At 44.8% G+C, this 284,863-nt stretch overlaps 10 protein-coding genes and 2 long non-coding RNA genes across 27 annotated transcripts; 9 read left to right on the plus strand and 3 right to left on the minus strand.

Moving 5' to 3' along the window:
• Positions 1-1,119: 1,119 nt before the first annotated feature.
• LOC111856722 (cytochrome P450 2K1-like) lies at positions 1,120-7,289 on the plus strand. 2 transcript variants are annotated; one of them, XM_072705160.1, is made up of 9 exons: positions 1,120-1,365; positions 2,031-2,193; positions 2,581-2,730; positions 3,182-3,342; positions 4,174-4,314; positions 4,410-4,554; positions 4,728-4,912; positions 5,509-5,650; positions 5,770-7,289. In XM_072705160.1, the coding sequence occupies exons 1-9, from the start codon at positions 1,171-1,173 to the stop codon at positions 5,955-5,957; spliced, it is 1,470 nt and encodes a 489-aa protein (XP_072561261.1). In that variant the 5' UTR covers positions 1,120-1,170; the 3' UTR covers positions 5,958-7,289. The 2 variants fall into 2 exon arrangements, with proteins under 2 accessions (XP_072561261.1, XP_072561260.1); XM_072705159.1 differs by having other exon boundaries at positions 1,121-1,365; positions 4,135-4,314.
• Positions 7,290-13,362: 6,073 nt separating this feature from the next.
• On the plus strand, positions 13,363-19,396 carry LOC111856770 (cytochrome P450 2K1-like). Of its 4 annotated transcripts, none has more exons than XM_072705164.1 (9): positions 13,363-13,582; positions 13,736-13,898; positions 14,435-14,584; positions 15,514-15,674; positions 16,764-16,943; positions 17,039-17,183; positions 17,782-17,966; positions 18,635-18,776; positions 18,896-19,396. In XM_072705164.1, the coding sequence occupies exons 1-9, from the start codon at positions 13,391-13,393 to the stop codon at positions 19,081-19,083; spliced, it is 1,506 nt and encodes a 501-aa protein (XP_072561265.1). In that variant the 5' UTR covers positions 13,363-13,390; the 3' UTR covers positions 19,084-19,396. The 4 variants fall into 4 exon arrangements, with proteins under 4 accessions (XP_072561265.1, XP_072561267.1, XP_072561266.1 ...); XM_072705166.1 differs by lacking the exon at positions 13,363-13,582 and adding an exon at positions 14,222-14,294 and having other exon boundaries at positions 13,771-13,898; XM_072705167.1 differs by lacking the exons at positions 13,363-13,582; positions 13,736-13,898 and adding exons at positions 13,948-13,964; positions 14,222-14,294.
• A 6,101-nt stretch (positions 19,397-25,497) lies between these two features.
• LOC111856762 (cytochrome P450 2A13-like) lies at positions 25,498-31,418 on the plus strand. Its single transcript, XM_072705240.1, has 7 exons — positions 25,498-25,515; positions 25,921-26,232; positions 28,888-29,029; positions 29,149-29,280; positions 29,897-30,000; positions 30,783-30,852; positions 31,249-31,418. The coding sequence occupies exons 1-5, from the start codon at positions 25,498-25,500 to the stop codon at positions 29,947-29,949; spliced, it is 657 nt and encodes a 218-aa protein (XP_072561341.1). The 3' UTR covers positions 29,950-30,000; positions 30,783-30,852; positions 31,249-31,418.
• Positions 30,965-33,604, minus strand: LOC111856759 (uncharacterized). Its single transcript, XM_023836973.2, has 3 exons — positions 32,984-33,604; positions 32,724-32,873; positions 30,965-32,356 (listed from the first exon to the last, which is right to left on the minus strand). Exons 1-3 carry the CDS (start codon positions 33,602-33,604, stop codon positions 31,535-31,537), a joined length of 1,593 nt encoding a protein of 530 aa, XP_023692741.2. The 3' UTR covers positions 30,965-31,534.
• Positions 33,605-34,846: 1,242 nt separating this feature from the next.
• Positions 34,847-37,721, plus strand: LOC111856761 (RNA-binding protein with serine-rich domain 1-like). The gene is made up of 7 exons (XM_023836974.2): positions 34,847-34,959; positions 35,582-35,734; positions 35,858-36,049; positions 36,160-36,265; positions 36,450-36,603; positions 36,910-37,051; positions 37,320-37,721. Coding segments are annotated over exons 1-7 (855 nt in total). The 5' UTR covers positions 34,847-34,957; the 3' UTR covers positions 37,426-37,721.
• Positions 37,722-38,481: 760 nt separating this feature from the next.
• On the plus strand, positions 38,482-86,833 carry LOC111856744 (arf-GAP with dual PH domain-containing protein 1-like). Of its 7 annotated transcripts, none has more exons than XM_072704756.1 (12): positions 39,149-39,584; positions 46,931-47,061; positions 48,183-48,274; positions 51,272-51,354; positions 54,421-54,533; positions 54,871-55,017; positions 55,489-55,572; positions 55,802-55,864; positions 56,191-56,262; positions 56,587-56,815; positions 68,778-68,846; positions 85,148-86,833. In XM_072704756.1, the coding sequence occupies exons 1-12, from the start codon at positions 39,494-39,496 to the stop codon at positions 85,465-85,467; spliced, it is 1,494 nt and encodes a 497-aa protein (XP_072560857.1). In that variant the 5' UTR covers positions 39,149-39,493; the 3' UTR covers positions 85,468-86,833. The 7 variants fall into 7 exon arrangements, with proteins under 7 accessions (XP_023692718.2, XP_072560857.1, XP_072560858.1 ...); XM_072704757.1 differs by lacking the exon at positions 85,148-86,833 and adding an exon at positions 70,827-70,882; XM_072704759.1 differs by lacking the exons at positions 68,778-68,846; positions 85,148-86,833 and adding an exon at positions 62,531-62,785.
• On the minus strand, positions 60,728-126,480 carry LOC111856746 (ras-related protein Rab-26-like). Of its 2 annotated transcripts, none has more exons than XM_023836955.2 (9): positions 125,847-126,480; positions 121,873-121,983; positions 100,046-100,087; positions 99,573-99,639; positions 91,756-91,808; positions 63,338-63,403; positions 62,955-63,011; positions 61,683-61,759; positions 60,728-61,250 (listed from the first exon to the last, which is right to left on the minus strand). In XM_023836955.2, exons 1-9 carry the CDS (start codon positions 126,033-126,035, stop codon positions 61,148-61,150), a joined length of 765 nt encoding a protein of 254 aa, XP_023692723.1. In that variant the 5' UTR covers positions 126,036-126,480; the 3' UTR covers positions 60,728-61,147. The 2 variants fall into 2 exon arrangements, with proteins under 2 accessions (XP_023692723.1, XP_023692724.1); XM_023836956.2 differs by lacking the exon at positions 125,847-126,480 and adding an exon at positions 123,823-124,512.
• Positions 126,481-173,880: 47,400 nt separating this feature from the next.
• LOC111856773 (transcription factor Sox-8-like) lies at positions 173,881-178,598 on the plus strand. The gene is made up of 3 exons (XM_023836984.2): positions 173,881-174,578; positions 175,076-175,311; positions 175,481-178,598. The coding sequence occupies exons 1-3, from the start codon at positions 174,160-174,162 to the stop codon at positions 176,218-176,220; spliced, it is 1,395 nt and encodes a 464-aa protein (XP_023692752.1). The 5' UTR covers positions 173,881-174,159; the 3' UTR covers positions 176,221-178,598.
• A 33,552-nt stretch (positions 178,599-212,150) lies between these two features.
• Positions 212,151-221,309, plus strand: LOC111856725 (uncharacterized). The gene is made up of 2 exons (XR_011984762.1): positions 212,151-218,690; positions 220,033-221,309. It is a non-coding gene; the product is annotated as an uncharacterized lncRNA (long non-coding RNA).
• Positions 221,310-257,407: 36,098 nt separating this feature from the next.
• Positions 257,408-258,941, plus strand: LOC111856757 (dexamethasone-induced Ras-related protein 1-like). The gene is made up of 2 exons (XM_023836971.1): positions 257,408-257,800; positions 257,962-258,941. The coding sequence occupies exons 1-2, from the start codon at positions 257,530-257,532 to the stop codon at positions 258,486-258,488; spliced, it is 798 nt and encodes a 265-aa protein (XP_023692739.1). The 5' UTR covers positions 257,408-257,529; the 3' UTR covers positions 258,489-258,941.
• A 401-nt stretch (positions 258,942-259,342) lies between these two features.
• Positions 259,343-261,175, minus strand: med9 (mediator complex subunit 9). The gene is made up of 2 exons (XM_023836972.1): positions 261,037-261,175; positions 259,343-259,922 (listed from the first exon to the last, which is right to left on the minus strand). Exons 1-2 carry the CDS (start codon positions 261,114-261,116, stop codon positions 259,706-259,708), a joined length of 297 nt encoding a protein of 98 aa, XP_023692740.1. The 5' UTR covers positions 261,117-261,175; the 3' UTR covers positions 259,343-259,705.
• A 421-nt stretch (positions 261,176-261,596) lies between these two features.
• On the plus strand, positions 261,597-279,385 carry LOC111856724 (uncharacterized). Of its 5 annotated transcripts, none has more exons than XR_011984726.1 (5): positions 261,597-261,698; positions 264,197-264,287; positions 267,436-267,526; positions 275,715-275,782; positions 276,803-279,385. It is a non-coding gene; the product is annotated as an uncharacterized lncRNA (long non-coding RNA). The 5 variants fall into 5 exon arrangements; XR_011984725.1 differs by having other exon boundaries at positions 276,819-279,385; XR_002841204.2 differs by lacking the exon at positions 276,803-279,385 and adding an exon at positions 276,440-276,618.
• The last annotated feature ends 5,478 nt before the right edge of the window (positions 279,386-284,863 follow it).

Consider the following 284,863-nt stretch of genomic DNA (forward strand, 5'->3'; position numbering starts at 1 on the left):
AAGTGACCTTCTAATGCCAGAGATGACCGTTAACTTTTGACAGTTTCTCATGAATCGGAGGATGACATCAAAAAGAATGGGAAACATTAAGTGGGTGTGACATGCACTGCTAGGATAATTCATAACAGGTTCCTAGAAGCAGGACTGAAGTCCCAAGAAAGCCCTTCATTAATGAGAAACGGAGAAGAGCCAGGCTGCAGTTTGCAAAAAGAAGGAATAAATTTTTCACAGACACACACCCATAAATAGAGAAATGAGTCAAACAAAATTTTTTTGCTCTTGTTACTATGATTTATTATAATCCACTGCGGTCTGGGACTGTCTGACGGCACCTGTATGCAGATCTTTATTGGTTCTTCTCAAACATTTCACTTGTTTTGGTTGGCTACACAAATGGTGGAAAGGATAAAGTTACAGCTGCTTTAGCTTCACAAAGACCAGAACAGCAACAAAAATGTCCAAATAGGTTTATTGGATTTAATTCTGAAAACTGCACTCTTCAAAAAAGTATTAAAAACTATCATTATTCGACTTCATTTATTATGGGACGGCCCAAAAACAAGGTGCAGCTACATGAAAATGGGAATACAAATTCTTTTCTGACAAGCTGGGACAAGCTGATATCTGAAATGCCTCGAACTGGGAAGGGGGTCTGGAATGAGATGAATTGTTAGTAGAACAGATTTTTGCTTAAAACATTGTAAAATCATTCCTTATTCTCTGCCTAAATAATTTATTATTATTAAAATAATAATGAAATTAAAAACAAAATTATTTATTTAATGATACAGATAAGTGGATGTTCAATTCTAAAATGAACTTTTTGTGTTGTTTTTATTTGTAAATGTAAAAATATGAACTAAACGCATTGCTAAACACTAAATGCATTAATAAGCAAACGTTTGTACTTTGTAACGGAATCAGTTCATAATTTATTTGTTAAAGTACAATAGCTTTGCAATAAAGAATTAACAATGTATTCAAAATATGTACACATGAGAATGTGCTTTTTGACAATAGGAATAAGATTTAAAAAAACATAAGAAATTGTTTTTCCTGAGCTGTCATTGGCTGATCCAATGAAGGGGCGGAGCTATGAGTAGAAACACTCTTGTATAAACCACTGCTTTAACATTTCATACGGTTTTTGAGGACTGAGATTTGGAAACTATGGCTGTAGTACAGGAACTTTTCCAGATTCCCAGTGTGGTCACCCTGCTTGTTTCTGTACTGGTGCTTTTGATCCTGTATCTGCTGATCGACACACAAATCCGAGGAAAGGAGCCCCCAGGACCCAGACCTCTGCCTCTTCTGGGAAACCTACTGCAACTGGATCTCAAGAGGCTCCATCTGTGCCTCTTCCAGGTCAAATACATCATTTATCTATATTTGTACTATAGTTTATCACTTTCAAGTTTTTGGTTAAATAGCGAAATATTTAATTCATCAGAATTTGTTTTGAAAAGGCAAACACCTTATCCTTTGTGGTGGGAGATGACAGACTGCCACAGTACATTTGTCATTCCCCAAAACAAAGAATATCAATGCAGAGCTCAGGGGTTCAAGGCACAAATAAATTGCACCACTTTCCTCTACTATAAGCCACTTGGAATGAAGGTGTCAGTTAAATATAAATGAGTTATATGAACATTATGAGCACGACAATAAAATAATAATGGCTGTAGGTATGGTAATGCTTCTTGGTAGTTCTTATGTAACCAAAAACTTTGTTCATAGTGAAAAAGAAAGAAATAGAATATAAATATTTTAAAATATAAACAATATAAATGACGTTTTCAAACATAGACATTAAAACATTCACAAAGGAATTCATTATGGAGAAAGATTCTACAGATTGTTGTGTAAGTGGAATGTTCAATACATGAATAAGTAAACTCTCAGGGTCTCACGGCATTCAGGTAAAAACACATTAACTTTCACACCTCCAGGTAATGTGCTCTTTGACCTGAGGAATCCCAGAATGCACCTCTCTATATAATGCCATTCTTTTTTTGTTTGACTTTCTCCAGCTATCTCAGAAGTATGGGCCTGTCTCCACCATTCACTTTGGCCCAAAGAAAACTGTGGTTCTTGCAGGCTATAAGGTAGTGAAAGAAGCTCTCATCAATTTTGCAGAAGAATTTGGGGACCGGGACATAACGCCTATATTCAAAGATTTTTCAAAAGAGCACGGTATGCAAATCATTGTCTTACAGTTCAAGAATTCGTAACTGGCTTCCTGGGGTCATTTAAGGGGTCAAATTGCAGCCCCTCTTTCCAGACTGGGATTAGGAATTTCACTGCATATTGTAATGACTATAATTGCATATGCAACAAATATAACTTTTAACTTAATAATAGCAGTTCTTGGAGGATGAAATTCAGGTGTCTCTCTCGTCTTTAACTCTTTTATTTCAGACTTTTCCTTCATTTCTGTTGCTAATTCAGAGTTGTGGTGAGCTATGGCTGGAATCCCAATCAGTGCCCATTGATCACACTGGCATTTACAGTAATGCTTTGGATTCCATGCATATAGGAGGTCTCCGTGACCTGACACTGAAATACATTCTACCCACACAGGCATCGTGTTTGCCAATGGAAACTCATGGAAGGAGATGAGGCGCTTTGCTCTGTCCACCCTTCGTGACTTTGGGATGGGAAAACGAGGGATTGAGGACAAAATTATTGAAGAGATCCACTACATGACAGAGGTGTTTGCAGACTTTACAGGTTAGATGTTACAACATTTACAAAAAATGCTAAATATATATAATTAATTCACTACTTGAGTATTCAATATTAATGTATATATTTATATATTATGATTGAATGCTGAATATCACTTCAATCCTGTGCTAGATAAGTGGTACAGAAGATGCAGAACATTTTAACCAGTAAACACTGAGTCTTAGTCATGGCAAGTAGATTATCTGTGTATAATTGACATGAACAGTTCAAGTACAAGCTGTGTATCAATGACGGTTCTCCCCAGAGCAACTATAGAGTGATGCAAATGTTTACAAGTTACTACATAAATGTTGGATATACTATCAATTTCTGCAGCTTTCAAGCACTGCTTCAATAACCCTTCAGCCCTTGTTGATTTTACATTGATTGTAATGTTTTCCAGGTGCTGCATAAATGTTCTTCCCTTTGATGCTTTCCTTATCCATGCTTTCAGGCAAACCATTTGACACCAGTGAAGCACTGAATCACTCAGTCTCCAACATCATTTCTTCCATCGTCTATGGCAACAGGTTTGAATATGACGACCCAGAGTTCCAGAAGATGGTCTATCTGGCAAAGCAACGTAACAAGCTCCTCGGGGCACCTGGCATTAATGTACTTTTAACTTTTTCTTTGTATTTTAATTCAGTTCTGTGGTCAGTGGGGTGTGAGAGGCCAGCAATGCAGAGATCGTCACATAATAAAATAAATTAGTATAAATAAAATATTAAAATTTAAATTAATTAATTCGAGAGCTTAAAATATCACTAATATCAGCTAAACTGTGCACACTATTAAGAATATTGTGAGCATAAAATTAAAAAACGGTTTGCGACTCATCCAGCGCTCTGAACAATTAAGTGTCTGCACAGTATTAATGTTAAGACAGTGTTAATATCCATATAGAGTGGTACCTCGGTACACGTCCTTAATCCGCTCCAGATCCTTGGACTTATACCAAACAGGACATATACCAAACAAATTTTTCGCATAAGAAATAAAGGTAAAATTATTAATCCGTTCCCATGAAAAAAAATCCTATTGTTATTGACATATTATTCATTGATGGGGTTGTATAAAATAATGTAAACACTGCTTAATACTAAAATATATAAATACAATTGTCATGACCTGCTTGTCCAGTCCACCTGTGTGCCACACCCCCTTCTTACCTCATGTGCAACATCTGTCATTGTAAATTGGTTCTTGTATTTAGTGCTTCTGTGTCCGTCTCACCCCTGTCCCGTCATTGACGTTCGTGCTTGCGTGTCGTATTCCAAACAAAGGTCGTATACCAAGCAAAATTTTCGCGTCCAAACAAAGGTCGTATACCAAGTTGGACTTATTCCAAAGCGGATGTATACCGAGGTGCCACTGTATTAATATTTCTTATGTTTGTGGTGGCAGCTGTACAACATGTTTCCAAGTCTGCGCCCTTGGCTGAAGGTATGGACCACCCTGATGAAGAATATGGAGGAGAACATAGAGCAGCAGAGAGAACTTACAAGGAAACTTCAGGAAACTCTGAATGCTGAGGACAAGAGAGGCTTTATAGATGCCTTCCTTCTCCGACAGCAGGAAGTCAAGGTACCTCAGTCTTTGCACATGTCATACATGGCTTCCATGGCTGATATGGAGCCTTTGTATTCATTAACCAAACCTTCTTCTGTCATCTCTAACAGAAGTCTGGGGAGCCAGTATCCCAGTACTATCATGAGAAGAACCTTCTCTACACCGTGTCCAACCTTTATGCAGCTGGAACTGACACCACTGCAACTACACTGTGCTGGGGGCTGCTGTTTATGGCCAAATACCCCCATATCCAAGGTGAGGAAAGATTAATATACACACAGGTCTGTAACACAATACCCCACCTAACCCTAACCCATACACTGTAGCCTGTCAATCATGTAATGCTGATGTAATTTAGAGATTTAACACGCAGACAGGCACACAAATCCTTAATACAGAGATACTGGTTATTCCCCATCCATTGTTAGACCGTGTACAGGAGGAGCTGGACAGGGTCATTGGGGGTCGGCAGATTCGAGTGGAGGACAGGAAGAACCTACCATACACAGATGCTGTGATCCATGAGATACAGAGGATGGGCAACATAGTTCCTTTGAATATCCCACATGTCACAACCTGTGACGTGGTCTTCCAGGGATACCACATCAGGAAGGTAAGCTCAGTTTTTGCTTTTTCATGGGGCAGTTTTCACCTTGACTTTGAATACTTGTGTCTAGTGCTGGTTCCAAAATTGTGGAGATAAACTAACATAACTGGTCACCTGAAATAATAGAAAATACTGACGCCCAGAAAGGCTCCTGCAAAAGGCAGTCACAGAAGCGAAACATATAACATATAACAACAGAAAGATCACTTTGAGGAGCTACTTAACCCGGGATTGTGCTCCCAATTGGAGGCAGTGCAGGAAACTTGGGGTTTATCTGTCAGTCTTTGTCCCCACGCATCCTTATGTGTGGTTTTGAGCTGTGGGTAATGATCGAAAGAACAAGGTTGGGAGTTCAAGTGGATGAAATGACATCTTACTAACATGGAGTGTAGCTTGAAGATCTGGAGGTTTACATCAAAGGGTTAATATCTACCAGCTGACTTGGGAACATTTAGAGATCCTGCAGAACATAATAGAATCCATGGCTTGTCTGGTCTGACCTGCTCAGCATGCTGCTACCACAACCCTGACCAGGAAACGAAATGGGAAGATGATTGTGGTGGCAACGTGTGTTTAGGTGCACATGTCTATGTTTCCTGCAGGGAACTGCTGTCATTCCATTGCTGACATCTGTACTAAGAGATGAGAGTGAATGGGAGAGTCCCAATACCTTCAACCCCGGCCACTTCCTGGATGATCAGGGTCGGTTCAAGAAGAGGGATGCCTTCATGCCCTTCTCTGCAGGTACAGTGCAGGTTGTGCTTTGGTACAAGCTCTGTTCAGTTCTTTTGTTAGCTGCCTGAAAACAAACTCATTGTTGTCCCTCACGTATCTTTCAAAATATTGTCACATCTATTCTCCAGGACGCAGAGTATGCCTTGGAGAGAGTCTGGCCAGGATGGAGATCTTCCTCTTCTTCACCTCGCTCCTGCTGAAGTTCAGGTTCACTCCACCTCCTAGGTTGTCTGAATCTGATCTGGACCTCACTCCAGCTGTTGGGTTGGTCTCCAACCCACCTTCACATAAATTGTGTGCTCTAAGCCGGGTTTGAAGCTCCTGAACTCTGAAGGTTTTTATGGAGCTGAACTGTATGATGTCATCTTTCACATGGCTTGAATAATCAATAACAATATCTAGCTGAGCTTTTTCAATATGAAGACATTCTCGTAACTCGGGTCATTTTGACTTGGACAGGGCCGATACCACATTACTAACTGCCACATGTGACATGTGACATAACACCAAGGACCTGCAAGCTTGCTCTATGCATTCTTCCACAGTTCCCAGACTACCCAACAGCCATGGACACTTCTCTCCCTGTCCCTGCAAACCGGCAGCTGTGCTGCAGCCCTCCCCAGCCCAGAGCATATCACTGATGGCCTGTAGCAACACATTCAGTTATAACGCGCGGCTGTTCATCCACCCTCCTCTCCTCCTGACCAGCTCCTCTTTTCGGTTGAGTCACTTGATTGCAGATTCCTGGCAAGGCTGTTGATATCCTCTCCCAAACCAAATACATAAAACGCTATGGCTCCAGTATAACAACACTCCACAGCTGTGTTGTTCCTGCCAACTATGACAAAGTAGTAATGTGGTATAATTATCATACAACTACATCACTCCCATCACAATGGTAAATCTAGCCTAGTCATTACACAAGCACTCATAGTAAACAGGTACATCACTGTTTCAAACCATAAGTCTGCCTTCAAACACCACATATGCTGGAACCCAGAAATATACACCATTAAAATGATCATATGGCAATTGTGAGATGAGAAGAAACAGCGGATGTGTCTGAATTCAGGTGCTGCACTCTTCAAAGGACGCGGTCTATGAAGGAGTAGCCTTTGTAGGCTGCGGTCATCAAAGGTCAAACAGAAAGGGCTGTCAAATGGGACTGTCTGGCCGACGGATCATTTCCTGTTTGCGTCGCCAGCTGTTCCCGCCCTTATCCTTGAATCAGGAAGCGTCGCTCCCATTGCTTGCCTTCTATACCTTTACGCATTTCTAGACCGCATTTGAAGGAGCCTCGTCACACCGCTGTGATGCAGCCCCTGAATTTGGACATAGCTAGTGACACCACTGCAATGGATTATATTCCCAGATTGCAGTTGATTCCGGGCTGGATCTGTCTCCAGTCGGCATAATTTTTTATATTTATATCTGGGGGCTTGATCTCCTGGTTAGAAATTCAGTCCCACTCCAGCCCTGACTACTTTGCTCCTTTTACTTCACTTGCTCCAAGTCAGAGATTTAATTCAGGATGTCAGTCAAAACAATGAACCTCTTTTTTGAAACTCTCACAGATTTTCAGCTTCACAGGTTATGATTAAAAGAAATATTATCATATGACATTTAGTATTAAACATTGCAGACTGAACCATTTGCCCTTGAATAGAAAAGTATTCGCTTAGGTACATCTTAGCACTGAAACACCTTTTTAAGATGTATATTTGTACCATGTCGACACCATATAAAAATGTATGTCTACATGGGTTGTTTTGAAAGCCTATTTTTATGCCACCTAAATATAGGCATTTTTACCATGTCTTGAGGGTAAAACTTACTATTCGGAGGTGTATAGAGGAGAAAAGAATGGTGTGTTGAGACGTATTCTGTTTCACAGTTTACACCCCACTGGCATTCCGTAGCTTTTCACCATGAGGAATCACAACTGTGAACTTCAGCCACCTCAGGAGGCCGGCCCTCTGCACAAAAGGCTTCCCCTGGGTCCACCTCAGGAGGCCGGCCCTCTGCACAAAAGGCTTCCCCTGGGTCCACCTCAGGAGGCCGGCCCTCTGCACAAAAGGCTTCCCCTGGGTCCACCTCAGGAGGCCGGCCCTCTGCATAAAAGCCTTCCCCTGGGTCCACCTCAGGAGGCCGGCCCTCTGCACAAAAGGCTTCCCCTGGGTCCACCTCAGCAGGCCGGCCCTCTGCACAAAAGCCTTCCCCTGGGTCCACCTCAGGAGGCCGGCCCTCTGCATAAAAGCCTTCCCCTGGGTCCACCTCAGGAGGCCGGCCCTCTGCATAAAAGCCTTCCCCTGGGTCCACCTCAGGAGGCCGGCCCTCTGCATAAAAGCCTTCCCCTGGGTCCACCTCAGGAGGCCGGCCCTCTGCATAAAAGGCTTCCCCTGGGTCCACCTCAGGAGGCCGGCCCTCTGCATAAAAGCCTTCCCCTGGGTCCACCTCAGGAGGCCGGCCCTCTGCATAAAAGCCTTCCCCTGGGTCCACCTCAGGAGGCCGGCCCTCTGCATAAAAGCCTTCCCCTGGGTCCACCTCAGGAGGCCGGCCCTCTGCATAAAAGCCTTCCCCTGGGTCCACCTCAGGAGGCCGGCCCTCTGCATAAAAGGCTTCCCCTGGGTCCACCTCAGGAGGCCGGCCCTCTGCATAAAAGGCTTCCCCTGGGTCCACCTCAGGAGGCCGGCCCTCTGCTTAAAAGCCTTCCCCTGGGTCCACCTCAGGAGGCCGGCCCTCTGCATAAAAGCCTTCCCCTGGGTCCACCTCAGGAGGCCGGCCCTCTGCATAAAAGCCTTCCCCTGGGTCCACCTCAGGAGGCCGGCCCTCTGCATAAAAGCCTTCCCCTGGGTCCACCTCAGGAGGCCGGCCCTCTGCATAAAAGCCTTCCCCTGGGTCCACCTCAGGAGGCCGGCCCTCTGCATAAAAGCCTTCCCCTGGGTCCACCTCAGGAGGCCGGCCCTCTGCATAAAAGCCTTCCCCTGGGTCCACCTCAGGAGGCCGGCCCTCTGCATAAAAGCCTTCCCCTGGGTCCACCTCAGGAGGCCGGCCCTCTGCATAAAAGCCTTCCCCTGGGTCCACCTCAGGAGGCCGGCCCTCTGCATAAAAGCCTTCCCCTGGGTCCACCTCAGGAGGCCGGCCCTCTGCACAAAAGGCTTCCCCTGGGTCCACCTCAGAAGGCCGGCCCTCTGCATAAAAGGCTTCCCCTGGGTCCAACCTCCTGCTGCAAACTGTTTCCACAGTGCCTGTTTTAAAACTAACAAATCCTTTTAACAGTTTTGAATTGTATCTAGAATAGGACTGATTAAACTGATCCAAAGACTATCTACACAAATCAACCTGTATCTCATATAAGGATTTATTTAAACTACTAAAATGTAACTTGATCTTTGCACAGAAATTCTGGTGTCCCACAGGCCTCAATTATATAGTAACACTCCTTAAAACCTAATAAAGCTTTCAAAAGGTCTAACATCTCTATTATTACTACTATTATTCGTGGTGAATATGCATGGTGATTTCTGTATTACTATTGCATTTATGATACACTAACCAGCTGACTGTGAAATCCTGCTTCGTGGAAAACACCCAAGGTTTAGTTATTACCTTATTACCTTGTTTTACCTTAGTACCTTCCAAAGTTTGCCTCATTGTAATCACCTGCACCTGTTTCCTGTTTCCCCTAACCCTAGTATTTGTGTAATTCATAATGATTCTCACCTTTCCCTTGTTTAGCCTTTGTGTTTGTGCGTAAATGTGCCTGGTCTTATGCTAGTCTCCTGTTGGTCTTTGTAAGTGCTGTGTGTTTTTACGCTTATGGAGTGCTGGCAGTCCCTGTTGTTGTTCCTCGTTGCTGTTTCTCCTGTTGCTGTTTCCCCTGTTGCCAGTTTCCCCAGTGTTTTCCTGACTGTTGATTAGCCCTTTCTCCTTCTTGTTTATCCATCGTTTCCACCTTAGTTCTCACCCCTTGTGGTTCTTTTGGTTTTGGTTCAGTGTGTTATCAGTCCTCGCTGGTGTCTGACAGCCACTTCCTGCACCGTCACTCCCTCCCTATGTCCCAATGTGACCGTCAGTATTGCATAATGTTTATTGCAGTTTTATTTTGTACTGCATAAAATTTATCGTGATTTTATTTTGCATTGCTTTACAATGAACTTGCAAAGATTTAGAAAATGTTAAATACCAGCATGAGATTTTTTTAATGAACATTTCTAAGGGGTACATCATCGCATTGTCTTCCTGTGATCAATCTAAAAACATAGCGGTAGCCAGAAATACATTTTAGGGGATCCCTCTGGGCAAATTTCACGAACCGCAAGCAAATTTTTAATTTTTTTTTTTTGGGGGGGGGGGGGGGGGGGTGATATTACATGGCTACTATGTACTCAGGATGTACAGCTTTGTAAACTGGGTCTGTTAGCATCCATAGCAGAATTATCTGACATGCCAGTCTTTTTTTATCACTTGATCACGCCCATTTCTGCTTCCTGGGATAGTCTGAGTATCATTATGTGGCCAGTTGATGATTATCATCTGCCTGTTTTCTTGGCAGTTCATAGTATTATACTAATATTTGGTCAGAGAAGTCCAGCCATTGCTGTTCATGTAATGTTATGGAGCAGGTCCTTGGCAGCAGAAACCTTTGATACAAGTGGTCACTGGGTTAAGAATGTTCGGTTACAGACAAACCGTACTTACAAACAGGCTACCATATATTTAAAAACTTGGGTTAAATACAATGATTTATAATGATGAACGCATGCACTACTTTGTGATGCTTGTGAAAACATTACACGGCTTCTGTGACTCATTGGTACAGTACAGTACTGTATGTGGTTACTTTTATTGTTAGCGTGTAATTCATTTTTATTACATACTGTATTATTTTGTGCTGTATTATATAGGACAATTCGTACTTAAGAATGGATTACGATGAAGTCTATAATACTAAAAATTCAGCTTGCAGACAGTGGTTCGTATTATTATTATTATTATTATTATTATTTATTGCATTATTTTCCTTATTCCTGCTTTCAGGCAAACCATTTGACACCAGTGAAGCACTGAATCACTCAGTCTCCAACATCATTTCTTCTATTGTCTACGGCAACAGGTTTGAACATGACATCCCAGAGTCAAGCAATCCCATAGCCATGGGCGTAAATTAGGGGGGGGGGGTTGTAGCCCCCCCCCCCCCAATAAATCAAAACCAGCTAATACAACCCCGCCCCCCCCCCCCAATGTTCCAGCCAAAGTTACGTCCATAGCACCAGCAAAAGAAATACTAGTGTTAAATACCAGCATGAGATTTTTTTAATGAACATTTCTATGGGGTACATAACCTCATTGTCTTCCTGTGATCAATCTAAAATCATTGGAGGGGGGAGATGTGACGGCCAATCGGGGAGCACATTGCTGTAGATCCAGTTCTGCAACCACATGGTTGGGCAAAGGCCAAACCACAAGGCTAACTGTGCTTAACCAACAATGAAACTCTTTAGTCTCACACAAAGGCAGCTGAGGGGTATAGATTACATGAGGCAGGAAGACGATGTGCACCAATATAAACATACAAGGCCACTGAAAAAACTAAATTGGGGCTAGAGACAGAAAAACACTTTGTGGTTTAGGGCTCTGCGATAATCAGAATCAGCTGCGTTCACACACAGGGAATTTGTCTGCAGTTGTCAATGGCTGTCATGCATACAGAAGGTACAGACCCAGTTTAGACAAGACAATAGCAGGGTCACCAGCTCTCACGCTCATGCTTTCTGACTCTCATGCTCACGTAAGAAATCTCACAGCAAATCTATATTATTCCATTACAAACCTAAAATTAGCTTTATCATAGGTGTTGGGGCAGTTTGCAAACCCTACAGACTGTTTACAAGGTAATGAAACGCTTACATACAGTACATGTAAATGAGTGTGCATGTGTGTGCAGACTGGTCTCAAATTGAAAATCTCACACCAGCCAGCAGAACAACGTTGGCAAACCTGCAATAATCACATACAGTCCATTTGATATATAGAACATGCATTTATAGTGGATAATTGTGTAAAAAGAGCAAGAGAACAGTACAAGTAATGCAGGAATAAATGCAACATATACAGTACAATGCCATAAATACAAAGAACCATTAACAACTGTTAGGTTTCGTATGGTTAGGGGGGTAACAGTGTGACTGAGACCGATGGCTTGTGGGAACAAAATGTACTTGCAGCTGTTTGTTTTGTTACACAGTGACCTGTAGCGTCTGCCAGAGGCAGGGGCGCCGTAAGGGGGAGGAAAGCTAGGACGATTGACAGGGGCCCTAAAAAATTAGGAAAATAACTGGATTGGTTTGGACTGGGGGGCCTAGTATGATATGCTTTCATGGGGCCCAAAATCTCTAGCAGCGCCCCTGGTCAGAGGTGAGAAGTGCAAAGAGGCTGTGATGATTTTCAGTAACACTGCATTTAAAGGGATACAAATAATGCACTCTTACGCAATATATTAACAGAAATGAAGTGTTAGTTATGTACTGACCTTATGTTAACTGTTAATCAATCATAACAGTTCATGTATGCCACACATTTACTATATTTGTTCATGATTTGTACTTGAGTAGTAACTGCTGTTTTGAATTGTATCCAGCATATGCAGATTAAACTGATCCACAGAGTATCTGCAGCTGATGTATTTGTATCTGAACAATGATTTATTTACACTACAAAACATGACCTTTGCATAGACATCTTGGTGTCCCACAGACCTCAGTTATACAATAACTCTCTTTAAAAGTTAATATTTACACTTCATACAATGAGTTTAATCCCTAAAAGGTTTTAATAAGATAAAAACACCTAATAAAACTTTAATAAGGTGTAACTTATTATTCCTACTGCTCTTATTAATGGTGAATAATCATGGTGAGTCTTGTATTACTGTTGCGTTTGTGATACACTGAGCACTTTGGATGAAGGTTTTCACACTCCAGTCAAGAACAGATGTTGCCAAAAAATGCAAAGAAAAAAAAAAAAGCAAGGATTATTTGACTGCAGAGAGTTTTATATTACAAAGATGTTAAATAGGCAAACATAAAGAGATCCTCCTGTGCAATGATGCTTGTATAGGTCGTATTTTCTAGGTTTAAAATTACTCCTACTTTTTGTTATTCAGTTAGTAAATTATTTTAGTCTGGTTTGAATTATTGGGTAATCCAGTGGTGCTGGAAAAATGTGCACAGTGCGCTGCCAGCAGAAGGACTGCAGAACCATTTAAAAAATCTAATTCATACTTTCTATGGGCTCTTCTTAAGGGATCTTTCCATCAGAGGTGGAGATTTCAGGTCCAGAGAGTATAAATCTAGACTGAGATTTTGTTTCAACCAGCTAGTTGAGCATAAAGAGTCATAGTCACAGATACTCAGCTGCTTGTAGAAACAAAATCTTGGTCTGGATTTGTACTTTATGGACCTGAAACCTCCGCCTCTGCTTTCCATACATGTTTACATGTGTCTTTCTTTACGTTTACTGTTAGTTGTGATGCTGGTTAAGAATCTAATGGAAAAAGTACAAAGGACATTTTTTGAACATCTCTGCCTCCTGTGTTTTCACTGGTTAATACAAAAACACATTGGTACCATGTGCAGACTTATATAGATCTTTTCTCCTCCTACTGAAAGGCCAGCCCCTAGAAGGTGTGGTCTTCTCATCCTTCAAACCTAAATATGCTTGTCAAAGACAGAATATCACAGCTTAGCTATGGCTCTAGTGCAGGAACTTGTACAAACCCCAAGTGTTTTCACTCTTGTTGCTGCCCTGCTGGTTCTTCTTGTCTTCTGTCTTCTCTCCACCAATCACAAGGGAAAGGAGCCCCCAGGACCCAGACCTTTGCCTCTCCTAGGAAACCTGCTGCAGCTGGACCTCAAGAGACCCCATCTCTCACTCGCAAAGGTATAACATTTCTGTTGTTACTTTCATTATTTTCATAAAGTAAACGGTCAGTTTTTATTTTCTCCCGCAATTTATGTTGCACTTTAGAAATTGGGTCATATTTCAGTCTTTAAAAGCGGCATCTCAGCACTTTCTGTCTTGGATTTTCTCCAGCTATATAAACAATATGGATCTGTGTTCACCGTGTACTTCGGCCCCAAGAAAGTGGTGGTGCTCGCGGGCTACAGGACAGTGAGAGAGGCCCTGGTTAACCATGCAGTGGAGTTTGGAGACCGGGATATGCAGCCAGTATTTCATGATTTCTCCCATGAACATGGTACGAACAAGAACCACCTCTGACATGTTTCAGCACGATGCGTTCAGCATTACCCTCATTTACTGGGTGAGTTTTAGTGTAAACAAAGAAAGATTTGGGGTAAGCGTCTTAATCTATTTCAATGTGCATATAGCTCGGGCAAGCAATGTAGATGCAGGGCAATTACAAAAAACTGTACACTAGCCCGCTGGCTAGCAAATAAAAAAATAAATGTTGAACTGTATTATTTCACTGAACTAGTCCAGGTGATGAGTAACAGAAATTCTTAAATTCCACCTCTGAATGTGCTTTACAGTTATTTAGCTCATTTCCTTTATCCATAGTAATGTACAATTGAGGAAACAGGGTCAGACAGTCCATGAAGCAGCTGGCGTTAAGGACCTTAAAGGCATCATGGTAAAATGACCAAATCTGGGACTGGAACTGATGGCTTTTCGATCACAGCCAGAGAACTCACATCCTAATCAGCTAAGCCACACTCCATCCCAGTTAAAATATGAAGATGAAAAACATGCAAGCGCTCCTATCTCACACAGGAGTCCTATTCGCCAATGGAGACTCATGGAAGGAGATGAGGCGCTTTGCTCTGTCTACCCTTCGAGACTTTGGGATGGGAAAACGAGGGATTGAAGAGAAAATTATTGAGGAGATCCACTACGTGACAGAGGTGTTTGCAGACTTTACAGGTTAGCTATTACGATGTTTACAAAAAAATGCTGAATTTATATATTTTTATAATTCACTAATTTAGTACAATGGACAAACATCCTTAAATCTGTATTGTTCTTGCTGTCTTTTTTGACTCCATTAGATGTTGCTCTCATTTCAAAAAAGGGTACGAAGCATGCCCCAAAACAAGCCAAGAGCGCCATCTAGTGGGCCATACACTTAATGTTATGGTGCAGGTCCACTACTTGATGGCAGTACAGAACCTTGATACAGGCAGTCACTGTGTTATGGACGTTCGGCTTACAGAAAATATTCATGAAAATATTGCATGGCTTCAGTGGTTCATCGGCTAAAGATACAATACAGTACCGTATTTAATTACTTTTATCAATACTGCATACAGTGATTATCATTGTTATCATGTACTGTATTATTGGTTTCCTGCTTACCTACAAATTCGACTTAAAGTCAGACTTAGGATCTCGTTCGTAACCTGGGGTCTGCCAGAATATCTTTTTTTATGGGTTTTTTTTTTACGCAAAAAAAAAAATAAAAAATACAAATTTAGCGCCCTGCTGGCTGCCGCATGTGTATGTGCACTTGGTCAGAGTCATTTATCCTGATATTTTTAAATCAAAATATTGCAATATAGACCAAGCCCTAACAGGTATCAGTACTGGTGAGTACCCAAAAGCAAGCATCCATACTCATACTTGAACTGTTTAAAAATGTTGCAACCTTATGTGTATTAATGACTGTTCACCTCATATTTTCTATACTGTTATGCAATTTCCTACGTAAATTTTGGATATATAGTGAATTTCTGCAACTTTAGAATTGCTTCAATGACCCTTCACGCCTTGTTTATTTTACAGTGGTTCAAACATATTCAAATTGCTACATAAATATTCTTTCCTTTGATTTTTCCCTTTTTTCCTGCTGTCAGGCAAACCATTTGACACCACTGAAGCACTGAATCACTCAGTCTCCAACATCATTTCTTCCATCGTCTACGGCAACAGGTTTGAATATGACGACCCAGAGTTCCAGAAGATGGTCTATCTGGCAAAGCAACGTATCAAGCTCACCGGATCACCTGGCATTAATGTACTTAAACTTTTTATTTTTCTTTTAATTTCCTTCTCTGATCAGAGAGGTGTATGAGGTCTCTAGTGCAGAGATCTTCATACAACCTACAATTAAATCAATTTAAGCCAATATTTGAATTGAAACAGAAATTATACAGTAATAATTTATATTTAAAACAGTAAGGTTATAAGATGTGGGTATTATATACATGTACATAATAACCATGCTATATATATATATATATATATATATATATATATATATATATATATATATATATATATATATATATATATATATATACTGTATATACACACACACTTAGTATATATATTACTGGGGCTGAATGATATTCAAAGTTCATAATGTGATATTTGATATTCTTGTGATACATATTGTGATATTTATAAAGCAAAAAAAGGACTTAAAAAGTATACCTAAAATGAAACTGTAGCTAAGCTTACAAAGTTTTGTTTCCTGTGACAGAGTAAAAACGTTTTTACAAAACTTATTGATGGTATCAATAAGTGCAGGCAATGCTCTTTGTAACCTGTGATCGGTTGGGGCCCCGTCCAGGGTTTGTTCCTACCTTGCACCGATTGTAATGTATAAATATTGTACTTTGTATATATCATATATAAACAATAACTGAATTAGTCATCAAATTAATCAGTAGATTACTCAGTTACTCACAAGTGACATCCCTACAGTATATTCTGATATGATGGCACACAGAGACCGTAATACGTTTGGTGGTGGTATGCGGTGTAAATAGCTTGTGGACCACTGCTTCAGATGGCTTTAGCCACAATTATCAGCCCAGACACACTTCGAAATTATAATGAAACCCCGCCCACCAGTACATCATTTTCCACAGAGACTAAAAAACAAGAATGAGCACTGCTAATCAAATATCGTTAAACAGTAATGCTGTATATTTATTAAGAATCATTATGGCATGATAACTGGAGGATTGTTTAAGAATAGGTTTAAGAATAGGTTTAAGAATAGGTTGCATGTACCTTCAGCATACAATTGTCTGCCATAATATTAATGGTAAGACAACATTAATATTATATGGTATTTTTTTCCTGTTTGTGGTGGCAGCTGTACAACATGTTTCCAAGGTTGCGCCCTTGGCTGAAGGTATGGACCACCCTGATGAACACTATTGAGGTCAGCTTGGAGCAGGAGCGAGAACTTATTAGAAAACTTCAGGAAACTCTGAATGCTGAGGACAAGAGAGGCTTTATAGATGCCTTCCTTCTCCGACAGCAGGAAGTCAAGGTACCTCAGTCTTTGCACATGTCATACATGGCTTCCATGGCTGATATGGAGCCTTTGTATTCATTAACCAAACCTTCTTCTGTCATCTCTAACAGAAGTCTGGGGAGCCAGTATCCCAGTACTATCATGAGAAGAACCTTCTCTACACCGTGTCCAACCTTTATGCAGCTGGAACTGACACCACTGCAACTACACTGTGCTGGGGGCTGCTGTTTATGGCCAAATACCCCCATATCCAAGGTGAGGAAAGATTAATATACACACAGGCCTGTAACATGTAGTGGAAAATTACCACCAAGCATGATGTCTGATGGTTACTAAGGAAGTTAGGCTGCAAAATAAGGTTGCTATGCTCGAAGAAACAGATGCAAGAGACTGGGGAGGGGTTTTAGACCTTACCCATGTTAAGCTAGACAAGAGATGAATTTTTATTCTATATATGGTAAATATAAGATGCTTGTGCTAGACGAAAAGCTTGTCCTGAGCATAGAATGTGCAAAAGCAGACATGGGTCTTCCGGTTGTGGTTGCAGAGAAAGGTCATTTGTCTGTCAGTATAAAATGAAAGCAACTGCGTTTGCTATTTGGAGAACTTCTCAGAACTGTCTGTGGAGAGTCTCCCCGAGCTCGCATAGAAAGATATCTCAATAAATGAAACCAAGCTAAACCATTGGACTCATCTGTTACTTCCTACCTCCAAATTTCCATAACAAACACAATACCCCCATACACTGTAGCCTGTCAGTAATGTAATGCTGATGTAATTTAGAGATTTAACACGCAGACAGGCACACAAATCCTTAATACAGAGATGCTGGTTATTCCCCATCCATCGTTAGACCGTGTACAGGAGGAGCTGGACAGGGTCATTGGGGGTCGGCAGACTCGAGTGGAGGACAGGAAGAACCTACCATACACAGATGCTGTGATCCATGAGATACAGAGGATGGGCAACATAGTTCCTTTGAATATCCCACATGTCACAACCTGTGATGTGGTCTTCCAGGGATACCACATCAGGAAGGTAAGCTCAGTGCTTTGTGCCTAGTGCTGAGATTAACTCTGGTTCCAATATTCTGGAAATAAACTCAGATCAACAATCTGTAGCCTTCATACTCTCCAGAAAAAGTGTATGGCTTCTTTCAGGTGAGGTAGGACAGTCTACCCTTAGTGAAGAAGTACCTCAAACTCTCGTTCAAGGGTGAGAGTAAAATGAAGATCAGTTTATTGACTGCATTTTTGTGGGCACTAACAAGGTTCAGGTGTTGACAGGACTCTTGTGGTTTACCAGTCAGTCTCCATCCTCACCTGTCCTTACCTATGGTTATGAGCAGCGGGAAATGAGTATCATAACAAGGTTGGGTGTACAAGTGGATGAAATGACGTTTCTCCCGGGGTTGCTGAGTTCACTCTGCATGACATGGAATGGAGTTTGGAGATCCTGAGGTGTCTTGAAATTAAGTCAGTGTCCGCAGAGAAGACCCAGGATTGTATCTAACAGTTGGCATGGGAACATCTACAGATCCTGCAGGACATACTAGAATCTATGGTCTTGGATGAAGACCTCTGGTGTATCTTGCTGCCACCCAGCCCACAATAGGAAAAGAGATGGGAATATGGTGATGATAATTTACATTTATCCTCTGGTAGAGTATGTTTACATGTGCATGTACATGTCTGTGTTCCCTGCAGGGAACTGCAATCATTCCATTCTTGACATCTGTCCTAAGAGATGAGAGTGAATGGGAGAGTCCTAATACCTTCAACCCCAGTCACTTCCTGGATGATCAGGGTCTATTCAAGAAGAGGGATGCCTTCATGCCCTTCTCTGCAGGTACAGTGCAGGTTGTGCTTTGGTACGAGCTCTGTTCAGTTCTTTTGTTAGCTGCCTGAAAACAAACTCATAGTTGTCCCTCACGTATCTTACAAAATATTGTCACCTCTATTCTCTAGGACGTCGAACATGCCTTGGAGAGAGTCTGGCCAGGATGGAGATCTTCCTCTTCTTCACCTCACTCCTGCAGAAGTTCAGGTTCACTCCTCCTCCTGGGGTGTCCGAATCTGATCTGGACCTCACTCCAGCTGTTGGTTTAGTCGTCAGCCCCCCCGCACATAAACTGTGTGCTGTAAACCGGGCTTGATGATCCTGAACCCTGATGGTTTTTATGGAGATGAACTGCAACATAATCATACTCCAGATGGCTATATCAGTCACCGCAGATACAACATAAAACTCAGCTAACAGAGATGCCTACCTACCTGTCCATCTGCCTACCTGTCTACTGACCCACCTGCAAGAATATGGAGTAATAGAGATGTATGGGGCTAATATTCCACACTGGGAATTATGCATAGTATTAAAACTATAAAGTTTGTATTATTTTAAAAAAATAATGTGTAATGGAACCAAAACAACTGAAAAGCATAATATGTTAATATTATCTGGTTAATGAACATTTAAGTGTATGGAGCATTTTGTATTATATGGATTGTTATCTGTAGCCGGTTTTCCCCATATAATACGATCTGTACTGGGAAGTCGCACTGACTGTTCTGGGGACCAGTAGCTTGCTGACTATCTCCCTCCCTCCTGACTGGGTTGGGTGAGGGGGTCAATTGATGATAGAATAGCTGGGGGGGGGGTCAGGTACCAGCAATCAATTGGTGAAACTGAAGAAGTCTTAAACCTATTCATTCTCCCGTCCCTGTGCACCACCAGGGCCCTCTAGCTGACGTTCATAGTACTGCATGATCCGGCAAGGGCCACACCTCAAGGCTAACTGTGCTTAACCAGCAATAAAACTCTGTAGTCTCACACAAAGGCAGCTCAGGGGTATAGGCATGAAGACAATGTGCACCAATATTCTATTCTATTCTATTCTATTCTATTCTATTCTATTCCCTTTTATATAGCGCCTTTCACAACAAGGTGCTTCACAGGGCTGTGTTGTGATACATCACATCATTAACCAATAACCTGGGGACCATGTCTGAACATTAAGATGAATGACCTAGCATTAAGGCTTCAAGGAACCCAGCGGAGCTCATTAAGAAAAACTTGAGTGTAACCAGAGCCTTCCCCCAGAATTAAACAAAGGTAAGGTATTTATTTACAGTTTTAAAGACTGCGGCAACTGGATAGGGCCATGTGAAAATTAAATGTGACAAAGGGATTGTGTCACTAATCGCAACAAACTTAAAAACAAGTATAATGTAAGTCAGTAGCTTTGAAGAAAAAAATTACAGTAAAAGAATTCTGTATAAGTAACACTTTTACAAATCAGTTTGTGATCTGTTACATTTTGTGACTGTCAGGATTTAAACCAGACGATGTTTAGGGATGCAGCACCCTATGCAAATGCCTTGTTTTTTCAACTTCTTTCAGTACAATGTTCTGAATCAGTGTCCTGAAAAGAACTTGAAACCCTCAATAGATAAGGAAATGACACCCACATTAGCACCTACTGTGGATTTAATCATAAATTTAAATTTAAAACTCCCATACCTGTAACTCAGACGCTTTCTGTCTCCCCATTTTCTCCCAACTCCTATTTTTTCTCGAACTTTTTCTCTATTAAACCTACCTACATGAAATCCACCTTAATCGTATAGGCCAGTATGTACCCAACCACCTTTTAGCTTCACCATTTTAGCACACAAACTAATATTTACAGCATTAATGCCACCATAAGGAACACATAGTGTATGAAGTAAAACTGCTAGCAATGAGCTAAACACTACACAGTATCTTACTTAGCCATTGCATATAACTGTAATATTAAATAAAAATGCATTTACCAGGGGTACTATGCTAATGTAGTACAACAGGCTCAAGAGTAAGCTGTTCCCATCAGGTAAGGAGGAATTGCATCTCTGGTACTGAGTGTCTGTACAGATCCTGGAGTGTGAGGAGTCTGGGATGACTTTCCCTGCCTGATTCCGGGCTCAGTTAAAGCACATGTAGCCTAGGTCTGTAAAGTTACCATAAGGCTTTGAAGCTATTATAGAGCGTAATTTGTAAAGAGGGAGACATGCACCTTACAATATGTGTGTGTATACCAAAGTGGGCAGCTGTCTCTTTAAGACGTTCCTGAGTGCCGAAAGGTAGGGTGGGAGTTTTTTTTCGGCGGGTTTTTCTAGACGGTGGAAGGCGGGTAAAGAGAGCGGAAAGAAGAGCGAACGGCAACTTAGAGAAATAAACGTATATATCTATATATATATATATATATATATATATATATTTGTGTAGATATCAACGTTTAGAGCACTTCGTTTATTTTTTTGGCCGAAGCATAGAATTGCAGCAATTAGTGAATAGAAAGATTTTGGTTCAAGTTCTCTCTTTTGGATATCCTGGTAGGTCAATTTACCTGTTTTGTTAAATGTTAAGTAAAATATAGATAATAGCTAGGGATCATTAGTGTGAAGGAAAAACAGTCAGGATATGAATGTGAACATTTGTTGATTGTGTGGTTGATTATTTTCTTTGCTAATGTATCATTTTTTTGTAGTTGTATGTAAAATGCTAAAGCTACCTATAAGGCTACTTCTTAATTGATCGGAATACGTTGACTGTGATATGGTGTTATTCAGTTTAGGCACCCTGTTAGTACCATTGCAGGTTGAAATGTTTATAATATGCATATATAAATATATACATATATATGTGTATATTAATGTTATTGAGGAAATCTGTATAGTATGGCCTAATGTGACTCTGAGATTGCGCTGTATGTTAATGGATGATGGAAAAAATATATAATTTTGTGTGATGTTTAAGTAAGACATCTAACTCTCTGTACTTTGTGTGCAGACTGTTTTTTTTTATTTGATTCCGTTCCGAATTCAGTTTTTTTTTTTCGACCAAGGAAGATCGCTTGTTTCACAGAGTCGCCCCCTCTGCGTTGAACTGCGCAATGTAACAAGTTTTTTGCAACCGAAGATTTTTTCCCCAGCGCTTTGTGAAGACACCAGACACGGACAATCGTGGTTAGTGCAGCAGATAACTGTAACAATCTTTCAAATCTGGAAACAAGCACCAAAATTTGCATATTTATACTTCTTGGACCACTTGTTAGAAAAAAACCGTTAGCCACTTAAAATTAAAAAATGGCCGCCATTTTCCAAGATGGCCGCCATTTCTGGCATAAGAAACACATATTTTGCCACAGAATTGGACTCCCTGGACCGATTTGGATGATTTTGGTATTGAATCCTATGTTTCTGACCATGGGGAAGTCCAATTTATAGCTTTGAATTCTTTTTAGGGATTCTTTGTACCATTTCTAACCAAAAAAGTAAAAAAAATAACCTAAAACAGAATAATTACAGCAAAACATTTATGATGTATAGAAGGTTAATGTCCACAGCACAGATGTCACCAGTCCAACATCACAAGATGTTTAATATATGTGCTATTACCAGTCTACTTTAAGACATTCAGTCCTTTTGCCTTTGCATTTGTCCCCAAGGTGAGTTGGAATTCCTACACATCGCATCTACAGCTGCATAGTCCAGTACAGGTCAGAGCAAAGCGGTAGCATTTGCATTGTCCATGGCATTCTGACTTGCATCCACACTTGGTCAGTTGCTGACAGCTCTCTGCAATAGGTGGAAGCTCAGTCCAGAAGATCTGCCACAGATCACCTTTCTTGGTCCCGCCCCAGTCGGCAGGGCTCTGTTTTTCTGGCTGGCATACCGTTGACTGACTCCATATGCAGCCTGCCTGGTAGGCAGCACGCTTCACATGCTGCAATAGAGCAGCTCGAGTAGGAGGAATGGCCTCATATGTTCTCTGCTTCCGAGCAAGCATGTCTAGCCTGGCATCAACACCATCAGCTGTACTGGACCTGTCGTACATCTTGACCACAAACTTCTCCAAGGTCTTGAAGTCATCATCATCTACTGCTGGTGAGTAATGGCGGAGTTTGCTGAAGACATCAGAAGCCTCGTCACACACATCCCAGGTTTGCCATGCTGACTTCTTCCCTTTCCCACGGAATGCTGAGACATCGCAGCCAGTGAAGGCATGGAAGAAGAGAATTCCTCTGGTCTTCTCCAGTGCAAGAGAGAGGCACAGGTCATGTACTGGAATCCACCTCATGTTCTGTCCTTGGCCAAAGGCTATCCACAGCTGCTGCAGACCAATCCCCTGGAGGGTTGGCAGAACACTGACCGCTATGACCAGAACATCTGTGTCGCTGGCTTTGACCATGAGGACTTTGCTGCCTTTTTCTGCTGCATGCTTGGCATGCACAAAGATCCGGGTGTCGGCTTCTTCATGGCTACAAGGAGCCACCTCAGCCAGGTTGATGGTGTGGTTGCCGAGAGCATCATCTTCTTTGGTCACAATGACCACATTTGGTGCAGACATCTGTGCAATCTTGTCAGCCAGGAAGTTTAACAACTCAGTTTTGTTGTCATTGTCTCGGAAGAAGTTCCGCCAGTTTGAGGGGACTTTGCCCTTCTCTGTCACCCTGCATCTGACTCCACGTCCTTGCTTTGACCTAGCTTCAGCCATCAGACTCGATGGCTGGTAGACATCAAACACAATGTCCGCTCTGCTGTACTTGGTCAGGTAGCCTTGTATGGTTGGAAGAACATCAAGTACTGCATATTCTTCAAAAGTCTTCAAGGTCCTTGGTGGCAGACTATTCACTAGTGCTGAACCATCAATGATGATGGTGTCAGCCTCTGGTTCTATGTCGGGGATGGTAACATGAGTCTCAAGAAAGGTAGTAAGCTGGGATTTCTCACAGGTGTTAAGCTTTCCACCATCACTCAGAGCAGCAGGGAATGGCTGGTTCTCATGCTGAAAGAAGGCAGTAAGGTAACATTCTTGGCTCTGGCAGGAGATAAAGAGCTTCGAGAAGAGCTGGCAGTCCTCCTTTACCACCTTTTCCTTTGATGCACCAACTGAGGATGGTTCCTGTAGGAAAAAGTCTATCTGGTTCTTCTTTGTTGGGCCATAGAAGGTGGATTCTCCCCCCTCTAGTCCGTTCATGAACTGCTGGAAACTCACCCTGCCCTTCTCATGGTGTGTGCCAACCAGTTCAGCTGCAATGTGGTGGGCAATGTCCTTTGTGTCCAATGAAAGCAGGTCCCGGCTCGCTTCTTGGAATGGATTACCCATATCTGTCACGGCTTGGGTGAGCTTTTCAACCTTCTCAAGGAACACCTGTTGAGCTTGTTCTGTCTGCTCATGATGGCTGGTATGTTCAGTAATCTCTTTGGTTCCAGATGCTGCCTCATACTGCTCAACCAAGTGGCTGACTTCAGGACCAGCTACCATTCATCTTCTCAGTGCTGATGGATCTTCTGTCACGCCGTTTGCTCCCCTATCAGTCTTGATGACAGCATTGGCCTGCTCATGAGCTTGGTCGATGGCCATTGCTGAGAAGTCTCGACCTGATTTGTGTACAACAAATTTTCCTCTCTGGAACCCGTGAGCCAGCTGGGGATGCTTCTGTGCCAGGGTCACCATGTCTCTGAGGTGGCTGGGGAGCCACCGTGCATAGTTCACATTGTTGTTGGCAAAGAAGTATGGTATCAGCTCAGCCAGTGACTGACAGTACAGCTCGAAGTTGGCTTCCCTGAATGACCGGATCAGCAGGAAGATCGTCAGTTCCATCGACAGCACCAGATGCCAAAACTGAAACTGGACTTTCGTGCATGTTGTATCGGAGTCTAACATACTCCATCCCCCCTACTAGCGCTACCACCTACATGGATTTCAGTTGATCTTAACCTCTATTTTGCAGAGAATTTTTAATATTTCACTGGGATATAGTACAAGAAAGCTTCTGAGTAATTTTAGAGTTCAAAATTCAGCTTTTACATGGTCAAAAATGTATAATTTGACACCAAGATTATTAATGTACTGTAGGACAAATATCTACAATTTCATTGCAAAAAAGGGATTTTCGATAGCAGAAATGGCAGCCATCTTAAATGTGTTTAACAAGCCATTTAAAGTAAAAAAATTTAATCTACCTTTGTGCAAGTTGCTGGGGTTTGTGAGGTGAATGCCACAGTTTTCTTTCAAGTTTAGACCATACTCTGAAAGAACCTCTTAGAACATACCTATTCAGATGTGAGGGTTGAATTGGATCAATATTTAGTGATACACCTACTGCCAAATGCTCGAACACACTGACACGGATGTTACACACAGATCCTGGAGTGTGAGGAGTCTGGGATGACTTTCCCGCCTGACTCCGGACTCAGGATAAGTACAGATCCTGGAGGGTGAGGAGTCTGGGATGACTTTCCCTGCCTGATTCCGGACTCAGGATAAGTACAGATCCTGGAGTGTGACGAGTCTGGGATGACTTTCCCGCCTGATTCCGGACTCAGGATAAGTACAGATCCTGGAGGGTGAGGAGTCTGGGATGACTTTCCCTGCCTGATTCCGGGCTCAGGATAAGTACAGATCATGGAGGGTGAGAAGAGAGAACACAGATGATCTAGCTATTCGGTTTAGCCATTTTTTGGCTGTGATACATGGTTTAGCCATACTCTAGAAATGAATGTTGGTTTGTTGGTTCATAGTCAATATGTTACAGGGAGAAATTGTAAACTTATGAACTCTGAATGAATAGAAGGAACTCTATGCTAATCATCAACGATTGGATATATTATGGACTTTGGATTTTGAAGCAGGTTTGTTTAAGCTACACTTAAGTCAGCTCTTTAACTATAAACAAACTGTTACTAATCATTAGTTTGTGAGTGAATCTTTCTATTAGAGGTGCATGATACAATTTTCTCTGGTCCGATCATAATATAAAACTTTTGAGTATCTGTCAATATTGAGTGTGAATGTGCTCATGTTTTTGATGAATGATGTACTGAACAAATCAGTTTGCAACTAATGAACAGAAACATGAGCGTCATTTTAGTGTGCCTTAGTCTAAGTCTTAAGTGCAAACTTGCTGAACACTGCCAACTTATGGCAGACAGGGGTTCCGTGTTGACAGCCAAACCCACTGTCCTGGCAGGTGTGTGGCCCAGGGTGGAGGGGTGGTCAGCCTGTAGTTTCTGTCACAGATCAGGCCTCCAGTTGTCGGTGGACCTGTCTCCACACTGCTTGGCTGTGCTGGAACCAATCCTCCACTGTGGGGAATGGGTTGGGCTGGGAGTCCAGGGGCCTGAAAGGGCGAGAGATCTGTGTCGGGCTGTGGATAAGAGTTTCTGGCATACTCTACCCATACAAAAGGGTCCACTGTGTCTGCAGGTTGGCACACAGCAGCTGGAGGGCCACTGTCACCTCCTGGCTGGAGCTGAGTGAGGTACTGTATGCACCCAGTGTATGGCAGCAAAGCAGAACAGGGTAGGGATGTCATGGTTGCCTGAGGGGCTGTTGGCTAGCATGGGCTCGTGCCGTTGGATCCTGCCACCAACCTGTTTCCTGAGCCCGGTAATCTGCGATCTTCATAACATTTTAATTACTCTATAATAATATATATATAATACTCTTTAATTTTTTTTAATGGAAATCTAAGCCACCACAAATACATTACAAATATTACAAAGAGACAAAAGTCGATGTGGCCTTGAGCTTCTAAATTTCTACAATTATTATCTTGCCAGTAGACTACAATATATTCTAAAATGGATTAAACAAAATCCGGTAGACTATATCTGGTTGGATATTGAACAAACATTTTGCAGTGACGTCCAAATCCAGGATCTGCCTTTTATCAGCTCCACCATTAAAAAATGGCGGGGAGGATGGGGGGTTCCCTGCATGACTGGACTGGCTTCCTGGTTGCTGGGGAGTGTGGGCTGTCCTGGTCCTGGGGTGTCATTGTTAACACACCACAACAAAATGTGTTCTCTGCATTAACCCACGTGTGACAGCTGATTACGCGCCCAGGGGCAGTGCTTGGGGACGGTACCTTGCTCAGGGTACCTCAGTGGTGCCTGGTCAGGGATTCAAACCAGCAATCTTTCAATTACGAGTGCGCTTCCCTAACCATTAAGCCACCACTGCCCACAGGGTCTTTGTCCCACTGACCTGCTGCTGGGGTGGGGGGTGGCCCCACCGCTGGGGCAGTTCGGGTCGGCTCCCTGCTAGCTGGGCGGGGGCGGGAAGCGGGATTCGATGAGAGGTCGGTTGGGGATCCGGCCCCTCGGACGGGACCCATGCCTTGTGTGCCCCGGTTGCGCCCCTGTCTCCTACACACACCACAATACACTAGGGTCTGGGGGGCCGTTCGGGGCCATGGATGCCGAAGGGCTGGGTTATGCCACGTGGCCTGGCCCACAGGCCCTACCATTGGCCAGTGTGCTGCCCCTCAATCTTAATTGCACAATAGTCATACTACAACATTAGGACCTTGGGGGCGGGTGGGACGGTCATGCCCTGTCTGCTCACCCAATTTTAATGCACCTCAGTTATTCATACAGTCCATCCAGTCCTGATACCCCTTTTTTCTTTTGCAATGCAAATTAAAAATAAAATCTCCGCAGAGGGGGATGGTGAAGGGAATATATTAAAAAAAAATACAAAAATAATGAGATTTCGTACGGGATGTTATAGGTCATGTTTCTAGGTTTAAAATCACTGTTAGTAAACCATTAACTGAAACACTCAGATTACAATATGCTTGATTTATTCAGGGATCCAGTGATACCTGAAAACTGAACTGGAAAGAAAAAAATGTGCACAGTGCGCTGCCAGCAGGAGGACTGCAGAACCATTAAAAAAATCTAATTCATACTTTCTATGGGCTCTTCTTAAGGGATCTTTCCATCAGAGGTGGAGATTTCAGGTCCAGAGAGTATAAATCTAGACTGAGATTTTGTTTCAACCAGCTAGTTGAGCATAAAGAGTCATAGTCACAGATACTCAGCTGCTTGGTAGAAACAAAATCTTGGTCTGGATTTGTACTTTATGGACCTGAAACCTCCGCCTCTGCTTTCCATACATGTTTACATGTGTCTTTCTTTATGTTTACTGTTAGTTGTGATGCTGGTTAAGAATCTAATGGAAAAAGTACAAAGGACATTTTTTGAACATCTCTGCCTCCTGTGTTTTCACTGTTTAATACAAAAACACATTGGTACCATGTGCAGACTTATATAGATCTTTTCTCCTCCTACTGAAAGGCCAGCCCCTAGAAGGTGTGATCTTCTCATCCTTCAAACCTAAATATGCTTGTCAAAGACAGAATATCACAGCTTAGCTATGGCTCTAGTGCAGGAACTTGTACAAACCCCAAGTGTTTTCACCCTTGTTGCTGCCCTGCTGGTTCTTCTTGTCTTCTGTCTTCTCTCCACCAATCACAAGGGAAAGGAGCCCCCAGGACCCAGAGACAGGGCTAGAAGTGACATTCCTGTTATTTGCACATGTTGTTCTTTTAGTCTCATCTGACCAGGATCTCTAGAACGCAGTAGAGTGATTTAATTAGTGTGCAATGGCAGGAAAGAGAATCAGCACCTCTTCTTCTATAGCCAGGTACACTCTTGAAAGAATGGATCAGTACTTAGAAAATGAGTACTTCAGAATCTTGTTCATGAGTGAGAGTAAGATGATTATTGGTTTGGTAACTGCAGTTTTGTGAGCACTGACAAGCTTCAGGTGTTGACATGACTCTTGTGGTTTACCGGTCAATCTACATCCTCACCTGTCCTTACCTATGGTTATCAGCTGTGGGTACAGACCAAAAGAACAAAGTTGTAAGGTCAAGTAGATGAAATGATGTTTCTCCTCATGGGTTACTGGAGTGTTGTTTGGAGATATGGAGGTTTACATCAAAGGGTTAATATCTACCAGCTGACTTGGGAACATCTAGGGATCCTGCAGAACATAATAGAATCCATGGCTTGTCTGGTCTGACCTGCTCGGCATGCTGCTACCACAACCCTGACCAGGAAACGAGATGGGAAGATGATTGTGGTGGCAACGTGTGTTTAGGTGCACATGTCTATGTTTCCTGCAGGGAACTGCTGTCATTCCATTGCTGACATCTGTACTAAGAGATGAGAGTGAATGGGAGAGTCCCAATACCTTCAACCCCAGCCACTTCCTGGATGATCAGGGTCGGTTCAAGAAGAGGGATGCCTTCATGCCCTTCTCTGCAGGTACAGTGCAGGTTGTGCTTTGGTACGAGCTCTGTTCAGTTCTTTTGTTAGCTTCCTGAAAACAAACTCATTGTTGTCCCTCACGTATCTTTCAAAATATTGTCACATCTATTCTCCAGGACGCAGAGTATGCCTTGGAGAGAGTCTGGCCAGGATGGAGATCTTCCTCTTCTTCACCTCGCTCCTGCTGAAGTTCAGGTTCACTCCACCTCCTAGGTTGTCTGAATCTGATCTGGACCTCACTCCAGCTGGTGGGTTGGTCGCCAGCCCCCCCCGCACATAAACTGTGTGCTGTAAACCGGGCTTGATGCTCCTGAACCTTGATGGTTTTTATGTAGCTGAACTGCAAGAAAATACATGACTTTAACAATCACAACAGATAAAATTATCTGCTACATACTGTATCTGTTAGGGGTGTGAATCATTGGACCCCAAAGCAATTCAGTTCCACTTTGATTATTGATGGAATGATACAATGTGATTAATCCATTATTCAATTATTCTAACAAACCTAAATTTTAACCTTTTTGATTTGACTGGGGAAAAAAAATCAGAAATAGTACCATTGGAACTTAATTACAGAGTGTTAACGGAATTCAAAGAAAGCAGAATCTCAAAATATTATTTTTTATTGTTTTATTGTTAGAAAACGTCAGTGTAAAATTGTCAAAAGGCCAGCAACTACAGTACAGACAAATCTGAACCACATTAAAGGAAGACTTACAGTAGAAAAAGGGGGATGCAAGCAGAGGTCATAGGCAGATATGATAGCACAATGAGGTGGTAGGACCCTAAAAAAACACAAAGGGCCATCTGAGGGCCAGGTGCTTTTAATCTGTGCAATGAATTACTTTGATCTGTTTGCAGATGTGTCTAGTATTCAGAGGAATCTCTGCATGAGTGGCTGTTTGGCTACTTAGCTTGGTTCTGCTGTGATAGAGGCAGATCCCTACCTCCGTACACAACAAAAGGTATAGTTACTGACTTCCTTGACAGCTTCTTCAATCCCGATTAATTTTGGTAAATTAAATTGTTGCTCTGCCGTTAATTGTAACGTCTCGTAATATTCCACTATCTTCATCAAACACTCAGGAAGCAGGGGTCCTGCTACTACCACAATTAGAACCTCTTAATGAGTGCAGTTAATCTGTTCAGAGCTAGAAATGATAGCAATGTATACACACTCTTCAACGTAACCACAATCCAACACTGCCCCCTTATGACATAGGGAAGAAATGTCAGTTCCTCCCCCACAAGGATGGGATCTGATTCAGGAGGATGCTATAGAGTAGCAGAGATTCAGAGTAGCAGAGACCAGATTACATAGTACATTTTAAATACTTGCCCCCCACCCAGAAATGGGGTTAATTTTGGAGAAGACTATGAAATTGTGCTTACTTTCAGAATATTGTTCGAGAATATTGCAAACCAGGCCACAGTGTGTGTCAGGTGTAGCAATTGCACACAGGCAGCCTTTCATGGCAGTGGGTTAAATGATGACGTCTCTAATGTCACACACCTTGAGGGTCATGTGATAGTCAAGCAGTGGTTCAAGCTCATTCAATCCAACAAAGAGATTCTGAGTAATTTGAGGCTATTGTTGATGTCACACCTATTTCAGATGACAGGAGACTGAGAAAGCTACAATCGGTAACAACTTCTATAATGATTTCCAAAGAAAGCTCATTGTGTCAGACAGGACAGCTGTTAGTGTATAAGAATCAGTGTAAATGAACATTCCTCACTTCTGCAGTGTCCAGCCTTGGTTGTAACCTATGTGGGATGATTCTGCGCAGGATGTCAACTACATGTGTGGGGACCAGGTACTCTTTGGTGTTTGTTTAAAAAAAAAAAAACATTTAACATTGATTTTTATCTTATAGCACTACTTCATTGTCTGTGAATCTTTCCAGTACAATAATAATAAATATCACATTGTTTTTTCAGTAAGTTGTATGTTTATTACTAAAGCATTCATCAGTAATACAGTTAAGATGGAAAAAAATATTGACATTAAAAGAATAAACGGGTGGTTAAATACAGAAATTTGGAAATATAAAAGTGAGAGGCGATGCATGTGTACAGTAAGTGTTGATCTGTCTGTCTGTGACAGGCAGGCAGGGTGGGAGTGGCACTTCAGCCAGGGAATATCACGCCCCCGCCTGGCCTTTGGAGTACTCCTGCTATTAGCATTAACATTTCATTTTTTCCCAATCCAGGACAGCCCCTGGGAATTCTCCCAATTCTCAAGATTCTCCAATCCAGCTTTGTATGCAGGCCCTGATGTCGGCAGGTTTAGGACAAAGATTTGAAAAGAGAAACCTTTTACTTCTCATCATCCAAGCTTCTACTAACCCTCTGCTACATTATAAACTTCATTTCGGCTCTTGCGTTGTACATGTCTCAGATCCAGGTTCCGAATGCTCAGGGGGTCCTTTGTCTGACCTCTGGTGGGTGAGCTGCCCACATTTATGCTGTGAACCTGCCAGACAGCCATCCGCTGATTCAGAGCGTCTCCACTTTAATGATGTTCAACTGGGGGTCGTGAGATGAGACAGGAGGAGGGGACCCGGGGCTGGAGGAAGGCCGAGGGGGCGGGCCGCCGCTCTGGAAATGGTCTTCTGGAGCCTGGCTCTGCGTTTCCACATACGACTGGCTGTACGTCGGAGTCTGGCCCTGCGTGTACGTCAGGGTGCGCATCTGTACCTGGGCAGACGTGTGACCCGCGGGGAAGCTGTCGGTACTGCTGCATGCCTGAAAACCGTTTGACCCCCGGGGACTCAGGCCAGCCAGCTTGTAGGCGTCCAGGGGTTCCTGGGCCAAGCCGTCCAACTCGCAGGTCTTGGGATGGGCCGGACTGCACTGAGCGTAGCTACTCAAGGGGGGCTCAAACGGGACCTGATTATAGGTGGGGGGGCCGGGAGGAGGGGGCGTCCTGCTGCAGTGCGACTGCTTCCCGGGCGCCAGTCTGGAGGCAATTCCCTGGAGCGTGCTGAGGATCTGCCTCTGGACCTGCGTCTGCTGGGCCTGCTCTCGCTCCAGGCGGCCCTGCTGCTCCGCCAGCAGCCGCACTGCCATCCCCAGACCGCGCAGCTCCACGCCCAGCGTCTGCACCTGCTCCTGCAGGCCGGGCTGTGACCTCACCGCACCCATGCCGGCAGCCTGGGCGGAGGGGGGCGACGGCACAGGGTTGGCCACTCGAACGGCAGGGCAGGACGACGGGTCTCTTTGCAGGGGGGGGTGCATGGAGCGGACCGACACCCCCGCCCTCGTCTGGAATATCCGTCGAGCGACGCTGGCGGGAGGCTGCCCCCCAAAGCGGCTCCTCTGTAGGGATTAATTAACCATGATGCTCAATTAATCTTCAATTAATTACACATAAACAATGTTGTGCAAGTTCACACTTAAGAAAAACCAGCTCAAAGTTCAGTTCAAACATAAACTACTTCACGTTTATAGTTAACAAGGATGAATTTTGAACTAAGCTCACAGTCGTAAAAATACCATGTTCATGTCTTCTGATTATTTTTTTTATGCACAAAACCACTACTTTTTAACAATAATCGCATACATTTCTGAAATCTCACATAGTACTGATCCTGTTCCCGGGTCAGTAAATGGAAAAGATTATTTTTGCGGAGATCTACAGGTTGCACTGTCTGCTGTTCGGGTGATCAGATTGGCTCGTGCTCACCACAAGCGGAGGCCGAGGGGAATTCAAGCTGAAAGAGGGAGCCTGAGGCATTACGGTGAGCTTCCTCACGTCAGAACTCAGGAGGCAGGATGGGTCTTTTCTATACAGCGACGCCCCCTGCTGGTCCGACTGAGGAACTGCCTCTCTTATCTTTAGGACAAAAAGAAGTATTAAGTGACAGAGACCTTGAAAGAGCACAAGACTCCACAGAACGCATTAAGTTAAATGATAAATAAATGATGGCTCAAATGGATACCCACCCTAGTTTTGTGCATCAGGGCTTTGTCCAACAACCTCTTGCGAGCTGCCAACGTGGGGTTGGATGCTGGTGACAGGGCAACTCTCCGCCTGGCGTTGGCTGCTGCTAACCCCACCCCCATCCCTGAGGCCTGGAGCCCCCTGTGATGGCCCCCGCGGGCCAGCGAGGTGACACTGACTATCTGGATTTCCTCCTCATCCTTGCCCGCCTCCCGCCCAGACTGCACAGCCATCCCGCTACTACCCCCAGCGACAGACGGCCCTGGAGGGTTTCCCGTCACTGCCTGGGGGGTCCCGACACGCGATGTGGAATCTACCGGAGGACCATACCCACTACCACGGGGTGCCTCCCGGACCAAAGACCACATGGGGTGGTCGGTCCAGCCACCTGAGCGCCCAGCAATGGCACTCACTTCTGCAGACGCAGGTGTGGCCGCGGCGCTCCCACCCCCCGCCTGCTCTGATGGGGGCTTTGACTGGAACTCCTTCAGAAACAGGTAGATGGCTTGGGCAGACACTTTGATGTTCTCCAGTTCCAGCACCGCCTTGATTTTCCGGAAGCTGAGCCCCGCCTCTCGCAGCTCCACCACCTTCCGCTTGGCAGCATCATCCAGACGACCCATGTCTGCTCAGTGACCTGCTCAGTGACCACTTCACTGGGGGGAGGCCGACTCTTTTCTTCCTGGACCGGTCAGCTATACTGGAGAAGCGGAACTGAAATTATGTAATGTGCTTATAGCCACTAAGAAGTGTATATGCATGCTACAACAGTGTTTCTCAATCCAGTCCCAGAACAGCGGATACCTGGTATCAGTGTGCTGTGAGGGAGCAGAAATGTGGACTGTCTGGAGGTCCGTGGGCACTGGACTGAGAAACGCTGTGTTTCAGCACTTCATGACCCTGGATCACACATACCCAATAATGCTACTGGTATTTCACACTACTTAAAATATATTTTTTACTTTCATCTCATTTCAGTACATTTTGCAAAGACTCTGATATTGTAAAGGTAACCAGGTAAAAGTGAAGGATTCTATAAGAAAGGAAATTACAAACAAAACTTCATTACACAGTGACTACTAATTTTTCCCTATACATACACCACCTGGCATACAGAAAAGAGGCCGGGATCCATATTACTGAGTAACCTGCAACAGACACTCACTAGCCGTTGAGTTTTACCTGAACAAATAGTCTTTATATTAGTTTTACCGATTGTGATATTTTTCTTGTAGCAGCTGGCAAGTATTTTTAAGGGTGCAATCATACTATTCTGAATTCCTAGAAACTACGGACCCTGTCGTCCGTGCATAACCCCTAACCGTACTATTTCAATATGCTGACTCGAAAATTTAACGATAATCACTCTAATTCCAAAATGTGCCGCTTAAGATTTCTGGCAGCATCAACACTATAGAGTGACAGAGTGGCCCTTTTCACATACTTACATATATTGATCACATGGGTGATACAGGCTTGCTTTTATTTGGAATTAATAGATAAATACGACGTATGTCTGCATGGTAAGTTGTAAATAAACACAGCCCGCTGGCTAGATAGCCTGGTGATCAGCCGTTATCCGGCGCGTAGTAGTCTGTGCCTCCAGGTTGGCAATTATTCATATTTCGTAACTACTCAGCGAACGAGACTATTTAAATCTGCCTGATGCGTCCCCTACGGTCAACTTACCAATTCGCCCTTTGTCGCTCACCGGATAGCTGTCCTTCGGGGAAAAGGACGCTACAGATTAAACACGGATATTTATGTGACTCTATCATGTGCACACAAGTCAGGTGTTTCTATAGTGCATAACGACTTCTTCACCAGTTCAGCTAACTAACTAACTACCCGAATTCTCAAAACAGCACTTCTGCGGCAGGAACTCGGCGCCGAACTCTAACGTCATTTCCTCAAATCGTCACCAAGGTGCGCCGGACCTGCAGGCTGTTTGTGGTGTGCGCCGTAGGTAGTTGAACATGTAAGGCTATTGAATATTTTATCCTTTAGTATTCGTTTGTGTTTTTTTTTTCTCATGAAAAATACCACTTTTACTTTGTATTTATGACGTATGTTTAGAGGAGTGCATGGATGAGTCGATGGTTTTTAATTGATGTTTAATGAATGAAATCCATTCACGGCGGTATTTTTAGTTGGCGTCTGAAGCGAGCGTGTAACTTAGCTAGTTGGAAGATATTGTAGCCATTAATACATTTCAGTGGATTTTCTGAAGCATTTATTTTTATTTAAACTTTACTTGTATTTGTAATATAATTGGTACCTCTGCTTCACTCAATAATGGTTTTTAATGTTTTATATTAGTATTTATTGACTGGAAATCTCAGAGAATGGCTAACACTTCCGTGCTAACACTTAATTATGATTACCGTTTATAAAACGTGTACATGTGTTTATAACTGCTGTAGCAGTACAAAAATGCAAATAATGACTGAGTAATGCAATTAAATATGATATTGTGAAATAATCGTTCTTTCACGACGTGCTTAACTTAGGTGTTAAGGTAGCTGCATTATGTATTTAATTGCCGTTGAGTTGTCCAAAATGTTTTTTGAGAAAGCTGGGAAACTCTTCCCCTTCCCTAGGGCTCCATCACCTACTAAACGTAAGGATCGTTCTGAGGAAAGGGCAAAGGAACGAGCAAAGGAAAAGACTGCCCCCAAAGAGGGAGACAAGGACAGAGGCAGAGAGAAAGGCCGCAAGCGCCGCAGCGCCTCCACTGGCAGCAGCAGCAGCAGGTCGGATATTTTATCCTTTGGTTTTTTGTCCATACCTTGAAGACTGTGACACTGTTGTGAGAGCAGTCTTTTGATGATGCGTTGGGGCATGCCAATATGGCATGCCGTTCCTGACTTTTTCAGGTCTCGCTCCAGCTCCACGTCCAGCACCAGCTCTGGCTCCAGCTCTGGCTCTTCCAGTGGTTCCAGCTCATCGTCAGCCTCCAGCCACTCTGGCTCCTCGAGCTCCTCCCGTTCCTCCAGCTCGTCCAGCTCCTCTGGGTCGCCCAGCCCCAATCGCCGGCGCCATGACAACCGGCGCAGGTCACGCTCACAGTACGTGCCGGCCGATGGCGGTCGGGCAGTGACGTTAGATGTTTCTGATCCTTCTTTTTAGAAACCTGCGCCCAGTCGGGGAGACCTGATGTGTCTTTTTTGTGTGGCAGATCGAAGTCTTTGAGGAGAGCCAATGAAAAGGAGCGAAAGAAGAGGACCCCAAGCCCGAGGCCCACCAAGGTTCACTTGGGTAGGCTAACAAGGAATGTGACCAAGGTGAGCAGCATTGCCTTGACCCAGTCGTTACCAATTCTTGGAGCTGGGCGGGAGCAAAAAGGTGAACTGTCTGTGTGTCCCCAAGGACCGGATTGGGAAATTCTGCCTTACACCAGGGAAGTGTTGGTTCTGGTTATCTGGCTTGGTTACCTGCCCTTATGAAGCTGCCTCTTGTTCCCCACAGGATCATATCCAGGAGATCTTCGGGACCTACGGCAAGGTCAAAATGGTTGACATGCCAGTGGACAGACTTCACCCACACCTCTCCAAGGGATATGCCTATGTGGAGTTTGAGACTGCCGATGAGGCAGAGAAGGCCCTGAAGCACATGGATGGAGGTGAGTGGAAACCTGTGCCTGGGACGCAAAAGCATGTTTAACTTCAGATGTGTGATACACCTAGGGTTGTAAAGGGGTGGAAAGTTTCTGGAAACTTTCCATTCCATGGGAAGTTCAGATGGGGAATTTTGGAAATATTCCAAGTTGGGAACTTTCCATGAGAATTAATGGGAATATATAGGAATTAACAAGGAAAATTCCCATAATTTTACAACAATAGATGTGTTGGGCTTATTGCTCAGATTGAAATGGAATTATGTGTCCAATGAGGCCCTTTTTCCCCTCACATTACCTGATCACCGGCAGGTCAAATTGATGGACAGGAGATCACTGCCACTGCAGTGCTGGCTCCCCGTGTTCGCCTTGGCCCACGTCGGCCCTCGCCCCCGCGGAGGATGCCCCCGCCACCCCCAGTGTGGCGTCGCACCCCACCCCGCATGAGGAGGAGGTAAATGCATTGGTCATGGGAGTTTAACTTGCACAAAAATGTTCTAAGGGCAGAACAAAAAAATGATTGGATCAGAGAGATAACCAGAGACAATCATATCGTAGAGTGAATTAGGTTAACTCTCTGAACCAATCATTTTTCGTTCTGCCCTCAGAACAATTTTGTGCAAGTAAAACTCCCATGAGCAAATGTCGTCTTGGTCAGCTAAGCTGGGAAAATCCTTATCAGGAATTAAGACCTTTGACAAAGTACATCATCTCTTCTCCAGGTCCAGGTCACCACGGCGCCGGTCCCCTGTCCGGCGGCGCTCTCGCTCGCGGTCCGCAGGCCGCCGCCGCCATCGCTCCCGCTCCAGCTCCAACTCGTCGCGGTAGAGCTGCTTTTTTGCATCCAGAGTGACAGGAAGGCCTGCTGGTACATAGGCCCGTTCAGCAGATTTTCATGAGCCTCTGCAGAGGCTTACTGACTTGTGGCAGTGATGTAATTCCCCCATTTATACACAGTTGGTCCGTATTTCCTGTTGTACGTCTAGAAGTGGTGTATTATGAGCCTCCCGTGCATCTGAGGTTTATTGTATAGTTAACATCTAGCCTCCCATCTGGAAACAATGTTTTACTATGTACTGGTTTTTATTGTAGTTTTACAAAATAAAGGATTACCTTTGTGTCTATGTGTAGCATGTATTTCAGTCAATGCATGCAAACTGAATACACGGCACGAGGGGCTGCACACTTGGGCATTATTACTGTACCTCACATCACTTAGTTGTTAGGTAACGTTCTTTTAATCACAACACATGAAGAATTAGACAAAACAAATGACAAGAATTTGTAATGACATTGAATTGGGAATGGATCATTCAGGATTTTAATGATTTGAAGATTTTGTCTTTGTTGTGAAAACAAGTTGGCACTGGATAAGTTGATTATCTCTTCTAGCAGATCTTTGTGTTCCGTATATATTAGGCCTAGTAATAATAATCATTTTTTTGTTGTAGACTTAAAAATATTCCAAATACAAATATGAAGCATGACTCGCGTTGTAAATTCTTTGTACTGTACTAACAAATTAAGAAGTGAATGTATTAGGGGCGGCATGGTGATGCAGTGGCTAGCACTGTCACCTCACACCTATGGGACACGGGTTCGAGTCTCTGCCACGGTTCCATGTGTGTGGAGTTTGTGTGTTTTCCCAGTTTTGTTGTGAAGTTTCCTCCCACAGACCAAAGATATGCTGAGGTTAATTGTAGTTTCCAAATTGCCCATAGGTATGTGTGTGAGCGAATGGCTCGTGAGCGAATGGCGCGTGAGCGTGCCCTGCCATGAGTTGCTGCCCCATCCTGGGCTGTTCCTTGATTTGTACCCATAGCCTCCAGGATAGGTTCCCCCCCCCCCCTCCCCATGACCCTGAATAGGACAAGCAGTTTCAGAAAATGGATGTATGAGATATTTTATTGATGTGAACTTAGAAACCACTTAACAAAGTGGCCAAAAAGGAACAAGCTGCTTAGTAAAAAGAAGTAACTAACACTTTGACCAGTAGAGGACTCTGAGTCTTTTGTTAGTGAAAAGGAACCGTGTCTGCGCGAGCCCTTGGTGATAGTTATTGGTAAGTAACTTACAAACCTTTACACTGGTTAAAAAAGAAAGAGAAACTGAAATTAACTTAAAAAAAAAAAAAAAAAAATCAATAATCAATGGCTTCTGTTACCACAATTTCATTAACTGATACGCAAATAACCGTAATAAATCTGTATAATAGTTGTCGGTTAACCAGAGTTTCTCAGATTGTAACGCACACGTAAAAAGCGCTAGATCGCTTTGGAGCTGGAGAGGCGCGAGGGCGAGTTTAGAATGCGCTAGAGAGAAAATACTGCAGTTCTCAATCATTATTATTGTGTGAAAACTTAGGTGTTAACGGTTGCTTTTTGTGCCTATATGTGGCAGGGAGATAAGGGATCTTCCATGTGGAGTACGGCCGTCGCCGCCACTGGAGGTCTCGCTTTTGCAGTGCAAGCGCGAGTCAGCAAAAAAAAAAAAAGTGGTGATGGTGTTGGGGGGTGGAGGGAGGCGTCCTTAGCAGCGAGGTTCAGCTGAAACGCTGAAATAGCCATAGAGGGAGGGAGAGTCCTCACTGCATAGCGTTCATATTGGGTTGGCCCAATATAGATTAACATTATTTAACTTTAGCTGTCATATATCACTATATACTGCAGTGGTCGTATTTTATTATTATTACTTAATTTAACTTTTTTCGTATATCTATTCATGGTGCCCGCTTTTAAAATTATATAATTTATTAGCACAATTTTCAAATCAACCGATTCGTTTGCAGCCTCCGCGCTTGATTTCGTTTAATCTGTAAGTAGCGCCTTTTACTGGGTGAAGTCATTGCATATTTGAAGTTAATTGCCATTAAACAGTAAACTAAGCGATTAAGATCATGACCGCCGAGCAGGAGATTAACAGGCGGCGTCTGCTGGAGCTCCTGGCGAGACCTGGTAACGGGAGCTGTGCGGATTGCGGGGCTTCAGGTAGAGTCGCAAATAAAGCACCTTTAAATTTGATTTTGCAGACTGGATACTTTGCATGGTACTTTGTAAGCAAGGTCGCCGGTTAGCTCTGTATGATCTGGTACTCGCGGAGCATCATGCGGGAATTATGTGTCAGGCGGTACTACTTTCTAGGCTGCTTGGCTTTGATGTGAAATGAGCATGCACCGGAAGTTTGGGCTAACATACTGCACTTGGATGTATTTCGTATTTCATTTTATGTCGCCGTCTTGTCACCTTTAGTAGCTGTCACCCATTGCAAACTGGGTGTTAACACACGCGTCGCGAATTCATCCTAGAAAAAAATAGTCACAGGAAATGTGGCAGTGAGTTATTACGTGGGGGATTAGAGGAAACGAATTTTTAGCTTAACTAAGAAATGTATAGTTTTAGAATGCGCTTGAAACCACTTGCCTCTAGCGCAGACTTTAGGTAGCCTATAAGCGCGATATTTCAGGGTACATACGCCTTCCTGTCACGTTGCACCTCCCCACTCTTGATACATTACTATCTCTCGCCAGAAGTCCTTTTAAGTGGCTGTTATGGCGAAACACTGAGTAAAGTGAAGTGAACAGAATAGCACGCTGTTAAAGCTATACACGCGCACGTGTTGTCTGCTTTCATAAGGTCTATGTCACTGAATACATGTATTCTTCTCTTCCTACAGCTCTTGAGTATCTTTTTCTGGGTCAGGCTTAGGGTAGTACACCTTACCAACTACTAATGCTGCTTTTCTCTTCTGGAGATATTTCAAAATTATATTATTGAACTGTTTATTGAGAAAATGGCACTTTTTAAATAACACTTAAATATGTGGAAAAACCACACAATTTTCATTATTGAGGTTTCTTGTCATTATTATTATTATTATTATTATTATTATTTGTTGCTAGTATTAATTTGCCAGTTTGACAAGGTTAGAATCCAGCAGCTGCAGACACATTACGCTGCATTGCCCAAGTTGCCTCTGTGCTGAACCAGGCAGGGAATCCATTAGCTTCTCACCATCTCCGCCGGACACCACAGGCAGCCTTCTTGGGGATTAGATTAGTGACCCTCCGGTTCCACTGGAACCCTGCTCCACCCACGGTGTGCATTTCCTGCCGCCCTCGACAGCTGGGAGCTCCTTCTGTATCTCTGACTCCTGTCCCGTCTGCTTTGGGGAGAGTCTGTGCTTCTGGAAACAGAAGCCAGTAGGAAACGTTAATTTCTGTTTGCCCAAGAAGCCTGGCCGTTTTCCTTTGAAATCGAACTGTTCTACATGAATTGCTGCGTCATATTTGGGCTAAAGTTTTAAATTAATGCAAACATCCTTTTTAAATGTCTGCCCAGTTGTCAGTTAAGTATCACAACTGTTGCATGTTTTCAAGGAGGAGATCGACACATCTACCTTTACTATCTCTGGGGCCAGGCTTCAGAATGCATGTGGATTCAACAGTATTATTAGGGTGTGTGTTCGTTTTTGGATGGATTGTACTGTTCTTTGCACTTAGAAAAAAAAGAGTATAAATTGTACCTTGGCTTGTCACTGGGGCAGCATCCTTGTAATTCTACCTTTTAAGTTAATGAAGAACATTCCAAAGGTACCAACAGCTTTGATGTACCATCAATGGTACAGAAATGTTCCTCAGAGTCCATTTCTGTACCTTAAAAGGTACATTTAGCTATAGCTAAGGGTACAACTGGCAGACCCTTGAGGGTACAGCCCAGAGACCAGCAAAATTTTTACCCTTTCAAAGAGTGTAGATTTAACAAGCCATTGTATGTAAACAATTCTTTTAAATTTATTTTGATAATGAATTTATATCATTTTATATAATGAAGTTAACTCTTATCATGCTTCAGATAATTTTGTTTTACCTACCAAAGCTTTTTTCTTCCTATCAGTTCATTCAGTGGGGCTCCTGCCTCAGACTGATACATAAAGCTCTGGAAGTGACAGAGAGGTCAATATGCTGCACCGAGAGCTCAGTTGAATTTCTCCAGAAGCATCTGGTGCTTCAGACTTTCTGCACTTGTGGCCAAAGTCTAAGCAGCAAACTTTTTATAAAACACTAGAGAACCTTTCTGTTCCTTAACTGCAATTGGTTGAACTCAGATTCATGTAAAAGGACAGTAGCTGATTAAAACTATGACATGCAAGTGATATGGAAAAAGTGACCTTAGAGAAAACAAAAGAGAAAATCTGAAAAGAGGAGGAATGCCGTAGTGCTGAGAGGGGAGGGGTGACAGCTCCAGATATGAAACATTCTGCTGAAACCTTCTCATCATCAGTGTGATCGAGATTTTGGGTTTAAGGAATCATATGTAGGATTACAGTGTCATAGCAAGGATGCAGAATTACGAGTTACAGCAGGCTTATGGTACATCACTGGATTGGATACTGTGTTGATGTGATGAAGCTTATTAATTATTTGATATTAATAAGCTGGTCCCTAAATAAACTGGCATCCCATCCAGGGTGTCTCCTTGCCTTGTGTCGTGTGCTGCCTGGCATATGCCTCAGGTTCGCCATAACTATGTACTAGATAGATGATAGATTAATACGTGCGATACTTAGGTGGGATGGGGCAACATGGTGATGCAGTGGTTAGCACTGGTGCCTCACACCTCTGGGACTAGGGTTCAAGTCTCCACCCTGGATCCATGTGTGGAGTTTGGATGGATGGATTTAGGCAGGAGCCATGAATATATGGTTCCTGGAATAGACACGTTTAAGGAACCCCCAGAGAATGTCACAGAATCAGGCCGTCACACTTGCTTTAAGGTATTGCATATGAGGTCCTACTGGGATTCAGAGCCAGAAACCTGATTTCCTAAATAAAAACTGGTTTCTTGTGAAGATGCTGCAAGGCTCCAGTACTGGTCAGCTTTCACATCTCTACTTGTGCTGCTTTCTTCAAAGTGGTGCTCTCCTAATTGTTAACAGGCCATGTGTTTTCAGCTTGAAGATGGTGGTGGGGCGACATGATTATCCAATAAGAATGCTCCTTACCTAAACTCTTATTGGACAACGGTGATTGTCCAATAGGAATGTACCTTACCTAAACTCTTACTGGACGATGATGATTGTCCAATAAGAATGCTTCTTACCTAAACACTTATTTGACGACCATGACTTCTAGCTTAAGTTAACCCAGCTAACTGAGAACTCCTGCTTCGTGGAGTACTCCCTTGGTCTCTGCACATTTTATTTATTTATGTAGTTTGTTGATTATGTCCTTTTTGGGGGTGCTGTGGAGTTTGCATGTTTTTGCTCGCATGCACGGGTTTCCTTCAGCTATTATGGATTCCTGCCACAGTCCAATGATGTGCTGCTATGTGAATAAGTGTCTCTGAGCTTCTCCTTGTATATGTACATGCTCTGTTATAGACTGACGTCCTGCTGGGGGTGTCCCCCCCCCCACCAGAATGCTTTCCAACCCACATTGCTTTCAACCTGCCACATTCATTATTAGCCCATGAAGGACCATCTGAGCCTCATTAAGGTAGCGTTGGAATCAAAACATTCTGGTGGGAGGCAGTGAGCAGGAACAGGATTGAGATCCACTGCCATAGAGCATTCTGGTGGGGGGCAGTGAGCAGGAACAGGATTGAGATCCTCTGCCATAGAGCATTCTGACCAGCTGAAAAACATGACAAGGAAATATGAAAATACACATTAGTGCCTTTTTCCACATTTTTACCAATTTAAATATATAAATGTTCAAATATTTTTTTATGTAGATAAAAGGCAAAAGGGGAGGTAGCACCTCATTGAAAGGCTCACGCTTATCCTCCCTCCCTCCTCCCAGACAGAGACAGATAAGGAGTACCATGTTTGAACCATGCTATAGACGAATAGTGTGATGTGGAGAACAGACTGGACGTCTGAGGTTTAGTCCCCTGTGGAAGTTACAGGAAGCAGCTGGATACTGTCAAGTGAATTTTAATGAAACCTGAAAGGTTTTGCTCTTTCTGTCCTCTAGCAGAGGAGTTACTTCATCTCTTATGTCTCTGGAGGGAACGGGAGGGGCAAGTTTTAAGACTAAAATGAGAGGGGCTGCGGATTATGCTGTAATTGCAGACCCAGCTGTAAACTCTCAGGTGTTTATGATGGAAACATGTGGATGTTCCTTGGTGGAGCCCGACTGTTTGGATTACAGACTTGTGTGTTTGTTTGGTGGATTGATTTCCAGTGTATTTTAGCGGTCATGCTACCAGTTAATAATCTGTTACGCTGTTTGACCGTTGCTGCAAAATACTCTCCAAGAGCTGCTGATGGCCTCAGAACTCACCTACCGTCACCGCTTTCTCACACTGATGCACGCGATTTGCGGCGCACATGCACATGCGCAGGCTCTCACGGCTGCACCCGGGCAAGCAGACCGCACGCTGCTCTGCGCAGAATCTCTGTAGCGTGTGTACAGCGGCAGGGCTCGAGACTAACTGTTTGCATTGGTTGCACTGATGTGCCTATCTTTTTCATTTAAGTGCACCCTATTTTTTTCACAGCCCCTTTAGCGCCACAAAAATACATTTTAAGGGTCACCTTTTTTTATTTCCTATACACTTTAATAGTTATGTAAATGATTGTAAACAGGAATCAAGGTGCAGGTACATGATTGTCGTTATTTGAAACACAACACAAACAAAAAATAGCAAAAATGTAATAATAATAAAAAAAACTTAAAAGTACCGATGTTTAGAGTGCTTAAGAAATTGAAAGTAAAAAAGTCACATAACTCAAAAGTGTACACATGCTGCTCCCAGATACAGAAAAAGCTTTGGTTTGCCGCTGCCTGGCGCTGAGACGCTGCGGGTGGGGGGAGGGGGAGCACTCCGCTGGTCACACACTTGCCATAATACAGGATGTGTTTCTTACACCATGTTTCTGAAACTGTACCTTTAAACGTGTTATCAATATTATTATTTAAAAAATTACTTGTTTTATTAGATTACTAATGTATACTTAGCTGAATACCGGCAGCAAGCGTTAATGAAATAAGCCTACATCAACGAATGTTTTTTAATGTGTGCTTTTATTAATTATCATTTTAAAATCTTTTACATTTAACTTGATAGTGTAACGGACATGTTTTATTAGATTGATGTAGCCTATATTTAGCTCGATTGCGGCAGCTAGTGGTTACATCAATAAAATAAACAACGATTAGGAAAGTTTTAAAAAACGTGTCTGGATTACGTACGTGTAAGATAATTATATCTAGGCCTGCAATTAAACGCATATAATGTTAAAGGAAAATTCCTAATATTGATTTGTCAAGGTGATAATGATTACTATCTTGCAGGTTAAGCAAACTAGTAATATTGTTACCAAATTAAATATACGGTTATAATAAATGCAATATATCGCTATATCGAGGTAAATGTACATTAACAATGTAATAAATTTAGTATTAAACTAAATACAAACGGTTTTACAATTAATAAAAACATAACCTTTTAAAACATTCGTAAATGTATAGTTTCAGAAACACTGGTCTAAACTTGAGAAGTCGGACTAATCTGCCTTTTTTTTGGCTCTGACCCTGAAAAATAACAGATTAACTTGCGAAATGTTAGGCGCACCAGTGCGAACAATGGGGGAAAAAATGTCGCATTCGATAGATTTTTGATCGCATGTGCGACCAGTTTTGGAGCCCTGAGGGGGACGGGGACTTTCTGACGGCGGCCAGGCCACCGCTGGCGGTGAGAAGTGTGTACGGCCCAGACCCTGGTGAGCCTATGCGTGCGGATCAGACTGCTCCTTTATGTAAAGCAGTGTTTTCCAACCCGAACCCGGCCCTCGGGAACCCCCGGCTCGCTTGTACCGGGTGCCTGGTGTTCTTTATTGTTTGATTTCTTGGTTCAAGTGTGCTGGGAGCTGGGAGGAAGTAAAAACTTGTCTGGAGATACCTGAGGACTCGGATGAGAAACGCTGACGTAAAGGAACAGGCCCTGTGGGAAGCTGGGGGCATATTGTGAAATGGGGGCAAGCCGAGGGGAATGTCAGCCCATTACAGGGCACACACACAGACTCAAGGGGAAAATGAGAAATTCACCTAACACAAGGAATGATGTGCAAGCCCCACACACACAGAGAACTTGGTGTATGAGATGCAAACCCACAACCTGATGGTGTGAAGCCGCAGCGCTAACCATTGAGCTAGCATTTGGTGTTTTACGTTTTTTGTTAGTTTTAAAATCAATCAAAATATATGCAAATACACAGCAAGACAATACAAAGCAACAAATTTCTTCTGTTCTCCTTACTGATATCTTACTGGACGGCTAGATGAACACCTCTTCAGTCCCCAAGCCTCTCCTCAGGGGCATCCCAGCCATTCCATCCATCCATTTTCTGTAACCGCTTATCCTCTTCAGGGTCGGGAGGTGCGGAGCTTACCCAGATTCTTCGGTTCCAGCACCCCAGCCAGTCCATGCCTCTGTTAAATTTCATCATTCGATCACTTAATTATTTAAAAATGTATGAGGCATTGATTAACCAAACATGGTATTCTTGTAGAAAATCAACAAATACAGGGGTGCATTGGGTAGTTGCTTCAAATGATGTGTGGGTTATGTATGAATTACATTGTGGGGACCAAATGTTCCCACAATTTAATAAAATCCTGTTATATTGATGTTATTGGGGACCTTTTTTTTGAGGAAATTCAATTTATATAAAAATCTGTGACTGCAATCAAAAAACTATAATAGCCACAAGTCTTGTATTGTGTTTGGTCACTTATGGTTTAAGTTAGGGTTGGGTTAGGGTTGGGTTAGGGTTAGGGTTGGGTTTGGGTTAGGGTTAGGGTTGGGTTAGGGTTGGGTTAGGGAATAGGGATTCTCCCATAGAAATTGTTAAATCTGTTAAACGGCATTTAGGCAGGTACGCCTGTGTGTGTGTGTGTGGGTGTGTGTGTATGTCTCATGGACAGCAAGATGGGATATCTGGAAACTACCCATTTTTCCCACAGAGATGAATAAAGCTCTATGGACAATTCCGTGCAATGGTCTGTTTGATGTCAAATCCATTCTAATAAAATGCTGAGTATTATTAACATGTCAATTAATACATGAATTTTGAGGATATTTATATATTCAACCTATGAGGTTACATGAAAAGATTTGTAAACTAACTCTAACACTAATCACACTCTAAGGATTTTGTTTGCCAATATGAATCTTAAGGGTCACCATCACTCAGCAGAACTTCTGCTCCAGACAATCTGCCCATTATATGGAAGACAGAACAGTCACCCTTGTAGGGTCTGGATCCAAACTTTAAAATTATTCAACCTTTCCAGATGTTTCTCATGCTCTGTTCTCCATCTCCCCTACAGATCCCACCTGGGCTTCTTTCATCTTGGGTGTGTTCGTGTGCCAGAACTGTTCTGGCATCCACAGGAGCATCCCGCACGTCAGCAAGATCAAGTCTGTGGTCATGGACCCCTGGCATGCCTCGGAGGTGAAGGTAATCTCGCAACGTGCCCAGGATGAGGCTGAAACGGGTTCGCATTTGGAGTGGAAAGGGGTTTGGAGTTGAGACAATAATGGGGCTCAGGGGCTCGGATTCGTGGAGGGCTTTGGTGACGTGGAATGTAAGTGAGTGGGGTTTTGGACTCACCGTTCTGCTGTGGAGTCATTCTAGTTGAGGGGTATATAGGGCTGAGACCCAGACAGGGCTAGGCCATCCAACAGTTAATCTGTTATCCTACAACAACTGCTGGGATATGCTTCAGTACTGCCCCAAGTGACTGATGGCCTGTAGATAATGGAACTCATAAGCATGGCCAAAGCTCAAGAGAATCTGATGAGTTAGAGGCCGGCAGATGAACCTCAGGAAGTCCTGGTTCGCATGCGGTTTTGGGGGGGGGTGGAGTCTCCACAGAGTGATGTGCTGCGTGTGACAGATGAGGGGATGGAAAAAGATCAACGACCGCAGAATCTGCTGTGCAGCAGGGGTGTGGCAGAGGAGGCAGGACTCCTTGCTAAGATGTGTACTTCTCAGGTTTGTTAAGGGAGACCAGAGATGGAAATGAGGAGGAAGACAACTGGGGAAGGTGGCTTTGAATCTGCAAATTATTGCACGCTCTCTGCAATCTCTAATCTAATCAATTTAATCAAACATGAACTGAGTAATTACCCGGCAAAGGTGGATTGTCATCCTGCTCATAGTGGGTTTAGAGGCGCCGTTTCTCTCACCTCTCCACACAGGAACAGAGAATGCTTCCTGTGCACGGAGAGAGAGCACAGGCTTTTAGCAGCCATACAGAGGTTGCATGCATTTAGCGTGATACTGTAACGATGAGTCGGCACAGTGCCAAAGCGCAGCCACCTTGGTTTATGACCAACACTTGTTTGGGTTCCTGAGATGGCCACAGGTGTTTAAATTCAGACTGTATTCATTTTGGGGGTAGTGTAAGTTAAATCAGTAAGTCTTACCTCACATAAGCATACATGTGTGAGGCGGGTTCCACATTGTAGACGGGGTGTAGGGTTTGGGGGGGGCAGTGTTGATTGGGGGGTGGAGTTACCCTCCATGCAGTGTCTGAAGCACTTATGCAGTGTCTGTTTGTGTTCTCCTTGTCCCAGCTGATGACCGCTTTGGGGAACAATGCAGCCAAAGCCAAGTACGAGCAGAGAGTTCCAACGTTCTACTACAAGCCCACGTTCCTGGACTGCCAGTACGTCCAATCTGATCTACAACAGACAAGCATGCGTTAACCTTTTGGTGCCACTGATGTTTAGAAAGTTTAGAAATTTCGCTGTGTTTCTTAGCTGTGAGAAGTATGTCTTGGACAATGTTCGTCAAATGACAGGCCGAGCAGAAAGATAATACCTTATACCGAGAGTCAGCAAATTTGGAATTTAATCCATGGGAGTGGAGCTCCGATCATAATAAATCTTTGTCTAAGTTGCTCGTTTGAATTTTTCAAAGACAAGTAGTCTTCAATCATAAATAGATATAGAATAATTCGAGATTAATAGATTTGAATGTCAACAGTATTGGAATGAAAATTGACTTTGATATTTAATTTCTTCATATACAGAAAACAGTACAGGCACTAACACTGAAGCACTCCATATTTGGTTAGCGATGTTGCTGACCCCACTTGTTAGATTTCTGGATAAAGCGGGCACATTTTCTAGAATTAGAATTTAGTGATTAATTGTCATTGTTGGCACGCCACAACGAAATGTGTTCTCTGCATTTAACCCGTATGTGACATCGTGACACAGCAGGGGGCAGCTAATTCAGCACCCGGGGAGCAGTGCTTGGGGGCGGTACCTTGCTCAGGGTACCTCACTGGTGCCTTGCTGGTTGGGGATTTAAACCTGCAATCTTTCAATTACAAGTGTGTGTCCCTGACCATTAAGGCACCACTGACCACTACTAGGTGAGAGACAAACTATTCAAACAGGTTTGGAGGGGCAGGTCTGCATGATCGTTATTAAAAGCTGTACTTAAATACAGCATAACACTAATTGTTGCATTTCCTTCATTTAGTGATGTTTTTTGTTACCCTGAAGCAGTGTTTCCCAATTTGGTCCTCGGGGACCTGCAGACACTCCATGTTTTTTCTACCGGGAGCTGGGAGGGAGCAAAAATGTGGACCATCTGTGGTTCCTCGAGGAAACACTGCCCAGAATAACATCATTAAAAAAATATCATCTTAAAAGGTGTTCCTTAGATTTTTTCCAAGCAAGGGCAGGTTTGACACAGCCAGGTTTGACACAGCCAGGTTTGACATAGCCATGTTTTTCACAACCAGGCTTTACATAGCCAGGCTTTACACATACATGTGACAAATAAACAATCTTGAATCTTGAATCTAGTAGGTGTGTTTCAGCAGGGAAATCTGCAAACTGTGTCGGACTGGAATTAGGGAACCCTGCTCTAGGGACCGTCTGAGCCTGTTTTATAAAAAAATGCATGTTGCTTTGCACTAGAGCATTTTTAAATAAATAAAATGCAATAGCCAGAAATGTACTCTGATATTCATTGATAATATGCTGTTAGATACAGTTCAGGACCGAGAAGCTGCGTCTTTTTGTTATTTTTTTGGCATAGAAGACATGCTGTGTGTCCCTGTAACAGAGCCTCCTCCCCCAGCTCTGAGGAAGTGAGGTAACACAGGGCAGCATAGTGTGTAATGCCAAGCTTGTGTCATGTAACCGCATGTAAGAATACATCTCCGGTCTATAGACTTGCAGATTTGTATACATTGGAATAGGTGCTAAAAAATAATGAATCTGAGAAATGTAATAGAAGCAGAGAGCCAGCAGCCTGACTGAACGCAGGAGTTAGTTGATATGCAGCTGTTTGGAGAAATGCAGGCAGAGCAGATGTTGTGGAGCGGAGACGCTGGCAGGCTGAGGCTCCATTTTAAGTGGGGAGCTGGTAACGGGTCTGAAAAACAGAAGTGTCTGTTTGGCAAATTTATGCAGCCATTGCTGTTGCTGCACTGCCTGCAGAGGGGGTGGCCTGGGTTCAGGGGGGGGGGGGATGGGAAGCCACGGCGAGCAGAGCTGGGAGGGCGGCCGGAAGACTATGGCCGTAATTCACAGCGACCACCTTCCTGCTGCCATGGGCCTCATCATTACTGGGAGGAATGGGAACGCCTGTGTGCTGTGACTGGTCTGAGGGCAGGCGTGATGTTATCACCATAAGATAAATAGATAAGCTCCTCAGTCTGTACAAGTTATTAAAGAAAAGGCCTTAAGCAGGCTGTCATGATCACAGCCACTTACACTGAGGAAACGTGCATCTGTGTGTGTGTCTATGTTGCTGTGTGTGTATGTGCATCTATGTATGTGTAAGTGTCTGTGTTTGTGTGACTGTGTGTGTGTGTCTGTCTGTTTGTGTGACTGTGTGTGTGACTTTTGTGCGACTGTGTGTGTATGTATGTGTGTGTGTGTGACCTACAGTTGTGAGACCTGGACCGACTACAGCAGACACGGCAAGCAGCTCAACCACTTCCACACAAGCTGCCTCTGTCGACTCCTCCACATCAGGTGGCAGGACAAAGTTCCAGACACAGGTCCTAGAGTGGGCAAGCCTCCCCAGCATCTTCACCCTCCTGCAGAAGATGCAAGTTAGATGGACTGGCCATGTCATCAGAATGCCAGTCAACCGCCTGCTGAAGCAACTTCTCTACGGAGAGCTGTGCTAGGGCAAGCGTACCGCTGGGGGACAGAAGAAACGCTTCAAAGAGCCTGAAAACGTCCCTCAAAACACTGGGCTTCAACCTCAACTCCTGGGAATCTCTTACCGTCCAGCGTGGTGCAGCAACCTCACTAGTGGTGCCCGTGCAGCAGAACTGAAACGAACGGCATGCGAGGCCAGAGCTGCCCCCACCTCCACCTCAGCACCCGCCCACGTGTGTCCCACGTGTGGGCGTACCTTCCGAGCCCGGATTGGCCTCATCAGCCACCTTCGGACCCACAGCCACCATTCTTCCATATGACTTGGAGCCATGGTCATCTTCGACCACGAAGGACGAACAGAGAGAGAGACAGAGAGAGTGTGTGTGACTGTGTGTCTGTCTGTTTGTGTGTGTGTGTGACTGTTTGTGTGTGTGTGTGTGCGTGTGCGTGTGCGTGCACTTCTGTGCGTTTGCCTTCAGGTGTCCGTCTGATGTGCTGAGGTCCTAACGTACCACCCTCATTTTCTTCCACAGTGTCCTGCTTGAGCAGTGGGTCCGCGCCAGATATGAAAGGAATGAGTTTGTTTGCGTCGACAAGCAGGAGCCGTACTCCACAGGTGAGCAGGCTGACGTTCATGGCCAAGGCCACACTCCTGTCATGGGACAACACCCCTGCCCTCGGGTCACACCCCTGCCCTCGGGCCACACCCCTTCCATGGGACCACACCCCTGCCATGGGAGCACACCCCTGCCATGGGAGCACACCCCTTCCATGGGACCACACCCCTGCCCTCGGGCCAACACCCCTGGCCTGATCCACACCCCTGCCCTCGGTCCACACCCCTTCCATGGGACCACACCCCTGCCCTCGGGCCACACCCCTGTCCTCGGGCCACACCCCTTCTATGGGACCACACCCCTGCCATGGGAGCACACCCCTTCCATGGGACCACACACCTTCCATGGGACCACACCCCTGCCATGGGACCACACCTCTGCCATGGGACCACACCCCTGCCCTCGGGCCAACACCCCTTCCATGGGACCACACCCCTGCCCTTGGGCCACACCCCTGGCCTGATCCACACCCCTGCCCTCGTGGGGGAGGTGACCCCCCACCCCCAACAAAGAACATTACATTTACTTCAGTTGCAAAGGCGGTGGTTTCAGTTTAAAGTTTACAGAATAATCAGGGATGTCTCCTAACACACAACGTGCTCTTCCCAAGGTTTCTTCCTTCTAGGGTTTGCTCACTGGGGGCTTTGGGCAGGGGTAATGTAAAGCGCTTAGAGGAGACGTAATGTTGTGAAAAAGCGCCTCACATATAAAATTGAATCAAATAGAATTTTATACTGATGAGTCCAAATATGCCTGTAGAAGTCATTACATTTTATAAGTAGTGCTGTGAAAACATTCTTCTGTATACTGTAGAACCTGAACGTGGCATCTGAGCCCAGTGGTTTATGGCAGTGTCCAGTGTCACAGCTGAATCCAGTGAGGCATTTATAGGAGCCGCATTTGACCTGGGAATATAAAATGAAATCTCTTGTCTACAAAAAGATGTCCGTCTGTCCATCTGTGCACATCGTAAGGGGAGTCCTCAGCCCCGTGGGGGTGGCTTATAAAAGGAAGAGTTTGACCGCTGTCACTTTTTACACTCCATGATCGTAGCTCTCCGGGGTTTTTGGACGTCTGAACGAATCTGCCCCCCCGGAGTCCTGCCACTCTGTCATGGCACTGGGGGATGGGGGGGGGGAGGTAGGTAAAACAGGCCATGTCAGCATAAACCTCCTGAGTCTGTTTCCCTCAGCAATATTCAGGGGGCTGTTTCTGTTAGCGTCAGCCATGGTCACCCGCGCTGACCGCTGGGGGGGATTCTATTCCCAGCATGCTTTGCACGCAGCATTTCCTGAGCATTGTTGTAGATCATTCAGTTTGATAGTAATTCTGTGTATTTACTGGCATATTATTTGTCTCTTTCGTTTGACTTTCCCTGAGGGCTGTACAGCAACTTTGGCCAACAGTTGCTGTTTAAAATGTGACATGGATAAATGAAATTAAATAAAATTCCATTAAATTTTTGGGATGGGAACATGCTGAAACATTCCCTAGATGGTCACAGATACTCAGCTGGTTGGTTAAAGGCATTTATGTTGGTCGATCAGATTCCCAGAGTCTCAGTGAGACACAGGTGGTATCGTTAGAGCTGTGAAAATGTCCATTTTTTGTGTACTGGGACTGTTTCAGTTCATCTGTTGAAATTGGTCAGTTCATCTGGGGGAAGCAGGTAAGACCTCATTCATGCAGACTTAGTCGGGATACAGATGCAGAGGAAAATGATCCAAGGAAGCCAGCAGAGGTCCACCTATCACAGAGCGGAATCTCCGTTTTCCCAGCATGCTCGGCTCCTGCCCGGACATTCCACATGCCTAATAAATGAGGGCGGCGTCAGTCAGATGGGGCCGGGGCTCTGTAGCTCTGTAGCTTCATTCCAGGAGGAGCTGGGGTGGGGTGGGGTGGGGAAGCAGGGGGGGCAAGAGGCACGATGCAGATACTAGTTAGAATTACTACTTATTATGAAGTTCTGAAATGTAGCTGTCACACCCAGGGTTACTTAATAATAGTAATACTTTTATTTGGCATTTGTAAAAGTACATCAGTATTCTTTGGTCTTTGCATATGGAGGCTGTGCTGGGGGCACAAGCATATGGGGGGGTATCATGCCTATTGTCAAGACTGTAAGGGGATGAGTGGGGCTGTAAAGTGCTGTGTGTGTGTGTGTGTGTGTGTGTGTGTGCATGCACGTATGTGTGCGTCTGTGTGTGTGTGTGTGTGTGTATGTGCATGCACGTATGTGTGCGTCTGTGTGTGTGTGTCACAGAGAACAAAACAGAAGTGACTTGATCCCAGCGCCCCTTCAGACTCTTAGGGGCTTGTTTTGGATTGAGCACAGTCAGAGAAGATTAAAAAGTTTTTTCTAAGTAATGGGGCGACTGGACTCAGACGGTGTTGACAATCTACAGTCAATCTTGGGGATTTAAACTGATTTTAAAAATGGCTCACGATGTCGTGAGGATTTCCGGAATGATGTTCTGTACCTCACCCCAGGAATTATGTTAGCTGACTGGCACGTGTTGGTCGTGGTCTGATGCTCTGTTACGGGGGATGATACAGGCTAGGATTTTTCCAGCATCAGTAGGCAGTAATTTGTCAGCATGTCCTGGAAGTGCATGCAGGCTGGGCTATTAGAGATGAGTTTGCAGCTAAAAACTATCCTTTCCTGGTAATTAAAGCATGGCCATGGGGTAGGGGGAGAGGAGGGTGAATTTTATTACTGCGCAGGATGTGATTGGTCGGTGAGGTCGCCATGGTGATATGCCACTCCTTTTCCCATCAGTCACGTGCCCAGAGCCCCACTAATCGATTTATTGCTTGGTAATCTGCCCGCTGCCTCATTTCAAAGCTTCGCCAGTCCTCACGGGGACTGGTGGCAGAGACGTATTTACAGCAAAAAGAAGCGATTCCCCATTAATATGCAGAAGCCCGGAGGATGTCATTAAGGTACAATCACGATCCACTTGAGCAGGTGCACAGACCCCAGCTGCTGCTGGAGGGAAGCCACCGGCTAACATCTCCCTTCTTCTTCATCAGTAACACACCCTTGTGGTTTCTTTTCTTCATAGGATACAGAGAAGGGTTTCTTTGGAAACGGGGGCGCGATAATGGTCAGTTCCTCAATCGAAAGTTTATCCTCTCCGAGCGGGAAGGAGTCCTCAAGTACTTCAACAAGCATGATGTGAGTAGCCCCCCCCCCCACCCCCCATCCTTCTCATATGCAGGACTCGTCTTCCCCACTAGATGGTGCTCTCCCGTGCCACCACCCCCTATCCCCCCCCAAAAGAGTAATGTGTCTTCATGTCCATTTAAAGGCACAGGACACTTCTAGGATGTGGACTAGAAACTGACTGTTTTCCAGGCACGAAGAAAGACATACGTGGGGTGTTTGTCATTACTTTGAGACCTGTCAGGGAAAAAATGGATGTGAAGAAAGCATAGATTTTCACGGAAAAAACACATCCTGCTGCTCACCAAAGCTGGCCTCCTGGCGTGACCCACTGCACTCACAACTCCAGGCAAGAGAGCCGAAGGCGATCATGAAGATCCAGACCCTCAATGCCACCTTCCAGCCGAGCAAGATCGGAAACCCTCACGGCCTCCAGATCACCTACCTGAAGGACAACAGCACCAGGAACATCTTTGTCTACCACGAGGATGGAAAGGTCAGATCTCAGCAGTTACTTATGTCGGTTAGCCTGGTCAAAAATGTTGCTTCATTCATTTCCTGTCGTGTGTGCTCACTGGGTTTTTAGAAGACATTACAAAATGGTTGTACTGCACACAGCACTTCCCTAGCAAATCATGAGCTTCATTGTTTTTCGTTCTATTTGGGCTCCCAGTCGTCCTATTTCTGACTGGGAGCCTTGTGGATTAGCTTCACCAGTTCAATATCTCTGTGCTTTTCTGCCCCATCTTTACTAATCCATTCCTGTGTATCCTGTCCTGCTTCGTTTGGTTGGTGTTACTGTGACAGCTATCCGTAGAGTAGAATAAAGACGTGTGATGCAGGGAAAATGCCACCCTGATGAGTATCTTATCGTTTATGCCCAGTTTGTGCCGTCTCTGGCTGTTCTGCTCTGCTGTCTAAAGCCCACCTGATGGAGGCTGATTCCTGTCTTCCTGTGTCTCGGCAGGAAATCGTGGACTGGTTTAACGCCGTCAGAGCCGCACGCTTCCACTACTTGCAGGTGGCCTTTCCAGGGGCCAGTGAGTCTGAAGTGAGTCTCTCCCCCGTCCCTCTGTCTCCTGCTATTCCCACACTCACTGTCTCGTGTTGTCCACTGCGCAGGACATTGTTCAGTCACTGGTGTTAAGGCCAGGCAGTGATGAAAGGCGGCACTCATTTTGGTTTCGGTAGTAATTAATCATCAGTGAATATATATACCCACTTACAGCTCGCAAAATATTTTATTTTATTTTTATTTTTTTTCGTTTTCCTATTCTCAGCTAGTGCCAAAACTGACACGGAACTACATGAAAGAAGGTTTCATGGAAAAAACAGGCCCAAAGGTTTGAATATTTCATCTTTTTTTAATGACTTCTTGAGGTACTGTAATGGAATGTAGTTTGATGCACAAAGAGAGGTCACTGAATTAATAATTGAGGAGGTGGTTATGCGTGTTATTATCACAGAGAAAAAATATGTGTGAGAAATGAAGGTATAACTCCTGTGAAGTCAGGAGAAATAAGGCCTGTGCACCGTCTCCGTGGCGACTGCCTGTGCACTGTTTCCGTGGCAACTGCCTGTGCTCCCTGTGCAGTTTCACAGTGGCTGCATCATCACATGGTTAAACCTGGCTCAATGGCAGTAGCTACCCCGTCTCTCTCTCCTGCAGCACACGGAAGGCTTCAAAAAGAGGTGGTTCACCATGGACGACCGGCGCTTGATGTATTTCAAAGATCCCCTGGTAAGCTGCCTCTCTGGGCGTGAGTCGCCCTGCCCACCCTGCCATAACTGTGCCTAAAACTGGACCTCAGCAGTTCCTCTTCATTGCTCTTAGCCACTTCTGCAAAAAGTAATTGCACCAGTAACGTTGTAGACAGGAATTTTTAAAAGATGTTTTGCACTAAGTGTTATGCTCAGGCTGTCCAGTATTAAGGTGACAAAAATCCATATTTTGTTTGTGATTATCAGACATGCACGCATGCACATGTGTGTTTGTCTCATTTTAATGCAAAATATGATTTCACCTCAAAAACACTGGGCTCATGGTCTGGAACCCCCCCACTAGGACGCCTATGCCAGAGGGGAGGTATTCATCGGGAGCAAGGAGAACAGCTACAGCTTGCTACCGGGCTTGCCCCCCTCCACGCAGGGCAACCGCTGGCCATACGGCATCACCATCGTCACCCCGGAGAGGAACTTCCTGTTCACATGCGAGACGGAGGCAGAGCAGAGTGACTGGATCGCCGCCTTCCTGATGGTCATCAACCGGCCCATGCTGCCGCAGGAGTACGCAGGTACGCACAGGCCCACGCTGCCGCGGGAGTACGCAGGTACGCACAGGCCCACGCTGCCGCGGGAGTACGCAGGTACGCACAGGCCCACGCTGCCGCGGGAGTACGCAGGTACGCACAGGCCCACGCTGCCGCGGGAGTACGCAGGTACGCACAGGCCCACGCTGCCGCGGGAGTACGCAGGTACGCACAGGCCCACGCTGCCGCGGGAGTACGCAGGTACGCACAGGCCCACGCTGCCGCGGGAGTACGCAGGTACGCACAGGCCCACGCTGCCGCGGGAGTACGCAGGTACGCACAGGCTCATGCTGCCGCAGGAGTACGCAGGAGTACACAGGTACGCACAGGCCCATGCTGCCGCAGTACGCAGGTACGCACAGGCCCATGCACACACAGGCTTCCGAAATGAAGCAGCACTACACGGTTTATACAGATCCTAGCCCAGGGGTGGCCAGTCTTATCCACAAAGGACCGCTGTGTATGTGGGTTTAGATTACTCATTAGAGGACTGATTGGCTGACGAGTCCTCACACCTGGGTGACCAGCTGACCTACAGGTTACCCCAAAAACCTGCACACACCCCGGCCCTTTGCGGATAAGATTGCCCCCCCCTGTCCTAGCTTCACTCAGTAATACAGCCGTTGCCAGTCACTCGTGTACTTTAGTGCTGACTGGTAGCTTCAGCCTGTTTTTTACAGCAGTGTTTTCCCAACACAGTCTTCAGGGACCCTCAGATAGCCCACATTTTTGTTCCCGCCCAGCTCCCAACCAATCAGGAACACTAAATACCTGGTATGGGCATGCTGGAAGCCGTGAGAGAGCAAAAATGTGGACTGATGCAGGTCACTGAGGACTGGGTTGGGAGGCATTTCTGTAGAGGTTTTTCAGATGGCCATGGTGGCAGGCTGAGTGGGTTTTGGAGCTGTGCTGTTGTTCTCTGCAGTTGAGGCCCACTTCAAGCACAAACCCTAAGCGGGGTCACTGCCTCGAAGCCAGGAGGAGCTTGGAGTAGTGGCCTAGATGCTGGACTGGACATGGCCGGGACGGGCAGGGGTGAACATGATCTGCCCCAGCACTCTCACACACCCGTGGGATGGACTTTAACTCCTTCTGGAGGCTTCCGCCGGGCTGCCGTCCCGGCCTGCCGTCCCGGCCTGCCCCAGATCTATATCAACACCTTCTCTAACATACTGTACCGATCCTTCAACGTGTGTTAGTGCGTCTGATGCCCTGTAAATGAATGTTAATTTATTTGTACTGTAACAAAAGTATGTACTGACTAGAAACAGACACATGAGACCGGAACTGTTCCCCATACAAGTGGCCTGGTGCTGGTGTCAATTCTCATTACATGAAAGCCAGGTTTCACCTCTCTGCGACAGCAGAAATATGATTTTGTGTTTATTTATCACTATTTATTTATGCTGCTATCCCAAGTATTGGACCATCTATCCCAGTTTCCCTTCCTAATCCTTTTCCATGTTTGCAGCTACTGGCTTCTTTGTCATTTATGAGTGAAAAAAAACAGACTTATGGGTTATAAAGTCCACAATAGAAGATGTGTTTCACTGCTTTTACCATCAGAGCGCACAAATTGAAATAAAATGTTATATTCAAATTAAGCTTATTATCCAACAATAGATGAACTGAGAAAGACGAAGTTATATGAAAAATGAATTACTCTGTACATCCACTAGGGGGAGGCAACAATACATGCAGAAAAACGGAAAATAATTCTGTGAAACGGAATCAAAAGCAGAAGATGCTTAGAGATTCTTTATTAACATGAACGTTATCTGCGTGATGGCCTTTATGGTTTTTCCAGCATCTTACAATCAAAAAACACACAAAGATGAACCGAGGCCGGCTGTTAATTCAATGAAAACCTTGTTAATATACACATATTTTTATTTAGGTTTTTTTTTAATTCAAGTTATAGTACACTGATGGAAAATGCATTTTAAGAAAGGAACAGCATAGTTTTCCCTGGCATACTGTTATCATTCTCTGTTCTTGGTAGGCATATTGCCCATGAAAAATTATAATTTTCAAAGAATATATGAAAAACTTTACCATATCAGGTTAAAATAAACACTGCCACTATATTTTGACAGTCACCCTGTTAAACTGAAAATGTCCTGTAATTTAGTATAGAAACTAAAAAAAAAAAAGATATCACTGTTGATTCCAAAATATCACATATGCGTCATACTCATTTTTCTGACGGAAAGCAGAAATACACATATTTTGAAAGACTTGACCACAGTGAAAACAGCATATGAACTTTACAAATATTGCAAGTATATTAAATATTAAGTTCACTTTCTTTTTACATTTAAACATTATGCAGCACTGACATTATACAAAAGGACAAGTTACCAAGACTTAGTTACAATGTATTTCACTTGGGCAGGTTTTGGGCCCAGGAAGAAGGTCTTCAGGACTGTACAGGTCAATTCTTAAAAAGCCGGTCCTCAGGGACCCACAGCAGTCCGTGTCTTACCGGGGGCTTGGAGGGAGCAGAAACGCGAACTGGACCGGCTGTGGGTCCCGAGGACCGGATTGGGAAACATTCTTCTACATGACTATCAATTCACCTTCACTGCTATCTAATTTGAAAACAATCCATGTACAAATAATTTTAACTACAAGCTGAATAACACTGTGAAGTTTTCTTCTCTCTTTTAACCCCTATGAGGACACTGCAGCTCTCGTGGTTATGAACACCCCCCCCCCCCCCCCCCCCTCGAAACATACCGTTGCAACTCAGTTACTTCCCAGATTATTTTGTTGGTTGGACAACCGATAAGTGAAAACTTCTCAGCAATTTTTCTAACCCCTGACCAACGTGCCAGTCACTTAGACGGCTGATCTTCACTTGAATACAAAACAAACTTTCAGAGGACAAACTTTATTTCAGCTTGGAGTTTTTGTTTTTTTTGTTTTTGCTAAGGTCACATGCCACATATATAATAGTCTTCAGTGTAAGACTATAACACAAGGATACGAAAACAAAATCAGAGCTGGTAAAGACGTCACTAAAGAGAACGGCTATACCTGACAAAAAGTGAAGGATGTTACAGACACCATAGGCTATTTACACTATGTACATTCTTACATACAATATATTGCACAGTAATGACTGTTTTAGGAGCACAGAGCTGGAAAGTCAAAGCCGGGTGTCATGTCTGACTATGGGCTAGCTAGCTTAATGTTACCACGATCGGGTGTGTTTGAGTGGCTCAGTACACAGGATGAGGGGCCTTTGGGGAAAATGGTGACTGTAGGTATCCAACTGCGGTCTGGCAAGGTGGCCACGCTACGGCTTCATGCAAATCCGGCTTCGATGGGGGGGGTTACATTCACAGTTGCACTGGGTGGTGGGTCAATACTGCCTGGGGGGTGGCAGGTGGCGCTATAGCATTTCAAGATTACAGGACAAGGGACCGTGGCTCAACAGAAGTGACAGACAAGCTGGGGAGCCAGTACACAGCCACACACACACACACGGGGACCACACACACACACACACACACACATGGGGACCACGCACACACAGGGACCACACACACACGCGGGGACCACACACACACACACACACGGGGACCACACACACACACACACACACACACGGGGACCACACACACACACACACAGGGACCACACACACACACACACAGGGACCACACACACACACGGGGACCACACACACACACACGGGGACCACACACAGGGACCACACACACACACACACAGGGACCACACACACACACGGGGACCACACACACACACACACGGGGACCACACACACACACACACACACACACACAGGGACCACACACACACACACACGGGGACCACACACACACACAGGGACTATACACACACACACACACACACGGGGACCACACACACACACACGGGGGGACTACACACACACATGCAGGGACCACACACGGGGACCACACACACACACACACACACACACGGTGACCACACACACACACACGGGGGGAACACACACACACATGTGATCACACACACACGTGACCCCACACACACACAGGGACCACACACACACACACGGACCACACACACACACGGGGACCACACACACACGGGGATAACACACACACACACAGGGGGAACACACACTCACATGTGACCACACACACACGTGACCCCACACACACACAGGGGGCCCACACACACGGGGATAACACACACACACACAGGTACCACACACACACACACGTGACCCCACACACACACAGGGACCACACACATACACACACGCTCTGCCCCACCCCCAGCAGAACACTCTCGGGGAAAGGTCTAGGAGTGGCAGCACCCGGAGGTCTGCATCTCCTTGTTGACGTAGTCCTGGAGCTTAAACTTGGGCTCGTTGGGGTCTTTCATGGACCTGTGCTTCAGCTCCCTGAGTTGAAAGACAGAGGATGAACAGTTGTAGGGAATTACAGGAGGAACAGGCACGTTTGGTTAATGAGGCCCCCGCAGGCCACTTTGAGCACTCTCAGCTGTTTTAGACCAAGAAAGTAGCTGAAACTCCAACGTCTGTCAGGACTCCAGGTGCGGCCCCAGCGCTGTGCGGTGACGCGACATGTCAACGGCCCTCCGCTTACATCAACGCTCATTTTTCATCCGCATGCATCTCACACAGCTCTTCACCATGAAAGCAGAGCTGACCGCCTTTGAAGTATAGCTTCACAGTGGCATGTCCCATATCACTCGACAGTGGTGAGCTTCCGGTCGGCCTTTCTATGTATGAACAAGTGCGTTTTAAGCATGCTGCCACTACAGACCCTCTCTGTCACGTTCTTACGGACTTGCTGGGCTCGACCATACTCACTTGGCCACGGCGGTGAAAGCCAGCTCCACGTTGAGCCCCGACTTGGCGCTGGTCTCCATGAAGGGCACGCCGAAATCCTGCAGCAGAAACCACGTTCCATCTTATTCAAGAAGAGAGATTCTCCTATCTTTACAAAACCTCACAAATGCATCAGATCATTGCCCCAGCGGACCTGAAAGAAAACCTCACTGATGCCCCATAGACTTATCGATCCTATAAAAGACCCAGTGGATGAAATCGTAGAGCAGCACAGACAGACTAAGGCCAAGTGTATCTGTGTCTCTGCATTTGTTGTGGAGACAGGTGGATGGTCCTTATTTGTATGTTTCCAAGTGTATTCCTGTTTGTTTAATTACAGCACAAGTAATAAATAGTCTTACATCTTGTGTTTATGGATTTGACCCTGACTGAGTCTTCACCTGCCCCCCAGCCCCCCCCCCCAAGGTACCACAGCACAATCTCAGCTGTCTCTCAGTGAAGTTCTCCTGTTATACCTCAAGGGACATGGATGTGAATAACATGCAGATTTTTCTACTAGCGACAAACTTCCTGCGTGAATTATGTCCTTGGGTTTCCCGCCGAGGATCGATAATCAGTTAAATACATTTCCGAAGACGGGAACCAAACCTCCTCCTGTCAAATTCGCTGCCTAAATCCATGTTGTAATACAGATATAACTGAATATTCTTGCTTAAGCTTGTTTGTTTCATATTTAACATTGCATTTACAGAAAGTACAATAAAAACAAAACACCATGCACGCTTCCCACAGAAGGCTGCATTCTTTTGACTGTGGTGCTGAACGGGACGTGAACCGAGCGTAAAATGTCATATGTGTTCAATTTCCAGATTAAAGTCAGATTACCAATGTGGAGGGTGTTACCCTGGACAGCGGGGACCAGCCCAGTGGGCCCCTGAGGGTCCCCAGAATGCCACTGTCCCCTGATCTTGTGCGTCCACAGAGTGCGGCTACCTGCCTGAGTAGGACGACTAACTGACTGTGCAAGCAGCGTTAGGAGCAGCGTCAGATAATTCAGGCTCCAAGAGGGAAGACCGTTACCACTTTCTGTGCTTGTGCAATAAATCTAATCAAATGGCTCATTCTTTTACAATGCTTTTTCTTTGCCACTAAAGCAATTTTTTTTTGGTGACAATATTAATTGATTTGGCCCATAGAAAACTGAGGCAAGCAGAATAGGAATGGGGTGGGGGGGGGCAGGGGCGTCGGTGTTCTGGCGTGACCCCCGACCGTGGCGGGAAGCGGAGTTCTCACCTTGGCCAGTTTCTCTCCTTCCTCCCGCTTCACCACCCTTTCATGCGTGGCGTCCGCCTGTCACACGGGAAGCAGGAACAGTGACATGATGGCTGATCACTGTCTCTCCACTAAACCGCGCAAGTCATGTATTACCATCTAAAAAACTCTTCAAACAAGCACCCTTGCATTGTGACCACACCCACACACGCCTCCCCGTCATCCCACCGTTCACCCACAGATGTACCCTCTTCTGTGGAATTTGCAGAGGCGTATATAGGGAAGTCAGCTGAAAGCTGATTGGCCCCCGGGAGTGTCCTTTCTCCGTCACTCACAGATTCAAAACACACCACTGGCTAATAATAAGGTTTGCCCATGTTATGCCCCTGTGGAGAAGGTCTCACCTTGTTTCCCAGAAGCATCAGCACCACGTCCTGCTGGGTGTACTCATGGATCTCTGTCAGCCAGGCCTGGGGAAGGAGAGGCAGGCATGGTAAGTGTGAGGGTGCGAGCCCTGCGCAGCAGGTAGACTGCATCGATGGGAAAGTAATAAGAGGAAAGCAAGCTGAAGCCTGGGAAAGAGAAGGAGACAGCAGGATGAATGTAACACTCAGTAAGTGGCAACAAGCGAGTACGTGCCCCGTAAAAATGTGGGGAGCGCATGGAGGCTGACCATCACCTGGCAGTGCTGAGGCCTGCTGGCAGAGTCCCATCTGGATGGGAGATCAGCACAAAGCCGTTAATCTGTCCTTCTCCAAGTAGAGCAGAGGGACACACATGCTGCCCAAATATTATTCCTGATTTTCGGCACTTACGGTAAAACACCGACTGAAAAACAGTAAGTCAGAAAGGCCTGTCAGCTGAATGGTATCTGTGAGCGCAGCCTGCTTGAGCTGAATGGTATCTGTGATCGCATCCATCATTGTATAAACTGCTGTCAATCAAACCTGGGCGGTCCTGCTAGTCCCTCCCACCGTCACTACACTGTCAGCTTGTGACCAGGCCTGTTTGTGCCTGGTTTCTCATTTCAGCGTCTGTTTACTAACTTCACAGCGGGCGTCACACCACTACACATGCTTCCTCTGCATCCTTCACTGCCTCTTTGCTTCCAGGAAAAATTGCCACCCCCCACCCCCCAATCCTACTGCTTGCGCTCTTGAAAATAAATTTCAGCTCCAGCTAAGACATGCTAATCTGCGAGACAATGGAGTGCCGCATTACTCATATAGGCCCTATTATCCGTGACGACGGGGGCTTGATAGACGCGTGTTTCACGTGCCGGGCGAGTGTTTAACGCAGCCTAATGGTCCTCCCACTCCATTGTAGCGTCCTGATTACAAAGCCCCCTGTAGGATGTAACTTGCATTGTGAGCCTCAAAGGGCCTTTGTCTTCGTAGCCCTTTGTCTTCGTAGCCCTTTGTCTTCGTAGCCGGACCAGTGACCTGTATTTTCATACGCATGGCTATTTCAGGCTGAGCTCCATGGTGACACACGTCACATGGTTCCGCTGCTTTCACTATCTCAGATTTTAAAACCATGTATGTATGTATGTATGTATGCATGCGCTTAGCATTTTGTGTGTGACTCATTGACAGCCTGTATTTCTATGTATTTTTTATTTAGGTCTGGGTATATATTAGATCAGACCTAACATTACTGTCACTGCATAAAGTATGAGTATTCAGAGAATGAAATGCAGTTTGGCATCTAACCCAAAAGTGCAAAATTGTACGAAAGTGCTATAAACAAGTGGAGTATACATGATGTGGTACAAATGAGTATAAGCAGCACATATGATATATACACACACCCCCCACATGAAATGATTATACTTTATTGACCCCATGGGAAACATAGTGGACGTGTAGGCAAGTCGGGCTATGAAGGGCACCCATAGCGGCACCCTGGGAACTGGGCATCGAGGGCCTTGCTGAAAGAGCCACAGATGTGCTGAGGCTGGGCTTGAACCAGCAACCTTCCAATCACAGGTATAGAGACCTAACCCCCATTGACCCACACACTCAGACGTGGACTATGGACAGTTTGGGCAAACTGGGGAACCCGGAGGAAACCCCATGAGGACATGGGGAGAACATGCAAATTCCACACATGTAGAGTCAGGGCGGAGACCCTGGTCTCCAGAGGTGTGAGGCAAAAGTGCTAAACATTTCAATAATATACAGACTCTCCCTGGGTTACGACGATCCGTGTTTATGCCATTTGGACTTTACGATGGGTATTCCAGTTGCATTCTGTTTTTCACTTTCTGTATATTGCTCAAGAAATTACATGCGATATTGAACACTTTATTATAAAATAGGATTTGTGTTAATGATTTTGCCGAACTGCAGGCTAATCTAAGTGCTCTAAGGATGTGTAAGGTAGGCTAGAATTGGCTATGATGTTTGTTAGGTTATATGTACAGTATTAAAGTGCACTTTTGCCTTACGATATTTTCGCCTTGCGATAGGTTTATCGGAAGTAACCCCATCGTAACACGGGGAGCGTCTGTATATTTCCCTTTATATATGCCAGTGAGTGTGTTCACTTTCCAGAGAGGCTGGAAATGAACATGCCTCATTTAATCTGGGGGGACGTTACTTCGGGCGTCTTTTCTGTCACTCCTCCTCTCCGCTCTTTGATATACATTCGATAGTCCAGGACAAAGAGCCAAGTGTTCACGCTTAACAGCTGACCACCACTAGTTGCATCAGTTGCCTGATTAGCTTTGCTGTGTGATTAACCCTAAGGAGGTAATTCCATACTGGCGTTAATGAGGCAGAAGCCAGCACCGCAGTCAGCGTGTAGAAGGCTAATCGCTCGGCTGCCGGCCGCGACGCTCTGTGGCCCCAGGTCGCAGACGCGGAATTAAGAAACGCACCGTTAACAGGAAAGTGGAGACTCGCCTTCTGTATCACACAGCCCCAAGCAGCCGTCGGCCCCCTTATTTGTGCTGACTGTCTGCTAACAGGGCCACGGGCCCTTCTCAAAAATAGATTCCCTTTTCAAACAGTCATCCACTTAACATAATTTAAAACATTTTCAAAATGTTTTCAAAAGTTGCGACTAATGATGTCTCTGTACATAAAGTGTTTGTCAGAGTTTTGTAGATGCAAAACACTACAAGTTGGCTGAATACATGAGTGTGTGTCATATAAACATGCATGTATATAGGAAATACATGCCTGTTTGCCATTGCAAACTGTCTGACCAATCACATTCCAAGATTAAGCTATTAAGCCAATCACGTGCTGCAGAGTCAGTTCTTGGCTCTCTGGGAAGTGAGCTTTTGGACACAGAATACCAGCAGCCAGAGAAGGGTGCAAGGTCTCTCCACACTAAAGTCCACAGTCATTAGGACCTGCAGTTTTAATACAGGTGTCAACCTGAGATCACCAAGCCTCACACCAGTGAAAGGCAGTCTGCACAAAAGCCAGCTGACATCCCATAAGGATGATAAACCTCTTTCCTTTTTAGCTCTGAGCTGTTTTTCATTGACACAGATGGTGGCTTCATCTCACCTTTGAGCTGTAAGTCTTTCATAGGCATGTTTTCCTTTGAGCTCAGCTAAATATATCGAGGCAATGAATACTGGGAGCCACCATGCGCGTCTATATGCTATGAGTCAAAACTTGTGTGACCGGCATTCTGTTTGGCTGGTAGAAGTAATTGGCACGACAGAAAAGAATGTCGAAAGGCCAAAGTAGTTTTTTTTTTTTCCATTTCTTGGCGTGTTTCAGAAGTTTAAGAATCCCAGCCCCCGCAAATGACACGTCCCACGGGACAGACGTCACTTTGGGTGGATTTCTGAAGGCTGTGACTCATATGACTGAGGACATATGTGTTTTTTTTATTCCAATGTGATACATAGAAGAAAGCTCTGTCATTAAATACGAGATGAAAACATTTCCATATGTAAGATAAAAAGGAAAAAAAAACTATATTGACAGCTGTAATAAATCACTACTTTTCATGGTGCTGATTTAAAAACATCTTCAGTACTGAATTAAGTTGAAATGTCCGAGTGATGGTCAGGTGAAGATATGTACGAGCTAACGTACACGCAGGGCTAAGTATACCACAGTATCCGACTGATGAGCTCTGTGACAGGTTCCTCTGGTGGAGAGCAGGCAAATGGAGAAATTTCACAGAGAAGATAAGCAGGAGGCTGCTGGATACAATGTTACTTGGCAGCTCTGTGTGGCGGCCAAAGGCGGGGACAGGCGTGTGCAGGGCGGGGACAGGCGTGTGCAGGGCGGGGACAGGTGTGTGCAGGGCGGGGTCAGGCGTGTGCAGGGTGGGGTCAGGCGTGTGAGGGGCGGGGGCAGGCGTGTGCGGGGCGGGGTCAGGCGTGTGAGGGGCGTGGACATGCGTGTGCGGGGCGGGGTCAGGCGTGTGAGAGGCGGGGACAGGCGTGTGCGGGGCAGGGTCAGGCGTGTGCGGGGCGGGGTCAGGCGTGTGAGAGGCGGGGACAGGCGTGTGCGGGGCAGGGTCAGGCGTGTGCGGGGCGGGGTCAGGCGTGTGAGAGGCGGGGACAGGCATGTGCGGGGCGGGGTCAGGCGTGTGCAGGGCGGGGACAGGCGTGTGCGGGGCAGGGACAGGCGTGTGTGGGATGGGGTCAGGCGTGTGCTGGGTGGGGACAGGCGTGTGCGGGGCGGACTCAGACTGAACACGGCTGCTTGCGGTGATCAGGCCCATTGACATGACTCACCCAGGGTGTGGGCCCCTCTGCTGGGGAAGACCACTCGCCGACAGGTGGAAAGTCCAGGTCCAGAAAATACAAATCCAGACCAAGGTTTTGTTTCAACCAACCAATTGAGTATAAAGAGTCACAGCCACAAAACCTTGATCTGGATTTGTACTTTCTGGACCTGAACTTTCCACCTCTACTCGCCGACTCGATTCTGACACTTATCTGGGCCGTTCAGACAGCCTGCCGTGATGCGGCTGTCTCCCCGGCATCCAGGTTACCAGCATACTGTGAATCTGGGCGCTTTACACGGATCAGAAAGGCTAAAAAAGTGAGAGGCGCTTTGGTCTCTGGACAACTAAAGGGTTTCTTTTGTTTTGATGGATGGCAGTAGGTAGCACGGCGAAAATAACAGAGCAGCACGAGCATGTGCCCTTTTCAATGCCGCCAAGTGGCTTTGCATTACCGCTTAGATTTGAGTTTGCCTGGAGAAGAAGAAAAAGGCATCTGATAAAGCTAGCGGACAGCTTTTAATATGCAACATGCACAAAGAAGGAGAAAATGAGCAGCCATTTTAATTCCGGCTTCCTCTGCGGCAGCCTGCGATCGCGCCGATAGCCCACATGCGTCTGAGGCCTGTGATTAACTGCTAATTATAACACCAGCTACGTGGACCTTGTTAATGCTAAATAAACACAGGCCTTTGGAGATGCCAGATCTGCATTTGAATTATTTAGATGTGTAAGGGCTGCTCTACATCAGAGGAAGAAAAGATAGATAGAACAAAGGCAGCTATTTTAACCCCTTGAGGTCCACAGCTCTGTTTTACTGCTGCTAACTGCATGGAACTCCACACCATCACGGGAAGCGTTCGCCAACTGCACACATTCGCACTGCGAAGCGCACAAACAGGAGCCTCTCTGCAGAAACAACCGTGAAAATAAACGAATAACTGTGCCTGATGATTCTATTTTCATCACGTGAATTTGTCCCGCATCAGAGGAAATTTAGGACAGTGAATCGATATCTTCCAGTGAATCTGAATCTTCCAGTGAATCGAATCTTCCAGTGAATCGGTATCCTCTCGTCTCTAATTGGCCAGGAAATAATGCTTGACTTCACATTGGCTTCATTTAACACTTCCCTCTCTGCAGGTGAGAGTCCAGCTGCTGTGGCCCCATCTCCCTCCACGTGGGGTCATCCATCACTCTCTGAGGGAACAGGTAGGCACCACACCTCATTCATGTACCGTCCTTCTGCAAACCCAGTGCGACACCCATTCCAGACGGATGGCTACCCGATGCTGACTATACACTGTAGGCTGTTCTAGGCCTTCTTTGGGGGGGGGGGGGCTTCATCCACTATAGTTTTTATCTCAGCCACCCCCAGAAAATGTATCTTTCTACATTTCTTCAGAAGTTGGCAGCCCTCCTGGGGGCTACGCCCCTCCCCTAAGGGTCAAATTCTAGAATTATAACAATATAATAATAATTACATTTATATAGCGCTTTTCAAAAACCCAAAGTCTCTTTACAGGGGGAAAAAAAAACGTCTAGGCATTAGACTAGATTGTTATAATTAATAACTTAACGGTGGCTATCCATCAGTCACACTTGGGGGAAGCAGACAGCTTGGCCACAGTCCATTTGAGATGATATTCATTTTGCCCTCATCAGTTTGGTGTGTTTAGCACTTATTTAGCTGGCACCTCTATTCTGAGAAATATGATTGAGCGTAATGAGTTTGTAACTTGTAATTGCATCAGTAACCTAGTTATAAGGAGTACAGAGGCTTCTCTGGGATAACAGCATCTGTTAAGCAACTGAGCAATTATGACAATGAGGTAATTTAGGATGACAGAGGCAGATCCGCGCTCGCTCCTCTTCCTGAAACGAGGGCACGGCCCACGCGCACCTCCCAAGTCCAAGCAGGCCGCTCAGCGAGCAGGATGTGACGAAAGATTACCGTTATCGGGGGTTGCGGCTCCATGCACCGCCTTTCTCAAGATATTGCAGCCATTTATCTGATGCTTTTATAAAAAACAACTAACAGCAGAGGGTGGGCTTACAATTTACATGTGCATCTGGGGATTTGAACCAACAAGCTGTGGTGTTCTTAAGGCAATGCTCTACTTGTGGAGCTATTATCCAGGTTGTGTAACAATGCCTGGGATGCTTGGGGTGGGCTGAGGAGCCCAAGCATCTGCGAGGATTGGGGTTCCCCAAATGTGCAACAGCCACTGAAGGGCATTTCCCAAAACAGCTTCAGAGTTAAAAGCACAGCACTGACCTTTCAGGCCAGGCACTGTTATCATCGCACCCTAGAAGCGGATACAAACCAGCCTCATTATCCCATTCGCTGCAACTCACTTCTATATCAATCTGCCTGTTATTTTTATGAGTTTGGCACGGCTGCATGCAAAGCCCTGCAGTCAAATTCAAGGCACCCTGGTGATGAATCATAGGCCCAAAATAGTCACCGTTTCCCAGTTTCAAAGGCTGCAGGAAGTCTGCGTGTCTGTGGAACATGGCGGTAACTCTGCGCGTCTGAGGAACTTGTTGGGAACTCTACGCATCTGTGGAACACGGCGGGAACTCTACGCGTCTGTGGAACATGGGGGGAACTCTGCGCGTCTGTGGAACACGGCGGGAACTCTGCGCGTCTGTGGAACACGGCGGGAACTCTACGCGTCTGTGGAACATGGGGGGAACTCTGCGCGTCTGTGGAACACGGCGGGAACTCTGCGCGTCTGTGGAACACGGCAGGAACTCTGCGCGTCTGTGGAACATGGGGGGAACTCTGCGCGTCTGTGGAACACGGCGGGAAATCTGCGCGTCTGTGGAACACGGCAGGAAATCTGCGCGTCTGTGGAACATGGGGAGAACTCTGCGCGTCTGTGGAACACGCCGGGAACTCTGCGCGTCTGTGGAACACGTTGGGAACTCTACACGTCTGTGGAACACGTTGGGAACTCTGCGCGTCTGTGGAACAAGCCGGGAACTCTGTGCGTCTGTGGAACACGGCCTCGCTCTTGTTTTAGGGGTTTATGACACGCATGGATGCCGGTGAGGATGACGATTGCACCCGTGTGTCACTCGGCAGGTGTGCGTCACACGGGTAAAACGCGTCTGAAATGCAGCCAGTCCCCATAGCTACACCGAATGGATGCATGGTCGTTTTGTCGGTTTTTTTCCATCTTTCAGGTCCTGCTCATTTCTCACTGACTGCATGCCAGGAAGAGTAGAGGTAAGCAGCGGCGAGAAGTTTTCTGTTACCATCTCGCCTCTCGCAGACGCGCCTGCTTCGAGGAGGTGGGCATCCGCTGAGCAGCGAGGCTGGATCGAGAGGGTTCAAGCGGAGCTCTCCTACATTATTTATCGCCTTCTGAGGTGCTGCCTATTACTGATGCTCTTTCTTTTCCAGCTGCTGTCACCCAGCTGGCTTTCCTTACCTCTCTCTCTCTCTTTTAAACGCGGTTCTCTGTGTTTAAGGATGCACGCACACCGATGGCACAGTAAACTGGGGATGAATGGTAGCCTGCTCACGTCGTGCCTTTCAAAGGCTGAAGCAGCAGTCGCTAACTGTGTAAAATGGCATTTATGAAAGCCTGGGTCCCACATTTTTGGCATCCAGTGTGTTCACTGAGGAATCTGGATTCCTCCCACAGTCGGACACTGGCATCTCTAAATTGGCCATAGTGTGTGATAGACTGCCATTCTCTTCAGAGTGTCCCTTGCATTGTGCCCTATGCTGGTCACCATGACTGGACACTGGAGATGATGGGCCTTACTTACACAAGCCCTCCATTAACCAGGTATAAATCTCTGCAGAAAACAACCTTCCCCCATCCATCCATTCTCTGTACCCACTTGACCTATTCAAGGTAGTGGGGGTCTGGAGTCTATGCCAGAAGCTATGGGCGCAAGACAAGGAATAACCCAGAGTGGGGCTCAAACCCACACACACATAGACAGGTTTGATTTTTATGGGGAAAACTCTAATCCCAACATGACGACCCTAACCCCCACCCAGCCTGGACCTTACTCATAAGTAAGCAAACAAAAAAACAGACTTTTGGCATTTTTACCTTTTTGATGACATTCACAGATCTTTCTGGGGACCTGAAAAATGGTCCTCACATCTAAAAACCTAATCATTCACACACACACACACACACACCTATGAAAAATTAGGTTACTCCAATTAACCTCAGCATGTTTTTGAACTGTGGGGGGAAACCGGAGAACCTAGAGGAAACCCCACGAAAACACGAGGAGAAAATGCAGACTCCACAAACATGGAACCATGGCGGAGACTAAAACCCTGGTCCCAGGCCACAAAACTTTCCCCTATTATGAGCAATTCATTAATTTGAGCTGCGATTACGTTATGCTGCCCGTCCTATGATCAGTAAGGAATCAGTGATAGTGCAGTACCCCTGGCAATTACATTGCATTTATTTTAATAAAATGGTTATATGTAATGTTAGCAAATTTATGAAGATTAGTTTTAATGCTTGGCAGTGGTTTTGATTTTATATACGTTCAGCATGAAGACAATAAGGCTGTTTAAAATTAGTTCAGGGAAGAAAATATATATATATATACATATATATTTATATAACAGCGTGTGATTGGTTAGGGGTTAGCCTGTAAAAACGCTTGGTATTGGGATGGGGCGGGGCAGATAAAAAAAGGAGAAGGAGGAGGGAGCGCGGGAAGGAAGGAAGGGTCTCTTTATGTTTTAAGTTATTAGATAGATGGGCTAAGTTTACAGTTAAGTTCAAAGGTTGTGCTGTCGTCTGTTTTTTTCTTTTAGTTATTGTTTCCATTTTCTGGGATTGTAATGGCAGCTCAGTAAGCGTTCGGCTGAGCGCCGAAGACAGCTAACTACACCGTGGCGAGTTCGCTCGGGACAGTGCGCGGGGAAACAGCAGGGTGTACGGACGGCACGATATTGGGATTTGCTGTGAGGTGCCATCCCGGGAGAACAATGCACAGACACCTGTTCCTTGGAAATATTCACTTTGGATGCTTATGGGCAAGACGCTTCCTGGTGTGACCTAGGAAGGGTTTCGTGAGTAAAAGAAAAGAACATGTTCTGGTCCGCCATTACGAGCTACAACTTGCGCGCTAACTAAGGGATACCCCAGACTGTGTGTGTGTGGTTGTATTTAAAACCCAGGTATTTTATTTCTATTTTGTTATTTTCCATCGGGTATTTTCTGTTTTATCGTGTATGTAACAGCAAGAACAGGGTAGCTGTTTTGCATAAAGGTAAATTTTTGGAGTTAAGCGTAAATGACGCATACGGATTTTTTTCTTTCTGTAAATAAATACATTATCTTTGTGAAAGTACGTTATTTCTGTAGTGTTGTTAAGAAAATCGGTCAACATGTATAGGATACAGTGTCTAATGTTCGTTCCTTAAGATATGCATAAAGCAAGGGAGGTAATTTATTTCAGCATTCAGCAATATCCATTTCCATAGGCTATCCCGGGCATTTTTCGGCACCTGCGCAATCAAATAACCCTAGACGTATAATCTTGCCGGGTACACTCCACTTAAGCTCCTCCCTTGTGGTGTAATATATTGTTGTCCATGGTAGAAGGGTCAGTAATACACGTGGACAAAAAAAAAAACAAGCTGAGTGGAGGGGCTACACTTGGGGGCTCGTCCGGGATAGTTCTATGCTGTATTTGTAATTTTTAGATACATGTGATTTCTTTTCTTTCCTTCAGGTGAACCTGTTATAATGCTTGTATATAATGGTAGTACTGTATCACATGTGAAGTTATTGCAAATCATTCTTGTTAGTGAGGGTGGTAAATAGATATTTCATTTTATTTGTTTTTGTGAGATCTATTGCAACATGGAAGCAGAGCAGATAAGGAGAAGGGTATTAATCCTAAAAATGCCATTGTGCTAAGTAATGTGCCTGTTGATGTCACAGATGAGATTCTTTATCATGCTCTGGATCATGTTGAAGTCTTTGGTCAATCCAAAGTGAGAGGGTGTTGCTTGGCACCCTTTGGGAAAAGCCAGTTAGTTCTTATTGAGATCTCAAATGATGTCAGTACAGTCAGAATACCTGAGCAGATAGGTGTCAGAGGTGAGGTGGCTCCCTGGCTGGTCAGTGTTGCTATTGAGCCTTCCCCATTACAAATCCCCATGGAGAAGGATGATGACTTTCAGGCTAAATTGATGACATTTTTGGCCAATGAGGGCAAAACACTGGCTGACATGAAAGGGCTGTTTAACTCAGTTACTCCCTCCAGACCTGAATGCCCAGCTGGTCAATGTTATATCCTCTCTGGTTGAGAAGTGTCAGGCCACACCAGCTGAAAATCAGGTTTACCGCAAGCTTTGTATATTCTCTGGCATGAAGCCCACTCCTCATGGAGAAGAGGAATATGATGCTTGGGCTGAACAGACCGCTCGCATGCTTGATGAGTGGAAGTGTGCAGATTCGTTAACAGAGAATACCTGAAAGCCTTAAAGGGCCAGCCGCAGATATTGTCAGATGCCTGAGAGTCAGTAATCCCAATGCTACAGCAAACGATTACTTAACAGACCTTGAGACGGCATTTGGAACAACAGAGAATGCCACCGATCTCATGTTTAAGCTCCGTAACACATTCCAGCTTGAAGGTGAGAAGCTTTCAGCGTATCTGCTTAGAGTTGATAAAATGCTTCACTCTGTATTCCAGAAAGGTGGAATTAGACTGGGTGACATGGATATAACCCGCATTGAGCAGGTTGCAAGAGGGTCTTTGCCTCATGACCTTGTTGCCCTTCGTGTTCGAATGACATACAGACTTAAACCTGCTCCTACCTTCACTGAACTGCTCCGTGATGTACGAGAAGAGGAAGATATGATATTGGAGAGGCCTGGTGCTACCCATGCTGCTGCATCTTCCATGGTCCTACCAGTTGAATGTACGACTGTCTCAGCTGCACCAAGGCCTGTATCTGCTTCTGCAGAAAAAGATCGTGCTTTAGATAGTCTTAGCAAAGAAGTGCAAGGGCTTAAGACTGAGGTAACTCGCCTGCTTTCTGCTTCTGTTTCTTTACCTTCGTCTGATGTACAGACACTACCACAAGGCATTAGCAAGAAGTTTGGGGGAATGGCATCTGCAAAAGTACAAAGGGAATGACAGGAAAAGCTTAACCGAGCTGATGTCTTCTGCTACAAATGTGGTGAAGATGGTCATTTCCAGCGGGAATGCCAGAATCCTGAGAACCTCGGGAAGGTCAACAAGCGCCTCATAAAGTCGAAAAGATTGTCGGGAAACTCCTCAGGGGCCCAGTAGAGGAACGGGCTGGTGTCCTGGGAATGGCACGTTCCACAAAGTGTAAACCGCTGAAAGGACAAAAAGCTGCACTTCCAGTGGGCCTGATTGGGCCTAGCTCATCGTAGGGACAAATACATCTGTGGTGAGACTGCTGTTCAATGCTTGCAAACTTAAAGAGGGTGAGAATTTTCTGAGTACCATGATTAAACAGGCCTACCGGAGATTTCAAGAATCCCCAAATGATGTTGCTGAGATGGAAAGAGGCATAGTGTGGCTTGCTAAAGCTACGCCTATGACCTTACCCCCAGGGGGAACTGCTGCTGTTACTGGTATCCCTAAGTTTTCTGGTAGTCTGTCAACTCCCACGGTCCTAGTTGATCATTCTGGAGGAGGGCCGTTTTCAGATCAGCTTATGGTGTTACCCACCCTTAAGAATGCTACAGATGTTCATAAGCCTCGTATCACAGTTAATGTGAGGAATATGTCCACTCGTGAGGTAACACTGAAACGTGGCATGCTAATTGCACACCTGTTTCCAGTGGATGTTGTGGATAAAGATCCACTGAAGAAAAATAACACAGAGTTGATTGAGCTGACTCAATCTGCATTTAATTTCGGTGATTCACCGATACCCCGAGAATTTAAGGAGCAATTATGCACAAAGATGCTGGAGCAACAAGAGGTTTTCTCCCGAGGTGAATTTGATGTCGGATGTGCAAGGAGCATAGAGCACTCCATTCGTGTGACCAATGATAAGCCTTTCAGAGAGCGTTCCAGACGTTTACCTCCAGAGGATGTTGTAGATGTGAGGGAACATCTTAATACCAGCTTTGATGAGATTGTTATCTCAGAGTCACAAAGTCCCTATGCTTCCCCCATAGTGGTGGTATGCAAGAAAAATGGCACAATACATATGTGTGTAGATTACAGGACATTGAACAAAAGAACAATTCCTGACCAGTACAAAGTGCCACGTGTTGAGGATGCTCTTACCTGCCTGAGTGGTAGGTAGTGGTTCTCTGTGCTAGATCTGAGGAGCGGGTATTACCAGATACCCTTAGTGAAGGCTGACAAAGAAAAGACTGCTTTTATTTGTCCGGCTGGTTTTTACCAGTTCGAGAGAATGCCGCAAGGGATTTCTGGGGCACCAGCCATATTTCAGCGGGCAATGGAGAGACATGAACCTCTTGGAGGTTCTTATTTAGATGACCTCATTGTATTCGGGAGAACACTCGAGGAACATGAGCAACGGTTGTTAAAGTTATTGGACAGATTGAAAGAGGAAGGACTTAAATTGTCCTTAGACAAATGTAAGTTTTGTTGCACTTCGATGAATTGGGACACATTGTGTCAAGAGATGGTGTTGCTATGGACCCCTCCAAAGTAGAGGTGGTGTTGTCCTGGCCACGTCCCAAGAACATATCTGCTCTTCGCTCTTTTCTGGGCTTTAGTGGATATTATCGGCGTTTCGTGAAAGATTATTCCAAAATCAGTTTTCCGCTGAACCAGCTGTTGAAGGGCTGTATCACTGCAGGGAAACCTGGCCAGCAATCCCGAGAAGGTAAATGTGCTGGAAAGCCCAAGGGGGATGATGCACCAAAGCAACTGTTCCATCCTTCGGAGTCATTCGGTTCTAGGTGGGACTCGAAGTGCGAGGCAGCTTTTCAGATGCTCAAGAAGAGTCTCACAGAAGCACCTGTTCTGGCCTTTGCCAATCCTCAGCTACCTTACGCTCTGCATGTTGATGCTAGCAGAGAGGGTTTGGGTGGTGTATTATATCAGGATCAAGGGGGTGGTCTACACCCTGTGGTTTTTGTCAGCAGGAGCCTTTCCCCATCTGAAAGGAATGACACCACGCACAAACTTGAGTTCTTAGCTTTAAGGTGGGCTGTTACAGATCAGCTGCACGATTACCTTTATGGAGGGAAGTTTGAGGTACATACGGATAATAATCCGATGACTTATATCTTCAGTAAGGCCAAATTAGATGCAGCCGGACATCGCTGGCTGGCAGCGTTGTCGACATATGATTTTAGTTTGAAATATAGGCCGGGCAAGCAGAACGCCGTCCTCATGGGATGACGAGTGCTCCTGGTGGTGAATGGAAGGCTATCCCTTCTGCTAGTGTCAAAGCGATGTGTCAGGCATTTCAGGTTGGCAGTTCCAAATGCTTACCACTACAGAGTCATTGACCTGATAGGAGCATCTAAACAGGCTATACACTTCTCAGAAAAATCCCTGATATCGTCTCGTCTCTCATCTGACAATCTACTAACTTGCCCCGAATCTCTCTGGTCAGGATCTGATGCACTTTGTTAGCTCTGACTACTTTTAAATTAGAAATCAAACACACCCCTGAGGTATGATTAAAACATTTACAGGTAAATGAATGTTGAGTCCTCTGTAGGGATGTTTGGTGGACTGTATTAAATCCTCACTCCACCAAATGATGACAGGACTGTCATGCATTTTCAATCCAAACGTTTCAGCCAACATGTGTGCATTAAATTTCTGATGTAGCATCTTTGGCTAGCCCAATATTTATTTCCACTAATGTTGCCGAATGGTTACTTTTAAAACCTTTTTAAGGACTGAATTACATGCAAATGACTACCTCTTGCTCTATTTAACCATGAATGCAGGGCCTATCTGTCTAGTCATTGCTATGAGTGCAGTGAAGGCTGTTTCCTTCTGAGCTTGTTAGAAAGCATGCTCTTCCAAATCCTATTTTAGATGGTGGCACAGGAGGTAGTGCTATCGTTATTTGAGGGTTGCAGGTTCGAGCCCTGGTTCCTCCTGACCCCATCAAAGTGTCCTTGACCAAGACACTGAACCCCAAATTGCTCCCGGTGTGCAGGTTGGCACCTTGCATGGCAGCCTTCGCCACCGGTGTATGAATGTGTGTGTGGATGGTGAATGTGAGGCATAAATTGTAAAGCGCTTTGAGTACTCGCAGGAGTAGAAAAGCGCTATATAAATGCAGTCCATTTACCATTTATTTTAAGCTGCTTTCTCCCATTAATGGGAACAACAGCACTGCTATGGACTGCTCATGTGATTTTATTATTAATAATGTAATACATAAATAATGATACAGTACAGTAGAAAGTGCATTACAGATGAGCTTCATAGAGCATTCATAACGCATAATAAACATGGCTATAATATGTTATGCCTTTGTATAAATAGTTACAGCTGCGTTTATAATACTTTATGAATGCATTATAATGCACTATACATTTTCTTGGTTTTGTTTTGTTACATTTTTGCAAAGTGACTTTGAGCTCAGGAAAGGTACTATATAAATTAAAGATACTATTATTATTATTAGTTATTATTAATGTACTTTATAGTGACTGACTTCTGCCACACTGAAGAGTTCAGTTGTGTTGTCAGGGAAAAATGCTTCGTGGTCCACAGTTAAACTTACATGAAGACAGCCACCAATACTGTGCTGTACCCTACAGCAGCCAGTCACATAGACCCTAAAGTACGCCTGTATCCTCCCAAATGGAAATGGATGAGATATGCGACTGCATGACATAATAGAATGAACCATTACCGATGTAACAGGAAAAATACTTGTTATTTATGACATGAATATTGACTGTAGAAATGAAAATGGAATCATATTTCAAAATAATGGGCTATATTTATTTGAAATTAGATTTTATTAATGTAATACAAACCATGAAGCAGGCCAGCTGTAACATATTGGTTTGTGTGTCGACGTTTTGCAAACATTCACACACAATCAACAAATCTGTATTTTGAAACACAAACAGATCGAGCTGAGATGTGGAGAGACAATGAGAGACGATTCCAGCATGCACAGTTTTCTTTCTTTGCCGTTTGAATCACGTTTCTATTCTGGAAACAAAACCTCTAATCAACTACTCAAAGTAGGAATTGCCGTTTCCTAAAGCACAAAGCAACACTAATGTTTTGAATCCTATTAGTGCATTTAATGCCCAATTATATAAAATCTTACAGATGCACTAGGGAGTCCATTCTTGCTGGTTGCATAACATCCTGATATAGAAGCTGCTTAGTTCACGACCCGCAGAAACCTTGTGGCAGACACTTAGACCACCCGCAGACACCTTACGGCAGACACTTGCGCCGCCGCAGAAACCTTGCGGCAGACACTTGCGCCGCCCGCAGAAACCTTGCGGCAGACACTTGCGCCGCCCGCAGAAACCTTGCGGCAGACACTTGCGCCGCCCGCAGAAACCTTGCGGCAGACACTTGCGGCACCCGCTGAAACCTTGCGGCAGACACTTGCGGCACCCGCTGAAACCTTGCGGCAGACACTTGCGGCACCCGCAGAAACCTTACGGCAGACACTTACACCACACACTGCCCCAGAAATGCATCAAAAAAGACGGCAGTCGCTCTCCTCCGTTCTGGCAGACGGTGCAGCATGATAAGCACTCAGACCACAAGACAGAGGGACACTTTTTAAGCGCAAGATATCAGACTCCTCAACAAATCCTAATTGCACACCAGATGCACTGAGTAACATTACTCCGCCAATGCATCTCTGATGGAACCACGATTATTAACTGTCACATAAATGCATATGTACATAAAACAAGTAAAATGAGGGTGAATGGCTTCTGCGCTCTGATGGACCTGAATGAAGTTTCACAGAGAAAAGCCGGTAATTGCCGGTGAAGTTAACGATGTGAGCACACACTAAAGAGGAACTCAGCTGGTGTGCTTTTGAAGCTAGACAGCTCTGATGCGCCCTACTCCTCATCACCATCATCGCCATCATCAGGACCACTGGAGAGACAAAATGACAAAATTTGCTGACTATGGGCGTTGGGGGCTCCCTGACAACAGGCAATTCTAGCAGCAACTGACAAGAGCCAAAATAAAAACCATACATAAGGTAGCAGCTGAGATCAATGTGAGGTGGAAATTGTTTATAAAACGATAGAAAAAGTTAAACAACACTCATGCAACCCTGACTTAAACCCATCGCTGCTTACATCCACATCACAGAGAAGCGTGCAGACAGCATGGAATTTGTCTTCCCTGTTTTTCGAAATGCATTTTGAATATGAGCATCCACTGCAAATAAAATCACCAGGGTTGGGGGCTCAACCTTACGCAGTGAAACTTTTTCCGTGTTGAGTATGGAAACTGGTGTTAACCAATGAAACACATCATGTGTTATGCAGGTGCGCCACTGAGTCAGTGACAGGACTTATCATACCTCCGCTAAACATGACAATGTCATCCAGGTGCTGTTTGTTCATTTTTGTTGGTGTAACAGAAATTGACTATTTCCTTCCCCCCAGTGGAAGCTTTGCATTTAATAATAAAATCATTTGAATTTATTGTACCGTGAAATTAATTATTTATGCAGTAAATGGAGGAAAATAAAGGGCCTACAACTTATATAGTGAAGAGGACAACAAATAAGCATCCGGCCAGACAGAGGTCATGGACCTGAAAAACAGACTGTCTGACCTAATGTCGGGTGAATGGCCAGTTTGCATCCCACCCAGGGGGTCCCCACCTTGTGCCCAGTGGTACCTGGCAGAGGTTCTAGGCTCCTACTAGCCTGACTAAAATAAACACTTAGTGGATGGATGGAGAACAAGGGCTGTGCTGAGACAGAAAGAAAAGGAATCACCTATTGCGATAAGATTATCATTTTCTCAAGGTTTCCAGAGCAACTTAAAATTTTAATGGTGCAATTCAAACGATTCCCATGATTCAACTGGATGATGGTAGATGGTAGTCCGGCACGTGTGAATGTTGCACTATCCTTAATGGCCTGCACAATGGGTCACGCCGCTGCCGTAGCCGTCGTGTGAATCGTGTGCATCTTCCTCACTGAATCTACACAGTTTCCATATCGCAGGCCCACGGCCTGTGCTAAAAGTTAAAATAGCACTGAATCCCTATCTTCTAAACGGGCTTTGTCTGCTTTCATACTTGGCCACTGTTCTGGGTTTAGGTAAAGATATCAAACTTAAGGGACTGTGCAAAGACGTTCATATAATGTATGAAGTAGTAGGCAATTAATGTTTGTGTGTGTGTGTGTCTATATATATATATATATATATATATATATATATATATATATATATATATATATATATATGAGAGAGAGAGACACACACAAATACTAGTATATATTAGTGCTGTGGTTCTCGAGACCAATTTTTTGTGGTCTCGGTCTTGTCTTGGTCTCGGACATAGCGGTCTCGATGGGATGGGGAAAAAAAGAGAAAACAGCACATCCTCACAGAACAGTATCATTATTTATTACGCGCCTCAATTCAAATGCAACCAGTCAGATGCATCTATTTTAAAAACGTTACATTTTATACATTTTCTCAACGGACACTGCCAGTGCTTCACAGTCCACACACATCATATACATCGCATCATATCGAAGTCGGCAAAGAAATGTCCGCGAAGTCTATAGCATAGTTATAATTCAAATAAATTAGGTATTTTACATTGATTAGAAAGCACGGTCTTGGAGGTGCAAGTCAATCTGGAGGCTCATTCTCTTCAATTCAAAGCAAAGGATCATTACATAGCTGTATTCATAGCTTACCCGAGGCCTCTGTCCCTGGTATAAGAGACTTAATATGAACATCTTTCTGGTACATCCCATCTCTTTCCCTTGACGAGGTCTGATAAAATGGTCATAGGAGAGGATTGCTGAGAATATTATTTTTCATCAGGCCTCGTAACTATGACAAATCTGGGAGATTTTAAATGAGACATATGGACAATATAATTGAAAAGATAACATGAATTTGATTTAACGAGTAATGACACTTTACAACAATGCCTTTTTTCTCTGCAGATGTGATATCGATTCTAGCCCTAGTCTGTTTTCGGTCTTGGTCTTGGTCTCAACCAGTCTTGGTCTTGGTCTCGCCTTAGTGTGTCTTAGTCTTGGTCTTGATACCCTCCGGTCTCAGCAATGTCTTGGTCTCGGTTTAGGCGGTCTTGACTACAACACTAGTATATATACATTAGCCTAATGAGTAGTGTTTGCGGAGAAAATTGAACTTGCAAAAAGTGGCATTTCTTTACTGTATGCAGAATGAATGGTGGGACGCTACAAATTGTCATAAAGAGAAGCTGATGTCACCCGACACAATGAAGTCAGAGAGTATGTACAAATACAAAATTCCCCAGGAGGCAGCATATAACCCATAATGCACTTCTTCAGAAGGAGACACTTCATGGGGCTGTTAATTGCTGTTAATGGGACCTGTGCTGGCCATTCCTGCTTGTATAAACCTCGTACAGAAGTACACAGTCTGTGGGTGTCAGATTTCAAGCTTAAAAGGACAAAGGAGTAAACGCGTAAAAAAAAAGAGTGAAGTTACTTCCAAGCGTTAACCCAATGACAGAAGAAGGAACTGACAAAGTGAAGAATCAGGTGCTGCAGGTGGCCCATCCTCTGAAAAAAATACAGAGCTGCTTCTTTTCAATCCAAGTAAATCAGGCATCAAATTAGCATGGGGAATGGGGACGCCGTCATGCCAGATCGGGGATCCGCTGTTTCGGAGGAGTGAGGCTCCCGCAATATGAAATCATGTCCGTCCTCAGGGGTGATCAATGGCCTGTCAAAGGCACCAGGCGGATGCTGAATGAACCTCTAGTCCACTGTAGCCCAGGCTTTTCTGCGATTATTATGAACTGCAGTCCTGACAGGCTGCTACCTATGATCCAGGATTATTTAATTTAGGTTTCCTATGCATGGTTCCCCCATTTGAGAAGCTGGCAGGATACATCAGAAAGCATCAAAACAAATAACTATCAGAAATAATACAAATGAACTGCAAACAGTATTTTGGTGTGTGAAGCCTTACACTGGGGGGTGCCTTACACCGGGGGCCGTGTCACATTACTGTCACTAACTCACGGCTACCCGTGTGTGAGGGGCCGTAAGATAGTATATCAGCAGGGTGTCAACAGAGCGGCCGGTGGAGAGCAGGCAGAAGCCACCATCACGCTGAAGCGAGATCTCAAAATACCAAGAAGCGAGATCTCAAAATACCAAGAAGCGAGATCTCAAGATACCAAGAAGCGTGATCTCAAAATACCAAGAAGCAGCCACTTGGTGATTGTGCCGTATTTTTTTAGTACGTTTTTGTATTATTAGACAACTCAATTCATGCACGTAGGAGCCCGATCTTTACGCTGCTAAAGCCATCTGCTCTCATCGCTCCAAACCACACAGAAACACACACAAAAAAAGAAAAATCCACCCAGTTTCAATCACATCTGAAAAACTGCCAGTTTCTGACCGTTAACTTAATAGTATTAGAAGAGAGGAGGACCCGTCCAAAAGCCTCCGGTATCTGTGGAGAAGCCACACCTTTTGCACTAATTTACCTTCAAAAGCAGAAGTATTTTGCACTTGGTACGGCTCCAGGGAGATGCTTTGACACAGACAGGTAATTATCATCAACAAAGAGATGCATTCAAGGGTCCTTCAGGAACGAGGGGAGAAACTCATATTGGAAGGAAAAATTAACGCAATGGCATGCAGTGTGACAGACAGGGCAAAGGAGTCAGCTGCCGACCATGCATGTCTATATAGAGGCAGAGAGGGCTGGCAGGGAAGAGCCCTAAAGCAACGTCTGCCTCCTCTTTGGCTCCATCTGAGTGCTTGTTAGAGACTGAACACTGGGTTACATCTGCACAAGCTGTTTGCCAGCATGGAGACACAGGCCATTATGAGTACAAAAAAAACTGCAAAAAAAAATTGGGTTAATCCTGGTGTCTGAAATACCACCCTTTTGTTCTGACTGAAGCATTTATATTATTATTTGACAATAGCAAAATTGTCTTGTCCCCCGTGGATTTGTATGAGACGTTCATATTGGTGAAAGCTGTTGTATCATCAAAGCTTGGCCACGCCTCTTCACCTGATTGGCTGAGGGCCCTATATGTACATCTTCACTGGAGACATGGGAATTTAAGGTATGCATGTCAACAGAAAACTGCCTCGCAGTGCCTTAAAGCTGGATCAATAAAAGAGCAAAGAAAAGCTGATGAGCCGCTTCCCTCTAGCCTTATTGCGGCATCATTTGTATATCTCTGTTTTCCTCTAATATTACCTCATCACATTCTTCATAAAAGATTTAATTTTCCACCATAATGACCATCAAAATGTATTTATTTTAGCCTTATATTCGACATAGCGTATAAAGTTGCTAATCTGCTTCTAATTATAAATTCCATATACATAATAAATTCCACTGACAAAGCTACACTGCTGACTAAATATCATACATGCCTGCTATAGTTGGTGGATGCCTGGCCTTGGGCACATCAGCACCACACTGGCTCTCACTGGAGAGCCACACTGGAGAGCTAATTCAGCACGGAGAGAACGGACAGCGCTTCTTCATCGCCACCCTGGCCGAGCCACGCCAATTATACATAGCTGGCAGCTAATGACAAACCCACGGCCACAGGTTTGCAGCCCGAGGGGCGTCAGTCACAGGGGGGCGTTAGTCAACACTGCAGACTGTAAAGCTCCACCTGTATTGACGGCACTTTTCTCCCCCCCCCCACAGACTCGATAAACTGCCCCTTCTTGGGAACTCATGCTGTCTCATCACCTGTCACAACATATAAAGTATTGGAAGCCACTATTATGCATGTTTAATTTGCAGAGCTGCATGGTAATGAACCGCAAATGTTAAGTGCCCGTGATGGAGCCGTGATTGCTGAAAAAGCGGCATCGATTCTGCCTGTCGAGGAGTTATAATTGATGGATGTCTGACTCCAGTGATTCATTCCCATTTCAAACTAACTAAATATTCACCTCTAAATCCCAGCTCCACCCTGCGGAGACAAAATCTCAACAGACGCTTATAGCGAACTAAACAAAATTTAAATATAGTACACATGAATAATCATCTATGTCTTCAAACCACTGACCCATGGGTATAAATCCAAAGTTCCAGAAAATAGTGTTTTGCTACAGCCATAAAAGTTGCAGCCTGTCAAAAACTACAGAACATTCTGGAATAAAGCACAGGGCTCCATGACAGTAGTGTCCCTGTGTGTGTGCAGAGGTGAATTTACAGCAGAACAAATTGCACTGAGAGTATTGAGAATTATTTCCAGTAAATGAGGTTTCTCTAATCTAAATGTAAAAGCAGGATGGATAACCAAGCAGCAACTCTGGACATAACAAATTTCACAAATTCGTCTGGCACTCTCAACAGAGGAAGAAACAAGAATTCCATCTGGACCTGAGTACGTCTGGCTGAATATGCTGGGACGGTCTGAGTCGATGGCAGATGAAGAGGATGCGGGACAGGACCGAGGCAAAATGTGGCATATTCCCGCAGTGTGCTGTGAATCGCTCCTGTCTGTGAGGAGGATGTTGCAACTGAGGCTATGGCCAGCAGATGGTGTGGCAATTAAAGAGCAAGATAAAAGCCTAAGTGTGCTGCAGCCTGAAATCTCAGGAGAACGTCTGGAGCCCCAGACAGGCAAGTACCCTAAATGTGCCGGTAAACCTCGGCGAAGTAAGCAACCGTAAGCCGTACAACCTGCCTGCTGAGGCTCGTTAATCATGTGACGTTAGATTAATCACAGCTTGCACATGAAATATGATGTATGTGATGTGGGCCATTTTTCACAGCAGATTTCTGAAGACAGGATTAATGGGACAAGTATGGGCTGAGGGGGAGGTGTCAGATTTCACAGCGACATGTGTCTCTCCCGCCAGAAAATGAAAGGAAACACAGGCCCAACAGGCCACTCGCAGGCTGGGGGTGGGGGGCTACGAGCCCCGATGGATTCCTGGCAGGCCGCGCTCTGGCGTTAGCGCTGTTCGTGTGCCGGGAGTGAGGCATTGGAGCACAGCGAATGAGAGCCGCAGGCTCTGCATCTTCCCCTGGGACTGCGAACAAACAACTGGATGCTCTCTCCTTGTCGTGATGACACACTGATCCCGGGCCAGATGGCTGTGTCTGTGTAATAGGGGAAATTGCATATCGAATCTGCTGACCGAAACTGAATGACAGGGTAGGAGACTGTGACCATGGAGAGCGCCACACAGACCATCGCTCTGTGAAGGAAACGGCCGTGGCGAGCAGCCGTACTGGACAGCACCGTCTGATGGGCCGAGTTAATGTCTCTGCACTGCCTGTGCTTCTGACCAGCAGCAAACAGGATTTTAATGAGGACCTGGAGTGAAGTACTAAAAAGCGCAGAGGAAAAGGATTATAATAATTCAGCTTTTATATAAAACACACCTGCATTTAACATATAAGACGTGCAAAGGTGCTGTCACTAATTAGCTTGCTGTCACTCTAAATTAACACTGAATCAACTAACAGCTGATTCACATGTAACAGATGTTAATGTGCAGTAACCACATTTATTATTTCGAAGTAATGATTACCAAACGAGCGTCGCATTTTGCCGAGATACAAATGGGTTTTAAATTGGTTTTATGGATGGTGTAGCAATCAGGAACACCTTAGCAGGGCAGATGAAAGTATGAAAAAATGCAAAGCTCATCAGTAGACTGGAGGACTAGAAGACAAATAAAGCATTAAAAATTCAACATTTGCATGCTCATTGCCGGCTGATGGACCAACAATCAGTTTGACACAAGGAACCCACTTCAATGGGTGCTTTTCCAGAATCATTATGCTGCTATAGTCAAGGACAAGCAGCTCCTGCAGCTTCATGTAAAATGATCAGATCTTTATGATTATCAGGCTTTTTCAGGCTCAATCTTATCTAATGAACTGTGAGTTCATTGTTTGTGTTTGTTTGTTTGTTTATTTTACCAGGAAATTCCAAAATCTCTACAAGAGAGACCTGGCCAAGGGGGCCGTACAAACCCAGTTTACCGTTCGACATACCATAATATGCAGGTCTTTGCGATTGACCCTCCTCTGTTATCCTTGGTGGCTGATGTCTGGCTGTTAGAGGATGATGCGTCTAAACACGCCCCCCCCCCCCCCCCCCCCCGTAACAGGCAGCCGTCGCAGGCCCGCTGACCCGGTCCGGCCAAATGGTGTGTGAAGGTGGCGACAGTTCAGCTGTGAGCCCAAAGCCCCCGTGGGGTGAACCATCTGCAACAAGTGTCGGGGGGGGCTTGTTTACCTTTGGCACTCTCTTTGTCTTCATTAGCACTAATTAACACTCATTAAGCAGACACATGACAGGGCCTGTAGAGTGCCAAGATGCCCATACAGCCCCCACCCTCCTCTAATGCCCCCTGACAGAAGAGGGGGGCCACAGGGGCCACCCAGGACATCTCTGGGTCCCCTCCCCCAAATCCACATGCAAAGTGGCACTCGAAGAGCTTGATGGTAGCTGGGTTTTGCATTGCGATGGTTTGCATCATCACGCCTCATAAATACACATTACATAAATACAGAGATTTATGCAATAGGTTATTATTTCTTTCTTTCTTTTAATTGCAGTAAGACACTGTTTTTCTTCTGGTCGCTGTCCCTCTGACAGTCTCCGCTGCCCACGAGGTCCTAGAAGACACAGCTTCAGGGAGACAACTGCCTGTCCTGTGATGCTTCACAGGAGCAGATGGCTCTGCCAGTTTTATTCATTTCCCAGCATGCCTGAGGCTTGGTGTGTGTGGGGGGGGCTTCAAGCATAGAAATCCTATACAACTAGAATGGTAGCCCTGGAAGGGTCATAGCAGGACTTTTTGTTTTAACATGGTAATATCTATGTTATACACAGAGAGGTAAGGAGCATGTACAGACAGCACGTTGCTGCACCCACCACACAACAAACCACGTCAGGGATGAGAACCTGAGTGCAGCCGTGCGCCGGGTGATACCTCAGCACCACACTAGTCCAAATGGACCAGTGTGAGTCTTTTTCCAGTGACTGCAGTGCCAATCTTGCCACCAACCTCTAAATTTTACCTGTAAGTTGGAGGACCTCCTTATAGGGCTGGATGTAGATTGAAGTCATACCCAGGACAAAGCAAATGCAGGTTAAGGGCCTTGCTGAAGGGCCCAACGGAGTAGGATTGCTCCAGGCATTCAGGGGATTTGAACCAGTGACCATCTGGTTGCTGGCACAGATCCCTGGCCTCAGAGCCGCCACTCCGCCTGGTTCACTCTATGTTATACACAGACACCAGAAAATGAGGAAACTCACGGTCCTCATTTCTGATGAAAAAAGTAATGCATTTCCATGCCTTCTGTGTGATGCTCTGAGTTTTCTAAGTGTAGGTAAACAAATACTTTGTGTTATACCAATGTTGGCAAGCCTCGCATGTCATTATTGACCTGGGTGCTTGTCGGTTGGCTAGCAATATATGTGGGATTTTATGCAAAAAACGTTTCACTAAACAAAGCCTTTATCTGGGTGCTGAAGCTAATCTGGGTATAATGAATATGGTAAAGCTTTACATTAACTGCACCTTCATAATGCATTCATGGAACATTCAGTGTACATTCATAATGCATCACATAACATTCATAAGCAGCAAGGAAGTACACCTTAACACTCTAACATACTTTCATATACATTATTAACAAAATTATATGATGATAAACATTATAATCATATAATAATGTTTGCTATTAATGTATCTTAAAGCTGTTACGGTATTTTAGAATATTAAGGTATATTTCTATTCTGTTATCAGTGTTCTATGAATGCATTATGAAGGTTCACTGAATGTTCTATGAATGCATTATGAAGGTGCACTGAATGTTCTATGAATACATTATGAAGGTGCACTGAATCTTCTATGAATGCATTATGAAGGTGCGCTGAATGTTCTACGAATGCATTTTGAAGGTGCGCTGAACATCCTATGAATACATTATGAAGGTGCGCTGAATGTTCTATGAATGCATTATGAAGGTGCGCTGAATGTCCTATGAGTACATTATGAAGGTTCACTGAATGTTCTATGAATGCATTATGAAGGTGCGCTGAATGTTCTATGAATGCATTATGAAGGTGCGCTGAATGTTCTATGAATGCATTATGAAGGTGCGCTGAATGTTCTATGAATGCATTATGAAGGTGCGCTGAATGTTCTATGAATGCATTATGAAGGTGCCCTGAATGTTCTACACATGCATTACAAAGGCATTATGAACGTGCAGTTAATGTAAAGCATCACGGCGAATGCTTTCACCGGGCATTCCAGTGACTAAACCTGAAGCACGACTGAAGCGTTAGGGTGACCATGTCTTCTCTGTTTATGCCACTTGACATCAAATCCCCTTCATCCCTCAATGCTTTCACATTAAGAGCTAAAACCTACCACTTTAAACTAGCTTTTGATCGTGGCTAAACATTTTGCTTGACATCATTATTCATCTTGATTTATGTTTTCATCTTTTTAATATGTGTATTTCTAACACTTCAGTTTTATTATGCATTTCTGTCTCTTGTACTGTTTGACTTTCCGTTACGATTCGACATCGCTTTGGTCAACAATTGTTGTATTAAATATGCATCATAAACAAAAGAAGTGAGCGAATTCCATTCTAGTTCCATGCGATTTCTATGTTCCACAGAGAAGTGGAATTATGACCTTTACCTGTTTTTGCCCAGCGGATGAACAGAAATGAACAGAATGGGAATGGGGGGGAGGGGTTTAAACTGGTGGCTCCCAGCAAATGACCGCACCCAGTGTGGGTTTCAGAAGCTCTTTTCTCCTGCACCTAGGCTTCTCCTACCATCAGCAAGTTTTCCCATGTCCAGCACAAAACCCAACCAAACCTGAGAAGTGCCATTGCCCCCACCCCCCCACACAGCCGACACACCGTCCCTCATGTGACGCAGGTGGCTGAAACATTAGCGGTTCTCTAAAACTTTAGCCGTAGTTGCTGCTCCAGTTCTCTGGCTTGCTGTGCCTATTTAATGAGAAGTTGCAATGTAATGAGAATTCTTTCCTAAAATAAATACACTTTGCTATCTCATGGGCATGAGTTATGGCGCCTACTTAAACATCATTCCAATTTAAAGGTTTTTTTTTTTTTAATAAAGTATGCTGAGTATGTCGAGGTAATAATGCCGACTATTAGTCCAAAGCCTGAGAAGTACCTGCCCATCAATAACTGAGCATGACGATGCTGCATACATGTGAACAAAGGCAGAGAGAGACACAGGTAACCGGCAGAAAAATGCATCCATATATAACCCTGATCAGTTTCAGCAGAAGAATCCTGACATAAATAAGCCAATTATGAAAAAAGATACAAATGAAAATATATCCGAAACACACTATATACCATAATATAAATTAAAATTATATTATTACCAGAAGAAACATTATTAGCTCCAGTACACTCCAGTATCCAGCTACTGTACTGCAGCTATTGCTGCCTTACAATTATAATGATATAATTTAAAATAATTCTGTAATTATGCAGTAAAATTACAATTATAATTACAATTATAAGTTTTTCTCTGCATATGTTTCAAATATAATTACATAAATCCTTCTTATTTGATAATGATATAGGTTTTATTTTGAGCCTATTACCCATTAGTCTTCACTGCATAATGTCTGATTGAGCTGAATGATCCCATATCACCCCAGGAGCTGAGATGGAGCTTTCTAGATGGCTGTAGTAACGCTGGATGCCTGGCAGGCAGCAGAGCCTACATGTGAAGCTCTCTGCCTTCATCTCCTACTTACAGAACCCTCTGAGTATCTCAGGCTGCTTGCTGGAGAGATGAATCGGGCTGGAGATTCCGGGGGTGTCAGACCTGCCCCTTATTACCGCGTCTTATATGCTCTCCACCACTGTCTCCTTTGCCTGTTATTCTCTACGGCTCTGTGTGCAGCACTAAAGCACCCTAAACACTGACGACGCAATCTGTGCCGCTGCAAGACAGAAAACACTAGCGATGACAATGAGAGTGACAAAATGACAGGCCGGCTTGGCTTCGGGAAGGACCGCCACGGGGCCCTCCCGCGTCTCCTGTGTGTGCCAGTCATTCTCCCGCGTCTCCTGTGTGTGCCAGTCATTTCAGACAAGGTCCCGGGTGCAGCAGTTTGGCACAGAAGCAGAGTCATTACTTCATCGCTTCATGGCGAAATCTACATCAAACATCTCTACTGGCCCTGTGCCTTATGACTCATCGCTTCACTGGAGGGCTAAATGTATATTTTGTATCTGAATTTTATTACGAACCAAAAAAAGACCTATTCACTATTCACGGGCTATTAATTCCGGTTGAGGTATCCTTGCCAACTTCATTTGTATGGGACAGGGACTGGGATAGGAGCTGGGCCTACTTGCTCCATAGCCCCATCTTTAGGATCACAATAAAGAAGTTGTGGAGGGGCAACATCCCAGAACCTGTGCTGGGGCTACCTGCCCGCGGCCTGTCCGGAGTGTGACAGCTCCAACTCCTCCTAGTTCCTCACTACAACAATGCAAATATCTTCATCGTCGGACTGAGAAGGCTACAGGTGGAAACATGGCAACAGGTCCCACACTCTCCCTCATTGGCTTCAGAAGGGCCACCAACTCCAACCATCTGATAGCAGCAAGATTGGCGCCTCCTACAGGCCTTCAGGAGAGCGGCAGTTACTCGCAGGTAAACCTCTTCCTCTCATCTCGGGTAAAGCTCACAGCAAACGCACATGGAGCTCATCAGGCACAACATGGGACAGTGTATAAAACGTATATTTCCTCTTATTAAATGTTAAAAATCCACCCTCCATTTCCCCTCACAGGCGATAAATAGGTACTTTAGACCATTTTTAAACAAGAAAGTTTCTTCTTTAAAATGCATATCTGTGCTCAGTGACACCAATCGGAAAACCAAAAGGAGAAAAATTGCTCCCAAGAAACCGCTGTCTTACCTGGATGTTGTCAAACGAGGTTTTGTTGGTGACGTCATACAGCAGCAGAAGAGCTGAGGGAAGAAAGAGAACGACAGAATTACAGGGGCGGTTTTTAATGGGAGGATGTGGTCCTGGAGATCCTGTCAATTAAAGCCAGGATGAAATCTGGGTGACCAGCCTGGTGCTAAAAGCACAGCTCAGTGTGCTGAGACAGAGACTCATCTCCTTCTACTCAGACACGTCTGGGCTTCTCACATAATAACTTTCCGGTTTGTCAACTCGCCTGGCCCTGTGGCTGTACCTTTCCGTGGTTTTTAACAATCAATTAAAATGAGAACTGTTTCTTCCCTGAATTAGGTAACACCCAAGCCGATCCCTGCCTTGGTAATAGGGGCCTCTTCAAGCAGCTCGGTGTGTGGGTGTGGGCAGTGAGATGGGGGACAGGCCTGGCCAGTGACGACGGGTGCGGGCTCGTCAGCGGTCGCGGATGGAGGGAGGCAAACGGAAGCCTGAGGAAAGCGACTTATCGGGGGGGATAGAGGATGTAGGGGGGGCAAACCCAGCACCAGGGTAAAGTGATGCTGGTGGTGTCACTTAGGCATGGGGACATAAACACAAGAACAGGGGGTCGCTGGAGCCTCCACTAATACCAACAGCAAACATCTGGGGGCAACCAAGCAAACCGGGACCAGGGCAGCTGAAAAAGCTCAGAATCCAGCAAAACTGAATGGTACACAAAGGCCTCCAACCACATACACATTCATTTACTTAGTAGACGCATTTGTGGAGCAATTGGGTTTAAGGGCCTTGGTTCAAAGGTCCTACTGTGATATGACAACTCCACCACAAAAGTTAAACCTACAATCTACTGGACAGTCCCCAAGCCACTGAGATACACACCGTCCCACCACCATTTCAATTATGGTTATACCTAAACAAATAAAAGTTTCCAAACTCTATCATCCAACCATCCTTCAATCCTCCCAATCCCGGCCGCAGGAGCAACAGTGCTACCCAAGGAGATACTGTGTCACCCCCAGCAGCAATAACGCTCCAGATGGTGCAAGCATTACAAAGTTTTCTGGAAGTCCTCTGGGGTGCTGCTTATGCTAATTCTGTCGGAGTCTGCCTGGAAGTTAAACTTTGACCCCAAGAGAAAAGGCATTTCAGCATCCGTGCCACTTTCCCTGGTCCCCGGGTACAGATACGGCATAAAGACGTTAGTTTTGGACCTCAACAATAAGACGGAAGGGGGATCAGAGATGGATACGGAATCAGACTCTTCCAGGAGTCCAGCAGGCTGCCGCTGGGTGACTGGGTAATTGGTAGGCTCGGTAATTGCAGCACTTAAGTGAACGCAGTCATCTTGCACGATAACAAAAGCCTTCCTCAGTACTGTCACTCAGTCAGAGAAGGTGGGGGACAGAAACGTGGATGGGGGAGGGGGACTGGGGGCAGAGGAACAGAGAAACAGATCATAAAAAGCAGGAGGAAGCGAGGCTGAGGCGAACAGGATGGGAGCTCACACCTCACTTGCTAATTACAGCCCACTTCCTGCATGAAGACCAAAGCAGCAGCAGGTTCCCAGAGCGACCTGTGTGGTAGAGTAACCGCGAGACAGACCGAGGGCCACTCATCCGGAGGGCCACTCATCCGGAGCACCTCCAGGGCCATCACAGAGCGGAGGCACCCCCTCTCCCGAAACCCAGGAGACTGCTGGGGGTGTGCATGTAAGAGGCTGCCATTGGGGAACACTGAGTGTATCTGAGGCGCAAAGAGAAACTGACATGGGGGGCGGGGCGAGGCAATGCAGGGCGGGGCAGGGCGGGGGGGGCGAATTCGAAGTTTGGCAGGCGCGCCTTTGCAAATGTAAACAATGTCTTTGGTGCCAGACTCGGATGTGGGAATTCATGCTGATTAATTTAATTATGCAGAAAGTGCCGGAATCATCGCACCTGGCTCACTTTGTGTTTGTGCTCTGTTAATGAAACACGCAGTGGGTGGCGTCAAACCCCCCCCCCCCCCCCCGAGGCTGAAATGTGTCTTAAAGTCGGGTGAACTACACTGGTGGGTCTCTAGGTGCCCCCTAGGCTTGTGTGGGCTGCTAACTCCCACTGTACCTCCTACATGACGGCACTATAACCACTGGGCCCTCGCTGGGCAGCATGCGTGTGGGAAATTACAGGATTTTCAAAGCAAAATAGGGGTCATAATTCATGCAGAAAGCCCAACGTTATCATTAGCCAATGACACGTTTTGAATCTGTGAGTGACAGGTGAGAGGCCCAATGAACTTTCAGCTGGGGCCAATATATGCCCTGGGGGGTGGCTTGTGGGAGTTTTATCTCATTGATTATCTTTCAGAACCAATCAGTTTTCATTCTGCCCTCACATTTTTGTGTAATTAAAACTACAATGAGCATGGAGATGAGACATTAATGGCATGTTGGTTACATAAATTGTTATATATGGGGGGACATTAAAGGTCTGCTGGTTATATATTACAAGGATCCAGGAAGCAAACTGTGGCCAGCCTATTGCACCCAGAGAGGGGCCTGCACAGATGGGCGCAGTGGGCCGTCAGCGTGGAGGGCACTGTAGAATTTAATTTCTCTGTTTCACCCGAAGCCCCTGGCGTTCCATAAACACACTCTGAATCCAGACAAGACAGCCGCGAATGCTGGGCTGAGAGGCTCCAGCAAGCAGGGAACCTGGGGGTGGGAATTAAACTTCCCTTAGGCTGTGCGTCTCATCTTTCGCTTGTATAAGTGAAAGCAGGAACACAACTTAACTGGGGGCTGGGGGGCATTATGAATACACTCGGAGTAGATTAAGAAGCTTGAATCTGGGCAGCAGAACATATGCTGCATTTTTCCGGACGGTGAACCGATCTTTCCCGCAAACAACTAAATGCCACGAACATCGCACAGAGTGCATGCAATACACTGATCAAGAAATCAGGGGAAATATGGCTGTCATACCTACAAGGAACTTGACCAGTGTAGATATTAAGGACTTCCGCCTTGACAGCAATGTTTTCCCAATCCAGTGTGGCAGAGAGCTGGGAGGGAGCAAAGATGTGGACCGTCTGTGGGTCCCCAAGGACTGGGTTGGGAAACACTGCTCTTCAACACCCCTAACCTGTTGGTGTCATGTTTGCTACTCGACGCCCGACAAGGCACCAAGTTTCATCCCACACGTACCCCACTCTGGCCCTTTGTACCACGGCCATGTTTGATGTTTGGAGAGCCCCTCGACATGGCTGCCTGGCAGAGATCAGGATATGTGAGCCTGCTAAATGGAGAAAGCAGTGGGACGACCTTGTGTCAAGCCCGGCAGTGAGTGGAGATGCCAGACACCGTCTCTCTACATGGCACCAGGACTGCAGTAAGGGATCTGCGAAAGCTGCCTGTAGCTTGCTGGGCAAAGACCAATTACACGACCCCAAACTCTTGCGAAAAACAACACTGAAAGGCATTTTCACTCTTTTCCAACATTTGGACTCACAGGCTATTTGCTCTGAAGAAAAACCACCAATCATCTAAGGCAGTCCTCTCTGTGTGAGTGAGGGGAAAGGCAAGCCACCATCAAGCAGGACGTGATCAGCGATGTGATTGGACAGGAGGGACCAAACGCCCGTCAGCAAGAGCCTGCAATCATCCACCTGTCTACAAGCTGACAGACAGGGAGTTTATGGAACTCAACTGGCATTCAACGTGGGGCTGGAGCTCCTCTGAAGTCTACATACGGGGCAGCGCGACTAGAAAAGCAGCAAACACAGCCACGAGCACCTGACTGGGCCGGACGCCAACTCTCAAGTCAGCAAACCTGCCGTGCAACGTGGTTGTCAAGTCAAGTGAAGTAAATTGGGCTTTATCATAAGACACTCAAATCACAGGGGCACGAAATAACGTATGAAATTGGCTTAGAAAAAGATAATGGCGGTCACAACATACAGAGAATAAAATGTTCTGGGCCCCTCTGTCTTGACGAGAGCCACTAGTCTGTCACCGATGGGCCCAGGCTAATAGACCCTCCTACGTGGACCAGACCTGTGGGTGAAACTCTGTGTCCCTGCTCTCGCTCGCTTCGTACCCTGAAGTCTCTGAATGGGGTCTGACGGAGCACCAAAATTCCCAGCCAACTTTCAAACTAAAACAGGCCCCAGTGCCGCCCTTCCCCCAGCCTGGCGACTCCCCAGAAATCTGCCCGCCCGCTCAAAGTCTGTTCTCACCCACACCCCCTGCCCACATACATGTGCACACATGTCATGGTAAGGACTACAGGCTGGGGTCCCTGACGTCCCAGAGCAGCGGGACACTGGACATGCAGAGATGTGCTACAGAGTTGTTGGTCATTGGTTTGACTCTAGATGCTGACAGAGACACTGCCATGGTCCCTTACCCACTACAAGCTAATCACAATGGGGGGTCTTCACTGTCCTTCCCTCTATTACAGACACACTACAACCGGAGACTACAATGCTAGATACATTTCTAGTCACCAAATAGCGTTTCCATGGTTCAACTCATTGTCTAACCACAGGCTTTTTAATGATCTGGTGACAATCACTAGGGTTTGCAGTGCTGTCGATAGGCTGTCTTGTGGTTGTCTTGGGTCAAGGATCAGATCTGGATAATATTGTAAAGTTCAGTCTAAATGATTGGACGGTCTATCATTCCCCTACATTTTGCGCCGTCTTTTGAAATCAATACGTTACAATTTTACGTTTGATTTAGTCAGAAGAAAAATGATCCATTTCACGTCAGAAGAAAATGTCTTTGAACATCATTTGGCCTGAAGGGGCCCGTCAGGTCACTACAGGGGATTACAGAAAGTAACCCAGGACACACTTATGCAAACACAGCTCATGCCATTTCATTACGTCGGCGCATACCGGAGACCGAGAAGCACCATTCATTTTAAGAAAAATGAATTATGGCCACATTCTCAGATTTGTCCAGATTTGCTGACGGTGATCCAGTTGGCTTCCCGCTGTCCCTCCTCTTGGCTCCGCCAAGCCTCCTGCTGACGGCCGCGGATGAGTGCCGGATGGAGGTTATTAATAGCGCACTTAGCACCTCTGGAGCGCGGCTGTCCGACAGCCAGTCCGAGGGAGGGAAGCGGGAAGGCAGACAGGAACAGGCCCCGGGAGAGGCCCTAGTGTAGACGGCAGCTTGCAAACGGTCCCTAAACCCCTCCTGTGAGAGCCGATGCTGGGATGCGGTGATCCTTAATCATGACACAACCTCATGGGCAGGATGTAGCTCACAGGAGCTGGGTTCCGGGGTCCCTCACCCAGGATGGAGAGGGGCATTCTTATATTCAATTACAATGCCAGTCCAATGCATGATCTCTCTCTCTCTCCCTCTCACACACACACACATTTGTATTCATATCTTTTTGGGGCCATACATTAATTTCTATGGGAAAAACCCTAATCCTAACAATGACAACCTTAACCCTAACTCAGTCCTAACCTTAACCATAAGTATGGGTCGCAAATAGAACACTTCTGGCATTTTTAGTTTTTTGATTGCAGTCACAGATCTTTATAAAACTGAAGTTTTAAAAAAAAAAAAAAATGCCCCCAAGAGGTAAAAGGTTACAGGTTTTTATCACATAATGGGGAAATTTGGTCCCCACAATGTAATAATTATAAACACACATATACACAATACACACACACGCATGTATGCACACACACAGACAAAAAGCATAGCCAATTGAAAGAGACCCTTAGTCAGGTGGGCTTCAACCATCAACCTTGTAACCATCAACCTTGTATATGTGATGCAATTTGCTGCCTGTTTTTTTGTTCTGGGGACAAAATGCTGGTGTCACAGAATGACTTGTACATAATTGTAATGACAAACAATGCCATGAATGATGCAGACTTTGCAGCTTCATTGCTGTCCCCAATCCCTTCAGGACATGCCATGACACACCACGACACGCCATGTCGGAGCGGAGGCAGGCAGAGCAGATGCAGACGCCCGTGAGCCATTTCTCCGTGACACACCGAGTACATACATAACCATGTGGGCGGGGCCTCCATTCCAGCACAGCGTCGTTTATTTTCCTCTCTCTGTCTCCAGCTTTGCTCCGACACCTCCGCTAAAGGCAGGAAGCGGCGAGGGGTGGAATATAGTGTGGAAATAAACACCTGTTAGTGGGACCTCCGGGGGTGGGGGGATGAGCTTGTGGAGGGGACTGGCTTGGCCTCGAGCTGGAGCGGCAGTCGTGCTGCATTGTGGGAAACAGCTCCTCGGGGGGTGGGGGGTGGGATGGGTTTGTTTCCGTTTCTCCTTAACCAGGATCTACACTGAAGCCGATCAGCTCTCCTTTGTACAGGCACAAACTCATCTTCTTTTATCACTTTTTCAAATCAAATTAGGTACACCCTTGTGCAAATTAACTGAAATATGTATAATATGACTTACTCTGTTTTTTAGTAGCATTTGGATGCAATTTAGCACAGACAATTTTGAGCAGTCTTTGAAGATCCTGGGGTCCCAGTACCAGACTTGAATGAACGCCTGAAGAAACGTATCTTTTGCGGTACAACGCATTCAATGAAGCTTCCGCTTACCGATCGACCGCAGATTCTCTACAGAGTTTAAATCCAGACATTTTCCAGTACCTCGATTTTTTTCTTGTTGATGATCAAGCTGAAAGATGCCTGACCCTTCAGGAAATGTAACAATGATGAAATGTCCTACATATGATGATGCAACTCCTACCCATTGAAAAAGTGATTAATGAAGGCATATTGTTGGCTTTCTGGAATGAAACCGAAAATTGGACTGTAAAAAAAATTACTACTAGTTTCTATTAATTTGCACGAGGGCATACATATATTAACTCACTAGTACCTCCGGTTGCTCTTTGCTGTGCATAAAAAAATCCACGTAAATGATGGCTCTCTGGGGGCTCTCCTCGCTGCGTTACTCGACATTTAGCCAGAGGGCACAATGCAGAGCGACAGTGGGCCTGCGTCGTCCACTGCAGCCCTTAAATCTCCATGCACAGAATGGGTGTCATTCTGAAAGCCGGAACTGAATGAATGACGTCCTCTGTTAACGGCATAAATAATGTATGTCCTCGATAATGGCGACGCTTCGAAGGGGACAGGCTGTGCAGACTGCGATCCTGAAGGTCACGCACGCTTAAGGAGTGGGAGTTGAATGGCCTTCGCAGAATGGCCTTTGCTGGCAGCGCATGTGTCGAGAGAGACGCAGCGTGAGGGCGATGCTAAGAAGACCAGGAATGGAGATATGGGACAGTCTGATCCGGGGATCGTGCAGCCGCACAAGGACAGACCTTCAACACAGTCGCGGTCACACACGAGCGCCTGACATCTGTAGCCTGCTTATTAAAACACCTTGGTTCTTGTTTTAATACTCGACTGCGGTCCTGAAGGCACACAGAATCGTGCAGGGGCCAGCAGAACAGCTGGAAACACATAGCGCTGATGTTACTGCCAACGCTGCTGTGCCCACTTCGGATCGGAGGATTTTTATTTGTCTGACTACAACCTGCAGACGTGAACCTAAGGTGGTCTATGCCGCCGTAATAAAAATAGCATTGAAGGAATAAAACAGGAAAAAAATAAATAAATATGTAATAAATAAGGAACAATAAGTTACACTGAATAAGAAAGAAAAAGAAAATAAAGAAAAAGCAAAGGTAGCTTATAGCTGAACTGCGTGGTTCATGCTAAGGAGCGAGTGTCACATTATGACTGGTGCGGAAATGTTTAGTAATCTGAGGTTCTGAGGCTAGAAGCTCTCTCTGAGTGTCTCATTTGTCACCGAGGGGGGGGTCAGAGCTCACCGTGCGCGTCCCGATAGTAGGCGTGCGTGACGCTCCGGAATCGCTCCTGTCCAGCGGTGTCCCAAATCTATAAGAGGACGGACAAAGTAAGAGATCAGAAAGAGCACAAACACTGGCCTCCTTCACGTTTGGTCCGGGCTTCTCTGGCGACTCCTTGGCCCAGCTTGAGAGTCAGAGCTCCCAGTTACCGGCACTCACAGGACACGGCACTTACATGTATCATCTGACTGAAACGCTGTTAAGGGCCCTGACAAACATTAGGTCAGGAAGCGATCAGATCCTAAGCGATCGGGCCCTAAGTGATGCCGTCCCACAGGGATGGGCTATTTCTGAGCTCTGCTGCATACATCCGCTGCTATAGAGGGACAAATTACACAATCCAGGCATTCAACAGCAGCAGCCATTATGACTTTGATAATAGGGACGGACCGGAGCCTCGTCTGATTTCAGCCGGGGTCAGATACAGATCCTACCTGCAGCTTCACCTTCATGCCGTCGATGTTCAAGACTTTATTCTAAAAATACAAAAACAAACAGAAGAAAAGGTTAGATACTGAATCACTGCAAATTCCACTTTTGAAAGGAGAATGAAAGCTAAACATCCTGTTCTGCCATCCACATGTTTGTCTATCCGGAACTTTCTATTCGAACGGAGGCGTGTAAATTCATAATCATATTTGTCGAACTTCCCTTTACTCTTTTATAGCTTATGAGAGGTGGGTATGTGTGCCTCTGTTTAACTTAAGTGTTTACATATCCTCAGATGTTATGTGGTGACCACAGTGTATATACATGAACATCCGGGTGAGTGGAGTCCGCTGACGGCCACGTCCAGGCTTCCCCAGCGCCATGTCACTAGTGCGTCAATCATTCTATCTCCACTCCTGTCCCCTAAGAACGTGCCCTTTCCTCCGACCCTCAAATCATGACTCCCCCATGGAAAATCTTACGCCACGTTTCGCCTCTGAACTTTTTCAGTTGCTGAAAAAGATGTTTCACCTTGTTCTTCTACCTCCATTACCGAGGAAGGGATCTGAAGCCATTTGATGTAGATACTGCCACAAGCCTTACCGACTCAAACATAATCAATAACCGTAATAACGACAACAGCGACGACAATGATAGAAACAGTAACTATTTCTCATCAGACGCGTCTCTTGATCAGCATGTCTGTTTTTAAATACTAAAGACCAAACTGAAAGGACATCAGCATGAACACCCCAACAAGGAGGTCAGTTGGAATCTGCCTGTCCTGGCCAGCTGATATAATTGTTTCAGTTGCTTTTCAATGAGTAAAGCCAGTCTAATCATCTAAACTATTCACTTCTCAATATAGTAGCAAAGTATACAAATGGATAACATGAAGACCATATCATCTATAAAAGAGGTTCCCAACCCCAGTTCGTGAACCGGTACTGGTCCATGGCCAGTATTCCACCAGGCCTCAGAACTCTGGCGGTTTTGCAGAGGGGTTCATTGGTTTCCAAAAGTAAACTATACATTTTAAATTCTTTACGACCCATGTTCAATTGAATTCAATTGAATTTTATTTGTATGGTGCGTTTTCACAACATTACATTGTCTCTAAGTGCCCGCCCAAAGCTCCCAATGAGTAAGCTATAGGGGACAGTGACAAGAAAAAACTCCCTAGAAGGAAGAAACCTTGGGAGGAACCAGACTCAAAGGGGGAGGCCCATTTTCCTTGAGCCAGTAGAGGATGTTGAGTTCAAGAGTTCTGCTTGAATCTGAAAAACGTGCAAAGGGTTAAAGTTATAAAATTGCCCGTTTTGCCAGTCTGTGACATTTTCGTATGACATAAACCTTGTAATGAAAAATTTGGGGACTCCTAGCATAGATGCTGCCCTGCTGATAGGGTAAGCCTTGCACTGTAGTTGACATATATAACCCTAACCCTGCTGATAGGGTAGACCTTGCACTGTAGTTGAGATATATAACCCTAACCCTGCTGATAGGGTAGACCTTGCACTGTAGTTGAGATATATAACCCTAACCCTGCTGATAGGGTAGACCTTGCACTGTAGTTGAGATATATAACCCTAACCCTGCTGATAGGGTAGACCTTGCACTGTAGTTGAGATATATAACCCTAGCCCTGCTGATAGGGTAGACCTTGCACTGTAGTTGAGATATATAACCCTAACCCTGCTGATAGGGTAGACCTTGCACTGTAGTTGACATATATAACCCTAGCCCTGCTGATAGGGTAGACCTTGCACTGTAGTTGACATATATAACCCTAACCCTGCTGATAGGGTAGACCTTGCACTGTAGTTGACATATATAACCCTAACCCTGCTGATAGGGTAGACCTTGCACTGTAGTTGACATATATAACCCTAGCCCTGCTGATAGGGTAGACCTTGCACTGTAGTTGACATATATAACCCTAGCCCTGCTGATAGGGTAGACCTTGCACTGTAGTTGAGATATATAACCCTAACCCTGCTGATAGGGTAGACCTTGCACTGTAGTTGAGATATATAACCCTAACCCTGCTGATAGGGTAGACCTTGCACTGTAGTTGACATATATAACCCTAGCCCTGCTGATAGGGTAGACCTTGCACTGTAGTTGACATATATAACCCTAGCCCTGCTGATAGGGTAGACCTTGCACTGTAGTTGACATATATAACCCTAGCCCTGCTGATAGGGTAGACCTTGCACTGTAGTTGAGATATATAACCCTAACCCTGCTGATAGGGTAGACCTTGCACTGTAGTTGACATATATAACCCTAGCCCTGCTGATAGGGTAGACCTTGCACTGTAGTTGACATATATAACCCTAGCCCTGCTGATAGGGTAGACCTTGCACTGTAGTTGACATATATAACCCTAGCCCTGCTGATAGGGTAAGCCTTGCACTGTAGTTGAGATATATAACCCTAGCCCTGCTGATAGGGTAGACCTTGCACTGTAGTTGAGATATATAACCCTAGCCCTGCTGATAGGGTAGACCTTGCACTGTAGTTGAGATATATAACCCTAGCCCTGCTGATAGGGTAGACCTTGCACTGTAGTTGAGATATATAACCCTAGCCCTGCTGATAGGGTAGACCTTGCACTGTAGTTGAGATATATAACCATAGCCCTGCTGATAGGGTAGACCTTGCACTGTAGTTGACATATATAACCCTAGCCCTGCTGATAGGGTAAGCCTTGCACTGTAGTTGAGATATATAACCCTAACCCTAACCCTGCTGATAGGGTAGACCTTGCACTGTAGTTGAGATATATAACCCTAGCCCTGCTGATAGGGTAGACCTTGCACTGTAGTTGAGATATATAACCCTAGCCCTGCTGATAGGGTAGACCTTGCACTGTAGTTGACATATATAACCCTAGCCCTGCTGATAGGGTAGACCTTGCACTGTAGTTGACATATATAACCCTAGCCCTGCTGATAGGGTAGACCTTGCACTGTAGTTGAGATATATAACCCTAACCCTGCTGATAGGGTAGACCTTGCACTGTAGTTGACATATATAACCCTAGCCCTGCTGATAGGGTAGACCTTGCACTGTAGTTGACATATATAACCCTAGCCCTGCTGATAGGGTAGACCTTGCACTGTAGTTGACATATATAACCCTAGCCCTGCTGATAGGGTAAGCCTTGCACTGTAGTTGAGATATATAACCCTAGCCCTGCTGATAGGGTAGACCTTGCACTGTAGTTGAGATATATAACCCTAACCCTGCTGATAGGGTAGACCTTGCACTGTAGTTGAGATATATAACCCTAGCCCTGCTGATAGGGTAGACCTTGCACTGTAGTTGAGATATATAACCCTAGCCCTGCTGATAGGGTAGACCTTGCACTGTAGTTGAGATATATAACCCTAGCCCTGCTGATAGGGTAGACCTTGCACTGTAGTTGAGATATATAACCCTAGCCCTGCTGATAGGGTAGACCTTGCACTGTAGTTGACATATATAACCCTAGCCCTGCTGATAGGGTAAGCCTTGCACTGTAGTTGAGATATATAACCCTAACCCTAACCCTGCTGATAGGGTAGACCTTGCACTGTAGTTGAGATATATAACCCTAGCCCTGCTGATAGGGTAGACCTTGCACTGTAGTTGAGATATATAACCCTAGCCCTGCTGATAGGGTAGACCTTGCACTGTAGTTGAGATATATAACCCTAGCCCTGCTGATAGGGTAGACCTTCGCTGCAGCAAACAGACGCCTTTGAGTCCCAGATAAGAAAGGAGAACACGGCTGGTGATGCCCCTCTAGCTCATGTTCTCAAGTGAAGATGCATGTTCCTTTACCCCTATGGCCATACTTCCCAAGTAGACTTTCACAATGACGGCGCAGCGCACCGAGCTATGCCGGGACAGTGCAATAGCACCTCTCAATGAACGACACCACAAATTACAGCCTATTTCATCAGCGCTGCCATGGTGACACGTGGCCGGCGTGTGCAGCCTCTGTCACGGTTTTGCCACAGGAAGGTGCGGCTCAGATGCCGTGAGACGTTCTGTTGTAACAACTTATTTCTGTTCTTCCTATGCCAGGCTGATGACCCACTTTCTGTGAAGGCTTCATATTGCATTTGAAGTCTGAAAGCCTGGATGAAATCTTAGTAACTGAGGTGCTAAGCAGTGGCCAGATCTGCCATGTTCCTCTACCTCAAATGGTTAGATCACTCATGGGGAAGGTGGAGAACTTCTATAAAGTTCATCATATGGAGTGGGAACATACAGAGGCATGACATATTTCCCAAGAGCTCAAACACTCCATTTCACTGGTTGGAGGAGCACTTCTGGGCCACCCAAGAGTGGCAGAACATAACCAACTCATTGCCCACACAGTTGTTAAGTGGCATAGTTACTGTAGGCGATAGACAGGAAAGTCATCAAAATATGCCTCTATTTTGAAGCTCGTTCTGCATTCATCATCATTAGCAGCGTGGTTTAAAGGTCAAAGCTGTCAGAGCAGAGTCTTAATTATGGAATGCTAGCTTGGTCGTAATGAGACAATAAGACTCAACGAATAAGACATGACACCAGCAGTTTCATAATGAGCACATTACTCCCTAATTAGCAATGGTCCCTTTTGTTCTCTTGCGCATTTCTCACCATCCCCATTTTAAGGCGATACTGGGCGCTAAGCTACTTACATCCTAAAAATACCTTTCATTTCCTGCATGTAAGGCGTAGCGTTTAATGAGAAATCACAAGCAAAGTCAACCCACCGCATCAGGAAGCCAAACTGCTGGATTATAACTATTAGGATGTGATGCAGTCTCAGAAGGAAACGGCTCTGTAACAAAGCAGACCTTTGGCACCAACTTCTAAGCAAACATTCTGTATGATCTTGGAAAAAAATAACTATTCACACATCTTGCCAGTTCCATTGTATTTCGGTGTGATTTTTCTAACTAATTTTTACCAACTTGTACAGATGCATAAATCACTAAAGCACTTCAGATTAATTACCGTGAAAGCTGTCTCTTTCACAGGTCTTATTTGTGTACTGTCAGTCTCACCCCTTCCTGACTCCTGCTGTCCAATAAGAAGGCCTACGGTCGCCTCAGATAAAGAGCCCATTTCTTGCCTAAGTCTCATTCGCCCTGAATGGAAACGATTGAACAAGCTGGTATGACGGCACCTTCTGAGACTTCAGCCGATAGCCTTCATGTTAAAAGGCCATGCTCTGACTACAGCTCATGTGAACCTGATGTTACAGTGAGAGAGGGAGGCTCCCGACTGGGGGGAGGGGGGGATAAGAAGGGAAGGATTAAAGGGATGAAGAGAAGGGGGGGGTGAGTGAGCACAAAAAAGAAAAAAAACGTAACAACAAGAGGAGGCAATAATGATAAATCCTTTATTTGACATTACAGGTTCACTAGTATTCTTCTGTTTGCATACCCCTTCTAGCTCCCCGTAGCTTGGGGGCCATAGCACAGGGTCAGCCAATGTGCAGCGCCCCTGGAGCTGGGGGTTAAGGGCCTCGCTCAAGGGCCCACGGATGTGCGACTGTTCTGCTGATGCCGGGGCTTGAACTGGCTACCTTCTGATCATGGACACAGACTTAGTCTGCTGAGCCACGTACCCCACCCCATAAGATGGTTATGACTTGTGACTGAAAGGTTGCTGGTTTGAAATCCCTGACCAGCAAGGTATCATCGAGGTACCCTGAGCAAGGTTTTGCCCCCATACACTGCTCCGCAAGTGCTGGATTAGCTGCCACCTGATATGCCACGATGTCACATACGGGTTAAATGCAGAGGACATATTTCATTGTTGTTCACTGTGTGCTGTGGTGTGTCAACAGTGACAATTAATCACTTTCACTTTCAATCTGTTGTCAGACAGACAGAAACAGTAGAGAAAGCCAAACTGGGCAGCTCAGGGGACTTTGAAGCATTACCAGAACAAGCAGAGGACACGAGGAAGTAACCAGAGCCTCTCTGGGACTGAAGGAGACGTTGCATCAGCAAGCCAAGCAGCAGCCCTATGCAGACCTCTGCAGGCTGCTTCACTGAGAAAAAGCAGCACCCCTATGCAGACCTCTGCAGGCTGCTTCACTGAGAAAAAGCAGCACCCCTATGCAGACCTCTGCAGGCTGCTTCACTGAGAAAAAGCAGCACCCCTATGCAGACCTCTGCAGGCTGCTTCACTGAGAAAAAGCAGCACCCCTATGCAGACCTCTGCAGGCTGCTTCACTGAGAAAAAGCAGCACCCCTATGCAGACCTCTGCAGGCTGCTTCACTGAGAAAAAGCAGCACCCCTATGCAGACCTCTGCAGGCTGCTTCACTGAGAAAAAGCAGCACCCCTATGCAGACCTCTGCAGGCTGCTTCACTGAGAAAAAGCAGCACCCCTATGCAGACCTCTGCAGGCTGCTTCACTGAGAAAAAGCAGCACCCCTATGCAGACCTCTGCAGGCTGCTTCACTGAGAAAAAGAAGCACCCCTATGCAGACCTCTGCAGGCTGCTTCACTGAGAAAAAGCAGAGGGGCTTGCAGGAAGAGGACACCGATTTCAGAAGCGCCGTGGGTTGGGGGTTATGTGTTTGCAGGCATGCCCTGGTGCTGACCCCGCAGAAAGCAGAGCCATGCCCTTCGCTGGCAAGGCCGACGTATTACCATGCGACTCTGGCATCGATGAGAACTTCTAACCGCATCAAGGTCACATTACTCTCCATTAACAAATACAAAAACATTCTGCCAGCTTCACCTGACATGCAGACGTTACATATGCACAGACACATGGTGCATGACTTGTGGGGGCCTGCGCTTCACTCATTTAACTGCAGATCGTCTGGGAAAAGACTGGCCCCTCTGTGTCCTTTTCGCACTTGTTCAGAAACAGAGGAAGCCAAAGGACTGGAGACATTACAGCGAGATCACAGGCTTTTCCATTTGTATTCTGCTTTGGTGAACTGTGAGAAATAATAGAGTGACTCAGATTTTTCTTGTGAGAAATCAGCTTTGAAAGCTTTACAGAAGAATGAGGGTATTAAAGAGGAATCTCTACAGGGGTTTGGAGAAGACTCAACTTCAAAGGCGCCGGGGTATCTTGAACTTTATACAGTGTTTATACTCATAAAAATTACAACTTTAACAGTTAAATACGAAAGCACGTCTCTTCAATAGTAAAATGTAAGCGAGCATATTTCCCTAGCAGATATATTTTGTTCCTTTATATAAAACTGATGAAATATAGGATGATATCTATTCTCCGGCACTAAATAGAGAGGGCACACTTTACCGGTGACCTGGCTGATGGAAGATCATTCCGGTCTTTGATTTCCCAGCTTTGCAGAACGTTTTTGAAACAATTCAGGTTTTACAAGGGTCAGAAAGCCATGAAATGCTGGAGCAGAACAAGAGCCTCAGCCTGAGGAGATGAGTCTTGGTCTGTCACTCAAACTTTGTCTATTTAAACACTCTAGAAATAGACGGAAATGGACTAAAAATCGAAATGCATTCCAGCTGGACACCCTCCATCTGACCCCCCATCATCGCCTCATTCATTACCTGCCTTCAACCAAAGCAGTCAAACCTGAGCTTCTGACTGAAAACGTCCTTTTCGGAGTCGCATAGCAACAATGTCAAGGCGCGAAGCTCTCGTTCACATGGCTGCCATGATGATTAGTGAGACCCGGGTTTCACAGGGTGCTCAAGCATGGCGGGGGGGGGGGGGGGGGGGGTGGTTGCTCACACACCGCCGTTGGTCTGCTTATTACAACCAAGGGACAAACCACCCTGCCAGGCAACAGGAACTCAAATCATGATCTCCGCACAATTTTGCAAAGGAAACTGCGGAAGATAATATTGCAGTAGGTCCAAAAGATGGCAAATCCGATCAAAACAATACTGAGCTCAGGCTTATCTGGTGAGTGGACTCGATTTGTCGATAAGACCTCATTGCATTATATCTGTGTAAGGTTGTCAGTCATGGCTGTTGGAGAGAAGAAAAAGAAGAGGAGGAACAGCCAGTGAATTGAGCACACTAAGCAAGGTGACCTGTAGGACAAAAGGCCTCCTATCCCAAAACCAAGGCCTGATCCATAGGATCGACCCCTTCTCTCCATTAACCTGTCCCCCATGGCTCTGCTATTAAATATTGATGGCTCCCACCTCAAGGCCACACTCATGGCATCCTGTTGACATTTGAACAGCAGGTGGCAGCACGGAAAAACTCAGGTCCCTTCATTATTAATTAAAGAAGGCCCAAACACTATACTCAGAGGCACACCTAATCATGGGGAAACACACACACACACACAGAGTCACAGGAAGGGGCTGGGACAACCGACATTGATTATTAAATTGTGTAGAGGCATCCGGCAAATAGTGCATGAATGTTCCATCAGTACCGTGCCGGAAGGCCAGTGCAGACCAGAGTTATACTATGTGCAATTAAGCAAATGGCTAAGCCTTCTGCCTTTGTTCTGCCTTCAGCCACATTAAGATAAAAGACCAGGTGCTGCTTCTGGATACTCGACTCGGATCATGACACGGCTGACTCCCGCAGAAAAGATGTGATGCTTCACCTAGATTCAGTGGTTAAGCCTTTGACTTGGCGCCTTTTGGTAAAGTGGGACATGAGAGCAGTGAAAGCAAACGAAGAAGAAGGGGAAGAAAGGCATACAAACAGATAAAAACCAAGAGAGAGGAGGAGAGCAAGAGAGAAGAGCAGCTGTCAGAATCAACAAGGGCCCTTTGACTGATCCCCACAGGCCTGGAGCCTGATAGACCGTGAGTCTGTGCTTATTCAGAAAGGCTTCTTTGAGGAGCCTGGCAGGAAAGCCTGTTCCGCAAAGCCTGTCACAGGATGTAGATGAGATGCAGCTCCGTCAGTGGGAGGCTGGTATGGGGGTCACAGCATGCTCCTTATGTACTTCTCTGCTACAGGTACCATATATTCACAGGTCCATTGTATGCTATCATCCATCCATACCAGCTTACCCAGCACAAGGTCTGGGCTGGAGCTTATCCCAGCAAGAAGATAGCACAAGGCAGGGGACAACCCAGATAGGATGTCAGTGTACATATAAATGGCGCACATTTTTTAAAAATAATATACACAATACACAGAGTGACCAAAATCTTTTTGTGCAGGGTGCATTTACATGTTTTCATATAATATATAAGTTCTGAGGAGTTGCTTGGCTTTGGGCTAATCACACTCCCACACAGACATACACAATATCAGCTTGGAAAAATCCTCCCTACCTCTGCTCAAACAGCCCAAGCATCATACTTATATTGTACAAATAATTACACATTAATTCTACAAATAATTATTGTATTACAAACTACACAAATAAAATTCTGTGTATAATTCACTGAAGTGTCCGGCTGGACAGAGAATATTGCCTGAAGCCTGTTTGGCCACTGAACAGCCATGGGTGGAGGCTGACTATGACAGAGCGGTATAAATCTCCGGACGGCACCTCAGAAACCTCTGTGCTGCTCTTGGGTGGATAGACCCCTAAACAATGAAGCATCATAATGCCCCAAGCAGACAGAAGATGAAGAGAAAGGAACCTTTATAAAAACAGAACTCTTTATAGATTAGCGAAGCGCAGCCATATCCCTACTACAGTGGATCTGATGCTCGGGATGAAGACTCCTCCTGAACCTTCAAAACCATTCCATACCCTGCCTTCACAGCAAACCCATGTCAGAGTAAAAGAACTAGTCACAAGGTTCATCCTTAGCCAAAGAAGAGGTATTACTTAATCAGGATGTTAAGATGTCACCTCACATGTTAGTAATCTCTTCCTTTACGCTGTCTCACTCCTGAAGTGGCTCTCCTGACATATTTATCTTGAATGCCTCGAAGGAAAGGCAGCCCCACACGCCAGACAAATGGACTAAACAAAAACAGGTCATGTTACCCCAGACAGATTTTGGCAACCAAAAAACATGCGATTGTGATTTAAAACAAAAAACAAAAACAAACAAACGAACAAGCAAGCAAACAAGCAAATAACCAAGTCAGTTAGCCAGCTAAATTATGAAGGTAATTAGCTATAATTTGCAATTACACAAGGCCTCCTCTGCCATCCCACAAAGACAGTTCTGACAAAGCTTTACACTCACAGTTATTGTTGCCCGGAGTGGTATCAGAAAAGTACGTTATAGGCATTAGTGTCTGCCTCTGGGCTGTGGTTTCATTGGGGAGTATGGGACTTGCATCAGGCAAAAATGTCTGGCACACATTGAGTGGGAGCCTTTCTAATGGAGGGAGGCACTGACTGAGAAACCTCTACAGCAATTCAGGATAATATAATAAAAATCAATGTGAAGTTTATGCTACATTACATGCAATCTAAGCACGTCTGGAGAATATCTCTTGGTTGTTAGAAGTACTGCAGGTTGACTTTTCATGGTGCCTGATGAACAAGGTTTGTGTGGAGGCACACAAGCACTCAAGGCACCGGTCATCCAGGAGGTCACCACTGTTCAGAGCGGAGGAATCCGTCTACTTCACCCAAAAACCCTCAGTGAGATGACATCAGAAAACCTCCCTGCCCCGACTCGGAGGTAGGTTACAGTTTTTTTTTGGAATGTCACTTAGCTTAAACACAAATGAACACGGGATGGTGACCATTGCACAGAAGCGGCTGGCATGGGAGACACTGGAGGATGACAGGTTCAAGGTGGATGGGGGGGGGGGGGGGGGCACAGGGTGACATTTGAACAGGGCTGCAATCTCTTTAGAACTTCATGGCTCCGCTTCAAAAGTCACCCATGTCCGCAAACCGACCTCATGCAGATGCATAGAAATAGCACGTCCTGTGTGTGTGTGTGTGTGGGAGGGGGGGTGCTTTAGTGAGACTTCCACTAAGTCAGTGTGAAACATTTTTGCCTGATGCAGAATCCCATACTCCCCAATCAGTCCACAGCTCGGAGACGGATAGTAATGTTTATGACTTACTGGATGCCCCTTTGTCAGAATTAGATCACTCAGGTCCAAAAAGTTAAAATCCAGACAAGATTTTGTTTCAACCAACCAATGAAGTATAAAGTGTTACAGTCACAGAGTACTCAGCTGGTTGGTCGAAATTAAATCTTGTTCTGGATTTTTACTTTCTGGACCTGAACTATGTACTTCTGCCACGGATGTCGGCATCTCATTTGGAGCATTGAGTTCCCCACTAGAGCGATGCTGACAGATTTGCGGAAAGGAAAACAATGAACTGAAACCCACACGGCATGAAAATGGGGGGCGGTGGCACAAGGACTTGGACACGCTTGTACATAATCGTCGGGGTACCCGGGCGACCACCACGACACCGCGAAAACTAACCCTAACCCTAACCCTAACCCTAACCCTAACCCATAGAGCAGTGTTTCCCAGCTGCCTTGGAGCCATTCCTCCTATTCGTGGGAGTACTGGTTTGTCCTACAGCCATTTCTGTCCAAAGGATTACATCAGTCTAAGATTCTGGCGATGCTTTATTCTCAGTGAAGCTATTACCCACCTACATCATTAAGCGTCCACATATGTCCAGCTCAGTGACCAAAGAACGGACGATGAACAGAGAGGATGCGGGACAGACGGACAGCTGGCTTTCTGGCTTCTGTCTGACATCACCTGCTCCCTGCAGGATTAGCAACCGCTACAGGTAAGCCCACAAGATTAATGGTGGATAAGTTCGTTCTGTGAATATCACAGAAAACCGTTTCACATTCTCGACCAAACAGCGGCCGCCATTAATCAAAGCGGCACCCCGCAGCTCAACATAGACAGGGTGTGGGGGGGGGGGGGAATTGAGCTATTTAGGTGGGCTTGGATGATGATACCTCTGTCAGCCAATGGCGTTGACTGAGCATGGACGGGAAAGCGCAAGCGTCTTTATCAATAAACACAAAGCAAAGCACAAAGCAAAAACACCTTTAGGGACCAAAAAATAAACTGTGTTGTTAGATTTCAGCCTGTTTCTTTCCCTTCTGTCCTGCAGGTTAAAAATAAAAAGATTTATAACTAAAAATTAATTAGGTTTATATACAATTACCATAATGACATGTGGCTGGAGGGAGGCGAACCTGCTAATTCTAGCTGGACAGAATTAGGTGTTCAGGGCCTGACTTGTGGCTCCAATTTGTTCATGAATATCCATGAGGGGTAAGCAGCTTTTGGATGTTTTGGATTGGTGCTTTAACCCTTTGCTTCCAAAACACGTTCTCCTAAGGTTGAGGATTAATGGTCCAAGGCAGAGTTCTATCCTTTCACTTGTTTTAGCCAGTCTACGATGGTGTGGTTTGAGTTCTGAAGTTATACCTTGGCTAGTTGAAAACCATGAAGGCAGGACACATCTCAAGGATACCTGTGCCTTGGTCATTATTCATTTCAAGCATCTGGAAGTTCAAACGAAATCTCCCTTGCACACTTTAGCCAGTGCAGTAAACTAGTGTCCTGGCAACCAGTGCACGAAGAATACTTCCCTGGCACAAGGATGCTCTTTTCCACGAAGCACCAATGAAACACTAAGTCTTAATGGAGGGCACAGATGCATGCAGAGGAATTTGTAAATTAAGATGGAAAAACTAAGAAAATTAAAATCACCCATGGGCTCATTTAGCAAATGGGATTCCAGAGTCAGGGATCAATGAGACTGAGGATTCTGTGACAGTGTCTCTAATACAAGTGGTCAGGGTTACAGAGGCAGGTCAAGGTATCGTGTCCCACTCCATCACCATCAATTTGCAAACCAAGGCTGACTGACATGAGGCAGGCTCACAGTGCCCCAATGGTGCCGAGACCAATCACTCCTCCCTGCCGTTTGAGGCGGCCATCTTTACCTGCAGGGGACAGGCTGTCTCACTTACCAAAACTGATGGTTTAGTGTCACCTGGAAAGCAAATGAAGTGAGCAGTGCTGGGCCGCTAGCCTTCAGCAAACCCACGTCCCTGTGCTCCCAAGATGCCCACCCATCTTCCAGTGACGCAGGCGCTTGGTACGAGCTCCCAGTGACTCTCATGGAGAATTACATTTAATGTATGTGACAGAGCGCAACACGTCTGTCCCTGTAAATTAGTGGTTTCTCCGCTAATTATGAACAGAATACATTAGGGCATGCTTTAGTTTATTATAACTTACTGATGTTGCCGGTGTTAGTCTTTCGGGTGTGCTCCAGGAAACCAGAATGCAGGTCGGGTGAAGTTTTTCTGTGTTCAGGTCGCGCTTTACGGTGGGAGAGCTCATTAGAGCAGGGGGGGTGAAGTATGGTATTTTTAAATTAATGTCGTGTTACTTGATGTTTTATGCCTTAATACAGTGGGTCGGGAATGTATACGGTGCAGGCAAAATGTGTAATATGGTAAAGGCGTGTGTTTGACAGTTGATTGATTGGCGAGTGATCAATGGTATTGCCTAGCATTTTAAATATGTCCTGCGAAGCTCAGTCGAGAGATTGCCTCTGCCGGGAGAGGAAGTATGGGCTTGTGCTGCATTGTGTCCTGCTGGTAGTTTAAAAGGAAATTAATACAGGAAGTGTCTCTTTTTTTTTTTGAAGACCTCTGTGCAGCTGTCTATCATTCTGTTCTGACCCACTTCTCTGCTCGGGCACACCCCTTTACAATGTATTTGGAAGATGCTTTTATCCAAAGTGTCAGACATTTGAGAAAGAAGGGTCAGACTGTCCCTGGAGCAACTGGGCGATAAGGATGTTATTCAAGGGCCCAATGGTAACCCACTGAAGCGTACACTACTCCAGTGTTTCTCCGTTCTCGGACACCCACAGGCTCCCAGCAAAAACATGAACTGTCTGTGGGAAGTGCTGTACTTCTCCCATAAGTACATGAATTACACAAAGGTGGGGGACAGATCATGGTCTGCTTCCTGTGCTTGGTGTTCATTCCCCATGTGTGTGTTTTGGAGACAAAGAATGCAATGTAACAGTCAGACACTGGAAGTATGGTTAGGTAGATTGTTAGGGGAACAAGCTAGTCAGTGGTCACCGGTTGAACAGTTAGTATACACTGAAAGAGGGACTGGATAAGACAGACTCCATCTAGAATGAAAAACATACCCATTCACATCATGGCAAAGGTTGCAAAGGGGTGGAAAATTTCTGGAAACTTTCATTCCATGGGAAGTTAAGCAGGGAAATTTAGGAAATATTCCAAGTTGGAAACTTTCTATGGCAATTAACAGGAAAATTCCCATGACTGAGCTAGTATATCAAGGTTATGAATTTTACTTTAAGGCCGTATATTTTTCATGTCCCACATCCTTCAGGAGATAGCAAGTGGGAATGATTCTGACAGGTTTCTGACTGGGGGGGGGGGGGATCATGTACCCTTCAGAAGGGTGAAGCAGATCTCCCTGGATCTGGATCGATAGCAGGGAGAAACCCCAGAAGGAAACAGACAAAGCAACCTGCTTCACAGTGAGACTCCAAAGCCTAGTTTGAGTCCAAACGTCCCAGAGAAGTCCACCCCTACACAGGGCTAGAATCAGTGAGGTCGGTCTGCTCACAAGGTGGGCTCACTCAGGCTGGTACAGAAATAGCTTTGCTGTCTATTTCTGTCCAGCCTTAAAATATTAGTTCCATCACCAATGCTTTTATAAAATGCACTTGGGAGAGTATTTCATATTGTGGAAATGTAGCACAAATATAAACCATCACTGAAGGAGGCATTTGACTGCATCAAATCACACTGCTGAAAACTTCTCAAAGAAAATGCATTAGATTTGCAGCAAGGTGTTTAAAGGTGGGAAATAATTTTGTGATTTAGACACACTCAGAAAACATTTTTTTCCTCCCAAAACCAATGTCATTTTAAATCCAGTGCCTGTGCATAGCTTACTCTTTCAGTGAATTTATCCATATCCTTTTGTATATTGCCCCAGCCTCACAGGAGGCCTTAAAGGTGCAGTTTCCAGTACCCTAATCCAGAGGTGAACATTTCAGGTCCAGTTGACTATATACCAGTTGAGTATAGTCACAGAGCACTCACCAAAATCTTGGTCTGGATTTTTACTTTCTTACCTTTTGGACCTGAAATGTCCACATCTGCCTACATCTAACAGTGGATCAGTGTGCTTTTGGTTGGGTTAGGGTTAGGTTAGGTTAGGGTTAGGTTATGTTAGGGTTAGGTTATATTAGGGTCACAGAGGAACACACTGCTTTTCCCTTGGGGGTCCATGCACAGAGGAACAAAGAGAAAGAGGCAGGGAGGCTTTCATAACCCGTGCCTTGTATACAGACAGCATGCAGATGATTCGCCTGAATGGAGAGGATGCTGACTGGTGTGTGTGCTCACTTTGGATTAATAAAGACCAGTCACATGGCTTTTGAGACTGAGGGCTCTAAACGACTCCTGGTGGAGACATAGGGAGCAGGAGGTTCTTTTTAAGGCAATTAGGTATGGAGTTTGGGAGAGCAAGGGTGAGAAGCGCAACCTCCACCTAGCCCCATTAAGTACTTGGATTCTCCCTGCCCTCTCCAAATGTCTGAACCCTCCAGCCATGATGTACCAGTTATACATGACGATGTGAGCTACCACTGCACTCCATACCTGGGGAGATTCCCACCAGGTCACTGAAGGGTGAATGCTAAATCTACAACAATGGTCATTTTGTGACACTATGAAGCATACATACTGTAGCTGTCCGGGAAAAAAGAAAACTCAGTCAGGGTTTTTATTAAGTTTCCTGTGGTAATTGTGCATGCGGGGCATTCACCTTTAGAAAAATACATTGAACTGAGAAGTATTTAAGTCGTCATCGTTCACATGGGAGATGGTCCGATTCAAAGCGAAGAAATGCAACTCTGTTGGTGAACCGATCACCTGCTGAGCAACGGAGTGAAGGATCTCCAGTCCACAACCACTCAGAGCGTACTGCTGGAGAATGGTTGCCGTGGTGACAGGAGCTGAAAGCATCACGGCGGCAGCACCCCCGCCCCCGCCCCTGAAGAGTTCAGCCACTCAAAGTCATGTGACTAGTTAGGTAACAGATTAACCTGAACTAAACCTATATGGTAGGTGAATGCCTCTGATACTACGAAACCAAAACCTGAAGTTACCACTAGCATGGCTTTCATGAAAGTCCAAGATAAAGAGTGATAGTTAACTAAGCCTGTTGTGTATCTTACCTTTCAGAAATTAATTTACCTTCAAGTGCACCTTTGCTATTACAATAAGTTGCCTTTAAGATGCTCAATTTGCTGTTTACTTAAAATTAATCTTGACATCTTTTCATACCGTGATTCCTTATGCATAATGGGGTGTTACATTTGAGAAAAAGCTTGGTGTTTTTGGTCTTTGGTTTGCTTAAAGACAGAGAAGAGTGCTGGAAATAATGGCTGCGCTGTTTAATGAGCAGAGGTGTGAAGCATCAGCGTGACGCAGCCAGACAGGAAAGCGGCATGAGAGTGTGTGTCGCCACTGGCATGCCCTCACGGCCTCGACGCCTCTCGCTGGCCGTCTCAGAGCCCACGCTTCACCTCTGCAAACCCGGAGAGGAGCACCAGACAGAGCAAAGCCATATTGATTTGCGGATTCATTCAGTACCACGTACGCCTTCGTCTCGAAGCTGAAACGGACCTATGCTGGAAACTGGAGGAAATGTGGGCACATTTGTGTGCGTCAAGCAGAGAATGTGAATGAGTGTGTGTGTGTATGTATATATATATATATATATATATATATATATATATATATATGTACACACACACGCACACTACGTTATGGGGACCAAATGTCCTCACAATGTCATAAAACCTGTTATTTTGCCATTATGGGGACTATTCTTTCAGTCCCCACAAGGAGGAGCTCAGTTTGGGGTAGGGTTTGGGTAGGAGTTAAGATTGTTATTCATGGGATTAGGGTTTTTCCCCATAGAAACGGTGATGGACGGTCCCCACAAAGATACAGATACAAACGTACGTGCATGTTAGCATGTATGTGTGCACAAGCAAGAAGCTAACCGCTCAAAAATGTATATGCTATAGGGTCTTCAGTGAGGCCAAAGGGGATCTCCACTTAATAAACACAAACATGGGGTGAATCAGTGAGCCGCTTTGGCTTCAGGTCAAAGGTCAAAGGTCAATGATGCAGTAGGTGGTAATATGGCCCAAACCAAAACACCACCCCTGTTTGCCAGACCCCAGCAAACAGGAAAAACACACACAGCATTGAGTGATGGAATAGAATGGTACCTTCCTCTCCAGAAACTGGCTGTGAATAAGCAAGGTCTAGGGGGCAGAGTCTGTTGACAAAAGATTAGACTTTGGTAAACCTCTCACACGAGACTTACAGTATTCCTCTGGAGTAAGCGGGGAAAACCACAGTGAGCAGTACTTCAGGTGCTTTGTTCTGTTCCCTTGGGTTTGCCAGGCAGAGAGGACATGTTGTCCTTCCCTTCTCCTCTAGCACTCCTGCCTCTCACCTGGTTCCAGGTGACAGAACCCAACATACCAGGCTTTCAGACAATGACCTGTGATCTTGTTGAATTGAGAGGAACATTCCCTTCATCGTAGGCCCAAGCAATTTCATCTCATTGGTGGATTACCATGGTAACTAGGAGCTGTCAAGCGTTATTCCTGCCTGGAGGCGAATTCTCAGAAAGAGCACAAATTTCTCGAATGTTTTCGTTTCTGTTGAGCGGAACGATTTGTCAATGGCGTGTGTGTATTGCGTTGGCCATTTTGCACTTGCCCTTGGATAATTAACGTGATGGGGTTGAGCATACAGTTGATTGCTAAAAATGACAGTGATATGTCAGCAGGTAGATTTGACCATAGATTATCAAGATGATGCAGTTGACAGGGTTGTCTGGCTTAGGTTGGGATAAAGTAACAAGATCACTCACGAGTCCTTGAGTATCTCACATACAGGAGACAGCACACTGTTTGTGTGAGCACTGTCACAGTCTTATTTACACCACAGGCCTTTGAATCAACACTGCCAACAAAACACCTGAGGATAGCAGAGTGTAGTGCGGTATAACTCACCCTCAAAGGGAGGAGCTTGTAGATCTCACCCCGAAAAGGAAGCAGGGCTAAAGCACTCCAACAGTATTTGTCAAAGTAAGTAATCCTTGTGGAGCAGGACCCACATGATTAAGAGCATCCAGATGTAATTATGGAGACGGGGAGATATTACCTCATCTGATTTATCTCAGCTGTCCAATAGGAGGTCTGCAGCTTGTCTATATTAGAGAGCCAAATTACAGAGGGAACCAATTACTAAGTACAGTCAAAGAAGGCACGATTAGGGGATCACGGTGTATGGAAGGATAGGTACCCGCATCACATGAGTGCCGCAGGGATGAGAGCCCCCTGAATAAAGAGGGGGGGCTTGAAGTGATCCGGGGCCAAACCTCAGCTGCTGCTCTTCACCTTATAAACACCACAACTTATAAACATTTTATTCACACCTCAGGGAACTCAACTTTCCATGCACTTCCAAATGCAGGCCTGCAGCCTTAATACAGGCAATCTCACCAATAACTGTTTCCCAAAAATGGCCTTCATGACATGAAGAAAAAGACAAAAAATGAAACAATAGCAAGATTGATAACTCCTGACCACTGCTCTATTTTAGGGCATTACAGCATCAATGCCATGGAGAAAAACTGCATCCCCGCCGATAAACAGATGCAGTAAATCCTGCACTCAGCGGTCCAGCTGAAACAGTGGAGGAGTTTTGCGTTTCATTTACATTTATTTACATTTAATTAATTATCAAAAGCTTTTGTCCAAAGTGATATGCAAGTGAGGATCAGAGAACCAGATCAGCTAGCATCCCCGAAGCAACTGGGGTTTAGAGCCTTGTTGAAGAGGTCGACTGTGATATCTCTACTCCGCTGTCCGTGGGATTTGAACCCACAACCTTCCGGACATGGGCGCCAATCCATTATATGCTGAGATACACATCACGTGCAGGTGAAACTTTAAGCTACAGAGGAAGGGGGAAGCAAGAATCTGTAAATAACTGGTCTTGAAAACACATGCCGTGGGTCGGACCCCAAAGAAGCAACAGCAAAGCCGGGTTTGTCCGGTTCCTCTGCGGCCGTTGTCAGGTGTCACCGCCGGCTATGACAGCAGTGGCACTTTAGTCATGTGACGCCCAGAAAAGTCACACCATAAATGTGACGCCGCACAGTCCCACTGTCTCCATCTGCAGACAGTGCTAATGAGTGCTGATCTAAAATTACACCAATGCTCACATGCTCCATAATCACCGCTAGAGAAGATCGTGCATCCCAAGGTGTGGCTGGACGTACCGAGAGCGAGGCATCATCCATGCTGAGAATCCAGCAACCTTCTACTCAGCACAGAAGAGGTGCCTGTTAGAGGACTTTCATCTCCGTCTGAAACGTCGTCCTGTCTATAGACATTCTTCTCTTCCATCCCATTATGGATGCATGCACCTCTTGTTTCACATAAGTTCCTGCTCAAGGTCCTGTTACTATTTGTTTGCAGTATATCGTATTACTAGTACCACAAATATGTTTGCACTGCAAAACTATTACTAATACTATGAACAAAACAAGCAGACCACAGTGTGGATCTACCTAAAGGATTTTTAGTTGCATATTTGGTTCACTGTTAGCTGAACCTCAGGATAAAACCAGCACCGAATTAATGAGAGATGGCTTTGAGGCCTAATGACAGATTCTCAACGCAAGGAGACTGACAGTCTATTAGACGACAGTACTAATGTGGTACAGCATACAGCAAAAAGTAAACAAGTGACAGCATATAAGTACCTTGAGATGTGGAAACATACACACACACACACACACACAGAAAGTGAGGCAGCACGGAATGTGATGACAGCCACACAACAAAGGCATGCAGACAGAAAATCCATGAAAGATCCCACTCCTGCAGACGCACGATAGGAGACTGACCAAGAGCCAAGCTGAACCCCACGCGGGTCCAATGGAGACGTGGAGTGCTGATTCAAAGATGCTACAGAGTAAATAAAGGCAAGGTGAAAGGCACTGTCAACAGACAGGATTTCCATTTAAAACATGCGACCAGTACAAGTAAATCAGAGCAGAGACACGTACCCTGTTCCCCTCTCCTGGTCCATCAGGACCGAAACAAATACTATTTCCAAGTGTAAAGTTAGGAATACTAACTTTATTCAAGCTGGTTAGACTTGTAAAAGTGTGCCCTTCATTTTATGGGTTCTTAAATGTTCTTTACCATGTGTACAGATGATATAGACATATATTCAAAACTGAGGGCTCTTTCTAGACATTTCCTTCAGAACCCCTTGGGAATTGCTCCATTGATCTGGGGGGGGGGGCATTATAGATTATATAACCAAAGGGATATGAAGACCCCATTCATGAATAATTCTATAAACAAATGAATGGTTGTACAGAAGTGACTTTCCACTTGGCACCATCACAGGACCCCATCTTTCCAACAAGTCAGTTCCCCACATTGCTGCCCTACTAGAGCTGTCTTGATCATCCAGAAGTGATGCAGTTGTGAAGGATAAAATGTCTGGGAGCAAGTTCAGTTAAAGTGCTAGGGCCACAGGAGTCACAGACAGGGACCTGATAACCCAACATCAACACCCAATCTGAACGACAGCAGATCTCACCAGCAACATCCCAATGTCCAATGGAAAGCCTCCCCAGAAGAGCAGAAGCTATTATAGCAACAATGGACTGACCAACTTCAAATTTATACCCATGGTTTCAGAATGAGACGCTGGACAAGCTGGTGAAGTCCAGTGAAGTAAAATTCCTTATAACATATTCAGAAAAATTTCAACGTCTTAGCATCCCTGGTGACCTTTCTGCTAATACATCCGCTTTAACCGGATAGAGACACAGTTAGCAATCTGAGATCAGGAATCTCACCTGCTGCTGTGCAGCCCAGTTCCTTACCTTGCCTAAACAAGGCCATTAATTATCATTACAATGAGGCCCCTAATTACTCCCATTCTTTACAGCTAGCGGGCAGTCAGGAAAGTGGCACACAGGACATGCCAATTATGGAGAAGAGGGAGGGTGAAAAAAAAAGATACAATTACATCACACACCAGCGGCAGTAAGAGTTCCAGCTAAGCAACCCACTTTGGTTTCAAACACATAAACAGGGCCACCGTTCAAAGAGCAGATTTAAAAACAATCAGCCATTAACAAACCCATTAAGTCGTCACTCTGCACAGATACTAGTGCCTGTTGGCAAACATCTCAGCCTTGTTGCGCAGCCACTTCCCCAGTCTGGCCCAAACATTATCTGGCCTTTTAAGAAATGAGTGGTTCCTAATCAGCAGCGACGGATGAAGGGAAAGAGTGCTGAGTGACGAAAGTAAATTTGTCTAAAGACACATAGTAAACAAAGAGCGAGCATGCAGAAACTATCAACAATCCATTCTGCATATCACACACAGTTCATTTAGCTATATGCCTTTGGACGGGGGGAGAAAAACTACATGCACAAGAGGACGACACACGACCGAGGACGACTCAAGACCGAGGACAACACACGACCGAGGACGACTCAAGACCGAGGACGACACACGACCGAGGACGGCTCAAGACCGATGCGTCCTTGATATTTGGGGCAAGAACGACGTCTGGGGATTTTTACCATCCTCTGTACTTCTGCTCTTGAGTATTGGAGCTGTACTTCAGTAATGGAAGACGACGTAAAATGGGTACTTGAGAACACAAGAACGGCCGAGTGTGCATTCTGATAAACAGCCAGGGTTAGGGCTGGAAAAAGAAACTTCAGAAAAAAAGAAATTTAAACACAAAAAAATACAGAAGCCAGCATGTGTCCTTCATTTTCTGTGCCGTGTGCCTGCATTAGGCGTGTGTGCACGTACCCTGAAGTCGATCCCCACTGTGGAGATGAAACTCCCAGCCAGGAAGGCGCCGTCCTTGAAGCGCACCAACAGGCAGGTCTTCCCCACCCCAGAGTCTCCCACCAGCATGACCTGCCCGGGGCGAGAGAGACAAGCTTATCAAGAAACATGGACGCTGACTTAGACATCACAGCACCTCCAGCAAAAATAAAGAAATAAATATCACACCAGCATGTTCAGCCTTAGCTTAGCCTTCAGCCCGATGACATAAAGGCTGATTATTTACTGCAGTACCATGTGGTCAGTGCAGGAAATTAAACATCTGGGGGGCATTCACAGTATGTTGGGGGTATGTTTTAAGAACAGCACTGTCAACAGAGAGGATTTCAAACATGCGACCGCTACAGGTAAATCAGAGCAGAGACACATTCCCGGTTCCCCTGTCCTGGTCCATCAGAAAAGTTTCTGTTTTTAATGTGAAATGTACCCATCCTAAAATGCATAAAGAAATCACCACCTTATGCCAACGAGTAATTGTACTACTGCTGTTCCAAAGATAAGTGTGCAATCATCTCTATGTGTATAGAATACCATCTGTATGTGAGAGAAAGCAGGAGATAGTTTTAATTATTTAGGTGTTTACTTAGCTCACAATAGCTTTTGTATATAAGTATAATGCATTAGTTAATAGATAAAGTGAAAACTTCATCCCAGGTTTTCAAATGAACTAGTTTATGGTCTTTTTTTAAACATCCTCTTTAGAAACTCTTGAAGGTCTGTTAAAAATATTTGGGGAAATAAAAAGCAGTGCTTTACAACAGAAACGCAAACTGGTCTCTTCGACAAAATAAAACAAATATCGCAGATTACGATATTTTAAACCTGTGAGCCAGTAATATTTTAAAATGAAATTAAACAAGTATCAATTAATCTTCACCTCCCTGACCTATGCCGTGACATGTTTACTGAATGGGTTGATTTTAGCTGTGAATTCTGGGAATCTCTGCAACATCATGACCTAAGCTGTCATATTTTTTACGACTAGGAAGGAATACCATTGGTTTTTAACACATAAAACCTGTTAACGGTATTGTGTCTCATTTTGAAAATATCGATATACCGTGAAAGTTCCTGCCCAGCCCCAGGTGACTGTAAAGGCTGTTGATTGGTGGGTGGCAAAGCAATGGATAAGCAGACGATCCATACTGTAGCTATGCTCCCAGCTCAGATCTGTTTGTTTGTTTTTGGATGAACACCTTTATTAAAAAACAAAACTGGTCACTGCCAGGTATCATAACAGCATTACACAGTAGTACATAGTTACATTACATAAAGTTATGTACGTACGTACTGTGAAAACAGCGCTGTTTGTATGAGTGTGTGTTAGAGACAGAAATGGAAATTAAATTAAAATAAATATTTTAAATAATGATGGTTAAATGTAACAGTTCTTCTTTCTTTTTTTCCCCCTCGAATTCTTGTGGGCAAATTTTTGCTCCTCAATCACAGTTTTTAGGGCCATTCTGATATTTCTTGGGGCATTCTTGCCCTTTGCCCCATTATTTTTGACACTGCATGTAGTACTAGTGTATAATACAGTAATTTCTTTACAGGGAAAAAAAATAAATGCAAGCGTAAACGTAGCTTCCACTCCCCCATTTATTTTAGGCTAATGCTGTTTGGCTATCGAGCATATTGGCACCAAGCAATTTTGTGTTAGATCATGGTGGCCCAGAGGTTGAGGTCAGTACTCCAGAAGAATAGATATGCTGTCAATCCATAATCAGGTTTGCTGGGGAGTTGTAGCTTATGAACCACCCAGGTCTACTCATTGGGGGATGGGGAATTCAACCTTGAAAGAACACCGGTTACATCCAGTAAGCTCAGGGGAGGGGAATATATCAGTCAAATCACAACTCGACACATATCCATCCCAGGAAAGCCATTTAACCAGGATGTTCCTTGTCTTACATTATTCATCACCACTGGCTCCAGACTTGTGAAATGCCGTTGGATCTCCCAGCTGTTCCGTCCTTATCGGAAGCCTGCCAGACATCTGAGACTCCAGTCAAGCTAAACTGCACATCATGTCGCAAAGACGTTCAGCTGGTCAATGGCGCTAAGCAACAGCTACTTTTTAGAGATCATGTACAGCTACATTCAAGCCTAAGATTTTAAAACACTGAGATTAAAAATACATAAACACAGCAAGCAGCCATTCATCCCCAAGCTTTGATCATGTGGCAGCCAATTGAGAACCTCTGCCAGCAATGATTTGCATTTTAGTCTGCTTCGTTTATGGAAATGCACGGAAAATTGAGGTTCGGACTTAACCGCTTCTGGGTGGGTTGTTTTGCAGATGTGGCCAACCAGACCACTGGCAGTGTGCAGTGAATAAGCAGGCCGGCGGTTGCAGTGAGTTAGCAGGCAGGCGGTAGCAGTGTGCAGTGAGTAAGCAGGCCAGCGGTGGCAGTGTGCAGTGAGTAAGCAGGCCGGCGGTGGCAGTGTGCAGTGAGTAAGCAGGTCGGCGGTGGCAGTGTGCAGTGAGTAAGCAGGCCAGCGGTGGCAGTGTGCAGTGGGTAAGCAGGCCGGCAGTCAGGAAAATCGACACTTTTGCTGTTCCGCATCAGCTGTCTCCTACAAGGTCTGGATTGAAGGTGCAGCTTGTGTAGGTTGGCCGTTCGGTCACATCGTTTTAAGATGGGGGGGGGGGGGGGGAGAATCCCAGCTTGATCTCTCTGGAGATCTGGAGGAGTCTTCACTCCTCTTGGCTAAAAAAAGACCTGACACATGCGAAGACGACTGGTCTGGTCGTTTTGCAAGCTTAAGGAGGAATAATACCAAGCCTGGATATTCTTCTTCGTAAATCATCCAAACTGACAGTCGGTGCTGGTCCAAGAGTATTTCTGTCAGTCTGTCGCAGTCTTCAGTACACCATCAAGAATGTATAGGACTGTGTGCATCTTATATTAAACTAACCCAGAGTCAAAAAGGTGGAGCACAACAGAAAAAAACTTCTATTAAGCTGAATACCAAAATGTACTTAACATAAAATTATCTCAACACAGGATGCACACAGCCACACTACTCAGAAGACAACACTGGAGGTATATGACAAAAGAGCGTGCAAACTCAGGCACTGCCAGGAGGGCTCTATTGGGACGCAAGTGACCTTGAACCAGAAATGGGAAGAAAATTTAGGGCGAGCGGCTCCAGCACCTGTTAACTTCCAAAATCAGTAAACTGAGTACATTTGCATTTAAAAAAACATAAGAATTCGCACCGCGTGCATAAAAGAACCACACAATATTACCACCTGTTGAAAGTATAATACCGACGATAGAAACAACCGGATCTTTCTCTCTCTCTCTCTTTCTCTCTCTCTCTCTCCGAGCGGCGCTGCTCTGTCCTGCTACGCCCGAGAGCGGTGTGCGCTGCAGGTGCGGGATTATCTTTATTGACACAGATGTGTCACGGTCATTCGCCTTTTGATTAACAACTATTTAAATTAGACACAAAAAAGAACGCAAAATAACGTGTTGATTTCTTACCAACTCCGTAGACATCCCCACCATCGCACGCACAGAAAAAAAAACTACATCGCTACAACACAGCTGTGCAACGGGCTATCAGTTATTGCACATTTGTGACTGCCATAATTACCGCTGCTTTTGACGTGTCATTTTTCTTTATCAGATCAGTTATTGCAATATAATAAAGACAGAAAAGCGTAACATCGCAGCTGTTTAGCTGATGCGGCAGCGCCAGTCAACAAAGTCTGAGTGGAGATTATAGTGCATCTTGCTGCCTGAAAAAAACAACAAAAAACTCCTATTGATCAACTCCAGCGAGCTTTAACTAAATCCAATACTTAAATCAAGGAGGATGCATTTACTCCAAAGCGTAAGTTATATTCACACCCATAAGTTGCTCCACTGATGTCAATAACGAAGCACAGGGTCCCGCATTAACGGTGTATAGTGAGAGTGGCTCACCTTAAAAGCGAGATCATAAAACTCGCTGCTGTTGCTCAGAGAGGGCCGGCTGGGGTGCACCGTTCCATTGGACGTTATCTCGGGCGTGGAGATGCTTTCCCCCGGCTTCCCATTTTCTTTGCTCTTCGAGGCGGCTGCTGTCGGGCTGCTAGTGCTACTTTTGCCTTTCACGGTCTTTTTTCTGGACATTTTTCCAAGCGAGACCGACGCTCTGTCGAAGCTTCTGGTGAGATGTTTAGCCCGGTAACGATGTACTTGTTCGACAGCTATAAGCGTTTAAAATTAAACAGCTTCGCGATTGTTTTTTTCCCCTGAATACTTTTACGGGTTTTACAAATAAAACCTACTAGTTTTCACTCTCAAGTTTTCATCTGTGAGTCAGTACCATAGCTATGGATGTCTTACTCATTTTCGTTTAATTGCCAATGTGTGTGTACAGTCCCCCCGGCTCTCCGCTCACTTTAGCGCAGCTTTCTCGTATCTGCGCCTACTGCCGCTGTTCGTCTGTGATGGTAAAGCTGATGCTGGGTTCCTTAATATTGACAGCTGGCTCGAGGCGCCGTGCCGTCCAATCACCGAGAGGCCTCAGCCAGCCGCGACCAATAGCGACGAGGCGAGGCCACGCGCGAAAAAATCACGTCCACGTCCACGTCCACGGTACACCTGGCCAGCAGCGAAGCACCTACTGTAAACGTGCGCAGCTTGCTCGTTGAGAACCGGAGCGCAGAAGGGGCAATACCGAGATGGCAGTAAACATTGGAACCGTTTCAGGGTATGACAACTTTGGTCACCTGGCTGGCGTGAGATTTTCAGTTCGAGACAATTCTGCGGGCACATGCACATGCATTTACATGTATGTAAATGTTTTATTACCTTGTAATAGTCTGTAGGGTTTGCAAATTACCCCAACGCTTTTGAAGTAGCTAATCTTAGAAATACTATAGATTTGCCGTAAGATTTCTTGCGTGAGCCTGAAAGCGTGAGTGTCACGCCAGATGCGGGAGAGCTTGGCAACCCTGCCGCTTGGAGTTAAGATGCGGCTTCGGGAGGATGGCGTTACCTACTGCGCTACTACGATTTCCCAATTTAGTCTGACAAAAGATACTGTACTACTTAAAACAGTTTTCGGAACATGTCATGAAACGTTTTTTGTTTCAGTTATGGCTAGTAATATCAAATTTAATGTTCGCCAGAGCTCGACTACAAACTTGATTTACGTGTGGGTTATATTGTTGCAGATTATGAGTGGACTGGGATTAAAAATCGGTGCTGTCTGGCAACTTTACCGATCGGTCCTTCTCGGTGGGGTTTAAAAACTCGTAGTTTTACTTACATGGCTACGGGGGCGGGGTCCCACGACAAATTTTGCCCGCTATGCCAGATGGTCAGTCCAGCCCTGCTGAAATAATGTTTCTTTGCACAGTGTATGAATTGCAGCTTCATGTTACAACCTGTTTACGTGCAGACTCGTGGTACTCAATTACTGTACTAATGGGCATTCATCTACTCCATCACGTGCGATACTCCACACTGACCGCTATTTTTTATTTACATAGGCTACTTTTAAGCAGCATCTATAAAGAACTGTAATTGAAGACAATAAAATACTGAAATTCTACGAAGTTTCGGGCGCTTTACTAGATTGTACAAATAATGTAGTTATGCTGTTTAAACTATGTTTGCTCACGTTATAAATGCATACGATTATGGATTTAGTTGGTTTTTGCGTTCTCAAGTTTGCACACATGGCTTTGAATAATTCTGTAATTTTGAAAATTCAAAAGACTGGGAAAAAGGCAAATTTGACAATTCATAAACAGCCAAAGATACATGGATTAATTTGTGCCGCCAAACAAATGGTAGAACAATCGAGCTACTATGCCTTTTATCGGGTACACATGAGTCATTCATTCTCATTTGAGGCGCAGTGGTTCTCATTAAGACTCAGTTTGCTTCTGCTGATTCATCTGAAGTACATTATGTAACCGCATCGGTGTCCTAGTGTTGAGTCACTCGGATAAATATGCAAAAACGTGTGCCTTTGACATTTTAGATGTATCCGACGGCACTATGTTCCCTTTTGTCCTGTTTTATTTTATTTTTTGTTGTTTAACCTATTTCATTTTGCGCTCCTCTGCTTTACGGCTTAACCATACACTAGTAGCCTACTACTCCATGCAGACGCGATTTGTTTAATTGATCTCCATGTTCGTGGGTTGCTTTCTAAGCAACCGCCAACATGCCGTATAGATACAGATCAGGTTTAACAGAAATGTAAAGTACTGAAAGAATAATGTGATGCTGATAATCTACAAGAGTATGACCTGTATCGATTTTATTACATTTAAAGAGCCGATATATGGCCAGGAGTTGGGTGGAGTGAATGGACATCCGGAGATGGTTACTGGTTGAATCCCGCACATGGTGACAATCGTGTGTATTTTGCGCATGACAGAAGAAAGGCAGGAACTGAATATATACACATTTTAACGTATAAAGCACAAGTTCTTTCATGTCATTAAAGCTGTTTGGTCAATATATATTTTGCAGCTTCGCGTCGGGTTTCATTATAAGAATTTCACCATCCATCTTTCTTCGTAATTGTCATTATTTTGGATCACCACTCTAAATTCAGTTCAAAACGTTTGGTAGGACAAATGCAATTGTGACGGCTTTCAATAAACTCCGTGTCCTGGAGTTTACAGTTAAAGTAGATTAAGCATATGTAGGCCTATCTGTTTTACACGCAGATAAACTGCCTGGTGTATACGCGTCTATATGGTGCAATTCCTTTTTATGTATGGCGCCGTAGTTTGTCTGCAGAAAGTGAAAGAAGAGACATCCTGTTGAAAAATCAAGAAAAGTTAACTTGTACACAGACAAATATATCGGTTTTTGCCACTCATTCTGATTAAATATATGCAAAATATCGTTAAGCACACATGCAACAACACGCCAAACGCATTATTCTAAAATGAATAAAGTTTGTGAATATTACCACCCACCAGAGGGGGCTAAAGTCCGTGTTAATTCGTATTTCACCAAGGCGACGCTTAAAACTGAAATTCCTGACTCTAAAATCATTTTCTTTCTGACTTCGGACCTATGATGAAATAATTAGCAGCTTTGGCCTGCATCAGTTCAAAATCGGTATACCATTTTTTTTTAAAACGGTTCATCTGCACATTCTTATTCAGCTCTATAAACATCTATCAAGAGCTTTTGATAAGTATGTAATAATTGGTTGTCTTACTACAACTTTCAAATGCTGCTCCCAGAATCCCTTGCTCCCGGTGACGTTTTTTGAATGACACACATGTGCTGTGACAGCTGACAACCTGCCCCTTTCCACAATCTTCCAAGCATCAGCATTTTGTGACAACTAGTAATGGGGAGTTTGTTTGGGGGGTGGGATTCGGGGGGGTCAGAGCTTGCTCAACCCCATCACATTCAACTACTAAAGCCAACACCCCCCCCCCCCCCCAACAGCTGAGATTCATTACACGGCACATGCAGCTGTTCCCCCCCTAGCAACAGCTGGAAATTTTGGAGGGAATGAATTAATAGATAAATAGATAAATAAATAAACAAACAAACAAGCTAAAATTCCTTCCTCTTTATAAACATAACCATAACGGTCTGGTCAGGGAGGAATCGGCAGGCTCCCTGACATGGCATTCGGAAGTGGCCGGCAGCGTGAGACAGTGTGAAGAGCCCGCAGTCGTCTCTCAGCAGACTGCCTTTGCAGGGCTTTTGTTCCCACAGACTATGGCTTCCATGCCGATATACGTTTGTTTGTTAGATTGTATGTGGTAGTCATTTCGGTACATTTCCCACACTTCCAGCAGACCCGCACTGCCCAGGAACACCTCTACTGGCCTACTCACCTCGGAGATCCCTGAACGCCCCTAGTGTTGCACTTTATCTGCAGATTTTAATCATTCTCTTATAAGATGTGTACCTCTTGCTCCGATACTGCTCACACTTGTGCCTGGAGACTCACAGGAAGGTCAGCCTGGCTGCACTTATTTGTCAAAGTTGCAGCTTGTGTGTCGCATTGAAAAAAGGCTCCCGTTAAATATATAAATGGGACTAGAATGGAATCACAGCACAAAAACAGCCCAACCGCATAAAAAGAGCCGCTCGACGGTCACAGCAGGGCTTTTCTGGTGGGGAAGATGCCCTGATCTGCCTCAGTGCCAGGAGGAAGGCTGCACAGCCCCACCGGGAGGGACACCTGTGCCGGCACAGCTGCAATACCGTCCAGCACACCTGGGGTAAAGCAGGGGTGGGGGGGGGTATCTAGCATCAGCAGACCCTGGCTGCGTGGCACAGCGCACAAAGGCTGCATGCTCTCTATTTTCATGTTGCGTTCGCTACAGACAGGACCTGCATGTGTTTTATTTGTAGGATTGGCGACCCTTGTATGCTGCACCTCGGCGTCTGCGGGGGCCAAACTGGAAACAGGCAGCTCGGGATTTAGTGCTGCAGCGAGAGGAGGGGGGGGGTGTCCGATCCAATGTGATCCGATCCCATCTGGCCTTTCTCCCTGCTACTGGGATGAGATTTCGGAAGCCGACCTCCACCGACACTATGTGTGTCCTCGGAACCCCCACTGGGCACAGATTTTAATTGGAGGGGTGAGATACGTCGAATCCCCAAAGGCACAGATTTTAATTGGAGGGGTGAGATACGTCGAATCCCCAAAGGCACAGATTTTAATTGGAGGGGTGAGATACAGTACGTCCAATCCCCAAAGGCACAGATTTTAATTGGAGGGGTGAGATACGTCCAATCCCCAAAGGCACAGATTTTAATTGGAGGGGTGAGATACGTCCAATCCCCAAAGGCACAGATTTTAATTGGAGGGGTGAGATACGTCCAATCCCCAAAGGCACAGATTTTAATTGGAGGGGTGAGATACGTCCAATCCCCAAAGGCACAGATTTTAATTGGAGGGGTGAGATACGTCCAATCCCCAAAGGCACAGATTTTAATTGGAGGGGTGAGATACGTCCAATCCCCAAAGGCACAGATTTTAATTGGAGGGGTGAGATACGTCCAATCCCCAAAAGCACAGATTTTAATTGGAGGGGTGAGATACGTCCAATCCCCAAAGGCACAGATTTTAATTGGAGGGGTGAGATACGTCCAATCCCCAAAGGCACAGATTTTAATTGGAGGGGTGAGATACGTCCAATCCCCACTGGGCACAGAAGTAACCAGGTGCATTGTGGGGCTGAGATGTGTGGAGCTTGTTAATGTTGATATTACTTATTTTTTTTAATCTGTATTGAACTCTTGTGACTTTTAATCTCACTTCTTTCCACTGGTGCATTTAATCTCACTTCTTTCCACTGGTGCTCTGGAGCTAACGAGCTCTCTCCCACATTAGCTCCAAAATAAATTTAGCACACCTCAGACGTCGGACAAGCCCTACCACCTCCCCCAGCTCCCAGTTCACACCTGGAACTGCTTTGTCATTATTGCCACAGGGTGTTTAATAAGGTGTGCATTTGGGAGGCGTAATGGCTGAGGGGGCCATGGCGGGATTTAATTTGAGGTGTGGGGAGTGACACTCTGACAACCACCGCCCAGAGGAGGATAATGACTGAAAAAAAACTGTGATTCAGTGGACACTGCAGCTCCAGTGACGTAAATACAGGCGGGATGATAGAAAAACTAAATGAATGTTACTCTCCTTCCAGCCTTTTCAGTTTCAGATGACTTAAATTTCCTGTAAGAGGCAAGCCTTGGGGGTGTTTCTGGACTCCGACTTGGTAAAAACCCTAACAGACACATTACTTTAGCTGGAGCCTTGATTTATAGCTTTGTGCTAAAAGCCACTTGTTGTCTCTGCTCCCACATTCTTAGTTTGGAGAAGAGCCCCCCCCCCCGGCACACCGCCGGACTCCCAGCTGCGGGGTCTTCCTGAACATGTCAGAGTTGCCCGCTTTTTCTGCGGAGGTGATGTGATTTATGGCCTGACACATGGCCGGGCCGTCAGCACCAGCCGACGCAGCGGCAGAGACGTAACCTCGTGAACGCGCCTAGCCAGCAGAAGGCTGATTTTACATACCTGATGTTTGCGATTCACTCGTTCAGCTGTCGGGTTTAGTAGTTTTTCTCCTGAGGCTGACATGGAGATCTGAAGCCCAATGGCTGTAAAAGCATTTCTCCTACAACATAGTAAACATGACAAAATGTAAACTTCTAGATGAAAGAAGTTTTAACCATTTTGGTTAAGAAAAACAAACATTTGAGGTTTACACCTTCACATGCGCTGGGTGCCCTATATTGTGTTGTCAGAACTTTTGCTGGGTCTGACACAAGGCCCCTTTATATTCTCGAGACAGAGGTCCAGTCCATGGGACACATTTCGGCTTGGCTGAGCGAAGGCTTGGCGCAGAGGCCAAACGCGGCGACCCTTTGAAATGCATGATGGGAAATTTCAGTAGAACCAGTGTGACCGGGACAGGCCTTCCCGCCGGAAGGCTTTCAAAGGCAGTGTTTTGTTTACTCGCTCAGTGGGAAGTCTTATTGCGCGTCACTATCTGTTAGCTGTTGTTGTTTCTGCTACCGCTGCCGTGGAGACGGATGCTGTCTTATCTACCGCCAATCACTTGACGTCGAATCTGGAAGAACCGCATAATATAATTTGCCTTAATTAGTACTTTTGAAAATAAATGTTTTGTAAAGTGAGTGCCTCCTCTCTCCAACAGTAACTGACAATGATAAATTGGGCCTAAGCTGACCTTCCCAGTTCCTCCGCTGCCCTCATTCCTGCTGGTAACCCCCCTCCCATCTCCATGCCAGTGCTGGAGAACAGTCCGCAGCGGTTTCATGGCACATGTTCTGGTGCCAGCATGGACACGGGCTCCGCTGGCTGGCATTCGGGGCGGCAGCTGACTTAGCGTTGGCGAGGAGTGCTGGTGTGGTACGGTGTGTGTGTGTGTTTTTTTTTACTGGCTTGCCAAAACAGATAATCTGCCTGCTGATCTGTGAGTGTGTGAGTGTTGGTTTAGGGCCTGTGGCAGTAACAGGTGTGTGTCTGAACATGAAGCAGATGGCAGTGCCCGTGTGTGTGTGTGATCCAGGTATACATTACATTGTGGCGACCAAACATCCCCACAATGTGATAAAAACCTGTTATTTTGACAATGTGAGGACAATTTTTTCAGATCCCACAAGTAAAAATTCAATTTTATAAAAAATCTGTGAGTGCAATCAAAATACTAAAAATGCCAAATGTCTTGTATTTTGTTTGGTCACCTTGGTCAAGCTTAGGGCTGGGTGGGGGTTAAGGTCATCATGTTGGGATTATGGTTTCGCCCATAGAATTGAATGGAGAGTCCCCGCAAAGGTATGAATACAAGTGTGTGTGTGTGTGTGTGTGTTTAATAAGGCATGCCAGTGGAGTCAGGCCGGCTGCGGAGGCAGAGCTGTGTGGAAACATCACTGGGGGGCCTTTCCCCCCAGACGGGCTGGTGGGGGAGGTGCACGGCTTGTTTGCCCGCAGTGTGAAGCTTGTCACTGCCAGGGGAGGGCTCACCCTGCCTTCCGTGTGGCTTGCAGGCTCCCTGACGCAGAGACAGTACCGGGAGTGGGCGGTCGAGGGCGGTCGGGGGCAGTGTGTGCTCCATGAAGCAGGATTTCTCAGTTAGCTGGGTTAACTTAAGCCAGAAGTCATGATTGTCAAATAAAAGTTTAGGTAAGAAGCATTCCTATTGGACAATCATGATCGTCCAATAAGTATTTAGGTAAGGAGCATTCCATTTGGACAATCATGACTTCTAGCTTACGTTAACCCAGAAATTCTGGGTTAAAAACTGAGAAATTCTCCCCCCAGATCATGTTTAGCGGGCTCAGTTAATCAATTGCTCAGTTAATCAATTACAGGAATATGGGGGTGGGTCCCTGAAAATCAGCAGTATTTGTGCTGGGAGCAAACCTGCTATTCTTGAAGCTAAGGGTGCCATACCCACATTGAGGAATAGAAAAGTAATACTTTATTCATTCTCCTTTCACGTACGCCATCTTGCTGTCCATGAGACACACAGACACATATACAAGTGACAGTGAGCTTATGAGTCACAGTGTAGGTCAGCAAGTATAGCGCACCCTTGGGGGGGGGGGGGTTACAGGCCTAGGTTAGGGGCCCAACAGCAGTTTCAGTCTGCTGGCTGTGGGATTCGATCCAGTGACCTTCTGATCATGGACACAGTTCTAACCTGCTGGGCCACACAGTGCCCCCCCGTAAATATGCCCTGGGGGCAGGTGGGCCTCCTGGCTGGCCCAAACTACCAGCCCCCTGCTGGGGCTTCCTCCAGCTCATTTCCGCTAGAACCCTGCAGAGCTCTGCCCGTTCAGCTCGCCTGGAATCACATCAGTCGCAACGTCCCGTCTGTATTTCCAGGTTCCGCTCCGAAAGGTAATTGGCGAGCTAATCACCGTGCGGCGATTCGCTAACGATTGCATTGAGGCCGGCGTGATCGATGGGCTCGCACAGCGATCACCGTCACTCAGCACTTTTATGGCAGCAGATTAAGTGACTGAATGTCTGGAACTGTTTTTTTTTTTTAAGCGAATAGAAGCACATAAAAGTTTCCCAAACAGTTTTCAGGCGTGCTGATTCTAGTGGACGTACCCCATAAAAAGGCATAAGTTTTAGTGGGTCTTCTGAGGCCATTTAGCAAGACGCGGTGAAACACGCCACGCCCCCCCCCCCCCCCCCCCCCACTCGCCGGCCAGAGTCAGGCACCTACTATGACTTGAGTGTCGCTGGCATAGTTCAACTCAATAAAAAAATGGTTAAATGTGGCCCCAGGCGAATGGTACCGGCTTCTCGGGCCCCTATCACCCTGCTCCACACTGACCTTGGGGCCCAGGGACTGGGGGCAGCCTAAACTAGCCCTGTGGAGAGGGAGGAGATTCCTCAGGATCCCAGCGATGTCCTAAAAAGGCCCCTCATCCTTCTGCATGACCCCCTGTGTTTTCATTCCTTTAATTTAAAAGTCCCGTACCACAGATAATGGTCCCAGGGACTGCGAAACCGTGAACGCATCATCCCGACTAGCCGGCGGTCATCTGGTCACGGAAGAGCTCGAATACAATGCAGGGGATATTCAATCCTGCCACTTCCCAGCTCGGACTTCATGCGGTTTGGCTGCTGCTCATTCCTGTTCCCCACGTTAGCCACCCCTATCCCAGTCAAGGTCACCCCCTATCCCAGCCAAGGTCACCTCTTTCAGGCTCTTGTACTGGGGCATGCAGCTACGATCCTCTGCTCGATAGGAGACACCGGTGCGGCGTAGGGCGCAGTTTTAAATGCAGCCACTGGATGGCAGTGTGGCTTCAAGCTGCTGAGGCCGGACGTGTCACGTCGGCGAGCCTCACTGTGTTTATTGTTGCCAGTTTTTACGTAAGGTGGTGTTAAAACAAACAGCGAACAGCAGCCGGTGCTCCCTGAAATCTACAGCGCATGACCCCGAGCAGGAAGTGCTGACTGCTCGCATTCTGGTGCAGGAGGTCCAGAGCCCCATCTGTGGATGCCTGACGGCCCCATAAGACGAGAAACAAAGTCAGCGCTGACAAGCCAATGAGGTGTCAACCCTAGAAGTCCTACCTAGTAGGAGTTACTCAGAAAGACACGCGTAATACTAAACATTCATATGAACTTGGACACCATCTCATGTTCACCTGTTGGCTATTACATGTGTGATGGAGCTTTTGCCCACATGGATTGCAGCAGGTAGGGGGAGATCACTACTGTGCTCTAATGGTCACACAGCGGGTGCGTGAACATACGCATGGTGTTACACAGGGAGAGGAGGAACACCACGAGAGTCTTTGTCAAGTGCTTCTCCAGTGCTATCAGTATGGGAAGTAGAGCGAGTAGATAGAGAGTGACCACACACACACACACACACACACACACCTCATCAGCCACAGCAGCAAGGGGCTTGGGGGGGGGCGTTTGTGGTCGTCGGCATCCACAGTGTTTTCTTATGTCTCGCTGGAGCATAAAAAAGTTGGGGGGGGAGCGAGGCCTGGAACTAATAAAGCTGCTCTTTTATTTGCGATGAGGAGCGGCGCCTCAGGACAGCCGGCCGCATCCTTCCTGCTTGCGGTGTGGGGACAGGAAGGGCCGCCCGGGGAGGTCACACGGTCACACACTCCCGGGCCCCCCGCCGCTTCCTGCCGGGGTCGTCGGGGGTCACGGGATAAGTACTTCCGGGGTCGCGTGAGATGCCACCTGTCTCCGGTCTTTCCCCCGATGCCCCCCTCCTCAGCCAGGTGGAAAAGAGATACAGCAGGAAGTGGGGGGGCGCCCCGCAGGCTTTGCGATCGCCCCACCACTCCGGCCATCTTCTTCTCCATCTGCAAGTCGGGCCATGCATGGGGGGCACAGGGGAGCCCACGCTGAGAGGTCCTGACCCCTAATAGAATACGGCTGGGGGGGGTGGCTCTCATTTTGAAGACAGGCTGTTTGGGCTGCTTTAATACGACTGATGATTCCATCAGACGGGCAGAGCCAAAACCGGAAATGGCCAAAACCGGAAATGGCCAGACATACAGCTCTTGTCATTGGGACAACTCTCCCCCACTTTCTGTGGCCCCCAGATTTCTGTTTAATGACTTATGTTTTTCAAAGATTCACTTGCTTTCAGTTGCCCAAAGTGTCTGATAGATAGATAGATAGATAGATAGATATATAGATAGATGATAGATAGATAGATAGATAGATAGATAGATAGATAGATAGATACTTTATTAATCCTGAGGATAGAGGATTAACTTTCAGTTTTGTTTCATCGCTGGCAGCTGGTCAGGTGACCTGCCTGACTGAAGGGGACACTGATGAGTCCTAAAGCTGACGGCTTCCTCTAGGTCGTGACCCCCGTCGCTTAAATGCCATCTGACCCCCTATTGAGAGCGGGCCGGTCCTGGCAGCTTACAGCTCTTTCACATGTGAAGGACAGGGCTGAGTCATGACAACTCATTGTTTTCCCTCCTTCTTAATGCCATCCTCCCCCTTTCTGGGTCCTCGTTGGAGCAGCAGTGGGTCCGTGCTGTGACTTTGTCCTGGTGCTGTCAAACGCACGGGCAGGCCTGCAGCAGCTGGCCTCCCACATCTGGATGAGACCAGTGCTGCATTGCCTGTCATGAAGTTGCTTGACAAACCTTCGTAAACAAGCCCTGTGCTACTTTCGCCATTTTTGTGGCTTTGTGCATTCCTAGAGCCCGCTGTTTCACTAGCATTATTGTTATTATTTATCTCCTGAGTTTAGAGCTTGCTGGGGAAGACGTGGAGGTGCGGGGGGGTGGTGGGGGGTCTGGGGGCCAGTGTACCGCTCCATGGAAAAGTTGCTCCCATGTTTATAATATAGTTTATAATATAATTATATAAAAATAATATATATATAATATATATTATAAATTATAATATAATTTATAATATGCAATGATCAGATTGTAACACAAACCACTCTCATCACAGGTTCAATGCCTGAACCACAGAACTGTGCTAGGTCCCTCAGGTGGCCATAGATTAAGCTCCCAAGCCACAGAACAGAGCTGGGTCCCTCAGCTGGTCATAGGTTCAGTCCCCAAGATGCAAAACAGAACTGGGTACCTGAGCTGGTTGTAGGTTCAGCGCCCGATCCACAGAACAGCCCTGGATACATGAGCCATATGATTAATTCAGCCCGACCAAGATCCCAATTAAGATGAAAAGCTACCCCCCTGCTTCTTCTCTTCTTCTGTGCGCCCCCACACATGGAAGTGTTCCTCTTCTGGGTCTCAGAAGGGACAGGAAGATGGGAGGATGGGGGCTGGGGGTGGGGGGGGTTCTCTGGGAGCGGGAAAAGCAGAGTCCAGCGAGCGGCCGCGTTTGAGCGAGTGCCAGGCAGACCAAGGAGAGCAGAGAGACGCAGAGCCCCGCCGCACGTCCCGGGGGGGCCCAAACAAACTTCAGATGTGTGCTGGGGATTTCTGCTGCCGCTCGGGGGGCGTGGGGGGGGGCAAGTCCCGGGGCCGCGAGCGGGAAGCGGGGCTGATCCGCCGCTCCCCGAGCTTTTGGCCTGCAGATGTTTCGCATCAAAACACATTTTTTTTCCCCTCAGTCGTTATTTTTGAAAGATGTGGAAGGTCGCAAGAGTTCAAAAACTGAAATGACAGGCAGAAAACACACAAATGACATTACAGGACTTAATTATAGAACTAACCCTCCAGAATTATATCCAAATTGTTAATTACGTCTAAAAAATTCCCCTAAAATGATAGGGGAGACAGGCGGGCATCTTCTGTTCTGAGATGCCGATGTTTTCTGTTTTTTCGGACATTTGTAATACACACAAAGCTCACATCATACTGGCCTTCACATTTTCCTGAAAAATGGCTGTACTTCTCCCCACTGCGATCACGGTCACGGTCACACAGAGCTTTCTGACTCCCGTACAGCCTGCCAAACGCCGGTGTGTTCGCGGAATGCAGCGTTCCCAGAGATGGAATGCATCCGGAGTTCCTGAGGACGTCCGGGGCGGAGGGCATATCCAGAAGCTATAGCACCCCCCGAATCCTACTCCCCTGCCATGAAGTCAACCTTTACATCCCAATAAAGATGTGAGTCCAACGAGATGTGTAAATACGTAGCCGTGAAATCCTCTCACTGTCGCTCATCATCGCATCATGCACATCGACCAGTCTTCTGAAAGGGGAAGTATCCATTTATTTTGCCCCCACCTCAGGAGAGAAAATCACTCTGGGTACAAATGTCCTTATTGGAGTTTCCATTAGCAAAATTCCAGTCCAGTAACCGTAGAAGGCTGATACTGGGAATCCAATTTTTCTGTGAGGATGGCGGCCCGCTTCCCGAGTGTGTGCAGGTACCGGAACAGCCCAGGACGGGACACAGAGTGGCCTTTGAGTGCCAAGGTGGGGGCCCACGCCAGGAGGCTGTCCACACCAAGCTCCGGGGTGCGGTTGGGGGGCTCTATTAACAACAGACTGGGTCCCGTGTTGCTCTGCCTGTTATTACCATAGACACGTGGACAACCCCATTTTAATGGCCAGCCGTGCTACCTGGATCAGCTTGGCGGGCCGGGGGGGACTCCAGTGACATTATGGGGTCTTCCAGTGCCAGGGCACTGTGGCAAAAGGGAACGCTGCCTAGGACTGTAACTGTGTTTGTTTTTAATGTGCCGGCACTAAGCAGCCATGTCTCCTATTAACCAAACTAATAGATTCAATAAATAATACTGGATGTCTGGATAAATAACTAAACCTATAAAGTTATTAGCTGGACCCAAAAGACAGCAGTGTTGCCATAGTTACACGGAGAGACACAGTTCCTGTGTTCTACAGAACACTGTAAACACTTGCTCTGCACTGAGCTCTGCCTTAGTGTTAACAGCCTGTACAGAAAGCGAAGGAGATGTCAGACTAGCTTCTTAAAGTCACAGGTCTGTAGCTCCAAACCCACTGGCATCCTCGCTCTTGGCCCCCACGTGTCACTATCTCCTCATCAAAGGCTACTTATGTACGCGTTACTCGTTTAATGAGCTGTGTGTTTCCATTACAGAAGTTGTCTATAAGCATGTAAACGCCCTTGGGATTCGAAATGGGCAACATGCACTGGGAGATCTGTAGTAACTGGGAAGGAGCAACTTGTTTGATAAGGGACTGGGAGATCTGTACTAACTGGGAAGGGGGAAATTTGATTGATACGGGATCGGGAGATCTGTACTAACTGGGAAGGGGGAAACCTGCTTGATAAGGGACTGGGAGATCTGTAATAACTGGGAAGGAGTAAGCTGTTTGATAAGGGACTGGGAGATCTGTACTAACTGAGAAGGGGGAAACCTGTATGATAAGGGATTGGGAGATCTGTAATAACTGGGAAGGAGTAAACTGTTTGATAAGGGACTGGGAGATCTGTACTAACTGGGAAGGGGGAAACCTGTTTGATAAGGGACTGGGAGATCTGTAATAACTGGGAAGGAGTAAACTGTTTCATAAGGGACTGGGAGATCTGTACTAACTGGGAAGGAGTAAACTGTTTGATAAGGGACTGGGAGATCTGTACTAACTGGGAAGGGGGAAACCTGTTTGATAAGGGACTGGGAGATCTGTAATAACTGGGAAGGAGTAAACTGTTTCATAAGGGACTGGGAGATCTGTACTAACTGGGAAGGAGTAAACTGTTTGATAAGGGACTGGGAGATCTGTAATAACTGGGAAGGAGTAAGCTGTTTCATAAGGGACTGGGAGATCTGTACTAACTGGGAAGGAGTAAACTGTTTGATAAGGGACTGGGAGATCTGTACTAACTGGGAAGGGGGAAACCTGTTTGATAAGGGACTGGGAGATCTGTACTAACTGGGAAGGGGGAAACCTGTTTGATAAGGGACTGGGAGATCTGTACTAACTGAGAAGGGGGAAACCTGTATGATAAGGGATCGGGAGATCTGTACTAACTGGGAAGGAGTAAACTGTTTGATAAGGGACTGGGAGATCTGTACTAACTGGGAAGGGGGAAACCTGTTTGATAAGGGACTGGGAGATCTGTACTAACTGGGAAGGGGGAAACCTGTTTGATAAGGGATCGGGAGATCTGTACTAACTGGGAAGGAGTAAACTGTTTGATAAGGGACTGGGAGATCTGTACTAACTGGGAAGGGGGAAACCTGTTTGATAAGGGACTGGGAGATCTGTACTAACTGGGAAGGGGGAAACCTGTTTGATAAGGGACTGGGAGATCTGTACTAACTGGGAAGGGGGAAACCTGTTTGATAAGGGACTGGGAGATCTGTACTAACTGGGAAGGAGTAAACTGTTTCATAAGGGACTGGGAGATCTGTACTAACTGGGAAGGAGTAAACTGTTTGATAAGGGACTGGGAGATCTGTACTAACTGGGAAGGAGTAAACTGTTTGATAAGGGACTGGGAGATCTGTACTAACTGGGAAGGAGTAAACTGTTTGATAAGGGACTGGGAGATCTGTACTAACTGGGAAGGAGTAAACTGTTTGATAAGGGACTGGGAGATCTGTACTAACTGGGAAGGAGTAAACTGTTTGATAAGGGACTGGGAGATCTGTACTAACTGGGAAGGGGGAAACCTGTTTGATAAGGGACTGGGAGATCTGTACGAAGAGGGATGGATGATCTGTAAAATGAAAGGTGTCAATAAAGATGCAACCATGCAGTATGATAATCATGACTAAGCTGATCACAACTAGTGCAGGACAAGAGGAAGAGCCCGATAAACAACATCTCCAGTGCAGGCAGCAGGGAACAGTGTCTGCACTAATGGCCATGATGACTACATGCTTAGCCTCATTGCTGTTTATTCTGCTGTCCGGCTGAGCCCTCGCCAACATGCAGTGATCGTCACCGTGGCAACAGTGATAATGATGCTAGAGGAGAGAATGATATACAAGGTGGCTGAATCGCGCTTCAGACTAATCACATGGCGTGTCTGTGGAGACCTCCCAATGATCTACCTTTAATGATTCCATTAAGGACGTCATTAATGACCCCTGACCCCACTGCAATGAAAACTTAATGCAGTTTTTTTTTGCAAAAAATTTTTGTTTTATAGCCAAATGTATAGAGATACATGCATATATAGAGCAACACGTGCACACATACATCTACATGCACACGGGGACACACGCACACGCGGAGTACCATGTGACCCTGAGGGCCCAAATGACTTTGACCCCAAGAAGCCATAGAACAAATTGGATTGTGCATTGAGTACATTTAAGCTGGCAGGAGAGCGTGTGTGCGCTCTGGGGAGGACGCTCCCCAAACTGTTCTCGTAACAAACGGGTCTGCCGGACTGTCACGCGGGACACGGGGCGGAAAACACGGCACAAAAATACACAAACATGGCCACCAGGGACGGCCCATCGCACCGTGCCCCATTTTTAAATAATCCCGGAGGGAAACCCAGACCGGCAGCGCGAGCGTGCTAAGCGGATTAAGGCGCATGCTGGGAACAGTGTAATGTGAGCCGGGCACCTCGTTACAGCATCATAACGAGCACGTGCTGAAGTGCGGCGTCGTTACCTGTCTCTCACATGATCCCAACTGTTACTTTTTAAGCATGGGCTACGGCCGTGGTCGCCGGGACGCCGCACTGAAATTTCATTGGCTGGTAAGCTGTACAGCTGTGGCCCATATAACAGGCCATGAAAGCCATGGGCCGGGCGCCAGGGTCCAGAGCCGCCCCGCGATGCCAAGCACCGCGGCCCAGGGGAAGGTCGGCGGTGCTGGCCCGGTCCAGATGCTGCGAGATGTCTGCCCGCTGACATCACCAAGTCACGTGACGTGGGTAACACACATGTGAGAGACAGTGTTTCTGAGGCTATGATAAGGTGGGGATTTATGGTGGGGTGGGTACCTGCAGGAGAGCACAGGCGTGGAGCTGCTGACGGATCGGCCAGGGACAGATGCACATCAAACCGGGCCTGGACTTGGCAGTGGTGTTGGGAGGGGGTCGCACGTTAAAGCGGAACGGGGCGCCCGAAGGAGGGGGGCAGGAGTCTTTGGAGCATGAAGATCTGAGCCTGCATGCTGGAGTTATGGAGTTACAGTTACGGTGCTGCATTTGACAGACGTTGTTCGGCGTACCGTAGATGACCAGCAGGTGCTGCAATTGAATCCCTGAGCATTTAATGGGTGGTGCGATCGTGGCCTGGACCTCACTCTCACTTTGGTGAAGGGGGGGCCGAGGGGGGAGGGGGGGAAAGACGCCAGTCCTGCTGGGTGTTGTATTTCTTTCGCTCCATGCCCCTCCTATGGGCGAAGGTAGCTTAGCTTCTGTTTGGGGGCTGAGCTCACCTGCTCCTATAAAGAAACAAAGGCCAGTCTGCACCAGCTGCAATGGGGGGGTGGGGGTTGCTGGTGGGGGAGCGGGTCCTGTATCCAGACCAGACCCCCTGGGGGAGCTGATGCAAGGCCCCGGCCCGATTGCTCGCAGTGGTCCACCGAGTCCGTTCGTCCTGCTCCCTAATTGGCCAGATGGCCTTTTCTGTCTGATTGCTAACAGACCCAGGTGAGTTAGGAACAACAGCCCCCCACCCCCATCCACCCAACTCGCCCCCCCCCCGGGTCAGAGGGACCGGTGGCAGAGTACACCAGCGTCCTAATTGCTGGTTAACGTGTGCGGCGAGGCCGACTCAGCCAGCGCTAATGATTACAGCTCAGGCGGTGGCGATGGGGGGGAAGTGGCCTGTAATTACGAGGCAGCGATTCCATTCGCCAGCCAAGCACCATGCGTGTTATTGGCAGAGGAAGTCATACTTATACCTATATTTTTATTTAATAAAAAGCCCGAGAACGTTTTTTAACAGTCCATCGAACTGGTGGCTTGTAAGACGAGGCACAAGGTGCAGTAAAATGAAAACAGCCCACGAGGCGCTGGACGCGATCTTTCTGTTAAACAATGTTTTGATTTAATTCAGCTGGAAAATGGCACACCGGGCACCATTCAATGGGATCTAAAAATAACCCCTGCTTTGTCAAGGACAGCGGTAATGTGGGGCAACGCCACGCTGAAAATAAGTGGAGCCAAGCTGACATATTCTCTCTGGCAGTTACAGCCAAGAAATCTATATTTACAGATTTACAGTATGTCCAGTTACAGACGTTTGTTATGTAGCTGATACATTTAGAAAGTTATTTCTATTAAAGTACTTTATCTGAGTAAATACAGAAACAGCAATTCAGAGCCTCGACTTGAAGAAGGAAACAGACAGAAAGTCATTAAAGACCAAGAACAAGAGGACAGGCCCAGAAAGCGAGCCAAAGTCAATATGCTGAGACCGAAGTGATGGGACGTGATGGGAGTCGTGTTTCCCCAGCACTGCACGGGGGGCACTGGGTCATCCCCACACTGGAGGACTTTACCGACTTCCCAGCTTCCCCCCCAAAAAGCCAGGGACTCGACAGCATGGCGTGGTGGCAGGAAAAGTGGCCCTATCCGTTTCCACGAACCCAGCACAGCGAGGGAAACAACAGGCCGTGACAGGGGCTAGAAGCTGGTGTCGGTGGTGGTTCTGTTCCCTGCCCCGTTGCATTATGGGCAAGCGGCCAAGACCCCACTGCGCCGTTGGGCTCGAATCCCCGGCCTGCCAGAAACTCACAGGATCCAGTGTTGTCCTTGGACAACTCAAAACCTGCCACCCCAACAAAAAGCTGACGCCCCCAGCCCAGTTCACACTCTACAGTTACACAGAGAAAACTACCTCAGAAACTGAGAGGGGGCTGAAAGAACAACCTGCTCCCACACTGGGAGCTGGCGACTCCACCATACATGTCCCAGTGCCCACCATAGCAGGAGGACTTCCTGTGGAATCAGGATGTGAGGCGGATGGTGAAGGCAGTGGCCTTTACACCTCGGGGCTGCGGGGGCAGTCACTGGAGAGGCCCTTCTCGCCTTTCTGCACTGCTCCAGTGGAATATCCAGCTGGATAAATACCTAAAATTGCATATTGCTTCCGAAAAAAAAGTGGCAGCTGAGCATAATTAATGCAAAGCCCAAGGTGAAACCCCCCCCACACTGTACACCGTTAATTTCTTCAATGACCATCATAAATTTTTAATTATATCCTTCCTACCAAAAATGTGGGATCCATTTTCCCTCTCGAGACATTGACCTAAAACTTTAAAGTACACCAATTACAAAAAAACAAATCTAATAAAATTAGGCAATGTAACCCAGCAACAGCAGGCATAAATTGAGGGTAACCTTATAATTACCACCCTGAAGTGAAGTTTCCAACAATTGCTGAAGTAACCAATCTCTATTGCCTGGGCTAATCAGCCAAAATAAATTTAATTACCTATATTGTGGGCGTTGACATATAATTACCGGAAAATTAATATTAGAAAATGGGGTTCCTTGTCAAATGGCACACTAGACCCTTTATGACAGAGCAGACTCAAGTAATTGCAGTAACGAGGGTTAAATGATTAAACTGTATTTAATGTAATTGAGAAAAATACCATTTTGCAAGCAGTGGATACACGCCGGCTTGAAGAGCATGAATGACTACACGGTCAGCGGTTCATGGAATGGTGGCAGCGTGAGGTCATTCCTCTGGATGGTTCTGGTAATATCTTCCCCCTGGTGTGTTCATTAGGTGAGTCACTCGTCGTGTCCCGGAACGCCGGAGACCAGAGAGCTTCAGGGCTCAGGAAGGACCAGAGAAAAACACAGCTTGGCCTGGTGTTCAGCACACTGACACGATATGTGGGGCTGACTGTTATTAATAAGACATGCATAGGCTTGCTTATCTATCTATCTGTCCGTCCGTCCGTCCATCCATTAGTAGTGTACTGATAAACAAATTTGGTACATGGTTCAGTATGCATATGAACCGAAGGAATGCACCATAATGGATATTTATTTTGTTATGCTTTGTATGTTTTGAGAAATCTTTGTGTAGTATCGACAGAGACTTATTATTTAAGAAAGACAGTTATACTTTGTTCAGTAAACCACTGTTTAATCAAGAAAAAACAGAAGCGATTCATGTTTTCTTTCCTTTACCCCCGCTGTACCGAAAATGTACCGAACCGTGACTGAAAACCGAGGTACGTAGCGAATGTCGTGGTCCGTGGCACCTCACCATCCATCTATCCATCTGACTCGACACACAGCTGGCCAAGGGCCCACGCAGCCTGTACCACCGGGCCTCACCTCCCCAGCCTGATCGCATTCGGTCAGGCCATGCGGCCTAAATGGTGGTCCGGGGGGGTTTGCGATCACGAGCATTTGACACCCTACATACTGCCTCCACAGACGGGGCAGAATGAAATGTTCGCACTCAGCGCTCCTCAGAACATGCCGTACTCGTATAGAGGGACACAGCTGGCTCATGAACAGTGGAGGGGCTCAGATAACACACACACACACACACACACACACACACACACACACACACACACACACACCTGCCCGCGAGCGCGAGCTCCAGGAGGATGGCGCACGTTTACATAACTGCCAGATGGCACCTCGTAGATCCTAACGGGCAGAGGGCATGATTAACTGAAGCCATCGCGCCACCCCAGCCACGGACGTCCCCGCGGAATCTTCACGCGGATCTTCAGCAAGGACTATTTTAATGTTCATTTGCAAGGAAAATCGACTCTCGTGGTCAGAGTGGTTTGAAGACGAGAACGGGTAACATGATGTTTACCCAGTTTGAATTTTTAAAATAAAATCAGGCCCTATTGAAAGACAGGAACCTGAGCCTCCCAACTCAGTCACGCCAACACAGGCCTTCATCTACCTATATGGCAGCCAAAACAGTCAAATATGCTGCAGCATCCAGACAGAAACTTACAAATCTACCTTAAACATGGGCAGCCAGCTGAGGAACGTGTCAGTAACACAGTGTACTAGCAAAACACAGGACTGCCAGCTCTCACGCATCTGGCGTGACACTCATGCTTTCAGACTCTCATGCAATGCAAGAAATCTTACGGCAAATCTATATTATTCCATTATAAACCTGAAATCAGCTACATCAAAAGCATTGGGGTAGTTTGCAAACCCTACAGACTATTTACAAGATAGAAAAACTTGAAAATCTCACGCCAGCAAGCTGACCAGAAGGCAACCCTGAAAACAGCACTTCCTGCATGTGAATTTTTCTGCCTTATTTTGGGAAGTCACGATATTGTCTTGTGACACTATTAGCTAAAAAGCAACGATATGAACAGTGACGCAGGTCACACATAGTGACGTTTGCCTGGCCTGGTGGAAAAATGGTTTTGATTTGTTTCAATCTGATTTTTCCCAAAACAAAAGTAATGGATAACATGACAGCAAAACAACTTCCTCCAACAGATGTGCTTTGACTGAAAAACCTTTAATGTTTGATGAACATTTAAAAAGGGGGATAAACGACAAAAACATGGCTAGCTACTGCATAGCTCCAGTAAATTATGTAGCGGCCTGTGTGTTTGCTCAAGCTCAGTGTTGATGTCTTCGTATCTGGAAGAACTAATTGTTCTGATTGTGCAACAAGGTCTGAGAGAACATGGTCCAGCATTTACGCAAAAGTCTGACCCCACACAACTTCGCTGTGTTTACCTGTGAGAAAACAGCTGGCTTCTCCGCACGATTGTGACGCGTTCCTGTTTTTTTCGTAACACGGCAGTTCAGAATACCTCTCCCGCTCCACAGGAAGCCAAACACTCGGACTGGTCTGCGGCTGAGTGTGACAGAAGATGTAGGAAGCACACATTATTCTTTCATGCTGAGGAGACTAAGAAGGCCGAGACAGACCTCGGGGCGGGGGGGGGTCAAGGGTCGGACCGTTTAGGCAGCTTCCCCTCATCCTCTGTCCCAGACGCTGCCAGTCACTGCAGCCTGACACAGAAAGAAGCCCTTTCTTTGGCTGCTCCTCTGCTAACGCAATTGAACAGATTAGCGTGATTATGCTTCATATCGGAGCTTGGGGGAGGGGGGAGGGGGCACCCACTAATTCATCGCTGCTCCTATCTATCAGACTGCATTCTTGCATTTATGACATTATAGTTAATTGCATAAGGTGCCCCGGGAATGTCTGTGATTCTCCGATGTGAAAACGTGTCAGCCCCCCCCTACACGGCCACCTTTCTCTCCAGTTGTGCCGCCCCCTGCTGGCCACTTCACCACATCACCCATCGCCGCGTGCTCCAGCCTGCTGGACGTTGAACGTTCCCCTTTTTCAAACGGTTAAGCGGGGTAATTACCCGACCTGAGCACAGCACTAATACACAGACGCACAATGTCTGACACTCAAATTACAGGGGAATTCCAGCCATAATTGACAAATCCATAGTAAACTGTTCCTCATGCTCGACTTTGGAAACAAAATGAAGTAAAACCTATTTATTTTTCAAAATGAATAAGTAAATGAAACTATTTCATAATAATAGCCAATAAAAGGAGCCTGTATTTCGCACTGTGTGGATCATGGCCGTACAATTTCCAGCACGATTCCCATCTAAACTACACTTTTCCCATGGCATCCGTGTCTCAGTGGAAACAGAACCATTACGCGAAAATGGGTGTAAATGCTGTACATCAATAAACAATCAGTCAATAAATTCAGCTTGAATTTACAAGCTGGAGGCACATGCAGAAGGTGCTGACATTTATATCAGAGAAAGATGATAGTTTGAAGAGCCTATAAACTCTGCTCCCCTCAGACCCGTGATACACAGCGGAAATGTAAAGCAGCCAACAGCGATGGGCCTCTGACAGGATGGAGACACGGCGATCAACGCATCTGCTTCCTGCTTGGCCCCGAGGAGAGCCTGAAGAATGTTGTCCCATCCAGGAGGGGCGTGGATACCCTAGCAGAGTCAGGGACTCCAGCACTTCATAGCGGAGCCAAAATCTACCGTTGAGGCAAAATTCTCCCCTGCTCAGATACTAGGAACCCCCCCCCAGTTTAACAAAGTCCTGGGCCTAATGTGATATTCTGTTTGGGGGGCCAGTATACCACATATCAGAAAATCAGGGTCTTTATTTTTCAGCCAAAAAGTGCAAGTTCTTTTATGTTTGTTGAGATATATCAGCTATAAAACTGTAAACACCAGTAGTAAATGGTGATACTAATACTGATAGCATAATTATAGAAAAACAATGTTTTTTTTCCAGAAACCAATAAGAGGGATATTTTGAAAATAAAACTGCACAATTAATTAAAAATTAGACAGTTTTAAAAATTAATTTAAAATTAGAAGCTATTCCTCTAATTGCTGTGAAGTAAAAACAGTCCGCAGATTTATTTCCGGGCTCAACTTGGTTAAAAGAAAACTCAGCTAGATTTGGTCCCTTTAAAGATGCCTGAAGTGGAAGCTCACAGGAGTGAGGCAAAGATGGCAGACATGAGGACATGAATATTCTGTGTGGGGCGGCAACAACAGCAGCTGTGCCTGTCAACATGGCTCCTCAGTGTTACTGTACAAGACCACCTTCCTATTTACTTTAAGAAGATCTTGTCAGGTACCAGCAAACCTTTATTACTTATTGACCTGCCCACCTGTGAATATCATTTGCCATAGGTTGAGTTTTGTCTAGAAGTTGCCAAAATCAGGACTGCAACTAGTAAATAAACTCATCATTTCTGCTTTCAATTGATCAATCCATGGGATGTGCCCGTCCAGTTAGCAAAGGATTATGGGGCAGTATATACTATACAGTACAGCACACCCTGGGTAAAACACACTGCAAAAACAAGGTAACCCTTAGATTTCTTTCCTTTCGGTAGGCAAACATAGAGCCTACAACAGAGGAGAGTTGGTTTCCATCAGTGATTTCTGTTCCTGGCTTTAAGCTCTCAAACTTCGCAATTGTTCAAGGGGAAAAAAAAGCTAATATATCATTAAGGAAAATAAATCTACATTGCTAAGGTCCATTTTGTTGGCAATTACTCAGCTGCTAAGCGAATCCCTCAGGAAGTAATTAGCTTTCTGAAACAGGCACTAATAAAACGTATGGGGCACATGCTACGTCATGGAGTCTGGTCAGGCAGCCGGTCGTAATTACATCCACGCGGTGTGGGGGGGCCGGCGGGCCATGGCGGCCGGTTTCAGAGCCAGGGCGGCCTGACGGCCAGGCGGGGACATTAGTCAGCCCCTGAGCCAGTTCCAGTAGCTGCACAGGCCTGTAGCTGTCAGACTCACTGTAGGCTGAGGCTCCCATAATGCTGTTTATCTCTGGCAGGGCTGGTTTCTCTACATGCAGCTCAGGGTCACCCCTCTCCGACTGAGCGGTACTCAGCGCTATTCACGTTTGCACATTCAAATTAGTACATTTGATTTATTTAGCAGGCGCTTTTATTCATAGAGACATATCACAGTGGTTGGGATTAAGGGCCCAACTCATAGGTCCTGAGGTAAAACCATTCTTCTGACCCAAGATTCAAACCAACCGACGGCTCTCTGGTCAGAACATGCATTCTGACCCCCCCCCCGAGATAATCTTCGTGTCCCAGACATTCCGTCTCCCACTTCCTGCTCAGGGTCACAGGGTGTTAAATTCCCCACCCCACAACTGGACATTCAATTTAACTATTAAAATGAGAGAAATTGAAAGATACTTTTTCACAGATGAAATTCAGAAAAATGAAATAAATCAACACTGGTCCCGTCTGCCATTGTCCCAGGCCACATGATTCACCAAGAAGGCCAGGAGTGAGGCAGGACCTGCACCCCCCGCTCCACACCCGGCCTCTCCGCCTGCAGCTGCCGGTATTCCCAAACAGAACTCAGCTGCGTGTAATTAACCACTTGAAAAATCAAATCACAATTAACCCCAAAGTGCCGTTTGATGTTTCGTAGAATCGGCTTCTGCTCTCTCCTGCTTGACTGAATGAGATGTACATAAAAACTTTCAAGCTAAATGCTGGAACGAGTGTCGTTTTCTCTTTACCCAAAAGTAAGCAGGCTGTTTAGGGAGCCTTGAAAGTGTGCACCCTATGTTTGGGACAGCGTTTCAATATGACAGCTGATTTTATTGATTTTAATTATTATTATTTTGGATTTGCAAGAAATTCTGATTATTTCTGGTCATATCATTATATATTTAAAAAATACTGGTATGGTGTGGTGTGGTTTAATTTCATTTAAGCTGGAAAAGGTCAAGATGCGTCATTTCAAGTGCTATGACAACCAAGAGTCTAAGATGAAGAGTAACAAACAGATGAAGATAACAAACACGATGACCCAGAAGGCAGACCGCAACCTTATGACAGGAAATGTCTAACGAGGCCAAAACCTGGCCATTTTCAGAACAAGGCCCAACACGTCAGGGTCCACTGAGTGCCCCCCTGCCATTGTCCCAACCAGGAACAGAAGCAGACCTGGAAACTGCAACAGAGGAGGAAGACAGGAGCAAATGGACTTAACTGTGTCTTAACGGCAAAAATCACAGCTATATAGCAATTAGAATAAATGAATGAGGTTGAAAATGACAAATAAACACAAACTGAACAAAACTGAACGTGAGAACTAAATAAAAACTGGCAGGGATTATCAGCAGGCTTTTCCCCGACCTGGACCGCCCGCCCCTACCCACCTCAGTCAGTATTCAGAGTATGGTGTTGTGCTTTTCTTAACGGCCAATGATAAGTTTATATTTCATTGGAATAGGCATCATGGGTCACTTGGCTTTGGTGTGGCATGAAACTTTTGTTCGCAAAAGCTGAAGCATCTATTTCTAATACAATTTGCTGAACAAAGAACAGATACAAAAAAACCTGCATGTGAAACAACCCAAATTGTCAGACTGGGCCAGAGAGAAAACATGATGTGTCTCATTCGCAAGCAGCAAAGTGTGTGAAGAGCTAATGGATGCTTGGAGATGAATGGGAAACGTCAGAGCAAGTGCTGGCATGCGGGACACGCTCTTATTTTGGGACTTTGAACTTTATTGAAAAGGGATCCACAGCTTAGGGGCTTTGACAGCAAGAGAACCACAAACACCAGCGAAACGAGGGCCCGACTGCCAACAGAACCCTGATTAGCATGACACAAAACCAACATGGGCATTAAACACAGAGCAGGTGATTTAAGATGATGGGTAACAGTGGGTCAAGCAGGAGTGCAGAAGCTGGCACAGACCAGCATAAGGAAGTGGCAATATTTTTAAATATGTATCTTCCTCTTTAATGAGCCATGAAAGAGTGGAAGAGGATCTTAAACAGTGTTGTTGCAGTTCCTTTCTCAGTGTCATGCTGGGCTGGGATCCTTAAAGAAAACATGAGAGACACATTGACCAAGGTGTGTCCCGAGCCCAGATTTCCCACGCTGTGTGGTCCCGCAACCAGAACCCTGGTGCAGAACCTCACCCTTCATCAACAGAACATGAGTGCATTCTGGGAATTTTCTGCAGATGCCTGATGGTCCCTCCCAAGGAGTGACTCACACTGAAAGGTGGCCGGGATCGCGGAAGGTTCCGGCTCCTACACACTCGGAGACTGGCGGAGGGCTTGGCCGGGGGGGGCTTGGGGCCCCCGGTCGAAAACAATGAGTCAGCGGGACACAGAGAAAGGAGCCCTGGGTCGGTGCGGGATGTGGCCACGCCTTGCCACATGATCACATGATGTAACAGGAAGTGGAGGCAGCATCCTCCGGAGGTACAGCCAGGAGCGGCCGCAGTCCACCTTGAAAGCCACAGCCCCCCCGTGCTGCTGAAGCATATGGTGGCTCTCTGTCCAGATTAAGATGATTAGCGCCCGCCCCCCCGACAGGTGTGCAGACACACAAATCAGCCCAAAACAAAGCCAGCATCAGTAAGTGAGCCACTCTGCTCTGATCACTGTGTCATCCAGCTGGGATTGGGGGGGGGGGTGTGAATCTGCCCCCTCCATGATGCAGTCTTGGCCAGTGACGCGTTCTCGGGACAGCCGCGGTTCAGCTTAAGAGGACCCCCGTCTCCATCGCCATGGCGACCCACATCAAACACTACCAACCTGCGAAGCCCATCTGCCACGTTATGTAACCAGAGATGGCTTTCAGCACTGCCGCAATCCAGCAGGCCCATACCGAAATAATACAGCGACGAAAAAGCTTATTCAGAGATCATTATGCCACGTTTAATGCATGACGTGCCTGAAAAAGTCTGACGACTCCTTTGGACTTGAAAGTGTCTCCAAGCCGCAGTGTATTTTTTACCGGCCGAATCCTAATTACTTTGGAGTCCCTGGGATTTTTACAGTTATAAGGTCTTAAGGAAATGATGTTGCTGGCACCTGGGGTCAGCCAGGGCCGGTGCGGGGCCCGCCGTCCAAGCGGGGTCCAGGGTGGCCTAATTGAAAAAACACGTTCCACACTGTGACAAGCCCACCGCTTGGCAGACGGCAGACAGCAGCCCGGGAAATAATGAAGAGGCCAGACGGGCAGCTTGGCTGCTTTTACACGCTCATCCTGCTGGTTATGCTTTCCTTTTTTTTTAAAAAAAAAAAAATGTGTTTGTGTGTGTGTGTGGGGGGGAGCTCATGTATGTATGTGTGTCTGTATGTATGTGTGTCTCCGTGCAACACCATGCATATAGGAAGCTACAACTTGCTGGATAATAAATGCGTAATAGATGCCAAACAGGTTGAGGTCTATTGGGAGAGTTGGCTGCCCCTCCCTGCCATAGAGTGAGTCCTTAATGTCTGAGGGTGGGAAAGACCTTATATAGCACTCTCTACTTGGCCAAGTTAACTTGCAGAGGGTGGGATTCATTGTCCATTAGAGCCAGCAGCTTCCTGAATGTTCTCTGTTCCACCGCGGTAATAAACTCCACAGTAATAAACTCCACCTTAAAATGTAAACACAAAACTAGAGCTTTCGAGTTGCAAAAAAAACCCCATCTGCACCTACCATGAAAGAATTAAGAAACTCGTCTGGCACCATGTCCTGCTGCCCATCCCCTGGACAGCAGACCCTGCTCTCCTGCCACAAAGACCCAGCTGCGGACTGCGGTTGGGGCCACAGCAGAGCTGTCAGTGATTATAGAGATTAAAACCTCAGGTTTAACGTATTTACAATCAATTCCTCCACTGGTCAGCAGAAATTGTTAAATGTGAGCTGAGTATGGTCATGCGAAGGTGTTACGCCTATGACAGTGAAAAAGAGCGCGGGTCCAATGATCTCCCCCAGTCTCCTCCTAACATTACCTCCATTTGCCTGGCACAGTGACAGCTGTGCAAGAAATGCGGAGAAACATGCAAATCCCGAGCTTTGCATGTGGCCCCGGTGTTCCCAGCCACGCCGGTCAGGGGAGGCAGTTGCAGCGGCTGAGCACCGGCGCCGTTTGAATAACCAAATGGCGTCCACAGCGCCTGAGGCTTATCGGCAGTGGGTCAGGCGGCAGCGAATGCAAAGCACCCCGCTGTGCTGCGATCCTTATCACCCAGAATGCCTTTCCCTTCAACACACAAAAGAGGAAACAGAGCCGTCCCCCCCGACAGTTATGCCCCAAAAGGGGCGTGGCGCTCAGCTTCCTGTAATTATTTAAATCCCCACAAATAAACACAGAGGCACGGCAGACAACACACACAGGCATTTGCATTTCTGCTCTTTGATTCCCATCTGCTTGTTTTAGCTTTTCTTTTAGATTCTTAAAGATGAACATTGATAATGGGGTGCTAGTTGTTTAGGGTGTCTATAAGGGATTGCTAGAGATCCTTGTGTTGAAGGCACACACGCAGGCAGAGGGATGCAGTAAGAGCTGAGCACAGGCTCTTCACACTGGCTCCTCGCACAGGCTCCTCGCACTGGCTGCTCGCACTGGCTGCTCGCACTGGCTCCCTTCCCTCCCGCAAACACAGCTGTAATCCCAGGCGTGGAAACCCACACTGCTTAAGCTCTTTGACTGGTGACTGTGGAGCACTTCTTAAGATCCTGCATGTGTGTGTGTGTGTGCGTGTGGATTATGATTATATTACATTGTGGGGCCCAAATGTCCCCCACAATGTGATAAAAACCTGTTATTTTGTCATTGTGGGGACCATTTTTCCGGTCCCCACAAAGATCTTTGTAGGCAGTCAAAGACCTAAAACTGCCAGAAGTCTGCCGGGGGGCATCTGCCGGGGGGCATCGCTTTTTCTCAGAGAAAAAGAAGGGAACACATCACCCCTGTTCTTAAATCCGCACACTGGCTACCTGTGTAACAGAAAAGACACCAAGATCTATAAATCACAGATCTGTAAGTCACTTAAATGTGATATGGTGCAGTGATATGAAGCGAATAGAACTCTCAGGTCATTTGAAACGTGTCAGTTAGGCCTGCCTAACGTGAGGATTAAACACGGTAAGCAGCGTTCACCTATTACGGGGCTCTTAAATGGAAGCAGTTGACTGGGAACATTAGAAGAGCCCCTAGACACTTTCAAATCCAGGCTGAGGACGACCCTCTTTGACCAGGTTTTCAGTTTCCGGCTCCAGCTCAGCTCTGTCAGCGCCACAGGATTTCTATACTGTAATGGACCTGCAACATCCTAGTTTATCCACAGTTTGCTCTTTCTTTGAATGTTTAATTTGTGCTGCTGGAGGTGAGCTCTCTCCTCAGAGGTACACTCACGAAACGCTGAAAACAGAACTGCTTCATGTGGGTAAACAAAGGCACCAACAAGAAGGACCAATGAGAGCAGAAGAAATGACCACCAATCAGAGGCACCAAAACAAAAAAAATGGAAACTGAAGAAGAACAGAAGACAGAAGCGGCCGTGCTGAATTCAGTGGAACGGTGGGGTGCATTCCGCCTTGGTGACGCGCGTTCGGCCAGCTGGGAGGCGGAGCCTGAGTCTTGCATTTCATTAGATTGGGCCGATAGGCAGAGTCACCTACACTGCGACGCCTCTGCTGGGGCGCTTTCCGCAGAATGACATCTGGGCCATCGACAGAGCGCTTCTGTGTCACTGAATCCCTACAGCACTCGTAAACAAACACGTGACAAGTAGAGGTCAGAGTTCACCCTGCCTGTGGATTAGCTGAGGCTCCCCCGAGTGCCTGGGCACAGCCAACGGGACCACGTTGTCATGACATCACTGGGGTGGAGTGACGGCAGCGCCATGGTGCTTAAAGGCTACATTTACATAAAAATGTCAGACATACAAGCAGCAATGCAAAGCCTTCTTCTCACTGCTGTGGACTTCCAGAACAGTGGTATCAATACCAATCCACTTGTTTATTGAAAAATGTAATTTTCAGTATAAATACAGGTATCCATCGACTTACATCCAGGTTTCGTCCCGGAAGTGAGGGTGCACATCAATCTGGACATAGCATTATCGGGGAGTGTTTGTTATCGCAGTCCTCTAGGGCCCACATCCAGGCAGTCCACAGAGCCAAGCAGTTTTAAAGGTAATTGTGTAATAATGATCTCTTACTCCGATTTACATAACTGTGATGTCTAAACCACTATCCTAGGAGGTGTATTATCAGGTATATGCAATATTTATAGTGCGTTAAAATCTATAAATCTGCACAAAGCCTTGTTCTCCTGGCAAGAGTGCTGTGCCCGTGATTGGTATGTTGTTGGTTCGAATCCCAGGGTCAGCAAAGTGATTTCAAGCCCTTAACCCCAGACTGTCTGCCCCTGCGTATCTGCCAAATAATATAACGTAAATGTAACTGCTATGATGTAGAGCATAGAGACCAGCGCTGTTTTGAGCGGGGGGGATTGGGGGGGTCGCACACCGGACACCCCCCCAGCCAGCGACACAGACGGCCGCTTCAGCGTGCACGGAGGGCGGCGGGTGACTGGGGACGCTGCTGCTGGGACCTGGCCTCACGCCCTGAGAATACTAAGTGTGCCGAGGACACAGGCGCCTTTTAGTGGCCCAAGGCCAGGCCAAGCGGGAATGGGGTGAACCCCCCCACGCACCCCCCATTATGCAGCAGGCCCACGCAATGACAGGGAACTCTGTTCCTGGTGCGGACTGTGGCCATTATGGCCAGAGGAGGCAGGGGCTGAGGGCACAAAAAGGAGAGGCAAAGAGAGACCTTACAGTACAAAGATTTTCTGTTTAAAGGATACGGCACTGGAAGCCACCAAACAGGCATCCCGTTCTGGTGACCCCGTCTTTAAAAAACCTGCTTCGGAACGCCAGCACACGTGTACCCAACTGGCTGAAGAATCTCGCCTCGTTTGGCCTGCCAGTGCCGGACCCATTTATCCAAAGAGGTCCGACAGAGCGCCGGTCAGCTTTTACTCATCTGTTGGTCAACATTTACCGAAGAGTACAGTTTGACATTTGTTTAACAAACAGCTGCGGGTAAATCTTATGTGTCAGTTTGGCAGCATCTGCATCCACTGACAAATGGGATTCGGCGTCTGTTGGGTTTCCGATGTGACAGGTTCCAGCGGAGGGGCCTGATTTACCAGGCAGCCTCACTCAGAATGAGAACCACGGCCACAAGGCTTATGTTTCTCTTCTCTTTCTGTCCCTTTCCTCCAGTTACTTTTGTTTCCCTCTTTCCAAACAATGCAGGATAAGAGTCACTTCACCAGTGTCCTCATTAGGATGCAGAAATCTGACTTTGGCAACCCACAGCCTGTTAGCATCTCGACTCCAAGATCAGACAGGACCTTCCCTCGCCGTCGTTTGTGACCACAAGGCTTCTTGGCTCCAGCAGCCCCTACAGTTTTCAATATATTTCCCTAATCTGCGTGAATCTAGAATTTAAGAAACCAAATGTGGTGATAAAGGAGAATAAAATATCTATGGAGATTTTTTGTGGGAAACATTATTTACACAGACAGGCTGAACGCTGCTCCGTGGGCCCCTGGTACCCAAACAGATGCGGCACCCCCTTGTATGTGATCGCAGGCCGACGACACAGGCTTCGCTACGTTAATCTGTTTTCTCTGTGCACTCTGCATCTGGGTTGTCAGACTACGTTTTCAGTCCTGTTCAGTGTTGTGGTCAATGCTGTATTCTCTGCAATACTGTGGTCTGTCTATATAGTGCTCAGCACCATGGTTCACATATACAGTGATCAGTGCTGGGGTTAATATATACCCATTGTCAATGCTGCAATAATCAAAGCTGCGATTAAATTACACCTGTGGTCGGTGCTGTGGTTATTTTGTGCTGTGGTTAATACACACAGTAATCAAGGCTGGGGGGTAGTCTATACCTATGATCAGTGCTGTGGGTAATCTGAACAGAAATCAGGGCTGTGTTTAGGCTACACCTGTGGTCAGTGCTGTGGTTAGTCTGTACTATGGTCAGTGCTGTGGTTAGTTTATACCTGTGGTCAGTGCTGTGTTTGGTTTTTGCTGTGGTTAGTATATACCTGTGTTCAGTGCTGTGTTTAGGCTACACCTGTGGTCATAGCTGTGGTTAGTCTATACCTGTGCTCAGTGCAGTGGTTGGTCTGTACTGATGTCAGTGCTGTGGTTAATTTATACCTGTGCTCAGTGCTGTGGTCAGTCAGTGCTGTGGTTAGTCTATAACTGTGGTCAGTGCTGTGGTTAGTCTATACCTGTGGCCAGTGCTGTGGTTGGTCTGTGCTGTGGTCAGGACAATGGTTGTCCAATGGCATGAGCAGTGCTGTAGTCAGTCTGCACCTGTGCTCAGTCGGGCTGAGTGCATTCTGTACGGCCTCAGTGCTGTGGCGCCTGTCTGCCCTATGCTGTGGTGAGTCTCTGTGTCGCCCGGCCCTGTCGGCAGGCCAGACGCGGCACGAGGGGGGGGGGGCCAGGGGCCGCGCGCCTTTGCAGCCTGATATTCTGGGAAAGCAGGGGTCGCACTGTTGACCCACCCCCTCCCTTCTCTCTTCAGCTGGATCTAGTCGGATTTCAGCAGCTGCATTCCCTCACAAAGCGCCTCTTTGTGGACCTTCTGAGGCGCACAAACACAACTGCAACCAGAAGAAGAGAGCGGAAAGAGAAGGGGGGGGGAAAAGATTAAAAAAGGGGACCAACAGTCCATGGCAGCGTGGGGGCCGCTCTGCCCACTCGCCTTTCAGGGGGGCTGTCACCGACAGCGGCGGTGGCCCCTGGGAACCCAAGTTGTGGCACGTAGGGCCATCCTCGTGCCGCCACACTCACTCCCCACCTCCCCCCACCTGCTATGCACAGCAAGCACACCCCCGCGAAACGGGCTCAGAGGGACAGCTCGGGTGGAGCAGCCCAACACAGGGAGTGGTGTGGGGACTCGGCAGGAAAACAGGAAGTGGAATGTGCGAGGAGGCTAAGAGAACACAGACACGGCAGCGAATCAGGAGCCTCTGTGCTGCATGTGTATATACAGAGACGCAGATAGATACACAGCAAAGCAGAAACACAGATACACACACATACATACAGATACATACATGCAGAGACACACAGACACACGCACAAAGAAACACAGACCTACACATATACAAGCAAATACCTGGACATAGAAAGAGACAGACAAACATACACAGACAGATGCATGCCTACAGAAACGTGCACATAGACACAAAGTAAGCTGAATTTCTCCACAGGACCATAGAGATGCAGATCTTCAACGCAAATATTATCTATCCCCCCATCTTCTACCCACTTATCTAGGGTAGGGTTAGAGAGACATTAACAAATAGTACTAATGAAAAACATTTTTTTTAAATGAATAACTCTTCAATGATGTATGTCCCAAATAATTACAGTAACAACGTCAACGGTGGCATAGCGAAATAAATTAAAACTCCCTCATACCCCCTCTGCAAACAAAAACATAAATTAAAGTCTTGTTAAAGTATTTCGAGCCAGCCACCGCAAACAGATTTATGGGTGATATTACTGCAGCCCCGGGTTCTCTCTAGGGCTGTCATTACAGGACACTTTGGTAACAGTGGGAAGACTGGCCATTCGTAATGCCCCATTAAATCAACCAGCACAGCCATATTAGCTGTAAAAATAACCCATAAGAGTGTTAAAAAAAGAGAGAAAGTCGAGCCAGGCTGGATCAGAGCAGGAGGTAAAGCGCGACTCCTGTCTGGAGCCATGATGTGGGGGGGGGAGGGGTGCCCCCCTCCCCTCCCCTACAACCCAAGCTGGCAGTAGGGGGAGTCATGCTAGACAGAGGGCTGTAGAGAGGGGGTAGGGGGGCACACAGCTTAGGTCAAACACAACGGCAGAGGGGGGTCCCCCACCATTAAATTTGCAAAGAGGAAAGGGTTGTCCCCCCTGATAAGGTTTGCCGAGAGTGAGGTACGAAATGTATGCTAAAATAAGGTGAGGTACGAAATGTATGCTAAAATAAGGTGAGGTACGAAATGTATGCTAAAATAAGGTGAGCTACGACATGTATGCTAAAATAAGGTGAGGTACGAAATGTATGCTAAAATAAGGTGAGGTACGAAATGTATGCTAAAATAAGGTGAGGTACGAAATGTATGCTAAAATAAGGTGAGGTACGACATGTATGCTAAAATAAGGTGAGGTACGAAATGTATGCTAAAATAAGGTGAGGTGCGAAATGTATGCTAAAATAAGGTGAGGTACGAAATGTATGCTAAAATAAGGTGAGGTACGAAATGTATGCTAAAATAAGGTGAGGTACGACATGTATGCTAAAATAAGGTGAGGTACGAAATGTATGCTAAAATAAGGTGAGGTACGAAATGTATGCTAAAATAAGGTGAGGTACGAAATGTATGCTAAAATAAGGTGAGGTACGACATGTATGCTAAAATAAGGTGAGGTACGAAATGTATGCTAAAATAAGGTGAGGTGCGAAATGTATGCTAAAATAAGGTGAGGTACGACATGTATATTAAAATATGGTGAGGTATGACATGTATACTAAAATAAGGTGAGGTACGAAATGTATGCTAAAATAAGGTGAGGTATGACATGTATATTAAAATAAGGTGAGGTACGACATGTATACTAAAATAAGGTGAGGTACGACATGTATATTAAAATAAGGTGAGGCACGGCATGTATGCTAAAATAAGGTGAGGTACGAAATGTATGCTAAAATAAGGTGAGGTACGAAATGTATGCTAAAATAAGGTGAGGTACGAAATGTATACTAAAATAAGGTGAGGTACGACATGTATATTAAAATAAGGTGAGGTACGACATGTATGCTAAAATAAGGTGAGGTACGAAATGTATACTAAAATAAGGTGAGGTACGACGTATATTAAAATAAGGTGAGGCACGACATGTATGCTAAAATAAGGTGAGGTACGACATGTATGCTAAAATAAGGTGAGGTACGACATGTATATTAAAATATGGTGAGGTATGACATGTATACTAAAATAAGGTGAGGTACGAAATGTATACTAAAATAAGGTGAGGTACGAAATGTATGCTAAAATAAGGTGAGGTACGAAATGTATGCTAAAACAGGGTGAGGTACGAAATGTATACTAAAATAAGGTGAGGTACGACATGTATATTAAAATAAGGTGAGGTACGAAATGTATGCTAAAATAAGGTGAGGTACGAAATGTATGCTAAAATAAGGTGAGGTACGACATGTATATTAAAATAAGGTGAGGTACGACATGTATACTAAAATAAGGTGAGGTACGAAATGTATACTAAAATAAGGTGAGGTACGACATGTATATTAAAATAAGGTGAGGCACGACATGTATGCTAAAATAAGGTGAGGTACGACATGTATGCTAAAATAAGGTGCACACCTCTAAATGGCTTTAGAATAATTATTTTTCAGGGAGGCCGAGACAAAAATTGTCGCCTATATCGCGCCTAGAGGTGCCTGTGGTCTGCCATGAACAGCCCAGCTGGTCACGCCTTCAGCCAGCAAGGGTATGTGGTGGGCATGTAGGTATAAGTGTCTGTGATTGTGTCAGTGCTGGGGTGTTTGGGGTGGGGTGGGGGTGGACGTGAGTCAGAGGGGACCGAAGAGGACCTGTATGCTCATTACAAATTACTGTGAATGTGAGAAGTAAAGTCTGTCGTCTGTCAAAATCTCCTGGTCAACAGTACATGTAAGATCCTGGAGTTACAGTCCAGTAAGACCATGTTATACTGAAAATCGCTCAGATCTCAAGGCAGCTATAAAGATAGTATGGTGAAAGACGGGCGCACACGTAGGCCCTTCGTGTCGGCCATTTTCCAAGGTTCAGCACAAAGAGGAATGGCTACGTGGCTCGTAAAGCAGGAACGGAAACCTAAAAGGTTGCGTGAGAATCTTTCACTGACACGCTCTCGGTGTCTACAATCTCGTCCCGTTTCCGCCAATCCCACGCTTCCAGTGATATACAGGAAACAGGGAACAGCAACTGTGATGGACCCTAAATGCCTCCTGCCCCTCCGGAGGACACGCCGAGGGCCTTGGTGCCGGCTCGGCTCGGCCCGCCTCGGAGCTGCCCACTCAGATGCTATGAAACCCCAGGAGCTAAACAGTCATAAATCAACAGCAAAGCATGTTTTTAATCCAGATCTGCAAACACATGATGCAACATCTTCTCATTTTTCCATCCTTTCCATTCATCGACACATTTGGGAATGAACAACTGATGAAGGGACCTGACACTGAGGTGGATGTGGGTTCCTGTGCTTCTCTAGTGTCACTGGGACACCCTAACCTAACCCTAACCCTAACCTAACCTAACCTAACCCTAACCCTACTCCCTGACTTTAAACATGAAAAGATATTTAACTTAGGTTTAAGCTTGCATGCTCATCTATTGTACAATTTGCACAAGTTCCCAGAGATTGCAGTCAAGCATCTTTTTAGATTGATTATTTGCTTAAAATGCTTGATTGATTGATGCATTCAAATGAAATGACTGAGCTTTGATTAATTTTAAACCTGCAACACTAATACTACATTGCAGTTGCAAGGTCATTGAGTTCAAAGGTCATGTTTTCAGCCATGACATGTTAACACCACTCTAAAAACTGTCAATCATGTTCCTTAGTAATTGGAACAGGGAAGTAGATCCCCTCCAAGCCACATACAGAATTTCTTGTACCCTCAACCCAAGCTGACTCTGAAGTGACTTGCGGAAATCTACAGCATCATAATGTTCTGTGGGCTGGAAGATGACCAGGCATGTGGGCTGAATGGTGTTCTCCACTGAGAAACAGATCCGCCATCGATTTTTGCAGAAGAGAGTCACAGCTGCACCCGAACTGAACCCCAACTTCCTGCTCTCTGATGGGCTCAAACGGTCAAATCAGCTATTAACCAGTAAAGAAGAAATTCAGATGATTGCGTATAAAATACTGTATTCTGTTTTTATACACCTGGCAGCCCTTCAGTGACAAAAATACTATGTTGAGGGAATAAATGTGACATACTGGCAACCGTAAACAACTTTTGATTTCTGGGAGGATGTCTCAGCATGTCAGGTCAAATAGCAGCAGTTTCCTGTTGCTTCTTTGTAACAGCACGGTGGTGCAGTGGTTAGCACTGTTGCCTTCTGCTTCTGGCACCAGGGTTTGAGCCTCCACCAGGAGTTCCATGTGTATGGAGTTTGCATGTTCTCCCTGTGTCATTGTGGGGTTTTGTTCTGGGTACTCTGGTTTCTCCCCACAGTCCAAAAACATGCTGAGGTTAATTGGAGTTACCAAATTGCCCATAAGTGTGCGTGTGTGAGAGTGGATGGCATGCGAGTGTGAGAGTGGATGGCATGCAAGTGTGCCCTGCAATGAGTTGGTGTCCCATCCCGGGTTTTCCCCGCCATGCACCAGTAGCCTCTGGGATAAGCTCTAGACAAGCAGTTAGAGAAAAATGGATGGATGGAATAGAAAACTTCTCATTCTGATTTTCACAAATGATGAAAATCAAAGGCAGTGCTTTTCATTTAAACACCAAACTTAAATTATAGAACTGGAATATACAGCAGAAGAGCTACATACATGCCAACAATATCTATTATTATTTTTGCATACAGCAAGGCACTTATAAGCAATCTCATCAAGTGCGAAACAAATGCAAGCAAGGAAAGGAATTAATGGTGTGCCAAAGACTCTATGATGTGTCTATCCTAAAAAATGAAAGTGTTACTTAAGCATTACTTAAGTGTTACTTAAGCATTACCTAAACAGCTTTCAATGTTTCTCACATGCCGCAGAACCTCCAGCATGAAGGCTATGAGCAGATAAAGACAAATCAAATATGAAAGTCGCAGCTCTCGCCCAGGGGCTATTGGTGGAGACTGTGCCCTCTAATCAATGTCTGGGGTCTTGGCACTTCACACAGTCTTGAGTTTAGAGCATGGGTAGGGAATAAAATCACAAACATTGATGACACTAATGTAGAGAATGTGAGGTGTAATGCAGTGGTATGTGGAAACAGCCCTTTAAAACCAGTGGCTACTGGTCTCATAACCCTGGGAAACCAATCCATTTCCCGTAAAAAACCTCTGGGGCGGTTCCCCGCATCACCCCCCCCTCCTCACCGCCTAACTGCTGTTCTCCCATGATCCCTCCCACTACCAAGCTCTAAGCTGTCCCGCACCATCTAATTCATAGGCAAATTTGAATGATGATTTATGAGAGTTTGGAATCAAAAGCAGACTATCGGGAAGAGCATGTTCACCGCAGAACTCATACAGAACACATGTGGGGGGGGGGGGGGCAGTGGGGAGAAGAGCGGGAACAGAGCATGCCATGTAAAGACGGTGTTCCCACCGTCAGGATGAGACACACAATGGAAAGGGAACATCTCACACATCCCTTTGTATGCAGAGCAGAATCCAGAGATGGTAGCTTCACCATAACACTAGCAATCTCCTCGAGCAACTAACCTCTCGGCTACTTACATCCCAGATTCTTCCCTTGAGCAACATCTCTAGTCCGGTGGCTCTCAAACTGTGGGAGGGGCTGCAAGATTTTTTTTTTGTTGGCTCAACAAATTTTATCGCTAGCAATCAGCTAGCAAATTTTATCGTCGGGGACCACCCCCCAGTTGTGAACCCCTGTTCCTCATGAAGTTTGGACCTTGGGTAAAAATATATGGTGAGTAGAGAGACTTGACCAATGTTTTTTGGGGGGCCCAGACAAGAAGTTTGAGAGCCAGTATATAGCAGCAGCCCCTCCCCAAACTGAAGCTGACTCAATTCGGTGAGTCTGGTCCATCTGTGAACCAATGAGAGCGCCGGTAATTAGTTAAATGAGCCACCCAAGCATACAGAGCGGGCAGCAGTAAATAGACAACAGTTCAGCCAACGAGGGTGAAGCTTCGAGAGGCCCTGGTCATCAGTGGCCTTGGGGTGCAATCATGTCCACTAAATCATGTCAAACACATCATTAAGGCTTAAGAATTACAGTCCAATAAATTCGGCTGAATTAAAAGTTAAACATTTCATCGTGTCAGTGCAGTTGTTGTTTTTTTACAAGTCTTAAGATTAAATAGTTCAGGATTATCCATAGATGTTTTGGCGACAGATCTGTGCCCTCCACAAGTTCTCATGGGGTTAGGGAAGACCCTCCCAGTCGCTGATATGACTCTCTCCATCGCTGATGGCTACATTGTCTTCCAACATGCTCAAACACGGAGAAGCACCACTACAGCATGTCAGGGTAAAATGCAATGTAATCTGGAAGTAGTTTCGCCTTTATATTCCCGAGAAGCTGGCTTAAAGCCCATTGAACTCATGGTCATGTGTACTAATTGTTTCCTTCAGTTTCAAACACCAAAAACCCTCTTTCTCCACTCCTCCCCCAGCCCCCCTAGCATCTCTACAGACCCACTAATACATTTTAATAGAACCTCCAATTGGGCTAGTAAAGCCCTCATTAAGGTGTTTTTATAGAATGAACTTAGGAGAGAAAGAGGTCAAGGGTCAACGGGACAGCCCTAATGTTCGGCAGCTGCCGGGAGGCTCGGCCGTGACTGGTGGTGGTGGGTGGGTGGGGGGGGGACTCTGGGGTTCAAATGACAGGCCAGCATCAACGTCGACACACCCACAGCAATCCCCCCGCCCCCACCAAAATGACAACCTGGAAAACAGATTTGGCCAAAGACCATCATTTAAAACATCCACCACATACGTTCTCTATGGGGGAGGGAATTTGGCAGGATGGGACTGGACTGGGACCTTTATCTCAGAGGATTTAACCTGTTTGATAACCTGGGAGGGGCTATATTAGGCATGTATAACAAGCACCATAAAACAGATAAAGCGAGAATTTGGTACATTAAGCAAAAAAGGTACCCTGAATCCTCGTAAAAAAAAAAAAATGAAACGGCAATTGACAACGTCCCAACAACTTGGAAAAAAAGTGTTTCAGCGATCATAGTGGAATCTGCAAACAGAACACCAGAAAATCCCAACATCACAAACGATTGCCTCCTATATATTTTTAGTTTTTAAAAGATTTTATGGTTCCTAATGTCTTTATGGAACAACTGAAAATGTTTTTAAGAGTAAAAAAATGGATAGTGGTGAGGAAAAGGAAACCATATTATAATCAGGCTAGAAAAGAAAGCATAACTTTAGACTGTCGTGTTGTATTAAGTAGCAGTTTGATTAGCATATAATAAAACAGTCTGGACTCATTGCTATGGGAACTGGATTCGCCATCAAAAGGGACTGACCCCTTCCTCAAAAACACAGCTGTACAAACAGTTTAAGTGGCGAATGTAAACTGTTAAAGTCCCCCCATTTGAAAAATGAATAATAAAAATAATTATGCAATGAGAAAAGGCTATGAATCATCCAGTTGTGTGTGTGAGAGTGAAAGAGAGAGAGAGACAGAGAGAGACATAGAAAGATAGAGAGAATGAGCCAAGGAGTGAAGGAGACAGAAGAAGAGAAGCAGCTTAACGAGGCGCTAGGTTTGAACAGCCTTCCCAGGGGACACGGGGGCTTGTTTGGAGTGTGGTTTGGTGGCGGCTGAGGGGACGGGGGTGAGTGAGAGGGCATGACCGGGGGTGAGCCAGAGGGCGAGGCCTAGGGAGACCTGGGGGGGGCACCACCAGAGAGATGACTCACGGCACCAGCAGGCCGTACAGGGCCGCCCTGGACAGCACAGGCCACACGGGGCTTAAGCGGGCTGAGGCTTCCATCATCGGGGAAATTTCTCCTACAATGACATAAGTCAGCGGCCGCCCTTGGACGGCATTCTCGCTTTGTCTCCTGCCGCTTTAGATGTGCTCTTGGCGACTGCGAATCAACGCAGACATCCCCCCTCTCCCCTGAATGCGCTTGGAGACGGCTGTCTGATCGAACAAATGTGCCGACGGATCGCCGCCTTAAACGAAAGACACGTCGCAGCCACCCGGCCCTTTAAGAGACTCGACAAAGGAAAAACGAGAATAGACTCCTGGGAAGTGGGGATTTTCAGCCACCAAAACCCCCCCGCCCCCCACCCCCGCTGCCTCTGCACCTCCTGTACTCTTCCTGCGTCCCATTCAGTCTCCATGATTACAGAGTCCAGAGCTGACTTCTCCGCGGCTCCGTCGCCACAACACAGGCACGTACGAAGGCCGAGCGCTGGATTTTGTTTGCTGCCATCCTCTCTGCCCCCCCCCCCCCCCCCCCCCCGGCACCCCGCATCCCTTCTCCCCTCTGGCTGACACCAGAACCAACCAAACCGCGAGGCGAGCCCCGTCTCCTGGCAGCGAACGAAACCAGCTGGCGGCCGACCCTGCCGATACCCCCCCTTCCCCATCTCTGAGCAAACGAGACTTCCTGGTGTTAATTACAAACCGATGACCCCAACTTGCTGTAAATGCCCCCCGGCGTGCACTCCCACCTCTTCATGTTCCTCCTTAGCATCCCCCCCACCTTCCAATCAATCCGGGTCTCTTCCTCACTCTGCCGCACAGGAAAGATGAGTTCTGAAATGCTCAACCTCACACTAGAGGACACATCTGAAACCTTTTTAGAGCTGGAAATAAGAGCCCCCCCCATCACCACAAGCGCCCCTCAGTAACACGTCCCGCTCACATTTGCCTTGGTACATAGTCACCGCATTCAGCATGCTGTACAGAACACAGTGTGCTGTGCTGCGCTCTCAGACCCGTCGTCCCGAATATTCCACCCAGTTGCCAGCATCCATTGGTGTCTTCCATGAACAAGTCCTGGCGGAGGATGTTCTGCAAGGCCGTTGCTCCTGAATGATGGAGACCCAAAGACCTGGACAGAGTGATGGTGCCAATTCTACCTGGCACAAAATCAGCAGTTAGCAGGATAACTGATGGACACCAATTACATGGTTTGTTTAACATCCACCATTATTATCGTTTTATCTTGACTATTGTCCAGGCAGAACATCGATGCACATCTTCCCAGTCCCCAGTTCAAGGTTCAAGGTTACTTGTCATCAGCAGCTTCATACATGTACAAAGAGTGATGAAACAATGTTTCTCCATGGCTCCGGTGCAACATACAGTAACATATAGTAACATATAATACACTTAACATCACAGTAACAGGCAGCAAGGTGCAAACAGGCAGTAAATAAATAGTGCAGAGATAATAAATAATCCAGACATGTGAACTTCGTATGGTTTGTGCAGTTGCACAAAGCATTTGGCAGGATATACCCCAACATAAGATGATACAAAGTGCAGTAACAGAGTAAAAAAAAAAAAAAAAGCTCTGCTTATGTCATCTGTAGGATTTAGGTATGACTGAGAATTAGATTAGATTAGATTAGATTAGATAAACTTTATTGATCCCAGAGGGAAATTCTTGTGCAAACAGCATCAAGGTATGTAAAGCAGAGACAAACGTGCATATAGTGCCAAACAAACAATTTGGAAGGACAACATACATACTGCAAACAAAATAAATGTAACACAAACAGCTTTATAAAGTACACAGTACACAAACAGAGACACAGGAGGAGGCAATAAAGCAATTACATTATTTACAGATATTTCCCTTTCACTATAAAGCAAAGTATAACCTCAGTGGCGCAGAGACAGGTCTGGTTTTAGTATATGGTAAATACTTCCAGCACGAACCATTAGCGCGAGGATGCATATCAATCCTAAGGTTTTGGATCTTAAAATTTAATTGAATGTGTGCAGTACATATAAGGAATGTACTATATCTTGTGTGCCATGAGAGAAACATTTACAGAAGGTCCCGAATGAGTTCTCCACGGAGATTCTGGCTATGGATCAGTTCAATGCTCCACACACAGAGAAACATGCAGACCACAAAAAAACTTGCTTTGAATGACAGCCGTAACATTTCCTTTGTGGTGCTGTCTCACTGCGAAGCGGACATGCTTATCCTGTCTTGTATTCATAAGGGGAGCTCCGGAACAATCCTGATACGGGTCCCTGTTTTCTCAGAATCGTGCGTTGCAGATTCCATATGGTTGCGAGGGCAGATCGAGCGTTACTTATACGTTTGAAGGATGTTCCTTCAAAACCATTCAAGAGGAACAACCTTAGAAAGACCTTAATAACATCCTTAATATGTACAGAAACATCACTTTAACACAGCGCATAGAAGATAAACACCATAATTTAAACATGACTTCAAATTCCCTGCATAAATCCATCACATGCGTAAATATGCACCGAGACGTGGGAATATTTTTTTGCCGGACAGCACAAGCCCACTTTGCACCTTTGCCTCAGCTAGCAGAAGAACTGAATCAGATCTCCCTTACCGTCTGTCCGCACCGAAGGTCTGGCCACAGGCCAATCGGTATCACTTTCACGTCCAAAAGGCATGGTGTGGAAAAAGCCACATCTTCCTATTCCCGCTTCATGGATCAGCACGGCCATCTTCACACCTTACCCCGACACCACACAGAACTCGAATGCCGGACAAGGGAAACACACCTTTTTATTTTGACAGACAACGGCGATAAACATCAACTTGCAATGCAGATACACACAGGCACAATGACAAAGAAAGCCATTCAATCTCTCCTGTTATCTCCCCCTCCTACTCTTCAGCATCCCATATTAATGGGCTTTTATCACTTAGGTGAAAGTGATTTTTTTCCCCCTGCCAACAAACAGGCCTCTGTGAAAAACGGACTTCCTTTTTTAACTGGTAACCTGTGGTTACAGCATCGACACAAAGGCCTTCAGATTAGCCACACACTCACCGTGGCCCGTGATGAGTCAGTAACATCAGGCATCACCAGCTCTCGGCGCTGCTCTCTGTCACTTTTCTGTAAAACAGAAGAACTGACACCGGAGATATACCTGAAAAGTTAATTCACTGTTCATTCATCATATTTTAATGGGGTTTTATATTCCATGAGGAATGAGGAAACTTTTTAAATATCATAAAAGATATCTACGCAAGTCATATTAATAACTGTGAAGAGGTACGGAGCTGTCACAGACACTAACATTCATCCATTCTTTCAAAGATATTGTCTGCAAATTGTAGCGGCCAGATAACTGATGACCCACCATGTCCAAGAAGAACCAGTATTCAAGGCGGGTTAGGTTCTTATAACAATATCCAGATTTCTTGTTGCATTTTACTTAAAAAATGGAAATATAATAATACTTCATTTCAGGATAAATAGCCATAAACAAAACATCCAGATGACAAGGTTTTTAAGATTTGTTTGCACAATATCAGCCAAAAGCTAGTCATATCAGTAGGCTACACGAAAACACTCAGGCTATCAAGTTCCTGCCTTAAATCTGAAAATGTAGCAATTTCTAACAACATATAACAATGTAACATAATGTAACAGTAATATATAACACCATTAATCTAGTACCAGTGCTGAGCGGTACCACAATATAGTCCTGTGTATAGGCTATGTCAAGCAATCCGTTAGACTGTTGAACTGTTTGTTTATATAATTTGATACACAACAGGTGTGTTTTCTCATTTTTGTTGAGAACCAGGAGCAAATATTACCTTACATTCTGTTTTAGCCAATAAAATGGCTAAGATACTTAGTGGAGACCAGGACTATTAAAATTCAGTCCTCAAGGTCTGAACTCTGCTGATTTTCCAGCCTTCCTTTACTCTTGAGCCAGGTGTGAAGCCTCCAGCCAATCAGAATCAGTAATTATTAAAGCAACTGCCAGATAAAACTGAAATCACGGCCTGGATTTGGATTCAAGGTCCAGAGTTGAAGAGCCCTGGTGTAGACCAACATGCTGCAGGAGCAGAACATAGACTCCCCAGCACTGGCTATTCTGGCGGTCAGGTGCAGGGCACTGTGCCAGCAGGGGTTTTCAGCTGGGCCACCTACATCGATTACTGATACTAAGGAATGTTTCGTGAAAAGGGAAACTGCGTTTTATTTAGGCTAGTCATAAAAACACTTTTTTGTATCTATCTATCTATCTATCTATCTATCTATCTATCTATCTATCTGTCTGTCTGTCTATCATTTTAATTTGTATAGTATAAGCTTACATGTAATTAAAGCTGTTCTATAAACCGTTTAAATACTAGGTAGCAGGATTTTTGAAAGATAATAAGTCACATTTTACACTGTAGCGCTGGTGCCCTTTAGATGTCGCGTTTGGTTGTCTCCCCGAGTGGTTATTTTTATTGTCGCAGTCTATTTTAGACGCTTTGTTTTCGCTACAGTAGACACGGAAACTTAGTGGCTTCATTTTTTTCCCGTCGCTGTTGGAGAAAAGAACGATCTAATATCAGATAGTGAGATAACTGGACAGGATGTGGTCAAATCTGGGAAATGGTAATAAAACATTAAGTTAGTTTTTAGACAGACAAGAAGACTAAACTTACAGAAATACAAAAAGAAACGGGTTGCGTACAGGGTTTAGTCTCCCTTAAACTATATCAGTTCAAAGAATGGCGCGCAGTTGTATGAGTTACAGCCGCAGTAGAAGATGCCCACGTGCAGGTGTCCAAAGCGGCTCTATATATCAGGAGCAGCTGGAGCCGCGCAGGCAGCGCTGAGTTCGCGCGCCGCCCATAGATGCAGTGTGCGTAACCAGGTGCGCGAGCTCTGCTCCTACATTTAATCAGCGCCAGAGGGCGGGAAAAAGGTGTGCGCGAGAGAAAAGAACATTAACTATAAAAAGCGAAGCACTCGCAGCTTCTGGAAACTTTTGGGAGTAACGTCGCAGTCCTGCACGTGTTTTTCATGTCTGCTTCATTCGCTAATTCCCTACTGTCCCACTCGACGATTTCACCATTTCGCAATATTTCCGTAGAAAAATATATATGAAACGTATATTTTTCGGAAATATTTGATTGAGTCACTACGCATTGTATTATTTTGTGTTCATTCTATGAAGCTTTTCCCGTTCTTTATTTTATTTATGATAAACTGTGAGCAACAAAATTCCGCATAAATACTGGAAAGGAGGAAGAGACGATAGACCGCACCTCGCCAAGAGCGTGCAATGCACACACACCGCGTTTTACATAAGTGCATTTTTTTCCGGTCACACAATGTAAGTCACACACAAGCACACTCCAGGGTGAAACGAATAAGGGGTATAACCACAAATAGTATGGAATTCCAAGCACAAAACACAAAGATGTTGGTTTTAAAAAGCCACAGTTATACTGACGGGGAAAGACTTACAGATTTTCATATTTCGGGAAGTGTGGCAATTGTTTTGTTGCACTGTAATATCTATGCAGGATGTCCGAAAAAAAAAAATAAAACTTAGGGCATGTTACACGCCACAATCTGACGTTTTAACCACAAGATACTGCAAAGCAGCAATGAAGCCCCCGCGTAAATTATGGCGAAGAAGAAAACGAAAATATAAAGACATATATTAAGATAAAATCGTTGTAAATTTAAGTAAACGCTCCTATGTGGCATTCACATGGGAAAATTTTTAGATCATGTCATAGTTCTGTTTTTATAATTTCACTGAAATTGAATGAATGATCTTTATGTCTGACCAATTTAAAATAAACATTCAGTTTGAAATATAGCATCTGTATTGCGGTATCAAAGTTAACATTAACGTGCAATCCTTGCAACAAAGGATGACAATTTTTTTAACATTGTAGTTTTCAAAAAATATTTGGTTAAAATGCTTTTATTTTTAATTAATAACATAACGAAATTCACAGCAGGCTACATGTATTTGTCGCTGTATTTGCATGGTTCTGAAAATACAGAATTTCATTGTGAGCTACTTGTTATAAACTAAACCTAATTAAATATATTTTTTAAAACTTACATAACTTAAGCAACTGTTTTTTTCGTTGTTGGTATTTTTATGTGAATTTTTGGATATTTTTAACAGAGAATGTACTCAGTCTAATTAAATATTTTTTCTGACAAGTACCGTTAAAAAGGCAAGTTTTGCTTTACTGAAAGTGTCATGAAAAAATGGTTTCAAAGACTCAAAAAGAGAATGAGGCAATAAAGTTTTAAGTAGCAATTATATTTAAACGTGGACTTTTGCCAATGCTATGAGCATGTATTTGATCTGACAAAAAAAGTACTTTCGGGAAGGATGACATTTGTGCATGTTGCATAATTGCATAGTGCAGTTAATGTTTTTCAGTGTATTTCATTTAATTCATAAAATGCAGGCGCAAATATAAACTATAGGCTATTTGGTATTTTCTTATTCTAATTATTCATGTGTGGCATTTAGTTTTAGACTAATTTATCAATTGTTTTAGATTAATTCATACATTCAGAGTTACATCTGAAAGTATAATTTAATTTTATTTTATTATATACTTTTCAATAATTATTTAGATAATGTAAAGGAATGCATCCTTGATGCGAGTCACTTTTCATATATTTTTCTTGAAAATAAGATATACCACTTTCTGTGTACTTACAAAATGGGGCAATATATTGCAATTAGTTACAACATAGCCTAATTATTTAAGCTATACGTTGCCTTCCCGTATATAAAGATCAACGTCTGTGGATGTCTCGAGCAAGCACTGTATTTTTGGAATTTTTAAATGCTCGACATACATCCTACGAAAGCCGGTTCGTTACAGTTAGAATCATAAATTTAACACAAGCAGCGTAAAAGCTTATGTTTTCAGCGCCGAAACCACACCTGTCACAGATGTCTTGCTTACTCGGCTCACGTGTCACTTCCAGCTTGAGGTCATTAATATAAATTACTCACTCTAAAGACCCCAACGGCCTGCCCACCGACTCAATAGCTGATAACAGCTAAAAACAAAACATTCCGAATTATTAGGTAAGAATATAATCCCCGTTTGTGCGGCTTGTAATTCTCAAATTAGTCTATTGCACTTTAACTACCGCCCGTACTTTTACTGAAGTAATAGGCTATTGTACTTTAAATTCAATATATAGGATAAGTAGGCTAATATACGCTGTAGGAATAAATAGTAAACTATGTATTTTATCTCATGTTCTACACCTACGTGGTTTTAATGAAATGCAAGGCAGTGAAGAATTACTACTGCAACATTTAAAAAAAATATATCGTGCAGGGGGCGTGGTAATTATTCAGAAGTCTAAATAAGTCATTTACATGCAAACTTTTCATATAATATTTACGCTCATCCGCGCGACATTGACCAAGACAAAAGATGATAAGAAGGTGGATGGAGGGATGTTTATCGTCATACAAAAACGCTTTAAAACGTGCAGATCTATGTAAGAGAGTACACCGCGCGATCGACCAATCAGAAGAGAGAAGGTGGGGTGAATGGAAAGGAACTTTAACAAAGTTCATACAACGCATAACCACTGGACACAGTGTGGAATAGAGACAGTAGACAACGGTCAGCCAACAGAAGAAGAAGAAAACGGAACACACGAGGATATACATTTGTCTGCTTTGTTTTGATTGTACAATAATTTTATTTTAACGTAGCGAACGTTGCGTGAATATGCGCATTCCTTGCCATTTACAGTAGGTCACTTAAATATTCTAATTACGCTTTTTAAGAACCATTACATCTCTTTAACAGTAAGCCTCCGAATACGTATTTTGCTCGGGGTCGTTTTGATCCAATGTTAAAAATGACTGAAGAGCACGACAAGTCCCTGACGGAACAACCTTGCAGTCCTGCAGGGACCACAAGCTCAATGTCACAGGACGACTCGGATTCAGATGTCCCATCCTCACCGACGGGATCAGACGGACACGGCTCCCTGCTCATGACAGGGATGAGCAAGAAAATGGACGGTGAGGAAGACGAACGCTTCCCAGCCTGCATCCGAGACGCGGTGTCCCAAGTCCTAAAAGGATACGACTGGTCACTTGTCCCGATGCCTGTCCGGGGAAACGGATCGCTGAAAAACAAACCCCACGTCAAAAGACCGATGAACGCCTTCATGGTTTGGGCACAAGCGGCGCGCAGAAAACTAGCGGATCAGTATCCTCATCTCCACAACGCGGAGCTCAGCAAGACCCTTGGAAAACTATGGCGGTTAGTTTCCTTATTTTGCTTAGTGTCTTTCATACATTCCTTTACGTTGTTTTATATTAAATTGTTTGATATTTTAATTAGTATTTAAAGTGCTAATTTCCCTTAAATACAAGCAACGTGAATTGGCCATTCAGTCATCGTTCACTTTGAATGCATTTAATGTGTTTAGTGATTTTATGCTTTTTTTTAAGAATGAAATTGTACTTATCTTTGTATTTATTAGTTGTCTCACAAAATTGAAGCCGTTAAAATAATAACAACAACGTTATGTAATATAGATCTGAGTATTTTTCATGGCTCATTAATGTCATATTTTTAATAATAATGACAATGAAGATATTCCGACCGACGACCTGTCGTTTGAGTGTCCTTTTATAAGTTTCCGCAGTCGTGTGTTAAATTTTCATATATTTCATAATCAGATAGGATATGCAAAACGTTTCTAAACCATCGTGACAGTTCCATATTAATAATTATGGGTTTTTTCTTACTGACAGTTTACTGTCAGAGAATGAAAAGAGGCCGTTTGTGGAGGAAGCGGAGAGGCTGAGGGTTCAGCACAAGAAGGACCATCCCGATTACAAATATCAGCCCCGGCGGCGGAAAAGCGTAAAGCCCGGCCAGAGTGACTCTGACTCTGGGGCAGAGTTGAGTCACCAGATGTATAAGTCTGAGCCAGGCATGGTCGGCTTGGGAGGCATCGGAGAGAACCATCATCACCCAGAGCATACAAGTGAGTGCTTGCAGCGCAGGGGCTTGCTTATTAATTATTAATTGTTGACGTCACAATGCTGGTTAAGGAATTTAACGAAATACTGGAACGTTTAATCATTTTGTGTATTTCACTCTACTGTACAGTACAACACTAGGTATGACTAATTTCCCTCTGCTTTCTCGTCAAGGCCATAGTCATGGTCCCCCGACCCCACCCACCACCCCGAAAACTGATCTACATCATGGAGGAAAACAGGACCTCAAGCATGAAGGGAGGCGAATCCTGGACCCCGCTAGACAGAACATCGACTTCAGTAACGTAGACATATCCGAGCTTAGCACCGATGTCATTAGTAACATGGAAGCCTTTGACGTCCACGAATTCGACCAATATTTGCCACTAAACGGTCATACGGCTTCTGCTTTGCCCCCGGATCACTGCCATGGACAAAACTCAGCGGCGATCGGTTCATACAATTCCTCATACAGTCACCCGGGAGCGAATGGCCCCGTTTGGAATCGGAAAAGTGCCACATCGGCCACGTCCCCGACCGGTACTGAAGCGGGACAACAGCGGCCGCATATTAAAACCGAGCAACTGAGCCCGAGTCACTACAGCGATCACTCCCACAGCTCCCCTTCCCACGCTGACTTCGGGACGTACAGCGGTCAGTCCTGCGTTACTTCGGCCGCCTCAGCCGCGGGAGCCTCATTCTCCAGCTCTCAGTGTGACTACGCTGACCTCCAGAGCTCCAGTTACTACAATCCATATTCGGGATATCCCTCCAGTATTTACCAATATCCGTATTTTCATTCCTCCCGCCGGGCATATGGAAGTCCACTGATCAACAGCTTGTCCATGCCGCCTTCGCATAGTCCCACACACAACTGGGACCAGCCGGTATACACAACTCTGTCAAGGCCGTGAACATCTTCCTTGCAGATGGACTATCAGCCCATCACTAACTAATTCTTACGGACCTTCGGGCGTCTCATAGTTTTCTGCACTAATAAAGTAATAGTTAGATTGGGTGTTGTGCCAATTAACAACAGAAAAAAGTAAGACTATTAGGAATAAAATATACAAGTGCCTACTGATTTATGCAAGGTTTTTTGTGAATGTCTTCGGCTCTTTTGACTTATATCGTGGACGTCTTTATCTTCTAGATATGTTTGTACTAAGACATCGAGGGAAAGTCCTCCATGAGGACCATCTTAAAACCATCAGCTCTTCCAGTCGTGCACCAGCGCTTGAGCGTACGCTAAACTGCGTGGATTTCAGAAAGATTGTTCTTTACAAACGAAACAGACGTTTTTCATTGCTGTTAGAGTACTGGGACCAGTCAAATAAATTCGAGGCTACGTTGAAGTCCATTATTAGCTATCATGCATGACTTTTCAAACTGTTTTCTTAAGCGATGTCAGATCACCCAAATCAGACTCAACAGTAATTCGAAACGGTACAAGTATTTTTGCTGTTAAAATGTTCCCTTTTATAATCATGCTTATTGATTTTCCCCCTTTTGTTTCACGTATATATCGCATTTTTATCTTACAGCAGTAGAAAGCATGATGAGAATTTAGGTAAATCAGAACCACATTTCGTTTATAAGTTTATTACAAAAAGTACAGATGTTACGGATTATTAACCGGGAAACCAACTAGCAGCACAACCAACTACATGTCATTTGAGGCAACAGGTGTCTTTTGCTCTGCTCGTCGAAATGTGACGGATGGCGCCTAAAGGAACGGATGCGGTAGCGCCATACGCGCTGTGAGTGATGGGCCAGGTGGACTGAGCGATCAATGCTGAAGCTGATGAAGAACCGTCGCTAGTCAGCCTCTGCCGCTTCCCCGGCTTCACCTGAACACTGTACAGTGGTGCATGTGGTCCCACGAGCATCCCCCCACAGTAAATGCGTCCCATATACAAACATTTCTGATGAGGACAAGAATCAGAATTTGATAGGGTATTACGAAATGAGATTTTGATGAGTTATCGACCTTTTTATGCGGTGTCAGAATATATTCTAATAGAAAACCAGCGCCAAAATAATCATCTTGGAGTAAATCTAAAGAAATATATTGTTAATTAATGTTTACCCTAATGGTGTGTTCGTAAAGAGGCTATTGAGTGACACGTTTATAGGGAAAGACAGTTCCCTGAATTTTACATATTTCCATTTCTTATTTCATAAATATATTATATCCTACATAACGACTGATTCGAAAAGTAATACAAAATGTTCATTACGGAACTCAAAATGATCACAAAATGCAATAATAAACATTATAAATTTCATCTTTATTAATACTTTTATGATCGTGAGCTTGCATTACCTACCCAGTTTGATGTACCCAGAACAAATTAAGTTCCCAGTTAAAAAGATAAAGCTGCCATCGTCTACCACATACCTGAGACCGGAAAAGTTAAGGACACACGAATACACACCTTACTGAATAGATTGCAGTGTTCCTCGGCAACTGAAACATATTTCTGTAACATAGAGTGCCATCCTTAATTATACTAACCATACTAATTAGGGCGAAATAGCTTTTTATCATGCCTAAACTATCAATAGGCCTACATAATTGGATTTTTACAAACCTACAACGAATAGGCGTAAATGATTTTATTTTCATGCGGATTTTTAAAAGAATTATGATTTTCGCGACGGTTTTGTTTAACTGTCCGATAAGCACCATAGGGCAAATTCTTTTCCACGCACTTAACCACTTTCTTGAAAGGGCAATTTGAGAAAATCGCCTTTAGGCCGCATAACTTGTCGGGAAACGTGCTTAAGAACGGTGTCTTTCACGTTAATCATAGGCTTATTGGGAAACGCGCGTAAGAACGGTGTCTTTCACGTTAGTCATAGGCTTATTGTTTGCCGTGGAGCATGATCATTTTACACTAACGCGTGCCTTCACGTGCTTTTTGTTTTCGAAGTATTTGGCTGTCCAATATGTCATTAAATTAAAATGATATGTAACGCAATGGATGTGCATTTGATTTTTCTGATACACTGTAAAGAAACACGGAAGACTTCCCAAATGTGGTGCTATGATATTTTTATGAGCAATTTGAAAATGTACTGCTTGTCACAAGAAAGAGCATCATGTTCCATGAAATGAAACATAAAACAGTATATAGGTAATTTTCTATATATTTCTTTTTATAATGTCTTTGAAGCAGACAAGATGTAATTAAAATATTAACTATAGGCCTACAGAAAATCTTACAAGCAGCGCTAACATTTTTTTCTGACCGTTTTCAAAGAAAAATAAAAATTGTTTTCCATCATGCGTTATTTTGCATTTTTAAACCAATCATTTAAATAAATCGGTTGTGGGAATTGATATCAGGAAAACTGTATAAATTAACAGCAGATGGTATTTTGGCGGCGCGACGGTATGGTGTCTGGGTTTCGGTTTGTAACTTCCATGGCTGCTTTGACCTTTGAAAATATGCTGGCTTTGTGCAGAATGTGAAACTACGACTTTTGCCATTCCAAGAGGCTCAGTGGCCATTATATAACTTACTACATTTCATATGTGCGATGTTTTAAACGAAACGCACTGCACAGTTGTACATTTTAAAAACGCAATTTCAGATGCGTATAAGAACTGCTGTCAAAATTGCATTTAAGAAACTTTATTTTGAAATACGGATCTTTAACCTTCCTATAATAATAACCTTATGGCAACCTCAAGTTATGAGCGAGACAACTTTGCTGTATGATTGGACTAGCGACGTTTCCAGCAGCAGGTTGGCAAGCTCGTATAGCAACGCATGACAATAGCAAGCACACAATGGCCGAATTATGTGAGAAGCGGGTTAGGGAGATACTGTACGCAACACACCCAAAGCCCTCGAATCATCCACGTGTAAAGGGGAAATTTCCTTTCAGATGCCAATAACAAAACTACCTATCTTTATAATACTCACATCACACATTCATTGACGTGATTAATGGATGGTTCTCCTTCCTATTTATGCGACCAAGTTTTAAATGAACACTGTTTACCGTAGAGCACATTTATCACGGCTGAGTGGGCTTTGTCAGCTACTCTCTTTTTCAAGTTCAGCTTCTACCCGTTTAGGCGGTTTATAAAGCAGGCAACAGAAACCCAGCATCCTTTAATCATCTGGCCACAAATCGTGCCATCCTCTAAAAACAGTCATGCGAGTATTAGAACTGATCATAACTGTTCAGATACACGTGGCTATGCCTCTGCTCTTGTGTGGGTCATGGGTTCTCGTCTCTAAGGATACCCATGTGGATGGGGAGCTCTCAGATTCTTTGGAGAGAGCTGGGCATGACCGACGTCCATTTAGAACAACCCTCCCAATCCTGATTTTGTTTGTACTTGAGCTTAGCATGTAGCACTAGCCACTCCCTATGTCGCGATACACTCAAATTTGAGCGCGACCCGCCCTGCCCGCCGCGGACGGGTATCCCCGCCCTGGCCAGGCCACCTCAAGCTAAAACTGTGGAGGAGGTAGTTCCCTTGCCTGCGGTTCATGGGGTGGAATTTTAAACTGGAACGATGCATGCGTGCCAGCCGGGAGTTCTGCACAGGCCGGGGGAGAGTGCCAAGGGCCAGAGCACGGAGCGGCTGAATTTTAATGACTCATTATATTATGGAGGGAGTCCTTTGTGCGCCTTTATCCGGGGAGCAAGAAAAGAATTAATTTGACAGAAAATGGAAGGGCAGAGGCACTGACAAGTCATTAAGGGCGGCGTGAATGAGCGATTAGATGCACACGGGGGTGGTTTTCCACTCCTTTTATCATTTGGTATATTGCAGCGCTCCAAAAAAAACCCCAAAAAACCAGAAAAACAGCACCGGTCATGACGACGGCGCTCGCCATCGAGCAAAACAAGGCGCGGAGTGGAGAAGCGAAATCGCCGGCGGAGCAGATGGGATGTGGGCGGTGTACGCGAGGGACACATTGCACGCCGCCATCCTAAAACTCAACTCCGCCATTGTTCGGCGAGCTGTTCCGACAGGAGCGCTGAAGAAGGAGCAGAATGAGGAGGACGAAGACTGTCAATGCTCTCCGGGGAGCCTTGGGCGCTGGATTAAACCAAACTCGCATCTTAAAAAAAGCCCATGTAGCATGTATGGGAAAGCCTTGACCATAGCAGAAAATGGCAAACACAGGCCCTTTGCCTGAGGGTGTGGCCCAGCCTCTGGCCCAGTTCCTGATTGGTTCTTCATTGTTGTGTAGGGCACTGATAGACAGGGGGAGACAATGTAATATGAGAAACACACCAGAAAACGTAGTTGATTTACAATAAACCAGTCTACTATCCATATTCATGATGCACAATCCTGATATTATAGAGTTCAAATATTGCTTTAGAATGTAATAGGAGAAAGAGTGTCGAAAAGTGAGATATGAAAGAAAATATTTCACAGCGAGGGTTAGGAACTGAACAAAAGCGGCAGGTGTGAACTTCAGTGCTAAATAATGACGGCCTAAAGCATGCGGCCTGCACCAGTGATACCCACACGAACCCTTCATCACAACAGGGTCACTAAGCGTCTGAAGGTGCCGTGGGCAGCGCTAGGGGGCGGGGCCTCCTCGTTCACATGAGCCGCACCGATCCAATGAATGAATAGCACACATTAGACGACGCCTCCGGCTAATGCCCATCGCCGCCCACTCCTCCTTCCCATTGTTCAGAATCAAACAACTCTTCAGAGTAATAATCTCATCTTTTAATGATTATGTGGCCTTTTATTTGTAGGCTTTGGGAGGGAGATTAGGGATGTGTGTGTGTGCCTACGTGTGTTTCGGGAAAGGGCGGCCAGCAGCCAGGGAAAGCAGGGTGATTTGCAAGGGAAATGAAGTGTGTAGAGACTGTCGCTATCGGCTGCATGAAGTGGCCGGGCATTCCTATACCGATCCTGCCATCCCACCCTCGCTGCCTGGCCTTCCTTCTCTGGCCGGGTCAAACCAGAGCTGGGCTCACTCCACTGCCATTCTCTACAGCTGACCTCCCGGTAGCGATGCCGGTCGCTGTGATGACTGGCCAAACTCTCACAGGGAGTCTGGCTGAAAAGTCAGACTTTTTTTAAGCAAATAATGTGATGTCAAATGAGCTCCATATGGGACGATGGTTTCAATCGACTTATTGTGTTGTTGAGGGAGATTCCCGTTAAATGGGTCGCACACTAATATCCAGCTATGTTATGGATAAAGACTGTCCATAACAGATGTGTGTGGTTTTGCTGGTTAGTGCGCAGTGCCTATGATCAGAATGTCACAGGTTCAAATGTGAGGGTCGGGAGAATGAATTTGCTATTGGGTCCTTAATCCCCCAGGTGCAGGTCATGGGAATTTTACTTACACAAAAATGTTCCGAGGGCAGAATGAAAAATGATTGGTTCAGAAGGATAACCAACCAGGTTGTAGTGTAGGTGGGTCCAACCAACCAAATGTTTTGGTCCCGCCTCTTCTACAATTTTTTTTGCATGATTTAGCCTGTACGTGTTTGTTGTTATTTCTGTTCTGTCTCAATATATATATGTGGCGGTGACTTTCATTAAAAATATACGACGCTCAGCTGTTTGGAGGGGGAAAAAAGAAGAGGAAGGACTGATGATGGTATCATGACTAGGCAAATCCATCATGTTTAAAAACGCTGAGTCCTCCTTGTCTTGTACAGGGCTGCCATCTGCAGAGCCGCTGGACCGGGCCGGGCCACCAAAGCCAGACATCACTGCCCCCACTGTGTGGACACATCAGCTTGACTGGACTGTCCAGTCGATTGCTTTCTCATCAAGCTCTCTTCCAAAACAAACATGTGACATTTTCATCGGTGGACAGTTCAGGTCCAGAAAGTAAAATTCAAGAAGGAGATTTTGTTTCACTCAACCAGTTCAGTACTCTGATAGTGACTCTTTATACTTTCAACTGCTTGGTTGAAACAAAATCTTGGTCTGGATTTTTACTTTCTGGACTTCAACTATCCACCTATGGAAATTTTTAATCACTTAATAACTTAATAACTCCAGCCCTATGCGAAGACTGTTATCAGGCACAGTCTATTTTTTCTCTTGCACGTATTCCACATGAGTATTTAAGACAGGAGGAACACGAGAATCCGATTGATGCTCCTGATGTCATTTGTTTCCATTTTATGGTCAGGTAATGGGTAAAAACAGCCCTTAAGAGAGAAATATCAGCGACATAATGGCTGACAAGGCATCAACCTGGGGATTTTGGGTTCCAGTCCCATCTATGTTGGGGATTTTGGGTTCCAGTTCCATCTACGTTGGGCTTGAAATAATTTTTGGGGCAGTGATGGCCTAACAGTACAGAAGCGTGCTTGTGATTGCGAAGGTTGCTGGTTAAAATCCCCGACTAGTAAGGTACAGCTTCCTGGTGCTGAATTAGCTGTCACCTGCTTTGTCACTTATGGCTTAAATGCAGAGGACACGTTTCATTGTGGTGTGTCAAGAGGAGGCGCCATTCTCTTTGTTCTGTATTTCTTTCTTGTCTGATTTGTTGTCGGTATCTGTGCCACGCTGGTGTAACTACCAAGGGTGAAGACCGTCTTCCCTCCTTTTCCATCGGCCCCTGACGCCGTTCAGCACGTATTTCTATAGCTGTTATGTCATGGCCCCCTTCGTTATCGGAAAGGCTCGTTAGGCTACTCGTTAACTGGTGCGATAACGGGGTGCCGCCATTATTGCCTTGAGGTTGTGTTTTTTTGGCGTACTGGCATCGCGACCTCATTGCTGTGGAAACGGGCCGATCCTGGTGGTTCAGGCCTTTCCGGCGGCCTAGCTCTGCAGGAAGCAGGGCCGCCACACTCCTGGCAACATGTGGCCCGCTCGCCCACGCCAGGCTTCTGTCTCGTACCGACGCCATACCGCCGACATGCGGGGGATCTATGCCGGCCCGGAAAAGCTGTGTGTGGGAGGACCATTTGGTGAGATTCTCCACGCTCTCCCCTGCCTCCCTCCTGCCTAGGGCTTCAGACGGAGAACAGTCCAACTGGAGGCGCGTCGCGGACTCGGGCCCGTCCGCCCGCTATCCCGACCCGCCATCACCACTGCGACGGCCTCTCTGGGTCTGGTTTGCTTCGCGGGACCAGAGATTTAATTTACGCTCTTTTTATTCCTCTCTGGCAGATGCCAGAGCAACTTTAAAAGAATGTGGATACGAGATATATAACACAGAACGGAACAAAGCGAGACATGGAGCAGCTGTTAACAAGCTAATGGGCGAACTGAGGCACATGTGAAGCAGAACATGTTATAATTCGAAGCACACAACTCGCAATAACGTGTGGGTCTGTGTCTGTGTGTGTGGGTTATGTATCTATTACATTGTGGGAACCAAATGTCCACACAATGTGATAAAAAACATTTTTTCAGTTCCCACAAGGGGAAACTATTTTATCAAAAAACTAAAAATGTCAAAAGTCTTGTATTTCATTTGGTTACTTAAGGTTAGAGCTGGGTAGGGGTTAAAGTCATCATTATTGGGATTAGGGTTTTGCCCATAGAAATGAATGGAGATTCCCCATAAAGATAGGAATACATGGGCGGTGTGTGTGTGTGCGCATGTGAGAGAGAGAGAGAGAGCGAGAGAGAGAGAGAGAGCTCCTTGGCTAGCCTGTATCTCATAAGATGCCACAGGATGTCGAAGAAGCTTTTGACGTCTGGTGGTCGGCTTGGAGTTCATTACAGCGGCCACGCGGTCACCACTCAAACTCCTGGCTGCAGCCGAGACAGATGTGACACACGGCTCTGGTGTCGTGCGTCAGCAAAGACTCTCTCTCTTACAAAAGTGGAAATGGCAGCCGACGCTGCAATAACGCAGTATACGCTGCAATAATGCAGTACACGCTGCAATGTCTATTGCGTTTTCATAAGAGATCCAGCTGCTGCGGCTGCACCTGCGCTGGCTGCGTGTCTGTAATACAGACTGACAGTTGGTCCCTTAAATGACAAAACAAGGAGTATAATCTTGACATTGTCACCTCTTTGCAGTAAATTGTAGACGTACCTGCCTCCTGCTGCACGTCGCCCGCAGGCAATGTCCATGTGCAACGCAACTTGTGGATCCTAGAGGCATTGAATCCCAATCTTTATTTCCACATTGCCACACGACCAAGATTGGTGGACATTTGTGTTGGCACAGCCTGCTACAGTAAATAGACAATTAACAGCTAGGGTATAAACAGACAGAGAATCAATGCAACACCCAAGATATACAGCGAAGAGGCGACAAACACAGAGATCTGTGCAAATTTACACTGCAATACTGAAAATCCACAATGGCACAATACAAGCAACATATATCCATACATCTAGTGCATCTATGTACATAACAGGCAAAGTGCTATTATAACATGGAAATAGATCATCAGGGATCTATGCAGGGACAACAGGACAGCTGGTCCCTCTCCCCACCCCCTACACACTTCCGATGCTTATACTGGCCTGGGGGCGGAGCCACTTGCCGTTCCTTTGGCGTCGTCTGCATCGCAGGGGCAGAGATTGATTATGGCTTAGGAGATGACAGCTCTAACCTCCAGCAGTCAGCCACAGTGGCGGGGGGGACGTGCTCAGAGACTGTGGTCTGTTTCTTCCTCAACTGCCCTGTCTATCACTGTCTTTCTTTCCCTCTCATTTGCTATTGCCCCCCCATTTTTTTTCTAAAGCAAGTCTTAGCTTAGATATATGCTCCTCCTTTACCCTCTGCCCACTCAGCTCCCATGATGCGTAGCACCCAGGTATTAGAAAACTTGGTGCTTTGAATCGCTTTAATAATTTCCTTGATTGGGAGCCAGCCAACTGTTATTTATATGCTTTTTGGGAGATAAACAGTGACAGAAAATTGCGCTTGATGAGTCTGGTCTTGTTTCGAACCGCTGTAATCTCAACAAACAAACACACACAAACACACCGTCATTAAAGTGGCTGTCACACGTTCGGCCTCCACTGAAGGTAGCAGGCAGATTATTCCAAGTGTACGCAAATAAAGCTTTAATAGTCATCGTTCTGTGTATTTCTTTGAAAATTAGGAAAAATTGTTCATTTCTTGTCTCTCCTCCTCCTGTCATCAAAGAACTTGTCGCTAAAGTCCATCTGGCTTGTGGCTAATAGTGTCCTCCTCAAGATTTTCTAGCAGCATCAGAACAAGTGTTAAGGTTCCCTCTGGATGGCATTGAAACTGAAGAAGTTCTCTGGCTCAACATGGCAACCCTGGGTGTGAATCTGTTGTATTGAAGCAGGACAGGCTCTCAGTTACATTAAACATGTTGTCACATTTGACTCTATGTTAACAAGATTCAAATGCATTTTTTTCCCTTTTTTTTTTGGAGAAGGCTTGTATGATGTCACCAGTGATGATTTCATCTCTGCTGGATGCTGAATTGCCATTCTATGATGGAGAAGTACATGGGTAAAGTATGTAGAACCAGCTGGAAACTTTGTGTGTGTGTGTCTATGTGTGTGTGTGTGTATGTGTGTGACAGAGAAGGAGTTGGAGACGGGGAGAGAGAAACTTCCTGTCGAACAGCGATTGCCCATTCGTTTAGCGTGATAATGAGTCTGACCTCTGACCCTGTGGGCGGGTAAACTATGTGGCTGGTGGCCACTGGTACGGCCTGGGTGAGCTAAAGATTTAACGAGAGAGAGAGAGAGAGAGAGAGAGGGGTGCTGGCCAATGGGGATGGGAGAGAGAGAGAGAGAGAAAGAGAGAGAGGAAGAAGGCATGGAGGGAGGGGGAGGAAGAAGATTCAGGGAAAGAGAAAGGAGGAACAGATATTTATTGCCAATGAAGCATAAAACTTAAACAGCAGATAGAAAAGAAATGCAAAGGCCGGCAGAGGACAGAGAGAAGGGGGATGATGGATAGACACCTATAGAAAAAAGAAATAATGTGAAGAGCGAAAGAGAGCAAAGAAACGGGACGAATGAGACAGGATAAAAATGAGATGCTGAATAGTGGGAAAGTCCCCTTTCCTCTGCAGCTGGGGGGGGCGGGTCGCAGCAAACCGCCATCCACGTTTGAAGCGTCCGGCCTTCAGAGATGCGCCGCTGTCAACAGTAATTCAAAGCTTATTAAATGCAAATCGTAAAAAAAGAGCCTTTTTTTGTGGCCTGCGACTGTGGTGAGGCCAAATGTCACTCGGAGTCGGTCAGGATCTAATTAGGCGGTGGCACTGTGCATCGCTGCATGCCCCTGGATGTCCTGATGAAAGACACAGTGCCCCCCAGTGGATCCTCACAACCTGAAGTGCCATTTAAGAGATACATTTTTGAGCATATCTCATGTGTAAATGTGGCTTTGGTGTCCTCTGGAGAGTGACTGCTGATTATATGGATTGCATGAGAATTAGCTATGGAATAAGGCATTTAAGGATTGTCTGACTGTGCCGCAGAATTGCACCATAACTAAGCCACCATTTCCTCTTGCAATTGCCTTTGTGCCTCTGTAGGAGGTGCTGTTTCCCTTCCGAATTCTTCCACCTTCAGGGACCATTATAGTCATTCCTTGGAGAACATTTTAGGCATGGAAGAGTCTTCCTGCGGAAGAACGATCGGGGTCACCCGCAGGTCTTTGGCCATCAAGCATCTCACTGTCTCCCACCCCCGCTACTGTAAATCTGTTACGCACTACTGTCAAGGCCCATGTGGACCCTTTTTTGCCTAGTCTCCATGAGGCGAATCTGTCACACCTGTCTGAGCCCCCGACTCGGTCCAGGTAACGTTTCCGCCCCTGGTGGGCCCTGTCCCAGGTGGTGAGGGGGATTATGGAGAACTGGCTCTGTAATCTGATCCCTCTTGGGGTGGGTGGCTCTTGTTTTAATAAAACAGCCCTTTCAGTGGCCTGGCGTGTGATATCCCTGAGAAAACCACCCTTCATTCCTGTAGGGCAGGGCTGAGGCACAGCGATCAGAGAAAGGTATGGAATCAAAAAGTAACAATAAAACACTGCAGCTATATTGACATTCACACTCTAGCAATATTAACACTAACACTCTAGCTATATTAACACTAACACCCTAGCTATATTAACACTAACACTATGGCTATGTTAACACTCACACTCTGTTATATTGAAACAGGACCTTACAATCACTTCTGATTTGAATCTGAAAGTTGGTTAAAGGGAGGTTAATATAGTTTGTGCTTGCTGCCTCCAAAACTGAGGTAAAAGAGCAGAGATTGAGCACGTTAGACCGTCACTGGTTACTCTGACCTGTGTGTCACAAAACGAGCTGTTTCACACCCAATAAACCAGACATGTGACTGGAAAAGCAATTCTGCACAACTGGTGGCTTTGCTCATGCTGCTGCATGAGTGTTTTAAACCAGACCATGAGCAGTGGTGTGGATGTGGTGAGTTCCTGGACCGGTCTGTGGAGACTCTTGGGAAGCTTGTGGCACTGGGGAGATAGCTCCCAGTTAAACTGTGCTAGTGCCAGTGTCTGACACCCAGGCAGCAAACAGACACTGCTGAAGTTATGGGTTTATACAGAGGGAAAAAATGCATGAAGAGAAGGTATTCTGCTTGGACCATACCAATCTCAGGAGGGGGGACAGGCCTCAAGGGTGGGGGGCCCCCATGGCAGGATCTGTCAGCTGCGATTACGATGTTTAGTCTTGCCCCGTCAGCACTTTTTGAACCTGTTCCAGAAAAGCTTTTAATCCCCCTTAATTCCGGAGCTCTCCTGCATCCTAAACGCCAACCCCCTCTCTTCAATGAGCCTCCTCCCACACCGGACCTGAGGATTTGACCCAACTGTGATGATTGGTGACGGAAAACTAGAAAACGAGGCCAGGGACGTTCTGCTGAGGAGCAGCGAACTATGAAGCTACGTTAGCAGTTAGCATCAGACCGGCACATGGGCCAGTGTTCTGTCGAGTTGAGCTACTTTGTCGAGTTAGGCTACCGTACTGCTAATGGATAGCCCTAACCTTAACTCTTACCCTAACCCTAACCTCCCAAAAACCCCTAAAACCCTTACCCTAACCCTAACCCTAACCCCTAAAACCTAACCCTAATCCCAAGACGGTGGAACTGCACATGCGCAGAAAGGCTCGATAGCACGTCTCGATAGGTAGCTCAACTTGTCAGAACACCGGCTTTGCCATGCTCTCACTATGTCACATGTAATCTCATGGAAAGGAGTATAAATACTCCAGGAGGTTCTTTGTGAGGAATCTGCATTTTTTCCACCAAATTCACTAATAATATGGTCAAGCTAGTCAGGGGTCCCAAGGAAGAGATTTTCCTGTGACATCCTCACCTGTCCTCTTATAAGCGGGACGGATGCTTCCAGAACTTTGCTCTTGATGCCAGGTTCAGTAGCCGCATGCTGTCAACATGCGGATTAGGCGCTATAAGGCCAACCGGCCAACGACTTGCCAGCTTTCCAGATGCCCATCAGCGGTAGCATCATGCCATGTGCCCCCCCCCTCCACCCCCAAGACCTTCTGCAGTTTACTAAGTCCAAGCCTTAAATTTAGGGACGACTCTAGGTCTCAATTGATTTGCCCAGTGGGGAGGATTGGAGTCCCCCACGATAAAATCTGCCAAGTGGGGGATACGAAATATGGGACAAATCGAAAAATTTAGATGACTTATTTTTCAGGGGGGTGCAACAAAAAATAGGTAAGCTAAAGCCACCCTGAATATTCTCTGGAACTGCCTGTGCTTCAGGATAACCCTGTCTGACAGAGTCTCAGTCACTTTTGCTGTCCTGTCCTGGCAGTTGTTAGCTGATCAGGCCTCATCTCCATTACAACAGCTGTACTCCCCCCTCCCCCCTCCACCTCACACTTGTCTACCAAAGACTCGTTGAAAACTACGATTGTCATTTCTAGCCAAGTCCAAGGGCAGAGCAGGGAAATTTCCAAAGCCCAAACCAACCATCCCAGTTTCCTCTACACTATAAAACACCCCAACAACAACACATCCAGATGGCGGGATTATCACTAGCCTGGAGTGGGTGAACTCCAGGCTAGTGAACCTGCCCTGCCCCCCCCTCCCCAAGAAACATACAACAGGTGGAAAGGAAACCAACCAGAAGTTTGGAAAGGGTGTGGTGTAACCCAGGAACAGCAGATAAATGCTGGAGTTTGATGCTTCCCTTAAAGTGGGGCATGTTTCAGGGCTCAACATCACAAACTCTTCATGCACATGGAATCGCACTTCTCGTTACAGGTGTGAAAATATTCCCGACTGTTATATCGTTAATCCTGATGCGCTAATGTACTGAAATGTAACATACACATCCATGTAAGGTACACAGCTGAGGTCAGTCTGAGACACGCTTCAAAAACACTATAATGTTACAGAGGTTAGTGCTTGATATCTTTCCGTTAGATCGTTGGCTCCATCTTGTGTCCAAGATGCTGTATTGCAAGTCAGCTCTGAAAGCCATTCCTCATGCGACCTCTGAATTTACCAGTCCAAAGGGTATTTTTAATGACATAGCTATATATAAAGTACAAGTATATCTATATTAGGAGTGGTCTGGCATCTATATGATGGTGAATATAACAAATAAAATTTCATATAAAACCTTTTCTTCCCATTTGAGGCACTAACAAACATTTCCAAGACTTTTATGCTTCCAGTTGAAATTGTTAGAAAAGCAGAATCTGATAGATACAAAGACATATTTAGGAAAGAAGGGAGTTCATCAAGTATTAGTATTACTGGATTAACAGAGAAATCAGGCACTGTCAGCCTGCAGCACATGCCCAGTGCTGACCATGCAGCTCTGATTGGCTGTAGTATGTGACAGTGAGAGAAGACTCTCATACATCCTGCATCACAGTTACGTCCAGATAAATTTCTCCCTAAATCTTACCAACTTAAAATAGCATCAGGTTGGATGTTTGTTTGAACTGTTAAATGGGGCTGTTCAGCGAGTCCTAGTTCCTATGGCAGGTTTTACACATTTGCAGAGTAACCTGGGGTATTTCTCCATACCAAGAACGCTAAGATGGTACTTTTGAGCTTGGCAGGACCAGTCTTGCTAATTTACCTTCCAAGAATGAACTTGGGGTGCAATGAATCATGGGATTGGTCTCCTGCGGCGAGAATGTATCCTCAGTATTTGAGGTGGGGCAAAAATATCCTCTGTACTTCTGTTCTTGAGTATTAGACCCGGTCTTCAGCAATGGAAGATGACGTGTAATGGGTATACAAGAACACAAGCATGCATATTGAGAAACAAGTAATTCGAGTCCAGAGAGTAAAAGTCCAGACCGGTATTTAGTTTCAACTCTGCACTCTGTGACTGTGACTCTTTATGCTCAACTGGTTGGTTGAAACCAAATCCCGGTCTGGACTTTTACTCTCAGGACCTGAATTACCCAACTCTGTGGAGAAACAGCCATGGTCACAAGGGGATTCTGTGTCCCCAGCATCGGTGTGCAAAGCATGAGTCTCTGCTCTTCTCTGCCCATACAGACCCCGAATGCCCTCAGAACAGCACAGCTGTACTGTGGCATGCTGGGAATATGGCCCAAAGAGCCGTGATTCACTGTTAGATCTTTGGGCTCCTAATGCTCCTGACTCTTATCCCCAGCCACTACTCTGTTCATAAAGACTTTTCTTTCTGTTTCTGTAATCAGTGTTTCACTGACCACATTGTCGCTGCTACGCCGCAAAGCGTGACTCCACCTAGTCGGGGCAGACACTCTGCAGAGGCTGTTTCACGGCCCACTTCAGAGGCCAGGCTACTTCAGCCAGTCAAGGCGATAATGCTTCATGTTCAGAATCCTGCCGGCCCTTTTACAAACTGTCCAGGAGTCATCATCTTCATCCGAAAAAAATACCAGGGACAAGCAGTATGAAGGGACGCTTGGAACTGTGAATAATCATCATTACTGCAGGCATTTTATATGCATCGTCATTATCTTCTGGACAGTATGTTGAGCATTGTGCTAACGACACAAAGGTTGTGAGTTCGAATCCCAGGCCGTGTTCCCATCCTCTTACTGCTTTGGATAAAAGTCTCAGATAAATTAATCAAGTCCAGTGTTAACTTGTACAATAATTTAAGGTCATAGGTTTTGATTCAGGACTTAAATAAATGTCAACGTCTGGGAATCTAAATTTAAATGAGTCCTTCATGATGGCTCACTGCAGGGCTATTTGGCATAACTTGCGAGCCACACATGAAATATCAGCTTTTCTTACTAAACCTATTTCAAAAACATCTATTACTGACCTAGCAAGGCTTTTTCTTGCCTTGAAAATTAATGGTATTCTCCCCTTCAATGCTCAGTGACAGATACAGGCATTTACGTGCAGTCAGCAGCAGGGGGCAGACCTGTCACGTTTTCATTGTCTGGGTGACTGTGCTGTTGCGATCGTCTCACCTGTGTGAGTACAAAAGTAGGGTTGCACACACTCTGTCAATGAAGTAATACGTTTTCTAGATGTATAGCCTGGTTTAATGAACAAACAGTGCCCATATTATGGCAGGAAGACATTGGAAATGGAGGCACTGGTGATTAATGCTGTGAACGACGTGTTCCAAGAAGAGGAGAATTCTGTACTAAGCTTTAGCAAAGTGCCGATATTACCTCACTCAACAGCCCATTACATAAATAAGTACACATTTTAAAAGGAAGCATTTGGACAAGATGCAGAGGTGTCTGCATTATTTATTATGAATAAGCCCGTGTTCAGTGAGCATGTGGCCGGTCGAGGTCGGGGGGACCCGGTGCTTACGGAAGAGCACGTGGCTGGGAACAGCGTGAGCATCACCTCATGGTGGGAGGCCTGCACCAAGAGAGCGATGTAGAGCTACCGGTCGACCACAGCTGCAGGGAAGCAGGGCAGAAACACAAATGTGGGGAGAACATGCAAACTCACACCATTTAATTATGTTTATTTAGTTGGTAATATTTGACTTATTGTGATTTAATAGAATAGAATAGAATAGAATACTTTTTCCCATTCGGATATCTATAGGCTGAAAATTAAATAGGCAATTAAATAGTTATCTAAATTAGAAGGGCTTTGTCCTTTATTACATAGCTAGCATAGAGTTCTATGGCAACCAACCACTCCGACAGAGCGCCTGCATTTGGGCCCTGTGTACGACTTACTCTGCATGGAGGGCAAACCTAGCACTCTGGACAGCACTCTGGATAGCACTCTGGATAGCACTATGGATAGCACTCTGGATAGCACTCTGGACAGCACTCTGGATAGCACTCTGGACAGCACTCTGGATAGCACTCTGAACAGCACTCTGAACAGCACTCTGGACAGCACTCTGGATAGCACTATGGATAGCACTCTGGATAGCACTCTGGACAGCACTCTGGATAGCACTCTGAACAGCACTCTGAACAGCACTCTGGACAGCACTATGGATAGCACTCTGGATAGCACTCTGGACAGCACTCAGGATAGCACTCTGGACAGCACTCTGGATAGCACTCTGGACAGCACTCTGGATAGCACTATGGATAGCACTCTGGATAGCACTTTGGACAGCACTCTGGATAGCACTCTGGACAGCACTCTGGAAAGCACTCTGGACAGCACTCTGGATAGCACTCTGGATAGCACTATGGATAGCACTCTGCGGACTGCAGGTGGAAAAAAAAACAATATTATTATTATTGACATTAGGTGGCAGCAGAGAGGCTGAGGGCAGCCTGTAGCCAAGTGTATTAGGTTACACTGTGTTAGTGGACCCTGTGTCCAGGCTTAAAGTAATACGTGCATCACAAAGCAAAGGTCACTACCATAAATACATAAGCATTTAGAGTGGATCGCACTGTGTCCCCAGTGTGCTACAAGAGCTCATTGTCTGCACCAGTGTTTCTCATCCCGGTCCTTGGAGCTGGGAGGGAGCAAAAACCATCTGGGGGTCTCTGAGGACCGGTTTGAGAAATGTATGTATGTAAATATCATGCCAGCCAGTCAAAATGCCATCTGCACATCCCATCTAGTAGGTTTTAGGGTGGACTATTTGGCCGGTCCTTGTTATGTATCCTTTGTGGTGATCCAAAGACTGCTGGAAGTCATAATGGTCCTTTAGGACCCCGGGGAACCTTGAGCTTCACAACTGTTATTAATATTTCCATGCAGTGCAGGATGAAAAGCCAGCTAGTCCATTTTATCCTGTAAATGGAAAGGGAGACCATACCTGAATGCAGTAGGCCTATATATGCCAGCTTACAGCTAGAGCAGAAACCTAACCACCACCAGTCATCTCCATAACAGCCTTACAATGGTGTTTGCTCACCCTGTACAGGGCCTTCTGTATTGTACAGTGATGTTTTTACTGGGGAAGAATGCACACCAACATACAGAAACACAAACGCAGTCACATTCATGGCAGAATACACGTGGTGCAGCCTACACACACTTCAGTGCAGAGGTACCACGTGTATCCACACAAACAAACACACACACACTCGTTTGGGATGAAGGAGCCTTTTCACGGGGCTCTCGGCACAGAGGGCTCTGTCTTTGGATGCACGTGCCCAGCAGCACGAGTTTCTCCCACAGTGTGTAAATGAAGCCCACACATCCTCAAACAAAAATAGAAACATTTCATGTAGCTATTATGCATTATGTTTACAACGAGAGGCTCGTCAGGAAAAATAAATGAAGGCCAGCTTAGGGAGGTGTTTGCCTTTCCACCAAACACTCTCTGCTGCATTTTCTATTAAAAGACATCAATTCCCCGAGAAAATAAACAGTAGCCATATCTATCGCTCTCAAGTTTCTGTTTACATGTTCGTACATCGGATATCGCTTCTGAGAACACAGCAAGTGCTCCTTATAGGAGTGATTTACCCTTCGCTTCCCTCTCATGCCTGACAGGGGGAATTCTACCACAATGGTACAAGTGGGTCCAAGTGCAGAGGTGGGTAGTTCAGGTCCAAAGAGTAAAAATCCAGACCAAGGTTTTGTTTCAACCAACCAGTTGAATACTCTGTGATTGTGACTCTTTATACTCAATTGTTTGGTTGAAACAAAACCTTGGTCTGGATTTGAACTCTCTGGACCTGAACTATCCACCTCTGTCTAGGTGATCCTGGGTCCACCCAGATGGATCTCCGATTCACTCATTCAGCGGTAACAATGAGCGAAACAGTATGACAAAACATTTCTGTCCAACAGGTTTGTGTGTTTGTGGTTAGATCAATCAGAGGAAATGTGCTGTGGAAAGGCAAATAGATTATTATTTCTCTTTGTTCATTTGGTCTTAGTAATGCCACGGGTAATTCAAAAACTGATAAACAATATATAGTTGACTCTGTAGTGTGATTTTGTCACCAAGTGAATTGTTGGCCCACATGATTTTCTGCTGGCCCACCGGCACTGTGATTTCTGGTTCTGCTATGGGGGGAATGTAGGGGGTGTGAAAGCACAGGCATGGAAGCCAGTGCGAAAGCCACAGAGCCCCACCCCCCAAAGGATCAGTTTGAACTGGGGTCAGCCATGGACTCACGGATGTGCGTCCAGTAAAGTAGAAACTCGAATATACTGCTCAATGCCATGCAAAGACTACACTAGGCAAGAGTGTGGGTTTGGTTTCAATATTGGTAGTGACTAAATCAATCCGGAACCCCCCTGTCCCCCCTGAAAACACACACGAATCCACACCCAAATCTTAGCCTTGCGACTACAGGTCTGGAGAACCTGGTGAAAACCTTGTGAAACAAGCAGAAATCCCTGGATGTTTAACTGGGCAGCATGTGGCTCAGCAGCTTGGGCATCTGTGTCTGTGGACAGACAGTCACTCGGTCCAATCCCCTAAAGTGTGATTTTCCCTCTTTGGGCTCTGAGTAAAGTCCTTAACCATCCCAGGTTCAGACTGATCCTCCACCCTCAAAAGTGTCCATTGCTTTAAATATACAGTGGTACCTTGGTTCTCGAACTCATTATAACTCAAATTTCTTAAAAGTCCGAACCAACTAGTACAAAAAAAATGACCTAGAATTCGATCTGAATCTCAGAAGTCGAACCGTAAATGCCAACCTAACTTGTACGCACGGGGAAGAGTCACACGGTACTTCTCAACGGAAACAAAGGGTAACGCTTCAGTCTCAGCCTTGCATTCACTGTGATAGCATCGTTTGTTGGTGGTAGTGCTTTTTTTAATTGAAAATACTGCATCAGGTAATACACTGTACTTTATATAATTTTGGTAGCTATTGCTCACCAAAAAGTTATGCAATAGTTGTACAAATGTTACAACCTAAAAGTTTGCGATTTAGGAACAAATGAACAAATACAGAGTAATAATAAAAATAAACAATGGACCGCATGGCATAGTCTAGTGTTGGCACAGTGTTGGGGCGTGGCTTGGGGGTGTCACGATCTGCCGAGCCGGGACCAAGAAAGCAGGGACAGGACAGCGATCAGGAAACACAGGGTTTAATTGAGAACAGGCAGAACAACACAATGACGTTACAATGACCGAACTGGGGAAACAAACTGAAACGCGGATTAAATACAGAGGACTAATGACAACAACCAGAAACAGCTGATCACACGGGGATTCCACACGGAAGGAGCAGACGATCGGAGCAAGACAGGGGTAGTGTTGGGGTACATTCATCGTTTTGGAAGCCATTAAGAGAAAAATGCTCTTCTTGTTTTATCCTGTTCATTTTGTGCTTAAATGAAAAAAACATTTGTAAACAGGTGTAATTTTTTGGGGCCAGGAACCAATTAATTGGTTTTCCATTATTACTTATGGGGAAAATTCGATCAGAACTCAAACTTTTTGGGATTCGAACCCAAATTCTGAACGGATTAAGTTCAAGTTCTGAGGTACCACTGTATAGTCATCCATTGATTTATCCCTTAAGAGCCTTAATAAAATCTATCAAGATACGTCCGAAGCAGACATAGTGGACATTAGTAGATGTATTTTACTATGTATATATATTACCAAAACAAACCGATTGCACCGCCATTATAGAGCTTTAGATGAATGTATTTGATACTGTATCTTAAGTTATACAGTATATTTGATCTCGTCCCTATAATGATGTACTGTAGATACGTCCAGATTGACATACGTCCTCACTTCCGGGATGAAACCTGGATGAGTCATGTAATGAATGGTGACCGTGGAGCTTCTCAAAGACTGTCACATGTGTGAGAGCCAATAAGGGGCTATATGTGGGATCATGATCAAACAGATAAGAGTTTGAACCCATTAACCCCTCTGACATGACTTCCCGGAGATGGAAAGTACACCAGATTACCAGGCGAGCTGGTCTGTTTGGCCAGACGATCGGCTGATTAGTCAGGAGCCCATTGTGGAGGGCTTTGGCACCACCACTAATGTCTTGCGTGCGTGTAGAGCTGTTACCTATGGACACAATTGCATGCATAATGTTCTCTTTTCAGAAGCGTTTCAGGCAACATTCTGCTTCATAGGGGAACAGGCCTGTCCCCAGAGACTGAAACCCAAGAAACTGAGCCTTCTGCCCGTACAGAAATCAGGACAATTGCACAAAGAACATACAGTATTTTTTATCAGCTTCTGTGAAAACAAAACAAAAGAGGACAAAACAAAACAAAACAAAACAAAAACAAAGCTAAAAACAAATTCAGCCAATGCCCCTTGTATGTCCTAACAGGTTTACCTGTTGATTACTGTAAAGCAGAAAGTCGACCAGCCATTGAGGTGCGGTTCCAGGAAATGGCCCACGTAAACTGTTTTGCTCCACAGCTTCCAAGAAAATGCCTGTCATTTGCCATTTCTGTCTGGATCAATGCTGCTTCACCGGGGCTTGTAAGAACGCACTCTCAGCAATGTCTGCTAAATGAAGGCCGCCAGTGACATGCCCTCCCGTCGGCCTGCGGTGAGTCCACCTTTATCACAGGCCTCCAGAACCCAGCCACCCATGTACACACAGAGAACCATGCAGAATCAGGCCCATGCGACTGGGCCAGCTGAGAAGACACTAGCATTTCCAGCTTTCCCCTGTGTTCCTCTGCCACTCATAATAAGAATTAGGTTGTTGTTATAATTATTGCAACTCTTATTTTTATTATTCTTACTAGCAGCCGTTAGCTAATTAAGTTCTTAATTGATACTTTTTTCAAGTGTGCAATATTACCAAATAGCAACAAAAAGTGCAATTCTGAAGTTCCGTCTGATAAAATAACATTCAAATGCAAATAATCAATTTAACACCATTCATTCACACATGCACACCTACAGGCAATTTGGTTACTCCAATTAACCTCAGCATGTTTTTGGACTCTGAGGGAAACCAGAGTACCCAGAGAAAACCCCACAGGGAGAACATGCAAACTCCACATACACAGAGCCATGGCAGAGACTCGAACCCGGGTCCCAGAGAGAAAAGGCTACAGTGCTAACCACTGGCCACCCCTGAACGTAAAGCCTCATATATATCCTTTAAAAGCAAAGTTTCAGTGTCTAAAGCTCCATCACTATGTGGACCCGGGAGCATAAGGCACAAGGCTGGAAAACACCTGTGACAGGTGGCTGGTCTATCACAGGATGCGCATGCCTGTGAGTGATTTACACTGCATGTCTTTAGACAGCTTGAGGAATACACATTCAGTGGCCCTGGGGGTGTGAGGCACTGGTCTTGCCCAGCACACCACCATGCATAATCACACTCTTATTAATCAGCCCGACATGATTTTCAAATTCTCATTCAGCACTGCAATTTCCCTTATTGGATTCATCAAGTCCCCAACTACCGAATACATTCTGCCAGATGAAAACATTTGTATTATTGTTTGTTATTGTTGCGGTTAAATGGTTGATGTACAACGTACATTTTGTATTTCTTAATTTATTAACTTATTCAAATATCATGCATTCGCCAAGGTTTTTCATCCATCTATTTTCTATATCTGCTATGTGGGGGTCCAGAGCCTATCCCGGGCAGGGAATAACCCAGGATGGGTTGCCAAGCCATCGCAGGGCACACTCACAATTCACAGCTACGAGCAATTTAACTCCAGTTCATCTTAACATGTTTACTGGACTGTGGGGCAAACTCAGAGATCCCAGAGGAAACCCCACGGTGACACGGGGAGAACATGCACACTCCACATATAGAGCTGGGACAGAGATACAAACCCATGCAACAGTGTTAACCACCATGGCACTGCTGCCTCCCACCAAGGGTTTTCCAAAAAAACAGTAGCACGCCACTCAGTGGACACAATTCAAACTTCAGTCCTGCGAGGAAAATGTTGCCTGACAGTGTGTCTCCTGTGCGACTGTGTATTCTTCAGAGCAGGGGTGGCCAATCATAATCAGAAAGGGCCGCTGGATGTGTGGGTTTCCCTGCAACTCCATAATTAGAAAAGATACACAAAGATACTAATTAGAGCACTGACTGGCTGAAGAGTCCTCACAGCTGACCTAAAGGTTATCCCAAAAACCTGCATTCACACCGGCCCTTTGTGGATCAGACTGCCAACACCCCTTAGAGATGTAAAGTACCTGGAAGATGCATTGGACTTTTATACTTGCAATAAATCATTAAGTTGCATAAGTCATTAAGGAACATATATGGTGCGAAAAAGGGGTCCAGTTATTCGGGTTAAGCCTCTGTGTAAAGACACAACATTGAGACAAATTTTAAAGCTGTGAAGCTTTCTGTTTAATACATATAAACTTTTCTTACTGGTTGTCGTAGCAACACAATTAATTTTTTATCAATGACCCCATTCCCTCATCCATATAGTTGCTGTGTATGGTTCTAATTTGCACAGTTGTTTTTATTTGCAGTCCTGTGTGCAGGTTAGGACACTGCACATGTATTCAGAAGGTCATTGGTTCAAATCCCAGGGTTGGTACAATGATGTCACTGCGAGGCTCTTAGACCCCAGTTGCTCCTGGGTCTGCCTGACCCCGCTATCTTAGCCGTATGCCGCTTTGGATAAAAGTGTCCCATGATGTAATTCGACTTCATCATTGCTGTTGTGAACTTGCACATGGGGTTTTTCACTCGTCATGTGATATGACAGATAAGGTGATTTGATATCTGTGCGGTGGTGCCCAGGTTTCTGTGGATGCGTGGAGCCCTGCAGGGTATATCCACAAGGACTCACGCTGCTGGGAATTGTGGAGCTTTTGTTTACTGGCTCTCCGCCCGTCCAGCTGCCACCCCCAGCGTGAGGCGGCGGGACGCACGCGGATACACGCTGCTCCGCACATACACTCCCATGCTGCTCCGCCGGCTCCCTCTAAGTGGGGAAATGTGCCGAACGCATGCGGAGTCATACGCCGAACTCAGCCAAAGTACATTGGTTAGCACTGGCTTTGTTTGTGTGTCCGTGTGTGTGTGTGTGTGTGTATATCTCCGTGTGTGTGTACGTATACTGTATGTTACATTGTGGGGACCAAATGTCCTCACAATCTGATAAAATCCTGCTATTTTGACATTGTGAGGACCATATTTTCGGTGCTCACAAGGAGAAACTCAATTTTTATAAAAATCTGTGCCTGCATTCAAAAAACTAAAAATGTTAAAAAAAGAAAAATGCTAAAAATGTTTCTAGGTACAGCCCTAGAGCTTCAGGCTATTCAGAGCATGGCTCAAAGTAAAATCTCAAACGGTCAAACCTTCCAGATTTGATTTACAGAGCGAGACCCTCAGCCACCAAAGACGCTACAAAAAATGCACCTGACAGATCTTCAGATCGTTTAGCTAATGGTAATTCTACACAGCTGTGGTTAGTAAACAGTGGAAGTTGATGCTGATGCTGTTCTACAGCCATGTCATAGTTGACTAATTGTAGTGATTAAATGTGGGTAAATGAACAAACTATGTACACAATGACATAGCCAGGCCTTCCAGTACCCAGCTGGGAAGGGTTACGCTCCACATGTAGGTGAGATTGGCACATACATAAATTACTTTTTCAAGCACCAACTCAGCTCATTTATAAATTAGAAATGGGTGATTGAATGAAGTGTCTTTCTCTCGCTGGAGGGACTATAGACCTAGGTAGGCAGTGACACAGGGTTACCCCACAGACTCCGGATCTGCATTCACGGGGGGGGGGAGGAGTCCTGGAGAAGACATAGCTCACGTGAGGCTCTCCAATTCCCCGCCCGTTTCCCGCGGCAGGTATCACGAGAAGCAATTAGTCACCATCAGTTGGCTCATGACTCTGCGAGCCGGCCTCTCCCTGTTTTATTCTATTGCAGATGATCCAGAAGAGGATCATCTCTTTATTTTCAGAGGAAATAACGCGATTGTGCTGTCCTCTCATTTGCCTGCTTGAAAGATGAATGGCTTCATGCCAATTTGCATTGTCTTCTCTTTTACACCCCTAGACACTGACTATCGCGGTATTGCTGTCTGACATGAACATATAAAGCTGCGCTTTGTTTATAAAGTGCCCAAACCTCTCCAAACATGTGTACGAACACAGCGGTCTTTCACAGGAATCAGCCCAGGGAGGCTGGCGTTTAATAGAAAATGGTCAGAGAGCAGTCCAACCACCCAGAGGGACCGTCATGAGAACAAATATACAGATTTGTAGAAGCGCAATTGTTTAAGTAAAGCATATAATATTACGCAATAACTCATGTCTTAATTAGTCACAAACTAAGTCTTAGATACACAATGATCTCATGTTCGTTCATCATTAATGAATCGTGACACATCTTTTATCTCAGGTAGTTGCTATTTTTGTTACTATATCTGTTAATTCTGTAACCCTTTGTGAATTACTGAAGGAACTACTGAAAGAAGCAAGTAATGAATAACATAAGTGAAATATTGATCTCTGGCTCAAGTCTTTGTCACAGTTCTACGTTTGTGGAGGTTGCGTGTTGTCCCAGTGTCGGCGTGGAGTTTGCGTGTTGTCCCAGTGTCGGCGTGGAGTTTGCGTGTTGTTCCAGTGTCGGCGTGGAATTTGCGTGTTGTCCCAGTATCGGCGTGGAATTTGAGTGTTGTCCCAGTGTCGGCGTGGAATTTGCGTGTTGTCCCAGTGTCGGCGTGGAGTTTCCCCTTGGTTCTCCGGTTTTCCCCCATAGTCCAAAACCACACTAAGGTGAACTGGAATTGCCAAATTGTCCGTAGGTGTAACGTTGTCTGTGCCCTGCGATGGGTTGGTGCCCCATCCTAGGTTATTCTCTGCCTTGCACCCTTAGTCTCCGGACCCCCCTCCCCCTCGGTGCCCCTGCATAGCATAAGCAGGTATGGAAAATGAATAGAATACCACCTGCCTCATTTCCATGACAACACACAAAGCAGGTGGGTCAGCTCCCTGTCTGGTAACATCTTACTTAATGGAATTAACATTTTGCTTATTGGAACTCAGTAGCCTAAGTCTCTGTGCCCTTGATCAGAAGGTTGCTGGTTTGAGCCCCGGCCTCAGCAGAACAGTCACATGCCTGTGGGCCTTTGACCTAGGCTCTTAACCCCCCAGCATGTTGGCTGACCCAGTTCTGTAACTCCCAGGTTATGGAGAACAAGATAGGGGTGGCAAAGGGAAACATTCCAATGTACCTGTACTTATGTAAATGGAAATAAAGGATTTATCATCATTATAAATATTTTGGCCCTATCTTATTGAAGTGCCAGTTTTCGATATTTTTAGTATAGTTCAGAATTGCTTCTTTTAAAAAAAAAAAAACAAAAAAAAAAAACAAATGGTACTTTGGCACATTTTGCCCACTTTGTGTACTTAGGGTATAGACTGTGCAGTACACTTAGGACTCGATGGGTCTCTTCGAGTAGCAGCGTAGGAGGAGAATGATTAAAAATGTAAACAGGTGTTTGCCTGTCAGTGGGACCGGTACATTCTGTCTTTCCTGGCTTCCTAGGTATGACTTAGACAGAGAGCCCTGGTCGCCGTCTCTGTCAGAGATTCGCAATCAATGGCTTAAGGGAGAGATGGCAACAGTTATATCTCACGGAACATCGTGTTCCACGCTGCGTTTATTTCTTGTACGACGTATATCCCTGACTGCAAGCTCGTGTGTCGGAAAGACGATAAGTAATAAAGTAATAGTGGAAGTATGGGGGGGGGGGGTGCTCAGGAGGAGGTCGAGTGGGGGGGTGGGAGGGGATACAGAGGCCATGTTATGTCTGCCAGGGGCATTAGCCAGGTGACAGGTCATCTGTGTTATTATTCGCTGTCAGCCCCAGCTAACTGGCACAACTAGAGAGTTAAATTTAATAAGCGAAAGAGAGACACACACACTATGTATATATATATATATAGTTTTTTTTCTGTCCCCAAATGGTCAAAATAACACATAACAGGTCTCAGCATATTTTTCAGCAGATGGGGGGCCCCCTGGTGGCTGCTGGGCACTATGCAGCTGCTTAGATCGCGTATGCCTTGTGCTGGTCCTGATGTAATACATTACAACATGTCACCGTTCTATGAAATATAACGCTGGATCTCGCTCTATGTCACTCTGTGTCACAGGGACACTCTGTGGGGTTTTATGGGAAGACTAACTGCAGAAAGAGTGGTCCATCAGTGCTGGTGGCGGTTCAAGCAGCCAAAAGTGCAGGGGGTTGCAAAGGAAAGAGGCCGGACATCCAGTTCATAAAAACTTAAAATAAAATCCTATTAAACATTCTATTATAATCTGATAGCCTTTTCCTCTTTTAATTTCAAAACATGGATGAAGTCCATTATTATGTAAGAGATTATTGAACCAACGCAAGTAAACAAAGGTCCGGAGGGGGGGCGGCAGAGGCGGAGAATTACGAGACCATTACGGGAACATGACGCTGAGAGTAATGGCGTTTTGAGCCAAGCGTGCTACGCAGCATGAAGCCAGGCGTCAGATCAAGGAACTGATCAAAAGAGCCAAATATAGCCCTTAATCAGATTAGATGGGGCAACGTCTCTCAGCGATCAAAGGGGGAGGAGACAGTGGGGCTTGGGGTCGGGACCTCAGCCTGGCCTGCACCTCCCAGACAAGGAGAAGCACATCAGAAATTATACAACAGAGCATGAACAAAGACACAAGACCTGGGTGACGGAAATCGATGTACCAGCAGAAATACTGCAGAAGGGACAGGCTCAGGGCCGTTTCAGGTTCGCTCCCGTCCCCTGGAGTAAAAGCCAGTGGAGGCTCAGTGATAGAGCAAAAATTGCACTTTTTAAAGCTATTGCTATTTATGAAAGTTTAAAGCCATACCATCTTCAAATAGCGATTCGTTAAAATAAAGTAGCAAGTCATGGGTTATGGATTATCAGTGAGAGTGGAATTAGAAAGTATGAACTGATCGTTATAGAAAATCTCAGGAAGACTTTAAAATGGGCAGTATGTCATCGCCACAGACCTAAGCTGTGGCCGGGTCCTGAAATGGGCATTAATCACCCCAACTTCAAGGGAGCTGTGTGTATGACCAAGCAAATTAAGACAATACTCATGGTTCCATTGATTCATTTAAAACGTTTGCTGTAGGGAAGATACTTGGTACTTATTTCATTCCCATTTACATTTGCATTGTTTGTTGTTTTGACCACCACTATATGTTCTGCCTGGAGTTTAACCTGAAAAGTAAAAAGCAAAATGAAATTCAGAGCTGAACACTGAGATGCAATTTTGTTGACTAGACTGCATTTATAAGCAAAAACACACATTCAGCCAGCACAATGTTGCCGAAGAACCAAAACAAATATTGTGCATGATTGCTTTCGGATAAAAACTGTTTTTTAGGAGGTTAGAATAAGAAGTCAACAGAGCTGTGTGAACACTTTAACTCTAAATGGAAAGTTCATTTACAGCCGTCAGAGCCATGCATTTTTGCATTTGAGAAGGCATCAAAAGGCCGTTTTCATCAATCATGCTCAGACTGGGATTTCTGCATAGAGCTCACTAAGGTTATCCTGACCATCATTCCAAGCTGTAATGTTTTTTTTCAGAGCCTGCTCCAGTTTTTCAGTTCACTCAAAGAAAATGTTCTTTGGCATAGCTAGTCCGGGGATTTTGATTAAAGATTCTCACCTGTAGGTCAAAATCATATTCTTTGATTTCTCCTGCCTCTGCTGAAGAATCTCACAATTTCACCTGACAGGAGAAATCCCTCCTCTAATCTAGTAGAAAGAAGTTGTTTGTTAGTATCAATACAATGTAACTTCAGTCATTAATATATCATCCATCTATTTTTGTCTCCACTTGCTCAAGAAAAACAGACATTTTCTTTGTAGCTAAAGTAAACTGCAACCTTTAGCAAGGGCTCATTTAACAATAATATCCTTTTTACCCTTAGAAAATCAAATCATCGAATATAGGATTCTTCCTTGACCTGTTCCTGACCTCTGGTCACCCACAACGTGCTGCTTAAACATGGTGAATTGCAGTGCAGTCCAATCTCATTACAACAGGAATGTAAATACATGGACCAGGCATGTTGTGTCACAATCCTGTTTGTCTGAGCTCTTTTCAAAGAAACTCGGGTACTTTAGAAGATTAAGTTAATTTCCTCAGCACAGTAGCACCCAGGCAACAAATTAAAGGCCAGCCTGTGACCTCTAGGCTCCAGACGCAGGCCGAGGCCGACAGCTTGGGAACGTGTTGCAGTAATTTTGTGAATAAATTGGTATTTGAAGTGTGATAAAAGTAATGCACTCTAAGGATCTAAGGGATGATAGAGTCTTGGATTTTCAATTTTAAAAAACAAATTTATCATAGAAGGTGCTCCTTGGAATAAAAGCTGTATCTCTCCTGGTATTTATCATTACCAGAGGTGGAAATTTAAGGTTTAGCAAGTGAAAAATTTGTTTCAACCAACTAGTTGAGTATAAAGAGTGACAATGGCTGTGTCCAAATTCAGGGGCTGCATCCTTCTAGGGCTGCATTCAAAGACCGATTGCGTCACAGGAACAGGACAAGGCTGTTCCGTTTCAAAGGCCCCTTCAAGAAATGTCCTTATTTTGCCAAGTTGTGAAGGATCCACCCGGTGGATCCATCGCATTCCCACATATCGCAAAATTCATTGGTCGGACCTTGCAAAGACGCAGCCTGTAAAAGCTACATAAACTGCGTCCTTCGAAGGATGCAGTCCCTGTATTTGTGCACAGTACTCAACAGTTTGGTTGGTTGAAATGAAATCTTGGTCTGGACTTGTACTTTCTGCTCCTGAACTCCACAGCTCTTCTGAGAAACTGAAGTCACATGCTACCGCACATTCTGAGCGCGCTCTGTTTGCATGCAGGTAATGATGTGATAGCTATGACCTTTCACTTCCGGTTTCCTTTTACCTGTGGTGCTCATCCCCAAAGTGGGATTGCTTTCCTTTGTTTGCAGGGACTCACCCTTGTGTTCTGCTCTCCCGTTCAGCCATTTGTGCAGCCAAAAAACAGGGACAGATAAGGAAAACCAAACAAAACTTCAGCACCCGTGACTCGTGATGTTTAATGTAGTGTAGGGCAATTAGCTTGGGCACCTCACTTCCTGTAGCCGTATCAAACCAATTGTCAAAGCAATACAGTAGCTGTGCCTGAAATAGTGCCTCATAAACCATCAGATGCTCATCACGTGTTGGAAAGTGTTGGAAAGCAGCAAAAAGGTTGAAGGAACACGATGTCCAGCCAGAAGGCTGTAGGTTCTGACAGCACATGCTTGTGTGAAATATTACTTTGAGTTAGTGATGGAAAAAATGATGCTTCATAAACCATTTGCTGTATTTTTTGACCCCACTAGATGGTGCGGTCTTATCAAAAAAGGACACAAAGCATGTCCCAAAGTAAACCAAGAGCACCATCTAGTGGGGTCAAAAAATACAGCAAATGGTTCATGAGGCGTCATTTTATCCTTCATTACTTTAATTGTATCCATAAACATAGAGCTGTAATATTTAAATTTTAATGTGTTGCCTACTGAACAGTGATATAATAATATACACCTCTGCATTAGCCCCTTGCTGAGGTGTTACAGTCAACTTGTCTCTACTGTGAATATTTTGCACATTTTTCACGTTACACTGTCAGTGCAGGGCTGACTTGACAAACAGCTTGTCAAAATGAGAGTTATGGTACAACTTCCTGGCAGGCAGTTAAGCAGCCAACAGCTTGCTAAATCAGTCAGTAATGTTAGTCCACCCAACGTTTTGTGGTCTCATTTCTCCGGCCACTACCAGCTGGTCAGTGTAAGTCTCCGAATTGCACAGCAGTCTTCTTTTCCTCCATGATTTAGGGCTCCTGTCAGGTAGTGAGAGATTCGCTGGTGGCAGTTGAGATGAGGACTTGCTCACCTGGCTGGAATTCACAGGGTTAGGCCTAGAGGCAGACAGGCAACAAAAAGTAGCCTGGGAATTTGCTGTCAAGCGCCCCCAATTCGTTAAAATAAAGTAGCAAGTCATGGGTCATGGATCATCAGTGAGAGTGGAATTAGATAGTATGGGGGGGAGGGGGGGGGTGGTGTGCCCTAGGTATTTTTTGCCATTGACTGGCCCACTGGAAAATTTCCTGAACTTCCTGATGGCCAGTCCACGCCATACCTCAGGTAGCACCCTCCAAATTCTTTATTCCATCCCCTGTGCATATCTGATGATGGACCAGAAGGGAGATGGTTGGCCTCCCATGTCTGCTTGGCTTAGGGGTCTTTCATACAGCACGGAGTGTATGTCATCCTGAGGTTCTGGTGGCACCCATCCTTGCCTACCACATTCCAGAGCATCCTTTTCAGCATTTGATTGAAATTCTCCACCAGCTCATCTGTCTGGCAGTGATAAACTGAAGTTCACAGATTAAAGCAGATCAGTCATACAAATCTGCCATTTTCAATGAGACAAAGAGGGTGTTCTGCTCTGCCTGTCTGGCCTTGGATGTGGCTTTCCTCTGGGGCAGTGTTTCGCAATCCGATCCTCAAGAACACTCAGACAGTCCACGTTTTTGCTCCCTCCCAGCTCCCTGCCAAACAGTCCACATTTTTGCTAGGGATCTGGGAGGGAGCAAAAACATGGACTGTCTGCGGATGTCTAAGGACCAGATTAGGAAACACTGCTCTAGGGTATGCGTTCCAGATATGCAAATGGTTCATAAAACACTGTTATGGTGTAGTAGACTTTATGTATTTCCACTCAAATAAAGTGTTACTGCTGTGTTTACTGAAAAATAGCCTAGCTGAAGTTGAATAGAGGGGGGTAATTTGTCGATTGCTGGACATGCTGAGATGGCTGCCAGCATCCTCACTCCATGCCAGGTTTTTCAAAAAATGAAAGTGGGGTAAATGGCAGTGGGTGTCTGTTAAAGAAAACAAAAGGTGGTGGTGGGGGGGGGGAATAAAGACAGAAAGACAAATAAATAATTAAAAGATTTCTCAATCAAACTGTTGATAGTGATTCAGGCAGATTGCTCACTGACAGGATCAGGGAGGCTGTTTTAAAGGTAGCTATTGATCACACGTGTGGCCGTGGTCCTGCAGTCACATCCTTATTGGCTGTGCAAAACACCAATCCTGAAAACTGTCAGGTGACTGCCCTACAGGACCGTGCACTGAGCACACCCCCCCATCTGTTTGTTGACCTGGCCGGTATGTGTGCATGTGAACGTAAAAATAAAAACATCCAGTTTGTATGAGGGATTTTCCAGCTTTTAAGTCATATAATTTTCTGTTCCATTCCAGAATTTCTGGGTAAAGTTTTGGCTTCTTTCTCAGTAAGGGCGTCTGGCAAAATGAGTAGTAATATTAATAATCACCATCATCATTATCAATTTTACAAACTCTTAGTGGGGTACTAGCGAAAAGAAGGCCACCAGAAATGAAAAACAGGGCCCCCCGCTGCTCTTGTTTTCGGCTGCTCATAATTCTTTTATTTTAGTCTTAATGGCAAAAAAATTACATTTCTGATTGCAGTGGCAGGAAACAGTTTCCTCTCCTTGGTAGTAAATTTAAAAGCAGATTTTCTGTCTGCTGTCCAAAGAATAATATATGCCTCCATCCCATCCCCAAGCTTTCTGTGAGATGCACGAGTCATTTAAACTGTCACCCACTCACTAAAACAAATCTAGGGGTGATTACAGAAGAGGTAATTTGGGTTTATTGAAAGTCTGAGAACTGTGGTTCCCTGTAGAAATGGTGCACGGAGTGAGTGCCAGTTCCCAGAGTGGGTGTCAGCTTTACTGGCCTTTACTGGGCTCTCTAGTGGCTGTGTCCCTATACCGGAGGGGACAGGCAATGTCCCCATTTGGGAGAGGACAGAGAATGTTGATGGATGAGCCTGGAAGAGCAGGAAATGTCCAGAACAAAATAAAAACCTCAAGCTGCTTTTCTTCCTAGCTGTCCGAGTGTTTTGGTGGCCCCTTCGCCCCAGGCAGGACAGCGCCACAAAGACTGTCTGCCACAGTGTCTATTTTTAGCAGCTTGGGTTGAAAGTCCAGCTCTGTCTGTCTGAATGGTTTGTGCAGTTTCATGTCCTGAAGTTGTCATAATGAGCACTACTATTAAGACCAATAAGCCATTTGCGGTACCTTCACGCTTTCACTGCTGCTTTGTGCAGCACAAATACATACAGTAACGATGGCTAACAGTATGATGTGTATTTGTATGTATATTTAAAAATATATTAGAAATATTTGCCAGAGTAGGGGTGTTATTTGGGGATAAAAATTGAGATGAATCTAAGTTGGCAAAAGAACAAGGTTGAAATGCATTTAGTCAACACGGGAAAAAAACAGTCTTCTGTAGTTATATAATAATAAAATGAGTGTCACCATCCTAAGGTACACAGCCTTCCTTTCATCTTGCACATATGTTCGATTTTGTTGGGCTAACACAGTGAGTGCTTCCAAAATCGCATACTAACACAGTAGGTACTGCATGTTTTTTTAAGCCTACTACTTGACCACGTGATGGGCAGCAGTGAACATGAGAACTCAGATGCAGAGTTAGGAGATGGAGGCTTTGATTGGAGCAGGAAAAAATCAGGGTTGTATGGTCCAGCTCATCAACCAGCACAAGCAGGCAGAATCCAAGTCGAAAGGCAAGTTGGAGTTCGGTGAGACAGGAGAGGGTTAGGCAAGGTGCAAACAACAATCAAGACAGGGCAAACTCATAAACTAGGAACAGAACAGAATCAGGAAGCAGAAGACAGATATCAGACTAAACCAGGGCTCCTCAACTCTGAACCTTGATTCTAAATCCAGGCCATGTTTTCAGTTCCCCCAGTTAGTTAGTTTAATAATTACTGATTCTGATTGGTCAGAGGCTTCACACCTGACTGATAGGTAAAGGAAGGCTGGAAATTCAGCAGCGCTCGGACCTTGAGGACTGTGATTTGAATAGTCTGGGACTAAACACTCAAACTCTCAGAAACTGGTAAGATCTCACACCAAACAGAAGTCTAAGGCACAATAAAATAGTCTCAATGATTAGGATCTCAGTCACAGCTGGAAGGGGCGTAGCTGTAAATTGAAATCCAGAGAGACTGGTTTTTCAGGTTGGTGTACTGGGGCATAACTCAGGCTGCAGGCCCTCCAAGGGACACGGAACAGAAACATCAGTCAGGGACTCCCAGGGAGGAGGGACAGATACATCAGTCAGGGACTCCCAGGGAGGAGGGACAGATACATCAGTCAGGGACTCCCAGGGAGGAGGGACAGATACATCAGTCAGGGACTCCCAGGGAGGAGCTGTGACAGACTGCCATACTGTGTACATACTGTATGTATGCTTGAGAACAGTATGCAGGCACTCAGACATATTGCGTCGCTATCATGCATAGTGCCTGACCTGGATGTCTACCAATGACATAGTTGACCCCAGAGAATGTTAAAAACTATTTAAAATACATATTTGAGTCAACTTATGTAACTGACATTTGTCTACTGGTCTACTGACATTTGTACAGAACCAGCACTGACATCTTGATACACATTTCTGAGTACATTCATAGCAAAGAAGTATTCAATTTCACCATGTATTTCTCAACCTAGTCCACATTCTTCCTTCCCAGAACACCTGAAACAAACAATAAAGCACACGAAATTCCTGGTACACGTGTCCTGGGAGTTGAGAGTTGAAAGTTGAGTTGTGAGGGAGCAAAAATGTGGACACAGAGGACTGGGTTGAGAATCATGGGGCTAAGAAATGGAGTTAAGAAATGAATTTTTAGACATATTAAAATGAGGGTAAGTTGTCCCCACCCTTCCAAAAAAAATGTGAATGCTATGGAACGATTTATATATTTGTGTGTTAGTTTTTAATACCTGTGGCTCAGTCCCTGTGACAAAGTAACGTTACAAAGAGATTTCTGCAATGCGATTGTACAGCACAGCTTTTGTTCATTAGACACCTGCCCTTCATAAATTCTCCAAACCTCTCTGACTCCTAATGCAATTCCCCCCCCCCACCTCAAATGTTTGCTGAACTCTTTGTTCCTAAAGCACTGCTTAAGAATTCCCCCAGGAAATCTATTATGGCTCCTGGTTATTATAGCTGTTATTTGGTACATCCAGTCCTTGCATTTTGGCAAATGCATATGATTTTCAGCACGTGTGCACTTGCTATTATCATCTATGTATGACTCTGTCATATTTTCCGGAATATAAGCAGAGTGTAATGCACCGATGCACAGCTGTGCTGCGTGGCTGTGAATGCGTGTGTGTTTGTGCGTGAGCAGGTGTGGCTGCCAACTTGGTAACTACATCATGTATCTTTCAATCTTTTTAATTAAAAGACACAGAGCAGAAATCTTTCTGCTATCAATGGATGGAAGTTCTGAATAACAAATAACCCATTTTCCTGGCTCCTTTTCCTCGCTCCACCCACGCCGCTGTACACCGAGGATCGCGTGCATATTCTCACCGTTCTGTAATTACTAAACAGATGACTGGCGAGAAAGAGGAATGGATGGATGGATGCCTGCATAGAGGAATCGATGAATGTAGGGATGTATAAATGAACAGAGAAATGGGTGGGTTGGTGGATGGATGGATTGATAGAGGAAAGGAAGGATGAATGAATAGAGAAATGGGTGATGGATGAGTGGCATGAACATGGGGTGGGGGTAGTAAGAGTTCGCACAGGATGGAGGCCCTGGTGTTTCCACCACTCACTGCTTCTCCCAGGAGCATACAAATGATTTTTCAAAAGCCCAACTATCACCTCTGACTGCTAACTCACTGGCTAAATAAGCTGATATCTGAAAATGAGACGGCAGTGAAATTTGGATCCATATTAGACAGTCAACTGATGTATAACTAATGATACAAAACACACTTTCGCATCACAGTTAATGCAGGAGCCTAAAACTATATTTGTGATAAATTGAGTTGGATATTAATTTGGGTTTATGGATTGAAAGTATAATGGGTCTTATGTTGCTGATGGGGATTATTTTCTGATTATTATTTACAATAATATCAGATTGTTCAGTTAAGGTTTGTACCTTTAAGAGTGTCACGTGAGAGTAGAGGTCATTAAGGAATCGAAGTGCGTTCGATTATTTCTCTCCAAGTCGGAACTCGGATGAAAACGTCACGTAACGTCACGAAAAACGTCACTTCCCGTCGGAACACGCCCCTTTTATGACGTTGAGGTCGGACAAGATTTTGTTGTCGGAGTTGCCCCTGTGGCGTAATTTCAACATGGCGACTTGGTTTGTTTGTAGTTTGTTTACCGTTCGAAAAAAGAATATCGCTATGAATGTACTAAAATATTTTATAAAGCTTTTAATATGGTTTGACTAGTTCGTGTTTCTTGTTTGTCTCTTGGAAAATCTCCATTTCTCCATTTTCTCCATTTGGAAAATTCAAAATCTGCTAAAATATAAAGCAACACACAGCAACGTGTTCATGGAGGCAGCCATGTTTGTTCCGAGATGTGGGTACTGGGTAGCTCGAACGGGAGATTGTCGGACGTGATGTCACTCAACTCGGAATTTCCGAGTTCCGAGAGAAAAACGAACAGAGCCGCACGGTTTTTTTTTTTTTTTACCTCTGTTTCTCTTGATTTTGGAAGGAATTCTGCTTATCTTTTTTATTTTCGAAGTTTTCCTTTTGCTATACGGAAAACTTTGTATACTGTGGTGTTATTCGATTTAGTAAATAGTTCTAAGTTAAGCTAATGGATATGCGTGTTTCTTTTGCCTTACGTTTTTGGATGGGAGAGAGCAAAGCGTCAACCTTAAGCTCCATTTTTGGATTTGGACACTACATTCCTTAGTTAAAAAACCTGGCTTTCATGGAACACGGAAGGAAGTTTCGGCTGGCAGAGCCCGAAGACTGCAAACTGTGAGTCGTACTGTACCTTTCCCTTGTTAGCTTAGAATAGCATACGTGCTGGAGTTAGCCTGCAATAGCAGCCCTGCTGTAACTGGATTTAAAAATCAAAGCTCAACGGACTATATTCGGTGAATATAGAGGTGGAAAGCATTGTCTGCGTCAAGTTTTTTTTCTTTTTTCCTTTTCAACGGTGCTGTGTGATACCTTGCTTTAAGTAGCTGGGGACATTTTTGCTTGTATGGATAGGCCAGACAGCGAAAAACGGATGGTAAAAATGACGGAAAAGGCCCGGGAGGAAAACGTGTCCAGACATATCATATGCATACCAGAAGAGCTAAGCTAGGGCAGGTAACTAGCATTATAAAACACCTCAAGCGATTAATGGAGGATGATGTAAACGTGGATGTTGTTAAGGAAAAATTACGGAATAACTTTAATTTACAAAGGGAATTCTGTGAAATAAATTTCGATATGAAAGGACTTATGACCGAAGAGGAATATTCGGATGATCAAAACAATTGGTTCGTTCCGATGGTAAATGCGATGGATGATTTTTTTCTGAAGATGTGAAGGATGGATGAATAATGTTTTAAAACGATCTACACAAGCTGAAGAGTGCGATGCACAAGTAACCCCTGTGGATAGTGTGTCTATGACATTAAGGTTAACCGCTGAGTGCTCTAGCAGTAAAGGTTCCCTGTCTGGAAGCATAGCGTCTGCTGCTTCATCAGCTAAGATGAAAGCAACCGTGAAGAAGGCTGCATTAAAAGTAAAGGCTGCAGCTTTAGAGAAAAAATTAGCTATTGAAAGAGAAGAAACAGAATGGCAAGACGAACAAATGAGGAAAGAAGCTGGCATAAAGGCTAGAAAACAGATGCATGAGCTTCAGACTGCAATTGCTGAGGCAGATGCAAAAACGGAGGTTTTGCAAAAAAATATGAAATTAGGCAAACTGACAGGAGTGTGGCAGAATTTAGCAATATTCTGACCTCTCCGCCAGTATCACAACGTAACATCGAAGTTGAAAATGTTCTCCAATCGCAATTGCATAATAGAGCCTCACCCACTTCTAGTGTGCAATCCAATGTTGGGCCAGCGCTTGATAGTTTATGTAAAGCAATTTCCCAGCAAGCTAATGTAACAGAATATTTGGTGAAGAACCACAAGGCATCCTTGTTACCAGATATAAGGATGCCCACATTTAATGGTGACCCACTTGAATATAAGCTGTTTATTAGAGCCTTTGAGCACGCCGTAGAAGATCGTACAGATAATGATCGAGATCGCCTCTACTTCTTGCAGCAATATACAAGTGGTCAGCCACACGAACTACTGGGAAGCTGCATTCATATGGAACCCTCAGCAGGTTATGCGAGGGCCAAACAAATGTTAAAATAATATTGTGGTGATGATTATAGAATAGCAGAAGCTTATATCAACAAGGCTCTTAGTTGGGACAGATTACAGCGAGAAGATGATGCAGCACTGCAGTCTTTTTCTGTTTTTGACAGGCTGCTATAATATAATGTCTGATATAAGCTACATGGAAGACTTGAACAATGCAGTTAATTTAAGGGCACTGGCAAACAAATTGCCATACAAGCTTAAAGAAAGGTGGTAAAAGGTAGCATGTGATATTCAAGAATACACAAACAGAAGAGCAACATCCAAAGACTTTGTGGACTTCGCTAAGCAAGTTAAGTACATTCTGCATCCGATGTATGGCGATTTAAAGGAGAGCCAGAAAGAACAGCATAAGCCAAAGGCCACAATTTAAGGAGAAAGGTGCAACAAAGAAGGCCTTTGCTACAACTGCAGTTCCAATCGAAAAGGAAATCAAACAGTGGAAGAAAAATAAGAAGTGGAGAACTAAGCACCACCTAAAATGCAAACTTTCTCTGTTGATGCCAGCAGCAAGCCTTGCGCTTATTGCAATGGAGGGCAACACTGCTTTGCAGCATGCAGAAGACTCCAGAGCAAGTCTCATAAAGAAAAGATTGATTTCTTGAGAATTAAAGGTTTATGTTTTGGATGTTGAAAACATGGACACATGAGCAGCAGCTGCAAAGAGAGAGCGCAATGTCAAGAATGTTTTCGGTCACATCCCACGCTACTCCACATAAAACTCAAGGGCAGCTCAACACAAGATACGGACGAGACAATGACAAAGGAAAGTTGTGAAGCGCAATCAGTCTCAAGTGCTTTCACGCAAACTTTAAGTTTTGGTGTCACTGGGGCCGGTAAGGAAGATTGTGTGCTTTCAATCGTTCCAGTATGCATCAAGGCACAGAAGGGAACAAAGACAGTAGTTACATATGCGTTTTTAGGTCCCGGTAGCACCGCTACTTTTTGTACGGAGTCACTGGTCAATGAACTGAATGTGAGTGGACGGAGCACAACCGTTCTGTTAAGAGCAATGGGAAGGGAATCTGTGGTCCACACCCGAGTAGTTACTGGTCTGGAAATCAGTAGTCTGAACGGCAGTCAGTTTATTGAGCTTCCAGAGGTGTACTCACAGAGAGAAATTTCAGTTACTGAAGATAATATTCCATGTCAAAGGGATATTGATGACTGGCCTTACCTGAAGGAAGTGCATCTTCCCGTCATTGAGTGTAAGATTGAATTGCTAATAGGAGTAAATGTACCCAAGGCTATGGAACCGCTTCAAGTTGTCAGTAGCATAGGTAATGGGCCATATGCCGTTAAATCATTTTTGGGCTGGATGGTGAATGGTCCACTCCGAGGTGGATGTAGCACAGCAACAAGGAAGCGAACCTGAAGTAGCAGCAAATCGAATTTCTGTAGCAAAGCTATGAGACCTCTGGCAGCTGCAGTTTAAGCAAGATTTCCCTGATGCAGAACAAGTCGAAGAATTTGAAATGTCTAAGGAAGACCACTTGTTCATGGCTATGGTGTCTTAATCATTAAAACTTTCTGATGGTCATTACAGTATTTGCCTTCCGGTGAAAAACAAATCATTGAATCTACCAAATAATAGATCTGTTGCTGAACAACATGCACTGAATTTACAGAAAAGGTTCATGAGAGATGTCAAGTTTTGGGCGGAGTACGCTGCATTCATGGATGACATTCTACGAAAGAGTTATGCGGTGAAGCTTGACAAGAGCCCACTCGCACCACCGAATGGAAGGACGTGGTACTTGCCTCACCATGGGGTCCGACATCCCGTCAAGCAGAAACTACGTGTGGTTTTTGATTGTGCAGCGAGCTACCACGGAACATCATTAGATCAACAACTCTTGCAAGGTCCTGACTTAAGTTCGTTGGTGGGGGTCCTCATGAGGTTCCGACAAGAGGCTGTGGCTAAAATGGCAGATATGGAAGCTATGTTCCACCAGGTCAAGATTCGGGACAAAGACACAGATCTCTTGAGGTTCCTATGGTGGCCTGATGGGAATTACCAGGAAGAGCTTGCTGAATATAAAATGGTGGTCCACATTTTTGGCGCAAGTTTTGCTCGGCAAAAATACGCAACAGATTTCGAGATTGAATTTGGTCAAGAAGCTGCTAAAACAGTTAAGAGGAATTTTTATGTTGATGAGTGCCTTAAGTCAGTTACAGATGAAGATATGGCCATTGCTCTTTGCTCCAATTTGAGGAGTATGTTGGCGAAGGGAGGTTTCCGGCTGACGAAGTGGTCAAGTAACAGTCGAAAACTGCTCACCTTATTTTCTAAGGAAGAAAGAACACAAGGATTTAATGATTAGGCTTTGGATCAAGACAGCTTACCAATGGAGAGAACATTGGGAATCCAATGGTGTGCTGAATCAGATCAGTTCAAATTCAAGATTAGTCTTAAGGATCGGCCATTGACTAGGAGAGGCCTACTTTCTCTTGTCAGTTCTATCTTTGACCCATGGGGCTTCCTCGCTCCTGTTCTCTTACCAGCTAAGAGAATCCTTCAAGACCTTTGCCAAGAAAAATGCAGCTTGGATGAAGACTTGCCCAATGATGTTATACAGAGATGGAAAGAATGGGTCTCAGGTTTGCAACAGTTAGACGGTTAGAGTCCACAGATGCATCCACAGATGCATCAAGATGAGCGAATTTGGTCCTCCAACCTTTGCACAGCTGCATCATTTTGCGGATGCAAGTGAGGATGTGTACGGAACAGTCAGCTACTTGCTGTTAGGTAATGAAAACAGCCAGACTCAATCTACCTTGATGATGGCAAAGGCTAGGGTGGCGCCACTAAAGGCCCTAACAATTCCAAGAATGGAATTGACTGCAGCTACCGTAGCAGTCAATATGGACAAGCTAGTTAAAAAGGAACTTGATCTGGAGCTTTGTGACTCAGTCTTTTGGACTGATAGCACAGCTGTACTTAAGTACCTGAGAAGTGAAAGCACCAGATTTAAGACCTTTATAGCTAATAGAATATCGACAGTTCTGAAGCATTCTCACATTTCACAGTGGAGATATGTTAATACGACTCTTAACCCTGCAGACTATGTCTCAAGAGGACAGACTGTCGAAGCCTTCTTAAAAAATAGGAGTTGGCTTTCTGGACCAAAATTCTTGCACTGCTCAGAAAACGAGTGGCCGCAGAATCCAGATCCTGGAATGTTAGACATTGATGACCCTGAGGTCAAACGAGCAATCAAAGTACATGCAGTACAAATAAAGGAGCCCCAAGATTCCATGGACCGGATAATGAACTATTCATTTTTTAGGTGGAAAGAGATGCTGTTGGAACTGAAAACAAAGAGAAAGCAATTGAGTATGATGGACAAAAAGGTTTCAGCTGAAATGGAACAAGGCATTCAAATCAAAATGAACAAGTTTAAAAAATCTTACAAAGGAAAGGGCATAACTTGTGAAGATCTAGATAATGCGGAATTGGAGATTGGAAGCAGCCAGCCATACTGCCAAAGGATTTGCATGTTACCAATGTAACATTGAGACACATACACAAAACTATATGGCATGCTGGAAGGAATCATATGTTGGCTGAGCTCCGTCAGCATTTTTGGGTTCCAGGGGCAAGCGGTGCCATCAGACAAATGCTTTGTAAGTGCACTACTTGTAGATGATGGCACGGATCTGCAGGAAAGCAGCTTATGGCTATGCTACCAAGGTGCAGAGTCCTTCCAGATGATCCACCGTTTACTCGAGTAGGTGTGAACTATTTCAGCCCATTCCTTGTGAAGCGAGGAGAGTTCAAGTGAAGAGGTACGGCATTATCTTTACGTGTCTCGCAATACAAGCTGTACATTTGGAAGTTGCATCTTCGCTTGACACAGATGCGTGTATTAATGTAATTCGAAGATTTCTTGCACAAAGGGGGCAAGTGAAGGACATGTATTCTGATAATGGAACCAATTTCACATCAGCCGATGATGAGTTGAAGAAATCGATCAGAGAATGGAACACCTGCAAGGTTGAAAAACACTGTTAACAAAAGGGTATCCTTTGGCACTTCAATCCGCCTGCAGGATCTCATCATGGGGGAAGCTGGGAGCGGTTGATTCGCTCTGTAAGAAAAATTCTGAATACCACTGTAAAGAAGCAATCTTTGGATGAAGAAGGTATACACACCTTATTATGTGAAGCGGAAGCCATAATTAATGGCAGGCCTATCACGAAGTCTTCTTCTGACCTAAATGATCTAGAGGCCTTAACACCCAGTCACCTGTTGCTACTCAAGGTCAAGCCTAATTTACCACCGGGAGTGTTTGATAGGAATGATCAGTATGCTAGTCGCCGATGGAAACAAGTACAGTACCTGTCTTTTGGAAGCGTTGGTGTAAAGAATATCTTACGCAGCTTCAAGAACATCAAAGATGGTGCACTGCGGGAAGGAACTTCACAGTCGGCGATGTGGTGCTGATCGTGGATGACACCTCTCCGAGAAATTCCTGGCCTCTTGGACGGATAATAGAGACTCTGTCTGACAAGAAAGGCCTGAACACACCATTCACATGCACACCTATGGGCAATTTGGAAACTCCAATTAACCTCAGCATGTTTTTTGGGCTGTGGGGGGAAACCGAAGTAAAACCCCACAACGACACGGGGAGAACATGCAAACGCCACACACACAGAGCCGTGATGGAGACTCGAACCCTGGTCAGTAGTAAACACTATGCCATCATGCTAAAAAATTACCTGTAAACCTAAATAAAAATACTACTGAAGGGAAAACATTTTTTGGTTCTTCTCTTGGAGACAGGATCAGCCCCACATGTGTCAGCAATGGTGAGCATAGACAATTGAACACCACCTACTCTTTCTAGTGCGCCCGTGAAGGATTCTCCACCTTTTTGCCAATGTGACAATGCTCTTATTTTTTTTAATGGTGCTATCTATCAGCAAAGGGAGGCCATAAAATGAATGCCAGCAGGAAAGCATTGAAAATAAAAGTACATGGATAATCAAATAATTGCAAAAGGGATAAGGCAGGTAGTGTGGAGCAGACTTTAAAAACAGGCCTATTTCATTTGCAGGATGTCACACTGTAATTTAGTATCCATTAAGGAACCTGATTATCAGATTCATCCATGCATCTTCTACATTGCTTATGCAATATAGGGTTAGGGTTAGTCTCAAGCAGCAAAAGACATAAGATTGAAAAAAAATAATTGTAAAATAATAATAATGATATTAATAATAAACAAAATTTAACAAAAATACCTCCAAACCATACCAAAAGTACAGCAGAAACAACTAACCTCTTTAAAACAAAAACCAGAGAATCATCAGGTAATGACATTTAAAAAAGCAAACAACTAAAATTAAAGCTGGACCCAAAAATGAGCAGTGAAACAGCCCTCTGGGGTGCGTTACGTAAATACGGGCAGACTTGGCAGCGACAGTCTCGACGGTGGGTCCTGATGGAAACAGCATTTGCATAACATAATAGGAATGAGATTCATGGAGCTCAAGCTGTGGCTGTTACAGGTTGTAGGAAGTAAAACTGAGCTTGAAGGAGGACAGGAGTAGGTATGTGGCCCTTCATCATCCCTAGATGGGGGGTTATGTAACTCCACTGCCCCTGATTGTGGTCCAAGCTTCAGGGACGCAGTGGCGTGACTCCCCATGAGCCAGTGTAATTACCTGAAAAGAAGGCTTCCTTAGTTTTAGAGTAAGAATACGGCTCATAAACAAGACTACATGTTGCAGGACAATTCTAAAAAAAAAAACCGAAAGATCTTTTGCGATGTGTCAGACTCAGCCAGGGCAGACACTCGGGACCCAAAACGTGGAGCACAAAGGTTTTATTATCCGGATCAGGCAGACAATACTTGAATCAGCAGGCAAAGTTCATAGTCATGGTCACAGGTCCAAAAGGGTCAGAAGCCAGGGGGATCAGCCCAATGGAGGCAGGAAGAACAATGGGTGAGTACACAAGGAAGGAGTGAAGGATTCGGGGGCAAGGAAGGGCTGGATCAGGACCAGGAACAGGACAACTTCAAAATGCTCAGCACGGCTCATGAAAAAGCAAAAATATCTCACACTGAGTGTGAGGGCAGGGGGGTTAATAAGGGGATTGAACCAGGTGTTGACACTATAATTAAAGTCAGTCTGCCCCAACCTGCAGGATGTGACAAGATGCCGGGGTGGAAGGGGAGGAAAAAGCCAGACTGCAGCACGAGAAGTCAGTCTGCCCCAACCTGCAGGATGTAACAAGATGGCGGGGTGGAAGGGGAGGAAAAAGCTAGACTGCAGCACGAGAAGTCAGTCTGCCCCAACCTGCAGGATGTGACAAGATGGCGGGATGGAAGGGGAGGAAAAAGCTAGACTGCAGCATGAGAAGTCAGTCTGCCCCAACCTGCAGGATGTAACAAGAACTGCCCCAGTGCATGTTATTGAGATGATTTATTTGAATCATGGAAAGTTCCACATGGCCAATCCGTACCTCCATGGATGGGGTTCAACACCTTGTACACCTACTCCTATACCTATACTTTCTACTTGGTTTCTCAGTGATATTTTCGGTAGCTTCTGAAAAGGAGACAGGCTTCACTATTAATGTGCACGCCTTTCAAATGTATCCTATATGACCTTTTCACTGAAATACCCCCCAAGTCAAAAACATGAGGTGATCAAGCAGGATTGGTGACCTGAGGTGAAGGCTTCTTGTCTCACCCACAAGAGTGGCCTCCTGCAGCTGCCCACATAGGGAGAACTGCGAGTGGGACTTAATTAGCAGGCAGCCTGTTAATTAGCAGCTTGCCTCCACATTTCCGGAGAGTAGATAGCTGCCAAAATGAAGGGGTCAAACAAGGCAATGCCAGACGACAGCACTTACATAACCCTTTCATTTTATGGCATTTCACCTTATCATAAGTAAAAACTAACCACAATGTCAGCATGATGCCTATCGTTTCATTGTACTGTCTTGATTAGGGTGGATGAAACACTATTAGAATCAAAAGATTTGACTTGAATGTACGATCTCTGAGCAGCTCGTTCAGCAATAGACTTCTACACCCACAGTGTAGGAAGGAGCACTACCGCAGGTCATTCTTACCGGCAGCTGTCAGACTTTATAACACAGTTTAGCGTGGTTATTTTTACTCATCGCCTGTCTAACTGACTTATCATATGTCTTTAACTGCTGTTACCGATTTGCAGCTTGCGTGTACACTGTATATTCACCAGGATCATTCACACCCCACCCCCACACTTGTGTACATATCTCTGTACATTCTGTACTTATCTCTGTACATTTTTATTTATTTTGTCCATAAAACTTTGGTTGTGTATATAGACAACTGACTTACCTGCTCTTGTTGTTCTACAATCCTTTTGTATAAGAGCTCTGTAACACCTAAAATTCTCATTCGTGGGATAATAAAGGTTTATTTTATTCTATTCTATTCTTCTATTCTATCGGTTTTGTAAAGCGCTATATAAATGTAGCATTCATTCATTCATTCATTCATTCATTCATTCATACAACAGCCCACCAACAAACCCAGTAGTCACAACAACCACAATCGTCTGGGGTAATCACGTCATAGTAGCCCTCCATTACAACTTCCTACACCAAGTTACTCAGAAATGTTCTCTTCAGTACACCCAGTTGTGCGCGAAAAAGAGGCCTTTAATACTGTATTAAAGGTTGAGCGTCTTAATTCCCTCCGGGAACAAATCTGCTCTGCATCGTGTGAAGTCATTAGGTCCGCTCTCTGATTTTACAGCCGCTAAGGCGATTACTTAAAATGAACAAACCTTGAAACCTGTGAAATATGGCCCAGTAGGGATGACATTCAGAAACACATATTTTATTACGGGAGCAAAAAAGTCACGTTTAAAAGATCTTACATATAATCCTTAGATAAAACAAAGAGATGCACTGGCTACATGCCCTGGTATCTGCACCCTCTACCTGGTCTTGCACCATTTCATTGGTTGCACATAATGGAAAATAATGGATATGCCAAACGATATATTAATATCATTACTCAAGACCTAATGAGCAGTAGGGGCATCTTTTGTCATCATACACGTATAACTGTGTATTAGACCATTCTTTAAGAAGAAAGTTCTCCAGCTCTTTAAAGGAGGTTGAAATCAACATTGCACTACATGCTCCAGGTCTCCCATGAAGAACACACTGGGTATTGACCACCTCGGAACACGGCCACGTTGCAAGCGTACACTTTTCACACCATAGGGTGTGTATGGTCATGTTCCATGGCTGCAAAGCAATCATTGGACCTATTGACTCCCACAAGATGGCTGCCCAAATCGTTATCGATTCCTCATAATGGGTGACAGTTGGCAACAGACATTGTAGCGTCTAGGCACCTTGTGGCTCAAAATGTATAGAAAAGAAACATACAAGACGACTCTTTAGGCTCTTCAGGTTCTGGTTTTGTGAGCATTACACCAGGTAATGCTTTGTCTTGGAAATAAGTTCAGTCCAGTTAGCATCCCTGCATTAAATTTTAGGTTTGACAAGCTCACAATGTACAGCTTGTTTCGTGTGGGGTTTCCATAATTTTTTTGCACCGTTTGTATATAAAAACAAAACAAAGTTAGAGGTATTGATGTTCCTTTGCATTCAAGTTAAATCACATGAAGTGCTTTTTTTAAAAAAAAAATTAAAAATTGCAAGGTTGTCCTGACTTAAGCCCCAGACAAAGAAAGCAGAAAATACTTTAAAACATATGTAACTACAGAAGAGGCAATAGCACAGATTATATAAGATTGATCTTTTAAGATACATACTTTAAGATTGGACAACATGGTTTATCTGTTTATCTGCGTGTATTACTAAGAAAACATTTTTATCCCCCGACAGACTGTGTCAGACTCATATGGCAAGAGACATGATAAATGTTACTTAATGGAAAATACATGCATTTAGTTCCAATCGATTCCCAGCCTCCCACCTTCGACGTCAGTCACAAATGCATCAGTCATTGTAGATTTATAATGCCTGCCGGCTGATGTAAAGCCTGACGCGCTCAATTTGCTATGGTGACCACATAAGACGTTCTGTATGATGGGCATCAACCAAACAAACAAGAAATCATGTGTCCACTTAAAACTGCAAACTGGTTTGACTCATGGGAGAGACACTGTTGTTACACTCTGCACATTCTCCCACAATCGCAAAGGTCAAGTGAAAAATGTGTTGTCATCTAAGTGAACTAGAGGGGAACAAGTACTATATTAACTTGCATTTATGTGTACTTACTATGGAGTTTGTCATCAATTCTGAAAATTTAGATTCAGTTTAAGTTATTATTTCTGCAGTATTTAAAAAAATATTTTTAACTAAGTAAACTGTAATATCATTCAAAGTTTCACTCAGATAACTCCTCCCTATTGTCCAGCAAATAAATTAAGTACCCAGCAAGAATACACACGTAGGAAGCCCTCTCAAGTGAAAAATTCTGCTTTTTCTGAACTGAAGGGTAGGGGAAGAACAAGTTGGGCTGCACCATAAATAACCACAGGGGAGAACTAGCACAGTGTGTCACAGACATGAATGATGCATTGTACCGATTCCAGAAGTGGGAACTTGATGCTCGCTGTCACAGATCCTGACCTGGGGGTGGGGGGACTTACCAAAGGCAAAGATAGCAACATGTCTGCTTGCATTTTCAGTTTTCAGGATAGACAAAGTTGCACCCCTCCATCCCAGCTATAATGGACTCTTCCTACCTACTTTAAGACTTCATGCTACCCAGCTATCTTTTCATACTGGGGTCTAGTGGCTCTATCCTAGAAACAGTTAATCTATAGAAGTATGTGCATCATTTGCACTATTATTTGTTTATCACTATAATACGTCTTTTTAAGCACCGATTATGTGTAGTATTTTATATTAACGATCGTGTCATTCAGCACCACCGATAGACTTTTATTCCACATCTGCCTGCAGGACCCTTACTGTTTTTTTTACCCTGATGTGAGTTGTATTTTAAATTTTATACTGTCTATAGACCATGTTTATTGTTTGGATTCTTCGCTTTCACAGCAATGATATTTTATATTGTCACATTTTTATTTGACTTGTTCTTTGCATAAGTTAACTTCAACATGTTTTTGGACTGTGTGTGTGTGGCGGGGGGGATTGGAGTACCCAGAGTACACAAACTCCACACACATGGAGCCCTAGCAGAGATTCAAACCCAGGTGCCAGAAGGGTGAGGCGACAGGGGTTTATCGCTGCACCACAAGGGATTAATACTGGGGCAGTTCTGTTGTAACAATGAAGCACAATCACCCCACCCCACCCCACCACACCCCACCCCACCCATGCCAGGCTGGGGCCTCCAGAGAAGTGAGTCTGACCCTGACACTAGGAAACTTTGCTAATGCTGGGTACAATGCAGGGACACAGGGGAAAGCATGGCGTTCTGCACTTGTAGCATATGCCTAATGAGGCAGTCAGCCAGCATGTGTATTTTATAACATCCTGGATGTGGTGAGAATAAGCAAATGTCTTTGATACGAGTGGCGCACAGGCAAAGACATTTTACGGAGGAGGTTCCTCTCCTGCTGTCGAGCGAGTCACCCAACCCGGGGAGCCTACTGCCACCGCGCTGGCTCGTGTGGCTGTGGTGGAAATCACGCTGAACTCGGGAAACGGGCGCAGAAAATGCCAGGTAACCGAATGCAAAGGTAGACAGAAGGCCGATGCTTGATAACAGGAGAATGTGGAAAACGTTATGTGACATTTGCCTTGGCTAACAACTGAAATGAATTTTTTTTGCATGAAATGTAACATGAAACTGCCAACCAGCGTTGTTATTTATTAATCATTGCCACTTCAATCTCCAATCTCAGCAGCCTATAGTCCTACTTCTATGTCATTGTATTGTATGTACATTGTATATTGTATAGGCTACATAATATGTACATTGTAGTCTGTTCTTCATCACCATTGTAATTGTTATTTACAATTCTTCTTGTTTAGATCTGCAGGGAGGTATGCAAGCAAGCATTTCATTGCACTTGTTGTATAAATAAAAAATAAAGCTTTTGAATCCTTTTGATTTAGAATCTACTCGGATCATTTAGAAGAAATGAATGAATAAATAGAACCGAAAAATTTGTCCGAAAGCGTTTTCACTTTTTATCATGTGACACGAGAATGAGGATTTGGGGATGATAGCAGCACAAGGCAAACAAAAAGCAAGAAAAAATAGTTATCAGGCCTTGGGAAGGGTGACAAGGAGGTGTGGAAGAAGTCATCAGGGTCTGCGCACCTGTTCTGGTGGCTGAGAGTAAAGCCAGTGTTATATGAGTATTAATTAAGGAGGGGTGAAGGTGAGAATGGATGATGTCGCCTTTCCCAAGGATATCCCGCCCCTTTTTGGTCCCTGCCCACTTCTTTATTACTGCATTTGATTCAAGCAATTTATTGTTATATGTGCAGTACACAATTAAATTCTTATTTGTTATATGTTTGCAAAAAAAAAAAAACATGATTATTCTGTTGATATAGGACTTTACGGTGTTGTCAGGTCCAAGCAAATATGAAACAAAATATTACTAATGTTCATTTGAGTAATATAATTTATATAATTTACCATTACTTTGGGTTATAATATAAATGTTGTTGGGGTCAGAGTTGGGACCTTAAGCTGTTTCAAATGTGGCTTAAATTTCTGTAATTTCTTTGCACGAAGGTAAAGAAAGATGCGATGCTATAATGGATAGCGCACCAAACAAAACACAGCTTTACAGGGCTGCCAGCTCTCCCGTATTTGACACTCACGCTTTCAGACTCTCACGCTGACGCAAGAAATCTTACGGCAAATCTATATTATTCCATTACAAACCGAAAATTGGCTACATCAAAAGCACTGGGGCAGTTTGCAAACCCTACAGACAGTTTACAAGGTAATAACACTGTAATTAAGCTTGCAGACTTGTCTTGAATTTAAAATCTCACGTCAGCCAGCTGACCAAAGTTGGTGACACTGGCTTTAAGTTCCATGCAATCTTTAAGTCGATTTTTTTTTTTTAAAAAAAGGAGAGGCTATAAATCGACTGAGATAAATTAGCCTTCGCTAATCAGGCTGACTAGCCTGGAGAGCACTTTAAAGAGCACGCTTAAAGCATCGATCGGACTGCGTCGCGAAGCTGATGGAGAAAGCTATGGACCCCCCCATGCCCCCGTGTGACCAGACCGCCGTAGCTATGGGGGGCGAATGACGAGAACGCGATGTCCGTGCTGATCTAGGACCTGCGAAGCCGGGATCAGTGCGTCCCTGGCTAACCTTTCAAAGACAACCCTTTCTCAGTGCTTAATTAAACACCACCTGCTATATTCTATAGCCGACTCACACTTCAGTGCCATTGACCAGCTGAAAACAAGATCATTCTTTCATTTGATTGTGGCTTCGTTATTTGTTTTTCTACATTTCTCTCCCACTCGCCCTATTATCGTGGGTCGTCATCCAAGTCAGATATGATTTTATCTCATCTCCCCTCCTCTACTTCCTGCAATAATAGAGAACCAGAGTGTCTTTATATGGTCATGTGAACGGTGCAAAAAGGTATTTTTCTGTGAGGATTTTTTGATTTTGTTTAGTTAATATGCCATACCAAGTATTTAGATAAGTGATAAAAATATAGGGATTTGCAAAGTCTGTTTTTTATTGATTCATGACTAGTTGCTGAGCTGCACGGTGCTGCAGTGGCTAGTATGGTTGCCTCACACCTCTGGTACCAGGGATAGAATTTCAGCCTTTGATCTATTTATGTAGAGTTTGTATGTTGTCATTGGAGGGGGGGGCTTTCCCTGGGATCTCTGGTTTGTCCCCACAGTCCAAAAACACGCTAAGATGACTTCGACTTACCAAATTGCCCAAATGTGTGTGTGGGTGCCTTGTGATGTGTCGGTGTCTCATCTTGCATAGGACAAGTGGGTATAAAAGAATAGTTGCATGGAATCCTGATTGTTGAAATGTAGACTTTGATGAGTTTTTCTCTTACATACCACAGAAAATACTGGTTCTGGTTCTGGTCTGAGATTCAGACTTAAAAACGTTAATGTCATGACATCATTCTTTCGAAGAATTCCTTTGATTTCAGAACGATCCAGCTCTCTGCATGTATTCGTTGACAGTAAAATTATATTACTGTGTATAATTAGTGTTTAGCATTAAGAAGGTAGTGACGTAACAATTTAATTGAACGCCTGTCGATTTGGGCAGATGGCAGGAGATGAGTCTGAATTTGGCTGTAAATCGTGTGCTTGTCTCTGAGCTGATTAAGACCTATTTTATGTTTGTGTTCTCCCTTTGTAATTTTATTTTTCTTATTTTTTATTATTTCTCACTTTCATCTTGTTTCATGTATGAAGTTTCACACGTATGCTGCCGTGTTGTTTCTGCAGAGGTGGTAGTCCAGAGAACAAAAGTCCAGGGCCCCAATTCACAGGGCCCCGATTCACAGGGCCCCTATTCACAGGGCCCCGATGCACTGAAAGTTAAGAAACAAAGTGGCTGAGAGCAACTTTTAGTTAGGAAAAGAGCCAACTCCTAAGCCAAGAGTAAGACTCCGTCACTATGGCTCCACAACAATCCTTATTCCCTCCCGACTGAGGCGGTACCCTTTAAGTAATTCAGCGTTTGTTTAATGTTTCCAAGACATTGAGACGTGGACTGATAGCAGCCATTTTACGATTGTTTGTGAATTGGTCTTAATGACTTAGGAGTCCTGCTTTGTAGTTCTCCAAGATGTATGCTACTTTTAGCATTAAGAGGCTTTGTGAATTGCTCTTAGTCAAAAATAATTAGGAGTCCTATATTTAGGACTGACACACCCATTATTTTTAGGAGTTTCTTCTAAATAGGCAAGTTAGGAGCTACTTTTAGCCTTAAGATGCTTTGTGAATACGAGCAACTAAGCAGTTGAGTACTCTGTGAGTGTGACTCTTTATACTCAACTGATTTGTTGAAACAAAATCTTGGTCTGGATTTTTACTCTCTGGATCTGAACTACCCACCTCTTCTTTTCTGCCATGTGGCATGATTGCTCACATGTTCCTCAACTGCTCTGCTTATGGCCTTAATCGTGAGTGAATGCAAGGTGAAAGCATACTGAGACATGCTCATTATCTGCAAGGTGGCGAGTAATGTAAGTGGCAGGGCTGTGCATGCAGTTATCCACTTCGGTACCCCAAGCGCTCTGCGTCTCCTGCACGGCCTGCAATTCTGACACCCATCTGCCTGTGGAATCGTGCTTCACCTCCCCAGCCTTCTCCCCCATCTCTGCACGTGTCTGGCTTGGGTTATAAGGCTAGAACAGGGGTGTAGCTAGAAATTCTTGGCCTCCTGAAAAAATGTCACCGCTGCCCCCCCCCCCCACTAGTGTTCTAGTCTTTGAATCTGAGGAAATACAGGTCTCACACAGATAGCAGGGGAGGGCCTTGACGTAGAATTTTGGGGCCCCTATAAAGTGACGGGTGTCCATGCCCCTCCCAGACTCCTGAGCACGAGTATCAGGAACTTTTAATAATGTTTATAAGTCATGCTTTACCAATCGCCTCTTGCCAAGCTCATGCAAATGAACAACAGCAGCATGAGGCAGGCGGGACTGGACAAGGCACACTGTCATCAAACACAGCCCACTCTCTTAGTATGTACGCAGAATTAATCCTGTACAGAGTCAGCACATTCCAGGAGCATGCACACAGAATGTAGGCCTTCTTCTTAGCGACCATCTGAGGTCTCTTTCTCCTTCACACTCCCTTACAGATGTTTGCCTTGTCTGTCATCTTTGCCCAGCAGTGGTTCCCTGAGAGTACCCCTGTTTCTATGAAGTCAGAACTTCTCCTTTTGCAGACGGAAGGCTTTCAGCCAAAAGTAGCTTCTGGATAGATTTCTTCTGACCGGGGAAGAGGACATCGCTACAACAGAGCCGCCTCTGCATCAGCTTTGCCGTACATTTTGGGCTGATTGGTGAAAGCTGCCATTGGTGGCTGAAGAGTGCTAGTGTTTGGGAGGGGCATATACAGGGGGCGGGGCCACAGGGGCACTGGCCTCAGCTGAAAGCTGATTGGCCACCGGAGTGCCCCCTCCACAGATACATATCGATTTGAAATGTGTCATTGGCTAATGGTAAGATTGACCCTCCCCATTGTATAAATTATGGTTCCCCACGTAAAAAAAAATATATATATATATACACAGTGGTACCTCAGCATGTAAACTCAGTAGAACTCGAATTTCTTACAAGTCAAACCAACCAACCAAAATGACCTGGAAGATAACTTGTACACGCAGGGAAATGAGTCAGGTGGCACGTCTCTCAGCGGAAACAAAGCGTAACGCTTCAGTCTCAGCCTCGCATTTACTGTGATAGCATCGTGCATGTTTACACTAGCTGAATGCATATATTTAGACAGTAAAAATACATTTAAACAATGATATACAGTAACAGTAATTATTATATAATAAAATAAATGTAAAAATAAAGATTTCTTATTATTTTAATATCATTAATAATAAACTATTAATATGTTTAATTATATTAATATTGTCGTGCCGAGTGGCCCGGAACGGAGACAAAGGCGCAGACGTCAGGGTATCGGGGAATACGGGGTTTAATTACAGGTAAGGCAGGCAAAACGTAGACGGATAATACAATGACCGGAATGGGGAAACAAACTGAAACGCGTACGAAAACAGCTGATCACACGGGGATTCCACACGGGGTTAACAGGGGGCGTGGCACACGGAAGGAGCGGACGATCGGAGCAGGACACATTGTTTTTTTTTTAACTTTACACATTGTTTGGATACATTAATTTTCTTACTTTTCAAATTACTGTTTTGATGAATGTGCTTAGATGTGCTTAGTACAGTATATGCTCTTGTTTTATCCTGTTCATTTTGTGTTTAAATGCTAAAAAAAAAAAAAAGGATTCAAACCCGAGCTCTGAATGGATTAAGTCGAGTTCCGAGGTACCACTTTATATATCATTATATATACACTGCCTCCTGGCCCCACCCTTTCTGGGGACCTAGTCTTTCCATCTGGAAGCAGTCAGTGGTTAGAGTAGCTGAGAGCTGCACCAGATCTGCCTTCCCCTCCCTACAAGACATCTACACCAGCCGCTGTAGGACCAGAGTAACTAAAATCTCCAAGGACCCCTCCCACCCCAATAACTCTCTGTTTTGCCTGCTGAATTCAGGCTAACACTTCTGCAGCCTTATGACCAGAACTGAAAGGTCAAGGAGGAGCTTTTTCCTCCAGGTCATAAGGCTGCTAAACCTAACCCTAACCCTACATTCACGCATAGTTATTTGTCGGTTTTAGATATCGTGGTGAATGATGGAGGTTCAGTACATAGAGCAGTTTGTCAGGAAAAGCCAATGTTCTTTATAACTGTGAATTAAATTGTTTAAAGGTCCACCTGGGAGTATAAAATCTAGATTATAATGTGAGGAATTTATCCATACATAATGTGACAGCATGCTAACATTACCCAGCAGGCCATATGTCACATGGCACCGATTACCAAACCGTCCAATCGCTGGCAAGCGCTCTACTGGAATTTTAATAACTGTGCAAATCAGATGTGCCTTGAAGACAACCTCAATTCCTAAATATTGAATCAGGGGAAGCACTTGAAAAGCACAGTTTTGGAACGCTGTGTCATTCTTCTATGTGCAGGAAAAATTCTGTCATGAGAAAGCAGCATGGTGTGTGATTTTGCAAATGTGTGAAATGGGAGACAATCGTGAGCCATACTGGGCAACCAGTAAATGATAAGGATAGGTCATCATTACACTGAATAAGATATTAACACGGTCATTGAAAAAGCTCGTTGAAATCTTCATTTTTTAAACAGTAAGTCTGCAGGAAATGTGTGCATCATTATTTTGTGCAATCAGAATGCACAATGAATCTGCAAATCAAATTTGCACTCGTATGGATTGGTACACTGCGTCCGACCTCCTTCTGTAATTAATGCATACACACTCCGCAGGGTCCAATGAACAAGCCAGCTGATTAAGCAGCTTCCATCCAGTTAAAAAGCCAACTCATTAGCCATGCAAATCATAATGCTCCGAATGTCTAGGATTATGGTATGCACCTGAACATATGTGTATAGGTGTGTGCATGTGTTAGATACATGACATGTCCGTGTGCATATGTGTGTGCAAGAATAAAGCAGGGCCACAACTTTATGTATGTGTTTATATGGCAAGTTTGTAGACCCACCAGGCTGTGGGGAAAGACTGGGGAGAGCATGCAGTATTGATGATTGGGGCTTATTTAGATGCATTACGCACAAGATGAGTGCGCTCTCTGTTCTGTCCAGCTCACCCACTTAATGGACCGGTCTGGTGTGCTGCACAGATGACACGTCGTAAACGTGTTTCACCGGACGATTATCAGGGCAGGCGATGCTGGGGGGAGGTGGTATAGCAAGAGAAAGTGAGTCCTAGAATTTTTATTCTTGGAGACTGGAAGGGGGAGGGGGCGATGAAATAATGGGAGCTCAGGATGTGATGGGTTTGAGGAAGTATGACGTCGCCGTGACCTTCGTATGGGCCAGGCGGTCAGCAGAGGGCTACAGTCGCCCACAGACATGTGGGAAATTGTATGTGAACCAAAAAAGAAGCCCCTGCCCCAGTTTCTTTGTACCTTCCCATACTGGTGGTGTGCAGTCTCACTGTGGTGGGGGGGCTACACATGGAAGCCTGCTCAGGGCTTGTATAAAATGATCCCCCACAGCTGCCAGTCAGGAGCCAGAAGGTGAGGACATGCCTGTCACAGGAGCCCTACCCATCTCCCCACACTCACGTGAGACGACCAAATACAGATCCACAACAAAGGGGGGGTACTGTGCAGGGACGCCTGCTTCACAATGATGCTGCATTCATGCCATCATCTCCGTATTTAGCTGGCCCAGGAGCTCAGTGGGTAGCAGCTCTGCTTCACACCTCCAGCACTGGCTGTTTGAATACTGCTCCAATCTTGTGTTTGTGGAGCTTGCATGTTCTCTCCCGTGTCAAGTGAGTTTCCTTCAGGTAACCCATTTTCCTCCTGGAGTCATTCGAGGGAGTCACATCTTTACATCAGTGTTTCTTAACTCTCTAACTGTAGAAGTTAGAAGACTGTGGGGAAGGTGGTGGGGAAGATTTCTGCAGCATGAGCGGGTATTGCAGGAATAATTGCAATCAGTGGGTGGATATGAGGGGGCATGGGGCAATGAAAAAACAATGAAGGGACAATCCTAAGGGTTCCTCTCTGCTAAAAAGGTCAATCAATCGCATGAGCCTGCAGAAGAATTATAGTCCCTCTTGATTGGTCCCTCGATGTAATTACCTCTAATCCTGTACATCGTCAGCCTGCCTCATGATGCAGATGCTAATCTTGGAACGACCTTTTAATGACTGTTCCGCTACTGAAAATCCATCAGGCGATCTGAAGAAGGCTTGATAGCAGTTTGGTTTCCTCCACCCCCTCAGTGGATTTAAGTATTCTAAGGGCCCAGTATCAGGAATTGCAATGAAAGTTGATCTTGGCATAGCCCACCTTGCGTTCCTGAGACACACATGCACAGTTGAGAGCAAAGCGTGGGGTCAGCATGGTCAGCCTTTTATCAAACACCATTCATTTCTGGCTTAAGGGTCTTGCTCTATGGCTCAATGGTGATATGACTACAGGGGTTGAACCAATTGGTTGATCATTGGTACAGAGGCCTAACCTGCGAGCCACACATCGTCCCCTGATGGACTCTCTGGCAGAGGATGGTTTTGAGCTATCGACTTTCAGGTTACAGGCCTAATGTATTTCCGCTGCAACACTCTCAATTAGATAATCGAAGCACTTTATGGCAATGGTGGCATTGTGTGTATAATGTTGAATATGACTTAACCCACCTGGAAGAGGGGCCAGCCAGTCTGTCTAAAGGAGCAGGAGGTGCTACAGCCCAGCACGACAGCTCAATCCCAACTTAACTGGTCTTGTTGGTGGTGGGGAAGATGAAGGACTTGAAAACAGAACAGGAGTGTTTCTCAGTATGTGTACTTGACCATATTTGTGTTCTCATGTACCCATTTTATGTTGTCTTCTATTTACAAAGACTAGTTTAATACTCAAGAATAGAAGTACAGAAGAAGGTAAAACCCCCAGATGTCGTTCTTGCACCGCCCCAAATATCATCAATATCGGTTGCCAAATGAGACCAATGCCATAATTCATTGCGTCCCAACTTCATTCTTGGAAGGCAAGTTAGAAAGACCTTTCTTTCCAGGACCACAAGTATGATCTTTGCATTCTTGTTACTGAGAAACACCCCAGGATTCGTACGGGCATTAGGGTTTATAAAAACCCTATAATGTTATAAATATGGTCATTTAATCTTTGTATGTCTTCCATGTGAGACATGAAGAATGTCCATCTCTACCCAGCATCACCACAACCTTCAACAGCCACTCGGCACTCTGGTATTACGCACTGTACTGCTTGTCTGACTATTTTTTTCTTTTTGCCTTGAAAGATATGATCAAACTGGATTATCCTTGAGAGAGTGAGTAAGATGCCTCTCCCTCAGTATGAATAGGGCAAAAAACTGCCGATCATATGCGGGACACTGAGCGCACAACATAAGCGCACTCGTAGTGCCACAAGATGTGCTTTGCACTACAGTAATGCTGTGTATCCAAGTGTGACTTGGACGGCTGGCATTTTCCAAGCAAATAGAAATGCATGATACTTACGAACACGTTTCCTGACATTCCCAAATAACTACTGACGACTAAAACGACGCTTCATGAACTATTTGCTGTATTTTTTGAGCCCACTAGGTTTGACCCCACTCTACTATTCTATATTTTAACAGTGGCTGACAATGTGTGACTGTCATAGAAAATCGGGAATGTCAAGAATTTAACACGAGTCAATTCTACTGAGCTGTTATTTTTCACCAAAAGCACAAGCTGTCCAAATAATAAGGAGCACTACTAAATATTTCTGTAAACTATAATACTCAGTTCTTCAAGTGTACCCAAGCACCCTAAACAAGTAATGGGTAACAGCCAAGTGCTCTTATTCACAAGTAAATGTTTAAACAGGTGCAAACATTAATTATCTCCCATGAAATAAATTCACTAAACAAAAGCAATTAAGCAGTCAGGACTGAACCCATTGATAATATTGTATAGCTGTTACAGCTATTGAGTAGACTAATTAAATTGACATTAAACAAGTATTTTGGCAATCGTTCACAATTACATCAAATTATATAAAAAATATTCAAATTAATTTGTAATTAACTTAGACAAAAACATGAAGTGTACAAAGGGCCAAAGTCATGTACATTTTATTGTTAAAATCACTGGTCATTTTGTGTCTCTAAAGAGACGTTTTTAACATGCTGGTTTAAAATGTCAGCAAATCCTCACAGAAACACTACAATTTGGATGCTATGTTAATATTGCTGAGCTCATAATTAATTATTGCCATGACAAGATCCCTGAATCCCTGAACCCCTAACACTGAACAAGAAGTGTTTGTGAGCGTTTGAGGTTTCAAAGGTTTCAAAACTGAGAAAACTGGGCCCCTTCTTTTGACCAAGCTTAAACTGATGAAATAATCATAATCGAGGTAACGTGCCAATGACGTTAATGTTGTGACACACGCTTTGCAGCGAATTGCAAGAGGGCTTTAGGGAAGCTACTGCAGATTGTTTATTTTCTGAAAAGGCTGACCTGTGTTCCCTAAATGAAATGGTACATATGAGGACTGAGTAATAACCACAATATGGAGGCTAATCTCTAATCTCTATGGGTAGAGATTAGAGATGCACCTAATACGAATGCATTATTCAGAACTTCACAGATAATGCATTGTTAACAGATATTTTTCTACCTGAAGTTCTGCATTATTATTTGGAAAATGTTTAGGAATTGTCTATGTTTCTTCAAATTGATTCATATCATTATGGATGGCCACAAGGTATAAATGCCCATTCTGTTTGAAACATAGGATTGATTTCACTGACTAGTCATTCCATTTCCTACAAATTATTTAAAAGAAATTGCTATGTTCTGTAGACAACTCACCAAGCTAGAGCACAACAGGCAGCGGGTTGAGGGCTGACCTCTGGTGGGTGTCATTGTCTTGGGGAAGAGATGTCAGTGTCATGGGGAGGTGTCAGTGTCACGGGGAGGAGGTGTCAGTGTCATGGGGAGGAGGTGTCAGTGTCTTGGGGAAGAGATGTCAGCGTCATGGGGAGGTGTCAGTGTCACGGGGAGGAGGTGTCAGTGTCATGGGGAGGAGGTGTCAGTGTCTTGGGGAAGAGATGTCAGCGTCATGGGGAGGTGTCAGTGTCACGGGGAGGAGGTGTCAGTGTCATGGGGAGGAGGTGTCAGTGTCTTGGGGAAGAGATGTCAGCGTCATGGGGAGGTGTCAGTGTCACGGGGAGGAGGTGTCAGTGTCATGGGGAGGAGGTGTCAGTGTCTTGGGGAAGAGATGTCAGCGTCATGGGGAGGTGTCAGTGTCACGGGGAGGAGGTGTCAGTGTCACGGGGAGGAGGTGTCAGTGTCTTGGGAAGGAGGTGTCAGTCTCACGGGGAGGAGGTGTCAGTGTCACGGGGAGGAGGTGTCAGTGTCATGGGGAGGAGGTGTCAGTGTCATGGGGAAGAGATGTCAGTGTCTTGGGAAGGAGGTGTCAGTGTCACAGGGAGGAGGTGTCAGTGTCACGGGGAGGAGGTGTCAGTGTCTTGGGGAAGAGATGTCAGTGTCATGGGGAGGAGGTGTCAGTGTCATGGGGAGGAGGTGTCAGTGTCATGGGGAGGAGGTGTCATGGGGAGGTGGTGTCATGGGGAGGAGGTGTCATGGGGAGGTGGTGTCATGGGGAGGAGGTGTCAGTGTCTTGGGAAGGAGGTGTCAGTGTCACGGGGAGGAGGTGTTAAGTGTCATGTACAGATTTCTCTCAAACCCTTATACAAACCCAAACCCCTAAACCTATACATCACTTGTCGTTTTCAGCTGTATGTAATTCCTTTCTAAAATGAACAGCTGAAATATTTATTAAAACAACGTGTTACCTTGCATGCTGTTATTTAATAACTATGGAGTATGTGGACACCACCTTGTCTACCATCTCGTTCTGAAACCATGGGTATTAACATGAAGTTGGAAAGTCACTAATCTCTTCTGTACAACCGCCCTTTCTGATGCTAATCTGTTGCAGGATATTTAATAACTGACTTGCGAATTCCGAGATTGGCTGGTGAGTAGCTCTTCATCAAAACTGTATGGACTATCCAGTTATGCAGCGTTCATCATGTAGGGAAATCAACTTTCAAACTCAATGAAATAAGAATCAACTTTATGTGCAGTGTACAACCTCAGTAAGGAATTTGTTTTGCTATAATTGATCACATTAGAGTAAAGTAATATAAAATTATGAGTATTAACATAGAGGAAGAATTAAAATATTAATTATATAATTCATTGCATATTATGCAGTTGCCTTCTATATGTCATATTATGCGGGAAAAAAACAACAAAAAAAGCTTACAAGGTCAAAATTCAATGGATGCTTTAGTCAGATTTAATTAGGTGGTTGGTTAGAATGACACACATGCACACAAGCAGCCGTGTGCTGTCTCTCTCTGATCCAATATCACCTTTCATCGCTAATTCCTCATCGTCTTAAACACTGTTGTCTGGATGACCCACTTGGGTTTGCAATTATCTTCTGTTCAAACACGAAGCACGCTGAGCCACTTCTGAGACTGCATCCACCGCCATGGAGATAAAAAGCAAAGATCTTTCATGTTTAAACACAGGTTAATTTTCACTGTCTGTGTGCCGAAAACAGATCACAGAGGCTTATGTGACATCGTCTTTTATCCATCAATTGATGATTATGTTTTAAGCCTCATTACCCTTCAGTAGCTTGATGTGAATTACATTGTGCACCTGCTATTCTGTAGCCAGACTAAGGTAACTGGACTGATTTTCCACTTCGGTGCTAATTAGATGGGTTATCCACAAAGGAATAAATGCACTTTATCTGAAATGACAACTTCTGTCATTTCCTAAGTATTGTAATTTTACATAAAGTGGAGGAGCTAAAGGAGTAGCCCAAAGAACTGACCACGAAGGGACAAGAACCCTAAATCTTCTGATCCGAAGTCAGATGCCTTATCCATTAGGCCACATGATCCAGTTACATAACAGCTGGTATAGTGTTGTGTTGTGTTTCTTATTACACTTTTTTTCCATAAAAAGCTTAGGTAATTGATTTATCAAACCAGATACCATCTGAGAGAAAACAGGCACATGTCCAGGCCACCCTGCAGCAAGGGGGCCTTAAAGCAGGAAACAGTGTTACTTCTACAGCTGTGGAACAGCAGCTCTTCTTCAAATAATAGTGCGGTAACTTTGACATAATGAAAGAACTGCTTTTTTTGTTTTTAACATGCAAACTTGTTGCCACAGACATTATCAAACATTCGCTCTTTTTTGACCTGCGTGTCAAAAAAGGTAGAATAAAATCAGTTCAATTCTATTTTTTTTTATTAAACTTTTTACAGCCAAAATGTTTGATAAAGGGTATGAAAAACCTCTGGGGGTCTGAGGTTGACTTGCTGCACAACCACCCTTCCCCCCCCAGGGAATTCTGACATTACAGAATACAAGGAAAATGAGTCCGCTTCAAGCCAGTTCTGCTCTCAGGTCTGTGTGAGTCAGCAGACTGCAGGCTGCACTCGTGATGTCACAGTTTGTAAGCCGCATCCACGATTTCAGCTCAGATGGTGCCCACCCAGGACCTAGGGAGGCCTCTCCAATTGGAAGGGGAAGGGGAACCCCTTGGTAAATTTTGGCAATCGTGGGTGGGCATTAGACATCATCGGGGCTCCCTTACACCAATCGGGGCCTAAGCCGCTAGCTGCCTCGTTTGCCTGGGCCTATATTCAGCACTGGCAACATCTGGACATGTATGGAAAAAAAGAACATAGTCAGAATAGGCATTGACACATTGATGGAGAAACACAGCAGAACCGCTCAGTACGACACCTGCTGTTCTATAATGACATTTAAAATCTAGCCTTCGAAAATAAGACAGACATAGTTTTTTAAATGTTTTTTTTTTTTGGGAAAAACATCGTATTACATTCGTGCCAATACGTATAGGAAAATGACAGGCATATCGTAATACTGTGGTTCACGTGTGCGCATTGTACTGTCGAGGGCGTACCCTTACATGGTTAACTGAACATGTCGTGACCAAGCAAAATGTAGAGTTATTTGGAAAAATTAAGAGCTCATTTTTTAATTAAAGTTTGATGTGTTTTTTGTCTAAAATTTAAGGATACAGAAACCTTACTATCTCCCCGAGTTCGCGTGGGTTTTCGCAGACGGCTCTGGTTTCCTCCCACGGTCCAAAAGTGTGCAGGATAGGCTGATTGGTGAGTCTAAATTGGCCCTGTGCGTGTGAGTGTGCGTGTGAGTGTGAGCGCCCTGCGGTGTGTTGGCGACTGCCCAAGGTTGGTTCCCGCCTGCGTCCATTGTTCCCAGGATAGGCTCCGATCTGCCCCGCGACCCCAGTTGGGATTCAGCGGTTTCAGAAAATTGATGGATGGATGGAAATCTTACCATTACCATGGCCCCAAGACCGCAAATGGTATCATCACACCAGTAAAAGTTGTGTTTTATGGGTTAAGGTGTTGGGTAATTAAGAATAAAACCATAGCCTTCAGTGAGATTCAGCTTTCTGAACATGAACTAACAGACTGTTCCATATCATACAAAGACCCTGTAGCTGTAGGCCTTAGCACCCAACTGTTACTTTAATAATAAGCAGGATGACAAGGAGACGTGCATTCTGTGTACAACATGGCTTGTAAACATGAATGACTTCTGTGTCCTGAACAGTAAGAAAATGTTTGAAGTTTGTTTGGCGTTATGCGGCTGTAGGAAGTACATCTGCGGTACCGCATCCACGTGCGGTTTGAATGAGAGCCTTGTATCCAAGAAGACGGCATGGTTATAGGCTGAGCTCTTCGAGGTAGAAGGTCAGACCCTCTGAGCAGAGTGCAGTGATTATTGCAGGCCTTCACTTCATTAAACTAATTAGCTAAAGCAGTTAGCTAAAGTGACAATAGATGAGGTGTCATTAGGTGTAGCCAAAATATATATATATGGGTGTCGTCGTTGCAGGAGTTAAGGCTGACATCGTATTTGCTTTCTATATTATCTCTGTTTTATCATATTACATAATGGTAGCATATACAAAAAAAACTGAAGATCAAATTTCCAGAAAAGTCTGGCTTCCTCATATATCACAGGATCAGGAACCATAACCCACTCAGTCCTCATGTAATCTATCAGAGAACTTTCGTTACTTTTCCAAAACTCACCACATCCACAGAAATTGTCCCGAAAACATATTCTGTGGACTGAGTGAGTTTTGGAAACTTGCTCTGTGGTTGTGCTCTGAGCAGCGAGAGAGGCAGAGCCCTCTGCCACCTGGACAGGTGCTCACTGGCTTGGATCAAAAGCGCCGGCTTGGCTGTTTACATAAGACCTTTAGTAAATTTCCTGCGGTGGAGGGTGGCTTCTCCCTGCTAGGAGATGAGCACGGCACGCGTTGCCGGCGTGACAACGAGGCCGCATTTAGCTCGCGGCCGTGGGCAGAGCGTTGTAATCCAAAAAAACCTCAGCAGCTTCAGTCCACGCAGGCGAACACTCCTCATCATGGCAGAAAATGCGGATGAATCTTTAAACATCTGAAAGACACACAACAGGAATAAATACAATGTGTATTTGACAATGTGTAAATACTTGCTTTATATTTGTACATAAATCACTGCTACAACATTTATATGTCATATGAACAATATATTCAAAACACTGTATATAAATCTATTTATTTAATGCACATTCCGCTTCAATGGCAAACTTCTGCATCCAGTTTGTGCCAAGGCCGTAATTATATATCGGGGGACAAGCTCCCCCCAATATTCCGATGTGCTCACAATGTGCCCCTCAATATATATTATAAATGTGACTTTGGTCCCCCTCCCAATGTTGACTCCATGGCTACAAACTTGAGCTGTGCAGCCTTCCCCACCGATCTCTCTCTTAGAATATAATCGCTGTATTATATTTATATGTCTTAGTATTTATTTTCTGTGTATTGCTTATTTTTCATTTGCACTGCAGCCAATGAAAATGATATATCAATTCAGTGTACAACTCGTATGAATGTACGACTCACGCAACATATATCTGAAGCTGTCAATAAAAGATAGGCTGACTTTTGACTTTGATACACAAAGCAAGTGTCATTTTTTACCTGGTGAATATACAGTATTTTCCTGTTGTGTAGTCCATGCTACAGTTTTTACCCACACCTGTCTGTCTCACTCGCAGTTTCGCCCTGTTCTCCTGATTTCATCTTGCGGCTGTTCCTTCTTGCTTCCCGCCCATTCCCAGCTCTGCATCTGGATCCAGTCTCCCTGCCCCATCATCCGTAATGTGAGCGCTAAGACCAGCTGTCTAGCCCTATCTGTCGAATCTGCCATGACTGGGGGGGGGATGTTTTGGATTAAAATGTATTTTTCCTCCTTCCAGCCTGAGTGCTCGCCAAATAAGCGAAGGCCAAGCAGCGTGTTGGTGGCACATGGATGAGAGGAACAAGCTGTTTGCCCAAAGCGACCTGGCACTGATAGTGAACCTTCATCTGTGTGCTCACCTTTGTAGTGTTCGATTGCCCTGATTACACCCCACACACAGCTTACAAACACAAGGCCTGAAAACACACCAAGCGAATGCATTGCCAGGCTTTATATACCACAAACAGGGCTGTGTATTATTCTGCCAGTGTGGTGGTTCAGGAGCTGGACACCCAGCCCAAGAGCTGCTGCTTCTAAACCTGATTTGCTTCTAAAACACCCAGTTAGTATAAGCAGGTGTGAACAGTAATTATCCGGAATAGTCCAGTTTTTTCTTTGGTAATGATGAACCTAGAAAGGGAGTGAAATGAGCACCACATGTTGATTATTTCTCATAGAAATATATAAAGAAAATTATAAAGAAAAACATTTAGCACAGAGGTGACCAAACTTATCCGGAAAGGACAATTAGGTGTGCAGATTTTCGCTGCGACTCCCTAATTAGATTACTGATTAGTGGACTGATTGGCTGGAGAGTCCTCACACCTGGAATATTAGCTGACCTAAGGGTTATCCCACAAACCTGCATACACACCAGCCCTTTGTGGATAAAGATTGGTCCCCTCTGATGTAGCAGATGCTTTTGTCCACAGTGATATACATTTTTAAGAATGCCAGGTCAGACAACCACTGGAATAAGGGCCTTGGTTAAATCACTATGCTGGTGCTGGGTATTGAACTGACAACCTTCAGATCACAACCATAGCAGCCTCATTTTTTTATACTTTATTTAGTGTCACTTGGATAATTTCCACCTTGTAACCTTGTACATATGAGGTTTCCTTTGCTGTGTGAAACCAGAAGCAGCTTAAATATTACAGTTGTATCTAAGAACTGTACATTGAATCTGGACAATAAATAAAAGTGAACGTAATCTTAAGTGAAGTCATACCTCTTTCCAAAATTGTGTGGTCAGTATGCATATGATACAGACTAACCACACAGTTTTGCCTGTTTTTCGGACAAACACAAGTTGCCCACTGTTAATCAAAGTTCTTCCAATGGAATTTTGTTGCCCAGTATCGATGGGAAGGTGTCCGAGCAACATCAGTCTGCAACATTGCGCAAAAAGTTGCCCTGTGTATCGTGACCCTAAGTTATATACTGTGGGGAATTAAGCGATGCCAGATCACTTTACTGCAAGACTTTGGACTGTGGAAAGATACTCGCAGGACACAAGGAGGTCATGCAAACTCCACACGCAAAGAGGTGAAGTGAGATTCAAACCCCCAACCCTGCAAGGGGTCCAGGTTACGTGCTGCCTGGTGACTCCTGTGTTTATTACCCGATGCCACTTTCTGAATACCAGCCAGCTCAGAAATAGATCACATATATTTTTAGAATTATTGCCATGACTCAGCCAAAACGATGAGATGACCTGATTTATTTTTTGTGCCTTATTTCTTTTATGTAACCGACCCTGAGGGCAGCAGTGATCGTCTGGTCAGCTCTAACCAGGGCTGCCAACTCCCCCGCATCTGGCGTGACACGCAAGAAATCTTACGGCAAACCTATATTACTCAATTATAAACCTACAATTAGCTACACAAAAAGTGTTGGGTAATTTGCAAACCCTACAGGCTATTTACAAGGTAATAAAACTGTTGCATACATGTGCATGTGTGCAGACTGGTCTTGAACATAAAATCTCATGCCAACCAGCTGACCAAAGCTGGCATCCCCGGCTCTAACAGAGATGCCAGCTGTGAACTTTTGGCCATATAATCAGCACCAAAGCCTCACAACTATGGGGCCCCAATATGTCTGTTACTGCTGGGTAGCAGCTGAAAGTGACATTCTGTCACTTTCCCTGTAACCCTGCCTCCCTCACTGTGCCGTGCGAGAGGCTCCAGGCACCTCGTGACCTTTACCAGGAAATATATTTCACATGCAAAACTGTGGTGGCACGATGGTTAGCACTGATGCCTCACAGCCCAGGATACAAGTACCCACTATGGCTCCATGTGTGTGGAGTTTGTGAGAATGGTGCATGAGTGTGCCTTGCAATGGGTTGGCACCCCATCCTGGGTTGTTCCCTGCCTTGTGCCTTGCAATGGGTTGGCACCCCATTCTGGGTTGTTCCCTGCCTTGTGCCCTGTGATGGGTTGGCACCCCATTCTGGGTTGTTCCCTGCCTTGTGCCCTGTGATGGGTTGGCACCCCATCCTGGGTTGTTCCCTGCCTTGTGCCTTGCAATGGGTTGGCACCCCATCCTGGGTTGTTCCCTGCCTTGTGCCTTGCAATGCGTTGGCACCCCATTCTGGGTTGTTCCCTGCCTTGTGCCTTGCAATGGGTTGGCACCCCATCCTGGGTTGTTCCCTGCCTTGTGCCCTGTGATGGGTTGGCACCCCATTCTGGGTTGTTCCCTGCCTTGTGCCTTGCAATGGGTTGGCACCCCATCCTGGGTTGTTCCCTGCCTTGTGCCCTGTGATGGGTTGGCACCCCATTCTGGGTTGTTCCCTGCCTTGTGCCTTGCAATGGTTTGGCACCCCATTCTGGGTTGTTCCCTGCCTTGTGCCCTGTGATGGGTTGGCACCCCATTCTGGGTTGTTCCCTGCCTTGTGCCCTGTGATGGGTTGGCACCCCATCCTGGGTTGTTCCCTGCCTTGTGCCTTGCGATGGGTTGGCACCCCATCCTGGGTTGTTCCCTGCCTTGTGCCCTGTGATGGGTTGGCACCCCATTCTGGGTTGTTCCCTGCCTTGTGCCTTGCAATGGGTTGGCACCCCATCCTGGGTTGTTCCCTGCCTTGTGCCTTGCAATGGGTTGGCACCCCATTCTGGGTTGTTCCCTGCCTTGTGCCTTGCAATGCGTTGGCACCCCATTCTGGGTTGTTCCCTGCCTTGTGCCTTGCAATGGGTTGGCACCCCATCCTGGGTTGTTCCCTGCCTTGTGCCCTGTGATGGGTTGGCACCCCATTCTGGGTTGTTCCCTGCCTTGTGCCTTGCAATGGGTTGGCACCCCATCCTGGGTTGTTCCCTGCCTTGTGCCCTGTGATGGGTTGGCACCCCATTCTGGGTTGTTCCCTGCCTTGTGCCTTGCAATGGTTTGGCACCCCATTCTGGGTTGTTCCCTGCCTTGCACCCACAGCCTCCCGCAGCACAGGCTCTAGACCAGGGGTCACCAACATGGTGCCCGCAGGCACCAGGATGGCCCCAAGGACCACATGAGTCGCCCACGGACCTGTTCTAAAAATAGCACAACTCACCAGTGAGCAGAAATTTAATTTTATCCTGCTGCTATTCTTCTTTAATCACATTTGCATTTATATAGATTTGGAAAATGACAATATCTTAAAAAAAAGCATTTAAAACATGTTTATTATACATGAAGTTTAGATAAGTTTAGGAGGGTGTTTCAAACTGGTAGCCCTTCGTATGGCTCAGTACCCGTGAAGTAGCTCTCAGTTTCAAAAAGGTTGGTGACCCCTGGTCTAGACCCATGTTAGGTTGTGACCCTGAATAGGATGAGCAGTTTCATAAAAGGGATGGATATATGAAAGCATTATGAATCATGCCCATATATCATGAATCCCAACTAAATTTTACAATCCGAGAATGAGTACAGTTGAAAGAGATTGCAGGTATTGCAGGCAATACAGGTTAAGAACAACTTACAGAAAACTCATACTTGCAAACGGACTGCCATAAAGCTCATTATATTAAAAAATTGGGTTAAATGCAATGGTTCGTAATAATGAACGTACACACTACTTTGTCATGCTCGTGAAAGCATTGCGTGGCTTCAGCGGTTCATTGACTCGAGGTACAGTACAGTGCCACATGTAACTACTATTATTATTACTCTATCATTATTATTATTATTATTATTATTATTGTTCCGACAAATACAAATTTGACTTAAAGACAGACTTAGGGAGCAGATCTCGTTTGCGACCTGGGGAAGGCCTGTATCAGGATTGTTCATATCCCTTTTCTTTACTGTTAATTTTTGCAAACACAGCAAGAGTCTGTGCATCTCCCAGCTGTTTACCCTGGACAGGCTTGGGGCCTGGATCCCGTGTCATGCAGCCCAGGGAGAAACCAGGGGGGTTTAGAGTCCATCACAGGGCGCCCATACAATCATACACTGAGGGCTAACCCTAACCTGCCAATTAGCATGACTGCGTGCGTAGCTTGTTTGCTAATTAACAGCATGTGGCTCAGTGGGCTAAGCCTCTGTGCCCGTAATTGGAAGGTTGTTGGTTCCGGCCCGGCTTTGGCATTGTCATGTCTATGAGTCCTTAAGCAAGGCCTTTAACCCCCCAGCCCATGGACACCACTGTAGATGGCTGCCAAGCTTGCTTTTGCCTGTCTGTGTCTCATGGAGCACAAGGTAGGGGGAGGTGAAAAAACGAACTTCCCCAAAGGGAGTAATAAAGTGTCATGATTAAGACAAAGTGGGTCCTTGCAATATAAATCACTATAAGAGCTCCTGATATTAAATCTCTCATACATGTGCATTACATATTAAACATCAAGCCTCAGTTATTTATGGTCATGATGACAACGGATTAAGTTGTCTATTAGCATCATATTGGACTGAAGCAGATTAGCATGTGATATTGCAGTGAAATACATCATAATAAATTCTATTAATAATGTAAAAAGTTCTTTCTAGTGTGAGCTTAGGTTCCTGAATCTGATGTGCCCATCAATCTCATTAACTGTCCTTCCTTTCGTAAACCCCAGGAAGGCAACGAAAAGCGTGAATTGTTGTGAAAAGTCTGCTTTTGCTGGAACTCTTGCTATTACTCTGCCATGGCAGGAAATCAGCAGAAAGCAGAAAGGTTTCTTCTTAAGAAATGAGAAGGAGAAGGAGGAACTGACTTATTTGGAAGCTTTGAAGCGATAATCGGAACAGAGTGGGGAATCACACATTTGGTGGTGCAAGTAATCGGCACAATCAGCCTGGCGTGAAAGAGAGCTCTTTGCCATTTTGTCATTTTTTTTTTGCATTCCTCTTTTGCATCCATACAGAGATTCTCATCCACGGATGGGATGGAAGTTAGTGTCGATCATCATGCCGAAAAGCCATGTGAGAGATGTGACTGAATGGGAGTCTCATTAGCGAAAATGAAACCATGATTTGCAAGACCGCCAGGTGTAGATGGCTGTCATTTTATGCCATGTGAGTCACTCCATCGCCTCACCGGGATGGAAACTCATAGATAGTGGACTTATTAACTTGCGGTTTTGGACTCGTAAATTAGACTCCCCTGGGGGAGGGGGAACCTCTACATTTATTTATCTAGTAGATGCTTCCGTCCAGTGAGACGTACAAGTGTGGATCTAGCCATAATACAACCAAAATGATGTTGTTTATTTTGAAGACTCAACACAGTGACTCTGGGCATTACCACCACCTTAAACCCAGAGTTTTAGGCCATTAAGTTACACATCAGTTTGGTGTGTGAATTTGATCTGAGCAGAGATGGAGAGTTCAATAACAGAAAGTACAAATCCAGACCAAGATTTTGTTTTAACCAACCCATTGAGTACTCTGTGACTGTAACTTTTTATACTTTACTGGTTGGTTGAATGAGCAGTGTCAGATCGTGTCCTTGCACCAACTGGGATTAAAGGCCTTGCTCAAGGACGCAATGGTGAAATCACTGCCAGACACGAGATTTACACCAGTGACCTTCCAATCGCAGGCACCTAATCCAAAGAGCCACACACCACCCAACACACCCATAAACTCTTTATGAGGGTTAATTACTGACTCATTGAATGTGAAACCACACCCTGTAAGAAGGATTGGTTGGGACACCTGCCCCCTTCTGACTGCTTAGTGCCTCAGCAGGTCATGTTCTGGGCCTTTATGTGTGCTGCTTTCCAACCCTAAATGCCCATTCATGCTCATCTTCCTGTATACTACTTTCATGCCTCTCAGATGTGGGAAAATACTCATTTTCTGTCTGTGCTATTGGCCTGTTGCAGACTATGAACAAATAGCTGTAAATGCCTTGAACCCAGAGGGTTATGAGCTTGAATCCCACCTCGGCTGGGTGTGTGGAGTTTCTGTGTTCTCCACTTGTTGGGTGGCTGTCTTGCCACAGTCCAACTGGCCCCTATGAATTGCCAATAGAGTATACATGCCTGTGTGGTGTGACAAACCGGCATCAAATCAACGGTGCACCTCCGCCTTCTGCCCTGTCATGCCTAGGATAGACTCCAGGTCTCCATGCAACCCTGTGCTGAAGAAACCGTAGGAGCATGAATGTAAACATCGATGATTTTGAGTTGTGTAATAAATCTTTGGCTGTTTAGCGATTTTTCTGAAAAATCTTCATGCCATTTGCATAAAACAATGAAAAGCAGCCACAGCATGTTATGGAAATCCATCATGTAAGAGTATTAAATACTGCTGTAATAGCATTGCTACTATCAGCACTAGTAAGTCCTGCCCTACATTTCTAATGAGGGAATTTACAAGAAGTGAATGAGAGATGGTGGAAAATGACACTCGCTGTCTTGTGTCTCAGTATCTCACCTGGTATTTGTGTCAAAACACAATAGTGACACAACTATATAATCCGCGCTTTTAAAGGACAGAGCGCAGATGTGAAATTTTGCTTTTGTGGCAGTCATTATCGTCAAGCAAGCAAATTTTACATTTTTTCCCCAACAAAGGAGCTTTGTTAAGTTCGCTATTATGGAAAATGCTGCTTCCCAGTGACTGAGCCCCCCCTTATATAACCAAATGTTTTATATCCCATCCAACTTCAACACACATTTTTGATCCTTTCCTCACAGCAGCAAAAAATTGAAAAGTTTAATTTGCTAGGTACCCGTTGTTTCGAGTTCGCCACGAAATGGGTCACAGTGAAGTGGCGTGAAGGGGGGGCAGGGGTGTTATATGACCGTGAACACGCTAGCGGGCAATCTTGTTTTGGTGACAATTCATCCTTCTTGCCCCAGATTTTAGCGCCATGGCAAATTTCCATCCTCCCCAATTATGGGGTTTGGGGTGGGTGGTAGGGGGTAGGGGGCCCAGGGTACAAAATTGGAGTGAGTTTGAGTCAGACCATAAAGAGGCCAGACTGGGGCTACCTGCTGGGTTTTTGGTAAGACTCACCTCTGCACTGTAAGTTTCTAACGTGTGTGTGTGTGTGTGTGTGTGTGTGCGAGCGGGTTTACCTATCCTTATGGGGACATAATGTCCCCATAACGTGATAAATATCCGTTTTTTTCCCCTTATGGGGATCGGTTTCCTGGTCCCCATAAGGGAAAACTCTATTTTATAAAAATCGGTGACTGCTATGAAAAAACTAAAAATGCAAAAACTCTTGTATTTTGTTAGGTTACTTATGGTTATGGTTAGGGCAGTGTTGGGGTTAAGGTTGTCATAGTTAGCGTTAGCATTTTTCCCATTGAAATGAATGAGCGGTCTCCATAAGGATATGTATACCCTACATGTGCGAGCGCGCATGTGTGTGTGTGTGGAGGAAATGACGCACAACTCTTGAGGTACAGTACTGCGCGAAAAGTGTTAGGCAGTCAAAGAAAATGTTTATGGCTGTTTATCTGACAGTAAGTGTATATTTGCTCCGAATAAAACACAGTTTAGCATTATAACATATAGAAAATTGAAAGCAATACAATAAAAACTAACAAGAATTTCTTCCGTCCTCCAAAAAGTCACTGAAATCTCGCTGAACGCTTTGGTTCCCAAACCTCTCCTCAGGGGCACCCCAGTACATCCATGTATCTGTTAAATTTCACCACCAGCTGACTTAATCAATCAATTAAATTTCCTAAAAAAACTCAATGAGATATGGATTAGCCATATGAGGTGTGCTGGTGGATAGGGTCAGACAATGCATTGGTTTATGATATGGCTGTTTTTGAAATGGCTAAGCTGACACACTTTTACAGACATCATAGTTTTAAAGCAGCATGAAAAACATTTCAATGTAATTTTCTTTGACTGCCTAAGGTTTAAGCACAGTATTGTATTTATCTATTTATATGTAAAGTGAGACACACATCAGTTTCTGGGGAAGACTGTAGAAAACCAGAATGTCTAATTAAAGTTGGGAATGCATTCTAGGAGTACATTTTTGAAGACTCTTATTTACCATTTTTTGTATCTGATTTGCGGCTATTGGATTGAAGGGGACTAAGGTTCACTTCGACATGACTGACACTAACTGGGCAGAACAGCCCCACTAACTGGAACCAGTACTGGAGTACCGGCTCTTTGGAACAATGACCTTTCACTGCTCTCCTACTTCATCTGAAAAACTCAGCTTTTCTTATGTGACATTTCAAAATATCATATTCAATTCTTTTGTTAGAACAGTTTTTTTTTCTCCCATCTTTCACTTGATGGTTGCAACCAATGCAGAAAAGCAGAAAAAAAATCGATCTGGACAGTAGTCTATAAATAAGTCAAGTGTCATTTTCGAAACTCTTCCCGGTAGAAATAGGCGCCGCATTGGCCAGCTTTCAGAAATGATGAGATGATTAAGTTTGCCCAGTGACCTGTCATTTGTAACTGAGAGGTGGGAAGACTTGTAGAAGGAGGGAGGGACTGGAACAAGCGTGACAAATTACACCAAAGCTGTAAGTGAGGGTTAACACTCCTTGCAGTGTGTAACTTCTCATGGTTGGGTGGGGAAACTTTCCACAGTCTTTGCGATTTCCCCTGTAGAGGTCAGATCTAAGATACACAGCTCTAACAAAATGGTTTTTGCTTCACAAAAATAATAGAATCCAATCTCCAATGTCCAATGCTAACAACAGCGCCAGCTATCATGTCAAGAGTTTTAGAATAAGTCTCCTTTTTCAGAGGACAAACTTTGCACTTGGCACCTGTCTCCATGGTGACAGTGACCAAGCTTGACTGTCGCCTGCCGTTGCTAGGCAGGAGCTCCGCTGGAAAATCATTATCTCCACGAACACCTCATCTCTCTGTGCCTCTTCAGCTGTTGAGTCTGTCCCATTCATGAGCAGCTGCTCAGTTGTGCTGTGTGTAGCTATGGCCTACATTTTCAAAATCAAGGAGAACACATGAGCGAAAGCTGAGGAAATTTTAATTACTTGACCAGAGGTCCTGAATTTACACCCAAAATGACAGCAGCTTTCAGGAAAAAAAGCAGAATCATGGTGATATTCCTACCAGCCGACATCACAGCAACAAGCACATTCTCCCAGGTGGAAACAGACCTACCAGGCTTGGCAGCTGGAGGATGGACCAAGGGGATTTACTCACACCTTTCTGATATAACATTTAACACCTCTGTGGCTGTGTGTGGTTCTGCAGATTACCCGTGAGCAAAAGGTCACCTGTTCAAATCCTGTAACTGGCAGAATGACTGTATCTCCGCTGGGCCCTTAAGCGAGGTCCTTAACCCCAAAAACCGCTCCAGTAAAGCCAAATAAAATGGCGGACCCTGCACTCAGAACCCAAGCTTTGCTCTCATCTCATACAATGGTCAAACAAAGTATTATTATTAGGGCTGTGAAGCAATAAAAAAATTAACTAATTAGTTGCACAGTTTTATGCGATTAGTCACGATTAATTGCACGTAACATTAAAATTTACAATCGTAAAATTTACACATTGAATCCTTAAATTCAGATACAATTAACAAATAGGAGACTAAATGGGTCATTCTCAGAAACTCATTACTGTAACATAGCACTTTTCTCAAATTTTTTTAATTAGTTTGGAAACAAGTTCAAATTATACAACTCCACTGTTTAAATTGTTGATTTTGCCTCTGGGGTAGTTATACAGTATAGTCAGTGTTACATTACCATTTATTTCTGTAACAAACAGAAATATTTCATCAAATCCAGTGCAAAAAAAAAGGACAAGACTAACCAAAATTGAGCAAAAAAAATACATCTTATCATAGAAATTGATTGTTTCTTGTGTGGCACATCCAATTAAGTTAATTCTGTGCAACATCATATCCTAAACTGTCACAAACAGAAAGGAATCTTATGTCTTTGCTCATATACCAAGTAAACAATTTGTTCTCTAACTAAAACAGAAGAATGCAGAAATCCCAAGACAGATCACACTAATGTTATCTGTCCCCTTTTCTCTCTCAAATGTGGGACGGACATATTTATTCTCTCACCAGCTAATTACAGGTGAGTATAGACTAGCCTGAGAGCCTAAACTCCAAAATCCATTGTTTCTCTAGTGCAGATAGAAGCAAAGCAGTCAGGAGCGGGGAGGTGGACTCGCTGTTTTTGTGGATGGCAGATGGTGCAACACAGATCATATCATAGTAGCGGCACAGGTTTGCGACCCACGTCTGTAGAACCCTGTTGAGGGACTCACTGTTTCACTTTTTAATGCACCATTGCTTTGGCTTTCATTGATTCATGATTCCACTGAGCCAGGTCCATGTTCCCGCCTTTTCGACATCTTACTCCATCTCAATTTCGTACACTTTGGCAGCCGGCCTGTTCACAGTGAGCCCAGCAATCGCGACCTCCAGCGTTTTTGAGAATGTGAAAATCTGAGTGCGAGCGTATCGTTTCTAAGGAAACACTGACCTCTTTGAAGTGGCCTACTTTTAGGCCGAAAGATGTCCACCCCCCTTGCGGGTATGTCATTAACCCAGTTTCCCCAGATACTTGTGAACGACTGGCTATATGGCAAGCAGGCACAAGCAGACGGGCGGCAGAACAACGCAGATGGGAGGAACATAGAGGTCAGGTGGTGATGGACATACTGAAACAAACAGACCGCAGGACTCAGAAAAACATATTTGCCGATATGTCCCTGCTTCAGCATGTCACGCAATAGCTCCCCACCAACACTAATTTACATAATGGTACGGCGGATATGTATTTCAATTACACTGTCATTTTCTCAGCATAATGACAAAGCCTTAATGTGAGCATCAGGAGAAGGGCATTGTCAGACCGCCTGGTCCAGTTTAGAAGTGGATCCTTATTTTCTTCAGTCTCTTTTTTCGTTATTATTCTCCTGTGAAACCAATGCTACCAAGGCGATCGGTAGGGAGTCTAAATTCACTAGGTCAAGGGCTGTTTTTTTGCAAAAGCAAGCCGTGCACATGTGGAAGAGAGAGAGAAAAGGAAGCAGAGGAACAATAAGGACAGTAATGAACAGTAGATAGCCTGCGTGGCGAGTCATTAATATTTCAACTTATGTGTGGTGTGAAGTCATCATCTTTAATTTGTTTCATTTTGCATAACAAAGATGGCCCCTTTTTTATAAATTTCCATGCACATAATTGACACACATTGTTACCCTCAATTGAGACAAGTGGAACAGATAATGTGTGAATAATTGGCATCACAGCATTCCAATCCAAGTAAGAAGCTAATGCTTAGTTTATATTTAAACACAGTGTAGCAAATGATATTTAGAGCTACATTGGTGCTCAACTCCTGGTAGCTTTGTGATGTCATAGTTAATGTTTTTCCCTTGCTGCTCATGAACAGGACCCATGAAAGAGGAATTCAGCTAAAAGCTTTGGCTCATTGGGACACGCAATTAGCAAAGAATGGGGTCGACTGCAGAAACGCAATTAGCATCACGGCCAGTCGACTTCAAAAGATTTAGGGTAACATCTGGGCTGTTGCACAAGATGCACAAAAATAGGTTAATGCAAAGACAGGAAGAGAGAAAGTGAGCAGGGGACCAATCAAAGGGAGATGGGCATACTCACATTCAATCCACGTGCAATTGACTAAACAGAACAAAAGACAGCGAAACAAACAGGCACAGGGATTAAAACTCAAAAGAAGGCATGAGCTTTGACTTTGTGGATTATAAATGAATGCACATTATCATTTAAATGTAAACTGCATAGCTGATTTCCTTTAGCTGTAGTAACTGTTAACCCTGCAGTGATATATTTACTGAATGAAATCATTACTATTAAGTGGGGGTGGGGGGTCCAAACATTCAAGGCCAAACTGTCCAGAGCCCTTTCAGTCGAAACTATGGCGTATGGAAGGAAAGTCGTATAATTAATGACCAGACTGGACATCTAAAGAGAATGAACTGCAGGAAAAAAGCATTCTGGGAATTCAATGACATAAAAGTACACAGCGTCCTTTCAACCTCAGTTTTATAAGTTACATGGAGACAAGCATGTGTTCAGGCTGGGCAGAGACATGCCGGAGTAAAGCGCGTTCAGAGGACGCATTTCGGGTTCTGAGCTCAGGCGGCTCCTGCATTGTTTGCTGGGACATCAAGGGGTCCTACGGCCAGTATAGTAATCATGTGACCCTTGGGCTACTGAACAAGGCCATTAATCCAACTGCCCTGGGGTCTCCATATAAATAGCTAAGCTTTGCTTACACATGTATAAATCTGTGTGTTTCAAAGGTGAGCAAGATATGCAAAGATGAACACTTTTATGTATTTGCTACCTGTTCGATGACAATAAAGGCAATTCTGTTCTCTGGACAGGCAAATGCTACAGTTATCTCTGTCATTTTCAGACGGCAAATCAACAGCAGCTCCCTGACACCCACCAATTATGTGCCGAAATTCTGTCTTTTCACCATTCAGTGGTGGTAAAATTAGCCAACAGAAGTTTTACCACTGCAACCCTGTTTCATCAGGTCGGCAAATTTTAGCATTACACTGTAGTGTCAATCGGCAAATTTTACCGTTACACTATAGTGTCAATCGGCAAATTTTACCGTTTTGAAGAAAAATACCACTGTATGTCTTATCACCATAACACATCCCAAGCCAAGCTAGTGCCCCCATCCCCCAGTTGTCCTTCATCCAAGGGTGTAACTTTAGTTTGAACACTGGAGGGCTTGAGGTCTCCACCAATTTAGGGGGTGGCATGATTACTGGGGGGGAGTGTATTGATCGGTTTTGATTATTGGGCAGTTACAACCCCTCTGCCCCCCCGTAATTTACGGCCATGCCCTCATCTGCCTCCCAGAAGTCAATATGCCTAAAGCGAGATGTCTCCATTTTCCTGCCCCATCATAATAATAATAAGTGACAGTTTATTGATCCCCATGGGGAAATCGTCTTTGCACCTCCCTCAACTTGCTCTTTGTAGAGTAAGCTGTTCGCGAAGGGCAGCTACCCATAGCGGCGCCCAGGGAGCAGGGGGTTAAGGGCCTTGCTCAAGGACCCGCAGACATGCTGAAGCTGGGTTTTAACTGGTGACCTTCTGATTACAGACACACAGGCTTAGCCCACTGAGTCAGTCTGTAGCAGTACCTGCAGCAAACACTGCCTGTAGCAGTGTTTTCTTGTGTTACATGGCCCAGTCTCTTGGACATGATGGGACATTTGGTCCCTTTGTCTTCCCAGAGGACCAGACTGAGAGCGTATTTGGCATGGCTTCTCTGTCACCCACCCACCCTCTGATCAGGCCTGCTAACGCAGTGGCTCTATGCCCCCCTTGACACGCGACGACCACCTGCCAGCCAGGAGACTGTAATCCCTCTCTCTGGTCATCCATTTGGCCATCAGTCGCCTTTTTCTTGTGTGTGGCAGTTATCGCCTTGCATGGAGCGTCCCGTGCTCACCTGGCTTTCAATAAGCCTGGCAGCCATCTCTCGCGGTAATCCTCCACTCGCACGCAGACAGAGACACGAAGGCACATGAGAAATGGCGAGACGCCCTAAAATTCTGGATCCTGCACAACATGATGTAATAACAGAAACGCTCCAGGACTTGCAGTGCCTAGTGGCTTATTTAATGTGCGCTATTTCTACACCTTTAACGGTGGAAAACTAATTGCAGCTCCCTGCACAATAGATTGGGCCGTCTTTGCTTGTTGGTTGCAGAAACACTAAAAAGCTGTTGATGTGGCACTTAAATGATGTGGTGTGGAGCTTCTGGACAATTCAGCAGGATCCTCACTCTTATTTAATGTTCTTGGTTTAGGCCACAAGGGTTTAGCTCCCTTACTGTTATACCTTTGATAAAGTACTTAAGCTGAATTGTTAATTTCTAAAAAGAGTCAGGGTGATATAAGTAAACCATTGGTACTCTGTCATTTCTGTATTTCTGCATTACAGCAATATAAATATAAAATTTTCATTGTTATTTGCTCTTTAAATACATTAAAAGCATTATAATAACTGCATGAACTGACAAACTGTTTCAGTCTTCCCAGAATGCATTTCTCTCTGTTAATTTTACCCACTACTTCTATGGCACACCTACTGCTAAGGGCTAAGCTTACAAAATTAATGAGCCTGGCATTATAATACAATGTTCGTGCATTACTGCAGATGTCCAGCATGTGCAATCCGCCCATGCAGAGCAACACAGGAGGCCCGTTCTCTTAATTGGCACCTGTAAGGACTTGCACTGAGAGCAGCGCCACAGCCTAAACAACAAAATAGGCCGTGACAAATCTACCTGCCGAAATCACATGGGTCTTAGTCAAAGTGAGTCATGTGTTTGGAAAGACTTGCTCTGGCCTGGATTTCTTTGTAACAGGGTTGGTTATGTGACCTCAACCCCTTTTAAGACTGATGTCTCTGAATTTGTATATATGTCCATTGCAACCCTGTACTGGATAAGGGGTGTGGTGTTACTGTACAAACTTCCAGGATTCCTAAATTATATTTAGTACCGATTTAAAATCTGTGCACTAATATGCAACAAGACAAAATAAACATTCATGGCTGTAATGGGCACCACTTCACTTTGGATAAATCATTGTGTAATAACAACAGCAACAACAACAAGAGTTATAATAATAATAATAATAATGTTGTCATTATCTGGCTTCCTAGTCACCCCCTATATCTAACTGGTGAATTCTCTCCTTCCCCCTCACCACCTTAACTATAGTATGGTGAGTGTACTGGTGTAGAATGACTGCTGTCGCATCATCCAAGTGGGGGCTACACAATGGTGGGGGTTGAACTGGCTCCCCATTGGTTATGTAAAGCGATCTGGATGTCTAGAAAAGTGCTACATAAATGTATCATTTATTACTTCAAATGTAACTTTCATTTTTATTATTATTATTATTAGTAGTAGTAGTAGCAGTAGTAGTAATAGTAGTAGTAGTAGTACCATTAGAAGTAGTATTAATAACAAAAAAGGCTGTGTTAGACTGAGTAACTTTCTCATGGCAAATTATTTCTTTTGTGAAATTCCTTAAATACTGTTTCAAAACTGTTAGGTACAAAAAGTCAATAAAAGACTGGATTTAAAAGTGGCTCCGGTGCAAAGCGCCTAGCGGTGCGTCTGGAGTGATGAGCCCAAGCAGCGTGGCAGTATTAATACTGCCTGCCAAGGACGGTGGGAATGAACTTCTCAGTCGCACATGCCAAGACCGTTTATACAGCTATACTTCAATTGAGCTGTACTTGCACCACTAGCAAGTAATCAGGGAAAATTGTCTTGAGCCTTTACTGCTGTGTGATCAACCTGCTGTTTTATAGTTATGTTGGGATAGAATAGCATGTGGCATAATAATGACCAGTGAGGGTCCAGATTCTTACTCAACGAGGGGGGTTAACGAAAAATGAGCCACTGGCATAATTTACTCACCTTAACATGTATCATGTGACTGCAAGTCGACCAACAACAGAGAAACACTGTGTTCCAAATGGATCCCCGCAACAAACCTGATTACTGACCCAAACATTACAGCATGACTGTCATATAAGGTTAACAGGGAAGCCTTCAGACAAAATAGATCATATTCTGCAGGGCACAATGACCGAACTCTGTTCAATATATATAAAGAATATAACTAGGCCTATCTTTATCTAATGATACAGCCAATGATTGAAGAATTAATAACTGAGCAGGACCATTAAAAAGTTATTGTGCATTTTAAGTGTTTGGTTTTGGAAGGGTTTATCGGTTATACATTTTGGTATTTCATAATACTATGAAACAATGAGTTTGTGAGTTAGTGATTAACAATAAGTTAATCATACATCCATCCATCCATTAGGTTCTGCTAAATTCTTTCAACCACGTTAAACAGTATGACAAGTGTGTAAATTCCCGGAGCGTCTTTGGCAAAATGACTTGACACAAGAGCGCCCCCTGTAGTACAGTATGCGCAAAAGGCGCGTACGTGCCACTCAACCTAATAAAGGTGTATAACCTTATACGAACAGTGTTCGAAACCAGGCATCGTGCGTGTATTCCCTCAGTAACACGGTGGAATGGGCGTGTACGTTTTTCGAAAGGCTTAAAATTGAAATTCAAATTTCATACAAGGCAAATTTCGTAACTCGAGCCTAGAAACATTTTATGCATTAAAACAACTTGTACAGACCTGAAAAAAATATTTAACCTACATCTTCTAAATCGATGCATAACTGCATTTAGAAATGAATAAAGTAAACTGATATTTCAGTTCAACTGCTTAAAAAATACAGCAAAGCAATTACAGCGCAATATTTTCCAAGTATCTGTATTTTACCAGATCTTCTTATGCAGAAGAAAGTAAAATTCTAGAAAATCTTTGCTAACGTCATATTTCACAAGCTTGCACGGAGCTAGGTGTTGTTAGCCGTTTCGGAGTTGATTCTTAATCTGCGGAAAAAAGTCTTCCCAGTGTGCATAAAATATCGGCAGATGGGAGAAAAAAAGCCCATTACGGAGAAATGTAAAGTAGCATTTTTTTGTAAATAGCATAATTGAAAACTTGTATGTAGAGAAGCATGTCGATAGTAGTATTTATCTTTAGTTTATCCCCACCGGCTTTCGACCTTTTTCGGTCCTAGTTTAGACTGACGCAGAAACGAGTGTCACCAGAGTTTTTTCCCCTCTAGCTGTTTGGGGCGCTGCGTCCTCCGTGACGCGTGGGGAGAGGAGGGGTCAGCAGTCTCTATAAATTCTTGGCAACCACCTGTAAGACTCAAAAAAGCAAGACGTGGCTACCGAAATCGCTTAGCTGAATTAGTTCCCCCGTTTCACGGGCTTACATTTCTGATTCTTTTACTGAATCTGAACCTTGCTACCATGATCAAGAAAATGACACCGTCGGAAAACGAGTTCGACATCCCCGCAAAAAACTGCTACAGGATGGTGATCCTGGGCTCCACTAAAGTTGGCAAGACGGCCATCATCTCCCGGTTTCTAAATGAAAGGTTCGAGGAGCAATATACGCCGACGATCGAGGACTTTCATAGGAAGTTCTACAGCATTAAGGGGAACGTTTACCAGCTGGACATTTTAGACACCTCTGGAAATCACCCCTTTCCTGCCGTGAGGAGACTATCTATACTTACAGGTAAATTGATTTCTGAAACTGATCTCTGCGCACTTGTGCATCAGATAAATTAAGCCAAATTTGCTTTTGTATTGAACTACTTGCTACAGAATATCTTAACGATCTTGCACTGTAGAAGAAATGGTACGAAGTAATTACATGTTACATGTCATCTGTTTCAGGTGATGTCTTCATCCTAGTGTTCAGTTTGGACAGCAGAGAATCATTCCAGGAGGTTAAACGCCTGAAGCAGCAGATATACGAGACGAAGTCCTGTTTGAAAAACAAAACCAAAGAAAACGTGAACGTCCCCCTGGTTATATGCGGGAACAAGAGCGATCGGGACTTTTGCCGGGAAGTGAGTCGGGAGGAGATTGAGGGACTGGTCGCTGATGACCAGCAGTGCGCTTACTTCGACATCTCAGCCAAACGCAACACCAACGTGGACTCGATGTTCCGAGCCCTCTTTACTTTGGCCAAGCTGCCAAACGAAATGAGCCCGGACCTTCACCGGAAAGTGTCGGAGCAGTACTGCGACATGCTACAAAGAAAGTCACTGAAGAACAAGAAGTTCAAAGACGGGGACGCGTACGGGATAGTGGCTCCATTCGCCAGGCGCCCCAGCGTGCACAGTGACTTGATGTACATAAAAGAGAAGGCGATCGGCGGCAGCCAAGCGAAGGACAGAGAGAGATGCGTTATCAGCTAAAAGCTGCGCCTTGATGGTGGAATACGAGATGCAGTATAGCGGCGCAATTATAGACTAATGCAAGTCAATGCTTCGTGGCCGCTGTTCAGCGCTAAATCCAGAAGTAGGGGCATTAAAAATGGGTCAAAACAGCACCGTCCGAAATCGTGACACTTATGTTTCCGAGGTTTGTTTTCTTGTGAAGGCAGGCGCTTACTTGTGATTGTTAAAGGACGCCAGATGAAATTTGATTTCAGCCTCCTACATGTGTGTTACTTTGAATATGCCTTAAGTTAAAAGGCGAAACGGGCGCTCCAGTGAAGCGCAATGTGAAAAGCACTGTTTACATTTTATAACAGGACCGAACTTGAATGTTTGTTGCAACATGAACAAATGTATTGTGAATGTATATTTATTCTTATATGTCGAGATTTACTTTTGCAAAAAAGAAAATAAACAATGATAAACAAACAAGTGAAGTTTTGTCCCTCTGTCAGTGCATTTGAAAATTGTAATTGCAATGGGTTGTTTCATATAAATCGCTGTAAAATGGGACTGATTATGAAGTTGATACCGTCTTATTTCTTCACCAGACGCTCATTTTATCTATTTGTCGGTATGCAAAAATGAAACATACAGCCCGTTTTAAACTTTCCACGAACATTCAGCACTACGTATATGATCTCCAAAAATCACCTACCCGCAGTAAACACCATGCCTGGCCCATTAAAACATTTTTTCAAAATGTTTAGGCACCAAAGTGTCCGTTTACTTGTTTGTGTAAAAGGATATACAAATCTAAAACAAAATTCGGAAGACGATTAAATAAATGTGTGTATGGTAAGATAAGAATATTACAATGACCTGAACACAGATATGGAAAAGGCTGCGTTTTAATTATTAAAACACATATTACAAAGAGAACAAAACAAACAGACTAGTTCACATTAAAAAACAAAAAAAAATCTAAAAAGAACCACAAATAGTTGTGGTTCAGGTTCAGAACAGGGCTTATTTTACAGGCATATACAATTACACACAAAACCTAAGGCTATAGATGAACACATTTGTGGCAAGTAATTACATACAAAATGTATATTTTCTTCCAGTCCCATTTCACACTAAATAATTATTACTGCATACAAACAAAAGTAGAGTCTTCAGGGTCTCCCAGCTCCAGTGATGCCTAAAAATGGTGTCACTACAGGCTTGATCCCCTGCCATTACTCGGGTGGCTCCTAGGCCTTGGGGATGTCGAAAACGCACAGGCTTTTGTACTTCTGCAGCAGCAGGCTCTTGGTGCGCACCTGCTCCCTCAGGGTCTGCAGCTGCTGCTGCTGCTCCTCTGGGCTCTTATCGATGCCTGGCATAGTGGAGATCTGCTCACGAGCCTCCTGGATCCTTGCCTTAAGCTTGTTTATCTCCTGGTGGACATCTTGGCTGTCTTTATCCATGCTTCAAAATGAGAGAACAGCAGAACAGGTTAATGCAATTTAATCTACTGCCTGACGTCATGATTTACCTAAATGGGTACGATATTTATCCATCTATCCATTTTCCAAACCACTAATCCTTCTGGGTCGCGGGGTCTACAGGCACGAGGCAGGGAACAACCCAGGAGTTGGGGAGGCAGCCCATCGTAGGGCACACTCACACACGCCCAGCAATTTAGTAACTCCAATTAGCCTCAGCATGTCTTTGGACTGTGGGGGGAAACCAGAGTACCCGGAGAAAACCCCACGACGACATGGGGAGAACATGCAGACTACCGAAGGCGGAAACTCGAACGCTGGTCCCAGAGGTGTGAGGCAACAGTGCTAACCACTGCACCACTATGCCGCCCCCGGTACGATATTTAAAGTTATTTAAACTAAAATGTATCATTTAAATAAGGTTGTCTCCCAAAATGAGATCGCTCGTCGATCTTAAGATGTTTTTACGTTGGGGTTGAAGTACGTGCATTCCGATCAGCTTCCGATCGGAAACTAATAAATGAGACATATAGAAGATTAACAGATAAGGATAATACGACGTATACTAGATTTCTGGACCAGGCTGCACTGCAAAGTCCACAACTAGCTCAAGGAACGATAAAACAGCTACAGGGTTGCCAGCTCTCACGCATCTTGCGTGACACTCAAGCGTTCAGACTTATCTTACGGCAAATCTATATTATTCCATGATAAACCTAAAATTGGCTACATCAAACGCACTGCGGTAGTTTGCATACCATACGGACTATTTTGAAGGCAATAGAACTCTTACATACATAAATGCGTGTGAAATTTTCACGCCAGCTAACAGAACAAAGTTGGCGATCCTGCAGTTATTAAAAAACGCGTTGTACTTATACAGCTAACATATTCTTCATTTGCGTAGCCCAAGGAAGTTATAAAGAACCTTAACTTCTTAACTTCAAAAACAAGACAACTGGCTAGGTAGCCGAAATGCTATAACTATTATCCTGAAAGTATCCCGTGTTCATTTACCGCAACTAGCTACTTAGCAAAAGCAGTTACCATGACGTTCGTCTACCGATTGTTCTTTCCATAACTGGAAAAGCCCTTACCATTTTATAATATCATGAACGAGGGGAAGTAAAGAGTAATCATCATCCTCTGGATCTTGCTGTACCGGTACTGCTGCCATCACTCCTCCACTACTTCGCACCGCCGGCGCATCTTTAATACGTCACCGGCGCATTTTTGTTTTGTCTCGTACGTAATTAAGCGTACCGTTCTATATCCTCCTGAGACCAAAGGAAAAAAGTGTCCTTCAATTGTAGGTTATTTGTCTTTGGAGGAAATAAGACATCTTACAATTTAGATTTTTTCAAATTTATTTTTATTTTTAATTTCACAGCATGTCCTCTTTAGTACACAACAGGAATAAATACGTTTCGTAACATCAGTGAAAAAATAGATGCAAAAATAAAATGTCCACTACAATGGACATAAATGAATGGGTGGTTACATGTCATCATCAGGAGGTTAAATTAGGCTTTGCATAGACGTAAGTGGCGATATATTTATAGTGACTGTAACCATAGGAATGGGGGATGTGTTATCTGCTCCTTTTATTAGTTAAGGGAAAATGGTTATGCTGAGCGGAACTAATGTGTTTGAATTTGTTGCATGGGGGGAAGAGTTAGAAAAAGGGGAGAGAATCCGGTATCCGCCTGTTCTGGGACGGGTTCCCCGCGATTGTTCTGAAGTAAAAGGATACCCCAACGTGAGTGAATGAGTGAAGTATCTTTTATTCACCACCCGTAAACCAGCGAGCCTCGTCTTCTGAGTAGACCGGTATTCAGATCCAGTAGCCCAGTATAGACCTGATATTACAGTGACCTATTGTTAGACGCTTTCAGAAAACTAACTGTAAAATGCCGCATTACATATATAATTGAGATAATTTGCAATACAATTGCAAATGAGCAATTTAAGATTAAAAATAATTCAACCCTTCGTTTATTTAAAAATGTATTTAACGGAAATTGTCTTGATATAAATTTTCATTTGAAGAATTAAGTACAATATGTTATGCACTATAAGTAAGAAGATTTTCAGTGTACAATTGACGTAAATTTATACTTAAAAAACAATAAATGTTTATGATTTTAGATTGTTGTTCATTATTAATATAAAAAAAATAATAAACAGTAAGTGTAACATTGGATACATTTTGTTCTGTATTAGGCCACTTAAAATTAATAAATTGTTTTACATGACTCAAACGTCTAAAATATTGGTGAGTAGGGGATTTTATATTTTTAGCGAAAAGACGATCGGCAACAGAGATATACTAAAACTAGAAAATTAAACTTTAATTTGTCAGTATCTCAACATTTTAAACTCTCAACAGTTCAAACAATTACAAGAAAAGAGAAACCTTCAAAACAAATGCCTAGTCTAAGTGTTTAATGGTCTTGCCACAGAATGGCCCAATAAAAGCGTCCTCCTGACAATAGCAAAACAACAGCACTTCCATTGTTTCAAACAATAGAAGTGCTGTTGTTTGACCTCAATGAGGGTCACTATTATTGGACCACCCTACAAGAGACTACTTGCTCACAGTGCACAGGATATCAGGATTTGGCACATTGACGATCTCTGACAGTTTTTGAGGTGAAAAAAACAGATTTTTGAAAAATATAAAATATAAAAAAAATCGAGGCAGCACCAAAAAATTGAGGCGGGCGGCCATGTAAAACAATTTATTAATTTTAAGTGGCCTTAGACAAACTTCTCAGATGACAGTAATTCCAAAAGAGCAAAAATAAATATCCAGAATCGAACCACTCCCAAGACCAGGCCCAAATACAATATGTACCTTGGAATTATTCTGTTTTCAGGCAAAGGACTCATGCCAGTTTGTAACTTTGTATATGTCGAGATAAAACACAGCTATGGACTTTTTTGAAAAAAAAAGACATGTAGCACGTGGCTGACAAAATGCAGGTGGCTGCAGTGTAATGTTTACTTTGGCTGCACTCTATATACAGTCTACACTTTATACATAAGTGTCAATAGTACCTGCTGCCTGCATGCTCCAAAACACGATGTTCATATCATTTACCCGAAAAAAAATGATTCTCCCTTTTTCCTACACTTAAACATTTGTAAGTACACATATGACTAGAAAAAATATTCACATGAAAGAAAGCATTGTGGTCCGCAAGCAGAGTAGGGAGGGCATCTGCTTCAACATCAAAGGCTCCTGAGTCAGAAATTCCTGCCCCTTGTGTGAACAACACAGATCCCAAAACCTGACTCTGGACCAGTAGGAGTTAAACGGAAAGGTGTGAGTTTAAATCCCACTTAGCTGCCTGTACTTATGTTGTCTTTTTAATCATGGCACAGATTGCGTCAGAGGTTGAGTAAGATACACAAAGCTGTGGCTGTTAATAATACAGGGTAGCATTAATCTTCCAGGCCAAATGTGTTATATTCCTGGTTTGGCAGGATCTTATATTAAAAACTTTGAGATGCATGGCTTTGGTCTTCAGAGCACTAATGTTCAGCTCCCTAATTTTAAGAAAAGCTTTGTAAGCACTTTTCATCAGAGTGAAAAATATGACGGTCTCTTAAGGGAGATGTCAAATATTTCCACTAAACGAAAACACACAAAACAGAGGAACTGACCTAAAGTGATAAAAATATACTGGTGTTTTTAGATTATATAACTATCTGGACTCTCAAATGTTTTAAATAACCAGGGAAATGTAGAATTCATATTTGATTCTTACCTGTTGTGTTGATATTATAGACAATAAGTTAGAAATAAAATCATTAAGTGGAAGTAATAGAAACGTTATATTGTGTAATGAAAACTTTCAGTTCATTATCCACACATGGGTGGTTGAATGTATTTGTCTGCATTTTTATTGATTTGATAAATTTTTATAGTTTTTCACATATTGTTCACTCAGCCTGATCTGACTCACTTGTAACCACTTTGATTAATGCCGCAGTTGGGTGTAGGTTCAGGGGTCGGTATAGAAATGGGTGACCAGAAAACAGACACCCCAGGTCTTAGGTAGTAACAAGGACAATTTATTTTTATTTAATAACTATTAATTTCTTTGGGGTCAGTGTGTGTGTGTGTGTGTGGGGGGGGGGGCAGAACAAATATATCAACCCTGGCGGGGCCCTGTCAAAAAAGGTTTGAATACCACAGCTGTACTTAACTGCTTGGTTGAAACACATCTTGGTCTGGGTTTGTGCTTTCAGGACCTGGACTTTCCACCTCTGTGTATACCCTGGGATAAGCTTCGGGCTCAGCAAGACCATTCAATGAAGCGGAGAGATGGATAGTAATTAAGTCTGTTCTATTTAAGTTTACAGCATATAATACTGCTCCTTACATATGTAAATGATAAGACTGATGTAGCCTAGTGCAGTGTTTCCCAATTCAGTCCTTGGAGACCCACAGACTACCCATGTTGGGAGCTGGGAAGGAGCAAAAGTGTGGACCGGCTTTGGGTCCCCAAGGACTGGATTGGGAAACACTGGCCTAGCGAATGACCTGGCATGTGAGATTGAGAGTGAATGGGCCAGGCATTTCGGAGGGGCTCACCCCCTCGCTGGGCACACATAGGGCTGATGTGATCATTCCCGGACGCCTGTCTAACAGTCCCACCCTGGCTACCTCTCACTGAGGTGTATGCTTTTGAGGATGCCTGCAATAAGCAAATGTTCCTTCGCAGACAGACAACAAATAATCAGAGAGGTGCTGATCCATAGCTGTGTGTGTGCGGTCCCTTTGACTCCTCTGCTGTTTGCATCTCTGGTCTCTATGGTGATAAGTTAGTTGCCCAGAGACAAAGAGTGATGGTGGATTTGAAACTATGGTTTATTTTCCATTTGCACAAGTATGAGTACCGGTACATTGGAATGCTTCTGTTCTCATATCCCATCCTGCTCTCCTTTTGAAACATACATTTGAGAGCAAAACATGGGGTCCGAGAGCAGGGTTAGGCGATTCCTCTGGCAGCCCTTTTTGGGGAGGTGGGGGAGTTATTTAAGGGTCTTACTCAAAGACCCAATGGAAATGTATCTATTCTGCTAAGGCTTAACACTTAACACTTTGTTATGTCAGGTTCAGCTTAACATTATCTCAACTTTACCATGTCAAACTTGTTCAAATCAACATATCAATATTGCGTCAGTGCATTACTAAATTTCTCTTTAAAACATCTGTATTGGAGTGCTGTAATGTGCATATGTAGAACTTATGTGCAAAATGTGTATGTGCTAATGAATGATGCTTGATTATATAGAACATTTCTGGTAGATTACCGACACCTAAAGGCATAGAGCAGCTCTGATCTGATATGAACTCTTGCATCTTTACCACACAAATACGTGCAGGGCAGCAGTCATGTTGCAGTGCTAACATGCTAATGCTAGCATGTCAAGCAATAAACACTAGCTGTTCCACACCATTGGCTCAGTGAAGATGTCCTGCAGTGTTCTACAATGAATGTCATCAAGTTAATTTTGCATCCCTCTTATTCCAAAGTAACTGACATCAACATTACAAGCAAAACATTTTCCCATATTGCCTTTATTAACCAGTAACGTTGGTTTTGTGAAGCTGTTTGGATTCCTGCCCTCTTTCTGTTCTTAACTATGTAGGTTGTTGAAGCCAGTTCTCATCACCTTTGGACTTTGCTGTGTTTTCTGGCCCCTTGCAAAACTTTTCGCTTGGCTGCGTGATCCGGTCTCATTTTTGAACACCACCAAGTCGCATGAGGATTGGAGCGACATCCGATCCTATCAGTGTGAGATTACCCTCTGCTCTGGGAGTTAAAATTCACCCTGAGGTCCTGCCATTTTTCCATTGAAGTTCAGTCGAGGTAGGAAGTTACTGTCAAGCGTGTAATCTGCCTTGCAGTGCCCATGAATTTTTAAGCCATTGATTCCAGCGTCGTGGGCTAATGAACGGTAGGAAGAGGCTAAGTACCTCCAGCCAGCTGTTAATACCATCTGGTTGCATAATACACAGAATGCATTCTTGTGCTCTTGTAGATTCTAGAAACCCAAACAATTTCCTACTCAGACGTCTGCCCATGAGACAAAGTCTATCATCTTAAATGAATCGTGACAGCTGTGTCAGTTTGTTACGGATTTCCATTCAGGAAAAACATGATACTTGAGATTTTGAGCGAAACAATTAATTAAATAATCTAATACAGTTAAATTGGTGCGACTGTGGTGGATTAGGTACTTTAAGCTGTTTATGTCACCACATGAGAACAGTTTGTGTCAGCCTAAGGCTGGCTACCAATACCTTATTCAGGGGTGATTCTAGGATTTTTTAAGGTAGGGGGCATGATTCATATGGAGGGGCTAGTCTTATCAATAGCCAATGATATGTTTTGAATCGGTGAGTAACAGGGGAAAGGGATAACTAAAATCCTGCACTGAGTAGGCAGGTCAGAGATCCATCCATCCATCCATCCATTTTCTGGACCCGCTTCCCCTATGCGGGGTTGGGGGTTGGGGGTGGAGGGGGAAAGGGTCCAGAGTCTACCCTGGAAGCTATGGGAACAAGGCAGGGAATAACTCAGGATGAGCGCCAGTTTATTTTAACTTTTGCAGGAATATTAAAGAAATCAAATACAGAAATGGGTAAGTTTATACATTTAGCCATCATCTGTACAGTTTAAAAACTGTAGAGCTTAAAAAATCGTGCTGTGCGCGATCAGCACAAATAATTACGTGTGACATGTCAGAGATGGTGATATTAATGGCAGGAGACTTTGGAACGTGTTTTTATTTATACATGTTTGGTGTTCTGTGGAATCATGCCTCACGCTCGGTTGAATTCCCCAGTGCAATCGAGGCAGCACGTCGCATCACTGAATGGAGTCTGTTACCGGGCATTAATGGCTTTTCCCCCCAGATGGTCATGTGACATGATAATGGATACACTGCTCACATATGGGGGAGGAGGGCAGCAAAATACCTCTCGGACTTATTTAGAGGTCCCATTATTGCCATCTGGGAGCGTGTGACAGGTGTCACTGCTCCACGTCATGCCGCTGCAGTCAGAACTCCATCCTTCCGTTTTCTGTACCTATTTGTCCTATTCAGGGTCATGGGGGGTCTGGAACCTATGGGTACAAGACATGAACAACCCAGGAAGGGGTGCCAACCCATTGCAGGGCACATTCATATACCATTCACACTTATAGGTGATTTGGTAACTCTAGTTAACCTCAGCTTGTTTTTGGAGTGGGGGAAGAGAAGGAAACCAGAGTACCTGGAGGAACCCCACATCAACACAGGGAGATCATGCCAGAGACCTGAACCCTGGTCCCAGAGGTGTGAAGCAACAGTGCTAACCACTGTGCCAACATGCCACCCCCTGTGGCCATGCCCCCCTTTTTGTGAGGGATGCAGTTACTGTTGTTTGCCTTAGTAGGTCCATATATGTGCGTCTCAGCGCTCCATCTGTCTTCCAGACCAATCAGCTTGGACAGATCCTGCACCTTGCCCCCCCCAGAAAAAAACCACCACCATCACGGTCCAAGGTCAGCAAATAGTGATGTGCAGGTAAAAGACTTAAGCCATTCCACCCCATGTAGCATTTGTGCGGCGTTTTCAAGGGCTAGTGTGCACCATGGATGCACATCAAAACCTATAACCAGAACATTTCAAACTGGATTTAAGGAAGCACTTCTTTACACAGCGTGTAATCAGAGTACAGAGTATGGAATAGTCTTCCTGATAATGTAGTGCAAGCTGAATCCTTGGGTTCCTTTAAATCAGAGCTAGATAAGATTTTAACAACTCTGAGCTATTACTTAAGTTCTCCCTAAGCGAGCTCGATTGGCTGAATGGCCTCCTCTCATTTGTATAGTTTTTATGTTCTTATGTTCAGTAATACATACAAGTGCTGAATTCCACACTGCTTGAAGACATCTTTCTAATGAACTTGACTCCATTATCTAATGATGAACATGGTTTAAAAAGCAATGGTGCTGTAAAGACCGTCACCCTCAGACTAATAGCCCTTTAAAGAACGATTCTTCAGCTTTATGGAGTAACATCCCTCATTAAGACAGCACATCTGGAACACTGCATGTTACTGCATGTTTACTCGTAATGTCTGTTATGTTCTTGGCTGGCTTAATGAGAGTGACCCTCTGTCCACCATCAATTTCCTTTGTCTGTATTGTGGAAGAGGCACTTTGACAGTGAAGGGGAAGAAATTTAGCGTCTGCATGTCATGTGTGCGGGGGAGAGACAGTTTTAAAATGGCAGATTTGCGTCACCATTTGTTATGTCTGTGTCTGTTTAAAAAGCTGTGGACAGCGTTATAGGATAGACTGCTATAATGTGACGTGCTTAGTGTGTGATGGTGCTGTCAGGGCTCTCAGATGAGAATGCCTTTAAAAACGGCTTCCATTATGGCAGAATTATAATGCCGGCAGACAGCCATTTCTTCCAGTGAGTCAAGGGTAGACACAGACTTGGTAAACACTCAGAGGATCCATAAATTGCACAGATGTGGAGTTGCTGCGCTCCATTCCTGGAACTGGTGGCTCACTTATGCTTTGTTTAATGACAGCGTTGGTGATTTTGCTGTAATCTCTTGGAGATGCATTTAAAAATAAAATTGCCTTGGGCTTAACAGCAGTCCTCTGGCTGATATTAGCACATTTGTTTGATTTTTAATATAAACCGCGTCTTAATAGGGTGCCTCAGCCACTCTGTCTAAGCAAGACTCTTTAGTCTCCAGGGCTGGATCAGAGGTACAGAAATATTCATCCAAACGCTTGTCCTATGCATGTTCACAGGGGTCTGGATACTATAAGTATGAGGCAGGGAATAACCCAGGACAGGATGCCAGCCCATCACAGGGTCACACCCCCACACGACACCAATTCTCCACAGCATGAACATACAAACTCCACACACACAGAGCTGGGACAGAGACTCGAACCCTGGTCTCCACAGACATGAGGCATCTGTGCTAGTCATCCAGTCACTGCACCAGTGGCTGCAGATCCCTGCAACAAACAGTTAGGGAGCGTGGCTCTTTGTATCGTCAGAAGCTCTGCTCAACTGTCTATCAAAAACTCATATGGCAGACATGTCACAGTTATGTTTCTAAAGGGCACAGTGAGCACTAGTAACAGAAAAGGGTTCCTTGTGCCCTTAACATATCTGTCGATGCCTGTAGTTACTCCGCTGCAGAGTATCTTCATGGACAGCAATAGTTCCTGAAAGGCTGTCAATATGAATGTCTATGCTACAAGTACCTTACCTCAAGATACTGTAAGTGTCAGAAAGAAAAGCACAAACCAATTTTAATAATTTGCTAAAATAACCTGCCTCCCAAGACTGAACTTGAGGTGCAATGAATCATGCATGGTATTTGTCTCGTTTAGCAAGGATGCAAACGATGTATCCTTGATATTTGGGGCAGGGCAACAACTGCCTCTGTACTTCTGTTCTTGAGTATTGGACCTGGTCTTTGGCAATGGAAGATGACATAAAAGGCATACACAAGAACACAAGTACACAAGTATGGTCAAGTACGCATATTGAGAAACACCCCTTACCTCATTCCTTGATAAAATCCATGCCCAGGTACACTGGTCCTCTTCCAGTAAAATGGAGAGTGAACCCAGCAAGGTTCTCCAAACCAGCTAACCCTGCCTGTCAGCTCTTAGGTCCCGCTAATCCATCTGGGGAATGGCACCTGCCTTGGACAGAAAGCCTACGTCTTGGCAGGTGGGAACCTTGCTTTGTTTTCTAAAATATTGTTACTATGGATTTTTTTCCTTTTTCTGTTCTGTCCCCTTTTTGAGTAATAAACTACTCATTTTTTTGCCAGTCTCCCCTAGGGGTGCCATTTGTCCAAACCAGTCATAACAATTTAAAGTTAAGTAATTCAGATTTGGTTGCCAGATCAACACACAGTCTAATTACTTTCCATAAATCCGCGTACATTTTCCTTGGACTATTATGACATTTTTTTTATTTCTTACACTGAGTCAAATTCTAATTTCTTCCCCCTCACCCTGCTTCAGTCACGATCTGGGCGGGGGGGGGGGGGTCACCCTCTCACGGAATGGTCCCCTCCGTGCCCCAGGGATACTGAGTCCCCCTGGCCTCTTTTGCCCAACCCTACAGTTCCTGCGTCGTGTCCTTTCGCTGTGGAAATCACCTGCATGTATTGTGTGTGTGAGAGAAAACATGACGTAGAGATTAATGGATTACAGGACTGACTAAGGTTTGCCCTAATAAATGATTCACGGGGTCTTATATTTAATTCAGCTTGACAATAAAATAGTATTGACTTTTGACTAGAGATATAAATATAATAATAAATTATAAATAGCGACTACCAGACAGCGGGAAGCTCTGATTTTATTGAAATATAAGGACCACAATTAAGTTGATGAATCAGAGGATATGTCTGCCACCACTGAATGCCTATTGTCATATTAAATTTCTAGATCTGCAATCTGTACTGTAATGCAGCAGTGCTTTATTAAACAGACAAGATAATCATTACATAGAAGTCTACTTTTCAAGTTTTGTTAAAGTTTTCTTTATCATGCATTTTTTTATTCTCCTAAGAGAAAATCCTTCTCCTCTAACCGGTAGATGATTAACACAGATTCAGTAACATTGCCAAGGTCTAGAATATCCCATCTGTAACCAGTAGAATTAGAATCATCAGGTATGAGGAGACAAACACAGACATATAACTCCACTTTCCAACCAAAGGGTGAGGTGCCCCTGAATTGGACGTGCTTACGGTCGTTTGTAGATGTAAGGAAACCCCCCAAGCTGGAGGCGGATGGATTACTTCTGGCTGGCGTGGAGGTCACCCTGAGCCTCAGTGCGTAGATAAGCCACCACTTTGCCCCACAGAAGCTGTGACTCATGTCCGCCTCTCAGCAGATGTCAGGGTGTCCCAGCAGAGGTGGAAACGGTGCAGTGGTCACGTTCCAGGCGCACTGAACCCGCCAGATCACTGGTGTGTTTTGTGTCTACAGTGCAAGGTAGCATAGTATTGCTGTCTAATGACATGTATGTATCAAAAATCCCAGAGGATCCCCCTCCAAGAGCAGGAAAAAATGTTAATAAATAAAATTAAGTAATATATCTCCAATTAATTTATATTAAAACTATTTCATAGCACATGGTATCTGGATGCTAACTAGCAAGCTCAAGTGTGCCACAAACAGAAACCTATCTTTACACAGCTGTCAGTGAATGGTTTACTGTTTTAAAGGGGCTTATGTGGATTGTTGTCAGTGAGGCAAACATGTCAGTGTCAACAAGATGCAAATAGCTTTGAAATAGCTTTGAAATAGCTTTGTTCCGGGACCAGGAATTATGGACGCTGGAATTGTTCTTGTGTCAGATGAGGAGCCCCAATGAGCTGTTCTGCTTTGGCCTACTTTTTTTTTTTTTTTTTTTTTTTTTTTTTTTAAAGACAAATGTCAAGATACTATTAATTAACAATCAAGTGAGGGCAAAAGGATGTGGGCTGCTGATTCTGGAAAACAAAATTAAAGATTTTAAAACTGTGAAAAATCCAAATGAATATGATACCATCCTTGAGATTTTATTTGTTTTTATTTCATTGAATTTTATATTTTTGCTCTGAAATCTAAAACAACAGTTTGCATATATGTTTTAACAATGTACGTTTTATTGTTAACTAAAATTAATTATAAATTGCAAGTTACTAATTATTATAATTTTAAAAAATCCAATGCTAAATTTTGTGTAATATCCATTAAATTGGAACTGTCATTGAGTTCATTAAAAATTGATACAGTCTTCCAGGATAGCATGAATCAGCCATTTTCGTAGGTTGTTTTTTGTACTAAAGAAATCGTGGAAATGATCACTGCCATCCCAAAATGTTTCCATTTAACACAGAGATGTGACTCAATTTGAGGTTAATTTTAGTGTCCGAAGAGCAAAGTCTAAATTAAAAGTATACAATGTTAGGAAGGCTAACTTTAATGGTATGAGACGGAAATTAGAAACTGTAAACTGGACAGAGTTAAATAGCAAAACAGTTGAAGAGGCATGGGAATTTTTCAAAAGCACATTGTTGCAAGTGCAAGAGGACTTCATACCTGTTTCCAGCAAAACTAAATCTAGGAAACGACAACCAAGGTGGTTTACTAAGGAAATTAAGAATAAAGTCAGGAGGAAAAGGGCTCTGTTCCACAACTGGAAAATAACTAATGATTTCAAAATCAAGCAGGAGTATCTAAGTCTACAGGCAGAGTTAAAAAATGACATTAGGCTATCAAAGAGGGATGTAGAAAGAAAAATTGCATTGGAGGCTAAGCATGACAGTAAAGGTTTCTTCCAATATTTTAACTCTAAGAGAGCACTAAAAGCTGAAATCACTAATTTGCAGGATAGTAAGGGCCTTATAATTGATAATGAAATTGATATGGTAAACGAGTTTAATGATTATTTTTCAAGGGTGTTCACAATAGAGAACACAAGTAACTTACCACCAATTAATACGAATACAGCATCGTCTTTAACCAATATATGTATAACTGAGGTTGATGTGACACTAAGCCTAGCTAAACTCAAAATAAATAAATCGCAGGGGCCTGATGGCATCTTACCTTTAGTCTTGAAAGAGATGAGGGATATTATTAGCCAACCTTTGACTTTAATATTCCAGAAATCGTTATCTGCGGGTGTGGTACCATCAGATTGGAAGCATGCTAATATAACACCCATATTCAAAAAAGGGGATAGAAGTAATCCAGCAAACTATAGGCCAATCAGTTTAACTAGCATTACTGGAAAAATAATGGAAGCTATAATTCAAGTGAAAATGGTAGATTACCTAGATGCAAATAACATTATAAAGGATAGCCAACATGGATTTAGGAGAGGTAGATCCTGCTTAACGAATCTGCTTGAGTTCTTTGAGGAAGCTACAAGTGAAATTGATCACAAAAAGGCCTACGATGTGATTTACTTAGATTTCCAGAAAGCCTTTGATGTTGTCCCCCACAAACGGCTCTTGTTAAAGCTTAAAGCTGCAGGAATTTTAGGAACTGTGGCAGCTTGGATCAAAAACTGGCTAACTGATAGGAAGCAGAGAGTAGTTATTAGAGGCACTATGTCACAGTGGGCCTCCGTTTATAGTGGGGTACCGCAGGGTTCAATTTTAGGACCACTATTGTTCCTAATTTACATTAATGATATTGACACGAATACATATAGTAAACTGGTTAAATTTGCAGACGACACTAAGGTGGGCGGGGTAGCAGATACTAATCTAGCAGCAGAGAGGCTTCAACGGGATCTGGATTTAATTAGCGAATGGGCTGATACTTGGCAGATGAAATTTAACACAGATAAATGTAAGGTAATCCATGCAGGGAACAGAAATATACAGTACAGATATTTTATGGGTTCCACTGAAATAAAGGTAGCTGATTACGAGAAAGATCTCGGTATGTATGTTGATGCTTCCATGTCCCACTCTCGCCAATGTGGGGAAGCAATAAAAAAGGCGAACAGAATGTTGGGTTATATCTCTAGATGTGTGGAGTTTAAGTCAAGGGAGGTGATGTTACACTTATATAATTCCTTGGTAAGACCCCACCTAGAATACTGTGTGCAGGTTTGGTCACCATACCTCAAGAAGGACATTGCTGCCTTAGAAAAGGTGCAACGAAGAGCTACGAGAATGATTCCTGGTCTTAGAGGAATGTCTTACGAGGAGAGGTTAGCGGAACTGAATCTGTTCAGCCTTGAGCAAAGGAGACTAAGGGGGGATATGATTCAGGTCTATAAGATTCTAACGGGTCTGGATGCTGTTCAGCCAAATGACTATTTCAATATTAGTCTAAATACTAGAACTCGTGGCCATAAGTGGAAATTAGCGGGAGAACATTTTAAAACAAATTTGAGGAAGCACTTCTTTACACAGCGTGTAGTCAGAGTATGGAATAGTCTTCCTGCTATTGTAGTGGAAGCTAAAACCATGGGTTCCTTTAAATCAGAGCTAGATAAGATTTTAACAACTCTGAGATATTAGCTAAGTTCTCCCCAAACGAGCTTGATGGGCCGAATGGCCTCCTCTCGTTTGTAAATTTCTTATGTTCTTATGTTCTAAGCGGTTTTTTTTTATTCGGGTTAGATTGAATTGAATTTATTGCATAAAGAATGGCTCAGTCCCTTCCCTGAAGATTAATTTAACTCACTGAAAAAAAGAAATGTTCACCATCTACATGACTTCTTTGCACCACGTGTCCTGCTGATATAATCATTCATTAATCCTCTTCGTGCCGACAGGTTAGGGTTAGGGTTCTGGCTGACGTGTCCCACTTCTCCCCATCTTAGGTCCATCTCCTTTAGCTCTTTCATCACAGTTCACCATCAGGTTGTTTTAGGGCGGCCTTGTCTGCGCTTCTGAGCTAGTGTCCATCTCAGAGTAACCACTGGTATATAGTCAAGCCATCAGCATTCAGTAATCCCAAGAAAGCTCAAGTTGTGCATTTTCATCTCACTGATTACCGGCGCTCTTTTGGATGTTTCAAACACGTTCCTAGGCGGATCGTAGTCTTGGGCCTGAGTAAGCTACCTGTCATACCTCTTACTTCCTGCTGGGGGCTTTCAACAGAAGCAGTCTTACTGCTAATTATTAGGCTCAATTCCACTACAGGCTCCATAATTGTAGCATTGGTCCTCGTTTCCATAACTTGCTGGAAGTTTTACAGGGTGGGGTCGTTGGCCTCACACCCAGCCCTCAACCTGGGGGATCAGGTGCTGAATTTCATCTGGTCTCTATACTGAAACGACAAGATACCAGCACTGGGGAAGCCAAACGGTATAAGCTTGCAATTTATTTTTAAGATACTGAAGCTGTTCCAGGATTCAGCTGCAGTAGGAGAACTGTCCCAGTACGGATCTGCTGCTCTTTTAAACTGCACTAATTCTGCTTTGCCGTGCTGGTCCACTCACAGTGTTCACCAAAATTCTAGCTGTCATACTTCTCTGCCCTCTGGGGTATGCTGGGAAGTGTGATGGACAGTCCGGCACATTTTTAGGGAGAAAACAGGATAAAATGACAGTAATTGCCTAAGTACGTCAAGAGAAATAAAACGACCAATGTCAATGAGCATTTCTTAGCATTACTAAGTTTCTGTATAATAAGTCTCCCTATGGTACTGAATATGTAGGAGGTTATTGGGGAAGATGGACAGATCACAGACTGGATTATAGCTGATAAAATAAGGTATTTTATCAGTTATTATTACAGGGAGTGACATAGTGACTCAGTGGGTACCCTGCACTGGACTGGCATCCTACCCTGGGTACACGCCGCCTTTCATTCTGTGCTTCATGGGAAAAGCTGTAGGTTCACTGTGACCTTGTACTAGATAATCAGGTTATGAAGGAAGGATAGTTGGTTTATTACAGGAAAACATTTTATTACAGGAATTCACAGCATGAAGGACACACGCTGTAGACCTCATTAGAAGCTGCCATAACAATTCTTTAGTGAATATGACATTTCTAAGTAAGCAGAGCACTTGCTCTGCTAAACTTCAGAGAAGGTGATTGTTGCTCCCAGGATAAACCAACTATTCAAACTGCAAACGAGGGGGGATGAAGGAAATTAAGCTCTGTGTGATAGACAGGTGCTTCAGAAAGGGGTGGCAGTGGAGTTTTTGGGTTGTTCATCTCTGCCCGATAGTGTTTTATTATTATTATTTATTTTCAGTCAAGAGCAGCGGATGTGATGGTCATCAAGATCACTTCAAGTCTCTGAGAACACAGTTGCCAAACTGGGTAAATACAAGCCTGTAATGGCAACTATCACTCTGAACCTCCTATCAGGCAGTGTGGAGAATTACTCTGGGGGGTGTTCCACAAAGCAGGATTTCTCAGTTAGGCGAGTTAACTTAACTAGAAGTCATGATTGTCCAATAACTAAACTAGAAGTCACGATTGTCCAATAAGAGTTTAGGTAAGGAGCATTCCTATTGGACAATCATGACTTCCAGCTCAAATTAAGCCAGTTAATTGAGAAATCTTGCTTTGTGGAATGCCTCCTGATCTTGGGAGAATTGTAAGAAATGTGGCCCAGGTTACTTTTATAAACATTTCTTGTTATATTTATATGTATTCTTATTTATATTTATTTATTTATGGTAGTAGTAGTATTCATTCCTTTGTTTTGGTGTGGAGCATATAATGAAAGGCTTTAGCGCCATCAACCGGCCACACTCTGAAAGTGTAGGTCATAAGCTCAGAATGCCATTAACTCAAAACAGCTGTTGCTTTGGGTGATTTATTATACTTTTTGGGATGCATTTTTTTATCTGAAGTGATATTTGGGTCTAAGGAGTTTTAAAAAGCACTGTTTTAAATAATTAGGATTGTTTCACACATACACTGGGAATTTGACAGTCCCCTTAGATGCCACTTGATGAAATCTTCCCTCAGTGGCGGCTCACTGCAGGTGGAATCTTCCCTCAGTGTCGGCTCACTGCAGGTGGAATCTTCCCTCAGTGGCGGCTCACTGCAGGTGGAATCTTCCCTCAGTGGCGGCTCACTGCAGGTGGAATCTTCCCTCAGTGTCGGCTCACTGCAGGTGGAATCTTCCCTCAGTGGCGGCTCACTGCAGGTGGAATCTTCCCTCAGTGGCGGCTCACTGCAGGTGGAATCTTCCCTCAGTGGCGGCTCACTGCAGGTGGAATCTTCCCTCAGTGGCGGCTCACTGCAGGTGGAATCTTCCCTCAGTGGCGGCTCACTGCAGGTGGAATCTTCCCTCAGTGGCGGCTCACTGAAGGTGGAATCTTCCCTCAGTGGCGGCTCACTGCAGGTGGAATCTTCCCTTCGTGGCGGCTCACTGCAGGTGGAATCTTCCCTCAGTGGCGGCTCACTGAAGGTGGAATCTTCCCTCAGTGGCGGCTCACTGCAGGTGGAATCTTCCCTTCGTGGCGGCTCACTGCAGGTGGAATCTTCCCTCAGTGGCGGCTCACTGCAGGTGGAATCTTCCCTCAGTAGCGGCTCACTACAGGTGAACTTTTCCCTGACATTTTAATGAAAACAGGCTGGAAAAGATGGTTTCAGTCTTGGAGCTGTTTGCTAAGAACGTAATGCAACTTTCTTTTTTGATCGCCTTGCACCGGTCTCATCCTCCCTTCATTGGCTACCAGTTAAGTCTCGGATTGACTATAAAATACTGCTATTAACCTATAAAGCACTGAATGGCCTTGCACCAGAATACCTTAGTGATCTGCTGACCTCATACAACCCCCCGCGCTTGCTTCGTTCTCAAGGCGCGGGATATCTGTTAGTACCTAGGGTAGAAAGAGCTACAGCAGGCTGCAGAGCTTTCTCCTATAGAGCTCCTCAGCTGTGGAATGGTCTTGCACTGGATGTGCGGGATTCAGGCTCACTCTCAATATTCAAGTCTAGACTAAAAACACACCTGTTTAGTTTAGCTTATAGGGACACTAGTTTTAGCTCTAGCTAACTCCTCACTCCCAGTTAGACCTATAGTGTGAGGTGCAGAGCTGGGTGGGGATCAGTGCCATTGGCTTTGGATAAACTGAACTGTCAGTCTGTCACTCTAGCTTCACACCCCCTTGTGGAATTGGAGTGCTGATATTTCAGGGACTCCCCATGCCTGCATTCCCACCTGCCTCTCCCTCCTACTTATGCTGCCATAGCCATATCTGCCAGAGCTTGCACATTGCACTTCATATTGCACTCACCTGTTAGCACTGCCTATAGTCTCCCCTACTTTGTCTAATTGCACATTTTATTTCCCCTACTCCTCCTGGGGGGTGCTGCCTGGAGACCTCAATCAATCAAGAAATCCAGCACACCCTGCAACATATAATGTCGCCACTACCAATGACGTCCCTGCATCCAGCTCGCCGTTCTGCCTGTGTCATCTTCCATATATGACCCGCTGCCTTACTTCTGGTTGCCTGGCGATCGGAAGGAGTGTCGGCACCGGCTTGTCATCTCCCCCCTGCTCCTCAGTTGTGACTCAAACCTTATGACTTAGACAGTGTGACTTGGCACTTAGCCATCTCTCCGATTTGACTGTCGGCTCCTGGAGGATGGGCTCCTCCCAAGGTTTCTTCCTTCTCGGCAGTTTTTCCTTGCCACTGTCGCCTATGGCTTACTCACTGGGGGCTTTGGGTGGGTGATGCTGTAAAGCACTTTGAGACGATGTAATGTTGTGATAACAAAAATAATTTTTTAAGTATTTAATTATAACCAACACAAAAAAAAAATTCTGGCTCATTTCATTTTTTAGTATTAGTATTAGACAGTGTAGGATCACACATGCACATATCACAGAGCTTAAATTCCAGGTGGCCTGAGACAAGGCCCAGCCTGGTACGAGAGGTACACATTGGCCTAGGCACCAAAGGGGGGTTAGTGACGTAATATGTGATGTAATGTCTGCACAAAGTGTAACATCTGTTGAGGTGCAACCCAAAACACCTGTATCCTATACTGATGTGAGTCAGTTACATACATAATATAAGTAATTGCTAATCAATTAATACAGATGGTATGAGGTGTGAACCTGTGAAGCTGGTATGGCATGTTTGGTGTCAAACTGATGGACAATCACTCCTGATTCCAAATCCGGTCAGTGGTTACCATGAAAGTGGATGTATCAAAAGTTATACCAGCTTAATGAAAATCATCAGTAAAGGGAGAATCAGTCTGGTCATAAATCCCAAAAGGACTGATACGGACCCCCTTCCGAAAGTCTGCCAAATGGATGGTCAGTCATTGGTCCAGGAGTTGAATTCTTGGTCATCCCTATTCATGAACTTTAGACCATAAAAACCTGGCACCTCAGAACAAAGGGGAGCAGAAAGATCATCAGCCCAAGAGGAGCAGAAAGGCCATCAGCTGGAAGAGAGGCAGAGAACATCAGCCCAGGAGAAGAGAAGCCCACAAGAAGCCCTCCAGTGAAGGCCCAGCTAGACAGAGAACTGCAACAAAAACGAAGCTTCACAAGGAGAGAGAATCCAAGGGGTTCCATTAACTGCAATAACTGCTCTAAACGCCGCACCTTCCTGAGTGCCATCATCCCATCAGCTCATCAGCTCTGCAACCAACTGCCAAGACCCCCCCCCCCCCCCCACTCTGCAACCAAGTAAACTAACTTCCTCTTATTCTAACAACCTAAGCTGTTCTGTTAACCTGCTATAAGACTTTAGGGTCGTGTTTCCACAAACTGCTTGCTTTGCAGAACAGTATTTCCCTTTTAAGGTTACTCATTTAAATCCGGTCATTGCATTTCCATAATTACATTGTTTGTTTCTATTCCATTATTTTGTTTGTGTTAAGGGTAATGTTTGTCTTATGTTAGTTGTAGTGTTAGCTAGGAATAAATGCATGTGTTTTACATAACTTCAGCCTCCGTTCATTGAGTGCTCACAATAGTCCCTGCCTCTGTGCGATCTAGCTATACGCTTTGAAACCTCAAACTCGCCTGAAATATCGCGAGACTCTCTCGGCCGTGAGGGGAGCTCCGCTACCGATCGTTTACCTGGTGATGCAGCTCGCTGGACGAGCCTTCTAACCCAGGTTACTAAGCGATACTGGTAATTAGTGAATCCCATTTCAGGCTCGCATTAACAGACTTACGGGGATACCGCAATTGAGTTTGGAGGAGCCGACTATTCGGCATAACAATTGGTTAATAATCAGCATTAAATAATTAATTTAATCAATTTCAAAACATATTGGTGGAGATATTCAAATTTACCTGAGCTAATAATTCCAACAACAGTTATGGGAAAGGGCTCTTCGGGCCCAAGACAGTTAGGGTGAGGTACTCAGGGTTGAGTGCACCTTCCCTGGGTACACTTCCAGGGACCCACCGGTGGCCCCTGGGAAGGGTACCCAGGATTGAGTGCACCTTCCCTGGGTACACTTCCAAGAACCCACCGGTGGCCCCTGGGAAGGGTACCCAGGATTGAGTGCACCTTCCCTGGGTACACTTCCAGGGACCCACCGGTGGCCCCTGGGAAGGGTACCCAGGATTGAGTGCACATTCCCTGGGTACACTTCCAGGGACCCACCGGTGGCCCCTGGGAAGGGTACCCAGGATTGAGTGCACCTTCCCTGGATACACTTCCAAGGACCTACCGGTGGTACCTGGGAACCCTAGGGTTATGGTTGGACCTTCACTTATGGTTATGGTTAGCCTAGGGGACCTTCACTTAGGGTTAGTACTGCCATTTAAAAACATTAAAATTATGTTTTCTGGTAATTGTAATACTTACATTCGACCAGGAGATGTCAGCAAGAAAATAGAAAAATAATTTTCCCACGGTTATTAGGATAATTCACATGGTGAATTTATTGTGTATGTGTGTGTGTGTGCTGAAACTGGCCACTGTGTGTATGTGTGTGCGCTGTGACAGGGCACTGTGTGTCAGTTCTAGCCGGGGGCTGTGTGTGTGTGTGTGCGCGTGCTGTAACTGAGCACTGTGTGTGTCTGTGTGTGCGCTGAAACTGGCCACTGTGTGTATGTGTGTGTGCTGTAACAGGGCACTGTGTGTGTGTGCTCTGTGTGGGCGCTGTATGTGTGTTTGTGCGCTGTAACAGACCACTGTGTCTGTGTGTGTGCGTTATAAGAGTACACAGTGTGTGTGGCTGTGTGAGTTCTAAATGGGTACTGTGTGTATGTGCGCACTGTAACTGGCCACTGTGTGTGTATGTGTGTGTGCTGTAACAGGGCACTGTGTGTGTGTGTGTACTGTAACTGGCCACTGTGTGTGTGTGTGTGTGTGTGTGTGTGTGTGTGTGCGCTGTAACAGGGCACTGTGTATATGTGTGTGTGCGCTGTAACAGGGCACTGTGTATATGTGTGTGTGTGCGCTGTAACAGGGCACTGTGTATATGTGTGTGTGTGCGCTGTAACAGGGCACTGTGTATATGTGTGTGTGTACTGTAACTGGCCACTGTGTGTGTGTGTGTGTGTATATGTGTGTGTGCGCTGTAACAGCACACATTGTGTGTGGCTATGTGAGCTCTAAATGGGAGCTGTGTGTGTGTGTGTGGGTTTGCATAGATCACATTTGATAAAATTGTCCGCAAACTGTAGTAAAGCACACATACACAGACACACACACACACGCACATAAATTTACCATGTGAATTATCCTTATAACTGTGGGGAAATTATTTATTTTCTTGCTGCCATCTTCTGGCCTAATGTAAGTATTGCACTTAACAGAAAATATTATTTTAATGATTTAAATGGTAGTACTAAATTTTGGCCACCAGACGGCAGCATAAAACGTGTATGTGCTGTAACAGGGCACTGTGTGAGTGTGTTTGAGCTCTAACCGGGACACTGTGTGTGTGTGTGTGTGTGTGCTGTAACAGCGCAGAGTGTGTGGGTGTGTGTGCGCTGTAACTGGGCACTGTGTGTGCGCTGTAACTGGGCACTGTGTGTGTGTGTATGTGTGTGTGTGCTGTGATTGGTCAATGTGTGTGTCTGTTTCTGTATGTGTCTGTGCACACTGTAACTGAGCACTGTTTGTGTGTGTATGTGTGTGTGTGTGTGTGGGTTTACATAGATCACATTTGATAAAATTGTCCCCAAAGTGCAGTAAAACACACACATACACACACACACACACACATACACAATAAATTTACCTTGTGAATTATCCTAATAACCGTGGGAAAATTATTTTTCTATTTTTTTGCTGCCATCTCCTGGCCGAATGTAAGTATTGCAATTACCAGACATTACTTAAAGCTTCTGCGACCTGAGAAATGCTTCCACAGGTGGCTGGGGCTTGAGTGTGGACCAATCTGGTACCTAAGCGTGGACCTCTGCTGGGCCTAAGCGTTCTGGTGGGGACAGTTCTGGGGGACAGTTCCCAGGGAGGGGTGAAAGAGAAATGTGTCAATGGAAATGAAAAGGGCCAGCGACTCAAGTCATGTGCAGGTCCTCCAGATGCATCAGCGCATGACATGAGCTTTCAGCCCGCACCAGAGCTCCGCACTCACCTTCCAGACACCACACACAAAGCCCTGAGGGAGAACAGAATAAATGTCTTGGCCTGGCTGAGGTCGTGCGGCGGGGGGGGGGGGGGGGGGCTTCTCACTTTGGAGAGAAGCTCATTGTTGAGCTTGCAGAAGCTTCTCCGGCACCAGAACACGATGCTGTATAATTTAATAGAAGCAGAAGAGCAGAATGGAGAAGCTCTGCACCCAGTTAGGAGGGACTGGTGAGTTTTGGGCCCTCAGAACCCCAGTCTGATGCTGTGGTCCACGCAGGGTCTGCCTGCGTGCATCGGTGACCTCACTGGGGGAGCATTTTCTAATCATGTTTCAGTCGTCGGATCTGTTTTTACAGCATAGCCATCAAATAAGCATTTTCCTCACTGCTGGCAGCCTTTACCTGTGTCTCATTGTTCTGATTATAGAGTGAAGCCAGACCTTGGTGAGTCTGGGGGCAGGCGGAAGGCAAATTGTGAATCGTGTCTGGTAAACGATTTCGCAGCAGGGGGAAGTTACTCAGTCAACCTGGAGGTGAGATTCAGCTGGGTAGCATAATGCAGGTAGGTAACTATCACAGAAGTGTAACAGGACCCTCACAGGTCCGCTGCAAAACCATAACACACCAGTTAGAGGGACGTGAGACGAGACCAGGTGACTGATGGCACTGAAGCAGACTCTTTAACTTGATTAACACTGCAGCTCCCGAATCATTAATTAGAGCTGGGAATTGGGCAGACGGCAGTGTTTGGGACATCGCACTGAGTTCCTGTGGCTGTTCAGCTTTCACCGTCAGCCCCACACACCTTTACAGCCTTTGCAAAATGCGGCTCTACTGTATCCATCTTAAAGACAGCTATAGAGCCATCATGCGCCGCAGCTAAGATGCTGAGCAGGGCCCCTCCTGGCCTAGAGGCCGACCCATTGACTTATGTGGTAATTTCGCCGTAATTGTCATTATCCTCACAAACAGTAGTTTACCCATTTACTCTGGGGACTCTGGGATGTGTAATGACAAAGTAATGTGTCGTGACATGGGGGGAGATATTAATGAGGCTGGGGCAGAGGGCCAGGTCGGGAGGTGCAGAGAGGGAGGAAGGGATGAAGCTGAGTGGAGCATGGGGCTCTTGTGAAGGCACGGCCTCTGTGATATGGAGCCGTGGGTAGCATACATCAAGAGGGAGGGGGGCAGATGACCCCCTCCGTATTATACTGGTCACAGAAACCGTCACATTGGCTACACAAAGACCAGCTTAATGCCAGTGTCTCCAGAGAGCCAAACGTGGGACCTGGGAACATCAGGAAGACCAGAATGTCCCTTTGGGATCGGTCTGTCAAAAAACAGCATCCATCTTTTAAAAGGGAAGGATGCTGGGACCTCGAGGTCTTGCTCAGATACTATGACAAGAGCAAAGTCACTCGTCCAAGGTGATGTAAGGGAAGTTGTGAAGGAGTGTTAAGGATATATTAAGGAGTTATGAAGTGTTATGAAGGAACGTCAAGGAGTTCTAGGAAGTGTTATGGAGGAGTGTTGTGGAATGTCATGGAGGAGTTTTATTGGAGGGGTGTTATATAGTAGTGTCATGTAAGAGTGCTACGGAGTGTCACGGAGTAGTATTATTGGAGGGGAGTTATGGAGAAGTGTCACGGAAGAGTGTTAAGGAGTGTCATGGAGGATTGTTATGGAGTGTTACAATGTCAGGAAGGAGTGCTACAGAGTGTCATGGAGGAGTGTTATGGAGTGAACACCACTTGCCAATGTACCCGTTGAGGTGCAGAGCCTGCCTGCATGGCTCCTGCACTTCATTGTGTCTCGGTGGCCCCTTTCTGGAGCATGGCTGAGCGTAGCTGGTGACCCGTAGCACGACAGCTACCCCCACCCCCAGCACCCTCCCCGGTAACCGGCCCTATTTGGTAAACATTATGTGCTGCGTTGCCTCATTTGCTGTTTGTTTAATTTGGGAAGGGGGCAGGAGGGAGGGCATTTACAAGCTGTTCCTAGCACAGCGGCGCTCTCCTGAGAAGACATTACTTACACACTACAGTGAAGAAAGTGTGAGCACAAGGTTGGCTCACCGTTTGTGGCTCACTCAGGATGGGATGAGCAGGGGACTGGTGCTTACTCGGGGGGGATCACTCACTCCGCTTAAAGCACCCAGCTCACCGGGGAAAACCCCCACAGACCACACAGACTCTGTACACAAACTGTCCACTGTAGTGCCCCTAGAGGCCAGCCCACAGCAGCCCTATCCCAGGGATTCACTGAACACAGCAGCCCTTTCCCAGGGATTCACTGAACACAGCAGCCCTTTCCCAGGGATTCATTGAACACAGCAGCCCTTAAACAGGGATTCACTGAACGCAGCAGCCCTTTACCAGGGATTCACTGAACGCAGCAGCCCTTTCCCAGGGATTCACTGAACGCAGCAGCCCATTCCCAGGGAATCACTGAACGCAGCAGCCCTTTCCCAGGGAATCACTGAACACAGCAGCCCTTTCCCAGGGATTCACTGAACACAGCAGCCCTTTCCCAGGGTTTGTCTGGGACGCTGGAGCGTCCGCAGGTCACCTGCTGTTAGTGCTCTCATTAGAGCAGCTAGTGGAGCTCAAACAAGCCCCGTCACACCCTCCAGCCTCATAAAGGTGCCTCCAAAAGTTCCTCTAAATGTCTACCAGCTGAAAGTGACTTTAAAGGCGTGAGCCCGAGATCAAAGGCGCACTTGTGGTGGGCAGAGGAGAAGAGTGACATCAGAGGGTTTGAGATGGCCGACAGGTAAACACCTGAGTCAGCGGCACTGTGAAACCAGGGTGTTACTTTATTTGGGGTCACTCTAGGTCTAGTGCACAGCTGCGCAATTTAACAGCTGG

The sequence above is a fragment of the Paramormyrops kingsleyae genome, chromosome 22 (assembly GCF_048594095.1).
Source record: "Paramormyrops kingsleyae isolate MSU_618 chromosome 22, PKINGS_0.4, whole genome shotgun sequence".
Classification (NCBI taxonomy): domain Eukaryota; kingdom Metazoa; phylum Chordata; class Actinopteri; order Osteoglossiformes; family Mormyridae; genus Paramormyrops; species Paramormyrops kingsleyae.

Coding starts and splice junctions, on each gene's coding strand:
- LOC111856722 (XM_072705159.1), top strand. CDS start 1,171: ATGGCTGTAGTACAGGAACTTTTCCAGATTCCCAGTGTGGTCACCCTG. Junction 2,194..2,580: donor AGATTTTTCAAAAGAGCACG/GTATGCAAATCA, acceptor CTACCCACACAG/GCATCGTGTTTGCCAATGGA. Junction 4,555..4,727: donor CAAATACCCCCATATCCAAG/GTGAGGAAAGAT, acceptor ATCCATTGTTAG/ACCGTGTACAGGAGGAGCTG.
- LOC111856770 (XM_072705164.1), top strand. CDS start 13,391: ATGGCTCTAGTGCAGGAACTTGTACAAACCCCAAGTGTTTTCACTCTT. Junction 13,899..14,434: donor TGATTTCTCCCATGAACATG/GTACGAACAAGA, acceptor TATCTCACACAG/GAGTCCTATTCGCCAATGGA. Junction 17,967..18,634: donor AGGGATACCACATCAGGAAG/GTAAGCTCAGTG, acceptor TGTTCCCTGCAG/GGAACTGCAATCATTCCATT.
- LOC111856762 (XM_072705240.1), top strand. Junction 29,030..29,148: donor CTTCATGCCCTTCTCTGCAG/GTACAGTGCAGG, acceptor TCTATTCTCCAG/GACGCAGAGTATGCCTTGGA. Junction 29,281..29,896: donor TCTGGACCTCACTCCAGCTG/GTGGGTTGGTCG, acceptor ATCTGTTTGCAG/ATGTGTCTAGTATTCAGAGG.
- LOC111856759 (XM_023836973.2), bottom strand. CDS start 33,604: ATGGGTCGTCTGGATGATGCTGCCAAGCGGAAGGTGGTGGAGCTGCGA. Junction 32,874..32,983: donor CCCTGATGCACAAAACTAGG/GTGGGTATCCAT, acceptor TTTGTCCTAAAG/ATAAGAGAGGCAGTTCCTCA. Junction 32,357..32,723: donor CCCCTCGGCCTCCGCTTGTG/GTGAGCACGAGC, acceptor TAATCCCTACAG/AGGAGCCGCTTTGGGGGGCA.
- LOC111856761 (XM_023836974.2), top strand. Junction 36,266..36,449: donor TAACAAGGAATGTGACCAAG/GTGAGCAGCATT, acceptor TGTTCCCCACAG/GATCATATCCAGGAGATCTT. Junction 37,052..37,319: donor CCACCCCGCATGAGGAGGAG/GTAAATGCATTG, acceptor TCTCTTCTCCAG/GTCCAGGTCACCACGGCGCC.
- LOC111856744 (XM_023836948.2), top strand. CDS start 39,494: ATGACCGCCGAGCAGGAGATTAACAGGCGGCGTCTGCTGGAGCTCCTG. Junction 47,062..48,182: donor GGCATGCCTCGGAGGTGAAG/GTAATCTCGCAA, acceptor TCCTTGTCCCAG/CTGATGACCGCTTTGGGGAA. Junction 51,355..54,420: donor GCAGGAGCCGTACTCCACAG/GTGAGCAGGCTG, acceptor TTTTCTTCATAG/GATACAGAGAAGGGTTTCTT.
- LOC111856746 (XM_023836955.2), bottom strand. CDS start 126,035: ATGTCCAGAAAAAAGACCGTGAAAGGCAAAAGTAGCACTAGCAGCCCG. Junction 63,404..91,755: donor CCTCGTTTGACAACATCCAG/GTAAGACAGCGG, acceptor CTCCTTCCCCAG/GCCTGGCTGACAGAGATCCA. Junction 61,251..61,682: donor GCTTTCACCGCCGTGGCCAA/GTGAGTATGGTC, acceptor CTTTCAACTCAG/GGAGCTGAAGCACAGGTCCA.
- LOC111856773 (XM_023836984.2), top strand. CDS start 174,160: ATGTTAAAAATGACTGAAGAGCACGACAAGTCCCTGACGGAACAACCT. Junction 174,579..175,075: donor ACCCTTGGAAAACTATGGCG/GTTAGTTTCCTT, acceptor TCTTACTGACAG/TTTACTGTCAGAGAATGAAA. Junction 175,312..175,480: donor TCATCACCCAGAGCATACAA/GTGAGTGCTTGC, acceptor TTTCTCGTCAAG/GCCATAGTCATGGTCCCCCG.
- LOC111856757 (XM_023836971.1), top strand. CDS start 257,530: ATGATCAAGAAAATGACACCGTCGGAAAACGAGTTCGACATCCCCGCA. Junction 257,801..257,961: donor GAGACTATCTATACTTACAG/GTAAATTGATTT, acceptor CATCTGTTTCAG/GTGATGTCTTCATCCTAGTG.
- med9 (XM_023836972.1), bottom strand. CDS start 261,116: ATGGCAGCAGTACCGGTACAGCAAGATCCAGAGGATGATGATTACTCT. Junction 259,923..261,036: donor GTTCATGATATTATAAAATG/GTAAGGGCTTTT, acceptor CTCATTTTGAAG/CATGGATAAAGACAGCCAAG.